General features: G+C 41.0%; 5 protein-coding genes across 11 annotated transcripts; 2 read left to right on the top strand and 3 right to left on the bottom strand.

The window, feature by feature from the left end:
- Positions 1 to 77,196: 77,196 nt before the first annotated feature.
- Positions 77,197 to 113,151, bottom strand: TMPRSS5 (transmembrane serine protease 5). 3 transcript variants are annotated; one of them, XM_088791448.1, is made up of 13 exons: positions 113,022 to 113,151; positions 88,172 to 88,295; positions 87,721 to 87,819; positions 87,129 to 87,251; positions 85,941 to 86,076; positions 85,482 to 85,595; positions 84,026 to 84,069; positions 83,118 to 83,280; positions 81,954 to 82,132; positions 80,295 to 80,447; positions 79,689 to 79,831; positions 79,310 to 79,461; positions 77,197 to 78,352 (listed from the first exon to the last, which is right to left on the bottom strand). In XM_088791448.1, the coding sequence occupies exons 1-13, from the start codon at positions 113,070 to 113,072 to the stop codon at positions 78,319 to 78,321; spliced, it is 1,515 nt and encodes a 504-aa protein (XP_088647574.1). In that variant the 5' UTR covers positions 113,073 to 113,151; the 3' UTR covers positions 77,197 to 78,318. The 3 variants fall into 3 exon arrangements, with proteins under 3 accessions (XP_088647574.1, XP_088647575.1, XP_088647576.1); XM_088791449.1 differs by having other exon boundaries at positions 80,295 to 80,393; XM_088791450.1 differs by lacking the exon at positions 80,295 to 80,447.
- On the bottom strand, positions 88,156 to 151,125 carry ZW10 (zw10 kinetochore protein). Of its 2 annotated transcripts, XM_088791447.1 has the most exons (17): positions 150,914 to 151,125; positions 148,938 to 149,072; positions 143,570 to 143,671; positions 143,296 to 143,373; positions 142,736 to 142,895; positions 141,170 to 141,322; positions 140,572 to 140,763; positions 132,502 to 132,665; positions 131,747 to 131,929; positions 128,212 to 128,450; positions 126,081 to 126,152; positions 119,653 to 119,822; positions 118,481 to 118,611; positions 117,511 to 117,642; positions 116,505 to 116,707; positions 97,083 to 97,174; positions 88,156 to 88,295 (listed from the first exon to the last, which is right to left on the bottom strand). In XM_088791447.1, coding segments are annotated over exons 1-17 (2,313 nt in total). In that variant the 5' UTR covers positions 151,019 to 151,125; the 3' UTR covers positions 88,156 to 88,293. The 2 variants fall into 2 exon arrangements, with proteins under 2 accessions (XP_088647573.1, XP_019608907.2); XM_019753348.3 differs by lacking the exons at positions 88,156 to 88,295; positions 97,083 to 97,174 and adding an exon at positions 112,903 to 113,500 and having other exon boundaries at positions 150,914 to 151,124.
- Positions 151,126 to 154,632: 3,507 nt separating this feature from the next.
- On the top strand, positions 154,633 to 155,697 carry CLDN25 (claudin 25). Its single transcript, XM_019753350.3, is given in 3 exon segments — positions 154,633 to 155,237; positions 155,240 to 155,536; positions 155,539 to 155,697. Coding segments are annotated over 3 exon segments (684 nt in total). The 5' UTR covers positions 154,633 to 154,972; the 3' UTR covers positions 155,661 to 155,697.
- Positions 155,698 to 167,521: 11,824 nt separating this feature from the next.
- On the bottom strand, positions 167,522 to 227,980 carry USP28 (ubiquitin specific peptidase 28). 4 transcript variants are annotated; one of them, XM_019753333.3, is made up of 27 exons: positions 227,811 to 227,938; positions 211,773 to 211,865; positions 209,526 to 209,603; positions 208,359 to 208,491; positions 203,589 to 203,694; positions 202,488 to 202,647; positions 197,278 to 197,364; positions 196,426 to 196,563; positions 195,397 to 195,470; positions 193,689 to 193,765; positions 191,719 to 191,867; positions 189,735 to 189,862; positions 187,169 to 187,264; positions 183,983 to 184,162; positions 181,805 to 182,025; positions 180,768 to 180,838; positions 179,153 to 179,381; positions 177,029 to 177,223; positions 176,069 to 176,208; positions 175,719 to 175,898; positions 174,600 to 174,695; positions 173,709 to 173,887; positions 173,514 to 173,592; positions 172,665 to 172,744; positions 171,986 to 172,109; positions 170,129 to 170,324; positions 167,522 to 169,127 (listed from the first exon to the last, which is right to left on the bottom strand). In XM_019753333.3, exons 3-27 carry the CDS (start codon positions 209,592 to 209,594, stop codon positions 168,952 to 168,954), a joined length of 3,363 nt encoding a protein of 1,120 aa, XP_019608892.2. In that variant the 5' UTR covers positions 209,595 to 209,603; positions 211,773 to 211,865; positions 227,811 to 227,938; the 3' UTR covers positions 167,522 to 168,951. The 4 variants fall into 4 exon arrangements, with proteins under 4 accessions (XP_019608892.2, XP_019608890.2, XP_019608894.2 ...); XM_019753331.3 differs by lacking the exon at positions 211,773 to 211,865 and having other exon boundaries at positions 227,811 to 227,980; XM_019753335.3 differs by lacking the exons at positions 174,600 to 174,695; positions 175,719 to 175,898; positions 211,773 to 211,865 and having other exon boundaries at positions 227,811 to 227,962.
- Positions 227,866 to 279,102, top strand: HTR3B (5-hydroxytryptamine receptor 3B). Its single transcript, XM_088789850.1, has 10 exons — positions 227,866 to 228,124; positions 240,409 to 240,517; positions 246,219 to 246,405; positions 266,502 to 266,546; positions 266,873 to 266,982; positions 267,393 to 267,562; positions 268,149 to 268,306; positions 277,458 to 277,668; positions 277,805 to 277,987; positions 278,673 to 279,102. The coding sequence occupies exons 1-10, from the start codon at positions 227,866 to 227,868 to the stop codon at positions 278,906 to 278,908; spliced, it is 1,668 nt and encodes a 555-aa protein (XP_088645976.1). The 3' UTR covers positions 278,909 to 279,102.
- The last annotated feature ends 9,256 nt before the right edge of the window (positions 279,103 to 288,358 follow it).

Below are 288,358 nucleotides of genomic sequence, written 5' to 3'. Positions count from 1 at the left end.
CATTATGTTGAAGGCAATTCATTAATGTTTCAATAAGAATCCAAATATCAAGTGGAATGTCCAAATTGCTTAGCTGTTTGTGCAGTAATTTTTAAACAAAAACACATGTGTTACCATTTGTTACTTTTAAATGAACCTGTAGACTCAGTGGAGCCCCCTTCAGAAGGGCCTTGGGTGAGTAGTTTGGGCACCATAGGATTTTAAAGCCAGAATGACAGCAAAAGTATTTTTGGAGGATGGAGCTTTTATTGAGTGCAGGGTAGATGTATTGGAAAAACATCAGTCCTTTCCTCCTGAGTAGAGAAAAATCCAGTTCTCTTATTGAGTTTCTCCTTTACTTTCACACTACTACCATACTCACAATACTTCTAACACCAGATGTTGGGGGTTTCCCCCACCAAACAAGTCTCTGTGCCACCAGTTGGACGTCCTACAATTTAACTCAATTCTGAAACTATCTACCTAGAGATAGCATTAGATTCCACAGGTTAAGGGTTCCGTCTCACGAGACTGCCTCTACCCACCCATGTCAGATGCCAATCACAAGTCCAGGTCTTCATCTGTTCTTCTAACAGACCCATTATAAATCAGAGGTTCCAAGTATCCCGGCCTCGAGTATAATTAATTTGCTAGAGTGGCTCACAGAGCTCTGGGAAACATTTACTTACGTTTACCAGTTTATTAAAGGATATGTAAAGGATACAGAGGAACAGCCGGGTGAAGAGATACGCAGGACGAGGTCTAGAGCAGGAGCTTCTGTCCCTGTGGAGCTGAGGGTGCGTTACCCTTCCAGGATATGGATGTTTTGACCAATCTAAACGCTCTCCAAACCCCACACGATTGGGATTTTTATGGAGGCTTCATTATGTAGCATAATCAATCATTAACGCCATCTCCAGCCCCTCTCCCCACTCTAGAGAAGTGAGGGGGAGGGGGACTGAAAGTTCCAAGCTTCTAATTATGGCTTGGTCTTTTTGGTGACCAGCCCCCGTCCTGAAGCCATCCAGGAGCCCACCCAGAGTCACCTCATTAGAACCAAAGATGTTTCTAGTGCTCTTATCACTTAGGAAGTTACAAGGGTTTTAGGAGCTCTGTGTCAGGAACTGGGGCCAGATTAGATATAGATATAGACGTAGATGTAGATGTGGATGTAGATGTAGATATATGTATATACGCATTTTTTTTCTTCTATCTCACAATAGATGACATGGGAAGAAACTGGAGGTATCAATAGGGCCAGTTTCAGAGATTTACAAGGATTCAGAGAGCATGAAGTCTTGGAACAATAGCAGTGGAATTGTAGAAAGACAGAGGAAAGAAATATATTGGGGGGTGGGGGAAGATAGACAGGAAGTGATGGCTGGATAGAGGAAAAGAAGGAGAAAAAAATGAAGCCTTAAACCTGGCTGCCAGGGAGAAGGAAGAAGCCCAACAGGAGTGTGGGGAGGAACTGCTGGCGGAGGAAGGAAGGTGGGGATGATGAGATGCTATGCTCATATGGGCTAGGATAGCAGAGAGGTTATTTTTGGTTGGGGAGCTATGTTTCTACTGTTGTCGAAGCAGAAACATGAGCAGTATGTCTGTAAAACAAAGAAACACCTAGGCCAGCCTGAAAGAAGCTTCCTGGAGACAACTGTGGTATTGAGGAAAGAGCACAGCACCTGGGATCAGGCAGATCTGTTTCTGAATTCTGGCTCTGCCCTGGTGAGCTGTGTGATCTTGGACAACTAACCTTTCTGGGCTTCAGTTGTCTCCTCTATAAACTGAGATAAAAATAGGTTGCTAAACAGAAGTAATGCTTTTTTACTGATGCTTTAAGATTATTTCCCAAATTTGTTTTAGATACAGCCATTCCTGGGATCACAGGGGAAATTGATTTTTAATCCCCTCTCCCTGGGCCATCTGTCAAACAAGGATAATATTGTTTACATCTGTGGTTCTTGTATGTTATCTATGCGACAAAATCACCTATGGAATATTTTAAAAATACAGATTCCTGAGCCTTCATCCAAGAACTTGCTGGTTTAGTACTTCCGGGGTAGGATCCATCAGTATTTTTCTAATTGAGAATCTCTAATCCATAGCAAAAGCTACAGAGGCAATTGAACAAAATCACATAGCACAGTTTCTGGCACATAGTGCTTGTTTAATAAGTGGTGCTATTTGAGATAGTGGGGTGGTGATGGGGGTGAGTAGTGAGAGTGGGGTGCATTGGTAGTGAGTGATGGTGGTGGAGGGTGAACCATGCCAGGGGAGCTGGTGAGTGATAATAGCGGATGGTGTGTGGTAGAAGTGTTTGTGTTATGAAATGAACAGAAATGGAACACTGATGGAAGCCAGGTCCTTGGAGGTCCATAATTCAGAGAGAAGATTTGGGCTTTCTCTGGTAGAGCATGAGGAGGCAGTGAATGTGAAGCTTCCAGTGGGAACAAGCATTCAATCTTGCTCCCATTAGGGATTTCTTCCCACAGCAAATCAAAGCAGAGGCAGCTCTTTGAAAATCAAATTCTCCTATCTTCAGAAGTAAAAAATAAAACTAAAACCACAAACTGCAAACCATACTATGACTTGCAAGATAGATTAATTATATAAAACCATGTCTTGCAAACTAAGATCAAAATATTTTAACCCCAGCTCATACAGACTCATAGTCTCAATAATAAAATTATTGGGGGAAATGATTTAGTAACCCATACTAGTAAGATTTAGTAATTCCATATGAACTCAAGTTCCAGAGACAAGACCACTGACTAGTCCAGCAATTCCCTTGGTTTGCAAATTCTGATCAATCCTTGCCCAGACCTCACTTACCAGCTTCTCCCCTAAAACTACCCTATCACAAAAGCCCACTAACTTCCCCATTTTGAGCCACTACTGAGACTCTGTCAAGATAATGCTCCCCCTTTCTCAGCATTTTAAATAAGATTTGCATAATTACCCAGTTTTGCATAATTATTAGGTCTCCCAGTGGTCTTTGTAAGGAGCTTCAATAAAAAAGATAGACACCCATGGCCCTTTGCTCTTAGAATGTCAGATTGCTCTATGGAAACAGCCTGTCCAGCATCTGGACTCAAGGAATATGGAAAATGGGGACCGAGCACTTCAAAAAAGTCTAAATAGAGATTCTAACTAGAGATTCTAAATATATAAATGTCTTCAACTCTCACCAACTCTCTATGAAATTAAATAAAATTACTGTTCCCATTTTACATATGGGAAAATCAAGGCATAGGAATAAATAACTTGCCCAAGATTACATGATGTAACTTCAGAACCTGTACTCTTAACCACTATCCATTGCTGCCACCTGAGGTGCTGGATCTTTACTCCAGAAAATCTAGATGGTCAGAAATGGTCCGATTTATACTGGGTAGTGCTGAAGCCCACAGATAATAGAAAGAAATTAAGGCTGCAGAAGAAATAGAGAAAATAGTAGGTTACCTCCTATATTAATTTCCTAGGACTCCCATAAGAAACTTGTGGCTATGAATGACAACAGAAATTTATTCTTTCATAGTTCAGAGGCCTGATGTTTGAAATCAAATTATCAAGAGGACCATGCTCCCTCTGAAGGTTCTAGAAGAAAATCCTTCCCTGCCTCTTCCAGCTTCTGGTGGCTCTAAGTATTTCTTGGCTTATGGTAACATCCCTTTAATCTCTGCCCCTGACTTTACATGGCCTTTTCTGCTGTACCTGTGACTCAACTCTCCCTCTCCTTCCTCTACTAAGGACACTTGTCATTGGATTTAAGGCCCATCCTAAATTCAGGATGATCTCATCTTGAGATCCTTAAGTTAATACCATCTGCAAAGATGATATTTTCCAACTAAGATCAAATTCACAGGTTCCAGGATTTAGAACATAGACAAATCTTTTGGGGGCCACCATTTAACCCACTACACCTTCTGACATTATGAGAGTAAGGGATGTATGTCCTGTAATCTGTATAAACCTATGTCTAAATGTATCCTGATCCCATCTTTTTTTAAAATTTATTTATTTTTATTAGTTTCATGTGGACAAAACAAAGTAATACTTAGACGTTTATCATTTATATCTCTCACACTGTGTCAACACCCCTCCCCCCATCCACTATCCCTCTGACATCGCACAGAGCCGTTACGTTTCCACTGTCTCTTTTCCTAATGCTGTACTCCACTTCTTGTAAGTGTATACATCTGTATATATATATATATATATATATATATATATATATATATATATACACACACATATATATACTTGTATATATATATATATAAACTACAAGTTTATATATATACAAGTTTATATATATATTATATATAATACATATTATATATTATATATAATATATATTTTTTTATATATATAAAAATAATATATATTAACTTGTAGTTGACATTCATTATTGTTCAGCTTCACTTTCAGGTGTACAGTGCAGTGATCAGGCATCTACATCATCCCTGAGATGGTCTCCCTAATGAGACAAGTGTCCATTGGATACCCTACAAAATCTTTACAACATTATTGATTACATTCCCCAAATTAATTTTCAAAACCCTGTGGCCATCTTGTGGTTACTGACTATTTTCTAATCCCCTCACCTTCCCCTTATCCCCACCCACCCCCCATCTAGCAACCCTCAGTTTTTCCTCTATGTCTCCAAAACTGTTTCTGATTAGTTCATTCACTTATTCTCTTCTTTAGATTCCACATATAAGTGAGATCATATGGTATTTGTCTTTCTCTGTCTGACTTATTTCACTTAATATAATGTTCTCTAGGTCCATCCATGTTGTTGCAAATGGTAAGATTTCTTTCTTCTTTATGGCTGTGTAATACTCCATTGTATAAATGTACCACAGTTTCTTAATCCAGTCGTCTACTGATGGGCATTTTGATTGTTTCCATGTCTTGGCTATTGTGTATAGTACTGCAATAAACATAGGAGTGCATAAAGTTTTTTGACTTAAGAGTTTTGGATTTCTCCGGATAGATACCTAGGAGGGGAATTGCTGGATCATAAGGTAGTTCCATTTTCAGATTTTTGAGATACCTTCATACTGTTTCCATAGTGGTTGCACCAATCTGCAATCCCACCAGCAGTGCACGAGGGTTACCTTTTCTCCACATCCTCGCCAGCACTTGTTGTTTGTTGATTTATCGATGATAGCCATTTTGACTGGGGTGAGGTGGTATCTCATTGTGGTTTTTATTTGCATTTCTCTGATGGTTAGTGAGGTGGAGCATTTTTTCATATGTCTGTTTGCCATCTGTATGTCCTTTTTAGAAAAATGTCTCTTCATGTCCTCTGCCCATTTTTTAATTGGGTTGTTTGGTTTTTTGGAGTTGAGTTGAGTGAGTTTTTTATAAATTTGTGATATTAACCCCTTATCGGATATGTCATTGGTAAATATCTTTTCCCATTCAGTAGGATCCCTTTTTGTTTTATTGATGGTTTCCTTTGCTGTGAAAAAACTTTTTAGTTTGATGTAATCCCACATGTTTATTTTTTCTCTTACTTCCCTCACGTGAGGGGATATATCAGTAAAAATCATACTCCGGGTAATGTCTGTAAAGTTTTTTCCTATATTTTCTTCCAGGAATTTTATGGTTTCAGATCTTACATTTAAGTCTTTAAGCCATTTTGAATTTATTTTTGTATATGGTGTAAGGAGGTGGTCCAGCTTCAGTTTTTTGCATGTGTCTGTCCAGGTTTCCCAGCAGCATTTATTGAATAGACTGTCTTTACCCCACCGTAAATTCTTGCTTCCATTGTCGTAGGTTAAATGAACACATAGGCTTGGATTTATTTCTGGACTCTCTATTCTGTTCCATTGATCTATGTGTCTGTTTTTATGCCAGTACCATGCTGTTTGGATTACTGTAGACTAGTAGTATAATTTGATGTCAGGTATCGTTATACCTCTCACTTTGTTCTTCTTTCTCATGATTGCTGAGGCTATCTGGGGTCTTTTATGGTTCCATATAAATTTTAGGATTACATGTTCTATTTCTGTGAAAAACATCATTGGTAGTTTGATAGGAATTGCATTGAATATGTATATTGCCTTAGGCAGTATGGACATTTTAACTATATTAATTCTTCCTATCCATGAACATGGGGTGTGTTTCCATCTATTTGTATCTTCTTTCATTTCTTTCTTCGGTGTCTTATAATTTTCTGAGTACAGATCTTTTACTTCTTTGGTTAAATTTATTCCCAGGTATTTTATAGTCTTTGAAGCAATTGTTTAAATGGGATTGCTTTTTTAATTTCTCCTTCTGATGTTTAATTATCGGTATATACAAATGCAACTGATATCTGAATATTAATTTTGTATCCTGCTACTTTACTAAATTCATCTGTCAGCTCTAATAGTTTCTTGATGGAGTCTTTACGGTTCTCTATATATAGTATCATGTCATCTGCATATAATGACAATTTTACTTCCTCCTTACCGATTTGGAAGCCTTTTATTTCTTTTTCTTGTCTGATTCCTGTGGCTGGAACTTCCAGCACTATGTTGAATAGAAGTGGAGAAAGTGGGAAATCTTGCCTTGTTCCTGATCTTAAGGGAAATGATTTTAGCTTTTCCCCCATTGAGTATGTATGATGTTAGTTGTGGGTTTATCATATATGGCCTTTATTATGTTGAGATATGATCCCTCTATTCCCACTTTCCTAAGCGTTTTTATCATAAATGGCTGCTGGATTTTGTCAAATGTTTTTTCTGCATCTATTGATATGATCATGTGATTTTTATTTTTCATTTTGTTAATGTGGTGTATCACATTAATTGATTTGCGGATGTTGACCCTCCCTTGCATACCAGGGATGACTCCACTTGATCATGGTGTATGATCTTTTTAATGTATTGCTGAATTCTGTTTGCTAATATTTTGTTGAGGATTTTTGCGTCTATGTTCATTAGAGATATCGCCCTGTAGTTTTCTTTTTTTGTGGTGTCTTTGTCTGATTTTGGGATCATGGTGATAGTGGCCTTGTAAAAAGTTTACGAGCCTTCCCTCCTTCTGGATTTTTTGGGAGCCTTCCCTCCTTCTGGATTTTTTGGAAGAGCTTGAGGAGAATAGGTTATAATTCCTTTTTGAATGTTTTGTAAAGTTCACCTGTAAAGCCATCTGGTCCAGGGCTTTTGTTTGTTGGGAGACTGTTGATTACTGATTCAATTTCCCTGGTGGTAATCAGTCTATTCAGGTTTTCTGTTTCTTCTTGAGTTAGCCTTGGAAGGTTGTATGCTTCTGGAAAATTGTACATTTCTTCCAAGTTGTCAAATTTGTTGGCATATAGTTGCTCATAGCAATTTCTTAAAATTTTTTGTATTTCTGTGATAACTGTTGTCACTTCTCCTCTTTTCATTTCTGATTTTATTAATTTGGGTCCTCTCTCTCTTTTTTTTAATGAGTCCTTCCTTTGGGCTTATTTTGCTGTTCTTTTTCCAGATCCCTTAAGTGTGAAGATAAACTGTTGATTAGTGATTTTTCTTGTTTCTTTAGTTAGGCATGCAATGCTATGAATTTCCCTCTTAGGACTGCTTTCACCTTATCCCATAGATTTTGGGTCGTCATGTTTTCATTTTTGTTTGTCTCGAGATATTTTTTTATTTCTTCCTTGATCTCATGGTTGACCCATTCATTATTTAGTAACATGTCATTCAGCCTCCATGAATTGGTGTGTCTTCCAGTTTTTTTTCCTGTAGTTCACTTCTAATTTCATAGCACTGTGGTCAGAGAAGACAATTGGTATGATTTCAATTTTCTTAAATTAATCAAGACTTGTTTTGTGGCGTAACATGTGGTCTATCTTGGAAAATGTTCCATGTGCACTTGAGCAGAATGTGTATTCTGCAGCTTTGGGGTGAAATGCTCTGAAAACATCAATTAAATCCAAGTGGTCCAATGTGTCATTTAAGGCTGTTGTTTCCATATTGATTTTCTGTCTGGAAGACCTGTCCCTTGTTATCAGAGGTGTGTTGAAGTCCCCTACTATGATAGTGTTACTGTTGATCTCTGTCTTTATGTCAGTTAATGTCTGTTTCATATATTTAGGTGCTCCTATGTTGGGTGCATAGATGTTTACTAGGGTTATGTCTTCTTGTCGGATCGATCTCTTTATTATTATATAGTGCCCATCTTGTTTTTTAATATGTTCTTCATCTTAAAGTCTATTTTGTCAGATATAAGTATTGCAACTCCAGCTTTTTTCTCATTTCCATTTGCATGAAATATCTTACTCCAACCCTTCACTTTCAGCCTGTGTGTGTCTTTTGATCTGAGGTGAGTCTCTTGTATACAGCATATACAAGGGTCTTGCTTTCTTATCCACTCAGCCACCTATGTCTCTTGATTGGAACATTTAATCCGTTTACATTTAAAGTGATTATTGATAGATACATAGTTATTGCTATTTTTTAAATTTGTTGTAAGATTGTTTTCATCTTTCTTCTGTTTACAGAAGTCATTTTAATATTTCTTGCAATGCTGGCTTGGTGTTAATAAATTCCTTTAGCTTATTCTTTTCTGGAAAGCTCTTTATCTCTCCTTCAATTTTAAATGATAGCCTTGCTGGATAAAGCAATCTAGGTTGTAGGCCTTTGTTTTCATCACTTTGAGTATCTCCTGCCACTCCCTCCTGACCTGCAATGTTTCTGTAGAAAAGTCATTTGATAGTCTTATGGGAGTTCCCTTGTATGTAATCCTCTGTCTTTCTCTTGCTGCTTTTAGGATTCTCTCTTTGTCTTTAACCTTTGCCATTTTAACTATAATGTGTCTTGGTGTGGACCTGTTTGGGTTTATCCTGGTTGGAACTCTCTGCACTTCCTGGGCTTGTATGTCGGTTTCCTTCACCAGGTTAGGAAGTTTTTGGACATTATTACTTCAAATATGTTCTCAATCCCTTGCTTCCTCTCTTCACCTTCTGGTATTCCTATGATATGCATGTTGTTGCACTTGATGTTATCCCAGAGGTCTCTTAAACCATCTTCATTGTGTTGTGTTTTTTTTGTTGTTGTTGTTGTTTTTTGTTTTGTTTTTTAATTTATTGGGGTGACAATTGTTAGTAAAATTACATCGATTTCAGGTGTACAATTCTGTATTACATCATCTATAAATCCCATTGTGTGTTCACCACCCAGAGCCAGTTCTCCTTCCATCACCATATATTTGATCCCCCTTACCCTCATCTCCCACCCCCCACCCCCCACCCTTACTCTCTGGTAACCACTAAACTATTGTCTGTGTCTATGAGTTTTTGTTTCTCATTTGTTTGTCTTGTTCTTTTGTTGTTTTTGGTTCATATACCACATATCAGTGAAATCACATGGTTCTCTGCTTTTTCTGTCTGACTTATTTCGCTCAGCATTACACTCTCAAGCTCTATCCATGTTGTCACAAATGTTCCTATATCATCTTTTCTTATCACTGAAAGTATTCCATTGTGTATATATACCACAACTTCTTTATCCATTCATCTATCGAAGGACATTTTGGTTGTTTCCATGTCTTGGCCACCGTAAACAAAGCTGCAATGAACATTGGAGCACACGTGTCTTTATCTCTAAATGTTTTTAGATTTTTTGGGTAGATACCCAGGAGAGGGATTGCCAGGTCATATGGTAATTCTATTCGTAATTTTTTGAGGAACCTCCACACTGCCTTCCATAATGGCTGCAGCAGTCTGCATTCCCACCAACGGTGTATGAGTGTTCCTTTTTCTCCACAGCCTCTCCAACACTTGTTACTATTTGTCTTGTTGATGATAGCCATTCTGACTGGGGTGAGGTGATATCTCATTGTGGTTTTGATTTGCATTTCTCTGATGATTAGTGATGTTAACTCAACAACAAAACAACAAACAACCCAATTGAAAAATGGGCAGAGGACCTGAAGAGACATTTCTGCAAAGAGGATGTACAAATGGCAAATAGACATATGAAAAAATCTTCATTGTTTTTCACTCTTTTTTCTTTCTGTTGTTCTGTTTGGGTGATCTCTGCTAACTTGTCTTCTGAGTCGCTGATTCGATCCTGTGCTTCATCTAACCTGCTGTTAATTCCTTCAAGTGAGTTCTTTATTTCGCTAATTGTGTTCTTTAGTTCTAACTGGTTGTTCGTTATGATTTCTACATCCTTCTTGATGTCCTCTCTAAGCTCCTTAAACATTCTTATCATCAGTGTTCTGAACTCTGTCTCTGATAGGTTGGTTACTTCTGCTTCATTTGGTTCCGTTTCTGGAGGTTTCTTCTGTTCTTTTATTTGGGACATGTTTCTTTGTTTCCCCATTCTGGCTGACTCTCTGTGTTTGCTTCGATGTATTAGGTAGATCCCCTAGAGTTCTTAGTTCTTGCTGGGTTATCTTATGTAGTATGTGTCCTTGCACTACTTCATTCTTCTCCTCTGCGTGTGCTCCAAAGGTGACTCTTGTGTTGTGTATATTGTCCTGTTAAAGAAGATCTTTAATTGCTTTTCGCTTGTGAGTAGGTGGGGTTAACTCCTAGGCTGATTAGTTGTGAGACTTGGCTCTGCCCACCGCAGGGTGTTCTGCTGCCTGAGGGTTGACCGCTTAAATGTGTTTTGGCCTCTATGGGTGTGGGGGCAGAGCCCCAGAAAGTAGTTTCCAGGCTCTCGGCCTCACATAGACAGGTGCTGGCTCAGGTAGTAAATGGCCATCAACTGTGATTGCATGGCCATCAGCTGTGGCTAGTTGGCCGTCTGCTGTAACCAGTGAGCCTTGGCCACTAATATAACTGCTGTGGCTACGCTAGCAGAGGAAAAGAGAGAAAGAATGGGGGCTAGCAAGAAGATGGTGGCTGGGCTGGCAAGTGTGGATGGCGGTTTGCGGACAGTGTGGATCCAGCCTCCAGTGAGAGTATAGTGCCGCCAGAGAGAATATAGTGGTATGACTCCCCTACCTATGGCTCCGTGGGTGTTCCTTTTTGGCCTCACCATATCCTGCGTTCTTGTATGGGGAGCGGGAGCAGAGACCCCACAGGCCTCCCCGCATGACAATGGGCTCTTGTGCCTGTAAAGAATCCTTTCTGGGTGTGTCACTTATAGGTCAAACCCGGTAGTACTCTGGTTTGGTCTGAGTTGGCCTCTGGGTGTGTTGAATCTTGTGCCTCTTAAGCTGGGCCCTGGTAGGGCAATTTCAGAACAAAGCAAATCACCAAGCACAACAACAACAACAACAAAGGAAAGATCAAATACATTCACATGTAAAAACAACCGACAACCCACACTCAACACAGGCAAAGATATCAAAGATATAAAGACAAAACAAAACAAAAAAAGCAGTGCCAGTCTTGGCTTAAGCCCACTGAGTAATCTCCAGGTTGTCCTCTGCTATACCAAAGAGTCCTCTGCGTATTGTAAAGGCAGAGCCAGTCACCTGTTGCCCAGAGTGACCTTGGGACTGCAGATTTAGAGGAGTGGGGCTGAGGGGTCTGGATGGTAGTTTCTACAAAGTCAGTGCAGTTTCTGCCCTTGCTGGCACATATGCGCACTGAGAGTAGCACCACCAGACCTGTGCCCAGTTCTCCTGAGTCTAGGGCACTTCTTCCGTGTGTGTGTGTGTGTGTGTGTGTGTGTGTGTGTGTGTGTGGCGGGCAGGAGATTTCTGAGGTGCTGAAAGCCCAGAGCTGTGTCTGCCGCCTACTGCTGATCCCTGGGAGTGCCTCCGCAGTTGTAATTGCCCTGCCTTAGGCAGGCCAGAAAGGGTGGGGGCTGGGGATGGAGGGGTCTTCTCTCTCCCAGCCCAGCCATGTCACACTCTTCCCGCAGGCCAGAAAAGGTGGTGGCTGGCAGTGGAGGAGTCTCTTCTCTCCTAGCCCAGAAAAATCACACTCTTCCCAGCCTCTTCCCTGGGTCAGAGCTGCACTTCGGTCTTCCCAGAGCCTGAGCACTAAGGCTCCTCTGTAATCTGACACTACTCCTCATTTCAGGTGCCAGTTTAAGTCCCTGGAAGGGTGGGGGTAGGATTGGGAGAGTGGGAGGAGGGGCCCAGGTATGGAGTTTGTGTCTAGGGCCAAGCTGGAGGTCTCAGCTGAGGTTACTGCCTCAAATGCTGGATATGCTGCCCCCTCGGCGGGAGAGATCAGCTGTGGGACGCAGGGAAAGAGCCCACCTCCTGGCTTTTGTGTTCTCTGTTCCATCCTGGGATCCCCTGCGTCTCTGCAGCCACGGATGCCAGCCGCGTCTCCCGAGCCGCAGGTGCGGGCCCCGTCTCCACAGCTGCGGATGTGGCCATGTCTCCACTCTGCTCCCTTCCCTCTTCCCCTGCTTGCCCAGTTTGCCCACCTTCAAGTAATCCTTGCAGGAGTCTCTTAGCTGTTCTGTGTGATGAGCAGAGAGTCCTTTGATGGGTCATAGATGTTCCGTTTGTGGTAAGATCCGGAGGAGAACTCAAAAAGTTCATCCCGCTGCCGCCATTCCTATGACCTCCTGATCCCATCTTGAGAAGTCATTTTATTCTTCCTTGCAGAGTTCTTTAATTTGATCTACTTAAGAAAATTTTCCAAGTTGCCACCAGTGATAAAAAAAAAAAGTCTTTATCTTTTCTAGAAAACCTCAGAACTTACCAGAGGCCAGCATGTTGAAAGGAAACAACACATTTTATCATCCTGAAAGCCTTGCTCCCCTTCTGCCTGCCTAGGCAGTCTCCACCAAACAAAATGTCACTCTTTGAGGCTTCCTTTAAACCACCCTCTTGCTCACCCGTACGTGCAACCCCATAGAGACAGTTAGCTTTCTGTTGACCTTTACTAATCAGCTGTGTGACTTCAGGCTGATCACTTCAACTCTCTAAGCCTCTGTTTCCTCCTAGGTGTGTGGGGGGTGGGGTGGGCGGGAGGCATATAGTTTGACCTTGAAGGTCCCTAAATTCTAGCCATAGAGTTGAAGTTGTTCAGCCTGGGAGCCACCATCTCTATTGCAAGACCTTCATCCGGTCCTCACTTTTCTGCTGAGGATATTTTTCTTCTCTTCTCAGTCCTAGCCTAGTTTGTCCTATTTTCCTGCCTTGAAAGGACTCTATCCAAGGCTGTTCCCACTCATCTTTTCAACCGAAAATCTTTGCCACCTCTTACAGGTCTTTGCCTCCAGGCAGGACTCCTCACTTCTTCCTAATCCTAGACTTCTTCCCTCCCTTCTGAAGAAGTCAGAGCAGGATTCTTTACTCCTTTATTCCACTTCTGTTTCCCACCAATAATTCACCTTATTATTGTTTAGCTAAGACACATAGAGGACTCTAGCATTCTTAACAAAGCAACACAAAAGCTTGGCTCCAAATATTTTTTTTTTTTTTTAAATTAAATTTATTGGGGTGACTATTGTTAGTAAAATTACATAGATTTCAGGTGTACAACTCTGTATTACATCATCTATAAATCCCATTGTGTGTTCATCACCCAGAGTCAGTTCTTGCATCACCATATATTTGATCCCCCTTACCCTCACCTCCCCCCCCCACCCCCCTTACCCTCTGGCAACCACTAAACTATTGTCCGTGTCTATGAGTTTCTGTTTCTCATTTGTTTGTCTTGTTCTTTTGTCGTTTTTGGTTTATATACCACATATCAGTGAAATCACATGGTTCTCTGCTTTTTCTGTCTGACTTGTTTCGCTCAGCATTACTCTCTCAAGATCCATCCATGTTGTCACAAATGTTCCTATATCATCTTTTCTCACTGCCGAATAGTATTCCATTGTGTATATGTACCACAACTTCTTTATCCATTCATCTATCGAAGGACATTTTGGTTGTTTCCATGTCTTGGCCACCGTAAACAAAGCTGCAATGAACATTGGCGCACACGTGTCTTTATCTCTAAATGTTTTCAGATTTTTTGGGTAGATACCCAGGAGAGGGATTGCTGGGTCATACGGCAATTCTATTCGTAATTCTTTGAGGAATCTCCACACTGCCTTCCATAACGGCTGCACCAGTCTGCATTCCCACCAACAGTGTATGAGGGTTCCTTTTTCTCCACAGCCTCTCCAACATTTGTTACTATTTGTCTTGTTGATGATAGCCATTCTGACTGGGGTGAGGTGATATCTCATTGTGGTTTTGATTTGCATTTCTCTGATGATTAGTGATGTTGAGCATTTTTTCATATGTTTATTTGCCATTTGTATGTCCTCTTTGGAGAAATGTCTCTTCAAGTCCTCTGCCCATTTTTCAATTGGGTTGTTTGTTTTTTTGTTGTTGAGTTGCATGAGTTCCTTGTATATTCTGGATACTAGCCCCTTATCGGAGGCACTGTTTGCAAAAATCTTCTCCCATTCAGTTGGTGGCCTCTTTATTTTGTCAATGGTTTCTTTCGCTGTGCAGAAGCTTTTAAGTTTCATATAGTCCCATTCGTTTATTTTAGCTTTTACTTCCATTGCCTTTGGAGTCAAGTTCATAAAATGCTCTTTGAACCCAAGGTCCATAAGTTTAGTACCTATGTTTTCTTCTATGCAGTTTATTGTGTCAGGTCTTATGCCTAAGTCTTTGATCCATTTTGAATTAACTTTGGTACATGGTGACAAATAGCAGTCCAGTTTCATTCTTTTGCACGTGGCTATCCAATTCTCCCAGCACCATTTATTGAAGAGGCTGTCTTTGCTCCATTGTATGTTTTTAGCTTCTTTGTCAAAAATTATCTGTCCATATTTATGTGGTTTTATTTCTGGGTTCTCAATTCTATTCCATTGGTCTATGTGTCTGTTTTTCTGCCAATACCATGCTGTTTTGATTATTGTGGCCCTGTAGTACAGGCCAAAGTCAGGAAGTGTGATACCTCCATTATAGTTCTTTTTTCTTAAGATTGCTTTGGCTATTCGGGGTCTTTTGTGGTTCCAAACAAATCTGATGATTTTTTGTTCTATTTCTTTAAAATATACCATTGGGATTTTGATGGGGATTGCATTGAATCTGTATATTGCTTTGGGTAATATGACCATTTTAACTATGTTGATTCTTCCAATCCATGAGCACGGAATGTCTTTCCATTTCTTTGTGTCTTCTTCAATTTCTTTCAAAAATGTCTTATAGTTTTCAGCATATAGGTCTTTCACATCCTTGGTTAAGTTTATTCCTAGGTATTTTATTCTTTTTGCTGCAATTGCAAAAGGAATTGTTTTTTGTATTTCTTTTTCTGAGATTTCATTGTTAGTATATAGGAAGGCAATGGACTTTTGTGCGTTGATTTTGTAGCCAGCAACTTTACTGTATTTGTTGATTGTTTCTAATAGCTTTTTGGTGGAGTCTTTAGGGTTTTCTATATATAGCATCATGTCATCTGCAAAGAGTGATAATTTAACTTCTTCATTCCCAATTTGGATGCCTTTTATTTCTTTCTCTTGCCTGATTGCTCTGGCAAGGACTTCCAACACTATGTTGAAAAGCAGAGGTGATAGGGGACAGCCCTGTCGTGTTCCTGAACGTAGAGCAAAGGGCTTCAGTTTTTCTCCATTAATTATGAGATTAGCAGAGGGCTTGTCATATATGGCCTTTATTATGTTAAGGTATTTTCCTTCTATACCCATTTTATTAAGTGTTTTAATCATAAATGGATGTTGTATATTGTCAAATGCTTTTTCTGCATCAATTGATATAATCATATGATTTTTGTCCTTTATTTTGTTTATGTGATGTATCACATTGTTGGATTTTCGTATGTTGAACCATCCTTGTGCCCCGGGGATGAACCCCACTTGGTCGTGATGAATAATCTTTTTAATGCATTGTTGTATTCGATTTGCTAGAATTTTATTTAGGATTTTTGCATCGGTATTCATTAGAGATATTGGTCTGTAGTTTTCTTTTTTTGTGCTGTCCTTACCAGGTTTTGGTATCAGGGTAATGTTGGCCTCATAAAATGAGTTAGGGAGTACTGTCTCTTCTTCAAATTTTTGGAAGAGTTTGTGCAGAATTGGTATTAGATCCTCTTTGAAGGTTTGGTAGAATTCACTAGTGAAGCCATCTGGTCCCGGACTTTTGCTTTTGGGAAGGTTTTGGATGACTGATTCAATTTCGTTACTGGTGATCGGTCTGTTTAGATTTTCCAGTTCTTCATGGTTCAGCCTTGGAAGGCTATATGTTTCTAAGAACTTGTCCATTTCTTCTAGGTTGTTGAATTTGGTGGCATATAGTCCTTCATAGTATTCTTGGATGATCCTTTGTATTTCTGTGGTGTCCGTGATAACTTCCCCTTTTACGTTTCTGATTTTGTTAATCAGTGTCTTCTCTCTTTTTATCTTAGTAAGTCTAGCCAAGGGTTTGTCAATTTTGTTAATCTTTTCAAAGAACCAGCTCTTTGTCACATTAATTTTTTCTATTGTCTTTTTGTTCTCTATTTCATTTAGTTCTGCTCTAATTTTTATTATTTCCTTTCTTCTGCTGACCTTGGGTTTTACTTGTTCTTCTTTTTCTAGTTCTTTAAGGTGTAACATGAGGTTATTTATTTGAGAGTTTTCTTGTTTCTTGAGATAGGCCTGTAATGAGATAAATTTCCCTCTTAAAACTGCTTTCGCTGCATCCCAAAAATTTTGGTAGGATGTATTTTCATTGTCATTTGTTTCTATGTATCTTTTGATCTCTTCTCTAATTTCTTCTTTGACCCAGTCCTTCTTTAAAAGTATGTTGTTTAATCTCCATGTATTTGTGTTTTTTCCCGCTTTCTTTTTACAGTTGATATCCAATTTCAAAGCCTTGTGATCAGAGAATATGCATGGTATGATTTCAATCTTCTTAAATTTGTTGAGACTGATTTTATGTCCCAATATATGGTCTATCCTTGAGAATGTTCCGTGTACACTAGAAAAGAATGTATAGTCTGATGTTTTAGGATGAAGTGCTCTATAAATGTCAATTATGTCCATTTCATCTAATGTGTCATTTAGGGCTACTATTTCGTTATTTATTTTCTGTTTGGATGATCTATCCATAGCTGTCAATGATGTATTTAGGTCCCCTACTCTAATTGTGTTTTGGTCAATTTCTCCCTTTAGTTCTGTTAGTAGTTGCTTGGTGTATTTCGGTGCTCCCTGATTGGGGGCATAAATATTGATGACTGTTATGTCTTCTTGTTGTACAGTCCCCTTCACCATTATGAAATGTCCATCTTTATCTCTTGTTATCTTTTTCACCTTGAAGTCTGTTTCATCTGATATCATTATGGCTACACCTGATTTTCTCTGGGTACCATTTGCTTGGAGTGTCAATTTCCACCCTTTCACTTTGAGTCTATGCTTGTCCTTGTAGCTGAGATGTGTCTCTTGGAGACAGCATATGGTTGGGTTTAGTTTTTTGATCCAATCTGCTACTCTGTGCCTTTTTATTGGTGAGTTCAGTCCATTTACATTTAGGGTGATAATTGATATGTGAGGATTTCCTGTCATTCTATCTTTAGTTTTCTGGTAAGGCTGTGTCTCCATTGTTTCTTTGCCTTTTTGTTGTTGTCTATTATTTCTGTGTGGTGGTATTCTATGATGTTTCCCTCTGTTTCTTCTTTTATTTCAGTATATATTTCAATTCTGGATTTATTTTGAGTGGTTACCCTTAAGTTTATGTAAAAGAAAGTTTGATATTTAGAGTATTCCATTTTCTTCAGCACGCTTACTTTCTCCATTCCCATATTCCGGTTCAGGCCTTTACTCTCCCCCTTTTTGAGTTTTGGTTGCCACAAATTGTCCCTGTTGATGGTGGTCGAATAGCCTCCTTTAGTATTTCTTGTAGTGCAGGTCGTGTAATAGAAAATTCCCTCAGCTTCTGTATGTCTGGAAAGGTCTTTATTCCTCCTTCATATCTAAAGGATATCTTTGCTGGATATATTATTCTTGGCTCATGATTTCTCTCTTTCAATAGTTTGAATATTTGGTTCCACTCCCTCCTGGCTTGTAGAGTTTCTGCTGAAAAATCTGATGATAATCTAATGGGCTTTCCTTTGTATGTTACCGTCTTCTTTTCCCTGGCTGCCTTGAGGATTCTTTCTTTGTCGTTGATTTTAGACAGCTTCAATACAATGTGCCTTGGAGAAGGCCTGTTGGGATTGAGGTAACTAGGTGTTCTATTTGCTTCTTGGATTCGAGGGTCCAGTTCTGTCCACAAATTTGGGAAGTTCTCATCGACAATTTGTTTGAATATATTCTCTGTTCCCTTCTCTCTTTCTTCTCCTTCTGGTATGCCCATTATTCTTATATTGCTCTTTCTGATGGAGTCAGAAAGTTCTTGTAGAGTTCTTTCATTTCTTTTAAGTCTCAAGTCTCTTTCTTCTTCTATCTGTGTCATTTCCAGGTTTCTATCTTCGATGTCACTGATTCTTTGCTCCATCTGGTCAACTCTACTACCTAAGCTGGTTATTTCATTCTTAATTTCTTCTATTGAGTTCTTAATCTCCAGAAATTCTATTTGGTTCTTTTTTAAGATTTCAATCTCTTTCGTAAAATGCTCATACTGTTCTTTGATTGAGTTTCTGAGTTCATTTAACTGCCTATCTGTGTTTTCTTGTATCTCGTTGAGTTTTTTCAGAACTGCAATCTTGAATTCTCTGTCATTTAAATCACATATTTCTGTATCTTTAAGTCCCTTCTCTGGAGATTTTTCACTTTCTTTCTGAGCTATCTTGTTGCCTTGGTTATTCATGGCGATTACTGGTTTACTATTTCTCTTCCTAGACATCTACAGGAGTGACTTCTGCAACAGGTTGATAGAAAGCGGTCTTTCTTTTGTTTGCCAGTACTTGTTGGTAGAATGTTTTATTATTTCTCCAACTGCAACTTATTTTTCTTCTCCCACACGGTAGTGCTGTTTTCTCTGCACTATTCCAACTTCTCACACAATGGGGGGATTCCCTGGGAGACGGGCTTCTCCTCTATTTATAGTTCGTCTAGGTCACAGGGCGCAGTGTCCCGGGGGTTATGCGGAGAGCTTTTGATGTTCCAAAGCTCTTCAAGCTCCTGATTCAGAGCCCGTATGTTTCAGCAGTTCTGTTTACTCCTACAGGGATCCGCCCAGATAGGTGGGGTCAGGGGCGGGGTGAGTTGTGAGAGGTAGCCCAGAGCAATGGCGGCGACCACCACCACAGCCGATCCTGCTTGCACAGGTCTCTCCCCTTTGCCGGAACTAGTTGGGCTGTGAATTTGTGTCTGCGGTACACAGTTCTCAAAATAGCAAATTTTCTGTTGTTTTGATCTGACACTGCTACTGTTTTGCTTCTAGCACCGGGCAGGTGGGGGCGGGGCGAGCTCTGGGAGGGGAGGGAGGGGGCGGCTAGTCTCAGTGCCTAAGGCTCCGTTCTCTGCTCGGCAGTGAGGGCTTAAACTACCGTTTTCAGCCTTTTTCCCTCAGTCTTTTCTCCGAGGTCTCTGCCGTGAGCGTTGGGTTCAGCCGTGTTATATGCTGTCCCCTCAGCCCCATGGGCCACAAGCGGAGCCCTAGCAGTCCGAGTTCTTCCCTCTCCCGCAGCTGCGGTAGCTCCGGGAAGCAGCGAGCTCGGCGCACTGAGCGAGGTCTGCGTCCTGCGCCCGCGCGGCTCCGTCTCCGCGCACTTCTCCCTTTCCTCCTCCCTCCACTCGCGCGAATCTCCCACCTGTAGGTGATTTCAGTTGGTAGTGGGCCTCTTCGTCTTGCCTGTCTGCTGTGCAGGGAGTCCTTTGTGGAGTTTTTGTTGTTCGATTCTTTGTAAATTCCAGGGGAGCTTTACAGAGGCTCACCTCACTCCGCCATTTTTCCGGAAGTCGGCTCCAAATATTAACATTTAGAATTAATCACATCCCATTACCAGCCAAGAAGTGAGTATGATGAGAAAGAGCTTGCTGTAGGGTTTCTGTGCTTTCCTTGTCACAAGTGACCGATGGTTTTCGAACAAAAATAAATACTAGGCATGCTTGATAAAAATGTGTACACCAAACCAAAAAGACAAAATGGAGAGTAAACTGACAACCATTGCAGTTATATTTTTCATTCAAAGACACTGGTTGTGTATACTGAAGTCACATTGTCATGCCATAATAAAATCCATACTTAATTGGGGGAAAAGGCAGACAAACCTGTACAGGTTTGGGTATTTTTTACACCAGACATTAAGTTCAAATACCAGACTGTTCAGTTCAAAACCAATCACATGATCACCCTGCTGCCAGTGGAAGCCTGGGGCCAAAACAGCTAATTTGAGATCCTGAAGAACAAGTCCAGGGGCAAAGCCAGCACTGTGGGTTTCAGGGGATCAATCGCTTCAAATAACTGTCATCCTATGACTATCTTCCTTCCCTCCTTCATGGGCTGGCTTTGAAACTTCCTCAATGGCCTGTTACCTTAGTCTTCACCAGATTGTCAACAGTGTTTTCTTTTTCAAATGTGTTCAGAGGAACAGCTGTGTCACTGTCACCCCAGCAGAAGGACTATGAGCTCAGAGCCAGCCCTGAGAGGTCACTCGAGCCCACACTCTCCCTGCTCAGAAGGTTGGCCAGCAGGTAAACCTTAGGGATACTGCAGGGCCACTCTCCCCAAAGAGCCTGAAGCAAAGCTCAAAAGATTTTATCAACTGGTAGGAAGCAGAAAAATATTAAATGGGTGGAAGGGAAATAAAGTATTTTGGTATAAGCCTGCCTTGGGGAGTCTCTGCAAGCCACTATTCGGATGCTACAAGCAATCTTTTCCCCAGAGGTTCCTCACAAATACTTAGATGCCAAACAAAAATACACAATTTCAGAACTTCCAAGAACCCCTGAAGTTCCCTCCAGTGGCACAATGGCTCTGTGTGTGAGGAGATTGTAGCCTGATGGCAGAGGAAAGGGGGGTGAAATCTAAGAACCACCAACCACCCTACTAAGAAGTCAGATGTTATCAATCACCACCACTTGGGTCTCTCAAAAGGTCAGGTAACTCCAGACTGGTCAGGTTTTCATTCATTCATTCAGCAGTGAGGGGTTCAGCAGTCTTTGTCCTATTAGAACTGTTTTCATGGGGAAATATATAAGCAAATATGTGATCATAAAACATCTGATAAATTTTCTTAGAGACACAAAAGTTGAGGTGCTGAGCATGCATGAAGAAGAAGGAAGACCGAACACCCAAGCCCAGAAGGAAGTCACGTCTAAACTGAGAATAAAGGAAGACAAGGAACTGGCCAGGAAAAGGGGGTGAATGAGTGTTCCAGACTGCTTTCCCTAACACCTGGGAGTGACAAAGAGAGTTGCCATATTCCATGATATTGAAAGAAGTTCAGTTTAGCTGGAACAGAAAGGTGGGAGGGGATGGTAGTGAGAGATGAGACTGGAAAAGGAAGCAGCAGGTGGGTAGTGGTTTATAGGTGCTTTAAGGAGTCTGGATATTCTCCTAAAGGTATCTGGATAGTCTTACATGGGAGAGAGGAACAAAATGGAAGTGGGAAACAGATGACATCATCAGATCTGCAATTTAGAATCATTTTTCTTCGGAGCAAGATCTTGACCTTGGGCTCTTTGTTATCGTTGACACACTCAGTACTGCTGTCATGGTAATTGGGGAAAAATAAAAGTTAAAAAAAATAAACAGGAGGTAGGAGACTTAAGATGAGAGAAGTCCCTTAATATGGCCGTCATTATGGGAAGCAAGCTTTAGGCCTGCGGGTCCAAGGTTCCCTAAAATCCACATCTGAAGGGAATGCCCTCCCCTCCTCCAATGTCAGGGAAGAGCCAGGCCATCAGTCTTCCCTGGAGAGAAGGAGTGATGCTGCTCACAGACCAGGCTCCCCTTCATTGCCCCTAGGCTGTTTTCCAGCCAACTGAACCCCATCAGATAAGGTTGAGTCTCTGTGTATAAAAGATGACAAGAGTCACACTGTTCCATCATCAACACCCTAAACCCACAGGGACCAAAGCATCTCTCCCACCCTCAGTCAGCACATAGCCAAAGTGAGGCTACTGGCGTTGCTCTAGGATATCCCTGGAAAGCACATAGCCTGAAGCATGGCTGCCTATCTATGCAGTTGACACCTTTCCTGCAGGGCCTGCCTGCAGCTTGCTCTGCTATCTAGGTAAAGGCAGGGCCCTGACTCTGAGCTTAGAGGGGTTTATACCCTGGGACTAAGAGGGGGAGAGAATATTATGGGAAGCCTGCTTCAGGTTGCAACCTGGTTAGGATCTTGTGGGCAACTTCCAGCAGGTACCAGCATTGGGGGGACTTCACACTCATGGCAAAAATCTGAAATTGGGGTTACAGGATCATTTAGCCTGAAGGAGAGATGGAAAGGCTTGGAAGCACATACAGTGGTGAGAGAAGAGTAAAGAGGGGACTACAGCCCTTCAAATGAAGGCAAATGATCCACTTAACTAGAAATGATCTATGCCTTAGGTGTGAAGAAGAATCAGGGTGCAACCAAAGACCCTTGATCCCCATCAGGGCAACAGCATCTTCTTGAGCAATTCAAGATCCCTAAAGGATGAGTGACTTTAAGAGGTGCCTTATTTTAGGCAAAAAAGAAAAAAAAGATGTTAAATATAGCTCCTTAGAAACACATGTATAGATATAACAACAACTCACATTTACATAGAGCTTTATAGTTTGCAAAATTTTATCACCATCATCTTGGATCTTCTTCACAAATTAAATGAGGTGGAAAAGGAAACGTATTATTATCATTACCACTTGACAGATGAGGAAGCTGGGAGGAGGCGAAGTGAAACAGGTGTGACACAGCACAAAGACATAAGATTTGGGGCTGAAATATATGGATTCCAGCCCTGCCTCTCCTACTAACTGAATTTGCAAAAGTAATTTTGTGTATGAGGTCAGACAATTAAGTTCAAGAATTTGCCACCATGTGCTTACACTGGCAGCACTATACAAAAAGCTTGGTAAGGTTTCATAACCTTGGTATATCAGTGTATCACAGCTGTGTTCCTGTCAACGTGTGATGATGTCTTGCTGAGTGCCATTCATTACTGTTGTTGCGTGTTTATGTGTGCTATCATGAGAATGTCCAAGCTTGAATTAGGGTAATGAACAAACATTAAATTTCTCATAAAAACGGCAGCATGAAGTGAGCCTCTTGAAATCTCCCCTGAAATTTACAACAAACTGAACAACTATAACTCTACAAAGGACTCCCTGCACAGCAGACAGGCAAAACTAAGAGGCGCACTACTGAAATCACCTAAAGGTGGGCAAATTGCACAAGTGGGGAGGAGGGAAAGGAGAAGCACAGAGGCGGGGCCACCCGGGTGCAGGACGCAGACCTAGCTCAGTGCTCCGAGCTCGCTGCATCCTGGAACTACCACAGCGGCGGGAGAAGGAAGAACTCGGACTGCTAGGGCTCTGTTTATGGCCCACAGGGCTGAGGGGACAGCATATAACACAGCTGAACCCAACGCTCATGGCAGAGACCTCAGAGCAAAGACTGAGGGAAGAAGGCTGAAAACGATGGTTTAAGCCCTCACTGCCGCAGAAAATGGAAGCCTCAGGCACTGAGACTAGCCACCCCCTCCCCACCATCCCAGAGCTCACCCACCTCCACCTGCCCAGTGTTAGAAGCGAAACAGTAGCAGTGTCAGATCAAAAGAACAGAATATTTACATTTCTGAGAACTGTGGTCCACAGACATGGACTCGCAGCCCAACTAGTTCCAGCAAAGGGGAGGGAGCTGTGGTAGCAGGACTGGCTGTGGTGGTGGTCACCACCATTGCTCTGGGCCACCTCTCACAACCCACCCCACCACTGTCCCTACCTATCTGGGCGGTTCCGTGCAGGAGTAAAGAGAGCTGCTGAAGAACATGGGCTCTGAATCTGGGGCAGGAAGAGCTTTGGAATCTCAGAAGCTCTCCACATGCCCCCACGGAGGTGGTGCCCTATGACCCAGGCAAACTGTTCACAGAGGAGAAGCCCACCTTCCAGGGAATTCTCCCATTGTGTGAGAAGCCAGAATAGTGCGGATAAAATATAATGCTACAGTGTGAGGGAGAATAAAGGGTTGCAGGCAGTGAGAAAGTAAAACATTCTACCAACACCTACTGGAAAACAAAAGAAAGACTTCTTCCTATCAAACTATTGCACAACCCACTCCTGTAGATGTCTAGGAAAAGAAATAATAAATCATTAATTGCCATGAATAACCAAGGCAATAAGACAGCTCAGAAAGAAAGTGAAAAGTCTGCAGAAAATGAACTTAAAGACATGGAAATAGATGACTTAAATGACAGAGAATTCAAGACTGCAGTTCTTAAAACACTCAATGAAATGCAAGAAAACACAGACAGGCAGTTTAATGAACTCAGAAACACAATCAAAGAACAAAATGAACATTTCACCAAAGAGATTGAAATTTTAAAAAAGAATCAAATAGAATTTCTGGAGATTAAGAACTCAATAGAAGAAATGAAGAATGAAATAGCCAGCTTAGGTAGTAGAGTTGACAAGATAGAGGAAAGAATCATGACACTGAAGATAGAAATCTGGAAATGACATGGACGGAAGAAGAAAGAAACTTGAGACTTAAAAGAAATGAAAGAACTCTACAAGAACTTTCTGACTCCATCAGAAAGAGCAATATAAGAATAATGGGCATACCAGAAAGAGAAGAAAGAGAGAAGGGAACAGAGAGTATATTCAAACAAATAGTCGATGAGAACTTCCCAAACATGTGGAAAGAACTGGATCTCGAATCAAAGTAGCAAATAGAACACCTAATTACCTCAACCTCAACAGCCTTCTTCAAGGCACATTGTACTGAAGCTGTCTAAAATCAATGACAAAGAAAGAATCCTCAAAGCAGCCAGGGAAAAGAAGACAGTAACCTGCAAAAAAAAAAAAGCCCATTAAATTATCATCAGATTTTTCAGCAGAAACTCTACAAACAAGGAGGGAGTGCAATCAAATATTCAAACTATTGAAAGAGAGAAATTATGAGCCAAGAATAATATATCCAGCAAAGATATCCTTTAGATATGATGAAGGAGAGATAAAGACCTTTCCAGACACACAGAAGCTGAGGGAATTTTCTAACACACGACCTGCACTACAAGAAATACTAAAGGAGGCTATTTGACCACCATCAACAGGGACAATTTGTGGCAACCAAAACATAAAAGGGAGGAGAGTAAAAGCCTGACCAGAATATGGGAAAGGAGAAACTAAGCATGATGAGGAAAATGGAATACTCTAAATATGAAACTTTCTTTTACTTAAACTTAATGGTAACCACTCAAAAAAAATCCAGAACTGAAATATATAACACAATAAAAGATGAAACAGAGGGAAACATCATAGAATACCACCACACAGAAATAATAGACAACAACAAAAAGGCAAAGAGACAATAGAGACACAGTCTTACCAGAAAACTAAAGATAGAATGACAGGAAATCCTCACATATCAAAAAAGACCCTAAATGTAAATGGACTGAATTCACCAATAGAAAAGCACAGAGTAGCAGATTGGATCAAAAAACTAAACCCAACCATATGCTGTCTCCAAGAGACACATCTCAGCTACAAGGACAAGCATAGACTCAAAGTGAAAGGGTGGAAATTGACACTCCAAGCAAATGGTACCCAGAGAAAATCAGGTGTAGCCATACTGATATCAGATGAAACAGACTTCAGGATAAAAAAAAAGGTAGCAAGAGACAAAGATGAACATTTCATAATGATAAGGGGGACTATACAACAAAAAGACTTAACAGTCATCAATATTTATGCCTCCCAATCAGGGAACACCAAAATATACCAAGCAACTATTAACAGAACTAAAGGGAGAAATTGACCAAAACACAATTAGAGTAGGGGACCTAAATACATCATTGACAGCTATGGATAGATCATCCAAACAGAAAATAAAGAATAGCAGCCTTAAATGACACATTAGATAAAATGGACATAATTGACATTTTTAGAGCACTTCATCCTAGAACATCAGACTATAAATTTTTTTCTAGTGTACATGGAACATTCTCAAGGGTAGACCATATATTGGGACATAAAACTAGCCTCAGCAATTTAAGAAGATTGAAATCATACCAAGCATATTCTCTCATCACAAGGCTTTGAAATTGGATATCAACTGCAAAAAGAAAGCAGAAAAAAACACAAATACATGGAGATTAAACAACACACTTTTAAAGAACGGCCAGATTGGAGGAGGAAAAATGGCGGCATGAGGTGAGCCGCTGTAAAGCTCCCCTGGAATTTACAACGAATCGAACAACAATAACTCCACAAAGGACTCCCTGCACAGCAGACAGGCAAGACGAAGAGGCCGACTACTGAATTCACCTAAAGGTGGGCGAATTGCACGAGCGGGGGGAGGAGGGAAGGGAGAAGTGCGACAACAGAGCCGCGCGGGCGCAGGACACAGACCTAGCTCAGTGCTCTGAGCTCGCTGCTTCCCGGAACGACCGCAGCTGCGGGAGAGGGAAGAACTCGGACTGCTAGGGCTCCGCTTATGGCCCACAGGGCTGAGGGGGCAGCATATACCACGGCTGAACCCTACGCTCACGGCAGAGACCTCGGAGAAAAGACTGAGGGAAGGAGGCTGAAAACGGTGGTTTAAGCCCACACTGCCGAGCAGAGAACAGAAACCTTAGGCACTGAGACTAGCCGCCCCCTCCCTATCCTCCCAGAGCTTGCCCCACCCCCATCTGCCCAGTGCTAGAAGCGGAACAGTAGCAGTGTCAGATCAAAAGAATAGAATATTTGCTGTTCTGAGAACTGTGGACAGCAGACACAAATACGCAGCCCAACTAGTTCTGGCTCAGGGGAGGGAGCTGTGGAAGCAGGACCAGCTGTGGTGGTGGTCGCTGCCATTGCTCTGGGCCACCTCTCACAACTCACCCCGCCCCTAGTCCCACCTATCTGGGCGGATCCCTGCAGGAGTAAACAGAACTGCTGAAACATACGGGCTCTGAATCTGGAGCTGGAAGAGCTTTGGAACATCAAAAGCTCTCCACATACCCACCTGGACACTGTGCCCTGTGACCTAGATGAACTATCAACAGATGAGAAGCCCATCTCCGAGGGAATCCCCCCATTGTGTGAGAAGCTGGAATAGTGCAGAGAAAACATAGTACTACCGTGTGGCAGAAGAAAAATAAGCTGCAGTTGGAGAAAAAATAAAACATTCTACCAACAAGTACTGGAAAACAAAAGAAAGACCACTTCATATCAACCTGTTGCAGAAGCCACTCCTGTAGATGTCTAGGAAGAGAAATAGTAAATCAGTAATTGCCATGAATAACCAAGGCAACAAGATAGCTCAGAAAGAAAGTGAAAAATCTCCAGAAAAGGCACTTAAAGATACAGAAACATGTGACTTAAATGACAGAGAATTCAAGATTGCAGTTCTGAAGAACGGCGGGGTCAAAGAAGAAATAAGAGGAGAGATCAAAAGATACATAGAAACAAATGACAATGAAAATACATCCTACCAAAATTTTTGGGATGCAGTGAAAGCAGTTTTAAGAGGGAAATTTATATCATTACAGGCCTATCTCAAGAAACAAGAAAAATCCCAAATAAATAACCTCATGTTACACCTTAAAGAATGAGAAAAAGAAGAACAAGTGAAACCCAAGGTCAGCAGAAGAAAGGAAATAACAAAAATCAGAGCAGAACTAAATGAAATAGAGAACAAAAAGACAATAGAAAAAATTAATGTGACAAAGAGCTGGTTCTTTGAAAAGATTAACAAAATTGACAAACCCTTGGCTAGACTCATTAAGATAAAAAGAGAGAAGACACTGATTAACAAAATCAGAAACGTAAAAGGGGAAGTTATCACGGACACCACAGAAATACAAAGGATCATCCAAGAATACTATGAAGGACTATATGCCACCAAATCCAATAACCTAGAAGAAATGGACAAGTTCTTAGAAATATATAGCCTTCCTAGGCTGAATCACGAAGAACTGTAAAATCTAAATAGACCGATCACCAGTAAGAAAATTGAATCAATCATCCGAAAACTTCCCAAAAGCAAAAGTATGGGACCAGATGGATTTACTAGTGAATTCTACCAAACCTTCAAAGAGGATCTAATACCTGTCCTACTCAAACTCTTCCAAAAAATTGAAGAAGAAACAATACTCCCTAACTCATTTTATGAGGCCAATATTACCCTGATACCAAAACCTGGTAAGGACAGCACAAAAAAAGAAAACTACAGACCAATATCTCTGATGAATACCGATGCAAAAATCCTAAATAAAATTCTAGCAAATCGAATACAACAATGCATTAAAAAGATTATTCATCACGACCAAGTGGGGTTCATCCCTGGAGCACAAGGATGGTTCAACATCCACAAGTCCATCAATGTGATACACCACATAAACAAAATAAAGGACAAAAATCATATGATTATACCAATTGATGCAGAAAAAGCATTTGACAAGATACAACATCCATTTATGATTAAAACACTTAATAAAATGGGTATAGAAGGAAAATACCTTAACATAATAAAGGCCATATATGACAAGCCCTCTGCTAATCTCATAATTAATGGAGAAAAACTGAAGCCCTTTGCTCTACGTTCAGGAACACGACATGGCTGTGCCCTATCACCTCTGCTTTTCAACATAGTGTTGGAAGTCCTTGCCAGAACAATCAGACAAGAGAAAGAAATAAAAGGCATCCAAATTGGGAATGAGGAAGTTAAATTATCACTCTTTGCAGATGACATGATGCTATATATAGAAAACCCTAAAGACTCCACCAAAAAGCTATTAGAAACAATCAACGAATACAGTAAAGTTGCCAACTACAAAATTAATGTACAAAAGGTATACTAACAATGAAATCTCAGACAAAGACTCTTAAAGAAACCACACAATTCCTTTTGCAATTGCAACAAAAATAGTAAAATACCTGGGAATAAACTTAACCAAGGATGTGAAAGACCCATATGCTGGAAAGTACAAGACATTTTTAAAAGAAATTGAAGAAGACACAAAGAAATGGAAAGACATTCCGTGCTCAAGAATTGAAAGATTCAACATGGTTAAAATGGCCATATTACCCAAAGCAATATAGATTTAATACAATCCCCATCAAAATCCCAGTGGCATTCTTTAAAGAAATAGAACAAAAAATCATCAGATTTGTATAGAACCACAAAGAATAGCCAAAACCTGAATAGCCAAAGCAATCCTAAGAAAAAAGAACAATGCTGGAGGTATCACACTCCCTGACTTTGGCTTGTACTACAGGACAACAATAATCAAAACAGCATGGTATTGGCAGAAAAATAGACACAAAGACCAATGGGATAGAATTGCTAACCCACAAATAAACCCACATAAATATGGATAGATAATTTTTGACAAAGAAGCAAAAACATACAATTGAGAAAAGACAGCCTCTTCAATAAATTGTGCTGGGAGAATTGGAAAGCCACATGCAAAAGAATGAAACTGGACTGCTATCTGTCACCATGTACCAAAATTAATTCAAAATGGATCAAAGACCTAAGCATAAGGCCTGAAACAATAAACTGCATAGAAGAAAACATAGGTACTAAACTTATGGACCTTGGGTTCAAAGTGCATTTTATGAATTTGACTCCAAAGGCAGGGGAAGTAAAAGCTAAAATAAATAAATGGGACTATATCAAACTTAAAACCTTTTACACAGCAAAATAAACCATTGACAAAATAAAGAGGCAACGAGCAGAATGGGAGAAGATTTTTGCAAACAGCGCCTCCGATAAGGGGCTAATATCCAAAATATACAAGTAACTCATACAACTCAACAACAAAAAAACAAACAACCCAATTGAAAAATGGGCAGAGGACCTGAAGAGACATTTCTCCAAAGAGGATATACAAATGGCAAATAGACATATGAGAAAATGCTCCACATCACTAATCATCAGAGAAATGCAGATAAAAACCACGATGAGATATCACCTCACCTGAGTTAGAATGGCTATCATCAACAAGACAAATAGTAACAAGTGTTGGAGAGGCTGTGGAGAAAAAGGAACCCTCATACACTGTTGGTGGTAATGTAGACTGGTGCAGATGCTATGGAAGGCAGTGTGGAGGTTCCTCAAAAACTTATGAATAGAATTCCTGTATGACCCAGCAATCCCTCTCCTGGGTATCTACTCAAAAAATCTGAAAACACTTATCCATAAAGACAAGTGTGCTCCAATGTTCAGTGCATCTTTGTTTACGGTGGCCAAGACATGGAAACAACCAAAATGTCCTTCGATAGATGAATGGATAAAGAAGTTGTGGTTTATATACACAATAGAATACTATATGGCTGTAAGAAAAGATGAAATAGGACCATTTGTGACAACATGGATGTATCTTGAGATTATAATGCCAGGCGAAATAAGTCAGACAGAAAAAGTAGAGAACCATATGATGTCACTGATATGTGGTATATAAAACTGAAAACAACAAAGAATAAGACAAACAAATGAAGGAACAAAAACTCATAGACATAGACAATAGTTTAGGTGTTACCAGAGGGTAAGGGGGGGAGGGGCACTCTAGAAGAGGGTAAATGGGGTCTAATATATGTTGATGGAAAGACAACTGACTCTGGGTGTAAACTTTAATTTAAAAAAAAAAGAAGAAGAAAATGGTGACTGGACTTGGAGCTGAGCTGCGCCCTCCACAACTAGTTTGAAGGACAACAACTTGGGGCTGATGGGCCCTGGAGAAACACACTGTTCTTCAATATTCCCCAAATGAAAAAAAAAAAATTATCGTTAAGCTTATCAAGAGTGAAAGTGAAATCAGGGACATGTTAGTCCAAGTTATGGGGATAATGCTATAAGAAAAACAGCAGCATACTAATGGATTAAATGTTTTTCTAAGGGGAGAGAATACGTCACTGTTGAAGAGGGGTCAAGTTGGCCAGTAACAAACAGAACTGATGAAAACATTGCAAATTTCATCGAATTGTGTGTCAAAATTATCAGCTGACTGTGAGAAGCATAGCAGACCAAGTAAACATTAATAGAGAAACAGTAGGAAAATCTTAACTGAAAATCTTGGCATGAGAAAGGTGTGTACAAAAATGGTCCCGAAGGAGCTCACTGATGAACAAAAGCAAAGGAGAGTCGAAGTTTGCCAAGACCTTTTGGAGAGGCAAGACGATGTTTTGGGCCATGTTATCAATGGTGATGAAACATGGGTGTACCAATTCGACCCTGAGACAAAGCATCAAAGTGCACAATGGAAGTCAGCCAATTCTTCATGACCAAAAAAGTTCTGTCAGTCCAAATCAAGAGTCAAAATGATGTTGTTAAACTTTTTTGATATGAGAGGGATTATTTGTTATGAATTTGTACCACCTGGACAAAGTAGTTAACCAAATTTACTATTTGGACATGCTCAAAGGCTGCATGAAAAAGTTAGACGAAAATGACCTGAACTTTTCGCCAACAATTCATGGCTCTTGCATCACGACAATGCACCAGCTCACAGGGCACTGTCTGTGAGGGAGTTTTTAGCCAGTAAACAAATAACTGTATTGGAACACCCTCCCTCCTCACCTGATTTCACTCCCAATGACTTCTTTCTTCACCCAAAAAGATAAAGGAAATATTGAAAGGAAGACCTTTTGATGACATTCAGGATGAGAGCTCTGATGGCCATTCCAGAAAAATGGTTCCAAAATTGCTTTGAAGGGTGGACTAGGCACTCGCATTGATGCATAGCTTCCCAAGAGGAATATTTCAAAGGTGACCATAGTGATATTCAGCAATGAGGTGTATAGCATTTTTTTCTAAGATGAGTTCATTAACTTAATTGCCAGACTTCATATATATTATTATTTAATATGTAGAAGAATGAATGTGTTTCTCAGTTCTTGGGGAGGGAATGCACACCCCACTGTTGCCCCATGTGACATAGGTCACATTTTTTTCCTGGCTCCCAACAAATTATTTATCTTTAAGTTAATATACATAAAGTGTGTTGAGTGATGCCTGGCCTGTAGTAAGCATTATATGAATGTTAGCTAGTATTGTTTATCTCTATGATCCCAGCACTCAGCACAGTGTCTGGCATATGCTGAGCATTCAGCAAATCAATGCTGGTGGAATGGCAGAAAGATCTTCATCTTCATCCAGTGCAGAAGACAGACGTGTAAGTATAAATAAATGATGGCAATGCAGTGAGATGCCTGACATGGAAGGGTGTCGCGATGGGGAATGCAAGATGAAGCTGCTCACTGTGGAAGGAAGAGTAAGGGACGGTGCATTGAGGAAGTGACACATGCAGTAGGGCTTAAAGAATGAGAGGGAGTTTATCAGTTAAAAAGTGTAGAATACAGACATCTTAGGCAGGGAGTGAAATGTGTAAAAAATTTCCTAGTTATAATATAGTAACATATACTCAGAGAAGAGCAAATAATTCAGTATGTCTGAAAGACAGAGTGTGAAGGGTATCATGATAGAAGAGGTTGGGACAGGTGGCCAGAGCCAGATGTGAAGAGCTCTGCATATCAGGCTAGTAAGTTTGGATCTTAATAGAGAGCCAATGAAAGAATTTTAAGCCAAGAAATGAATATTTGTATTGTAGAAAAGTTAATTTGGACTAATCAGCAGGATGGATTTAAAAGGAATAAGACTGGAAGCACAGGTGCCAGTCAGGAAACTACCTTGTTAGTCCAGGTAAAATATAAGAGATCAGGCTAAGGTTGTGACCGTTGAGATAATGAAGAGGGCACAGATTAAAAACTTTTCTAGGAACTATCATCAGAGGATTTGGACATGTTAGAGGAAAGAAAAAAGGGGGCAAAGATGGTGCTGAGGTTTCAAGCTTAAGTGGTTGGTGCCAAGGTTTAAAGCTTGGGTTAATTTAATTAATAACTCACCACTGGATTTCTGGTCAAGATGATGGAGTAGGTAAATGCTGTGCTCATCTCCCCTCAGGACCACATCAGTCACAACTAAACTATAGAACAATCACAGAGAATCACCTGAAATCTAGCTGAATCTAAGCCCTACAACTACACACATACTGAAGAAGCCACCTCATGACTGCTAGGAGGGGCTGAGACATGGAACAGGCTGGTCCCACACCTGCATGTGACCATTAAAAATCAGGAGGAATATCTTGGCTGCGAAGATCCCCTTCCACCCCCAGAGGAGTGAGGGGTCCCAGCTCCCCAGCCCAGGATTTCAGTGCTGGGGAGAGAAGTCTCCATAACTTCTGGCTGTGAAAACCAGCAGAGATTGTGGCTGAGTGAGCTGAAGGGTGGCTGCAGTTCTAGGTACTCCTCTAAAAGGGACTGTGCATGGACTTACTTGCTGATGGACTCACTCTCTCTGAGCTCCAGAGTTGGGGCAGCAGCTCAAAAGGCACCAGGTACATACAGGGAGAAACTGAATTGTCTAGCTTCAGGATGAGAGCTGGAAGGGCAGCTTTCTCCCAAAGGGAGGAGCTGGCAGAAGCCATTGTTTCTTTGTTGAGCATGCCTCCTCCCTATGTTCAGACACAGGGCAGCCACCATATCTGAATCTCCAAGTTGGTTATCACTTTTTGTCTGCCCCAGTCTAGTGATTCCCTGAGACCCCACCCCACCAACTTTCAGGCACACCCAAGCCACTTCCAGTGACTTTTTCATACAAAAAACCTGTCTTAGCTCATACTGCGGATTTTCTTAAAATCTCTCAAAGGTTCATGTAACCCAAACAAGTATTAGGTTGGTGTAAAATAGTTGTGGTTTTTTTCAATTATTTTCAACCTTTTAAACTGCAATTACTTTTGCACCAACCTAATAGCATCTGATTTCAGCATGTCCTGCATCTCTGGTTGACCAGCTCTAAGCCTGGCACTAACAACAGCCAGCCTCAGTTCGTGGCTTTGCCTTTTGAGGAACCTCCATGCCCAGTGTGGGTGGTAGCCATCTGTGGATTGCTTTGTGGCTCATACCAAGTTACCAGGCAGGGCACAGGCTGTTCCTAAACATGGCCTGCAGCAGGTCCCCTCCCAGGAGGCCCCAGCACTAGAATGCCTGGTGGCCAGCTTTGGATAAAACCAGAGCATCACCTGGTCACCTCCAAAGATAACACACCCAAAGTGCAGACTGGGCGGGCACCAGAGACCCCCTTGCTTTGTAGGGTCAGCCCTTGCACAACAGCTCCTCCACTGTAGTCATGGCCAGTTCTCACAACCAATCATCCCAAGGGTCAATCCCTTCAATTGATGTGCAAACAGCAACCAAGGCTCAACTAAAATTGGAGGGCACATACTATCCATATAAGGGATACACCTGGAGCATGTGGCTCTGGTGACCAGGGACACTCTACTAAGACCAGGAGACATAGTAGCCCTACCTAATACATAGAAATAAACACAGGGAGGCAGCCAAAATGGGGAGACAAAGAAACATGTCCCAAATAAAAGAAGAGAACAAAGCTCCAGAAAAAGAACTGAACAAAGTGGAGACATACAATCTACCAGACACAGAGTTCAAAACACTGGTTATAAGGATGCTCAGTGATCTCAGTGAGAACTTCAACAAAGAGATAGCAAACATAAAAATAGTGATAGGAAACATAAAGAAAAGAACCAATCAGAAATAAGGAATACAGTAATTGAAATGAAGACTACATTAGGGGGAATCAACAGTGTATTAGATGAAGCAGAGGACTGAGTAAGCTATTTGGGAAAGACGGTAGCAGAAAACATTCGATCAGAACAGCAGAAAGAAAAAAGAACCCCCGCCCCCAAATGAGGATAATTTAAGGGGCCTCTGGGACAACATCAAACGTACCAACATTTGCATCACTGAGGTATCAGAAGGTGAGGAGAGAGAACAAGGGATTGAAAACCTATTTGATGAAATAATGACAGAAAACCTACCTAATCTGGTGAAGGAAATAGACATACAAGCCCAGGAAGCAGAGAGTCCCAAACAAGATGAACCCAAAGAGGCCCACACCAACCATATCATACTTAAAATGCCAAAGGTTAAAGATAAAGAAAGAATCTTCAAAGCAGCAAGAGAAAAGCTGTTAGTTACCTACAAGGGAGCTCCCATAAGACTGTCAGCTATTTCTCAACAGAAACTTTGCAAACCAGAAGGGATTGGCACAAAATATTTGAAGTCATAAAAAGCAAGGACTTACAACCAAGATTACTCTATCCAGCAAAGTCATCATTTAGAAACGAAGGAAAGATAAAGAGCTTCCTAGACAAAATAAAGCTAAAGAGGTTCATCAACACCAAACCAGTATTACAAGAAATGTTAAAGGGTCTTTTTAAAGAAGAAAACAATTAAAAATATGAGTAAGAAAATATCGCAAAGAAAAAAAGTCTCACTGACAAAGGCAAACACATAATAAAAGCAATGACTCAACCAACACTAACACTAGTACAAAGATTAAAAGACAAAAGTAGGAAGATCATGTGTAATTACAACAGTAAATTAAGGGATACACACACACACACACACACACACACAAACACACTCAAAAGAAGTAATAAATAATGACAAAAACATGAACGAGGGGAGGGTGACTAAAACTGGTAGTGACTGTAGAATGTGTTCAAACTTAAGCAACCATCAACTTAAAATAGACTGCTATAAACATAGCTTGTTATATATGAAGCACATAATGACCACAGACCAAATATGTATAATAGATAAGAAATAAAGAGAAAGGTATCCAAACACAACACTACAGGAAGTCATCAACATACAAGAGAAGAGAGCAAGAGAATAAGAAAGGAACAGAGAAGAACTATAAAAACAATCAGGAAACAATAAAATGGCAATAACCACATACTTATCAATGATTACTTTAAATGTAAATGGATTAAATGCTCCAATCTAAAGATGAATGGATAAAAAAGAAGTGGTACATATATATGATGGAATATTACTTGGCCATAAACAGTAATGAAATCTTACCATTTGCAACAACATGGATTGATGTAGAGGGTATTGTGCTAAGTGAAATAGGTTGGACAGACAAAGACAAATATAATATGAGTATTATTCACTTATATGTGGAATTGAAAAAGTATAATAAATGAACAGGCAAAGTAAAACAAACAAGTATTAGGATTTGGGTTGCAGATCATATTAGTAAGGCTGTTTTAATTTACAAGCAGCTGCTATAACAGATAAACCTAAAAATCTCACTGATTTAATAAAATAAAATTTTTCTTGCTCATACCCTAACTAGTAGCAAGAGGAGAGTGATATGAGTGTTCCACTCTAGAGATGGGAGGGTCCCTGCCTTCTTCAAACTGACTTTGAATGTAATCCTGGACACCCACATTCAGCCAGCAGATACTGGAAGAGAAAGTGGAAGATTGAGAGGAAGTTTTATTATCCAAACCTGGAAGTAGGGTACCTTATTTTTGCCCAGAGTTACATGACACACATAGCTGTAGGGAAGTCTGGGAAAGACACTCTAAGCTTGTACCCCAGAGGAATGAAAGTGGGTGTGTACAGCAGCCAGTCTCTGCCACCATGGCTTCTTAGCACCATCTGTCTGCTTTCCCTGCTACCACCCAACCTCGTCTCACCTGCTCCTTCCAACCATTTGAATTGCCAAAAAGAGAGAAAGGAGACAGGATGGAACTCTGAAGAGCAATAAAATTTAATCTGTAAGCCAAGTAGAAAAAGAAGCAATAGAGAAGACTGAAAAGGGAAATCAGAGAACAAAAGACAAAACCCAGGAGTGTGGAGACATAGAGATTAAAGGAAGAAGGAGTTCCAAAAGGGAAACAAGAACACTTGCCCTATCTTCCTGCTTCATCAGATGGGGCTGAGAATTGAATGAGTTGGGAAGAGTGAAAATGTTTTCAAAATGGTAAACTTCTGCAGCCATGTAAAAAATGACCTCCCATAATCTGTTTCTTGTCACAGTCAAAAATCCTCCTGCAACATTCCCAGCTGCTGGTATTGCTAGGTGCCACCTTACTGCCTCCCGTTCTGCACTCCTACAGCAGTGGCGTAGCAAAGAATACTGTTCAACTAAGGCCTGAAAAGTGTCCTTATGATTCCACAACCTCAGGAAGAGCTTCCAAAGTCAAGAGTTGTCCCTAAACCTCCAAGATATCATGAGGGTTTGTATCCCAAAGATACAACGTGCCTGAACCCTCCTGGGGAATATCTACCCCTTGCTCACATTGGACTGGACTGGGCTTCATTTGTACTTGAAAAAGAGAAAAAGGAGAGAGAATAAATACAAGAAATCATTTGTACAGGAGGGTGGGGTGGGAGGCTACGAGGAATGTTTCAAAAGCTTTTCTAAATTTAATTATATATCATTTTCTGATTGTACTTCATAATTGTGTAATTATCTCCAAGTATTTTTCTTTAAGTAATAGAACTCATAATTACATACTAATTGAAATGTGTAATTTCATCATTAGGATATGTAAATATATAATAGTGTGAAGATAAGGTAATTAAAATTCCAGGGATGACTCTGCCATAAAAACTTGTGACATGTTCTTGCTTCTGTCCCAGGATTCTCTGCTCCAAAAGTCTTTGAAATTCCACCTGAACAGAGAAGATAAGCTTCAAGGCCCCTGAAACATGTAATGACAAAGTGCATTCACCAGCAAACACAGGCCATCAGGCAGTGGGATTTCCTGCCTCCATCTCCACAATCCCATCCAAAATACTTCCCTTGGAATTTCCCACTTTCACGGTCCTTCTCATGAAGAAGGAAACCTAGAGTTTTGGAATGGCTAATTAGGGCTCTCTGATAACTCTCTCCACCCCAAGTAAATGCAGAGCTCAGAGGGATAGACTGGCCATGATGCCAGACCCAACTGATGCACAAGAGGGAAAATGTCAATCCCCTGTATTAGTCAGGGTTCTCCAGAGAAACAGAACCAATGGGATCTATACAGATATACGTAAGAGGAGATTTGTTATAGGAATTGGATCATGCAGTTATGGAGGCTGAGAAAACCCACGACCTACTGTCTGCAAGCTGGGAAACCAGAGAAACTGCTGGTGTAATTCAGTCTGAGTCTGAAGGCCTAACAATCAGGGCCAAAGAATGTATATCCTGGTCTCCATCTGAAAGCCTGAGAACCACAGCACTGATGTTAGAGGCAGGAGAAGATGGATGTCTCAGCTCAAGCAGAAAAAGCAAATTCACTCTTCCTCCACATTTTTGTCCTATTCAGGCCCCCAATGGATTGGATGGTGCCCACCCACATTGCTGAAGGCGACCTTCTTGACTCAGTCTACTGATTCAAATTCTAATCTCTTCCAGAGACACCGTCAGAGACACACCCATGAACAATGTGTTAGTAGCTGTCTGGGCATCCCTTAGCACAGTCAAGTTGACACATGAAATTAACCATCAGCTCCCCTGGGTCCTAACCCGCTAACCCCTATGATACCCAGGACCAACCACAGGTCAATATTAATCTGTGATCAGTATTTCTTCATGAATAGAAGCTGCCTCTTTTTGGGAGCCCCACTGACCAGGGTGACTCCATGAGAGGTTTCAGCCACCTGAAAGTAGAGAAGAGCATCAGCCACAGCCACCAGCTTCCTGCCCCTGGGCTAAAACCCAGGGACACGGACCACGAGCAGACCTATCCAGCTTGAGATGACACTCACTATAGGGTGACAGGTGTACTCATGAAGTAAACTCATGGTGCTAAGAAAGCATGAGGAGAGGGGACATTTACCTAGACATGGGCGATGGGAGGGGGGGACTGTAAGGATGGCTTCCTGGAGAAAGTGACATCGCAGCTGAAGACTGAAGGATGAGTGGAAGGTGGACCGAGTGGAAGAGTCCAAGTAGAGAGAGTGTGAGGTAGGAGGAGTAACAAGTGCCACAGCTGGGAGGTGAGCGTGTGGCCAGTTCAACAGGGTGTGTAGACTGTGAAGCAGAGGGCGGGGAGAAGCAAAGCCGGAGGGGAGACGGAGGCTGGCTCAACAGCCTCGCAGTCCTCATCAAAGCTTGGACTCTCTTGAAGACGACATTTTCGACTAATTTGGGGAAAGTATAAGGCCAGATGGACAGGAAGACGAACAGATTGATGGATTGATGGAGTGATGATAGATGGCAAGTCTTGGATATCACAGCAGGCTCTGAAGAAAAACTACAACTGAAGTCGATGAAGGCTGTGGTGTTTTGTAGAACTTCTGACTCCCTAGCTTCAGAAGGTCAGGGCTGGCAAAGCAGAGGCTAAAACCCAAGACCCAGTGCTGTTTGCATGCTGTGTGCCCATCCTCAGGACATAGAGAGGTTCCCCTTCAAGAAGCTACTTTGAGATCCAGCTTGTGGCCCCCAGAAGTTGCAGAGGTGCCCGGGGCTGCAGCTGAGATGTAACGGGGCAGACGCTTTCCTGGGAAGTGGGTCCCACACGTGCCTCCAGAGTGCAGGCCCTGAACCCTGCCTGGAAGTGTGGCTTCAGTGACAGAGAAGAGGAGGGAGGCTGGCTCCCTGCAGGGAACCCAGAGGAACCCCTCACTGACAGCTTTGGTGTGGGACGGAAGAGGAGGAGAGATTAATGTCAGAAATTGGAAGGAAGGTAAGTACTCGTAGAGCCCCTATTTGAGTGTATTTAAGCATTTTCTTTGTATACCAATCGGATGAGGATTGAATTGTGACTTAACTCACTCAGATGCAAATAATTTGTTACAAGACCCCCTCTAATCACTTAGCCTGAAGAATATTGCCAGTGTTTCTTTTTTCTTTCTTCTGAGATGTCTTTATATTAATGTGAAGAATTCGGCCCAAGTGCACACAGAAATCGCATGGAGATGTTAGCTGTATTCCACCATGATGGGCTGTGGGGTGGGGGAGACATGGGAACAGGGGGATCCTCTGCACAAGTCTCTGTGCCACTCCTGAAGGGATAATGGGGACCCTCTTCCTGAGCTTTTCTTGGAAGCCTGGAAGCTCAGCTACAGTCACTGGGGCCATCAATGGCAGCCCCTGGCCAGATGGCTTAAACCCCATCCCATTTGTTCAGAAAAGTTGCAGCTGCCTCTGCTTAGACATTTTCTTTATGAAAATTTCTATAATGGGCTGCCTTGGAGACATACACAATGGGGCTTACATTAGTAACAATACAGCATGCATTAAGTTAAATTACATTTTAAAAGCCATTATCTACCTCAGAAGTCTCTCCCACTAGGTCTGGAAGGTGGGGCTGCACAGCTCCCAGCTGAGTCATTACCTGGTGCCTTTTGGGGAAATCAGCCGGTGAGCAGGAGCAGAGAGGGCACAGCTTGGGTCCGGAGAAACTGTTGTCCTGCAGTGGTCTCTGTCCTTTGGGTTCTTCATCTCAGCACTCCTATATCAGAGGCCAAGAGCATGACAGATAAGGTAAAGGCTCCGCAGTCATACACATGTGAGTTCAAGCCCTGACTTCGCCACCACAGGTTGAGGGACCTAGAGAATTTTACTTTACTTCTCTGAACTTAATTTATTTCAGTAAAATAAAAAGACATGCAAATTCATAGTATATTGTTGTGAAGATTAAACTAGGTAGTGTCATTAAGTACCAGGCACAAAATAAATATGCAATAATATCTGTTCCTGGCCCCCACTTGACATAAGGTATAATAAACCCCACCTTCAGGGCTCTTCTTCCCCCCAGGAATTATCTCTGTCTACCCGACTGACACATCTTCCTCCTACTCACCTTAATAAGAAAATAGCTAATGTTTATTGAGCAATTACTAACAAGGAATCTACAAACAGTGAGTCATAAACAAGGAGAGATGAGAATGTGATTGGAGAATAAGGTCTGGGAGTTTCATAAATGAAGTCATCCATCATCTAGCTGATGATACAATACGAGGTTAGTGAGGGGATGAGTGAGATTATTGAATTCATGAGATCAAAGATTATACGAGGGTTAGTGAGGGGATGAGTGAGATTATTGAATTCACGAGATCAAAGATTCTAGAAGTCATGCGTTAACCACTATTCCATACTCCTTATTTTTAAAAGTTTCGAGACAAATGGAGAGAGAAGACATGCATATCCAAACCAGATGTTGCCACAGGATTATGAGGTTATGATTAGCTGGGGGAAACCATGGAGGGCTGTATGGAGCAGATGTAGTTAAGATGGACATTAGAGAATAAATGGGCAATATTTGGCAATGCAAAGATTAGAGGAAACAAGTTTGAGAAAATATCATGATAACTCTTGTGTGGACAGAGCCCCAGAAAGTAGTTTCCAGGCTCTCGGCCTCACATAGACAGGTGCTGGCTCAAGTAGTAAATGGCCATCAACTGTGATTGGATGGCCATCAGCTGTGGCTAGTTGGCCGTCAGCTGTAACCAGTGAGCCATTGGCCACTAATATAACTGCTGTGGCTATGCTAACAAAAAATGGGGGCTAGCAAGAAGGTGGTGGCTGAGCTAGCAAGAGCGGATTGCAGAGCGGCAGATGCCGCCAGCGAGAATATAGTGGTATGACTCCCCCATCTATGGCTCTGTGGGTGTTCTTTTTTGGCCTCCTGCGTTCTTATGTGGGGAGCTGGAGCTGAGACCCCACCAGACACCCCCCACGACACATGGCATAGTCAGCAGGATATGGTGCCGGCCAAAGCTCTCCAAAGGGCGGTGGAGCAGTTTGTGCGTATGAACACTCAGTCTCAGAAAGACCAGGAGGAGCAGCTGCTGGAGAGCTGGACGCCCGTGGAGGGGTGGAAAGACGTGGACGATTCCCCAACCAACAGAGGCCAGAGAAAGCAAAGGTTATTGCGGCCTTGTGGGCTGGGAAGTGCTTGCTGAGGCAGCCCGGATGCAGGACTTGTAGTCCCAGGAGGAAACGCTTGCTGAGTCCTCAGTGGGAGATGAGGGTCAGGTCAAGGTCATCCCTCACCCCTAGGACAGCCCTGGCGAATGACTATGGACTATGGGGAATTGCCTTCCATCCCTAATTTAATGGACAGCTTGACTGTTTGTTTGGGAACGTACCACCATGTAGTGGAACTGGCGGATGTTTGCTTTTGTGTCTTGACTGGCCGCCACCGAGAATATGTAAGCACCTTGACTATGAGTCGCTGTTGTTCCAGCAGGGTACCCTGAGAGGCCCAGAGAGAGTGGCAGTGCCCTGAGAGCCCTGGCTGTGCCCAGGAAGTCGGGCTGTTCCCAGAGAGAGTGGCAGTGCCCTGAGAGCCTTGGCTGTGCCCAGGAAGTCTGGCTGTGCCCAGAGAGAGTGGCAGTGCCCTGAAAAACCCTGGCTGTGTCCGGGGAAGCTAGTGGTACCCTAAGAAGCCCAGGAAGTCTGGCTGTGCCCAGAAGTACTGGTGGTGCCCTAAGAAACCTTGGCTGTGCCTGGAGAGACTAGTGGTACCCTAAGAAGCCCAGGAAGTCTGGTTGTGCCCAGAAGTACTGGTGGTGCCCTGAGAAACCTTGGCTGTGTCCAGAGAGCCCCTGGCTGTGTCCAGAGAGCCTGGCTGTGTCTAGGATATTGCATTCACCCCCAGGCTCCTCGCACAGGTCCCCTCGCGGAAGATGCTTGTCGCGTAGATTGTGAGGCGAGAACCTGTAGGGGTGGAGTGTGGGGACAGAGCCCCAGAAAGTAGTTTCCAGGCTCTCGGCCTCACATAGACAGGTGCTGGCTCAGGTAGTAAATGGCCATCAACTGTGATTGGATGGCCATCAGCTGTGGCTAGTTGGCCGTCAGCTGTAACCAGTGAGTCATTGGCCACTAATATAACTACTGTGGCTAGGCTAGCAGAAAAAATGTGGGCTAGCAAGAAGATGGTGGCTGAGCTGGCAAGCGCAGATTGCAGAGCAGGCAGATGCCGCCAGCGAGAATATAGTGATATGACTCCCCTACCTATGGCTCCGTGGGTGTTCCTTTTTGGCCTCACCATATCCTGTGTTCTTATGTGGGGAGCGGGAGCAGAGACCCCACTGGACGCCCCCCACGACACTCCATTATTACAAAGGTCTTCTAACTTGGTTCTGGTTCTCCCAAGAAGCTGAATATAGAATCAGAAATGTGGATTTTATTTTATTTTTTTTTTATTTTTTATTTTTAAATTAAATTTATTGGGGTGACAATTGTTAGTAAAATTACATAGATTTCAGGTGTACAACTCTGTATTACATCATCTATAAATCCCATTGTGTGTTCATCACCCAGAGTCAGTTCTCCTTCCATCACCATATATTCGATCCCCCTTACCTTCATCTCCCACCCCCCACCCCCGCCCCCCTTACCCTCTGGCAACCACCAAACTATTGTCTGTGTCCATGAGTTTCTGTTTCTCATTTGTTTGTCTTGTTCTTTTGTTGTTTTTGGTTTATATACCACATATCAGTGAAATCACATGGTTCTCTGCTTTTTCTGTCTGACTTGTTTTGCTCAGCATTACTCTCTCAAGATCCATCCATGTTGTCATAAATGTTCCTATATCATCTTTTCTTACTGCTGAATAGTATTCCATTGTGTATATATACCACAACTTCTTTATCCATTCATCTATCGAAGGACATTTTGGTTGTTTCCATGTCTTGGCCACCGTAAACAAAGCTGCAATGAACATTGGAGCACACGTGTCTTTATCTCTAAATGTTTTCAGATTTTTTGGGTAGATACCCAGGAGAGGGATTGCTGGGTCATACGGCAATTCTATTCGTAATTCTTTGAGGAACCTCCACACTGCCTTCCATAACGGCTGCACCAGTCTGCATTCCCACCAACAGTGTATGAGGGTTCCTTTTTCTCCACAGCCTCTCCAACATTTGTTACTATTTGTCTTGTTGATGATAGCCATTCTGACTGGGGTGAGGTGATATCTCATTGTGGTTTTGATTTGCATTTCTCTGATGATTAGTGATGTTGAGCATTTTTTCATATGTTTATTTGCCATTTGTATGTCCTCTTTGGAGAAATGTCTCTTCAAGTCCTCTGCCCATTTTTCAATTGGGTTGTTTGTTTTTTTGTTGTTGAGTTGCATGAGTTCCTTGTATATTCTGGATACTAGCCCCTTATCGGAGGCACTGTTTGCAAAAATCTTCTCCCATTCAGTTGGTGGCCTCTTTATTTTGTCAATGGTTTCTTTTGCTGTGCAGAAGCTTTTAAGTTTCATATAGTCCCATTTGTTTATTTTAGCTTTTACTTCCATTGCCTTTGGAGTCAAGTTCATAAAATGCTCTTTGAACCCAAGGTCCATAAGTTTAGTACCTATGTTTTCTTCTATGCAGTTTATTGTATCTGGTCTTATGCTTAAGTCTTTGATCCATTTTGAATTAACTTTGGTACATGGTGACAAATAGCAGTCCAGTTTCATTCTTTTGCACGTGGCTATCCAATTCTCCCAGCACCATTTATTGAAGAGGCTGTCTTTGCTCCATTGTATGTTTTTAGCTTCTTTGTCAAAAATTATCTGTCCATATTTATGTGGTTTTATTTCTGGGTTCTCAATTCTATTCCATTGGTCTATGTGTCTGTTTTTCTGCCAATACCATGCTGTTTTGATTATTGTAGCCCTGTAGTACAAGCCAAAGTCAGGAAGTGTGATACCTCCATTATTGTTCTTTTTCCTTAAGATTGCTTTGGCTATTCGGGGTCTTTTGTGGTTCCAAACAAATCTGATGATTTTTTGTTCTATTTCTTTAAAATATGCCTTTGGGATTTTGATGGGGATTGCATTGAATCTGTATATTGCTTTGGGTAATATGGCCATTTTAACTATGTTGATTCTTCCAATCCATGAGCACGGAATGTCTTTCCATTTCTTTGTGTCTTCTTCAATTTCTTTCAAAAATGTCTTATACTTTTCAGCGTATAGGTCTTTCACATCCTTGGTTAAGTTTATTCCTAGGTATTTTATTCTTTTTGCTGCAATTGCAAAAGGAATTGTTTTTTGTATTTCTTTTTCTGAGATTTCATTGTTAGTATATAGGAAGGCAATGGACTTTTGTGCGTTGATTTTGTAGCCGGCAACTTTACTGTATTCGTTGATTGTTTCTAATAGCTTTTTGGTGGAGTCTTTAGGGTTTTCTATATATAGCATCATGTCATCTGCAAAGAGTGATAATTTAACTTCTTCATTCCCAATTTGGATGCCTTTTATTTCTTTCTCTTGCCTGATTGCTCTGGCAAGGACTTCCAACACTATGTTGAAAAGCAGAGGTGATAGGGGACATCCCTGTTGTGTTCCTGAACGTAGAGCAAAGGCCTTCAGTTTTTCTCCATTAATTATGAGATTAGCAGAGGGCTTGTCATATATGGCCTTTATTATGTTAAGATATTTTCCTTCTATACCCATTTTATTAAGTGTTTTAATCATAAATGGATGTTGTATATTGTCAAATGCTTTTTCTGCATCAATTGATATAATCATATGATTTTTGTCCTTTATTTTGTTTATGTGATGTATCACATTGTTGGATTTTCGTATGTTGAACCATCCTTGTGCCCCGGGGATGAACCCCACTTGGTCGTGATGAATAATCTTTTTAATGCATTGTTGTATTCGATTTGCTAGAATTTTATTTAGAATTTTTGCATCGGTATTCATCAGAGATATTGGTCTGTAGTTTTCTTTTTTTGTGCTGTCCTTACCAGGTTTTGGTATCAGGGTGATGTTGGCCTCATAGAATGAGTTAGGGAGTACTGTCTCTTCTTCAATTTTTTGGAAGAGTTTGTGCAGGATTGGTATTAGATCCTCTTTGAAGGTTTGGTAGAATTCACTAGTGAAGCCATCTGGTCCCGGACTTTTGCTTTTGGGAAGGTTTTGGATGACTGATTCAATTTCGTTACTGGTGATCGGTCTATTTAGATTTTCCAGTTCTTCATGGTTCAGCCTTGGAAGGCTATATGTTTCTAAGAACTTGTCCATTTCTTCTAGGTTGTTGAATTTGGTGGCATATAGTCCTTCACAATATTCTTGGATGATCCTTTGTATTTCTGTGGTGTCCGTGATAACTTCCCCTTTTACGTTTCGGATTTTGTTAATCAGTGTCTTCTCTCTTTTTATCTTAGTAAGTCTAGCCAAGGGTTTGTCAATTTTGTTAATCTTTTCAAAGAACCAGCTCTTTGTCACATTAATTTTTTTCTATTGTCTTTTTGTTCTCTATTTCATTTAGTTCTGCTCTAATTTTTATTATTTCCTTTCTTCTGCTGACCTTGGGTTTTACTTGTTCTTCTTTTTCTAGTTCTTTAAGGTGTAACATGAGGTTATTTATTTGGGAGTTTTCTTGTTTCTTGAGATAGGCCTGTAATGAGATAAATTTCCCTCTTAAAACTGCTTTCGCTGCATCCCAAAAATTTTGGTAGGATGTATTTTCATTGTCATTTGTTTCTATGTATCTTTTGATCTCTCCTCTAATTTCTTCTTTGACCCATTCCTTCTTTAAAAGTATGTTGTTTAATCTCCATGTATTTGTGTTTTTTCCTGCTTTCTTTTTACAGTTGATATCCAATTTCAAAGCCTTGTGATCAGAGAATATGCATTGTATGATTTCAATCTTCTTAAATTTGTTGAGACTGATTTTGTGTCCCAATATATGGTCTATCCTTGAGAATGTTCCGTGTACACTAGAAAAGAATGTATAGTCTGATGTTTTAGGATGAAGTGCTCTATAAATGTCAATTATGTCCATTTCATCTAATGTGTCATTTAGGGCTACTATTTCGTTATTTATTTTCTGTTTGGATGATCTATCCATAGCTGTCAATGATGTATTTAAGTCCCCTAGTATAATTGTGTTTTGGTTAATTTCTCCCTTTAGTTCTGTTAGTAGTTGCTTGGTGTATTTCGGTGCTCCCTGATTGGGGGCATAAATATTGATGACTGTTATGTCTTCTTGTTGTACAGTCCCCTTCACCATTATGAAATGTCCATCTTTATCTCTTGTTATCTTTTTCACCTTGAAGTCTGTTTCATCTGATATCATTATGGCTACACCTGATTTTCTCTGGGTACCATTTGCTTGGAGTGTCAATTTCCACCCTTTCACTTTGAGTCTATGCTTGTCCTTGTAGCTGAGATGTGTCTCTTGGAGACAGCATATGGTTGGGTTTATTTTTTTGATCCAATCTGCTACTCTGTGCCTTTTTATTGGTGAGTTCAGTCCATTTACATTTAGGGTGATTATTGATATGTGAGGATTTCCTGTCATTCTAGCTTTAGTTTTCTGGTAAGGCTGTGTCTCCATTGTTTCTTTGCCTTTTTGTTGTTGTCTATTATTTCTGTGTGGTGGTATTCTATGATGTTTACCTCTGTTTCTTCTTTTATTTCAGTATATATTTCAATTCTGGATTTATTTTGAGTGGTTACCCTTAAGTTTATGTAAAAGAAAGTTTGATAATTAGAGTATTCCATTTTCTTCAGCACGCTTACTTTCTCCATTCCCTTATTCCAGTTCAGGCCTTTACTCTCCCCCTTTTTGAGTTTTGGTTGCCACAAATTGTCCCTGTTGATGGTGGTCGAATAGCCTCCTTTAGTATTTCTTGTAGTGCAGGTCGTGTATTAGAAAATTCCCTCAGCTTCTGTATGTCTGGAAAGGTCTTTATTCCTCCTTCATATCTAAAGGATATCTTTGCTGGATATATTATTCTTGGCTCATGGTTTCTCTCTTTCAATAGTTCGAATATTTGGTTCCACTCCCTCCTGGCTTGTAGAGTTTCTGCTGAAAAATCTGATGATAATCTAATGGGCTTTCCTTTGTAGGTTACCGTCTTCTTTTCCCTGGCTGCCTTGAGGATTCTTTCTTTGTCGTTGATTTTAGACAGCTTCAATACAATGTGCCTTGGAGAAGGCCTGTTGGGATTGAGGTAACTAGGTGTTCTATTTGCTTCTTGGATTTGAGGGTCCAGTTCTGTCCACAAATTTGGGAAGTTCTCATAGACAATTTGTTTGAATATATTCTCTGTTCCCTTCCCTCTTTCTTCTCCTTCTGGTATGCCCATTATTCTTATATTGCTCTTTCTGATGGAGTCAGAAAGTTCTTGTAGAGTTCTTTCATTTCTTTTAAGTCTCAAGTCTCTTTCTTCTTCTATCTGTGTCATTTCCAGGTTTCTATCCTCGATGTCACTGATTCTTTGCTCCATCTGGTCAACTCTACTACCTAAGCTGGTTATTTCATTCTTAATTTCTTCTATTGAGTTCTTAATCTCCAGAAATTCTCTTCGGTTCTTTTTTAAAATTTCAATCTCTTTCGTAAAATGCTCATGCTGTTCTTTGATTGAGTTTCTGAGTTCCTTTAACTGCCTATCTGTGTTTTCTTGTATCTCGTTGAGTTTTTTCAGAACTGCAGCCTTGAATTCTCTGTCACTTAAGTCACATATTTCTGTATCTTTAAGTGCCTTCTCTGGAGATTTTTCACTTTCTTTCTGAGCTATCTTGTTGCCTTGGTTATTCATGGCAATTACTGGTTTACTATTTCTCTTCCTAGACATCTACAGGAGTGACTTCTGCAACAGGTTGATAGGAAGAGGTCTTTCTTTTGTTTTCCAGTACGTGTTGGTAGAATGTCTTATTATTTCTCCAACTGCTATTTATTTTTTTCTCCCACACCTTAGTGCTGTTTTCTCTGCACTATTCCTGCTTCTCACACAATGGGGGGATTCCCTGGGAGACGGGCTTCTCCTCTGTTAATAGTTCGTCTAGGTCACAGGGCGTAGTGTCCCGGTGGGTATGCGGAGAGCTTTTGATGTTCCAAAGCTCTTCCAGCTCCTGATTCAGAGCCCGTATATTTTTAGCAGTTCTGTTTACTCCTGCAGGGATCCACCCAGATAGGTGGGGTCAGGGGCGGGGTAAGTTGTGAGAGGTGGCCCAGAGCAATGGCGGCGACCACCACCACAGCCGGCCCTGCTTCCACGGCTCCCTCCCCTTTGCCGGAACTAGTTGGGCTGTGAATTTGTGTCTGCGGCCCACAGTTCTCAAAACAGCAAATTTTCCGTTGTTTTGATCTGACACTGCGACTGTTTCGCTTCTAGCACCGGGCAGGTGGGGGCGGGGCGAGCTCTGGGAGGGGAGGGAGGGGGCGGCTAGTCTCAGTGCCTAAGGCTCCTTTCTCTGCTCGGCAGTGAGGGCTTAAATCACCGTTTTCAGCCTTCTTCCCTCAGTCTTTTCTCCGAGGTCTCTGCCGTGAGCGTAGGGTTCAGCCGTGGTATATGCTGCCCCCTCAGCCCTGTGGAGCCCTGGTGGAGCCCTAGCAGTCCGATCTCCTGCAGCTGCGGTAGTTCCGGGAAGCAGCGAGCTGGGAGCACTGAGCTAGGTCTGCGTCCTGCGCCCGCGCGGCTCCGTCTCCGCGCACTTCTCCCTTCCCTCCTCCCTCCACTAGCACAAATCTCCCACCTGTAGGTGATTTCAGTCGGTAGTGAGCCTCTTCGTCTTGCCTGTCTGCTGTGCAGGGAGTCCTTTGTGGAGTTTTTGTTGTTCGATTCGTTGTAAATTCCAGGAGAGCTTTACAGAGGCTCACCTCACGCCGCCATTTTTCCGGAAGTCTCCAGAAATGTGGATTTTAATCACAGCTATTCTGCTTAAAACTTGGTGGCATTGAACATAGCACAACCCTTCTGAGCCTTAGTTTTCTTAACTGTAAAATATGGTTAAGAAAAATTTTCAGTTATAAGATTAAATGAGAAAGTGGTTTGTAAACAGTATAGATCAATGATTCCCAGGCCTACCTGAATATTAGAATTACTTAGAGTGAATGTTAAAAGTAAATAGGGACACAGCTATGACCAGCAGGACAGAGGAGTGAAGTTGTTTCCTGACTTCTTTGCCTCCCACACTCAGACCCACTGCCAGTGCCCCTGCACTGAACCTTCACCAGCAGCTGGCCAGTGAGGGAGCTGGGTGAGGCAGGCTGTGGGGTTCCCTCTCCTTGCACATACCAGCAAGGGCCAGAGAATAGCGGGCATGCTCCTCCTCCAAGCATTCCTAGCGGCTCTCCACTGCCCACTAAACAAAGCCTGGTCTCTCTAGATGACCACTCAAGTCCCTTCACAAGCTACACCATCTTCCCAGACTCCTCTTCCCTCACTGCTCACATTCTTGAGCCTGAAATGACACCACTTTTTTTCTAGCCTATTGTGTCTTCCTGTGCCATTTCACCTGCTGAAATGTCTCCTCAGCACCATCTGTTTTAGGAGATCCTACTCAGCCTCCATTCAAGGTTTGTCTTAAGCTCTGTCTTCTCCATGATGGCATCTCTGATCCCCTCCAACTGGAAGAATTCTTCTTTCCTTCTGCTGCTACAAATTTTGTTTGTACCCCTTGTATGATTCATCACACACCATCTGACACCATCTCCACCATTCCTTGTGGCGAAGTTATCTATGCCTGTGTATTACTTCCCCTGTTCGATTGAAAGCTCATAGAGGGTAGAAACCATGTCTTACGTGTCTTTCCATTCCTCAATTTCCAACATTGTCTTGTTCAAGATGCCTCTCCTTCCTTTCCCTAGCTCACAGACTCCTATGCCTTCGGTAAGATCCAGGTCAATTGCCAACACCTCTGTCTCCTCCAGGCAGAGCCAATTCTTCTGCTTCTCCTCCCATAGGGTTAAAAGCTCACCCTCTCTAATCTGTCTGCCTGGGTTCACATCCTGAACGTCTTTCACTCAAAAGCTGTATAACATTGAGAAATTTATTTAACCTCTCTAGCTGTTTCTTCCTGGTATATATGCCAGCAAATGCGTTAATATATGTAAAGCATTTAGAACAGTGCTGGGCTGATTTATTAAATGCTAAATAAATGTTAGCTATTAATATTGTTACTTGATTCTAAACTCCTTGAAGGCAGGACCTGTGTCTTGATCTTTGTTTCCTTAGTGTCTACACAATGCCTAGTATAGAGCAGGTGCTCAATAGATGTTTGTAGATTTAATGAATGAGTAGGATTTAGCATTTAATAAACATTGGTTGGTTTGTTGGTTGATTGGATGGGTGGATAGACGGATGGGTGATCAAACAGCAGGTACTTTGTTTCCAATTGGTTGTAGGAGTAAGTGAATCCTTAGGCATTCGATGTATGTTGGCTGGTTAGTTCATTGCTTAAAACAAGTGAGTGGATAAAGAAATGAATGAATAATAGGCATTTAATAAGAAGGTTGCTTGTGTGCATGGTTGAATTAACAAGCAGATTTTCCACAAATAGCAGATGTTCCATAAATGTTGACTGGCTGAGTGAATGAGCAAATATCCCTAATATATAACAATAGCCTGGAGCGAAAGCAAGAGAGGACACAGCTAGAGCATTGGCAGGGAGAGAGGTGACACAGTCTGCCCCCCAATAACTGCCTCAGAGACCATTTCCTTGTCCCAGCCATTTCTGAAGCTCTCCTCCCCCACCCACCCAACAGCTGCTTCTGCATATTGCCTGGGGAGGCAATTGGGGGTGATATGGGATCCTGGGGGTGGGGAAAGGGCTGGAGGTATGCTGACCCTACCCTCCTCTCCCCACTCAGCTGCAGACCTGTAAGACCAGTGTGTCCTGGACCCTGTGACCTCAATGCTGGCTGTCAGGTCCCACCTCTCATGAGGAGGGGGCTTGTACCTCAGAGCACATTAGGAGAAAATGCTGTGTTACTTAAATCCCCAGGGGCAGGCATGTGCTAATTGGCTCATCCATACTTGGCCCCATTCCCTGGCCCTGCTTTTCCTCTGAGGCTGTCTCAGCAACACACATTTTTAGTTAATGAATTATTTTACAACATGTCTGGAAATGCATGAACTAGAAATCTTACACATGTTGGAGAATTTTGCCATTTCCATTAAATATGCCATTCATTTGGTGGGTAATTAAATGTGCAATAATGGGCTCTAATTTCCATCTTAAATGACTTCCTAAGAGCAGCAGAAAGGAAGACGCAGGGTGTAATTTTCTGGAAGAGCCTTTTTTTTCCCCTAAAGCTTTTTAACACATAGAATAAGGGGGAACTGAGTAAAATAAAGTTGGTTTCGCTACTGCTCCACACGTGAATTTGTCTGCAATTATCCTCCTGGGGGAAGAGACTAGAAGCTGCAACACAGCAGCAAACCCCACCCCAAGCCCTGGGGCAGTCTGAAGTTGGTGAAGAGGAAGACGTGGGGCAGCAACTGGAGCTGGTGGTGTGGTGGGGATGAGGCTTCTCTGCAGAGCCCACAGACCCCACATTTGTGCACAGGTCACAAATCTGAGGATGAAAAGCCTTCCTCCTCCTCTCCATCCTTCTGCACTGTACACGTGTGCTGTATGCGAGCACCCTTGCAAACATACACACACATACACACACACACACATACATGAGATTCACCTTCTAACTACAGAAGCATCAGTGTGACACCGCTGCAGGGAGGCAGCCAGGAAGAAGGGAAGCAAAGGGACCATACCATACAAGGAATGAAAAGTGTCAGGTGTGAAACACCCCCTCCTGAGGAAGCCACATGAGCTTTGAAGTCAGATACATTTGAGTTCAAATTTAAGCTGTACCACTTGCTGTGAGAATACGGTTCAGTTACTTAGCCTCTCTGAGCCTCAGTTTCCTCATCTGTAAGATGGGAGTAATCAAACCCAACTCGGAAGATAAGTGTGACAGTCAAAGGATAGACCCTAAAGTATAAAGACCCTAGTACAGCCCTGGCCCACAATATCAAGATCTCAATAAATCAAATTCCCTCTTGCCTTCTCTTCCGTGGTTGGCATTGAGAATCACTTGCCTGGGTCAATGTGCAACTCCAGGGCCCCAGGAGGCGCCACTCATCCTCTGGGAGATGTGTCCTAATTCCTGCCCATGCTACCACATTATCCCTTGGACGAGCTTGCACTCTGTTTTTCCCCTTCATCTTCATCCCATCTCTAGGACAGCCTCCGCATTTCAGTGGGAAGGAGACGTTCAGCTTTTCTTGAGGCAGGGCTGAGACTGCAGGAAGGTTGTAAAGGTCAGAAAGAACTGGGCTCCTGACACAAAAGTAGCATGAATAAGCAAGGGCGCGAATGGCCGAGGCCAGTCCTTACTTTTGCGGCGTTGCCTGTGACGGGTTCCCAGCCCTTGGTGGCATTCCTCTCTCCTTATAGAATTTTCAGGGGCTGACACCAGGGGGCACCTGGCAGGTCTCCCCACAACTGTGGCCATGAATTTGGAGTGCCTGATGGAAGGGCTGCCACTGGCTACTGACTCCCACATCCTGGGTCTTTCTCCAGAGCTTGGCAGAGCTTCTGAGAGTGGACAGGGGTGGCAAGAGGGGGCTGACAGCCATAAATCAGGCCGTCTCCCTGCTCCTCTGGCTGGTCTCCATTCAGGGCATCTGGAAAGGAGATAAGTGAATAACTCTGAGGTTGTAACCCAGGGTATCTCAGGATCTCAGACCAGGAAATGGACTGTGTAATAGCTTAACTGGAAGTAGGCTTGGGGTAGAGGTGGGAGTGAAGATAAAATGAAAAGAAATTATCTGGTTGACTTAAAGCAGAGGCTCCACTCAAATAAAAAGTAGATATGGGTAAATATGTGCTGGGAGTGGGGGTTGGGTCCTTTATGAGGCAAGAGCAGGCTAGGACTGCAAAGGACCCAACCACTATCGGGCCCCGTTCAGTAAGATAAAGAGGGAAGCCTGCAATTCCAGCCATTCAGGGTCTGCTCCAAAGTTCTTCCATTTATTTATTCTTTCAAGCACTTACTCATCACTTACTCAATTATTCAACCAGTATTTCTGGATTGTCAACTTGATACAAAGCAGACTATTCATCTGATAAATTCATGAGTTTTAGAGGCAGGCAGCCCTAGTTTGAGTCCCTATTCTGTCATTACTGGTTATATGACTTTGGCAAATTATTTGAGGTCTCTGGGCCTCAGTTTCCATATCTGTAGAATAGGATTGTTATGAAAATGAATTGAGAAAATACCTACAAAGTGCTTAGCATAACACCTAGCATGTAGTTTTGCATTAACTGAAAAAATGAGTCATTACTGTTTCTATGAAGGCAATGGGCTAAGACCTTAAGATGCTCAAGCATGTGATTATATAAAATACACTTTATATAAACTTATGGCCCCAAAGAAGAGAATGTTCTGTCCTTTTTGTTGCCTACATGATAGGTTTTTACCCATGATAAAAGCTCAGTAGTTATTTGATAAATGGAGTTAAATTCCTTAATGACCAAGGACAAACCATTTCAGGGATAATCGGTAGTGGACACTATTACTTTATACAGAGGCACTAGCAGCAGAGATGGCAATTTTTTTTTTTTAAAGATTTTATTGGAGAAGGGGAACAGGACTTTATTGGGGAACAGTGTGTACTTCTAGGACTTTTTTCCAAGTCAAGTTGTTGTCTTTTCAGTCTTAGTTGTGGAGGGCACAGCTCAGCTCCAGGTCCAGTTGCCATTGCTAGTTGCAGGGGGCGCAGCCCACCATCCCTTGTGGGACTTGAGGAATTGAACCAGCAACCTTGTGGTTGAGAGTCCACTGGCCCATGTGGGAATCGAACCGGCAGCCTTCGGAGTTAGGAGCATGGAGTTCTAACCGCCTGAGCCACCGGGACGGCCCGAGATGGCAATTTAGCTTGGGCATTGACACAAACCCAAATTTAGACTAGCCATGAAATCTAGGATTGGACAGTTCCCAGAGGTTGCCTTTATGGTGTTTCATTTTAATTTTTCTTAAAGAACTAGGACATAAAGCATTATATGTAGGCTGCCGGGAATTAGTAGTCTAAGATCCATCTCTTATCTTTTGTGCGATACCGAATCCTTTCTGGGGGAATGCTGCCGTACTGAGGTGGTATTGAGGAGGAATGAGGCAGAATTCATAAAACCACAGGGTCTGAAACAAGTTTGGAGGCGCCTTCTGTAATCCCAGACCATGAGGGCAGGAAGGGACTTTAGAGATCACCCTCATCCTCCCCACTCATCTGAGAGATGAGAACATAAGGCCCAAGGAGGCTCTGTGATTTGACCAACGCCACTGGCTGGCTAGTGACAGGGCTGGGACAACATGCGGTCTCCAACTCCGCTTCGATGATCTTTCCGCTACACCTGCTTGTGTCTTCTCTGAAGGTAAGCAGTCTGCTTGCCTTCTGAAGCAGGCCAGAGGGACCCCAAAGAGGGACCCCAAGAGCATCACGTAGCAAGAGAGGGCCAAACACAGCGTACCAAGCTCACCACTGGGGCATGGCCACCCTCAAACAAATCCCTATCAAAGCAGCTCTTTACATCCCACAACTTTTGCTGTCTCTATGCTGGCTTTTCCAGTGATGTTGTGAAGCATGTTTTCATCTGCAGTGAAGCCAGCTGTACAGGGGAATTAGTCCTAGAGACCATTAGAATGCACCTGCTTTTAGTAAGGAAAACAATCTGGGAATACTGAGTCACAGCTCAGATGCCACATTTTAAAAAGAAAAAGGGGGATACGGACTGAGAGATGGCCCCAAGGGAGAAATAATGGCCACTGGGGCATGGCTCTCCAAGGGGCCTCTTCCACAGGAAGCCAAGCTCAGAGGAATCCACAGAGACACCCTCCACCCCCACTCCCATTAATCCCCACTCCACCAGCCCCTCTGCCTTTTCTCCCTGCCCCCAACCCCCTGGGAAGACACAGGCAACAATATGCTACAGCAAAGTGAGGACCGCACTGGGCTCCTTGGGGCATGAAGAAAGGGAAGACGAAGGACTTAGGGAGCTACCTGTGAGCTGGCCCCGTCTGCATGTACAGCCTGCCCACCCACCTGCACAGAGCATATAAAATGTATTGTACATGTTGGATTGAGGTTTGCAAAACAAGTTGTTTACTAGTAGGGACAGGATTATGGCTGCACATGTGTGAGACTGATAAGAGTGAAGTAAAAAACATGTTTTGTGTGAATCTGAGCATAACAAAATTGAGTGATAAGCACCTTCACCTAAACAACTTCTGGTTATCACCTAAGAGGTAAACAACTCCTGGCAAACACTTCTGGTTACCACCTAAGAAGTAAACGAGTCCAAGGAAAAGAGGACAAAAGCAGAACTCCAGAGCGATGCTGGGAGCAGTCTGGACACTCGGCTAAGACCCTCCACGAGCCTCTGGATGAGACACTATCTGACAGAGTCCTCTGTGAGTGGCAAGCCGCCACACGGGACTCTCCAAAGTTCTCCTTGCAAGACCAGCTTGCAAGACCCGACGTGGGCCCAGTCGTCTCTCCTGGACCAGGGACCTTCACCACCTCAATTCACTCTGGGGCTTGGTTCATTATTAAATTCTATTCTATTCTGTATAACATTCTGTACTTACCAGAACATTGGCCTCTGGAGGGATATTGGCTCCCAAATAAAGCTGTTACTCACTCTATGTGTATCTGTGTGCCCGGACTTTGTTCTCCACTCGCATCACAAGTACCACGCAGGGATGTAGGGCCCTGCGGAGGGGTTAATGTCCCACTGACTTTCAGGAAGAGACTGAAGTTAGCAACTGCCCTTCCAGGCTCTGGCAACAACCTCCTCAGGGTCCCATTCCCCCCTCCCACCCTCACACAGTCTCCGTCCCCTTCTTCACAAAGGCCTATCTGCTCTGCCTTGTTCTTCCTGTGAACCCCACAAAGTTTAAGGGACCTCTTCACCATTTTATATCCAGCACCCAGATCCTACTGTGTAGTAACTAAGTGTTAAATAACTGATAACTCTTAAGCGTTAGCATTCATTTCCTCGGCAACTTTATGGTTTAGTCCTGTCATATCTATTTTTTTTTTTCATTTATTTTTTAAATTTATTGGGGTGACAATTGTTAGTAAAATTACATAGATTTCAGGTGTACAATTCTGTATTACATCATCTATAAATCCCATTGTGTGTTCACCACCCAGAGTCAGTTCTCCTTCCATCACCATATATTTGATCCCCCTTACCCTCATCTCCCACCCCCCATCCCCCTTACCCTCTGGTAACCACTAAACTATTATCTGTGTCTATGAGTTTCTGTTTCTCATTTGTTTGTCTTGTTCTTTTGTTGTTTTTGGTTTATATACCACATATCAGTGAAATCACATGGCCCTCTGTCATATCTATTCTTAAAAATTTTCTTTTTTGTTTTGATATTCAATGTTTTTTCATATTAACACTGTGAACAGCACAGTGGTTAGACATTTATATAATTTATGAAGTGATCCCCTTAACTAATCTAGTACTCACCTGACACTATACTTAGTTATTATCGTATTATTGATTATATTCCCTGTGCTTTACTTTACATCCCATTGACTGTTTTGTAACTTCCAATTTTTTGGGGGGGTGGGGGAAGGGGAACAGGTCTTTATTTGGGAACCGTGTGTACTTCTGAGACTTTTCCAAGTCAAGTTGTTGTCCTTTCAATATTAGTTGTGGTGGGTGCAGTTCAGCTCCAGGTCCAGTTGCTGTTGATAGTTGCAGGGGGTGCAGCTCACCATCCCTTGCGGGACTCAAGGAATCAAACCGGCAACCTTGTGGTTGATAGCCCGCGCTCCAACCAACTGAGCCATCTGGGAGCTCAGCGTCAGCTCAGCTCAAAGTGCTGTGTTCAATCTTAGTTGCAGGGCCAGAGCCCACCATCCCTTGCGGGTGTCAAGGAGTTGAACCGGCAACCTTGTGGTTGAGAGCCCACGGGCCCAGGTGGGAATCGAACCAGCAGCCTTCAGAGTTAGGAGCATGGAGCTCCAACCGCCTGAGCCACCGGGCCAGCCTTGTAACTTCCAATTTTTATTTCTTAATCCCTTCACCTTTCACCCTGCCCCCAACACTCCTCCTATCACCCCGATAGATCTAGTACCCATCTGACACCATACACAGTTTTTACAACATTATTAACTATATATATTCCTTATGCTTTACTTTACATCCCCATGACTATTTTGTAACAACCAATTTGTACTTCTTAATCCCTTTCCCTTTTTTCACCCACCCCCAACCCACTTCCCATCTGGCAACCATCAAAATGTTCTCTTTGTGTACGAATTTGTTTCTGTTTCATTTGTTTGTTTATTTGTTCCTTAGATTCCACTTATACACGAAATCATGACATTTATCTTCCTCTGTCTGACTTACTACACTCAGCACAATACCCTCTAGGTCCATCCATGTTGTCCCATATGGCAAGATTTCATTCTTTTTAATGGCTAAGTTATATTCCATTGTATCTGTAATATCTATTCTTTATTTAGTTATTCATGACCTTCAGATGTGGGTGGCTATGAGCACCATTTCATAGATGAGAAAACTAAAGTTTAAATCAATGAGAAGGACTTGCCCAGGATCACCCCACGGGTAGCTGGAAAAGCCAGGAATCCAGCAGGCCTTTTGCCCTGTAGTCTGTCAGCTACATGAGGTGTCTGCCTTAAGTTGTGAAGGTTCCACAGGTAATAGTATGTAAAAGGAACTCTCTCTTATACTCTAGGACCTACCTTGGGGCCATGCACATTGTAGGAGCTCAGTAGGAAAGACAACCAAGTTGGAGGTATTTGACCTTGGAGGCTGTTCTCTCTCAGAGGCCCTCGGTGGGAGGAGTGGTGATTTAAGCTTATTGGTGGAGGTAAGGGCTGCAGCACAGGTGGTGGTGATAGGAAGTGGCTAGAAAACAATAATAAGCAAAGCAATTTCAGATAGTGGTAATAACTTCAAAGATTGTCATATATGGAGACTCTTAGGGAAAAAAGTAAAGGACAAAATGCATCCATAGAATCCAAGTTTAGGCTGCATGAGTCAGATTCTAAGTGCTCAGAGATTCAGGAAAGGAAGAAACTAGGGGAGATGAAGTCTAAGATGCTTCATGGAAGCGGAACCCTTCATTAGGCCCTGAAGAAAATTTAGAATTTGTTATTGTAAACTTTAAGTGAAGGGCACAGGAGCTCAGTTTTCCAAATGTGAAATCCAAAACAAGAGAAATGGAAGCAAGAGACGTTTATTGAGTAACTATTATGTGTCAGGCATCATGCCAGATGCTGTCACATCCATAACAGCTCATTCCACAGGACAGAGAATAAGCACAATGTGGGAGAGTGGGGACAGGAAAGAGATCAGACTAGAGCAGAGGGCCCAAGTAGGAGAGAAATGAATAAGGTATAAGAGGAAGGATCAGAGGAGCTCAGGTTAAGCAAACCTTAACCACCAGATTAGGAAACCTCCCCTGACCTCTCCCACGTGTTTGCTACAGCACTGTTTCATGGTTGCTTAGTAATTTAAGCTGGGCCATGAGCCACTTGAGCAACTGTTTCATAGTCTCCAGATATTGTACATCAGAACCACTGGGAGGACCTATTAGAACACCGATTGCAGGGCTCCACTCCCAGAATGTCTGATCCAGTAGGTCTTGGGTTAGGCCTGAGAATTTTCCTTTCTAATAAGTTCCCAGTCTCACAAATGGCTTTTGTGATTCCTGTTTCCTGGTAAACCCCTTGTGGGGTGTCCTCCCACATTGAAGCAAGGTGAGTTGTATGACCAATAGAGTACTGTGGGAGTGATAGTGTGTAACTTCCAAGACTAAGTTATAAAAGCAATTATAGCTTTCCACTTATTCTCTTGGATTGTTCACCCAGGGGAAGCCCGCCGCCATGTTGTGAGGACAAACAGCCTTGTGGAAAGGTGCACATGGGTTGGAACTGAAGCCTCCCACCAACAACCAGCACCAACTTGCCAGCCATGAGAATGGGCCACCTGGGAAGCAGATGCTCCAGTCCTAGTCAAGCTTTCAATATTTTGATGGCTATTTCACGATAGACCTTAATCCAGAACCTACAGAATCTCTGAGGGATGATAAATGGTTATTGTAGGCCACTACGTTTTAGGGTAATTTGTTAGGCAGACATGGATAACTATACACCACATGATGCTGACACAGCTGGTCCAGGGACCACACTTTGAGAAGGACTGTCCTACTTTAACCCTTGTAATTAGCATGTGCCTGGGGCATTGAATGCACTCAGTATGTGGAGGTTTTTAAAATTAATTAATGAGTACACGGATAGGTGGTTGCATTAAGGAAGGTGAGACTTAAAGCTACAAGAATTGGGGAGCCACTGAGTTGAAGAATGATATGACATCAGAGATATTTGGGGATATCTATAGAACCCTGGTTTGCTGAGTGGCCCTGAGGGCAAAATTGCCAGCTTAGGGTGCAGTCTCCACTCTAGTTTTGATGCCTCCATCCAAGGACCTGGCAGGCAGAGGAGCCCAGGCCTGGGAGCTTCTCTGTCTGGTCCCCCTTCTGGCCTGCAGAAGGCCTGGCAGAACATCCGCCTGCCCCCTGCATTTTCATGTCCATCAGGAACCTTTCAACCGTCTCTCTGCTCTCCATTGGCAGCACTTATCCTGCCAGTCTGTCCAGGCCTCCTCTCTCCTGTTTGTCCCCCTGATAGCCTTGCTTTCCTCAAGCCCTCTGGTAAAATTCCAGCCTCCTCTGTTGCTGGCCCCATGAAGATTCTTTCTCCTCCCCACCTGGGATATTGTATCCCCTCTACATTATTCCCATGAAGCAGCTCACAGTACAATGCTACAAATATTTACCAAGTACTAGCTGCCTGCGCCAGCCAGCACTAGGCTGAGTATACAGCGATAAACATGGCCCCTTTACATGTGAAAGGTTAAAGACTTCAAGCACCTCAGACCAGCATCTGTTTCAGCTAAAATCCCTCCAAGCCATACTCCAAACATCCTCACCACCCCCCAGCACACACACACCCATTGTCTTCTCTTTGGGGCTCGTGTGGGTTTGGGTGACCACCAGTCTAAGCTATGTATTCCCTTACCCAGTGGCAGAAACATGTAGAAAAGAGTTAAGAGTGCCTCTATCCAAGGGGACTTTTCATCACAACCTTAGCCCAGGACAAATTCCCTGCTTCTCCGGATATTTAATTACTGCATTTGGAACTAGCCCGGAGTCTCAGAAGAAACCTGGCTTTACTTTGATGTTTTGCCAGCTCTCTCTCTCTTGTTCTGTTGGTCTCAGCCACTCTACCAGAGCTTCAGACTTATTTTTCTTCCCTTGCATTTTGACTCAAGGTGTTTATGTAGCAATACTCAGGCTTCAGCTGGGATTTCTGAAAAACACAGTATCTGATACGCTACAGAAGATCGAGGGTGTCTACCTCATTGCTCAGCAGAGCTGGGGATGCTGACCCATTTCATTTTAGCGATGTTATAATTAGGTCCAATGGGTCTATCCAAGCTCCCTTCTCCCATCTGGGTCTCAGAGGTCACCTTACAGGATACCCAGAGCCTCCAAGAGGAGTGTGGTAGTCTAGCCCAACCTCAACTGCCAGCCCTTTCCAAGCCTTCCCCATAGCTCTGGAGTTGCTTCTGGAGAAACTCTCAGTCCATACAAGGCAGCAACCCACAAAGTCCCACCAAGGGAACAGACCACCAGTGTCTACTGAAGCGGAGCCCACCCCATACCAGGAACATTCCAGCCGTATGTATTCTGACTCCCAGAGTCTGACTTCCAGCCCCTTCTCTGAGGCTGCTTTCTAGGCACCTCGTGCCCAGCAAGTCCAAATCAGAATGCTTGATGTTCCCCTCAGGTCTGCTCTTCCCACCATCTTCCCGTCTTAAGAATGACATTCCCATTCTCCATTAGTCAAGCTAGAAACCCAGGATATATCTTTGGCACCTTCTTCTCCCTCACCCCACCCCCCACTTCAGCCATACGTTCACCAAGCCCAGAATGTTCTATCTCCAAAATATATCTCACTCCATCCTCTTCCCTCCTTTACTGCCATGACCCGAGCTCAGGCCACTCTCATCTCTCAAGCAGACCCCAAAGTAGTCTCTCAACTCCCACATTTGTCCCCTTTTAGCCTATTCTCCTCCACAGTAACTAGAATGAACGATCCAAAGCCAAACATGTTTGTATTATTCCCTGCTTAAAACTTGCGCTGAGAAAAAGGACAAATATCCCAATCTCTGAGAAGGCCCAGAAGACCTTCCATGTTCTGGCAGCTGACTGCCTCAGACCTCCTTCCAGGCCACATTACCCTTTCGTCCCTCTTCACCAGTCACAGCCCTCAAACATTCCCAGTGTTTGGGCATATGCCATACTTGTGCCTAGAAGAGGACACTGGCCCAGCTGTGCCATGCTAATTCCTTGCTTGGCCAACTAGCTATCCTTCAAGTCTTAGCTTAAATAATTCACATTGTCAGAGGCCTTCTTTAGCCACCCTCATCTAAGTTCGGTTCTTCCATTTTCTTCTCTTGTGGTCCCCTGTACTTTTCCTCCATGGTTCACAATTACATAATTCTGTGCGCAATACTATGCATAAGATTTCCTCACCAGGCTATAAACTCCACGAGAGCAGGGGCCATGTGTGTTTCTTTGCCTCCATATTCCTAGCGTGGGGACACAAAGATGAACAAGTCCCTACCTTCGAGGAACTCATGCCCCCATGGTGAGAACACGTCCATGTTATAATTGAGCCTCTACGGCATCGAGGCTTTGAGGTTTGCCCTGGTGTTAGGGAAAGGACCAAGTTAGCCCAAAAGGACTTCAGAGACAGTCAGCATCTAGAGGATGTGCGGAAGTCATCCAGTAAGCTGCTCACGGTGCCTGCTGTTCCAACAGCTCCTTCTAAGGGACAGTTACCTGCCCATGACCTGTTGAATGGTTACTCACGACCATGACTTTACGCCAGACTATCTATCCTCTCTCTGCTGCAGCTGATCGCTTAATAACTGGCCTCTGACAGAGGGAATCCACCCCCATGGGTCTCCAGCATGGCATACAAGCTGCTCAAATTTTTTATCTCGCGACATCTCAATGTGCTTAAAAATTACTTGGGGCCACAGAGAACTTCTGTTTATGTGGCTTATATTTATTAATATTTACCAACTTTTCTAATTCTAAAAACATTAATTCATTTGAAAGTAACAATAATAAACCCACTATATCATAACATAAACATTTTTATGAAAAAGAACTACATTTTCCAAAATAAAATCTTTTAGTGAGAAGAATGGCACTGTTTTACATTTTTGCACATCTCCCTAGTGTCAGCTTAATAGAAGGCAGACTCGTATCTGCTTCAGCATGCAATCTGTTGTGATGTTGTTTTGATTGATATATATGCAGAAAACCCAGCCTAGTGGGAAAAGATGGGAATATATCCTTCCAGATAATTGCGGATACTTTTCTGACACTTCATCAAAACTCAAGAAGACATAGATTCTTAAAGGTTAGTTGCAATATAGAGCCTGAAACTGTATCAGTGAACTTTTCATACTCTACATTAAAATCCCTTGGCCTATCAGTATTTTAACTGTATCTTTTATCCATGCGTGATTCTGTAACATCATGTCTTGGTTATTTGGAAAATATTGGTTTACTCAATTATGTAGATTTTTCAAATGGCATATTTTATTACACAATATCAAAAAAGCCACAGTCGTTAATACCATCACCAATCAGAAAAGTCATTAAGTATTGGGTCAGCGATGCTGGATGTCAAAACATCCGAAAATGAAGAGGCATGATTAGAACAGGTAGAGATTCATTTATCCCTGTCCTCCTGCCTCCTACAGTGCCTGGCACGTAGCAGATGTTCAGTGGGTACTCGCAGAAAAGACAAAGAGGAGCAGCGCAGGAAAAGCAGTTCTGTCTCTGAGGTACCCAAGGCGGGAGGAGGGGAGGTGTTGATCAGATTGTTTCCTTGTCCCTCACAGGCAGCGGGGAACAGGCCTGTGGGATAGGTAGCAGGAAAGGGGTGTGCTGAGGAAGGATGAAGACTCTTCCGAGCAGGAAGTGTTTTAAGGCAGTGGCAGTTTTAGTGTGATACCCTCCACACAGCCATGAGGAGAGAAATGGGCTAGCTGGGGAACAAAAGCCACGTGGCCTCCTTCCCTGCAGCACTAAGCTGAGCCCCACCACGCCTTCCCAGGGTCTACACAGACCCATCATCTCCTCTCACAGTTGCCAACACTATTCTCTCCCCATCCAATTCTGTAAAGACTTGAAATGCCTGGGATTCTGGCGGTGCTCCTGTCCTCATCCCAGGTAACTGACTCAACGTCCTGCCCTCCCCTCCAGCCTGGGCACTTTCCATTGTTTCCCGGAGTTGGACTGGCTCAAATCAAAAAATTACTTACTTCCTGTCTTGCGCTGGCCCAAAACAAAGTTTGGCCTCGTAGGTGAGTTTTCTCCCATTCTTCCCCACAACAAGCAGACTCTAAAAGGAATTGTAAATTACTTTCATCTTGGCTGAATAGTGAGATCTTCATCAGTTCACGCCCAGAATGTTTGGGAATCGTATTCTCTCAGCAATCTCCACGGCTGCATAATGAGGCAGAGGAGTGAACTCATGGGGTGATTAAACACCGATTGTTCTACCACCTGAGGCATCCTTGACAGTGACAAAGTGCTTCTACACATTTGCTTTCATCTTATATTCACACCCCTGCAAAGGGAAGTAGAATGTGTTGCTCCTGCTTTATCCACGTTGGCAACTAAGGCTCAGAAAGGTCAAATAAGTTGCCCAAGGTCAGGACCAGAATTCCCATGGGGAACAGTTCAGCCTGGGCCCTGCTGGAAGACACTGTATCACCTGTTCTTTGGTTCAGCGAAAGCGACGAGCCTCTTTTCTGCTCAGGAGGCAGGGGTAGTGCAAAGAGCACAGATTTTGGAGCCTGAAAAAAATGTGTACTCGAACCGTGTCTCTCCCCCTCACTACTTGTGTGAACTTGGGCATATGTGTATTACTTAGCTTCTCGAGCCTCAGGGTTTCCCCATTTACACAAAGAAGAACAGACTACCCCTTCACAGGGTTTTTTGTAAAGATTGACTGAGCCCACGTAGCTGACACACCTGGCTCAGTGCCTGGATACAAAGGAAGTGGCCCCAAAGTTCTGGTTCCCCCGCTGCTCCTCTGAGTAGGGTCAAGGGTTTGGCCACATGGGAAGGGGCCACACACCCATTCCAAGAGCCCTGGTTAGGTCAGGACCACTCCTTACTCATCAACCGGCCTGAGCTGGGCAAGATCCCGGGGAGCTGGTGGCTTGAGTTTTGTGGGTTACAAGTAAGGAGTTCAAGATCTCTGGGCGAGATGCATGAGCATAGCCTGCTGGAGCCTGAGCGAAGCCCTAAGGCGCCACTTGGCAGTCACGACTTGTGTTCGCTTGGGTGTGAAGTGGCACCACAGGTGGGAGGCTGCTGATGCCATGGGGCCAGGCAGATTCGCTGCACCTTCCCCTAATAGCCCTTTTGCTCTCCACTTTCCAAGATCTTATTAAATCCTTCCTTGATGTTATTTTCATTCTCTGTTATGAACACCAGTGATGACAAGCTCCATAAAATTGCTCCCAGCAGAAGATTGCTTCTGCTAATCGTGAAACAAACTCTTTCCAACTTCAAAGGGTAGTGGCTACTCTGAGACCTGGCAAATCGGTCAGCTGCCACCCCGACCATGACTTGATTCTAGAGAATGTGCTCCTGCCAATCTTCCAGGCCCTGACTGACATGCCTGTATTTACTCAGTTGGCTCGGCTTAGCGTTCGGTTCTTAACAAAATCCAGCATGTCCTCTTGGGGCCTTCTGTTAATAGACTGGTTTGCGGTGGCTGCCCCTGCCCTGCTGTTTCCTATCAACGTAGCTGCACTGCCAGTTCACTTTCATCCCAGTCTCCTCTCTCACTTTTCAACCTCCTACCTTCAGTGGAGGCTTAATGGGCTGCTTCCCTTTTCTTGAAAAGACCAATGCCAGAAAATGGTGAATCTGAGAAGGATTCAGGAGCAAGGACCACAGCTCACCCCCAGCCTCAGCATTCCCACCACCCTTTCTGTACTGGGTCTGTCCCACCCTCTTGGTACCTTGGATCCTGCAATTAAAAAAACAGCGGCTCCTTGGCTCACAGACCCGCCTATGGTACCTGAAAGTCTCATGAATCCTGACCATGGGTGGCTCAAGCCCAGCTCCAGAGAGTACATGTCAAAAAAGTTACATAAATGGGGGGTCGGCCCGATGGCTCAGGCGGTTAGAGCTCCGTGCTCCTAACTCTGAAGGCTGCCGGTTTGATTCCCACATGGGCCAGTGGGCTCTCAACCACAAGGTTGCCGGTTCAATTCCTCGAGTCCCGCAAGGGATGGTGGGCAGCGCCCCCTGCAACTAGGATTGAACACGGCACCTTGAGCTGAGCTGCCGCTGAGCTCCCGGATGGCTCAGTTGGTTGGAATGTGTCCTCTCAACCACAAGGTTGCCGGTTTGACTCCCACAAGGGATGGTGGGCTGCGCCCCCTGCAATTAGCAACGGCAACTGGACCTGGAGCTGAGCTGCGCCCTCCACAACTAAGACTGAAAGGACAACTTAAAGCTGAATGGCACCCTCCACAACTAAGATTGAAAGGACAACAACTTGACTTGGAAAAAAAAAAAAGCTACATAAATGTTAAGTTCCACTCCCCACCTACACTGCATATTGCACAATTTTTACTGAAACCCCATTCTTAGCATTGTCAGAAGACCCACATTCTATGACTAGCAGTGGGGGCATTACTGGGGAAAATAAGGGGCAAATGCAATGTTCATTACCAATTAAAAGATATTTGATCTCAGGGGTCTAATGTGAATTCTTACCTTCGAGAGGCACAAGAGAGCATAGTGATTAGACATGCATGACCTAAAACCAGACTGTGAATTCAAATCCCAGCTCCGCCACTTACTAGCTGTGTGATTTGGGACAAGATGCTTAACCTCTTTGTGCCTCAGTTTCCTCATCTGTAAAACGGAGATAATAATAGCAATCATCTCATAGGGTAGCTGCAAAGATTAAAGTGCATAAAACAGTGCCCAGAATATAGTAGGTGCTCAGTAAAAGTGGCTGCTACCAGTCTCCTCTTGGTGAGCTTTTGTACTTTGGGGAAGCTCCATAAGCATACACAGGAAGGAGTTTCCAGATGGATGTGATATCCTGGCATTTTCAACGCCCACAAATCATAGATCAGACAGGTACTGAGTTTATACAAATGCCACATGCTCTCTGTAGAAAGGGTGAGCCCAATGTAGCCACCCCACCTCCCACTCCTGCCAGCTTTGAAAGAAGTGTCTCTCAAGACCCACACTGAAGAAGTATTAATGCAGCCCTAACTGTCCAACATTGGCCATGGTGAGGGTCAGCTGCTGTCCCCCAGTGAACGACCAACACAAATAAATCACATAATACCCTTCACTTTCAGGTCAGCAATAATCTCGCTTATCTTCAGTTTCCATATGTGGTTTGGGGTTTCTCAAATATTTTATTTAAATTTTGTTTAAAATATATTTTAGTCTTCTAAGCCATGATGAAAATGTGTTATATACTTAATTTGGGTACATGGAGACCACCTGCGCATTTATTTAGAATGCCAAAATAATTCACTTTACATAAGCCCCTGAATCTACTTGTTTTCTTTTTAATTTAGAGAGTATCCTGAGACTAAAAGTCAAACTATGAAAAATGTATTGCCATTTGCAACTACTTAACTGTACAAATCAGGATTTCTTGGTGCTATGTAACTGTTATAGACTGAATATTTGTGTTCCCCCGAAATCCATATGTTGAATCCTTCCCCCTCAGTGTTACAGTATTTGGAGATGAAGGCTTTGGGAGGTAATTAGGTTTAGATGAGGTCATGTGGGTGGTCCTTACAAGAAGAGGAAAAGAGGGCAGAGCTCTCTCTCTCTCCATCATGTGAGGACCCTGTGAGATGGCAGTCACCTGCAAGCCAGGAAGACAGTCCTCACCAGAAGCCTGCTACACCTTGATCTTGGGACTTTCCAGCCTCCAAAACTGTGAGAAAATAAATTTCTGTTTTTTAAGCCACCTAGTCTATAGTATTTTGTTATGGTAGCCTGAGCTAAGGCATACGTTGACCATCTAAATCATAATGATAATGTGCTATATACCCAATTTTGGTGTATGGAGGCCTCCAGCCCATTAACTTAGGATATGAAATTAATTCATTTTTATACGGGCCTCTAAATGAAGTTTTCCCTTTTTAATTAAAGGGTGTCCTGAGACTAAAAGTCAAGCTGTGAAAAACCCATTGCTATTAGCAACTACTTAACTGTGTAAGTCAGGATTTCTTAGCGCTATGCAACCAAAATCAAAATCTGGAAATAAACTGGGTCCTGAAGCTAATGTAACTCAGTAATTTGATGCATAGCCCCTGACTTCAATTCCCTATGATCATCAAAACGACATCATTCAGGATAAATAAAATCTTGTGTTATTTAAAAAACAAACAAACAAAAAAAAAAAACCACGACATCATTCACATTGATTTCATACTAAGTAGATATTGCCAATTTGGAATTATAAAATAAATGCAAATTAATAAAACATTGCTTTCATCTCATATATTTAAGGGTTCCAAATAAAGACTTTGTCTTTAAAAGAAGTTTGAAATCCTACATTAATGGTAATGATGTTACGCCAGTGCCCCCCAAAGCCCACCTGCACGCCTCTCCCAGAGTAATCTCTCCATGATACACTCATATTCTCTCATTAAATATGACTGTGACTCTCCCTGCTTTGATGCTTCCAGTGGCTCCTCCCACTTCCCAAAGGCCGAGTGAGGTTCCCACATATTCACTGCCGTCACACCCTGCTCCAGGGCCACAATCACAGAACTACTTGCAAAAAATGATTTGCTATTTCCCAGGGAATTTCAGGTATTTCCTGCTATTCCTTTGGCCAAAATGCCCTCGCTCTCTCTTCTCCTCCCAGCCCCAGCCCCTCCCCTGCCCCAACTCAGTTCTGACATCCATCAGTCAAGGCCTAACTCAGCAGAATCTCTTTAACCAGACTCGTGCCTTATTGGTGCCCATTGTACCTTATATCTGACCCTGTACTGAAGTGATTGGTGCATGTCTCTAAGTTCCTTCAGGTGACTGCAAACTCTGCTGTAATAGAGAGCTATTTATCTGTACATTTGGGCACACAAAGTGTTCAGTTACAAAGAAGGAAAGGAGGGTGGCGAGCAGAGAGAGAAGAAACTGAGAAGAAAGGACAGGAGGGAGGAAGGAAGGGATGGTGAGAGGCCACTAGGAGAGATCCCGCAGGACTGGGTCTTCCATGGTGACTGTTCTGAAAAGACCAGTGTTTTGTGGGGCGTCATGCAGGGTCTCTGGTCCCGCTCCCCGCACAAGAACGCAGGACGTGGTGAGGCTAAAAAGGAACACCCATGGAGCCATAGATAGGGGAGTCGTACCACTATAGTCTCACTGGCAGCTGGGTTGGAGACACAGGAAGCAGGAGCCACACTATCCGCAACCTGCCGTCCACGTCTCTCTGCCAACAAACTGCTCTTGCCAGCTCAGCCACCATCTTCTTGCTAGCCCCCCATTTCCTGCTAGTGTAGCCACAGCAGTTATATTAATGGCCAACAGCTCACTGGATACAGCTGACGGCCAACTAGCCACAGCTGATGGCCATCCAATCACAGTTGATGGCTATTTGCTACCCAAGTGAGCACCTTTCTACGTGAGGGAGAGAGCCTGGAAACTGCACTCCTGGCTCTGTCCCCACACTGACAATAAAACTTACAAGGCAGTGTTTACTCTCTGTGATGCAGGATCTCAGCTCCCGCTCCCCACACAAGAACACAGGATATGGTGAGGCCAAAAAAGAACATCAGTGGGGCCATGGATTGGAGGTTCATACCACTATATTCTCGCTGGCGGCCAGGTGGGAGATAAAGGAAGTAGGAGCCACATGATCTGCAATCTGCTGTCCCCTTCTCTGTTAGCCTCCTAGCGTAGCCGCGGCAGTTATATTAGTGGCTAATGGCTAACCGGTAACAGCTGATGGCCACCCAGCCACAGCAGATGGTCATCTAATAACCGAGCCAGCACCTTTCCACGTGAGGCCGAGAGCCTGGAAACTGCTCTCTGGGACTCTGTCCCCACACTTTTCTGTTACACAGATAAGGAAACTGACACCCGGAAATGTAAAGTGATGGGCCAGGGTTAGAACCCAGGATTCCATGGAGAGCCTGATCTGACCCCTCTAAGGGCTCCAGTTGACTTATCTCTTTACGTGTGTGTGTGTACATGTGTGGGAGCGCACACTGTTTGGCAAGGCATTGGGGGGTGACGGGGGCTTAGTGTTTTCTATTAAAATCACCATTCAACCAAGGCTAGCCATATTGTGAAACAGAAGCAGGATTTGTCTTGGGCTTTTTATCCTGCATAAATAGGTTGGTATGGAAATCACACGTTGTTTTTTTGGTTTTTGTTTTTCTTTTTTTATTATTATTATTGGGGAATATTGCGGACCAGTGTGTTTTTCCAGGGCCCATCAGCTCCAAGTCGTTGTCCTTCAGTCTAGTTGTGGAGGGCGCAGCTCAGCTCCAAGTCCAGTCGCTGTTTTCAATCTTAGTTGCAGGGGGTACAGCCCACCATCCCATGTGGGAATCAAACAGGCAACCTTGTTGTTAAGAGCTTGCGCTCTAACCAACTGAGCCACCCAGCCGCCCCTGGAAATCACACTTTTGAGGTTACAATCGATCGAAACATCATTTGCCTCCATTATTTTCTTTAAAACCTTACGTGCTGATAGTAGGTGGGAAATGTCTACACTGACCACATCAATTCCTTCTTGGAAGCAAGCAGCTATCTGTAAATCATTGTAAAGTAATTATAGCAAATTTTCAAAATCTTCCACGTTTTTGCTCTTTTGGCAAATAATAAATATAGCCAGTTTTTAGTGTCTGTCTTCATCTCACTCGTGAACACCTGGAAGGCAGTGGTATTTTACTCACTCTGGGTACTCAAGGCTTAGATGGAGCACGGCATCAAAGAGTCGTGGAGTGAATGGGATTTGACTGGATAAACATGACAACAGGCAGATTCACCAATATGGGTTAGAAACAATATCCTTTTACACTTGCCTAGCTCTACACAATCTCCAAAGCCTCTTGCTGTTGTTTGAGTAGGTCTTCCTACCTACTCCATGAGTCAAGCAGATGTCATGCAGGGTGTCAGGCGGAGTCTCAGCTCCTGCTCCCCACACAAGAACGCAGGACATGGTGAGTCCAAAAAGGAACACCCATGGAGCCATAGATAGGGGAGTCATACCACTATATTCTCGCTGGCGGCTGGGTTGGAGACACAGGAGGCAGGAGCCACACTATCCGCAACTTGCCATCCACTTCTCTGCCAACCAACCAACCCCACTTGCTAACTGCAATCTGCTCTTGTTAGCCCAGCCACCATCTTCTTGCTAGTCCCATTTTCTGCTAGCGTAGCCATGGCAGTTATATTAGTGGCCAATGGCTCACTGGTTACAGCTGACGGCCAACTAGCCACAGCTGATGGCCATCCAGTCACAGTTGATGGCCATTTACTACCCGAGTGAGCACCTTTCCACTTGAGGGCGAGAGCCTGGAAACTGCACTCCTTGCTCTGTCCCCACAGCAGGACATATATTATCAGTTCTATTCCATAGAGGAGAAAAGAGAAACAGCAAACCCCAGTGACAGCTGGGCTCATTAACTAGCAATGGAGGCCAGATTAGACCCTAGGCTTCAAGCTCCTGGCCCAGTGCTCTTCTCTCCTCCCCACCCACTGTCTCCTAAATGCCTCCCACACGTGGTGCAATGAGCACCGGAGGGACAGGCTTCACACCAGATCACCCTGCACTTGGTCTTGTATTCATTCATTCTAGTGTTTTATGAGCACCCTCTCTGGTCATTTAATTTTATATTAGTATGCTAGGGCTGCCATAACAGAATACCACAGATTGGGTGGCTTAAACAGCAAAATCTATGTCTCACAGTTCTGGGGCCTGCAAGTCCAAGATCAGGGTGCCACCACCATCAGTCGGTTTCCGGTGTAGATTTCCCTACTGGCTTGCAGATGGCTGCCTTTTGCTATATATTCACATTGCTTCTCTGCGTGCATGAAGAGAGAGAGAGAGAGAGAGAGAGAGAGAGAGAGAGAGAGAGAGAGAGAGCGAGCTCTGGTATCTCTTTGTCTTTTTATAGGGATAAAAGTCTGAAGGGATTACAACCTCATTCAACCTTAATTACCTTCCTAATGGCCCTGTCTCCAAATATAGTCACACTGGAGGTTAGGGCTTCAACACATGCATTTTGGGGGGACACAATTCCATCCATAACAAGTTTAGTCCAGATCTCTCCCAAATGCCTATGGATTCATAGCCCAGCTCCTGTCCCACGGCCATTCCTTGACCCCACTAATCCATTTTCATAATTAGCTTTGACTCACCTTAGTTTTTATTGAACTGTTCTGTGCCGTTGTCCTGGAGAATAATCTTTTGGTACACTAGAGTTTTTCCTCTGTGTTTATCTCAGTTAATTTCTGAGAGGCTACATGATTGGGAATCATAATGAATCTCTCTGGGTATGTTTCCACTGAGCATGAGCCCAGGAATTGCCATAGGGGCTGGGCTGATGTGGAAATGGAGCTCCCTGAAATGTGGCCAGGGGTGCTTTACAGGACTTTGGAGGAGTGGGGGTACACAGGAGAGAGAGTCTACTTCTGTCACCTTGCCTCTGTCTTGCTTGATGGGCAGGCGTAAATTTCAACTCCCGTGAAGCCCAGACAAGAGAAGAGTGCTGCTCGGGGCCGCCCACTGTAGAGGACCCTGTGCTGTAAGACCAAGATCAGGAACAGGCAGCAGCCAACCTGCCTTGTGTGATCCCGACAGTGAGTCCTCGCTTGCCTCAGCCCAGCCTCAGCCCTGATGTGCTGGCCCTCTTTCACCGGAGCACCCCTAAGGGGAGAAGCTCACAGCGCTGAGGTCATCTTCCTACTCTGAACCCCTGAGCCCCCTTCTAGACCCTGGAATTCAAGAGCTCACAGGCCTCTTTCCCGAGGCCAGGCCCCACTGCTGGGCACACTCCTAATCTAAGCCGGCTGAGTGTCCACATGGCTGTCCACAGGCTCTGTGTTGCAGGGGCCTGATCAGGGCTGGGAAGAAAAGCTAGCCACAAGCTGGCTCAACCCATTCTGCCGCGCTCCTGCACAGAATCCACGATTCAAGCTCTCTACATTTGAATCTGGGTTTCCACATCCTTAAGGAGGAATATTTGTCATGGCAAGAGGAGAACACATGTTTAATTTAACAATTTGCTAGTTTGATGTGCTGCTTTTAACTATTTAGACATATGTTGTGTGGCTTTCACCCACACTCCTGTCCCAAGCCCCACAATGTTAAAGGGGGACTGGAGGAAACAGTCTGGAGATGGTGACTTAAGATTCAGAAGCCCTTGTAGGAAATGACTACACACACGTGCGTGCACACACCCACGAATGCACACACCACTACTACTGGCACTACTACTGCTGCTGCTGCTACTGGTATGTATTACTTATATATGACTATCATGATTAATTCTTTCTAGTAATTTATGATCATGCTTGCCAGGGCAAAGTATTGAGGCGGTTTGTGAGCGTGTGAGTGTATGAGTGTGTGTGTGTGTGTGTGTGTGTGTGTGTGTGTGTAAGGGGGAGGATTACTGTAGTTTCCTCAAAGAATGAGGGCATTTTTGGTGAGAAAGAAATATAGTACTCTGAGTGACAATTTCTCTGACATTGTCCATGAAGGGGGCAGCTAAAGATGATGGGGGCCTTCTGTGTGGAAACTGGCCAGAATCGTAGCCAGATCTGCCTCTTCAGGGGAGAAATTCCATACAACCTTACCCCAGACTCCTTACATTTCTCCTCTTCCCTCAGACCCCTCAAGGTTCCCACAGAAAACACACACACAGATACAAGTATACATACAAATACACACCCACACACAACACACACAAATACACAGATACATACATGTAGACACATGCACAGACACACACTTTCAAATACACATGCAGACATTCATAGACACACACATGCAAACAAGCATATACACATGCTCAGACATGGACACACAGACATACACACGATGTGGATCATATCACCTGTCAGAGCCCGCCCCCAGTCCCTCAGACTTTCCTCTTTTCTGCAACCTCCCACCACCAGTCTTCACCAATTAGGACTGACTGTCCAAAAAATGGCCTATCTTTTGGTGGCCTGAGGAACAGTACAGTGTCAGCAAGAAATGGCTCATACAGCCTTGGCATACATGCAGAGTTAACACTGAATCGTGTCCAAGGTCACTTTCAGCTGAAAGGTTCCAAGTCCCAGCCCCAGCCCAGGCCATGATAAAAGTCATTTCTTGATTGTGCCCATTATCAGGACCATGAGTGACAAACAAGCCCAGCCTGGGGCCCTTTCTTTTGGACCCATTGGCAGCACACTCTGTCAGGCCTCCCACATGCACCCGCGTTTAGAGATTCTTGGACCCAAGCTGCCTGCCAAAGGTTTATGCAGGGGGAAGGTGGGAGAGTGGAGGAGATGCCCCGGTCCCTGGTAGTTAGAGAGTTGGTCTAAATACACCCTCCCAGACTCACCTTCAACTCCACCCCTGAATCCTTGCAGAAAGACTGTCAAGGGTCTGCTTTTCCCCTGAGTGCCAGCATCGCCTCCACCCACTCCAGCCCCTCCTGTCCTGGATCCACTGTACAAACACAGGGCTGCTGCCAAGCTGTGGGAACGGTAAATCTTCCTTACTCTTTTATTCAGACCTTCACTGCTGCAGACAGTACTGAGGAAAAACAAACCCCACAAAATCCCTGTGGGCTCTAGCAGTCTGGCAGCCTCTTCCTTGCTCCTCTCTGCTCCCCTCCAGAAGGTAGAGGTCAGGAGAAGAAACCTGCCCAGCTCCGGGGCAGCAGCCCCCCTTCTCTTCCTCCTGAAGGGGCTCAGTGAGCACCTGTCACATAGTGAGTCCCATACCAGTCTCTGGGGACCAGAAATCAGTGAGACCTGGGGAAAACGGGAAATGAATATTCATGGAGCAGCACTACATCTGCCTCAGCCTCCTGCCTCCTCCAAACTGCAGGACACCTGCGCCTGTGAAGGCCAAAGCAGTATGTTCAAAACATTAGGAAAAATGAGGTATGCCTGCCCTGGCTTCCATCTGAGGCGCCACCGTGGGAAAGGTGAGGGGCAGCAAGGTCAGCTGCGGGCCCCGCAGGAAAACCGGCTCTCGCTCTAGGGGCCCCAAAGCCAAGGCAGCACTTCTGGAAAACAGTCCAGGCTTCAAGAATTCCCAGAAAGCCTCTCGTCCTCCAATTCTGGGTCACTAGGGAAGGCTGCCTTTCAGCCCAGTCAGACCGAAGGAGGACTGAGGAAGGCCAACAGGCACTGGATTTCGCAGAGTTCCTTTAATACAGAAGAGAGGCAACGGGCTGTGTGACCCACTGTCCCAGTTTGCCCAGGACTGCAGGGTTTCCAGGGACATGGCGTTTCTGTATTACCACGAGGACAGTTCTCAGCAAACGAGGAAGGTGGGGTCATCTGAGGGGCTGTGGGAAAGGATCCTCCTTCCCTGAGCCTGGCACATGTCCAGGGGTAGAGGACGGCTCACACCCAAGCTGCCTGTTAATGGTTGTGCTGTAGCCGAAACTCTCCTCACTACTGGGCCTCATGCGAGGGGGAAGGCTGGCAAGCAGAGGGTGTCCTGTGGCCAGCTTAGGAGCTGTCAAGGGAAAATAGGCAGAAGGAAAAATGTCCATGGTCTTCGCAGTAGGGAGGAAATTCCTTCACTGGTTTTAGGAGGCTGGGGCCTGTGAGGTCGCACACAGAGCCTGGGGTGTCAGGAAGGAGCTGGGGAGCAGCTGAGAACAGTGCCAGGTCAAGGGTTTGACTTGTCCTTAAACCCTTCACTAGGATACAGACACTGGATAGGAGGACGTGGGTTGGGGTGGGGGTGGGGGGAAGCATGGCTTTAGAATCTTTTGCCTGGTGCCTCCCCCTCCCAGGCACCCAGAAGGAAAGCTTGTGAGAGCTGTCCTGGTAGGGCCTGAGGCACCAGAGCAAGCTTGCTCCTTTGGATCTGTCGCAGGGAACAGGCGCCCCTCCATGAGTGTGCCAACTGGAAGCTGTGGGCAGATAGATGACTCCAGAGGCAATGGCCTGACAAGGCAGATCCCATGGAGACCACCTCACCCAGATCCCTAATTGGACAGGTGGGAGACCAAACTCCAGGGAAGCTGTCACTAGCTCAGGGCAGCACTTTCACGAGTGGTTAGAGCCCCAGATGGGACTCTCCACTCTCAGCGGCCTCAGCCTGAGGATGCTCGCAAGGGAGGAAGCTCAGAAGCTCAGCCCAGCCCTGTGAAAGCCCCTGCCCTTCTGGAGCCCACCTGCTGTTCTGCGGAGGCACAGCCTCCATTCTGTGTGAGTCCCAGCTTGGTCCACTCCAGCACCAACTCTAGGTGGAAACCTTCCAGCAGATTACCCTGGACTGCTCTGCCCTGGAGTCTCTGAGTCCTGGAATCTGCAGAGGGCCTGCCTACTACGCCTGTCCATCTCCTGGCCTTGGAATGTGTAAGAAAGTCCAGCCTCACCGCCAGGAGCAGCCAGCTATTCCCTAGGAACCTTCCTAGAGGCGGGCAGTTAAGGTGCAGTTTACAGAGCTATTAACATTTAAGTCAGACCGTGAATCTCATGGAGAACTGAAAATCCGTAAGAACATTACCTAAGTGTCTCTGGTGGGAGCCACCTAACTTTCCAGGTTGCGGTTACCTTGCCTATAAAAAGCATTACTGTAGGCAGGTGGTAAAGTACCTTCCAATCCTATACTTCTGTGCAAAATTGGATCATCTCACTCATCCGTGTGCAAACACAGTGCTGTGGATTTGGAATAAAAAGCCCTACAGTTCACATCCTGGCTCCAGCACTAGTACCTGGCTGGTCTTGGAAAGTCCCTCCATCTTTCTGAACTCATTTTCTTACCTGTAAAATGGTCACAATAATAATATCTTCACTACATAGATGTTATGAGAATTAAATGAGACACCACATGTGAGAAGAGTTGATAAACTCTAAAGTGGTACTCAAATGTTACTGAGCATAATGACTGTGACAAAGAAAAACCTCCTTTTAAATAAGCAAATGCTTATGGTTGACATCAGAAACACAAAAAAGGTCAGATGATGGGTTTGCTGGTAACTCCTCCCTGCCCAGGGGGATCAGCTTCCCTGAAACTGCCTGTTGACGTGGCACCTCCCAGAATGGAGTGGTCAGTGCTGCTCTCAGGGTGGAGGCTGGAGGGCTGGCCTCTGCCAACCCAGGGTGAGGCTGTTTGCCACCTGCCAGGGCCTCTCCCATGCTGCCTGTGCAGTTTGACAGCAGACCCCCAGCAACCTCTTCCCCTGGTAACAAAGCGACAGTAAATTGAGGCCCTTATTTTTTAGTGCACTTTATGCAAAGGGACCAGACCCTCTAGGAATGAATATTTATTTGTACTGCCCCTTAAAATTATGCTGAAAAACTCACAAAAAAGTAATAGCTAAATGCTAATTGCATTTCCTTGGGTAAGCAACACACAAAAAATCATTGCAGTTTTTAGAAACAAGATGCCAATTGCATTTTAATTGCTAAAAAGAAAAGTGCTAACCTGGTGAAACCGCAAAAAGAAATCTCCCCAAGTCAGAAGGCCGAGTTTTGAAACAAGAGCTAAGAGCTAAGAAAGAGAGATGGGTGCTGTGCGGAGGAAGCCAGACTGTCCCTAAGAGAGCATTGACTTAAGTGTTTCTCAGACTTGTAGCATCTCAGTACCTCGATGGGTGGGGGTTTTGTTGCAGATCATGACATGGAAATTTAACAAATGTAAAGAATTTGATAATCAGTACATGCCAAAAGTCTAGAGCGATGAGGAGGAGTCAGTGCCAGAGCTTTAAGAAACATGTATGGGAGGAAAATTGTAATTCTACCCTTATGTGAGAGAGAGAGTGAGTGAGTGTGAGTATGTGTGTGTGTGTGAGAGAGAGAGAGAGAGAGAGAGAGAGAGAGAGAGAGAGAGAGAGAGAGAGAGAGAGAGAGAACGGGACCAAGACTTTAATAACAGAACTCCTTGGACCAGTTCCCAGAATTGTCATTTAAAACCATACTCTATTCCAATACCAACCAGAAAGTTCTTACAGTACTCCCCACTCCCACCCCTCTCCCAGCAGAGCCAGCCAGAGCTAGGTCAGAACAGGAAGTAGGTGAGACCAACTACAGGAGAGTGGAGAGGATCCTGAGTCCATGGGCTTAACCTGGGCTGGCCCAGCATTGACCTCATCTTCCCAGGAGCCTCCAGAGCTAAGGACTCCTCTAGGGAGGCACTGCCCCTGCACCTCCCCCCACCACCACCACCTGCCTGAGAGCACAGGGAGAAGGCAGGTCCAGGGTATCCCTGAGCATCCTCCCAAAAGATGGGCACAGGGGCTGGGGAGGCGAGAGAGCAGAAGGACAGTCTCCCAGCTGCTTCCAGCAGCCTCTTCTTCTCCACCTCCTCCCCCACATCCATCAGCTTCCCCATGGTTCTAACCCTGCCCTAGCCCAGCTCTTGTCATTGAGGCTCTCTGATGAGACAGAAGGACTAGAAATCAGGATCTGAGGGGAGAGGCCCTATGGCCCGGAGGCTGGCCCGTGGGTGGTGACTGTCTCTCGTGCAGTGATAGGAAATCCGTGCCTTCTGTATCAGGGTCTGCTGCTTCTCCTCCATTTAGTGGACCTGCCAGAGACCGCAGGAAACATGAGGTTGCTATGCAGTGAGATGGAGGAAACAACAGGACTAGGGGAGGAATTCCTGAGCGGGAAGAGGAAGAAGCTGGAGCCACAGTATGGCTCCACCGTGCACCAGCCGAGTCAATTTCATTTTAGGAAATCACGTAACCATTTAGACCTTTCATTTACACATCTCTCAAATGGGGCTAAAAATATCTGCTTCTCTAGGTTTTTTTGTAAGGTTTGAATGAGAAGATGGATGCAAAAGTCCCCTATAAACCCTAAAGTTTATTATCTACACCCACCCCATGCCCAACCTTGCAGAAAGATGCTTTTCCTTCTCAAGATCAGCATTTGTAAAGTGCTTGATACAAATAACATGTTTTTATACACATTATCTCACTTGGCCGTCCCACTGAACAGATGGGGTCACACAAGAATTCATTAGTTGCCCAGTGTCACACAAGAATTCATGAGTTGCCAAACCCAAATTGCTAAATGCTGAGCTCTCTCCATAATGCCCGGAATGTGCGCATTAGTAACTGCCTTAGAAACCAGGGGGAGTGCTGGGCATAAGGAAATCCATAAATAACACAGGGTCACTCAGTCTAAGCCTAGCACTGTGCAGGCCTTACCTCACTGAATCATCTCAATTGCATGTAAGGGAGCCATGACAGCTACTAGCAGGTAACGGAGTTTACCAAGTTAGGAACTTGCCAAAGGAACTTGCCACAGTAAATGGCAGATCTGGGCTACAATACAAACTCAGGTCTGCTCTTCCCCAGTCAATGCTTAAATGGATAGAAATCAACGGATATGCATCACTTCTGCTTCCTCCCACCCTGGGGAACATACCCTAGCCCCTCCCCTGCCCCCAGCAAGGCCCAGGCCTAAGGGGTAAGGGTCAGTTTCTGAAGGACAGGTGCTTTACAAACCTCCTTACCCCACCCCAGCCCCCACTCACCCTGCTGTGTCGTGGATCCAGTCCAGGAACTCAGCAACCTTGGCAAAGACGCCGGGGTGATTGGGCTCTGCGCAGCCTCGGCCCCAGCTGACCACCCCCACAAGGTGCCACGTGCCCCCATCTGGGCACACCAGGGGGCCTCCACTATCCCCCTGAGGGATCCAGGCACAGAGATCAGAGAAACAGGCAGTTAGTCCTTCCAGGTAGAGGGGCACCAGACCTTCCTGGAATGCTGACCCCGCCTTCCAGGCTCCTCCTGGTTCCAGCACAGCACGGTACCCATCTTGCCTCCCCCCCCTAGCGAGGCTGCTCAGAACAGGGGCCAAGCCACAGCAGGACCCTTGCCCCAGCCTCCACCACAGCCCCCTCGCTGCCACACCTGGCAGGCATCGGCCCTCCCGTCCAGGTAGCCAGCACACAGCATGCGGGGGGTGAGGGCTCCGCTGTATATGCAAGAGCTGTTGCAGAGCTGGGTGCTCAGCAGTGGTACCACCGTGTCCTGTAGCGTGTCCGAGCCATGGGCTGCGAGAGGCAGACATGGAGATGGAAGGACATAAAGCAAGGCTCAGGAAGGCAGAGCAGCAATGGGGGAGGGAGTTAGAGGCTCCAGGGACAGAGACTCAAAAAGGGGAGCCTAGGGCGGGAGCTGGGCAAGGGGGCAAGGGTCTGTCAGACTTGGGGGCTGGGAGTGAAGTGGAGGAGTAGAACTCACGCATACACCCTGAATACTGAGAGCTTGACATTCCTGGGACAAGGGGAACAAAAGTAAATGGCCTGGGTTTAGGGAAAACTCGGGGGCTATTCTCTCAGAAAGACCCAGACAGGGGAGACTGGGGCCCCTAGGCATGTCCAAGGATGATGCCAGAGGAAAAGGGGGCTGGCACTGCCATCTGGCCAGGAGAGGTGGAGATACCTCACCTTGGGAAGGATATCTCCCCACATCCCCACACCCCTTTTGCACCCAGAGCCCTGGGAGGTGACTCACTGTGGCTGGGGTCGGTGTGGCCCCAGCCAGACACCCAGCACTGCGAACCCCTTGGAAAATCCTGCTCCTCGGCCGGCAAGCACACAGCGCCCACGGTGTCTGGGGAGAGGCATGGTCCTGGGCCCCACTCAGGCTCGGCGTCTGTCCCCCAGCCTGAGTGAAGACCAGGGCTGGCAGATCCCCTTGGCCCCTTTCTCTAACAGTCCTTGTTCTTGGTCTCCACCCGCCAGTCTTCCTGTACGGCTGTGCAGGTTGTGCACTGTACCACTCTGGGGGTCTCCACTCACACAGAGAACAATGTGGAAACTGCAATGTGCGTGGCAGCCTCTAAGGTGGGCAGAGTACATGCTGCACAACCCCCACCTGGAGACTGAGGAAGAATGGAAATTCCTTCTAGGCCTTTGTACTCAACTCCTCCTAATGAGGACTCATTTTGGATTTCCCCCAGGGTGTTTGGTCCCTCTTGGGGTATTGTTTCCAAAAGTGTGTTACAGTCCCACAGGTGGAGCCCACACATGTTCTTAGGTAATACACAGACACGCCATTCGCTTGGGGAGAGAGTAGTTCCTTTTCCATTCTCTTTCAGTCCCTCCAGCTGGTGCCCCTCTGTACCTCCCTTAATGCCCGTCAGCCTCCCTTTAACACGGCGAGAGCAGGCCCGGGCGCAGCAGTTCTGCAGAGGAAGCACCTGGCTACAGCAGGACACTGTTTTGTTTTCACTCTGTGTACGTCTGTGGTTATCTATTTACTATATATAAGTAATATGGGTTCTCCAGTTAGGCAGTAACTTAAAATTCCCCTTTTAAATATATTTAAGTCAATTTAGAAATATTAACGATTCAGAGAGTACCCACATATGATAAAAACTTGTGAACAGCAGAGCAACAACTGTTGTTCAGGAAATCCAAGGCTACAGGTTGCAACAGGAGGGAGGAGTGCTGCGTGTGAGTGTGGATGTGTGGACACGCGTGTGTATGGTGTGAGTGTGTGTGCATGAGAGCGAGTGCACTGCTTACTGGTGTGAGCATTGCACGTGCGTGTGTCAGTTGCTGTGAGTGTGTGCATTTATAGGGGAGCGTGCATGTGTCCGTGCGTGCTGAGGAGTCACTCTTCCAGGACAGATGCGATGGAGGAGAAGCCCTGCCCTGGAATCAGCACACCAGGCTCAGGAACTCTTTGCCACATGAACTTAAAAGGAAAGAGTCACTTCCCTCACTGAATTCGCTGTCCTTATCTGTATATACCTGCCTCATCTACCCGTCAGGATTCAGTCAAAGAATATTTGGAAAAATAAAAGAAATCCTATTAACGATAATAAGCCACGAGGTAGCTGGGACGCAAGACCAGCCTGGGGACCAGTAGGAAGGGGCTGTTGGTAGAGGGAGTAACTGCGAAGCTCAGCTTGGGACCTCGAGGCAAACCCTGCCTGCAGCCCAGCTGTGAACAGGGCCAGATCATTGTCCCCAAAAGAGCCAGCAGAAGAGCTGGTGCAACTTCCGGTCTGGCTGATGCCAACGTTTGCAGCCACCAAATGGACTGACTGCTTTACGGTCTACAGCCCTCGGAGGAAACCTCAGACACAGCTCTCCTCTCGGCCCTCCCATTGCCTGCTCCTCTTGCACCACAGGCCCACCTTCCGGCTCAGGGCCAGTGCCTCACCTGAGAAGTTGAGTGGTGTCCGGAGCCGCAGGAGGGCGACATCGTAGTCATGATTCTGGGCGCTGTAGAGAGGGTGGGGGATGATCCTCTCCACCACAGCCCCCTGGTGTGGCCTGACCATACTGTGGCTGACCAGCCCCACATGGACCCGCCAGCTGGACAGAGGGGACAGCCTGAAACTGCACACAGGAGCCGTGCTGAGTCCGAGGGAGGAGGGGCAGAAGAGGTTGACGTTAAGTGAGGTGGTGGGTGGAGGAAGCTGGCCAGAGAGGCTGTTAGCGGGGCCCCCATCACAGGCGGTAAGCTCCCAGAACCCATGCCTGTTAGTATCCCCCCACAACTGGCAAGACACTGGGCATGCCGTAGGTGCTTAATAAATGCTCAAGTAGAGATGGATAGAGAAGTGAGACACTATGGGTCACCTGCAACCATCCCCTTTCCCTCCTGCAGAGCCTCCCTCCAAGTTTTACAACGAACATCGAAGGCTCTTGTGTGATACCATAACTCTAAGTCGAGTCAAAAAATCTTCCGTCAGTCCTGTCTCTCTACATACTAATCGTGGGGACTCATTTCACCTCTCCCAGCCTCAGTTTCCTCACTGTAACATGAGGATTGCACTATCTGCCCTGCTTACCACTGACAGAAGAGGGCCAGAGAGCTAGCTCATTTGCTCATCCTTCATCTTTCGTTGCTCCAACCAGTATTTATTAAACACCTGCTGTATTCCAGGACTGTTCTAGGTCATGGGGACAAAGCAGTGGAAAAATGACAAAGGGATTCAGTGGTAAACAAAACTGAGTCCCTGCTCCCATCGAGCTTCCAGTCTAAAGGGGAAGAAAGACGTTAAACAATTACATGAAAGTGATTTAATTACAGTGGTGATAAGCATTAAGAAGCACAGAGTGCCGTGAGTGTGAAAGCATTTTAAAAACCTAAAAGCTGAGCAATATAAAGATCCAGTATTTGTACAATTATTGCTATTCATGTGGAGCTGTTCTTAGCACTGAACAGGGAGAATCTTATTATACAAACAGCACCGTGCCCACTCGGAGCACACATGGGGAGGCAAACAGTTGGACATGGACATTTCACACAGGAGGTGCCGACAGCCAAACAGAACATGTGACTGAGGCACTGCCCGACCCCGCGGCCCCCGAGCCTTGCCTGTGCATGCAGTGCGCGGCGGTCACCACCCAGTGTGGCGCCAGCACAGAGCCCCCGCATGTGTGCCAGGAGCCCAGGGCCACGCTGGCCTGCCAGGGCCAGCGCCCAGGAGCCACAGCCTGCCCGCCGACTATCGGAGAAGCCAGCGGCCTTGCCCCGCACTCTGCAAACAGAGAAGCACTGGTGAGACGGAATGAAAGAGAGGCAGGTATCAGTACAGTCCTCTCTCGGCAAGTGTGGCCCAGTGTGGGTTGCTTTCATTAATTATTCCCGGTCCTAAGGATGGAACACTGGAAAGTAGAAATGTCGGTTACACATCTGCTGGCCCCATGAGGTCATGAGCTCAATGACAGCAGGGACTATGGTCGTGTTATCTATGGAGCCCCAATACCTAACCAAATGTCTGTCCCATAGGAGGGGTCCAAATGTTGGTGTGTGGATGGACATATGGAAGGACCAATTAAGAGATGGATAGATGCATGGGAAGACAGATGAAAGGAACAGCACAGAATACCATTTGACCTATAGCTCACTACCCCCTTTAATCTTCTGAAATTGCTAACTGGTTAATAACCAGTAATAAATAATTCCCCCTTGGGGGCACTCCAGAAGAAAGGGGCAGTTAGTGTCTGAGGGCAAGGCAGGTAGTGTCAGGTAGTGAAGCAAAGAGATCATCTGCCCCAGTGGTTGGTGGGGAACATGACAGAGACTTACACAGGGCTCTGTTTGGACCGAACTAAGTCTGCAAGAAGGGGCCCAGCGAGCAGACGGGCAGGTGGGCGAGGAACCCCACCCCAGGCCCAGCTGAGCCTCTCTACGGGGCTCTTCTATACATTGGGCAGTAGGTGGGGGTGGGGAGAGACTCCTTCCTCACACAGCTGCTTTCCTGGATTCAAGACATGACTCACCAGAGCATTTGAGGGAAACGATTTGTCCAGAACTGCAGTCGACCCTGCAAAACAGAGGTGCCAGCAAGAAGCTGGGCAGGGACCCACTCAAGAATGAGAACCCACCCGAGGGCATGGAGGAAGGATGGGGTCAGAGGGAGCCCTCATGCAGTCATAGCCATCTGCTTCCCACTCCCACCACGCCCCTGGTCCCTCCACATAACAGGTCTCCAGGATGACAGTGTGCTGCCCAACCTCCTAGAAACACCAGCCAGACGTCATGGCCCTCGAGGGTCAGTTTGGTAGGGGCCAAAGTTATAAATCAAGTATTCATAAATGGGAAAACCCCGCTGCTGCCACTAAGGGTCCCTGAGGAGACATGTGTTCCGTGGACCCTTATGATGAGTGAGTAAGTGAGAGGTGAGTGAGCAGGACTTTTGCCCGTGCCCCTACCTGCGCCTACTCTAATCTCTCCCCCACGCCCTTTGCAGCCCTGCATCCCCACGCCCTTGCTCTCCTCTTTCCCCTCCTCCTCCTTAGCATAAACCTCGTTGCTTTTGGACCAAAGCCCCTTCTTTTTCTTCGCTCGTCGCTCACCACCAATAGCCAGATGCCTGGGTCTTTAGTTGCTTCTAGTTTCCCAAACCCACAGCCCTCAGCTCTGCTGGCAGAGTCAGTCCCACCCCTACTATCCTTTGCCTATTTAGGCCTCTAAGATAGGGAAGCCTTTCAAGCCTCCCCTGTTTGTAGCCATGTCCCTATGGTGGACCCTCAGAGGACAGGAGCTGGACAGGAAGGGCCTGAGGGAACGGACCCGATGGGAAAAGTGGTACAAGGAGAAGAAGCTTTGGGTTGGCGGTGGGAAGCCCGGCCAGCCCGCCCGGGAAGCTGCTGGGCAGCTAGAGGAAGCCCAGGCAGAGGCACAGGCCCTCTCAGCTCTGCCCACCCCCAGATTGAGCAGGGGCCTACTCCATCCCAGAGCCCTCTTCTCTGGGGGGTCTCCAGGTTCCACGCAGTCCTTAGCCAGGAAAAGCCAACCGCCTCATTTCCAGAGACACCAGAATTATCCAAATAAAATGTGGCAGGGGTGAGAGAGCACTTGGTTTGTAGACAAGAGCCTGGTTTCAAGACTCAACTTGGCTGCTTATTAGTTCTGTGACCTTGGACAAGGCCCTTTGCCTCATCAAGTCTCAGTTGAGCCACCTGGCAAGTGGGAATCAGAGTACCATGTTAAATGCTGTGACAATAAGAACCCACCCAGCAGTTCTCGCAAGGGGCAAGTAACATGACGCATGTAAAACTGGATAGGCAGACTCGTGGCACTCAGTTTGACATTTCTGATTGGGAAATGATCCTCTGTGTCCTCCTATTTTATGCCACCGGTATCCTCGCCACCAGGCGCCTATGGCAGGGAGGTTTTTGCTGGAATGCTCACTGGAAAGAAAGGGATCCCACTCAACCTCCTGAGAAGCCCTACCTGGGCTGCCACGCCTCCTCCAGGAGCCCTCCCAGTCCGGGAGAGTGCTGAGCAAACTGCCGGGATTTGTTGAGCTTGATGTCAGCCAGGTTCACTCCCTTGTGGTGAGTGAGTCTTGGCAGAAGAAGAGAATTAAACAGGAGGAAATCAGCTTTAAACTGCAGCGTGAGAGGTGGTGGTTAATAACTGGAACGTGCATGAAATACTTCACCAAGATAATGACTGAGTAAGCCTGTGACAACCACCTCTTCTGGGACTTACATTTGTTAAAAAGCAGAGATGCCCAAGGGAGAGACATCGGCTGGGGCACCATTGTGCCCAGAGGCCAGGAGATAACCAAAATGACCTCTTGCCATTCCCCAAGCACTTTGAGCGTGACAGGCAGACAGAGATCTCCAACTTCCCTTCCCCTGCCACCAGGCTTCCACCCTCCCCAGGCTCCAGGTCTGGCCCCATTACCTGAGATGCCCAAGGCTCCGGCAGATCCGTACCCCCAGCACAGAGCTCCAGCCTTCACGGCAAACCAGGAGCCAGTCTGGCCGGGCCCCCACCTGCACTTCCAGCAAGAAGTCCTCAGTGTTTATTCTGAAAGATACTGAGACCATGGCATGGAAGCCACATCCCACCTGAGCTGGACCTGGCCACTGCAGGACCTGATGATAGTGTGTGGGTAACCCAGCGTCAGGCTCCCTGTTTCTCAGGGCTTCAGGCCAGTTCTGAGGACAAAATAACCCTGTCTGTGCAGCATTTCAGCCTTGAGTTTTAACCAAATGCTTTTAAATGTGATCCATCACTCACTGTCATAGCAGCCCTGTGGGGTGAGTATTACCATCCTCCCCATTCTGCAGAAGAAAAATGAAGGCATGGAGGTTAAATGACCTGCCTAAGATCACAGAAGGTCCAAATGACGGATCCAGGACTAAGTCCATCTCCTCTGATTTCAAAACTTGTGACAAATACTACTGATTCCCTGTTATTGAGTGCCTGTTTTTTTCCAGGCTCTGTGCTAAGCTCTTTTATACATTAGATCATATTATCCTTACAACTTCATGAGGTAAATATTTTTATCTTCATTTCATAAGGAAGAAACTGGAAGCTCAAAGAAGTAATATGCGCCAAGTCACACAGCTAGCACAAGGCAGGCTCCAAGCTAATTCTAACTTCTTTAACCGATTCTAACCCCAGCCGTGGTAACATCACACCTTCTGATCGTCCACTCCTACCTGGAGAGGAGAGGACAATGTTGGGGAAAGGGAGTGACAATGTACCGTGATGATCCTAACCCTTTAGGTGGACACTGGACGAAGAATGCCGGTCACACACTGTCTTCCCACACACCTGGCTTCTCTTCCTTCTCCACTGCTAGCTCACTGTGTCCCAAGTGGCAAGTTTCTATCCCTCCTGACAGCCTGGGCTCCTGCTAGAGATCCAGACTGTCCCCAAGGAGCGTTAAAAGCCCCAAATCAGAGATCAGCTCTGCGAGGCTGGACCTTGTCACCACCCTCACACCAGAGGACAGGACCCAGAAGGGAGGCAGCAGAATCATAGCCCTTCATTTTGGTCTTCCCGCTCCCAGCCAGAATTGGGGTCCAGTGAAGGGGCCCAAGGCTGGGGTGGGAGCCTTGTAGCCTTGGGGGTGTGGCCCACCTGTTCTGGGAAGTGAGGAGAGCAGGGCTTCCTCGCCGTTGGCCTCTGGGCAGCTCAAATTCATGTCTTCATCCTGCAAGCTCCCGGGACTGGGCTGCGAGGCCGCTGGCCACAGGTACAGCACTTCAGAGAACAAGGACAAGGAGAGGTTCACAGGAGGGAAACAAAGCGCAGAACAAGACACCTGCTGCAGAAGGAGGCCAAAGCAGCCTTGTCATCAGTCACCCTGCCTTAAGCAGCCCCACCCCCGTCTCACTGAGGAGAAGCACAGTGCTGTCTCTGTGTTTCTGTCTCTATGTCTGTCTCTGTCTCTGACTGGGAAAGATTTCTAGAAAAAGGACGACCAGGGCCCCCTTGATCTACCCATTCCAGTACCTTGCACTTCTCACTGTAGAACTAGAATGTCCTTATGTAGAGTGTAAAGCCCTCCAGCTGCAGTTTCATTCTATCTCCCCTTGTCCACTCAGTGTAGATGAGAAAGACACTTGTCCATCTGTTTTTAACAAGGGCTCACACCCACTTCTCTCTTCCAGCAGCCCCCATATCTTGTTCTTTGTCCTTCCCCAGACCACTGAAGGCTCCCAGCACTGACCTAGAAGCCACGAGCCAACACTTGCCCCAGCCAGCAGCCCCAGAGCTCCCAGCACCACACAGCCACACCGCCTGGAACACCAACGCCCTGCTGGAGAGACTGTAGGGGACAGTAGAGCAGTGTCTGGGTGTGCTTCTCATGTCTGCCACTCCACCCTGAGGCACCTCCATAGGACCAGGCAGCCACTGAGCTGCAGCAGGAGTTTGCCCTGCTACACCTGCCCACTTCCCCTGGCCCATCACTCCTGAAGCCCACACAGCTCACTCAATCCCCAAACTGGAAAACAGAGAGCAAAATCAGTTCTCAGATAAATAGCAAGATGGCCTCTCACCACCAATCATTTGGGGCTGACCCAAGGAGGATCAGGGAAGAAGAGAATCTGGGGAATATAGGAAGATTATCCCTTCACTGCCCCCGCCCTCTCATCCCCCTATGGGTCAGTCTGCCCTACTGGGTTGCTGCTGGGCGTCAGGCCTCTGCAATGGGTCTTCTGGCTCTGCTCTGAAGATCCTGGGTCCTGGGTCCTCCTCTGCATACTGCGCCTCCATGGGGGCTTGGCCATCCAGCATCAGACTCTGGGGAAATAGTTGACAATCACTCAAGATCCCCACACCAAGGAGAGAAGCCACAGCCCACTACAAGCCCTCACTCTCTAACCTCAGCCATGCTCTCATGGCCATTTACAAGACTTTTTTCATCTCGGAGTCTCCCTGTGTGTTCCCATAGATGCCCCTCCAGGTCATCTCTGCTCTCCTGAAGCACCTAACCCCACCCACCTTACTCTCACACTGCCAGTAAGTGTCAGGCATAGACTTGAACCCAGATTGAGCTGACCCCAAAGTTCACGCTCTTCACCACCCCCAGACATCGCCTCCCACAAGCAGAGGGCATCTGCTGGGTCCCTCAGCCTCCCTCCTCAGGCCTCAAGATCCCCCCCTTCTTTATTGCCTCCTATCTCAGAGAAAGAACTGGCCCTCCATAGTGCACCACCTATCCATTCCTTCAGTAAACAGTATTTAGCCCAAGAGAACAGGCCATGATGGGGGACACTGTAAGGAGTTCGAAATAAACTAACAGGAACCTCTATCACCATTGTGTCAGAGAATTTGATTTTGAGTTCTGAAGATAAGTCACGTAAACAAAGCAGCACATGTTAAGTGAGAGAACAAAAGTTTAGTTAAACTGCCATTGACATTCAGAAGAAGAACAGCTTACTTCTCACTGGGAAGGCCAAAAAAGACCTCCTAGACGAAGTAGCCACTGAGACAGGCCCTCTTTGATGGCTAGGGTTTGATCTGACATATGTGGGCAGTGCATATTGCAGGAAAAGAGGATTGAAGAGGCAAAGGTATGGGGGTTATAGTAAGTTATGCATTTGCCTGAAGTCCATGTGCCATGAAGAAAAGTAATGGAAACTATGATCTTGGAAAAAACACTGGACTAGCAGTTCAAAGCTAGGTCTACAGCCTACTATGTGAACTTGACAACTCACCATCTCTCCAAACTTCAATTTTATCATTTATAAAACAGAAGTAATAACCACTGCTTCCCAATAAGTGGTCTCCCTGTTTAAGTGTCTTGTCTCCCTCCATTTATTCTTTATGCCAGAGCAATCTTGCTAAAATGCAAACATGAGCAAGTTCACCTCACCTTTAAAATACCTAATGAATCTTTGTAGCCTTCAGGATAAATCCAAAGATCTTTGGCATGGTTCATAACATCCTCTGTGGTCTCACCCTTCCTCATCTTTCCATCCTTACCTGCTAGCACTAACTTCCTCCACAGTAGGACTCAGGGTCACATTTATACACATGCAAGTTCTCAGCACCTTCACAGCCTCTCATACCACAGAGTATTGCCCCTGTGAGGCTGGACCATGTCACCACCCTCACACCACATAGCTGACTCCTATGACCCTAGAATCAGCTTAGATCAAGGATCCAAGATGGCAGAGTAAATAAACACTATGATTGCCGCCTCATGTGAACACATTAAAATTATAATTAAATTATAAAACAATTAACCTAGAGAACCATCTGAAGTCTAGCTGAATAGAAGTCTTATAACTAAGGACATAAAGAAGAAGCCACGTTGAGACTGGTAGGAGGGGTGGAGAGACTGGCCCCACACCTCTTTGGCAGTTGAGAATCAGGAGAGATATCTCTGCATTAGAAGTTCCCCCTGGAGGAGTAAAGGACCCCACTCCACACCAGGCTCGCTAGCCTGGAATAATGGTGCCAGGAAGAAGAGCCCCCACAGTGGCTGTGAAAAACAGTGGGGATTTCATGGGACAGAAGGCTGTGGGAAAAAAAGCTTAAAGGGCCAAGACACAGACTCCTCTTAAAGTGCCAGCACACAGATTCACTCACTTGCAAGCCTTCTCCCTGGTCTCCGGCAAAGGGACAGTGACATGAAGTGGGTGGTCAGAGAGATACAGGGAGAGACTGAATTGTGTGGCTGCAGGGTAAGGACTGGAGAGACAGGGGCCATTTTCCCTATGAGGAGTCCTCCTCCCATGCAGCTGACAGGCAGGTGCCATCTTTCCTGTGTTGAGCCCTCCCCTGACACCTATGGCCAAATCTGACTCTGAATTGGTCTGGTAAGTTTGCTCACTGAGACCCCGCCTGGCCCAACTCCTGGACCACCCCCGATTCTGTCAGTGGCTGAACCTTACAGGAGCCAGCAGGTTGCAACAGGACTTGGGGTGCCCTGGGCATTTTACGAAACTACCCCAGAGCTGGTACTAGTGCAGCAGTCCTTGGTTCATACCTCAGTTCATGGCCTCTCCCATGTGCCCCCAGATCCAGCAGAGGCAACAACCAACCACAGATCGCTTTGTAGCTCCTATCAGGTAGTCCCTGCCCTGCCACAGGCAGTAGCTGACCAGGGCCTCTACCAGAGCCCTTTCCAAGAGACCCCAGGACCAATATACCTGGGGGTCAGCTTCAGACCACAGCAGAGCACCACTCAATTAGCTCCACAAGTGACACACTAAAAGGGTAGTCTCAGCAAGCACCAGAGCCCACTGGAGTGAATCCTGCTCTGTGAGGTAAGCCACCTCACACACACACACACACACACACACACACACACACACACACAGCAACCCATAAGATATGGACATGGTCAAACACCATCGCCAGTAAGCCTGAGAGTCAATCCCACCCACAGCAATCAAGTGTCAAGTATAACAGGAGGGCACACACAACCCACACAAGGGACATTCCTGGAAATCCCAGCACAGGTGACCAGGGAGACTGTGCCACTGGGCCCCACAAGGCACCTACTACAGAAGGCCACCTGGCTAAGACTGAGAGAACATAGCAGATCTCCTAATACATAGAAACAAACATAGAGCAACAGCCAGAATGAGGAAACAAAGAAATACTTCTCAAATGAAAGAACAAGAGAAAACTACAGAAGAAGAACTGAATGAAATGGAGGCAAGTAACCTACCAGATACAGAGTTCAAAAGAATGGTTATAAGGATGTTCAAGGAACTTAGTGAGAACTTCAACAAAGAGATAGGAAGCATAAAAACAATACAGAACCCATAAAAAATAACCAGTCAGAAGTAATGAACACAATAACTGAAATGAAGAAAATATCACCAGCAGACTAAATAAAGCAAAGGATTGAGTCAGCAAGTTGGAAGACAGCATAGCAGAACACACCTAATCAGAACAACAAGAAGAAAAAAAGAACAAAAAACAAAAAACAAAAAAAATGAGAACAGTTTAAGAGACCACTGGGACAACATCAAGAGTAACAACATTCACATCATAGGGGTACCAAAAGGATAGGAGAGAAAGCAAGGGATTGAGAACCTAGCTGAAGAAATAATGACTGAAAACTTTCCTAACCGGGAAAGAAAATAAACATACAAGCCCAGGAAGTGAAGAGTCCCAAACAAGATGAACTCAAACAGGCCCACACCAAGACACATTATTATTAAAATCCCAAAGGTTAAAGACAAAGAGAGAACCCTAAAAACAACAAAAGAAAAAACTACTTAAAGGGGAACTCACATAAGATTGCCAGCTGATCTGTCAACAGAAACATTGTAGGCAAGAATGGATTGGCAGGAAATATGCAAAGTGATGAAAAGCAAGGACTTACAACCAAGACTACTGTAAATGGTAACCAAGGCTATCATCTGAAAAATCAAAGGACAGATAAAGAGCTTCCCAGACAAGAAGAAGCTAAAGGAGTTTATCATCACCAAACCAGTATTATAAGGAATGTTAGAGGGAGAAGAAGAAGGAGAAGGAGAAGAAGGAGAAGGAGGAGGAGGAGGAGGAGGAGGAAGAGGAGGAGAAGGAGAAGAAGGACCAATTATATGAATAATAAAATGGCAATAAGCACATATTTATCAACAATTACTTTCAATGAAAATGGATTAAATGCTCCAATCAAAAGATAGGGGGTCTGAATGGATAAGAAAACAAGACCCTTACATATGCTGCCTACAAGAGACTCACTTCAGATTGAAAGACACACAGAATGAAAGTAAAGGGATGTAATAAGATAGTTCATAAAAATGGAAACAAACAAAAAAAAAAAAAAAAAAAGAAGCTCGGGTAGCAATACTTATACCAGACAAAATAGACTTTTAAATAAAGGCTATAACAAAAGGCAATGAAGGACCCAGTAATCCCATTTCTGGGCATTTATCAGAAGAAACCAAAACACTACTTCGAGGGTACATGTGCCTCCATATGTTCATTGCGGCAGTGTTTACAATGGCCAAGATGTGGAGGCAGCCTGGGTGTCCATCACTGGAAGAATGGATAAAGAGGAGGTGATACATATATATAATGGAATATTGCTCGGCCGTGGAAGGGAATGGGTCTTGCCATCTGCAGCAGCATGGATGGACCTGCAGGGTATTGTGCTGATGGAGTATATCAGACAGAGAAAGACTAATGCAATTGGATTTCACTTATATGTGGAATCTAAAGAACAAAATTAACAAACAAAAACAGAAACAAAGTCATAGATACTGAGAACATTTTGATGGTTGCCAGATGGGAGTGAGGTTGGGGGGCAGATGAAAAGAAGGATGGATATAAGAAGTATAAATTGGTTATTGCAAAGTAGTCATGGGGATGTAGGGTATAGCATAAGGACTATAGCAAATAATATGGTAAAAACTATATATGGTGCCTGATTGGTACTAGAATTATCAAGGTGATAGATAGGAGGGAGTTTGGAGGGCAGGTTGAAAAAGGTGATGGGATTAAGAAATTGGTCATTATAAGATAGTCAAGGGGATGTAAAATAAAGTATAGGGAATATGGTCAATAATATGGCAATAACTATTATAGTGACAGGTGAGTGCTAGACTAGTCAGGGGGATAATTTCTTAAATTATATAAATGTAAGAAATATATATATATATATATATATAACCAATATGCTGTACACCTGAAATTAATATAAAATAATAATAAAAGAGGGAAAAAAACGAATCAGTTTAGATGTCACTCTTCCAAGAAGCTTTCTTCAACCCATAAGTACACCTGTTGTGGCCCTTTATTATGCTTGTTTACTTCTCTCTCTTTCCTTTCTCACTGGTCCAGGCATCCCAGGGCCTAGCTCAAGGCCTAGCACAAAGTGGGAATTCAGTAAATGTACATAGGAAGGAAGGAAGGGAGGGAGGGAGGGAGGGAGGGAGGGAGGGAGGGAGGGAGGGAGGGAGGGAGGGAGGGAGGGAGGCTAAACAAGATTGTGTGATTAAAAGGATTTAATAAAGTACAATGCAAATATTAGGAATAATAAGAAAAAATATGTTTAAGCTACGGATTCTTTCTTCAAGGAACTTATAATTTTGTAAATTAAACAAAGCACCTTAAAGTTGAAGGAGCTCCCATCTCCCCTCCAGACCACTTTTCTCTGTCAACACAGCTTGATCTAGAGAGAATTCCAGGGCCTGCCCAGCATTTCCTCTTGTCTCAGTATCAAAGGAGCTTGAGTTTCTTTCAGTTCAGCCTCTGGACAAATTGGCCTCACCTCAGGTGCCACCACATCTCAATCCCCACTTGTTGAAGCTCATATGGTACCCCAGAAAATGGTCTTTATTGGTAACAGAATTCTTGGTCCTCCTTTTGAGTAGGAGTTCAGTGTAATGATGATTTGCAAAGCCCTTGATTAGGTAAAAGGGGGAAAGAGAGGAGAATAAAAGTCAGCCCCTGAGGAAAACAAAACCAGGGGGTTGGCCACGCAGGGGTCCCTCTAGGATCTAGCCACTGCACCAGACTTGCCTGGGGAGGCTCTTTCCACCAGCCAAGAATCCCAAGCATGGGGCGGGCAGTAGAAAGAGAGAGAGGCTGGATCAGGGATGGTGCAGAGGTATATAGCCTTACCACAGGGGTCGGTGGCACCGATGTAAAGCTTCAGGGTCTGCTAGGAAGGGTTCTGCTCCTGTTCTGGGATCAGCATTGACTAAATAGCCCGGGCAGCTCTGCTGGAGGTTGAGGTCTCCCTAGTTCACACATGGCCCCTCCCTTCATTCCCCTCCACACACGCACACAGACACATGCAAGAGAGACAATGAACTGTGCTCAGAAACCATGAATAGACCCCTTGTTGCAGGAAAGGGGGCCAGGAGCTGGGCTGGACTGGGCAACATCAGCCCCTCCTATCTCCTAACTAGAAGCTTAGAAACAGAAAAAGGTTACAGGGAGGATGGGAGGCCAGCTACTGTTGCTTAGCAACCACGTCCCTTGTGCCAAAAAGTGTGCCCCATGCATGCTAGCACAATTCCCTCTTCCTGCTGACAGGGCTGTATTGAAGAGACTGATATTAGCATTTGTTGAAATGTTTCTGAGCCCTCTGGATTATATCTTGCCTCTGTGTAAGTTAGCTTTCCCAGCAGTCTGGGGTTGTCACCATGTTGGAATTGCGATGATGATAAGTGATCTTTGTCACTTATCTCCTCAGGGCTACACCTGTCACCCCAATGCCAGGGAAATAGGGCCTCTTGGCCCAGCTGCCCTAGGGGCTAGTTACTATAGGAGCCCTTAGTGTTATGTTGTTTCAAAGCCCAAGGTGGCTCAGCTGAGCCCATGATGGGCTGAACACACCTGGGAGCCATATCTCTTTAGCCAAGGAGGCAGAACAGGTCCCAGGGAAGGGAAAGGCTGGTGTGGCTCCTCCTCTAAATGTTTCTCATAGATCCCTCAGATGGGACAGTTAAGAATATGGGCTTTGGAGGTGGCCTTTGGACAGGAGTCCACCGTCCTCCCAGAATACTGGCATTCTGCATAAAGCTGCTTTTCTTTCCACCAAAAAAAAAAAAAAAAGAAAAAGAAAAAAAAGAACGTGGGCTTTGGAATCAGGCCTTCATTCAATCCCAGTTCTGTCACTTCCCTTATTCAGCCTCACCTGTAAAGTTTGAGTAATAGTATCTACCTCGTTGGGTTGATGTTGGAATTAAATGAGATATTGAATGTAAAGCTCTTAGTCATGGTGTGATCACTTCATAAGGCATATAAATATCTAATCATTATGTTGTATGCCTGAAACTAATATAATATTGTATGTCAACTGTAATTGGAAAATAAATAATTTATTTTTAAAATAAATTGTTTAATGCAAGATACTTAAAAATAAATAAAGCTCTCACTCTGGTATCTAGCACAGATTCTATTCAGTAAATATTAGCTGCTATTATTATTATTATCATTCACCCATATATGCTTTATTTTTACTTTCTGCTCCCTATTTTCCTCATAAGCTCAGTGTGTCAATTCTGAACTTATGGTCATCACACAGAGCTTTCCACAGAATACAATGAAGAGACAGAGGTTGGCTATCATAGAAGCCAGAGGAGAGAAACAGTGGCTGGAGCTGAGAAACCCTAGACTATGCTATGAGGTCTCCTAGGACAATACTCTACAGCCTACAAATCCGAAACTTACTGTGTGTCAAGAACTAGCCTGGACATGGGGAATGAATAAGTCACAGGCTAGTCACTTGCAGGCTGGGAGGAGACACAAGAACAGATATAAATAATTGTTCTTTTTGAAAAGTGAAATAACAGAGGCACAAACACAGAGGTATAGGAGAATAAAGAAAGAGCTGACTCCTTTGCCCAGATGACCCAGAGAACACTTCACTATGGAGGAGACATTTGATAACTTTTGAGAACAAGAAGGCAACCACATAGAAGGGCTCTTCAAATATATTAGAGATGATGTCAGTGAAAATGGCGGAGTAAAGACCTCCAAAAATTCTCTCCTCCATAAAAGCAGTGAAGAAAATGACAAAAAAAAAAAAAAAAAAAAAAAAAAAAAAAGTCAGAATCAACTTTTTTAGAACTTGGAAAATTAATCAAAGGCTGACAGTAATATGGGAAGTGTTTATTCAAGAAAATGACAGACCACAGCTAGTATCATACTCAACAGTGAAAAGCTAAAATCTTTTCCACTGAGATTAGGAACAAGACAAGGGTGTCCACCTTCACCACTTTTATTCAACATAGTATTGGAAGTCCTAACCATAGCAGTTGGGCAAGAAAAATAAATAAAAGGCATACAAATTGGAAAGGAAGAAATAAAACTGTCACTATTTGCAGATGACATGATACTACATATAGAAACCCCTAAAGACTACACACACACACACACACACACACACAAACTGTTAAAACTAATAAACAAATTCAGTGAAGTTTCAGGATACATAATCAATATACAAAAATCTGTTGTACTTCTATACACTAACAACAAAGTATCAGAAAGAGAAATTAAGAAAACCATCCCATTTACAATTGCATCAAAAAAAAATAAAATAACTAGGAATAAATTTAACCAAGAAGGTAAAAGTCCTGCACACTGATGAAAGAATTGAAGAGACACAAGTAATATTTCTGTGCTCATGGATTGGAAGAATTAATGTTGTTAAAATGTCCATTTCAGCCAAAGCAATCTCCAGAGTCAGTGTAATCCCTATCAAAATTCCAATGGCATTTTTCACAGAAATAGAATGAGACAATCTTAACATTTGTGTGGAATCACAAAATAACCCAAATAGCCAAAGCAATCTTGAGTAAGAAGAACAAAGCTGAAGTATCACACTCCCTGACTTCAAACTATATTACAAAGCTATAGTAATCAAAACAGTATGATATTGGAATTTTAAAAAATACACTTAGATCCATGAAATAGAATAGAGAGCCCAGAAATAAACCCATGGCCAATTAATTTATGACAAAGGAGCCAAGAATGTGCAATGAGGAAAGTATAGTCTCTTCAATACATGGTATTATGAAAATTGGACAGCCACATGCAAAAGAATAAAACTGGACCCCTATTTTACACCATACACAAAAAGCAACTCAAAATGGATTAAAAACTTACATTTAAGACCTGAAACTGCAGAACTCCTAGAAGAAAACATAGGAAGTAAGCATCTTGACATCAGTCTTGACAATGATTTCTTGGATTTAACACTACAAGCAAAAGCAACAAAAGCAAAAATAAACAAGTGGGACTACATCAAACTAAAAAGCTTCTGCACAACAAAGGAAACTGTCAACAAGATGAAAAGGGAGAAAATATTTGCAAATCATATATCTGATAAGGGGTTAATACACAAACTATGTATACAACCTCATACAATCAATAGCAAAAAAAATCCAATTAAAAATGGGCAGAAGATCTGAACAGATATTTTTCTGAAGAAGACATATAGATAGCCAACATGTACGTGAAAAGGTGCTCAACATCACTGATCATCAGGGAAACGCAAATCAATACCACATTGAGATATCACCTCACACCTGTTAGAATGGCGATCATCATAAATACAAGAGATGATAAATGTTGGCAAGAATGTGGAGTAAAGAAAACTCTTGAGCACTGTTGGTGGGAATGTAAAGTGGTACAGCCACTGTGAGAAACAGTATAGAGGTGCCTCAAATACTTAAAAGTAAAACTACCTTATGATCCAGCAATCTCACTTCTGGGTACATATTCAAAGAAAACAGGGTATGGAAGAGATATCTACACTGCCACGTTCATTGCAGCATCATTCACAATAGCCAAGACATGGAAACAACTTAAGTGTTCATCACTGGATGAATGGATAATGAAGATGTGATACACACACACACACACACACACACACACACACACACACACACACAAATCTTATTCAGCCATGAGAAAGAAAAAAATGCTTTCATTTGTGACAACATGAATGGAACTTGAAGGCATTATGCTAAAGGACATAAGCCAGAGAAAGAAAGACTAATATGCATTGTATCACTTATATGTGGGATCTAAATAAAAAGTCAAACTCATAGAAACAGGGGCTGGGGGAATTAGAAAGAGGTTGGTAAAAGGGTACAAACTTTCTGTCATAAGATGAATAAGGTCTGAGCATTTTATTCCTCTTATAACTCATGTAAGTTATCACACAATGACTATAGTTTATAACACTGTAATGTGTAATTGAAATTTGGTAAGAGAATAGGACTTAAATGTTCTCATAAAAAAAAGATATTATATGTGAGGTGGTCAGGGGAGGAATTCTTTCATAATACATGCAGATATCAAATCATCATAGTGTGCACTTGAAATATTTTAAAATTTTGTTTGTCAATTATGCCTTAATAAAGCTGATTTTTTAAAAACTGGATTCTAAATTAAACTGATGTCGGCCTCTTTCTGGCCATCCTTCTCTGCCTGACTATCTAAGAAGTCTCTCCTCTTTCTCTCTGCTACTCCTTCCATCCGAGAAAAGCTATTCTGGGTTGTCCTGGCCATTTCCTCGGTTTGTACAGAATACTCACCTCTAGCCTGAGGCAACGGGAGCTGAGGGTGCAAAATTTAAGGAGACAGTCACTAGCAAGTGAAGGGTCGGTCCTTCAATACCCTAAAAGTGATGCCTTCTTAGATTTTGCGCCCTTCCCTTCCCATCTGCCAGTGCCCTGTCTGAAACCAACTGAAATCCTAAACCCTCTGAATGGGGACCCTGAGGTCTGTATGTTTACCCTGGTGATTCAGATGTAGCCTGGCTCTGCTCCCTGCCCCATCCCCACTGACCACTCCCTGAATCTCCAGGACCATTCCCTGGATGAGCCTTGACTCATGAGCCTTGAAATTCTTGTTTTGTCTCCTTGCTCAGTCACTACTCCCAAAGCAAGGGCCTTTCTCAACTGTCCTTCGGATGGATCCTGGCACCTTTGGACAGATGACACTGTTGTCTTTCTCCTCGACCCAAATGGAAATACTCAAGTTCAAGTTACAGAAAATTCTCAAAGTTATAAATTGTGTTGAAAGAACCATTGAATCTACCACCTCTCCTCTGAGAAGAGATAACGAGGCCCTGAAAGGTGAATATGCCACAGGACATTGCCCAGTGTCTCCTGACATTTGGCTCACTCCTACCACACGTGCCTCACGTCATGCATTCACAGAACAGGCAGGCTCAGAGAGAAGAACCTCCCCCTGTGGAGCACAGCTCCGGCCAGTGCCCACAGAGTGCCATCCTGCTCATGATCTTCCCTTCCAGTTTGCCAGTGGGTGACAGCTTCAGCCCCTGTTTATGGATGTAGCATGCCCAGGATCTTCTCTTACTGGCTGCCTGCCCTATGGACTTCAGACTGCTTAGACAGTCCCTGAAATGACTCTCTCTTTATCTCCCGGAGAGGAAAGCTTGGTGATCCAGATGGAGGTGACGAACTATGCATCGGGTGAGATGCAAGATCAGGATTCTGGACAACGCCACACCATTCTCAACGCGTTCCCTTCTTTGGCTTTATGTCTATCCACAACGTGTCCCTCATTCTCATCTAGTCTCTATCTGTAGCACCATCCACCTGCGTCTACAAAATCCCCAGGTTCCCTCAAACAACCCACCCCCTCCCAGTTCAGTTTGAATCACCCCATTGGAGTTAGTTCAAGCTGCCAGACCCTCTACTGCCAACCCACAGCCTAACGGGGCCCAACTACATACCTCTTTCCATCCAGTCATCTGAAAAGTGGGTTTTCCTCAATTAAAAAAAACACAATGATTCTTAAGTCTAATAAGAGAGAAGCTTTAATGAGTGAAAACTGGGGAAATGCTAGATCCAGCTAACTTATTGCAGACCATCACTGTGTATCAACAAGAAGTGAAGAAAACCCAGTGCCTGGTGCCATTTTGCTTGCTTTAAACACAAAGAAATGGATAAAAGTGTATTTAGGAGGAAAATTTAAAAGGTGTGGTGTCATATGGTAACCAGCTGCTTATTCATTAGCATATTGCCTTCTGAGCACTCTCTTTTGTCTTTTTGTTCTGACCAAGTCCAGAATAGGAGACATCTAAGCAGGTGTGGAGGGCAGCCTCCCCAGAAGGGTCCTGAGGGCCTGGAGGTGGTTCCCACGCAGTCTTCTCCCCTCACTCCTACTTCTTCTCCCCACCAAGACCCCTCTAGCAAGAAGTTTGACCTTTTCTTGGCAAACAGAAATCGTGACTATTTTGGAGACATGTTTGCTCCCAACTGCTCATCTGCCAACCAGTCTCTAATTTACCTCCTCTTCCGACCCCACAGCCACTCCACCACTCTAACCCAGAATTACTGCCACAGCTGCCCAATCGATCTGCCTCCAGTCCATTCCATTCTAATCAGATTGTACTTTCATTCCTTTTAAGCAAATCCAGACACTCAACTATCAATATGGAAGGATAAAATAAATATAAAATGGGCCTTTCTCTTTTCTGCTGCCAAAGGAACATATCCTAGAGTATATTAAAAACCATATATGGCTCCCCATAGCTCCCACAATAAAAGCATTCATTATTTGCTCATTATTCATTCAATGTTTGTTGGTTCCTACCATATGCCAGGCACTGTTCTAGATTCTGGAGTTACATTAATGAACAAGTTGGGCAGAGCGTCTGCCCTCAAGGAGCTTCGTCAAGCCAATAATTAGAGTGCAGTCTCCGATGGGGGAAGAGCAGTATGTGACGGGAGCATCTAACTTGCATCCAGGGTGTCCTAAATATGGCACAGAAGGTTATTCCCAAGTTTCCCAACATACCTTTCTAACTTCATCTTATTTCCTCTTCTTTAGCTCCCCTCCAATAAGTCAGTCAGCTGGTATTCCTAGAATATCCCCAGAAACTACTGAATCTTTGTTCATGCTATTCCCTGTTCCAAAAATGCCCTTCCCCTTTAACTAATTAATTATTTGAGTCCACCAATCAGCCAATATATATATTTTTTGAGAATGTACTGTGTACCGGGCACTGTGCAGACTGAAGCTACAATGGTGAGCAAACCAGACTAAACTGGGACGGGACATACATGAATCAAAGGACCACGTAAGGGTGCACGTTAATAGCCTTGAAAAAGTGTTATGAGACGAGGTATAAGGTGCTAATGAGAGCATGTAACAGAGATATGACTGAGTCTGAAGACTCAGGGAAGGCTTTTCCAAGGAAGAGATGGTTCAGCTGGGACCTGGGAGGGGCCAGAGCTCTCCAGGCAAAAGCAACAAGGTGGTAGGAGAAAGTGTGGTGCCCCCAAAAGGACTGAAATAAACCAGAGCTAAGAAAACATGATGTGAGCAGAAGCTGGAGCAATGAGTGGGCCAGATTAGGCAGAGCCTTTAGAGCCAATGTCAAGACTGGTCCTTATTCCCACAGCAGTGGCAACTGTTTTAAAAAGCAGCCCAGGGACATAAAAAGCAGCCCAGGGACATTATCAGAATATACTCATAATTTAAGACCCCAGTTAAATGTCCCTCTACCTTCCCCCAAACTCCTGATAGCCCCCGTGTAGGCCCCTTTGGCCCGCTCACGTGGGACATAGTGAGAGCAGGGGCCTGTCCACTTCATCTTTGCAGCTGCGCACAGTGTCTGGCATGTGATAAGTGCTCAGTAAAAGTTTGTTCAAACAATCAACATGTACAGCTGCCAGTCTGTTTTATTTCCTCCCCTCCACCAATCCTCCCAGTCAGGAAAGTTCCACCCCACTGCCTTCATTCAAACTCCCATCATCCCTTGCCTTCTAAAAAATCTCCCTGCCTCCCTTCTCTCCCCCACACAACTCATCCTCCACGTGGCTACCAGGTTGCTGCCTAAAAAAGGCCAGATCAGGTCACTCTCCTCCTTATATTAAACGCCCTTGACTCCCCATTGTCCACGGGATCAAATTCAAATTCTTCACTGCACTTTATGATACAATCTCAGACTAATCTTTTGGCCTCTTGTTTCATTGAATCCTTTTCTTCCCTGTGCCCTACATGCCAACTACAATCAAAGCCCCAGACTCTCCCTCAAGTAGAGACCACGCCTACACCCATGCCTTTGCTGAGGCTGTGGTCTCAGCCTACATCGTCCTTTCCTCACATTTTCCTAATTAGAAAACGACTGGTGCTTCAGGATACAGTTCAACTACCAACCCATCGCAAAACTTCTCTAATTCCCCAAATCCAGAATGAGTGGCTCCTTTCGGAACGTCATTCCTAGCACCTTGCCCAGCAACCAGCCCATCACAGTCCTCAAAACAGTGAATAAATAAATAAATAAAAATAGCCCCATTCTGTCCCTGCACTGCACTCTCCCGGCATCAGCCAGTGGGGCCGCCAGAAAGAGTGGGAGGGACAGAGAAGCAGCTGTCCCCTCCCCACGCAGGAGCCAGGAGGAAAGGGAAACAAGGCCTCCCTTGTTCAACTCTTCAGACAAAAAAACGACCGAAGTTGTATTCTAGGAAATGATTTCTAAGCTTACAAAGAACCATCCATTGTTTCTGAATGATTTGTCAAGCTCAGAGATAAAATATGAAGTTTATAATTTACACACTATAAATAAAAATGACTCCCAAATTGCTCATTTTGTTAAACAACCCCTTTCTTTTTTTTTTACTTTGTTTAAAAGCCATTTACTTTGGGAGCTTTTCAAATTTATATCTAAAGACTGAAACTTATGAAATAGCCGAATGTGGACTCGGAGGAAAATTCCCCACGTGGTGAGTCACTATTCGACACAAAGGACATTTTTCATCTGCTTTAATTAAGATGCAAAGGAGCGGCCAAATATATCAATCATGTGGTGGATTAAAAATAATGTCCTAAACATCTGCTCCAGGTCAGCAGTAGCTGTCTAACACTGTAAATCAATGTTTAACGACGGACATGACTGTAAAACCTTTGTAACTCAGAGAGAACAAGTCACTCTCTCCATGTGCAACCTTCTTTGATACCCACTTTGTCACCCATTGGTATTTTCTTTCTTCTCCTAGACTGGCTTTAATCAATCACCCGCAGCCCATTAATGCCCAATTACATACAGTGCAGGGTGGAGCATGTACAACGTTCTCTGCTGTCTTGGAATTCACAGTCCAACTCAGACACACACGGAGAGCATAGACAGACAAGTGACCCCAGTGATATGACATACGGTAAATACAGCATAAGCAGTTTTCCTTGTTTTCATATCAGCTAGTGTGGAGATAGCTCCTTGGACGTTTATTCTGTCTTCAAGACCAGTAAGGGAGGGATTTCTATCTCCAATTGATTAGTGACCACACTGAGAGCAGAGGAGCTAAAGGGTTTGCCCAAGTTCATAACGGTGGCCCAAGGGACAGGGGGAAAAAAAAAAAAGCTGGGTTTTCTGACTTTAAATCCAGAGCTGTCTTCCCATCTCCGGGTCTGTGTCCCACAGACCTGGGGAGACCAACGAAGGCTTACAAGCTCAGTACCCCGTGGAGTGAGAGGCAGGCCTAGGACCGAGGTTGAGGTGGGCGAGACCCAGAGGTTTGAGGAAACATGGCAGTTTGGATGGGTGGGTGGAAGCAGCGGGAAGACAAATCCAGGATCAGGATATGAAGGTTTTGTCATGAAGGAGATTTTCAGGAAGGCGATTTTAAATTATGGGAGAGAACTGACTAAATATGTGGCAAGATGAGGAAAGAGGGGAATGAAACTGCAGAGCCTTGAGTTTTATTCTGGTTCCCACTAAATTTTAAACCACACATCCAGAGTAGAAAATCCCAAATGCCACTTCCACTGCCCTGGCTTTTCCTGCCAGAGCAGCAGCAAAGTTCCCAGGGCCTGGGCGACATCAGGGGTGCCTGGAATCAATCAGAGGAGTGAGGTCCGCCAGTCTCCTCTCCCTTCTCTTCTCTGCCAGTCTGCGAACCAGAGCTACGGGGCAGCTGCCGCAGTGACTTGGCTAATTAAATTAGAGCCCACTGAGTGCTTTACTGACCTGCAGCTCAGTCCAGTGAGCAGGCCCACTCGGAAGGTAACTATGCTCATGGCTGTCAGTTAACAGATTAAATCAAGTGGACAAAGACAATAAGGGGCAATAGAAAAAGTCCTGTTACAGTAAACAAAGGGTCTAAAGCTCAGCTGCTAGTGTGTGATCTGTGGGAGAGCTGTCTGATATTGTGGGTTGAATTGTGCCCCCCCCCACCGCCACCACACCCACACACAAAAAATAATAATAATAATAATTCGTTTGTTGAAATCCTGACTCCGGTACCTCAGAATGTGACCTTGTTTGGATATAGGTCATTACAGAGGTAATCAAGTTAAAAGAAGGTTATTAGCATGGGCCCCAATCCAATACGATGGGTGTCCCTTAAAAAGGGGGAACTTGGACAGAGCACACACACAGAGAAGATGATACAAAGAACACAGAGAGAAGATGGTCATCTATAAGCCAAGAAGAGAGGCCTAAAACAAATTATTCCCTCACAGTGAGACAGGTTAGTCAGCATATGTTAGGCAGACAAGAGTCCCTGGTGGAATAAACAAAGACGGCCATATCCTGAAACTTCAGGTTCTGAGATAACTCCTTCACTCCAGGACAAAATGTAACAGTGCCTTGAGGTTAATAAATTATCCCATAAATCCCTTTTGGACAGACAAACAGAGCAGATCTGATAGATAGAAATGGGTTATTTTGCTAATCCCTCAGGATGGGCAAAGAGAAAAACCTGATAGATGAATTCCATTAAAAGGCACCAGCTCCCCTTCCCCAAATAGGCAAGGGAAGGTGTAAAAGTAAGAGCTTTTGCCTCAGTCAGGGGGCACCCCATTCGGGATCCCCTCCTGCTCAGGAGCTCTGACCCTTTGCTTTCAATGAACTATCCTCTTTCACAACTCCTTGCGTCTCCCTGGTCCGTGCTTCCATTCTTCGGTCTCACGAGACACGATCCTGGCACTCACTCAAAAATCTCTTACATCAACAGCCCTCAGAAGGTACCAATCTGCCAACACTTTGATTTTGCATTTCTAGCCTCCAGAATTGTGAGATGAAACATCTGTTGTTTAAACCACACAGTATCTGGTGCGTGGTTACAGTAGCCCGGGCCAACCAATACATCTGGAGACATGAGAAGCAGGAAGACCCCTGGAATCAAACAAACTTGGGTTGGATCCGACTTTGTCAAGACACGTAAGCTATCTATGCCTTGATTGCTCATCTGTAAAATAGAGACAATAATATCTTCCTCAAAGGAATGTTCCTACGGTTAATGTGAAAACATGCAGCTTTGGCTTATACAGATCCAGGTTGCACATGGTCCCTCAGCAACGAGGCATTGTTGCCAGTATGACTTCTGACCACCTACCGAATATTGATGATAATGAGTGCACGTCATTTTGTAAATTAAGTACAAAATGAACAGTAGCCTGAATACCACCCCCTCTAGGGATTCTGTGAACATTATGATGAATCTGTCCCTTCTCACTTCTTTCTGCCCCATTGAATTTCTCACACACTTGCTCATTCTGTCTCCCTGACTGGAGACTTCAGCTTTCAGCTCAGAAGTCCCTCTCCTGTTTCTCCTGCCAGACGTAGGCCAGGAGGGGAGAGTTCATTCAACAGCCCCCAGGACCTGCCTCTAACCACTTTGCTCTCATGCTCACTCCTGGAGATAGCCATACAGACTTTGAGAAAAACTGTCTTTTTTGGTGCCTGGTTAAAACAAACAAACAAAAATTGTTACCTACCCCCCCCCCACCTCCACCCAAAAACAATAATCATCACAATAAAATCAAATGGAAATCTACTTCCAGTAACAATAATAATGTCATATAATAAAGTTCTATTTGTCCAGAATTATTGGGAAATTGGCTGTTTCGGTTAACTGCCCATCTGTTTAATCAAAGCTGAAGATTGACTTTCAGAGAATTCAAATGTGAATCAAATATGCTAAACTCCCAGTGCACTGGGATGGTGTGATCGTTACAGGTTCAGAAGCCCTGCAGAATTTGGCTGGGTTTCAGGGACACTATCAGGGCTTCAGTTAGTGCTACAGAGTCCTGAGAACAAGAACTAGAGGTAGTTTGTGCCTCCAGGCAGTATAAATTCTCAACAAACAGACTTTTACACATATACATAAATACAAATATCCACACACAGTTCAGTGAAGCCACGCTCCTGGGACCCAAATCAAATCCTTCCCATGTTAGAGGTCTCATGGGTTTCTCACAAGAACACTCCAGCTCATGCCACAAACGTGGCCCTGTTCTCTTTATTTGGGCCACGTTGCCACACATTGTGTGGGGCTGACCTCCACTCAGCCCATGATTATTTATTAAGCTTACTCTGCCCAGCTCCATATCAACAAAAGCATTAGATACCATCCCTGCCCTCAAAGAATTCCAGCTGAGTTGGAGAACTTCCTGCATAATTAAACTGGATGGTGTGCCCTGCGCTGAGCACTGGAGTTAACATGTCTGTGATCACTACTCTGTGTCAGGCCATGTGCTGTGTGTTTTCCATATTTCATCCTCTCAACAGCCCCATGAGATCGGTTATATTATTATTTCCATTTAATAAATGAAGATTCTGAGTTGAGAATGACTGACTTGTCCAAGGTCACAGAGCTGAGCAAATGCAGGCTGGAGTATGAAACCCAGGTCAGTGTGACGGCACAGCCCACGCAGGCACCTCACCCCTCCAACCCCGCCTCGTCCACCCTTCCACGCATCCAAGTCCAGCCAGACCAGCGGCCACTGCAAAGATCCTCCAAAGGTTCAGAGTAGGTCCCTTCCACTCTTCCTTCCCTTCCCTTTTCATCTCCACAGCTCCTACTAATCCTTCCCAAGATCAAACACCAAAACAGAGAACTGAGACTAGGGGCTTCTTAGAAGCCCCTTTCTTCCACTCCAAAGTAAACTCCAAGAGGAAATATACTTCAGTGCAAATCAAAAAAAGGTGTTTATTGTCTGTGCTTCATGGAATATGAGACACACATATTCTTTAATGAGACCGTGACTTTTTTATAAGAAAGAGTTGTCATATAGATCTGCTTCTCCTCTGACTGAACTACTCTTTCCTTCTTCCTGCTTTTCTGGCAGAAAGTTGTAAAATACAAACAAAACCCAGAGAGTGAAGAGTCTATTGAGTTCTCAGGGATCCCAAGTTAAATTCTCACAGGTTGATAAAGTGAACATTAGACAACCAGGCACTTGGGGTAAAGAGGAACAGAAAAAGAATTAGAAATACTGCCACATGCGTTTACTACAGCATCCCCCAGCCAGGTGCAAGAGGTGGCTGATTATTTTCCTAAAACGAACAAGAAATTGACACAGGAATGTAGGGGATTTCAGCTGTCTATAAGAACTTCAGCTGCTGGAGTTCTCACTCTGCTAAAAAACAGCATGGCCAATGTGCTTTTTAATTGCCTAGATAATAATTGCTTTTCAAAAAGTCAAAGAAGCAAAGAGGGGAACTTTTTATCCAAAACATCAGTTAGAGAACAATTGCAAATTTCAGAATAGGCCAGGAAGAAATGATTTGGCCTAGGCACAGGCCCCAGCTTTCAGAATGCATATTTCAAAGAGCACAGAAAAATGTCAGAAATTGTCTTACAGCCATAGACTTTAAAAGACATCACCCTATGAATAAAAGTGGAGATCGAGGGTGTGGGGACAGAGCCCCAGAAAGTAGTTTACAGGCTCTCGGCCTCACATGGAAGGGTGCTGGCTCGGGTGGTGCATGGCCGTCGGCTGTGGCTGATTGGCCGTCGGCTGTGGCCGGTTAGCCGATTGGCCGCTGGTATAACTGCTGCGACTACGGAGGAGAGCAGAAGAGAGGCGAGGAACAGAGTCGAGGAGAGTGGAGGAGAGTCATTGGTCGGTCGGTTGGCGGAAAGGCGGATGGCAGGTTGCGCGTCCAGTGGGCCCAGCCTCCAGTGAGACCATAGTGGTATGACTCCCCTACCTATGGCTCCGTGGGTGTTCCTTTTTGGCCTCACCACATCCTGCGTTCTTATGTGGGGGGCGGGACCAGAGACCCCGCAGGCTGCCCCGCACGACAAATGGTGGAGCGAGCAGGGTCTCCCGCACGACAGAGGGGCAGTTCAAAACTGAAAATCTGACCATATAATACAACATGATGATATAACAAAATAATCGGTGTGTAGCTGCAAATGGAAACCAGCAATGAGTGCTAGAAAATAACAAAAACAAACAGGTCCTTCATAAGTAAAAATATAAGGACGGCCTGGACATAAAAAAATAGTGTCAGGAAGATCAAAGCCCAGAATATGCTGAAGTTTATGGAAAAGCATTATTTCCAGGGATTTGGGGGTGGGGGTGGGGAGGGAGTATAGTCAGTGAAAGAAGAGTTGGGCTAATACTTAAAGTTGATAATGTGATGTTTAAAAAATGACAGAAAGAAAGCTGAACAACTCAAACACTATTTTGCTTCCATGTTCTGTATCAAGAATTATCTTTAACCTGGAAAGGACTGAACAAACATGGTTGAGAGGAAAATGAAGTCTAAGATAGGTTAGGTGAAAAGGTAGAAACAGAAAACCTAGGTTTCAAAAGAGTTCACAATTATAGACTTAGATGAAGTATATCCCATGGGACTTAAAAATAAAAGAAACTGTAGATATAATCACAAAACCATGTTACATAGTTTTTGAGATGAGCCAGCATCCCAATTTTCAATAAGGGGGTAAAAGATCTACTGCTACTTCAGACCATACAACTGAAGTTAATTTAAGATCCTACAATAGATTATGAAATAGATGGTTGGTGATCAAGAAGTCCTAAATTTTTCAGCTTTAAGCAATAATAGTGTAGACACAGAAATGACAAACTATTAAGACTTTGCATTTAGGAACAGAGCTTATTATTGAAATTAAATGAAATTTATAACAAAATTAATCTGACATATTTAATGTTATGCGTAATTTTTATCATACTGCATGGTAATCAAGCATAAATGGAGCCCTTCATGCAAATGAAAACAATTCATGTTCTTTCAAGGCAGCATTTTAGAAGTCAGAGAATGTGGGAGACAGAAGGCAGCGGGGCGCTCCATACCCCCACACCACTCCACCCAGACAGTCCTTAGGGCAGGGGTGTCTCCTGCCTTAAATCAAGCCAGTCTTAGGACCAAAGAGCTGGGGCTAAGTCACCATGACTACTGGGATTCTCTGTGAAAGGAACCCAGGAGAATCTGGTTCTAAGGGGGCAGAGATCCTCTCTAATGAAACAGTCAGCATGAGGAAAGTCTTTGGGGCCTCTTCTGAGCACCCAGAAACTACGGGATTGAGTTAGATGGAGCAAGTGGCTAGGATGTGGTGGTGTTAGTCAGCTGTCAACTGCACTTGAGATGTGTTATTTAACACCCAGTGTCCAGGGAATGGTATTAGAGTGATTACGGGTGAGCGTGAGTGGAGAACTGAGGTTGAAGAAAAAGGGAGGGAGGCTGGCAGCTAGAGGACAACTCCTGCAGAGGAGAGGGGGGAATGACGGGAGCTGAAAGGATGCAAAGAAAAGGAAGCTTCAAAAGAAACAAAATTCAGACTTTTCATAGGAATGAGCCCTGGGTTTAAAATGATATGCTGTCTGACACTGGCTTCAACGTTCCAGTGTTTGCAGGAAAAAGGAGAGAGGAGAGGCAGAGGTGAAACAAGCCTGGCTATGTAACTGATGAAGATGGGTAGTGGGTACATGAGGGTGCAGCATGCTCTTTAATAGTTTTTGTTTCCTTTTTTTTTTTTTTTAAGCTACTAAGTTTCCCATTGCACTCTAAGTTTAAAACAATATATCCTTGCAATGGCCTACACAATTGTGCCCCCTCCTCTCCTGTTACTCTAGTCTCTTTTCCTCCTACCCTGTTATTCCTTGAGTTCACCAGGCATATCCTGCCACCTTAGAGCTTTGCAAGGGCTGGTCTCTGCTCAGAGTTGTCTGTACCCAACTATCCTATTCAGAATGGCAGCTCACTCCTTTCCCCCATTTCTGGAACTCCAGTAGAAACAAACGTTTATTTTTTCCATAACACTTAAAATCTTTAAGCATACTATCTAATTTACTTATTTTATGTTTATGACCTGTCACCAGAATTTAAATCACAAGAGGGACAGGGGATTTTTGTTTGGGGGCTGGGGGTTATTCAGTGACTGCAGCCATGCCTGGCAGCCGATAAATATAAGTGGAATGAATATAGGAAGATTTTAAATTGCTTATCAGGCTGAGACAAGGGCACGAGCAGGCATCTTGGGCCTTGGTACCAGTGTCTTTTTCAATAGCTGGAGGAGCTAAGACCCATCTACTCCCACCCGACTCTTGCACTACACAAGAAATCTGGGGGAGTTGATTTCTGAGGAGGAGTGAAGAACTTGTACATAGCTCATCAGAATTACTGCCCTCCTCTAAGCACATTTAAAATACTTGATTTTGGAACATCTAAGGCTATCTCCAGTTCTATCATGTGACATCACAAAATTCTTAACCGAACTCATGACAAAGTGAGAAATTTCTATCTAAACCATATAACTGAAAAACTTCTCAAAACTGGGGCTTCACAGCTTTCGGGGAATTTTAAGCTTCAGCAAAATACATTTTTAGGAAAAAGTTATGCATGTCACTAAACAAATGTTCAAAATCAGGTCTATGATTAGGAAGAATGTAGGCATCAAAACCCCAATTTAAAGAGACTACTTTGTGCAAAGACTTCTTGTACCTAAGGCAATTTCTAATAACCTTATCCCTCCCTGCATTTACAGTTACCTCCATTCACTGAGAAGTTACTCCTATACAAAGTAGCTGTGGAGGTTCACAAACTACTTCTTTGGGCCAATGTTCTTATGACAAAAATATCTCAGGGGTGTGTGTGTGTGTACCATTCAGACAGACACAATTGTGGAAAATCAGATAAACAAAAGAATGAAACCCTACAAAGGGCCGGGAATCAATGCCTTAAGTGACACTTATGTGCAGGCAAGGGAAGAGGATCATCCACACCTCCTTTAACTAATCAAAGATGCCCTTTGATCTGCTCACCTAGTGATTGTTCAGCAACATACTGCGGCTTACAGCACAGATGCTGTTCAGGGTCTGGATGACTTTCCTGGGCTGACCAAGGCCAGAACCTCAGCACAGGTAAAATGGACAGGATGCCTGGCTTCTATTTCCACAGACCAGGCCTAGATGCCTTGTGATGCTCCGAGTCCTGAGGAAAGAGTGCCATCTGGAGGATCTCCATTTTAGAGAGAAAATTGACCATCAAACATGTCACCAACAATTCAGGAGTCACACAGTAGCCAGAGTCACTATCAAGTCACCTTACAGATTTGTTTGCGGCCTTGCCTTTTTTACCCAAAACTAAAATCTTGGGGTACCTTTCTTGAATTTCATTTCTCAAAGTCATTTGTATAGTCCTGATTGTTATTTGGGAAGAGGTTCTAGTTGGCCGACCCATCCACTAAATGAGTCAAGCCTCCTACAGTTCCCTTCCTCCCATAACCTACACACTCTAAGGAAGAAGGTTCTATGCCCATTCCACCTCAAGTTCCCAGTCAGAACAGGTACCTTCAAGGTCCCTGTAAGAGCTGCCCGATCCAACTCCCACTCACTCAATCAGATGGCTCATCCCTAACCAGAATGAACACCCACGTAATCATCAGTTGCCGATTGCCTTGGCCAGGGAAGGACAGATTATGTCCATTCTTTGCGCCACGGTATTCAAACTATTTATTAGGGGGAGTAGTCCTGAAGACGGAGTCTACACAGCCTCAGAAGAACTATAATACGGTTTTCTGTGCTCCTGGAGGGAAGGAAGGAGTGAGGAGTATGCTTTTCAGTTATAAGAGATCCCACCCCCAAATTGCTATACCTGTCAAGCTACAGGAATAGCTTTTATGAACAAAAGAAATCTGATCTGTGTAACAGTCCTGTGATGCATTTATTTCAGTTGTCCTGTTCCCTATCCTCTCAATTGCTGAGAGAAGAACGCTACCTGAAACTGAATTTTCAAAAACAGGTATTTTCTTCACCTGTGAAAATGGCCCTTTCCTCCTATCTCAAGAAAGACATCTTCTTTGTTCTCAAAAACCTAAAGTTGGTTCAGGCAATTATTTTTTCTGTGAGTTCTCATAGTAGGACACGTCGAGTACAAATAGCTTGTCATTAACGAGAGCTGAGTTCTGCTATAAAAAGAAAAGCAGTCTTCTTTGTTAATCATTCTTCTATAATCCCTAAATATGTAAAAGAAAACTAAGCAGCCAGAATGACTAGGGGTGAAGCCAGAACTCAGAATGGAAGGGTGAAGGCAGGACGCCTGAAGGCAGGAGGAAGAACAACCTGTCCTGTGTGCGCCAGGGGTCTACAGGGTGGGGGAGGGGGACCTAGGGAAACATGCCCACGGTACTGAAAACTTCCTCCAGACAGCACCTTCCTCAAAAGCACATAAAGCTCACACGGTTAACTCTATTTTCAAGAGGAAACCATATTTCAGAATGAAGACATACAATCCAGAGCCCTACAGAGACCCAGAATAGCCTTAACATAATATATACGTCCAATGGCTGCAAAGAGTTAAAAATACAGTAAGTTGAGTTGAAGGATTACTTATGTCCACCAAGAAAGGATACAGAGCCGAGTTAGTGCCTCATGGCACATGCATGCTTACGTAACACTGGCAATTTAAAACCTTTGCCATTTGATAAGGTACAGTGGAACTAGAAAAGGGAGAAAAAATAATTCAACCAAGGAAAGAATTTAGATGAAATAGCAAAAATACCAAAAATTTATACTGAAAGTCCTAGGAGTCCTAGGGATTCTGAGAAATTATCAGATGGTATTATGAATAAAGAAGATAAGTCAGTCAGTTCTGTGAGAATAATAAATGTCAATAAAAAGAATGGCATAGAAGGTAAGAAAACATGGTCTCTTGTACAAATGCTTCCATGTTATTATTAAAGACACTCACCACTTAAAAGCATTATTTATTGGACAAAAATCTTAAAGGAAGTCTTCTTAATTCCTGCAAGGACAAATATGGTTCCCCTACCCCCCCAAAACATACATCCCATTTGCTTACAAATTCTTTACCCTGACTCTTGGAATCTCCTGGATTCCTTGATCCAAGGCCAGGGCTGACATATACAATGGATACGGTTCCCAGAGGACTCTGGAGGCAGCAGGAAATAACACTGCCCTACAGTTTCTGATCAAGAGATGCTGGCTAGAAAGTCAACAAACTAAGGTGCTTCACTTAACATCTCAACATCCAATTCTTCAACGCGGCCTCATGCAGGCCAGGAGGTAAGGTGTTCTTAGGTGAAATAAGACTTCCATGATACACTGGTGCACCAAAACCAATGGGTGATTCCAAGAAGTCTCTACAGGAGTAATTATGCCAAGAGAAGAATCCACATAGTCAAGACATTGCTTTCTTAGGAAGGTGGAGCTATTTAATCTTAGCAAGGGCAGCTGCTCTTCTTTCTGTGTTCTGGAACAAGGCACGAATTAAAGCTTTTACTTCACTGGAAGAGAATGCAGCTGCCAAAGGCCCTTTTCCATCTGCCCACCTGTAAAATAAAAGATAAAATTCTATTTTCAATTATGTCTCTGAAGTGTAAGAAAGATTTAAAAATTGCTCATTTGATCCCAAATACTTACAAGGTCTGACAATTAAGTTCGCAAACTTGTTGCAACGATGTTGCTAATCTTTTTTGATATCAGAGGGATTATTCATTATGAATTTGTACCAACTGGACAAACAGTTAGCCAAGTTTCCTATTTGGAAGTGCTGAAAAGGCTGCATGAAAAAGTTAGATGAAAACGACCTGAACTTTTCACCAACAATTCATGGCTCTTGCATCACGACAATGCACCAGCTCACAAAGCACTGTCTGTGAGGGAATTTTTAGCCAGTAAACAAATAACTGTATTGGAACACCCTCCCTACTCACCTGATCTGGCCCCCAATGACTTCTTTCTTTACCCAAAGATAAAGGAAATATTGAAAGGAAGACATTTTGATGACATTCAGAACATCAAGGGTAATACAACAGCTCTGATGGCCATTCCAGAAAAAGAGTTCCAAACTTGCTTTGAAGGGTGGACTAGGCGCTGGTGTCAGTGCATAGTTTCCCAAGGGGAGTACTTCAATGGTGACCAGAGTGATATTCAGCAGTGAGGTATGTAGCACTTTTTCTAGGATGAGTTCGCGCACTTAATTGTCATGCCTCGTATTTGCTTTAAATGGAAATAAAACGAAACAAATCTTGTCATCCTTCCCCTTTTTTATGTATCCACCACTCAATCTCTTTGACTTCTTCTGCTTCTTGGCTGCATTTTGGTATCGGCACAGGCAGATGAAGAGACCAAGTTAGGAAGATAAGACTACTCTTCCTTATTGTATACTCACTAAGTCCCACTTGAACTTGACAATTAAGACCACATCCTCATGTTATATAAAGTACTGGGGTCTGTAATTACTTTAAAAAGAGCCACAGCCAACAAATTTTAACTGACAAAGGATTGGTGTAAAAAAATACATAGACAACTCCCATGAATCAATAATGAAATCACAAACAACTCAGTAGAATAAAGAGAGAAAAACTATGAACAGGAATTTTACAATAGAAGAAGAATGAATGATCAATAAAAAGATGCTCAATGTCATTAGAATTTAGGAAAATGCAAATTAAAATGACAGTGAGCTACCATTTCACACCAATTAGATTAGCAAAACGTTTAAAGTCTGATAATACCAAATACTGGTAAAAAGGTGAAGTGACAAGATAAATAAATTATGAAATATTTGTATAATGGAATATGATACAGCCGTGAAAATGAACCACCATGAATGGATTTCAAAAACAAAATACTGAACAAAACAAAGCAAGTTACAGAAGATTCCACTTATAGAAAGTTCAAAAACAGGCAAGTCTAAACTTTATATTGTTTAGGGATATGTGCAAATGTGGTATAACTATGAAGAAAGGCAAGGGAACAACACAAAATTAAGGTAGTGGTTACCTTTGCTGGGGAGCATTTGGAGAGGGGTACGAAGGGTCTTCAAAGGTACTGGTAAAATTTTTCTTCAGTTGGGTAATAGGTACACAAATATTTATTTTACTTTTTCTTTAAACTGCAAGCATACATTATACATACTGTACTCCTTCATATATATACATATAGATTTTATCATTTTAAAATGTTTAAACTATTAATACATAACTGGAGGTGATTTCTTTGGTAAAATACTTTTCTCAGTTATTATTCTTACATTTACTGAAATCTCTGGGAGAAAAATAATCTTTTGGGCAGAAAAAAGAAGCTAAGATATACCAGTATTGTAATTTTTCTCATAGCAAGGAATTATTGATCATTTTTAGGCTGTAAGAGGACCCTTTAACAGCAGAAAGAAAAATTCTCATCTGCGGCCTTCTGGAGTCTTACCTAAAAAATCCTATTACCCACTAAGGATTTGTAAGTAATAAATCAAATTTTGTACTAAATATAGTTTAAGGTATTTTGATGTGATTTTGTTCAAGTAGAAATCTCATTTACAGTGTTTTAGAATGGACAGTATTTGCTGAGAACAATTCAGACACATCTAGGATGGCCGGTCTAATATAATTGGCATCTGTAATAAACCAAGCTAAAGCAGATAAATAAGTAGCTATAGGGACAGAGAGGGACCTTAAGGCCTATTCAGGGAGCTCCCTATGCAAGGTATGCGTACTCGTTAATAATCTACCAAGACAATAATAAAAGCATCCATAGGTATGTAACTAACCCACATGTATTCCGCTGTGTCCAGTAGCGATGATCTCCGCACACTCATATGATACGATGTAGATAGCACACAACTACTGGGCACAGCAACATCAACTGATGGTGTTCAGAGAAAACATCATCCACTACATTTCAGAAAAGATGAGTCCCTTCCATGTGTTGGCGCTTAATCTCTAAACCTACTGTACTCCTTGCAGAAAAACTGCTGGTCAAACAATGGTTTGAGGCTGAATAATACAAATAAAATTCACTTCTCCATGAACATGTAAAAGCCAATGCTAAAATGCATCTGCTGTTGGTTAAAATGGGCAACAATTTCCATCTAGGTTTCAGAAGGTTGTACTTCTTACAAATGCAAGATCGTTTGTACAACATGCCCAAACAACATGTTCAAGACCAAAATAATATGAAGCATGAAGTGGTCAACAAATACGAGAAAGCGGTAATGAGACCCACACTATGAGACAATGCAAAGGCCCAAGCTACTGCTATTCAATATGAAACTCTTTCGTGAGTAACACTAAGAAACAGAAGGAAATTGTAGTAACTATGTACAAGACTTACCGGGGTGCTCACTTTGTAAGATATATAAATGTCTAATCACTGTTATACACCTGAAATTAATATAATATTATTGTATGTCAACTGTAATTGAAAAAAAATTTATAATCTCTGCCCCACACGTATACACAGAAAAAGAAACAGAGAAAAGCACTGCTATCAATGGCACTAATACTCTTTGTAGCTGTGAAGAGATATACACCTCTATGGAAGGGTTATACCCACCGATCCCCAATTTCTTGCAGGCTGGCCTGTAATATTATCATCAATTCTTTGAACGGCATCCATTTTGGCACATAGACTGGAACCTCTTCTTGATATTTCTTGTTCTTGTTTTCTTCAGACAGAGGTGCAAATACTTGGGGCCCCTCATCCATCACTGTTTTGCATAAGGAATACAATCTATCACCATCTGCAGTAGAGATGTCCTGGTTTTGCACAAAGGGAACACAAAAGAATAGAATTGGGCCAGCTTCGTAGTAAGGAAAGGGCAGTTCTTTGGTGCGTGCTGTTCAGGGGGTCAGCCACATTAAGATGTTTTACCAACCAGCACATCTTACAACTAGATACTAGATTTCATCAGCTCTCTGGCAATACTTCTAAAGCAAGAATGACACAAAATGTGTTTCAACAGATTGTCAGTAAGTTAGTTTGCCTGCATGAAAGAGCCCATTTCTCCAGAAGAACATAGCACAACTTGCTGCAAAGCAGGGGATGTTATTACAAATAAGAGTTTAGCCAATCTGTGCTTTAGAGGCATGAGGTGGCAAAGTGCAGATGACATTTGCACTATCACACATATAATCGCAACTGCAGGAGTGTGTTGGGAAAGTGGTGCCTGCACAAGGCTACATTTCACTTTACTAAATTAAACTTAGTTCACTTGCAAATAAAATAAATATATGACTCCATAGTTTACTGTCCATCTCAGGACTACACAGTTTCCTACCTCCTCATTCATAATTTACACAGATGCTAGAGGGACAAGTGGTGTAGTCCTACTTTCTTATATAGACATAAAAGATAGAGATTAGTAAGTCTCCAGGAAGACAGGATTAAGACAAAACTTAAACCAACAAAAAACCAGTATAATGAGTTAGACATAAAACATGAACAATTTCTTCTACCATCTGTATTAACTAAAAATGAGACTTCAACACTGTTTTAGTAAAGTGACAATCTGGAACAAGAATTGCATCTTAAGTGTGGTGAGGCATCTAATGGCTCTTACCTCTAGGGCAGTAATTCTGCCAATGATCTCAGAAATTGCAGTATTAAGTAAAGTCCCCATAGCCTTGCAATATATATTCACTGGCAGGACATCCTGCCACACAGTTCCAAGTCTCTTTAGTTGGTGCAGCACCTGTCAGAAGAATATAGCAATTTACACGGAAGAGAGATTGTTGCAACTTCTACTTTCCAGATTTACATTTATCATTTGTGTGTTTATTGGAGAAGAGGCATTATATAAAGGTGAGGTAAAGTAATCAAGAATATGTGTTTCTTGAATATTAAACCTTAGTGACATCACTGCTAGATGTAAAGCAGACTTATCTTGAGGATGGAAAAACTATAGTAAAAAGATAAATCACGTAGGAGAGAGGGGCATTAAAATGAAAGCTAGTATTTCAAATTTCCCAAACCCAAGTTCATGGGTTAAATATTTGCTATGACAGGTTTATTAATGACTACCGTGTTTCCCCGAAAATAAGACCTAGCCAGACAATCAGCTCTAATGCATCTTTTGAAGCAAAAATTAACATAAGACCTGGTCTTATTTTACTATAAGACCCGGTCTAATATAATACAAATAATATGACGTGACGTGACGTGACGTGACGTGACGTGACGTAACGTAACAAACATAACATAACATAATATAACATAATATACCGGGTCTTATATTAATTTTTGCTCCAAAAGACGCATTAGAGCTGATTGTCCGGCTAGGTCTTATTTTCGGGGAAACACGGTAGTCACACTATTGGGGTAATGGAAAGGTAGCTTCACTGTTGGAAAGGGAAAGGTCACAAATATGACTGTAAAATGTATCCAGATTTTCCAATGGGGTGTGGTGGGGAATCAACTAATCTACCTGTACATATTCTTTGCTGCTTAAAAAGAGGCGGGGGTGGGGGGGTGGGGGGTGGGGAGCATTTAAAGATAGAGTTCAAATTCCAGAGCTAACAACAGCCTCCCACCTGACGAACTGCTTTACTTGCTGCAGAATAGTTTTCTTCATCATCCATGTTTGAAAAGTTCCGAGCACTTGATAATCTTTCCAGAAGTGCTCTTTTCTGTGCCCGCATTTGGGCCAAAAAACACTCTGTCCCTATGATGAGAAATTAGAATAAAGAATTCTAAAAGTTGTTCAGTTACACACTGCAAATAGAAGGTGAAAGAGAAGCATGTACCATGTATTTCTTCAGCCTACTTGAAAACACTTGCTAGATAACATCATAAAGCTGCCCTAAGCTTACTATAAAGAATCACTTCTAATACCGTGTTTCCCCGAAAATAAGACCTAGCCAGAACATCAGCTCTAATGTGTCTTTTAGAGCAAAAATTAATATAAGACCCGGTCTTATTTTAACATAATATAAGACCGGGTCTTACATAATATAAGACTGTGTCTTATATTAATTTTTGCTCCAAAAGACGCATTAGAGCTGATGGCCCAGCTAAGTCTTATTTTTGGGGAAACATGGTATATTAGCTAGTTCCTCAAACCCCCCCTCAGAATAATAAGTTTTTCCTAATAGTTTGTCCAGAATCAGATAACAAAAATTACTCATATAGAAGCAGCAGCTACTTATTTTTATGATAGATCTATACCACCTAATGAAGTCAGGAATTGAAAACCTAAGTGAATCATATAGATTCTCTGCTTTTCTTAGGCTGTTATAGTAAACATATTGATTTACCCCACATTTTATTTTTTTATTTTATTTTAAATAATCCCAAGTGAAGCTAAGGGAGGTAGAAGAGGAGAGAGCAATCTTGAGGTTTTGCAAAACAACAAGCACAAGCTCTTACCAACAATTCTAACAGAACTGTCACAATACAAATCATATTATTTGTCATTCTACTGACATAACTCTGATTTGGTGAATTCACTGCACACCAGCAATGCAGTTTGGAAGTTTAATGTACCATGAAATCATGTCATAAAAAAGTAATGCTTCCACAAAGAATGCATTCACTTTATAAAATTAAATAACTGGGAACACTTGCAAAGTAAATGCCCTCCCACTTTCCAATATAGCTCAGGACCACCACCTAATTTCTAATCGCCTCATTCACAAATTACAAAGATACCAGGCTGAGAAGCTGGATAATCAATATGCTTTAATAAATTTAAGGCGTCAGTTACCAAGTCTCCTGAAGCCAGGTACCAGATCAACAAAAGTAGTGGTGCCATCACAAAGAATGGGGGCAAGACGTAATCTGAACTGATGCCCGAGGGTCAGCAAGTGATGAGCGATGTACATACAGTTGTTGTGGTGAATGGCAGCCAACTGGGGCAGTTTTTGAAGATTCTCCCTAGTACAGGAAAAGGGGTAGAAAAAGAAAGAAATCACCTGTTTCTGAAGTTGGGGTTGATGAAAAGTTACTACTCTTATAATTATTTCTAGGCTTTAATCATTGCCTGCTGTATAAATGCTGTACATAACAAGATATTACCCCATCATTCCCACTCCCATTCAATCAGAGTGAGGTTGTTCTGCCTAAATGTGATCTTTTCCTATAAAACTATCCCAGTGATTAAAAGAAACAGTAAGGCAATTAAGATGTTTACCTGTGTCAATTCTTTGTATTGGAAACCTAGCATAGCTATAGGTAATAAATCCCTTGAAATTTAACACTGATAAATCCGTGGAAATACAGATGCACTTCCCCTTTCTCCAAATTCCTATTTCATTTATATAATGAAGCACTTAACTATTTCCTAATTTACTAATTTAGAGTCACCTGGGAAATTTAAAATATATGTTTAGACTTCACCCCAAACAAATTAAATCACAACCTCTGGCTGAAGCCAAGTTATCTGTATGTTTTAAAATCTACCAAGGTGATTGTGATTTTCATACAAGATCAAAAATCGCTGCTCTAAATCTTCCACAGATACTAGTCTCCCTACTCAGCTTGGAATGAGATCTTATCCTTTACTTCTGCTATATATCCACAAGCAGTGATTCACATGCTTCCTGGTTTGCTGATTTAATTAACATCTGGCTAGAACAGACAAAGTCAGGAATTAACAATCTAAGACAGTGGTCCTCATTTTGGGCTACACATCAGAATAATGTGTATGGCTTTAAAAACCACAGATGGCATGGGTCTTACACCAGACTTATAAATCAGTATCTCTAGGGGTAGGATTTAGGGATATATATATATATATAATATACACACATAAACACACACACACGTACGTATATACGTGTGTGTATATACATATATATATTCTTAAAGCTCCATAAGAGATTCTAAAATACTGCAAAAGCTGAGAACCGGAATCTGAGACAGTGGTTCTCAAAGTGTGGTCCCCTGACAAGTAACATCAACATCACCTGGAAATTTCAAATTTCAGACTTTATCCCAGTTTTACTGAATCAAGAAATCCTGGGTACAGGATCCGGCAATCTGCATTTGAACGTGGCTTCCTGGTGATTCTGATGCACACTGAAGTGTGTAAAAAATTGGTCCAGCACAAAGTTCCAAGACCACACACACGTAAAGCTAAGTTCACACCAGTGTGAAAAATGTTTCTAAGCATGGAACTGCTAAGCCACTGTGTCCGAATCTCCAAGGACATGGCTATTAGCTGAACAAAGACGTTTTCTCTTTTCCTTTACCTGACTAAGGAGAAAGTGCAATAAAAATTTTAAACAACAACAAAGAAAACATAAACAAAAATAATAAGGTTCACAATAAATAAGTTCTCTTTTATAACAAAAATAACAGGTGGCCCTATTTAAAAACATCTCAATCGTTCAAAAATCTAAACTAAAAATACTACAAATAATAAACTGATTTTTTCCTTGAAACCAGAGTCCTTGACTAAGGAATAGCTTTGTTGAAGTATTATTTAAAACATTCATAGAACATCCAAAATACTTAATGTGCATAACAAATTAACATTAAAAGAAACTTTTAAAATCCAAGACTTTAGGTAAAAACAGTCTATGAGTCTGACAATTAAGTTTGTGAACTCATCCTAGAAAAAGTGCTACATAGCTCATTGCTGAATATCACTACGGTCACCTTGGGAAGCTATGCACTGACACCAGAGCAATTTTGGAACTCTTTCTGGAATGGTCATCAGAGTTGCCGTATTATCCTTGGATGTCCTGAATGTCATACAAAATGTCTTCCTTTCAATAGTTCCTTTATCTTTGGGTAAAGAAAGAAGTCTTTGGGGGCCAGATCAGGTGAGTAGGGAGGGTGTTCCAATAATTCTTTGTTTACCGGCTGAAAACTCTCACAGTGCTGTGTGAGCTGGTGCATTGTCGTAATGCAAGAGCCATGAATTGTTGGCGGAAAGTTCAGGTTGTTTTCATCTAACTTTTTCTCGCAGGCTGTTCAGTACTTCCAGACACCAACCTTGGTTAACTATCTGTCCAGTTGGTACAAATTCATAATGAATAATCCCTCTGATACCAAAAAAGGTTACCAACATAGTTTTAATTCTTGATTTGGACAAAACTTTTTTGGTCATGGAGAATTGGCTGACTTCCATTGTGCACTTTGATGCTTTGTTTCAGGGTCGTATTGGTACACCCATGTTTCACCACCAGTGACAACACAGCCCAACACATCGTCTTGCCTCTCCAAAAATCTTGGCAAACTTCAACTCTCCTTTGCTTTTGGTCATCAGTGAGCTCCTTCAGGACCATTTTTGCACACACCTTTCTCATGCCAATATTTTCAGTTAAGATTTTCCTAACTGGGAGTTATGCCATAAAAACGGCAGCATGAAGTGAGCCTCTTGAAATCTCCCAAGGAATTTACAACAAATTGAACAACTATAACTCCACAAAGGACTCCCTGTGCAGCAGACAGGCAAGACTAAGAGGCACTGTGTGGACAGAGTTCCAGAGAGCAGTTTCCAGGCTCTGGGGGGAGGGTGCTGGCTTGGGTGGTGGTGGGCCGTTGACTGTACCCGGTTGACCAACTAGCTGCTGATGTAACTGCCGCAACTGCGCTAGTTGGTTAGAATTTCTGGAGATTAAGAACTCAACAGAAGAAATGAAGAATGAAATAGCCAGCTTAGGTAGTAGAGTTGACCAGACGGAGGAAAGAATCAGTGATATTGAAGATAGAAACCTGGAAATGACATGGATGGAAGAAGAAAGACACTTGAGACTTAAAAGAAATGAAAGAACTCTACAAGAACTTTCGGACTCCATCAGAAAGAGCAATATAAGAATATGGGCATACCAGAAGGGGAAGAAAGGGAGAAGGGAACAGAGTATATTCAAACAAATAGTCAATGAGAACTTCCCAAACCTGTGAAAAGAACTGGATCCTAGAATCCAAGAAGCAAACAGAACACCTAATTACCTCAACCCAAAAGGCCTTCTACAAGGCACATTGTATAGAAGCTATCAAAAATCAACTACAAAGAAAGAATCCTCAAGACAGCCAGGGAAAAGAAGACGGTAACCTACAAAGGAAAGCCCATTAGATTATCATCAGATTTTTCAGCAGAAACTCTACAAGCCAGGAGGGAGTGGAATACAACATTCAAACTACTGAAAGAGAGAAACTGTGAGCCAAGAATAATATACCCAGCAAAGACATCCTTTAGATATGAAGGAGGAATAAAGACCTTTCCAGACCTAGAGAAGCTGAGGGAATTTTCTAATACATGACCTGCAGTACAAGAAATACTGAAGGAGGCTATTTGACCAGCATAAATAGGGATCATTTGTGACAACCAATACATAAAAGGGGGAAGAGTAAGGCCCAAATGGAAATATGGGAATGGAGAAAGTAGGCATGCTGAAGAAAATGGAGTACTCTACATACGAAACTTTCTTTTACATAAACTTAATGGTAACCACTCAAAAAAAAATCCAGAACTGAAATACATAATGTAATAAAAGAAGAAACAGAGGGAAAAAAAATCATAGAATACCACCACACAGAATAGACAACAACAAAAAGGCAAAGAGACAATGGAGACAGTCTTACCAGAAAACCAAAGATAGAATGATAGGAAATCCTCACATATCAATAATCACCCTAAATGTAAATAGACTGAATTTACCAATAAAAAAAGTAGCAGATTGGATCAAAAAACCAAACCCAACCATATCCGATCTCCAAGAGACACATCTCAGCTACAAGGACAAGCATAGACTCAAAGTGAAAGGGTGGAAATTGACACTCCAAGCAAATGGTACCCAGAGAAAATCAAGTGTAGCCATACTGATATCAGATGAAACAGACTTCAGGATAAAAAAAGTAACAAGAGACAAAGATGAACATTTCATAACGATAAGGGGGACTATACAACAAGAAGACATAACAGTCATCAATATTTATGCCCCCAATCAGGGAGCACCAAAATATACCAAGAAACTACTAACAGAACTAAAGGGAGAAATTGACAAAACACAGAGTAGGCGACCTAAATACATCATTGACAGCTATGGATAGATCATCCAAACAGAAAATAAAGAATAGCAGCCTTAAATGACACATTAGATGAAATGGACATAACTGACATTTACAGAGCACGTCATCCTAGAACATCAGACTATAAATTTTTTTTCTAGTGTACATGGAACATTCTCAAGGACAGACCATATATTGGGACATAAAACTAGCCTCAGCAAATTTAAGAAGATTGAAATCATACCAAGATATTCTCTCATCACAAGGCTTTAAAATTGGATATCAACTGCAAAAGGAGGCAGGAAAATCCACAAAAATGTGGAGATTAAACAACACACTTTTAAAGAACGGCCGGGTCAAAGAAGAAATAAGAGGAGAGATCAAAAGATACAGAGAAACAAATGACAATGAAAATACATCCTACCAAAATTTTTGGGATGCAGCGAAAGCAGTTTTAAGAGGGAAATTTATACCATTACAGGCCTATCTCAAGAAACAAGAAAAATGCCAGATAAATAACATCACACCTTAAAGAACTAGAAAAAGAAGAATAAATGAAACCCAAGGTCAGCAGAAGAAAGGAACTAATAAAAACCAGAGCAGAACTAAGTGAAATAGAGAACAAAAAGACAATCGAAAAAATTAATATGACAAAGAGCTGGTTTTTTGAAAAGATTAATAAAATTGACAAACCCTTGGCTAGACTCACTAAGATAAAAAGAGAGAAGACACTAACAAACAAAATCAGAAATGAAAGAGGGGAAGTTATCACGGATGCCACAGAAATACAAAGGATCATCCAAGAATACTATGAAGGACTATATGCCACCAAATCCAATAACCTAGAAGAAATGGACAAGTTCTTAGAAACATATAGCCTTCCTAGACTGAACCATGAAGAACTGTAAAATCTAAATAGACCAATCACCAGTAAGGCAAAAGCAGAGAACCATATGATTTCACTGATATGTGGTATATGAACCAAAAACAAAAGAACAAGACAAACAAATGAGAAACAAAAATTCATAGACATAGACAATAGTTTAGTGGTTACTAGAGGGTAAGGAGGGGGTGGTAGATGAGGGTAAAGGGGATCAAATATATGGTGATGGAAGGAGAACTGACTTTGGGTGGCGAACACACAATGTGATTTATAGATGATGTAATACAAAATTGTACACCTGAAATCTATGTAACTTTACTAACAATTATTACCCCACTAAACTTTAAAAAAAACAAACAAAAAAAGATTTTCCTAACTGTTTCTCTATCAATGTTTACTTGACCTGCTATGCTTCTCAGTCAGCCAACAGATTTTGACACAGAATTTGACAAATTTTTGCAATGTTTTCGTCAGTTCTGCTTATTACTGGCCGCCATGACCTCTCTTCATCACTGACGCGTTCTCTCCCCTCATAAAAACCTTCAATCTTTGTACACTTTCCTTTTCTTCATGGCACTATCTCCATAAACTTGGATTAACATGTCCCTAATTTCACTTCCACTCTTGCCAAGTTTAACAAGAAATTTAATGTTTATTCGTTGCTCTAATTCAAGCTCAGACATCCTTGCGACAGCACACAAAAACACGCAATAATGAACATCACTCAGCAAGACACTGCCACACGACCACAGCTGTGAGACACTGACATACCAAGGTTATGGAACCTTACCGAGCTGTTTGTACAGTGCTGCCAATGTAAGGGCACGGTGGCAAGTTCACGAACTTAATTGTCAGACTTCATAAGATAGCTAGGAATAGTGGCTGCTAATATTCGACAGTTAAATGGCAATCTCCTGTGGTATTAAGTTTACAAAGCTATGAATGCCAAGAGAAAATGTGGTATGTTTACTATATAGCAATACGGAACAATGGTCTTTTGGTTTTATAACCAAGTAAAGTGAGGCAGTTCTGAAAATATCTACCATCAAAACCAGGGTAAAGCTCTTTTGAGTTTTTAAATTTGCATTACCCACTATACTGTAAAATTACAGGACCCTTATTAATTAATAAATAACCTGTGTCTTTTATACACGTTTTAAATGGCTTACTGCATTTTATTGTAAATTTTAGTAACTAAAATGTCTTTAGTGGGAATATTACTGGTTTTAACTGGACTTACAAACATTTTAGACATACAATATTATACAGAAATCAGATACAGTAGCACTTACTTATGATATGTTGGTACAACATCATGGAACAAATGGAAGATATTCCTCACTGAGTAGAAAAGTTGAACAGCACTAAAAGGAAAACAGTGTCAACAGAAATGCATAAGGTATACTGGAAATGAGAAAAAAATTCAAACTAGTGCACCTGAAGTGAGTGAGAGTCAGCAGTTAAATCGACAGTGGAGAGAATACCTGGCTTGGTCACTGCTAAAAACACCATTAATCTAGATTGAAATATATTCTCCACCAGTATTTTCTAACTAGATTGCAGTCCTAAAAACCTGGATCCATTAGTAATTTTAAGAATAGCAGCATTCAACCCAAAGCCTTTTTTCCATTTATCAATTTGTGTTCTGCCCGCACCCAGAGTATCCCTTTAGTAACAAACGGAGCTAAGCCTCAAGCAAATGTTACCCTACTACTGACGCACTCTGCAAAGGGCAAAATATCAATAAAGGCATTCACTTGGTTCTTTTAGAATCAGCCTGACTTTCAGCTTTCACCTTTTCTCCTCCTTACCCCAATGCAAGGAGATGAATCAACATTTCTAGAATAGACTCTAACCTCAAGTTTTTTTGTCCTTTATATCTGCCCTTAGAACACCTAAAGATAATATTATAATGCACTTAGAAAGAGCAAATACAAGGTGTAGCTTACTTCTACACAAGAATATCTTAAACTATGTACCCTGAAAAAGTCACAGGAGTTCCACAAATATTTAGAAAAATAAGTTATGGTTACTATACCCCAAAACAGTTACGACTTGATTACTACGATATCTGATTAAATTATTTCATTTTATTTTTGCTACATATGTTATTTTTTGAGGTTTAATAATATAGAAGTGGTTTATTATAGTGTAGTTGTGTTTTTGTTTGTCCTGTTAAAAACTATTTATTTTAGTCAAAAGAATGTCCATAGACATTCAGTATATAAAAATATTGTTGGTGTTCTGAGTTCTCAAAAAATTTAGAAAATATTGCCTTGCACCCCTAACTTCTGATCAGGTATAGTTCAAATGAACGCCATGTGAAGAAATAGTCACTTCTATATTTATTCTGCCAAAGGAGTACATGATTTTTTTTACATATATTTTTCTTCCTACTTATATTTAAAAGTGGATGGGCTTGGGAATATAATGATTCATTAAAGTCACAGAAGTATCTTGGTAAACATGTTCTTTCTTGGGCTGAACAAAATAGACGGGTTTGTTTATATACGGACATAAAAACTAACAGTTTGGAAGCCCATCTAAAGATGCAATTTGATTAAGTCCAGCCCTAACTGAAATAGTTTTCTACTATGAGGATGAGAAGTAAAAAACTGCTACAATAGATAACAAACTAAAGAGGCTTTTGTAAATCTGTTCTACAGCCAACTTGGGCTACAGCCTGCCATTTTCTCTTTAATTTAGTCTAGGAGTAGGGAAGATGCTTACAAAAAGAGATTCAGTATGAGCTGTGAAACAGAGTTTGGGGTACCCTGTATACAAGTGCAGATTGGAAGAAATCACCCTGGAAGGGTGAAATCAGATCTTTGGTACATTCCAGTCTTTTCTTTCAACCTTTGGCTGCCCAACAAACTATTATGGCTTTAAAAAATAAGCATTTAAAATGGAAATTAATTAGGGCCTGGATTTTAAAAGGTAAAATAAATGTTAAGTTAAATTAAAAGGCCAGAGCAGGCTGGAGCAGTTGGTACAACTATCACTACCAATATTACCACCGCCACCACATTAATAAACATTTGAGTATTAATCATTTTCCAGGTAGCATTCTAAATTCTTTATACGTGCTTTCTCATGTAATATCATTCAATTCAAATAAAAAGTAAAAATTAAACAAAAATTTAAAAGCTTTTTGTTAAAAAGTAGCAATTTTTAACATCAAAATAACTTACTTGTCCATCCATATACATGCTTCTATTTCTTAGACCTTGTTGTAAGATGTACGTTGTTGTAAATAAAACTTAATTATCAATATATATCTCTGTGCTACACTGACTTTCTAGAAAAAAATATTAACTAATGGGATAAGAAAACCCAACGAATTCCAGCTAATTTTCTTACTAAATGTCCGTTTAGATAGGCATTTAAGCAAGTCATTGCCATTTTCAAACTCAGAACTCTTACCACTGATCGCTGCTGGTTGTTGCCTCTAGTAAAGTCTGATAGGCGAGTTCCATTAATTTCTTTACAGACTCACTGATGTAGCATGGGGGCAAAGCAAAGGAATGCTGGTCCAGTGTATTTTCAGGCTGTAAATTCACCACTTCATTGTACTGAGTTGTGGACATTTTCTGTACTTGTAGCTTGTCATCCTCATCAGGGCGAGGTAAGTCAGGCACACTTATCTTCGAATCAGGAGTAATCTAAGAGTCAAACAAAGAAACATAGAAAATGCACTATCTTCAGAATAATCCAAATGCAAGCACACCATGAAAAATAAGATATTGGTTGCTTCCATGATGATAAAGCTGTGGCTCTACAGGATAATTAAAAGATCTGAGTATTTTAATGACTGCTCAAACTTGGGTTGAGAGCATATCACAAGTAAGCAATCCCCTTCACTGTGCCATTCTTCCAATTCTTCTGTACATTTTTTTTTATTAAAATTTATTAGGGTGACAACTGTTAGTAAAATTACATAGATTTCAGGTGTATAATTCTGTAATACATCATCTATAAATCCCATTGTGTGTTCACCACCCAGAGTCAGTTCTCCTTCCATCACCATATATTTGATCCCCTTTACCCTCATCTACCACCACCCCCTTACCCTCTGGTAACCACTAAACTATTGTCTGTGTCTATGAGTTTTTGTTTCTCATTTGTTTGTCTTGTTCTTTTGTTGTTTGTGGTTTATATACCACATTATCAGTGAAATCATATGGTTCTCTGCTTTTTCTGTCTGACTTATTTCGCTTAGCATTATACTCTCAAGATCCACCTATGTTGTCATAAATGGTCCTATTTCATCTTCTGAAATTTAAAAGCTTCTGCACAGCAAAAGAAACCATCAACAAAATAAAGAGGCCACCAACTGAATGGGAGAAGAATTTTGCAAACAATGCCTCCGATAAGGGGCTCATATCCAAAAAATACAAGGAACCCATGCAACTCAACAACAAAAAAACAAACAACCCAATTGAAAAATGGGCAGAGGACCTGAAGAGACATTTCTCCAAAGAGGACATACAAATGGCAAATAGACATATGAAAAATACTCAACATCACTAATCATCAGAGAAATGCAAATCAAAACCACAATGAGATATCAGCTCACCACAGTCAGAATGGCTATCATCAACAAGACAAATAGCAACAAGTGTTGGAGAGGCTGTGGAGAAAAAGGAACCCTCATACACTGTTGGTGGGAATGCAGACTGGTGCAGCCGCTATGGAAGGCAGTGTGGAGGTTCCTCAAAAAATTACGAATAGAATTACCATATGACCCAGCCATCCCTCTCCTGGGTATCTACCCAAAAAATCTGAAAACATTTATCCATAAAGACATGTGTGCGCCAATGTTCACTGCAGCTTTGTTTACGGTGGCCAAGACATGGAAACAACCAAAATGTCCTTCGATAGATGAATGGATAAAGAAGTTGTGGTAAGAAAAGATATCCATCCTTAATCTTGATGACAATAACAAAGCTGTGAAACTGGCCCAAAATTTCAGGTAAATGAAAGGACCGTCAAAAATCATCTTTCTCAGATTAGACTAGTAGATAATTGCAGGCCAGTATAATTTTGTGTTCTTGTCATAAACAAATCATTTCCCAGCAGGAACACACATTGGCTTAGTCAAAGGAAAAGCTCAGACTAGCCTATCCTCCACTTAAGAATTCCAAACCAAAACCAAAAATGCCTCCCTAACATTTATACAGAATGAAAATTCCCACTTGGTCAAAACGAAAGGAAAGAACACTAGACTGCTAGTCTGGAAACATCAGTGATAATTTTTACCCTAACTTTTGACGAAGTCATTTAACCTCTGTGGACCTCCATTTTCTCATGTAAAAGGATGAAACTGTATTGCAATAATGGTTTTCAAACTTTGCTTCTCAAAGATGCCTAAGGGGCCAAAACAAAGGAGAGATTACGCAGGCAGAAGCAGCCGGTCCCCTACTCCCATGGCAAGAAGAGCAGCTCTGAGGCGGCTGGATGGCTCAGTTGGTTAGAACATGAGCTCTGAACAACAGGGTTGCTGGTTCGATTCCCACATGGGCCAGTGAGCTGCACCCTCCACAACTAGATTGAAGACTATGAGCTATCGCTGAGCGGCTGGTGGGACGGCCGGATGGCTCAGTTGGTTAGAGTGCAAGCTCTCAACAAGGTGGACAGTTCAATTCCCACATGGGATGGTGGGCTAAGCCCCTGCAACTGAAGATTTGAAACGGCAACTGGACTTGGAGCTGAGCTGCGCCCTCCACAACTAGATTGAAGGACAACAACTTGGAGCTGATGGGCCCTGGAGAAACACACTGTCCATATATATATATATATACACACATACATACATACATACATACATACATACATACATACATACATAAAGAGCAGCTCTGCTCTGCACATACTGGACCTCTACAGAAAATTCCAAATAGAAAAAGGTGAGTCTGATAAAAATGTCATCAGATTTGCCTTCCTAATCTGTAAAATGGTGTAATAGTGTCTACTTTATAGGGCTGCTGTGAAGCTTAAATAAGAATACAAATGTCAGGGATGTGGCAGTCAAAATTATGGCTAAAATTAGAATGCAAAAGAATGACATAATCAAGTGATATTTATGGCAGGGGGAAATAGCCTACAGGAAAGTTCCTGGTACTAAGCAGATTTCAGCTCCCTTAACAATCCAAAATTACTTCAAATGTGCTAATATCTGTGCTCTCAAACGGCTAAATATTTTGTTGAAATGGACACGGTAACAGGGTAGCCCCAAGGAAACTGAAGGATGGCAGAAGGGATAGAGGTAAAAAGAGCCCAGTACCTGCAGTGACAGAAGAAAAATGGCTGAGGAATTTTCTATTAAGGGGTTACCTTAATCTATGTGTTGCTTTAATCTAAGTATTACCTTACATTTACCAAATATTATTTTATATATGTAAAGAACGAAAAGAAAAAAATATATAGAGAATTATCTAAGATAAAAACAGTAAATTACCCTCAATGCAAATTAATTAGTCCACTGACTTCGCTGATAACTTGTTTATACCCTACATAGATCACATCTTTTTGTTTGTTTTACTATGTTAACTTCAAAACTATTAGCCAAAAGATAAAGTCAACATTTTCACAATAGGATACAATCTCTGGACATAAATGAAGCCTAATTATACCTGTCACAAAATTGTATACTAAAAACTCAAGTAATAAAGTTGAGAAAAATGAACAGGTTGATATTTCAACAATAGTAATCCATTATATTGCATAGACTTTTTCAATTTATACAGTGCTTTCATGTGCATTATCTTATGTGGACCACAAATTCCCTATGAAAGAGGTAGATATTAGGACCACTTTAAGGTGAGAAAACTAAGATTTAGACGATTAATAACTCCCCTCAGTGAATTCGGCACCGGTCATGCTCTCTTCCACTCCACCATATTCATCTCAGAAATGAGCTGCTTCCCAAATACAATGTAATACCCTATAACTGCAATACCTTCACAGTGTTGTGAATTTCAGAGGTCATTAGGTTTCTGGCTGCCACAATCACATCCTGACACTTCTTGTTAGCAAAATGAGAATTGATGTTACGGGCATATTTCAGCAAATCAGTAGTATCTCCTTTTAAAAATCTCATCTCCTTTAAGGCATTTTCAAATTCTTCAGTGGACTGTATAATCTGAGAAAAACAAAAATAAAAGAATTATATACATATTATTACATTTCAATATTAAAATTTCAAATCCAGTGTATAGAAAATAACAAGAACCAGCTGGTCATTAAGTTTTACAACAAACCATCAATTATTAGGTATAAAGATAATATACATTTTTCCAGCCTTAAATTCATTAGGAAGAGTATCTTAAACAGAAATTTCTGACTACTGAGTAAAACTGCAAAGACCTTTAAAATAAATATACTTAGTTTTTTAGTGTTCAAGGAAACACTAAAAAGAAACAAAAAAGTGTCACATAATAACTACCATAGCTAATATAAGTATAAATAAAAGAACAATTGCTTTTCAAAAGTATCTTAATAAAGAAAATATATTTAATAAGAAAAGATACTTCCCAATCAAATAGTAGGAAGCCGGAAGAAAAAGGAAGTTATAGAGAATATAACTTCCTTATTAATAATTTTCTTAAAGATGTCACTGAAGAACAAAAGATCTTTCTAAACAACAAAAAAAGAGAGAGACACCAATAGGAACCTACAGTCTCTTTAAACCTTCTGTGATATCTCTGCTCTTACCTCCTCATACTGCTCTAATTTGCTGCTATTTGTTGGGATAGAATAAACCAAACAGTTTTTAATGAGGCACTCAGACAAGTCCTCCCAGATCATGTCACCAAGCATCTCAGCCAATATGATCTTAGATGTTTTTTCATTTTCTAGATCAGTATCAAGCGGCAAATCTGAATTCAAAAGAAAAAGTTTTAAACAAGAAAGCATTCACAGTATGGATTATTCTCAAGTTCCCTAGGTTTCTAGAATTCTTTAATTTTAAGATAATGGGGAAGAAAACAGCACAGATAATACTACAGCTATCTCAACTGATTGCATGGAACAAAGCATGACATACAATTAGTATTTTATTTTCACTGCTCAAGCGAATCATTTGCACTATATTACAGCCTGTACTGTGTAACAATAAGGTATTAAGCCATCTACATTATAACCATCTACTACTAATCTACTGATCTGATTATATGACAAGCACTCAAATGTTCTGCATACCAAGTTGAAACTTCAGAATAAAACCCCAGGCTCTCTAATAATGAATAAACACTTTTTTCATCTCTGCTTGGGCATTGAGTGTTTATCCTGAGTAAAATATCAAACACCCTACATTATAGCATATCTAGTCTAGCAAACAGAATACTCAATAACTCTTCTATGGTATACCCAATGGTAGTTTTTTCCAACACATTTTGAGGGAATTACATTTAGAATATATTACTATTAATGAATTAAAAGTTAAGAATCAGTGACCAATGTAGAGGGAAGAGTAACCATAAAAGGAACCAGCTATTTTTAACCTAGTTCTGATTCACCAAGAAGACCTTAGAGGATAAGAACCTTAAAAGAAAGTGAGTATATTAGCTCAGAGCCTTGAGATACATTACAATATCTAAAGTACAGCCCAACACTGTTCAGGATGATAGCCACAAGCCATAATTTGCTACCGAGCACTTGAAATGTGGCTAGTATGACGGCGGCACAAGAAAATTTTTTAAATTTTTAATTAAATTCAGCCTAAGTTTAAAAATGGAAGCAAGGGTGTGTGGTTATAAAGGGTAGCTCAGGGAGCTTTGCGGTGATAGAATAGTTCTGTATCTTGATTGTGGTGGTAGTTACATAAATTTACACATGATGAAATTGTACAGAACTATACACACACACAATTGAGAGCGGGTAAAACTGGTCAAATCTGAGTAAGTTCTGCAAATTACCTACCGTGTTTCCCCGAAAATAAGACCTAGCCAGACCATCAGCTCTAATGCGTCTTTTGGAGCAAAAATTAATATAAGACCCGGTCTTATTTTAATGAAAGACCCGGTATACTATAATATAATAATATAATATAATACTGGGTCTTATATTAATTTTTGCTCCAAAAGACGCATTAGAGCTGATGGTCCGGCTAGGTCTTATTTTCGGGGAAACACAGTTGTAGTATAGTTACACAAGATGTTAACATTGAGGAAAATTGGGTTCACCCTTCAGGATACATGGGAGCCTTCTGAATAAAAATTTTAAACTGAAAAAAAAAAAAGAGAGAGAGAAAGTAGTGTAAAATACTTTTCTATTAAACACAGTCTTGTTGTTTCGATATTGAACTATTTCACTTTAAGCACTGAGTCACATAAGCTATTATGCTGTCCTGTAGTCCTCCTGTTAGGAACATACATCACTTCTAGTATTTCCAATCTAGTTAGTATAAGCAGATTCATTCCATTAGAATGATGTTTTGTTCTATGCACCAGTGCAACACTGTAATGTGTTTATCTGAATATTTAATGCACACAGCACAAGTTGTAGTGATATCTATATAAATTGTAAAAGGTAGTTAAATTGAAATACTTATTACTTTAATGATATAATTATTTTTCTAGTTGAGGAAAACAACTATTGCCAGACTTCTAAATTTAAAATTAAGGTACACTATTGATGCAGAATCATAAGATGCAGAAGCTAGTAGAACTGCTACAACAGTAAAGGAAAGAAAAGACAGACTGGAAGAAAATACGTAACAAATTTCAAATAAAAGGCAGCTGCAATTTGCTAAAACAGCAAAACAAAAAACCTGCTTGCTTGCTATGCAAAAACTTTTTAGAATAATAAATAATATTAAGAGACATTTTCAGCAAACTTGATGGGAATTTATTAAGTTTTTATTTATTAAGTGTCCTATCAGAAAAGAAAGGACAAAATTAGTCACCTGAAATCACAATTAAATGTCTAACTAAAAATGTAATTTTAACAGGACCTGAGCTTATAACTTCGGCCAGCTAAAAGCCACCTGGATTCTTGTACACACACACACACACACACACACACACACACCTACACCCACACACACCCCCCCCACACACACGCACAAACATTTTTAGATAGAGAGATGGCAAAAGAAGTTATTTCAGTTATGAAAACTTTGTTATAAAATTATGAGAAAAAGACATTTTTAAAAATGTGAAAGACCTTCACTATAGAAGACTGAATCTTTATCACAATAAATATCAAAGATCAATTGATTCAATTTTAGAAAAACTGCACACTTTCTTTTAGCTTTACATTCTTTAAGTACATTTTGCCAAAAAGGACCTCCAAACTTACAAAGAAATATTGTCAGTTCACTGCCTTAAACATCAAACTTGTAACATATTTTGTAATCTTAAAAATTCCATGATTATATGACAAAGAATAATTTCAGCTGGATATAGAAAAGTCATTTCTATCACAACAGCATTCAAAAGATACGTTAGGTAAAAAAAATACAGATTTATAGGAATTTTAAAACAAGAGACTGATGATCCCCTTATTGGTTATCTCCACTGCATAATACATATTGTTTTTTCTTGAAAGAAACACTATGAAGTGTCATGAATATAGGTGTTAAAATCATTCAGTATATATACATGCAAACACTATAAATTATCACTGATTTATTGAGCTGTTGAAAAAAATAGAAGGCAATAAATATGATGACCTTATGTTCTTTGCCAAGGTTCATTAGTTGAGTCTGGAAGAGTTTTACAAAAATCTACTGTACCGTTATCTTCAAGATTTTCTTGCAACAAAAGTAATGTTCACCAAATATTCAATAATCAGAGATGATAAGTGGTAATATACTTTGTTTTCTCCTGAGATCACACTGCGTATGAACAAGCTAAATGTGAAGTTCCAAAGAAAGTTCATTTGTGACCTCGCTAGACAGAAGCAAAAATTTATGTTGAAACTAAATCTTTTCATAATACAAATCAATGTTCATGTAGGTACTCATAAATTTTTGGTACTCAATACAGCTATTGGAAAACTTTTCAGTGCGTGTTTGAAACAACTTGGGTATGGAACGTACTTTTTCAACAGTAAATTTTATGACAGTCTAAATACAGATCAAGTATTTCCAGGGAAAATTTGCCTCTGAATTGAGATATACTGTAAGTATAAAATATTCACCAAATTTGGAAGAGTCTGTATAATAAAGGAATGTAAAATATCTTATTAATAATTTTTATATTGATTACATATATTGAAATGAAATTTTGTATATGTTGGGCTAAATATATTGTTAAGTTCAAGTTTCACTTAACTTTTTTTATTGTGGCCACTAGAAAAGTTCAAATTACAGTATGTAGCTCACATTTTATTTCTTTTAGACAATACCGATGTAGACAATAAACTGAAATGCAGGCACCATCTTAGTCAAGTGCTATAGCAGGTGGTACAGTGTCTTGCTCTATAAAGATTTGTTGAATGGATATATGCATACATATCAGAGAAGAAAAAGATAAGTATAATACATTGGTGTGATCACACCATAAAAAGCATTTTGTGTCCTTTTTTCCTTTAAGATCATATCATAAACATTTCAAACTATCAAAAAGTATTATATTTCTATTTTGCTTAATTTTTTACTAGTAAATGGCACTAAATTTTGTCATATTTCCCACATCTAATGATGTAACAATATGCTGACATAAGGAACTGTCTGATTGCTTTCTTATGCTGAACCATCTTTGCACTCCTAGAATAAACCCTTGGTCACAATGTGCCCTTTTTAAAGGTACTGTTGGAGTGTTGTTTTTTTATGTTTGCATTTATAAGTCAAATGTAAAATCCTACTATAGAGTTTTCTCTGAGTAAGCTATATTATATTTTGGTATTAAGTTTATGCTGGTCTTTAAAAAATTAATTAGGGTACCTTTCATCTTTTTCTATCGACCAAAGAGCTTGATCAACAAAGAATTATCTGTAATTTGAAGAACATATAGAATTTAGCCATTGGTGCCTGATTGTTGCCTTTTTAGTGCCAAATCTTTCCAATTTCTTCTACAATTGTATGTTCAGAGTTTCTGCTTCTTGGTAAATTTTAGTAACTTATACTTTCCAGAAAAGCATTCATGGCAACAGCAAAACATGCTTGTTGTGACAAGACCAACACCATTAAGGTTTATAGAGAAAAAAATCCAAATTTGCCCTCTCCATACCCACAAGCTGATCTTTCCTTCCTTGCCAATTTTGTTTGGTTGGTACTCCTCGCTTAGATTCATATGTACAGAGGGTGTCAAAAAAAATGTATACACATTTTAAGAAAGGAAAAAACTGCATTAATATATACTAATAACAAAAGATGAATACAAGTCATGTTTGACTTCATTAGTTACCAGAGGTGCTCAAAGTGGTTACCGTCAGCATCCAGACACTTCTGAAATTACAGTGAACTACTGCTTGAGCAACGTTGACCAAACTGTTAACACCTCTTAAAATGTGTATACATTATTTTGGCACCCCCGGTATATACGAGGTCTGATAACTAAGTTCGTGAGGTCGATGCAACAATATTGCTAAATTTTTTTGATATCAGAGGGATTATTCATTATGAATTAACACCAACTGGACGAACAGTTAACCAAGTTTACTATTTGGAAGTGCTGAAAAGTCTGCGTGAAAAAGTTAGACGACCTGAACTTTTCACCAACAACTCATGGCTCTTGCATCCCGACAATGCACCAGCTCACACGGCACTGTCTGTGAGGGAGTTTTTATCCAGTAAACAAATAACTGTATTGGAACACCCTCCCTACTCACCTGATCTGGCCCCCAGTGACTTCTTTCTTTACCCCAAGATAAAGGAAGTATTGAAAAGAAGACATTTTGATGACATTCAGGACATCAAAGGTAATACGACTACAGCTCTGATGGCCATGACTAGGCGCTGGCGTCGTACATAGCTGCCCAAGGGGAGTACTTCGAAGGTGACCGTAGTGATATTCAGCAGTGAGGTATGTAGCACTTTTTCTAGGATGAGTCTGCAAACCTTAATTGTCTGACCTCGTATAAATTTGCCAAATACACACACAAGCACGCTTACGCGCACAGACATCATGTGGACTGAATTGTGTCCCTCTCCCATTAATATGGGGAAACCAGGAAACTTCTAGGATTCTACTTTCCAGTATTTCAGCATTATAAGTAACATTGTGATGAACATCCTAATACATAAATAAATGGTTTTATGTATTTAAAACAATTTATTAAAGAAAGAAACAATTTTTCTTTAGGACAGAATCCTAGAAGTTGAAATTCTGGTTTAAAGGATAAATTTTAAGGGTTTTTACACATTTTGTCAAATTCTTTGTAAAATAATTTTCATTCTCTTCTTTTAAAAGCTCCTTTGTTGTTGGTATAAAATGCTTAATAATAACGAAAACTTGGAATAAAAAATATATATTAAACATAAGAGGAAGGGCAAAAGCCTTTATACAGTTTCAGAATAACTAAAAGCCAAGAAAGTAGAGGATTCCAAAAAGAATTAAAGAGTCAACATACGATTTCCAGGTTCTATTTAGATCAAGAAGATAAAGCAAGGGAATGTTGATTGATGGATATCAAAGAGAACACAGAATTCCTAAACTCCTTCTTTGCCATTCTCTTCTTTGCCAAAAACAATGATCTCTGAGCCAAAGGAGAAGAATAAATGGTAAAAAAGAAACGAAAACCTAAATACATAAAGAGATTAGAAGAACACCTAGCAACACTAAGTTGTCTTCTGCTCTAAACATCTTAGGTACTAAGAAAACTTACAAATAAAATAACGGGTTGAGTACTGGTTAATTTAATGAATCGTGTCAAACTGGAATTCTCCAAGACACCCCCGGCCCCTGCCTTTCTGGCCCTAACCCAGTATCATCACTGACTTGAAGTATAAGAAAAAATGGGTATCAATTAGGCACTCAAATGAAGTAAAAAGAACAGTAAACACATTGCAAAACCGTACTGAGTAAAATTTAACAAGGATTAATGTTAATTCCAAACAAAACAATCAAGTACAGTGTAAGACGTCAAGCAGCCATTTGCACTGAGTAGGACAAGATTTCTCTTTACATTAAGCTCAGTGAGTTCATTGTGTCATAATGGCCCTTGGCTATACTATGCGAAGTACAAAACTGAGAATGCGGGCATGAATGCTCCACACTGTTCCGACTTGGTTTAGAGGAGACCTAGAATACTTGTTTTGTTTTAAACACTATACTTTAACAAGAGGAGTACAGAAGAAATGGAATATATTCACAGAACATCAATGAAGATAAGGGGAACTTAAAACTATGTCACTCAAAAAAAAACAAAAACCTAATGATATTTATACTAGTGGCAAGATGTAGGGGAAATAATAACAGCTCCCGTAAAGAATTTGAAAGTCTATCAAGTGTAATAGGCAATAGATTTGTCCTATATAGCTCCACATAGTAGAAATAGCATCAATAGAGCAGATATTACAGGATATGTTTAGAACAAATTTTTTAAACAACTACCCTAAAGATATAATTTGCAAAATGGGGATTTTGGTAATCGTATTTAATATAGAAAGGAAATCTGATTTTTAAAAAACAAACAAAAACTTCATAGTACTCAGTTGCCCAGAGATAAGATGAAATGCCTCAAGAGGAAGTGAGTTCCCTCTCACTAATGGTGCTAGGTTGGTTATAAGACCAACTGATGGGAGAGTTATGGAGATTCAAGCACAGAGATATTTGAATTGAATCATCCCTCTGGTTCCTTCCAATCCTTGGATATTTCGTTTATAAGTCTATTTATATCTAATAAAAACAAAAGTGTATTATCTCCCTAAGAGAAGACACAAGAAAACTACTGTGAATTTTTGCAATTTATCCAGGTCTTAAGATTTTTTCTTCTCCGCTACTGTCAAAACTAGAAAGAATTCCTTGCATATTTGCTCCCTAAATAAACTATATGACTGCCAGGAAGGCATATAAACAATAGCACAAATTTTTTTATTTTCTTCACAGTAAGAATGCTTGATCTGACTATTCAATACGGTAACTGAGAAAGGCAAAAAAGAAGGTAAGTCAAATAGACAAAAAAAACAGTATTAGAACACCAGAAGAAAGGGGGGGATGGTAGATGAGAGTGAAGGGGATCAAATATATGGTGATGGAAAGAGAACTGAATCTGGGCGGTGAACACACAATGTGAGATACAGATGACAGATGATGTAATACAGAATTGTTCACCTTAAATCTACGCAACTTTGCTAACAATTGTCACCCCAATACACTTGAATAATAATAATTAAAAATAAAACACCAGAAGAAACTTTATTTTTAATAGTATGACAACCATAAAATAATTCAAGCAACACAGAAACTGGCTATTTCAAGTGTTAACATATGAAGACCTAACCACTAGTTTGAGTTGGCATGTAATTAATTTCCTATGTTAAATCTAGTTTGTTTCTGTCAGGTTAAGGGATTTTCCCACCAAAATACGTAAAACAGCTCTCGGTTCATTTCTGCTTCTCCTATAATTAAAGCCAGAGTCGCAAAATGTGATGTTACTAGAAGTCAAGTGAGCCCAGAGCATCCTAGAATTCAACTGAATATTACAAATACAGAATCTGGGGTACCAATGATAACCCTACTTGCCAAAGTAGAACAAGAAGTAAGAAGGTAATTACTTTGTTCCCATGCATAATCTACTCACCTCTGATCTCCATTCACTCAGATTGTGGACATTAATACTTTCAAAAACCATAATGACTTTTCCAAAATATAAAAGCACTGCCTTGGAGGTACATACCTAGAAGTTGTTTCTGGAGCACTTCCAGTACCAATCTGATTTTTACAAAAACTTCAGATGGCGATGGATGTTCTAAGTCAGTCATCACAGATTCAAACCGAATGATAATGATGTTAGGCTGGTTTTCTATCACAGCAGAAAGGGAGGGGCAAGATACCAGAGGCATAAGGATATACTTCAGCAGCAGCTGACCTAAAAAATTATATGAACACACATCAAAAATCACTAGAAGAAACTTTAAAATAAAAGCATGTCAAAAAAATATCTTTGAGTCTAACAACAAAAACACATATATCAGGACATTACACACCACACATTATATGCACTGCAGGTTTTCCCACTGAAGTTTCCCAGGTTCTCTACAGATTTTTATTTAAATTATTCAAAATCAGATAAAATAAATTGCAGCAGTTAGTTTAAAGAAGAAAACAGAAAGAAAACAGAGAAAAGAAAACATCTAAGCCCTCAGTAAGAAGGCTAATATTTACGACAATTCCTTTTGAAGAATGAGGTCAACTCCTACGATCCATCATCGATATTCCTTTAACACTGGACCTTCTGAGATTTCATGTAAGTGAAACAAAGTAGTGTGTCTTACCAAATGATTTAAGCTTGGTATGTAGTTCCCCAAGAACAGAAAATGCCAACAGGATAGAACTGGCTGGTGGCACAGGGGTCTTCTCTTCATTTTGAGATTGTTCAGTGTATAAATGAAGTTCTGTTAGTAGGCAAGATTCCAAGTTGCTGGTATCTAAGAAAAGGGGAAAAAATATCAGCTATCACAGCAATATAAGATGTTTCCACTTATATTCCTCAGGGCAGTTCTCTACTGATATTCCTGAACATGTTGTTTTATTATAATACAGTTCTAATGCAATCAAATATTAATTACGATACACATATCCTTAACATCACTTTAAAACAGGGGTTTTAGTATGTTCAAATAATGAAACTAAGTGCAAGAGCAAGACAATGCACATACAATAAATGCTTATTAAATATGTGTTGAACGACTGAATGAAGGCAAGGAATGAAAAGTGAGATCATAGCTTCACTTAAGACCTCCTCTTCTTTGTTCTTTCTTACAAGCAAAGAGAATAGCCTGCCAAACAAGTTTAGCAGGAAGGGTATGTTATAACAAAGAACACACCTGCCATCTTAATTTTATAGTCTACTTGGAAAGAGAATCTAAAATTTACTAGATTACAGTGTTTCCCCAAAAATAAGACCACGTCTGACATTAAGTTTTGCTCCAAAAGACGCATTAAGGGCTTACGTTCAGGGGATGTCATCCTGAAAAATCATGCTAGGGCTTATTTTCTGGTTAGGTCTCATTTTCAGGGAAAATGGTATTTCCTTCAAAATACCTAAAATGTGTGTGTGTGTGTACACACATATATATTTGGAAGACAAAGTGGATATAGGAGAGAGAACAAGGAGACTGTGAAGTGTCTGAAAAAGACTAATTTCAATGTGGAAAAATATACCAGGTTTAATGGCATATCCTTTAAAAATACCCTCAGAGGTTTCACTTTGTGTAAACAAGACATCGAAGAATGCTCACACCCAGAGGTGGGCAGGGGGACTGAAAGCCAAGTAGCATAAACAAATGCCAGGGCCAGAGTTATACTACATTTTAATCTCACAAAGTGCCCCCATCTGATGATTTTGTCACCATTTTTCCCCAAGGACTGAAAAACCCGTCTCACTGATCCCGCCTTCTTTCCTCAGCAAGAGAGAGAATGGTTGAACAGCTTCTTTAAGCTTTCTAGTCAAGAAAAACTTCAGGTTTAAGGCTGTTGGGAATGGGTATACCCTACAAGGCAGTGGACATTTTGTGTGGCAGAGGAGGGTATGGCACCTCCTCTGCCATACCCTCATCATGTAGACCCCACTCACCCAATCATCTTCCCTCTTTTGGCTCCTTCCTAGTGAAAGGGACAGAAATAGAGATATAAGGGAAGTAAAGTAAGGACACTTTAGAGACCCAGATGAGTTGGTCCTAACAAGTACTTTGCTTAATATGAGAAGTTACTAAAGACTTGAGAGATTAATAAATGAAACCTTCTCATCTACCAATACGTATAAAGTATTTAGAATGTATTCAGAGGCCAAACTGGTTCAGGCAGATTAAGCAAAGCAGTCCACCTGAGGTCAGCAGCACCTTTTGATGGTGGGAACTTCCATACAATCAGCTTCTGCCACTCTTCTCCAAGGTGATACAGGATGTTCTGTTTCTGTATTGTGAGCTCCATGCTGAGAGATTTCAACATTTTTAAATCAAAGCATTTTCTGGATTTCAATAACTTCAAGCATTTCTGTGCCTGGTAGTGAAATGGAATCACTGTTAAACATTCCATCTGGACTCAGGGCAATCAGAATATATGGAGGGTGACAAAAAAATGTATACACATTTTAAGAAAGGAAAACTGTATTAAAATTGTAATACTCAATATATACCGATAACAAAAGATGAATACAAGTCACGTTTGACTTCTGCAATTACAAGAGGAGCTCAAAGTGGTTACCATCAGCCTCCAGACACTTCTGATTACGGTGAACTACTGCTTGAGCAACGTTAACCAAAGTGTCCGCTTGTATACATTTTTTTTGTGTGTGTGGCACCCCCGGTATTTGTATAATGATAAGAACACATGGAACACAAAATTTACTAAAAACAAGAATAGTACTGATTGCTCATGGTTTGGAGAGAGTGTTTAATACCTCTTCTAGACGCTGAGCAGCAGTGACATACTTCTTCTCTGCTAATGCACAATTATATTCTTCAATAGCTGCAGAAAACTGAAATGATAAGTACAGTCATTAGGTATTTTATTTTATACATCCTCTTATTTCAAGTCTGTCTGCTTGTTTGTTTTTAAAATATGAAAAAAATACTATATAGTCAGGGGATACACATTTAATAATGAGATCAACTGGAAAAAAATAGTAACTTCCTCACTACCAAAACACTAAAGTTTGATTTGAATTTACTGACCTCTTGTAGCTGTTTAAGCAAACTTAGGACTACTGAGTCTCTTTCCAACTGTTGCTTCAAGTCTGTAAATTCAGCAGTTGATACATGAAGATCCTGGCGGACCTAATTCATACATCAAAGACAAGTACACTTTTAAGCTATATAATATCTAAGAAACAAAACATTAAAAATAGGTATTTAAAAACTTTAAAGCTAATCAATAAGCTTTATTAGGTGACTATAACTCATGTTGAAATTTAAATGCTGGTTAAGATTGGGATAAAAATCACAGAACATAGTAGCTCGAATAGACCTTAAGTGGTCGACTTAGTCCAAACCCTTATCCTATGCAGGAATGCCCATTCCCATCAACATAATATCCTCCTATCGCCATCTACTCTTAGTTTAAGCAATTATCTTTCATAAGAGAGTTCATCCACCTGGATTACTAGATGGGTTTCCTCATTACTAATTCATTCTACAACAGTATAGCTCTAACTATTAGAAAAATTTTCTTGAGTCAGACTCCACCTCCCATTCTGTGCCACCTTTTCAGGGACTTTGCATTATCAATTATTTCTTATCCTCTGTGCCTTTTACCCCTCCCTATTTCATTCTTCATTCATGAACTATGCACTGATTGAACACCGACTAAAGCATGGCTCTTCCCAATAGATTTAAATATGTCAAAATTTCCCCCATGTTTAAGAAAAACTATTTCAATACAGTTGGTGCCAAAACCACCAATCAATTCCTTGTTGCTAAATCCAAAGCATAAATTATCAATATTTAACTATTTGTCAGGATACTATTACTGCCCTTCCCTTAGTTCTATGACACCATTTGCTACTGATTTTCCTCCTTTTCTTTGGCCATGCCTTTTCATTTTCTTTTGGGAGCTTCATTTTCCCTCTGACTACTTCATACTTATTGATATTTCTTTCTCCCTGGCCCTCTTCTTACTCTGAACCAGACGTTTTAAAAAAATAAACGTTTTTGCCCGACCCCCATCCAGGGACATTTGGCAATATCTGCAGACATTTTGGCTTGTCACAACTGAAGGAGTTCTGGCACCTAGTGAGTAGAGGTCAGGGATACTGCTGAACACCTTACAATGTACAGGACAGACCCACAACGAAGAATTATCCAGCCCCAAATACCAACAGTGCCTAGGTTGGGAAACCCTGCTCGATACTCTGGCAACCCTGCTCCACTCCCACAGTTTCAAAGTCTAGGTGCTGCTACCTCAAGTCCACACCATTTTCCTAACCTCCAAACATGGACATGGACGGAGTGATGTGCAAACTGTTCATTACAATCCATTCTCCCACTTTCCCACAGTAATAGCACAGAGCTATCCTACTAGACTATGTTCTAGCATCCCTCACAATTGGATGTGACCATGTGTTTAAGATCTCACCAATGGAAAAGAAGCAGAAGTAATGTGCACCATTTCCAAGTCTGAATCCTAATAAAATAGATGTGCACAAGAAAAGATGAAATAGTGCCATTTGTGACAACATGGATAGATCTTGAGATTTATTATGCTAAGCGAAGTAAGTGAGAGAGAAAGTCGAGAACCATACGATTTCACTGATATGTGGGATATAGAACTGAAAGCAACAAAGGAACAAGACAAACAAATAAAGGAATAAAAACTCGGGGTGGATGGGTGGCTCAGTTGGTTAGAGTGCGAGCTCTGAACAACAGTTCGATTCCCACATGGGCCACCACAACTAGATTGAAGACAACCAGCTGCTGCTGAGCTTCTGGAGGGGTGGCTGGATGGCTCAGTTGGTTAGAGCACAAGCTCTCAACAACAAGGATTGCCCGTTCAATTCCCACATGAGATGGCGGGCTGCGCATCCTGCAACTAAGATTGAGAACAGCAACTGGACTTGGAGCTGAGCTGCGCCCTCTATAACTAGATTGAAGGACGACTTGGAGCTGATGGGCCCTGGAGAAACACACTGTTCCCCAATATTCCCCAATAAAATTAAAAAAAAAAAAAAAAAAAAACACAAAAAAACTCATTGACACAGACAATAGTTTAGTGGTTACAAAGAAAGCAAGGGAGAAGGTGGCTGGTAGATGAGGGTAAAGGGGGGTCAAATATATGGTGATGGAAGGAGCAATGACTCTGGGTGGTGAACACACAATGTGATTTATAGATGATGTAATACAGAATTGTACACTTGAAACCTATGTAACTTTACTAACCATTGTCACCCCAATAAACTTTAATTAAAAGGAAAAATAGAAAATAGATGTACCTCCTCTGTGCCCTCTCTTTGCCCTTAACCTCCAACTATAATCTGGACATGGGGAGAGACCAACTTCAACCATGCAAACAACAAAATCCTAGAGCAGTGCTTCTCCAACTGTAACATACATAACACTTGGTGAATCTTATTAAAATGCAGATTCTGATTCATTAGGTCTGGGATGGAACCTGAGAGCCTCCATTTCTAACAAGCCACTAGGTGTTGCCAACTGTGCTGCTCTACAAACTATCAATTCTTTAGGGGTCTCTCACATTTCTGCACTGTCTTGCATGTGAAACAATGGCTGTCTTTAGTTCTGAACTATCTTTTCAAGGATGTTTGTGTAGTAGTAAACAGCTTAGAAAACAGAGATGGTGTTTCCCACTAAAGCAAAAAAGCAGATATGCTTACTACTCATTGTAAGAGAGTCAGGTTCCCTAAACTCAGTTCTCTTCTATGATGCAATCCACTACACACTGCCCTTTAAGAATTGGGGCTCGGGGCACTGTACAAAAATGCTCATACTCTGGCTACTGCTGTGAATAATAAACTGTCCTTCATCTCTCACCCACAGGGTTTCGTGTCTTCTAATAGAATCATGCAACTGTGGCAGGTTAACTTGCTGACTTGAAAGGAGGGTAAAAGCTCAGATCCCCTGCACAGTACTTGGCACAACTATACTAGAGTAGTAGGCCCTAGGTTGTAGAATCAGCCTGCTAGCCTAGACTACAATTACAAAATACATATTTTGTCTGAGCCACTGTACTTCAAGTTTACTCAGTCCCTCTCTCTCAATATCTATCTTACTCTCAGCATCCCCATTTCCTTTACAACAGTCTAGCTTCATCTTAATACAATTCAACTGCGCAGCTCCATTTGGCTATCCCGTAGGCACCCCATATTTAAAATCATTTCCCCTACAAAAACCTACTCCTTCTGTAGGTTCTCTACTTCAACGAATCGCACATCAATGACCAAGCTCCCCAGTTATCCTTGATTCCCTGCATCAAGTCCCAAAGATCCTATCTCTTAAATGTCACTAGGATTCATCCACTTTTCTCCATCCCCATCGCCACTGACTTTAGAGCAGGTCACCAACCTGTCTTGTCTGATTCCTTCTGCCTCCTTGTGCTTTAACTGCCTTTCATTTCCCTCATGTCCTTTTCCCAAACTGCAAGTATAATGGGATTCCTAAAATTCAAATCTGATGTCACTCTCTTATTTAAAATCCTCCATGGCTTCTACAGTACCATCAAGACTATATCCATATCACTTAAACTGACATATAAGTCCTTGCTTACCTTTCTAATCTCACCTCACGTCCCTTCCCACCACACTCTCTAAACACAGTCCATGGAACACCTACAACTCTCCAAAAGTGTCATCTCTCCATTACCTCCATGCCTCCGCAATGCTCTCCCCTATGTCCACCTAAAACACTCTCCCTTCCTCTTTTGCCTAATCACCTATCACTTCAGCTTTTGATTTGGACACTATTTCCTCCAGGAAGCCACACTTAGCTACATCCCCTCTCTTTAATTGGGATTATTCCTATTTCATATGTATCACACTATTTTACTCATTTATAGCAGGCATGAGAGATTCGTATTTTGAAATAAAAACTGTCCAGTTCTGCAACTATCAGTGTCTGGCAACTTCTAGATGTTCAATAAATATACCAAATGACTGAATAAACCCCTTTATAATATCCACCTAGTAAATCTAATTCCCATTCTCTAGCAATAAATTTGAATCTTTCTCTAGCACGATAGGGCTTCAAATCTTGTTTCTTTCATTATTCTTCAGATGGTACAGTATTCAGGTCTGGACCTTCTCAAGTAGACCAGCCATCTTTCAAAATGTAACAACCAGAAGTGAATAAATTTTGCCAGCCATAGTCTGGCCAGCAAAAGATATATAGCCCACCACTTTCTTGTTCCAGACACTTCATTTCTAACAGTACAGTTTAAGATTGCACAATTGACTCACTGATCAAACATATACACACTGAAAATATTATTTGAACTGTGCCAGAGTTGCAGAGTAACAGATTTATTTTTGTTAAAACCTCTAATCAGAATCTTTGGTAAATTGGCTGTTAAATAGATTTTCTGGGTAAACTAGTGGTTTCCCCACTTGTGATTCAAGTTTTATAGAAAAGTTTTGAAAACCGATTTGCTCACTTTCCTTCTTTAGTAACTATCACAAAGAGAAGAGATTTGGTGTCTTTCGTTAAGGACCTTGAGAATACCTCAACATTTTAATTTCGGGTATCAATGAGCCCTGAGTAATAATTTAGAAACAGATATGGAAGAAATCTACGGTTAAACTTTGTTTAAACCTCCAATATCAGCTTGATTTTTGTCAACTGTCTTATTGTTCCTAAAAGGAAACTGGAAGTGAAAAATCTTGGTGAGATAAATACATGTGAAAAACGTTTTTAAGTTTATAAAGCAGGTATTTCTGTTTCCAGACTGGCTTACTTCTTATTGTGATGACAGCACTCCAGAAACCTGCCAGACTTTCCATAAGAAGTATAGCAAGCACTAGTTCCACAAAGTCACACAGTACAAAATGGCCCAGATTCTCTGTGTGTCCAAAGGAAATTAACTTTATGACAGGAAGTAGAATGGTTGTCACTGGCAAACTGAGACCATTTTCCAGAAGAAGGCCTAAAGACAAAGATTGTCAATGCTAAAGACTGAATGTGTTGAGGCCAGCTACAGATATAAGAGAATGCTGGCCATTAACAGATACAAACATTTTAAACTAAAAGTTGACAAAAGAAAAGACCAGATGATCCAGTTCTAAGCTTCATCTGTTTTTATTTTATTATGAAAACAATAAAATAAAATACTGAGATTATGTTTTAAAAATTTATAAAGTGCTATTCAAATGCAAGACTTCATTATAGCTAAAAAATGTTTTACCATAAAAAGAAATAGTTTAAATTACATTTTTGGAAAATGTCTATTTTAAAGTCACCCTAAAATCATCTAATTCAACTTCCACTTACCAAAGGAAAAGTGAGGCCTTAAAAAGTTGAACAGAACTGAAATGTCCTAGGAATCAGAAAGCTGAACTGCCTCCCTACAAACCTACCCAATATAACAAGCTATTCTTACCTCACTCTCTATCGTGGATTTCAGCTGGTCAATGTCGTGAGATAGCTTATCCACTTGGGTAACCAGGTCCTGTGCACTCTGCATGCTAGGCAGGAATTCACTGTACTTCTTGCTTATCATACTGCACACCTCACCCTATAATGTAAGACAGAAAAATTACAATGAGATCAGTGGGGAACTCTCTTAAAAATATACAGCTCATCTTCCATTAGGCATTTTCCATGTTGGAGCCTTCTTGACAGTTACCCACACCCATTCAATTTCCCTCCAAGCCAATGGGTTTCTTTGAAAAACACATTTTTCCCACCATTAAACGTCCCATAACATTATTAGGAGGCAAGAAGACGATGATCACCAAATCCCAACAGTGCCCAGAAGTGGTACAAACACTGGAAAAGAGAAAGGTGGAGCCATAAATTCTCATATTGATATTATCAGGTCAGACTATAGCCACCAATTTGAATCATATACCTAATAGAAAAGAAAGCAAATGGATAATTTAAATCCATAATCTGTATACCTTGATCAATTTATGGATTTCTAGCTTCTTGCTTATAAAATTTTAAGGCCTAATCTTATAACCCTAAATTGATGAGTTTCACCATCTCTTTTAATTCAAAATAACTCAATAAACAAATTATTGAATAGTTTGCACTGAATTAATCAATGCTTTGGCAGACACAAAAATAAATTATGCTCGCCCACAGATAAATTCCTTTTAGGCAGGCAAGATAGTACACACTTAAGTAACCAGAATACAGATATGTAATACAGCAACAGAGTTAATATCCTCCAGGAGCACAACTGAGAAAGAGATCACCTCTGCCTGAGGGAAAAATGAGGATCTCTTTCATGCAGAAACTACATCTGATATTGAACTTGAAACGATGGGTAAAAATACTACAGTAAAAGATGGAAAAATGACAATATAAGCAAAATCTGGGAACTTAAAAAAAAAAAATGAGCCTGCTTGGAGTATAAAAAGTAAATTTCAATTGGCTGAAGATTCAAGTTGGGAAAAGAAACTAGTGAAGGAAGGACACGTTAGGTCCAGAACATGCAGGAGCCATGCTAATGTAGCTTAATTGCCCTCTTTCAATTATACAAAAAGTGGTAGAAAATTCTAAAGTCATATTAAAGAAGCAATGCCAGTGACATAAATACTTAAAATTTAAGAAAGATTTTTCGTAAAATAACATCGTTTTTGTCCTTTTATGGTACACTGCCAAAACTTAAATCCAGAGGTATGCAGTACACCTAATTTTAAACGAAAGCAACAAAGATGTGGGCAAATACTGGCAAGGTAGCAAAAGCAGTACAAAGTAAAACTGTGTGGCTATGTGCCTCCTGTTTCTGTATCAATCTCAAAACAGTAGGGTCCACAGAAGTGCCATTCACACGTTTTGTAACTCTCCATCCCCCTCAAGGGCCTGGGGATGGAGAAGAGAGTTTAATAAACATATTCATAGATTTTAACAACAAAAATTTCAGGGAGCAGAGTGGTACAACCCTCCCAAAACTAGTACACTCCCCAACCCACCGTACAAAGAGGAGTGGCTGGAGGAAATAAACACTCACAGATGGGGAGGCGTCCTGGCCTCATTTCTATCCCTCTGGGATGCTCCCCCTCCAGACACCTCGGGGCAGCCCGTCCCACCTCCGGCTCTGCGGTCTCCACTTAGGACTCCTCCAGGTTCCCCCACCCCATGCCTCCCAAACCTAACCTCCCTTCCCAACATTCCCCAGCCACTGCCTCTTCCCCCGCACCGTCCCAGGCCTCCTCAGTCCCCCACCCGTCTGGGCTCCCTGCAAACTCCCTCCTCAACCCACAGACTTCCCAGCCTTCCCACTCCTAATTCTTCCCACCCAACCCCACACGTGACTCTGCTCGTACCCACTGTGTGCCCCTATCCCGCACTCTTCTCCGTCCCGTCACACAATGATCCTGCGTCCCTTTTAGTCAGCCCTGCCTGTACCTTGATCTCCTCCACCCGCCAGGTAAGGTGGCTGATCTGAGTGCTCAGATCCTCCTTCTCCAGACTCCCCGAGGGTGCCAGAACTTTCGTCACGAACGACGCCATCGCCACGACAGATTTCAACGCTCACAGGGTCACTCACGCTTCAGTAGCCAGCGCGGCAGTTCGGGTCCCGCCGGCAGCCTTGGCGCGCGGCCTGCCGGGAAGTAAAGTCTCGCGGGGCGAGACCGCCGCACGGAAGGAGACGGCTGCACTACAACTCCCAGCAGGCACTGCGACTCTCCTGTCGTGGAATTTCCACGGCGTCTCGTAGTTGGCAAACTGGGAGACGCGTTTTCCTACTTTGCTGTTTTCAAATACCATGTCTCTTCTCGTCCGTTTTTCACTAGAATAAATGAAATGTTTTTACCAAATAACCAATCCTAACTGAACCTTTTTAAATTTGAAAACGCTTAGCTGTGAAATGTAGCTAGCCAGAAGACCCGACGAGTCCAGCTTGATGTTTTTTCGTTAAATATTCACTCTCGTCGGCCGCATTGGCCATCAGAGTCTAAATGAATAGTGCCCTCGAGTTGTGCAACAAAGTGCGTCACCTCATTATAAATAAAAGTCTGCCTATAATTGCACTCCTTTTATAATGCATAGTTTATATTACATCTATGTACATATATTACATACGTATTTAGCATATCTTTGTACATATAAGTGTACATATATTACATTTATGTAATATATTACATATTTATATTACGCAGGTATAAATCACATTAATACTGTGTGAAGTAGAACAATATACTCAGCACTTCCTATCAGACAATACAAATCAATTTTATCAAAAGCTTTTTAAAATTGTTTCTCATTATTTATATGTTACATACTGAAAGACGTTCGCAACGCATAGTATGATATTCCTTTTAAAAAAAAATAAATAAAGGGCTATAGATACATATATAGAGGTAAAGAATGTACACCAAACTATCTCTGTGAGTGGTAGACTTATGGTATTTACTCTCTTCCCTGTTTTTTTCTATTTTTCTGCAATAAACATGCACTGCTTTAATTAAAATGTTATCATTAATTTTTTAAAATGGTATTTTGTGAGGATTGCCTCCAAGTAGATAATGACCCTAAGAACTTGGTCAGTTTTAAGTGTCTGTGGAACAATATGCTTATCCTAATGAGGCAAGCGCAGTTTCCTGTGACATGAGCAAAAGAAATTAAACTGGGTTGAAACAGAAAGCACAAAGGACAGCCATAATAACATCCTAGGACACTCCTCTCCCTAGAAAACCAAGTCAACTTTTGTTTGGTAGAACTGTCAGCCTCACTTTGAATTCTAAATGCTACTAATAATAAATGCCCAGCGAGAAAGAACCTGCAGACAAAATTCCTGTATTATGTATTTATTGAGCAACTGCTATGTGACTGATACTGTGTTAGGCTGGGAATCCAAAAATATTGAATAAATAATCCAAAAATAGTGAATAAATAATCCCAAGAAAATATGATCATTACTATTTTGGAGGCAAATGAGAGATGGATCCAGATTTTGTGGGACCTAAATCTTATATAGTTGATGGGAGGAGGAGGACTCTTTAAGGAAAAGAACATATAATAACAAATACAAAATTAGATGTAGGCCTTGGAAGAGGCCTGTGCAACTAAGAGGCCCTGAAGCTTAATCCACCTCAGAGGACTGTACAAAGGGCAGAGGAGGAGGAGCACCCAGTCTCTGACTGAATCAGGGAGGTTTCACAGAAGGAAGAAATCTGAACTGAGACTGGAAGGAGGTACCACTTTGACGTTGAAGTGTTGGGATCTATGTATGCCCACAAACACAACTACAGAAGCTCCGCCTCTCCCTGGGCAGAGAGGCCACAAGGATAAGCTAAAGACTCTTCCTCAAGGTTCCAGGAAAAGACAGGGGAGAGCCAGACATAGGCTGAGGAAGGAGAAGAAAGAGCATCAGGAATGGAGTGGGATCGCTACACATAGACCATCGATGCATGCAGGCATGAATGAATACTTCAATAAATAAAAAGAAATTAATACGAGGTCCAACAATTAAGTTCACGAACTTGTTGTAAAGCTGTTGTTAACCTTTTTTGATATCAGAGGGATTATTCATTATGAATTTGTACGAACTGTACAGTTTAACCAAGTTTACTATTTGGAAGTGCTGAAAAGGCTGCGTGTAAAAAAGGAAGAGGAAAATATCAAACAGAAATCTGGATGGATACAGTACAAGCAGACAGCATTTCTAGGGATGTATAATCTTTTGCCATTATATTGATAGAACATGTGGTTGTTATAAGAGCAAAAGGAGCCTGCAACTTGAAAGAGCATCCCCTTTGCTTCAAAATATGAAGGAAGGAACAGAGAGTGGGTGCGGGTATGGATGAAACAAGATTGGTATGATAGATAATTTTTGAAGCTGGGTGATAGGACATGAGATTTCTGTATACCATTTGCTCTACTTCTGTATATGTTTGAAATTTTCCTATAATAAAACCACAGGGAACAAAAGAGCTTTCCTGATGATCCCGCCTGCCTCCCTCCACCCCCACACCACCCATAAGCTAATCAGGATGCTTGGGTGTGGAGGCGTCATTCAAATATAGTCAGGATAGTGCCTTTTCCTTGCTGACTGTTCCATGTCTCTGCTTTCATTTCCTGTGTACCATAGGGTAATCAGTAGGTTAAAAGATGAATAAGGGAATACATTGGTCAACGTTTATGTCTTCAATATAATAAATCCCAATTTTCTTCTGTGTTTTGTCATAAAGGTTAACCCTCCCCTGCGTGCTGTGTCACCAATGTGCAGGCTCAGTGCCGGAAGAATCACTGTGGTAGCCTGGAGACAAGAACATGAAACGTCACAGTCCATGCCGCCTGGTTCAGGAGTTGGACCTGTTGCTTACCAGTTGGGAGACTTTGGCAAGTTACCTAATATGTATGTCACAGGGGTGGTGTGAAATTACGTGAGGCTAAAGTATCTAACCAAAGTCTGGCATTTAGCTGCACTCCGTAAACGCCAATTATTTTCTTTTCTGTCAGAACCTGCCTCTCAGCAGCAACAACAAATAAGGATGGACGCTCCTGTGACTACTGTCTATTTATGGTTGCTGTCCTAGCAGCAGCAGGAGGCTGGAGACACAGCCCTTCCCTCCAGGTATAATCTGGGTCAGGATGGGTTCCTGGCATTGGGGAATTTTCCATTTTTTTCTGCTTACAAAAATACTAAATGACAAATTTATGAAATACCAGGGGTGCCACCCTCTGTATATAAACAAACACAAATAAGGAAATTTAAAAAATCCACAATTCTTTGAATAAAATAACCATGGGTAACATTTTGTGTTATATGTGTATAGATATAGATATAAACATACACATAAATATACATGTATATATGCACTTTTTAGGAAAGTGAAATTGTATTCTATATACTCAGTATACTTTTTGGTCACCTGCTTTTCTCACTTAAACACATCAAAAACATTTTTCATGTCATTAAAATTTCTTCTGTATCACTTTAAAACGGTTGCCTAGTATTAACCAAAATGTACAATTATGAACAATATTTCAAAGGACATTTCGATAAATCTTTGTATATATTCACAATAAATTAGGATAAGTTCCTGGAGGTAGGTTATACGTATATTTAAAAGTCTGAACCATGAAGTCATTTATGTTGCCCTCCAGAGAGACGACATCCATGTATAATATATTCCCAGAACATCATTCTTGGCATCTTGGAACTGGGAATGATTTTAAGTTTATGAATTTATTCATCAAATATGTATTAATGGCTTACTGTCCTGGTTTTTTGCCTCTCTTGGGACCCTCCCCCAGAATTCACACCCATATCTGATCTCAGGCACGCTCTGTAACCCAAACATTGCTGAGTTCCTGGGACCTGCCTCAGCTGCTGCCTTGAAAACTGAAACAGGAACCCTCTCCAAATGTGAAAGATCTTCCACTCAACAGTAGTCCCCGCTAACCAGTCACGGAGCCACTTGTCCTCCTTTTCTTTCAGCCTCTGTGGAGGGAGCAACCATGCCCTGGAGTTGCCGTGGGAGAGCCCAGCTCAGGGCACTGCTCCTCTCTCTCCTTGGCTGGGTCTGCTCATGTGTCACCACTGCCCTGCCCCAGTGGAAGACTCTCAATCTGGAACTGAACGAAATGGAGACCTGGATCATGGGCCTTCGGGAGGTCTGTGTGAACGCAGAGGAAGTCGCCGCTGTGTGCAAGGCCTTTGAGTCCCCCTTATCTCTGCCTCGGGAGCGCCAGGTGTCCCGCCTCCTCATGGTGGCCTCCCACGGCTAGGAGTTTTGGGGCTTCTGCTCTCTGGCTTTGGGTTTGAATGCTGCCAGTTTCACAGGATCAGATGGGTATTTAAGAGGCGTCTTTGCATCCTGGGAGGGACTTTGGAGGCATCAACTTCAGTCACTACCCTCTTTCCAGTCTTCTGGATGGCCTACGCCACAATCCAAGACTTCTGGGATGACAGCATCCCTGAAATTGTGCCTCGGTGGGAGTTCGGAGATGCCTTCTACCTGGGCTGGGCTGCTGGTACTTTCTTGGCCCTCAGTGGGTTACTTTTCATCTTCTCAGCCTGCCTGAAAAAGAAGATGTGCCCTCTCCCCAGATAGCTGGTCCTACAGCCCCACCATCCTGTGCTCCAGCAGAAGAGTCTGATGGCTCTTTCTATCTAATACCAAGATCTAGGAACTTGGTCATCTAGGACTCGCTTCTGCCAAGCAGTCTCTGGAATAAAGAGATGTCAGTAGAATCCTTTCTCTTCCTTACCCTTCATCACTCTGAATTTGTTTGCCTCATTGGGGGGCGGGGGGGTGGTGGTCACTGTCCTATGTGTTAAGGATTTGACAATCTTTGTGATATGGTGATCCTAATTTCAGAATGAAAAATCAAGGCACCGTTTCGAACAAACATGTATCTCTGATTTAGATCTTATTTATATAAAATGCTTTTAAACTCATAACATTAATTATATACTTTATTCTTTTATTACTGAGGAAAATATAAAATTACATCCACATAGAAAATCTAGTGTGAATAGTCACTGTATATATAGATAGAAAAACTTCAGAATATGCCTTAACAAATAAAAATGAATTATTGGCCTAGAATAGCACCTTCGGATAGAAATCTTCAATGTAGCCGTGGATTCTTACTATCCCAAAGGGAAGACATATTCTTGTTTCTGCTACGTTATAAGACTCTGCTCTGTCTCCCTGGTGTGAAGGTAAGAAATAGAGTCAGAGAGTGATAAGGTCATCAACCATCCTGGCTTTAGCGTGAAAACTGGAGAAGTCCTGGGCAAACCAGGACCCAATTGGTAACCTCAGAGTGGCTGTGCCCAAGAACTGCCAATGTGGGCATGCATGTGGAGAGAATTACAAGCCCCTCAGAAATGTCTTTTACCATATGGAAAATCATGTTATAAATCCCGTAACTTTTAACGCAAATGTCAGCAGACCTACCCAGGCTGTGGCTACAAATGTAGCCCCTTTCGCAACAATGACCCAAGTTCCTTTGCTTGCCCCACTTGCACCAGCAGGCCCTCTGCCTGACTACCCGACCCACATCTTCCTCAGGCATTGCTGCAAGTCCTCAAGAAGGAGCCTCATGCTTGCTCATAAACTGGCCAGTAGACACCACCCTGCACTCGCCACCCTGTTCCTGTCACTACCATCTGTCCCCACTGTCTCCACTCCCTTCATTGGATGAAAAACAGCCACCATCAATCCTGTTGACAATCCCACAACTGAGGGGGACAACAATGAAGGGTGATGGCTTCTGATGTCCCAAATATGTGATTTCACCCTGTTCAGAGGCCTGCTGGATTGCTTGCAGAACTGAGACTCCTCCCTCCCTACAGGGGCTCTGTGCTTTGCCAGCTCAGCTCTGAGACTGCGCTGCTGTTTCAGACACCTTGTGCTTCACGATAAAATAACCCTGACATAGCCCTGGCATCTTGAGATAGCCCTTGCTCAAGCAAGAAAACACACACACACACACACACACATACCTCAACACAAGAATAAACAAGTCTGTCAGCGTAGCCCAAGTCAATTCCTTCCTTAGAAAAATGACTTTTTTTCCCTGTGAAAAGCCTGTTCAGGAGCAATTCCATCTTTAAGCGTTTGCCTTCTTGCTCAGAGTAGGGTTCTACAGGAGTCACAGTTTCTCCAGAAGCTTCTTTCCCTTTTATGTATGTCCTTTTGCATATATCCACTTAGCATACACAAATCCAAATGACAGGTAAATACATTTGACTATAAAAAGGCAGTTTTCATCAAAGTTGTATTCTGGCTTTCTCTGGTTCCAACGCTTATTTTATCAACTACCGCTTCTCAGTAAAGTTTCAAAGCTCTTTGGACCAAGTTTCAATCAGGGGTGAGGCTCAAATACCCAAGAGGTATCCTTGGATCCCACAGGGTCTACAAGAAGGACACATTCATCTGATCGTTTACTCACTCACTTAAATACTTATTGAGCACCTTCCATGGGCCAGGCATTGTGCTAGGAACCAGGAATAAAATGGCAAGACAAAATTTATCCCTGTCCTTAAATAAATGGAAATTGTAACCATGACAAACTTTACAAAATTGAAAAGGTACATCATTCTGTAAGATCATGCAATAGGAGGAATTTAGCCTTGTCAGGGAGTCACGGACAGATACCCTAAGGAAGTGATAACTGGCTAAAAGCAAAGGATGAATAGCAGTTCCAGATAGGAAGAGAAAAATGTATAAAGCAAAGCGGCTGAGTTAGGAAGGAGCCAGATACTGCAGGGCCTGTAGGTCAGGTTAAGGAAGTTGTCTCTATTGTCAGAACCGCAGGAAGCCAAGCATGTGGCCAGGAGTAACTCATTCCCCAGGGACTGTGGCAGTAGCCTGCCTCCTCTTTCCTAACACCTTGTCCCTGTGCAGTTTCCCTATCACACAACTGGTGGGATTTAAGACTTTACAAGGCACTTTCACATATTTTTATTTACAGAGATTTATGTAATGTATCTTGATTTTTTTTTTTTTGATGTTGAGATAACAGACAGTATTTGTTTTGCTAATGAGGAAATTGGTATTCAGAGAATTTAGGCAACATGTCCATGGCAAGTAATTAGCTGGTCAGGACTTGAATCCTGGGTTTTGACGCCTTGGCAGTCTTTTGTCACCCCGTCCTGTTGCTTCATGAGGATTGGTTGCTGAGACAGTCCACCAGACCAAAGGAAAACCTTAGCAGCAAAGCAGGAGGAAAAGCCAAAGACTTACAAAGAAAAATCTTGTCCTTTGTGCTTTTGTTGAGGTCTAAACAGGGTCTTTGTTGCCAGGTGGCTCACCTGTGCCTGTGAGTGGCTTATACCTCTCATCCTAATCCCACGTTTGCAGGTGCTGATATTTTTCACCAGCGTGTGATTATGCCTTCCTCTGAAAAAAGAAGAGAAAAAAAAAAGAACAGAAAATAGTCTGTCTTCCTAACACTCCTTAAGAACACAAAAGCGTTTTTTAAATGGAGGTGGGGCAGGCACTCTTTACTGATTCCCAAATGGCCAACAATTTATGTCATTCCCAGAAAGGAATGTGATTTGCATTCTGGCCAGAATCCACTTTTAGAAAGTCTAAGAAAGAAGATGATTTTCACCTAAAATGGCCACTGTTTTTATCTACCTGTTTTGTAGAGAAAATAATGAGAAATAAAAATAGAATTAATTAAATCTTAGGTTCAACTCAGCCTTTTCTCATACATTGTGGCAAATTATTCTAACATGAAAAACATTTGTGGTTACACATGGAGAGCTGTGTTGTCATATGTATTAGAAACAGAAAGGGACATCAATCAATCAATATTTCAAGTCAAAAGCTTTTATTGCGTGCACGCCATTGTAAGAAAATAACTCAGGGACTCATTAAATTCGATGTAGTTAGAATCTGATGCTTTCAGTGCTATCTTTTCCACCAGCCTGTCTTTGGGTCTGAAAATTTCACCATTAGTAGATACGGCATTCCAGGAAGTTTCTATTAAAATATTCATCTGTTACCCTTCTGGGCCTGAGATTAGTTCTTGGGGAAAAGTCCTATGGTACCCAATACGGGCTAGACACATTTTGGGAGGGAGGAAGGGAAGTCACAAATGGTTTAACGGGCTTTTGGACAGGAGATGTGTCTCAGCAGCCAGGGTTGGAACAATGAGAAACTCGAGGGTTAGGAAAATGTTTGCAGTCACTGGCCTCTACTATGGAAGTAAAAGAAGCTGAGTCCACTTTCTACTCTACTAATCCAAAGATGTTTTTTAAGCCAGTCATTCTCCTTGCCACCTCATCCACATGTATGGATGTGGGATGGACTATTTTATTGCCCAGAATTTTGAATAGAGCCCTTGGGTGATACATGAGCCATAGTCTAAAGAGAGGGGCTCAACACATTGCTGCTAAGAAGTGGTCAAACTGGTCAGCCTTCGCACACAATAGCCTACTAAGAGAAGCACGGAGCTCCACTAGGATTCTTGAAAGAGTATTCCTAACCGTTGGGAGTACTGTGATGTTCCCTACCCTTTTCTGTGAGGAATGGGGTGGAGATGGACCTCAAGAGAACCACTCATAGATGGGAGTTATTCCCAGGAGGACTGGTATCTGACACACACACACCCCATCCCTGCTGATCCACGAACTGCTGCCTCAGCTCTGCTGCTACCAGAAGGTGCCCAAGAAAGTTCTTGGGAAAACCTGCCCTGTGTTTTGGAGGCACAGAGAAGGGTGCCTGACCGTCATCACCGGAGCCGCCTGAAAGCAGGGGACTAGCTGGAGCGGAGCATGGCGGCAGCCCCTGCATTCTGCCTTGTACTTGGGAAGGATGGTGAGCTTTCCCTACCCAAATGGATGCTGGGGAAGGCAGTCTGGGCGGCACCGTCCCAGGGCACTGCTGGAAGAGTGAACGACAAGGGCAGGAACTAAGAGGGACTGTCAGAGTTCAGTCAGAGTCCAAAAGCCACATCGGGGACAAGATATGGGTTCTCTGAAGAACCCATAAAATGTCCCACACATGAGCTTGCAGTTGCATTCTTGCCATAACAAAGGACATTTGAGAATAAAGGGAGTACAGTTAAGTCCTCACTTAATGTCGTCAATAGGTTCTTAAAACTGCAATGAAACAACGTATAATGAAACCAGTTTTACCATCGGCTGATTGATAAAAACAACAGTTAAGTTCCTAGAGCATTTACCTCACCATTATAACAAAATGGTATCAAACCAAATGATGTTATTCGAGGGCCTGTTAAACAAAACTGTTTCTTTACAAAGGAAACGTCCTTTGCCTTCTTCTGTAAACGCCCCCCTCCCCCCCAGGGCTGCCAGAAGTTGGGGATGAAGAGGGGAATGGAGCAGGGAGAGTGAAAGAACATCCTATGGCTCCTTCCTTACTGCTGGTCCCTGAACTTCAGGCTGAGGCCTGAACTAAGGTGAGGGGAGAAGCACCGAAAAGAGTGAGTGAGTGAACCTTCGATCTGGAATGGTTCAGACTCAATCATACGTGAAACTTATTGTTTTCATACTGAAACAATAAAGCTGAGCTCTTCCAGAGATACGGTCAAGGGGCAGGAGAGGAGATCCAGAAAATCATATTGGAAGGTAGCAGTGGAAACAAAAAGAAAGCTATTGACGCCTTGCATTTTATCAAGTTTAGACCACTCAGTAAAATGATTAAAAAAAAATATGTCTAAAACAGGTAAACAATCAGGTAGGAGATAATGTAATTTTTCTATCCAGCATAAAACCTTAACCCTTCAACATCTCTCCTCCAGATTGGCTAAAATGGACACACCACTTGCCACAGGCCCATAACCCCCTGGGTATCTACATTATGCCCTAATTGTTTAGAAGCCACCTATAAGCCACATGGCAGATTTCCCCATGACAACTGTATCTGGAGCTCCACTTCACACCAGGTCATTGCCACATCTACTGTTTCCTTTAACTCTGAAGACATACCTGCAAGGTTAAATAGTCTCCTGTTTTATAGACCAGGAAAAGAGGTTCAGTCAGTATTTGCACTCAGATGTGTCAGATTTCAATGTCAATATTCTGTCTATGAACCACATCTTCCTAAGAGACATATTAATTCAGCAGTGATTTATAAATCAGGAGAGCTGTACAACTGTTTACCTCATGTATGAGATCTGGCTGTTCCTTAAATACGGATAGTCAAGATGACTTAGTGAATGACCATGCTACTTCCAGGTCATCATTGCGGATTCTGTCCTCACCGTTAAAATCTAAATGCTAACTTGGGAAGACCAATTTTGGTATGCAATGATACCTCGGACCCACTATCAAGACTCTAGATAGAAAGCTGGCCATCCGTCCAAAATGTGATTAACACAGGCCTAGCACACTTTTAATTTTCAAATCTCACTACTGGCAGTTCCTGGATACCATTTTTGTGCCAGCTTACCAATTCCAAGTCACCTAAATTCCAAGTCAAGCCTCCTTCTCCTCAAAGTTAATATCTCTGTTCATTGCTTATGGTCAGTTTCTTGTCTTCGTGTAGCAGGAACAAATCCAGGCTTCTCCTATTTTGAGGTTAGTGACCAGGTCTCTGCAGGTCCCATTCACCTATCTATAAATGGCCAAACTGCTACACAACAAGGAGGTTGAGGGGCCATCATAACTAGCCAACAACCTAATGGGCAATGCAGCAATCAAGAGTGCTGAAAGAAGACATGGAAATGCCCTAAAATAGCTCTTAAGCCACTTCCTCTGATCTGTAGATCAATGGTACTTTATTGCTCAATAACTTAAAAGAATGTGGAGAATTTTTTTAAAGGTTCAGGGAAAAGTAATAATGACCAAATAGCTGAGAAATTGGGCCTGTGAGCAAACTTTAAGGAACTGACGTGTTTATGGAAATTGAGGAAAGGTTAAACAGAAAAATTACATTGATTTCCATCAAAGTTGAGTTTAACATGAGGAACGTGCCAAAATAAAACATATTAATTCAGAAAGCATGAAAGCCTGTAAATTGTCATTGAAGGAGGTTCTACAGACATTTTATGAAACCATACACTTCAGTGTTTTTATGACAATGTAAAGCCACTAAGTAGGCATGAAAGTTCTATGAAAAAGTATTTTTCAGACTGTGTATCAGAATCACCTGTGATGTTTCTAAGCATAAAAGCATCAGGGTCCCACCCCAAACCTAACAAGTCAGTATCAGTAGGGTTGAGGCCTAGGCAGCTGTGTTTTTAAAAGTGACACAGCTGATTATAGTTGGTGGCCAAGGTTAAGAATCAATGCTGAAGAGCTTTGAAAAAAAAACTTACAAAAGAGAATCACGAACAAAATGCAAAGACCAATAAACCTCAGGAAATAATAATCAAAAAGAAAAGAAGATACATGTCACTCAGTATCAGTAATGAAAAGGGGGACATCACTAAGATCCGAGTCATTACACACACACACACACACACACACACACACACACACACACACACACACGCTCGCACGTGAGCAACACATGGTGCTATTATAAACTTTCTGCCAGTACATTTTAAATTTTAGATAAAATGGACAATTTTCTAGTAATTTTCCAAAACTGACACGAAGTAACCAAAGAAAACCTGAAAACCCTGTATGAAACAAATTCATAATTAAAAGCATTCCTACAAAACAAACAGTTCTAGGCTCAGATGGTTTCAATGATGAAGTCTTCCAGACATTAAGAAATAATTCTTGGGTGGCCAAATGGCTCAGTTAGTTAGAGCGTGAGGTCTGAACAACAGGGTTGCCGGTTCAATTCCCCCATGGGATGGTGCGCTGTGCCCCCTGCAACTAAGATTGAAAACGGTGACTGGACTTGGAGCTGAGCTGCGCCCTCCACAACTAGATTGAAGGACAACAACTTGGAGCTGATGGGCCCTGGAGAAGCACACTGTTCCCCAATATTCCCCAATAAAATTTATATAAAGAAATAATTCTCTTATCCAAACACTTCCAGAGAATGGAAAACGAGAGAACATTTTTGAAGTCATGCAATAAAGCTGGAATAATCTCGATACCAACCTTGAAAAGGACATTACAAGAAAATTAAAGGCCAATCTTTCATAAATATATGTGCAACAATCATAAACAAAATATGAAAATAAATGCCATATACATATAAAAATCAAATCATGATCAAATTCAATTTATTCTGGCAACACATGGTTGATTTAACATTTAAAATTAATATAATTCACACATGAACAAAGGAAAAGGCCCACATAATTATTTCAATAGATTTAATAAATTTCAACATCTATTCATAATTTCTAAAAAACTTCACAAACTAGGAACAGAAGAAATCTTTTTTATCTAATAAATGGAATTTACAAAAAGCCTACAGCATACTTAATGGTGAAATATTGAAAAGTTTTCCTCCGAAAATTGGGAGACAAGGAAACCTATCACTTCTATTTAGCATTGTACTCGTAGTCTGAGTCAGTGTGACCAGGCAAGAAAAATGAATGTAGTAAGGACTTGAAATAAAGAAATATAAGTCATCATCCACAGATAACATAACTGTGTATAGAGAAAATCTTAAAAAAAAACTGATAAACTATTAGAATTAGTAAATGAATTTATCAATATAGGGTTGATATAAAAGAATCAACTTGTTTCTAGAGACCAGCAACAAATAAAAACGGAATTAAAAAAAAAAAAACCAGGGTGGACGGGTGGCTCAGTTGGTTAGAGCACAAGCTCTGGGCAACGGGGCTACCGGTTCAATTCCCACATGGGCCAGTGAGCTGTGCCCTCCGCAATTAGAATGAAGTCAATGAGCTGCCGCTCAGCGCCTGGGTAGCCAGATGGCTCAGTTGGTTGGAGCGTGGACTCTCAACCACAAGGTTTCCGGTTCAACTCCTCGACTCCCGCAAGGGATGGTGGGCTTCTCCCCCTGCAACTAACAATGGCAACTGGACCTGGGGCTGAGCTGCATCCTCCACAACTAAGATTGAAAGGACAACTTGACCTGGAAAAGTCCTGGAAGTGCACACTGTTCCCAATAAAGTCCTGTTCCCCTTTCCCAGTAAAATCTAAAAAGAAAAGTCAAAAGATCAAAGATCCAGGAATAAATTTTATGGAAGACATGGAAAACCTGTACACTGAAATTAAAGAAAACCTAAATAAATAGGATATACTACATTCATAGATCAGAAGATGTTAATTCTCTCTAAATTATCTAGTCACTGTAAACCTAATCAAAATCCTTGAAGATCTGTGTGTACATGTATGAAAATGACAAACTGATCCTAAAATTTATATTGAAATATAAAAGATCAAGAATAGCCAAGACAATCTTGAAGATGTTCAAAACTGGATAATTTATTGTACTGGAAACCAAGACTTAAAAGGTACACTAGTTAAGAGAGTGTGATATTGGTACAAGTAGACAAATAGGCCAATGGAACAGACAAGAGTGCCCAGAAACAGACCCTATGTAGACACGATTTATGACAAAGACATAGCACTGGAAAACAGACAATGTTTTCAATAAATGGTATGAATTAATTAGCCAATTATAAAAAAAAAAAAAAACTGCTGGAAGATAATACAGAATATCTTCATGACCTTGGTAATAATTTCATCAACAGGGCATACTAAGCACTAACCATGAAGGAAAAGACTGATAAATTGGACTACATTAACATTAAAAATCTGTTTTCATCAAAGATATCAAGAGTGAAAAAACAGAATGGGAGAAGATATATGTAAAGCATATAACCAAAAGTTTCCATAAATCAGTAAGCAAAAGAAAATTCAACAAAAATGTATGCAAAAGACTTAAACAGGCATTTCACAAAAAAGAACAGCCAAAGACCACTAAGTCCATAGAGATGCTCACCATCACTAGCACGCCAGAAGTGTAAATTAAAACAATATCATCCCACATCTACCGAAATGGCTAAATTAAAAATACAGACAAAACCGAATCTTGACAATATGGTGCAACTGAAACTCTTATAAACTGCTGGTAGAAGTTTAAATTGTTATAATTGCTTTGGAAAGCTGTTTGGCAGTACCCAATAAAAATATATCAACCTATTCCTATGAACCAGTAATTCCACTCATAGTTATATACCAACAGAAATGCAGTCATGTGCATCAAAAGACATACAAATGTCTGACAATTAAGTTAGTGAACTTGTTGCAACAACGCTAACAGTTTTTGATATCAGAGAGATTATTCCTTATGAATTCGTACCAACTGGACAAACCAAGTTAATTGGACAATAGTTAACCAAGTTTACTATTTGAAAGTGCCGAAAAGGCTGCGTGAAACAGATAATCTGAACTTTTTGCCAACAGTTCATGGCTCTTGCATCACAATGCCCCAGCTCACATGGCACTGTCTGTGAGGGAGTTTTTAGCCAGTAAACAAATAATTGTATTGGAACACCCTCCCTACTCACCTGATCTGGCCCCCAATGACTTCTTTCTTTACTCAAAGATCAAGGAAACATTGAAAGGAAAACATTTTGATGACATTCTGGACATCAAGGGTAATACGATGACAGCTCTAATGGCCATTCCAGCAAAAAAGTTAAAAAATTGCTTTGAGGGCTGGCTCGGTGGCTCAGGCAGTTGGAGCTCCATGCTCCTAACTCCAAAGGCTGCCAGTTCAATTCCCACGTGGGCCAGTGGGCTCTCAACCACAAGGTTGCCAGTTCAATTCAAGTCCCGCAAGGGATGGTGGGCAAAGCCCCCTGCAACTAAGATTGAACACGGCACCTTGAGCTGAGCTGCCACTGAGCTCCCAGATGGCTCAGTTGGTTGGAGCGCGTCCTCTCAACCACAAGGTTGCCGGTTGGATTCCCGCAAGGGATGGTGGGCTGTGCCGCCTGCAACTAGCAACGGCAACTGGACCGGGAGCTGAGCTGCACCCTCCACAACTAAGATTGAAAAGACAACAACTTGACTTGGAAAAAAGTCCTGGAAGTACACACTATTCCCCAATAAAGTCCTGTCCCCCTTCCCCCATAAAGTCTTAAAAAAAAAATTGCTTTGAAGGGTGAACTAGGCACTGGCATTGGTGCATAGCTTCCCAAGGGGAGTACTTCGAAGGTGACCATAGCGATATTCAGCAATGAGGTATGTAGCACTTTTTCTAGGATGAGTTCGCAAACTTAATTGTCAGACAATACATGAATGTTCCTAGTGGCATTACAGGTAGTAGCCAAAAACTGGAAACTCAAATGACAACTAGCGGAATAAATAAGATATATTCATACAATGAAATACAATAAACTGAGCAGTGAAAATAAACTACAGCTACAATAAATTCTCTCGTGTCTTATCCCTGCTACATCCCAGATCGTCATTCAATACTAGCCTCTAGTTCATTATTTAAATTCTTCTGTTACATGTATTCTCTTCACACCTTTCTTGAAGTAGGGTAAATATGTTTATATGCCTCAGTGTGCTTAAAAGAGCTAACAAATCCAAACAGATGAGGACTGCAATTGCAGCTGACCATGGAAAGTCTAAACCCGGTCTCAAAGGAATTTATGCTAAATTTGTTTGGGCAAGTACCCAGCCCAAACTCTTCAATCATTTTAAGTAAGGGTCACAGCATTTTCTTCCTCTTCCTCCTCTCCCCACCTCCTTTCCCCTCATCATTTTTTCACAACCCTTTAAATATGTAAAAAACGTTCTTAGCGTGAGAGTTTGTGGATTCTGTAAGAAACCCGGCTGGGCCTAAGGCAGCCAGCTAAAGAGGAAAAAGAAATTCTCAGCACTCCCCCTGGTGGTTTGAGTGGATCCCAAGTTTACAAACTGCTCAACACCGCACACAACAAATGTTCATCAGTTCCGTTTTTGGCCAACTGTAGATTCCCAGTAGCTGACCAGAAAATAACTAATGTGGAAAGATACAAAGCAAAAGATTTTACAAGACAACCAAGGACAATTGAGCAGTTGTTAAAAGCACAGGCTATGAAGTGAGACCACAGAGGGTTAGTGTCCTGGCTCCACTACTCAGGACATCTATGACCTTAGACAAATCCTAGTCCCCATCATCATCCAGGGGTTGTTACATGAAATGAAATAACATAACTGTGTACAGTATTCAATAATGACAGGGATTTCAAAGTGAAAGGTAAATGGTGGTACTTAGAATTTTAAACAGTAAAAGGAAATCATTGGGTAAGAAAATTGATCAATTTCCCAGGAAATAAATCTTGGCAATGAGCTTTAAAATACAAAAGCACCTTTGAACATCTGTAAAAGATGGGCAAACCATTAACTTAATCAAAATACAAGAAATTCAGTTTAGAAAAATATATTTTTTTCCTTCTAAATTTAACAAATTAGAAAGTGGATGAACTTACATGCAATGCAACTAACAAATGAGATACAAAGCTATCAGTCACCAGGCACTGCTCCAGAGTTGATCATTGCCTGCTCTTATTTCACCCCATTAAGTTTCTCAACTCTTTAATCTACTTTTATCGTTCAAAAAACTGAAACATGACAAATGCTTACTGGTTCCATCCATTTCCAAAGTAGAAAATATACATTTAAATAAAGGCCATACTGGACACCAAAGGTAAAACAAATACTTTTATTGCACATTTATAAAATCTGCATAGTTCTATCAAGCATTCTTCCCTCCCATGATTCCCTCTTTAATCAAAAAATTTGATTAAAACATAATACCCAATCTGGAACTTTTTAAAAAAATGGTCAATAGGGGATATTTCTCTCACTACCTATACATATATATGTAGATTTCTTTTTATTTTTACAAACCCACATCCCATATTTTTTCAAAGCAAAAGGGGGAGGGTATCAAAATGTTCTTTTGGGCCAGCAGACTTAGACATCTGTTTTTGAAAATTTTCCAATGTTAGAAAATTTTACCTAAATGGTTAACAACTATTAAAACACAATCTTTAATCATCAGTGTGATCTCTGTTTCTATGAGTCTGTTTTTGTTTTGTTCAGAGGGAAGGGGGTGGGGGTATGGGTCAAAAAGGCGGAGGGAAAAACAGCCAATAATATTGTGATCAGTTTGCACAGTGACAGATGATTACTAGACTTAGTGTGGTGATCACTTCGTAAAGTACATAAATGTCGAATCAATCACTATATTGTACACCTGAAACTAATATAATATTTTATACCAGCTATACTTAAATTAAAAAAACAAAGCCCCCCTCCCCAACCAAAAAAAGGGCCAACCATTCTAGTATAGGACACCCGAGAGTTTACATATACACACTTCCTCATTTAGAAAAACAAAACAAACAAAAAAACCCATTACTTTTAGTCAAGTTTCACAATGCTATTACATTTAAAGTCCTTAATGCTCTCCTTTCTTTCACTCAGGACTGAGCATGAGGTTTTCTGGTTTATTTAAAAATATAAAATAAAAGAGAGAAAAGAAAGAGGAAAGGCAGCTTTCTTTTGACTTTTCAGAGTCTTTCAGCCACATGACCTTATGTTCTTCCCACATGTAAAGGGTGGTGGTGGTTTATCAGCAACCCACTTTGTCAGCTCCTGTCAAGAGCCAGGCGAGGTTTATATTTCTTACCTCTTACAGTTAAGAATTTTTACATGTCATCTGTATTTGATAAAATAACTAGTAGCTGTTCATCTGGTGAGGGTTCTGATGAATCACCCTTCTATTCCACTGTCAAAAATATGTATGCCTGAAGGATAATTTTAAAAGTGGCAAAAGGCTTAGAAAAGCCCAAGCATCCTTGTAGGTACAAGAAGTCATTTCAGTTCTTCTGGCATAATTAGATACCTTAGTATACTGGTTCCTACCTTTTTTAGTGAAATTGCTTTTGTTATTCTATTCCTAAAAAGTGCAATTTTATTTTCAATCCTTTGTTAAACACACAGCCTAGTTGGGGTCTGGATCTGAATCTTACTTTTTAACCTAATTCCTTTCCCATGGTAGACACTGTGACAACAGACATCGGTGCAATAGGCAGGCAACCAAAGACCAGGATGGGCCTTGAATACGTGGGGCTTATTTCACTGTCACAGTTGAAACCCCTTGAATTGACTCCATGACAGCTGCAAATCGGCTACAAAGGTCATAGGGAGAATTGGGTCGAATAGTTGGAGGCTCCTTCAAGACAATGATTTCTGCAGAAGGATCTAGAAGCCTGGGCAGAAACTCCCCTAAGCACAGCTGTAGATTTTCTGTGGAGGGAAAATGGATGGTTACATATATAGCTAAATAGATCTCTGAGTAAAATCTAGTAAGTCTGCAACTATATAGCACTCCATATAGCCCATTACCCAACCTTAAAGGTCAAAGAATTATTCTGACTAGCTAACAACAAATGATAATTCTTTCAGGCCAAACCAGGAGCAAAACCCTACTTGCCAAATATACCACAGCTTTAGGTCATTGCTTTAAAATATCTGACCTGTGGCAGAATAACACTATATATTCACTTCATTATGGATAGGTCTTCTAATCCATCATCCTTCTAAACTTTGAGAAAGTGGATATAACACTCTGTACCATAAATATAATGGTGTTTTCTTTCAAATGATTAAAATATACCAATGTGTACACATGGCATTAAGCTATGCATCACACACCATCTCAATAAAATCTGAAGACATTAAAGGCATTCATTTAGAATGTACACCAAGTTTTTCAAGCCTATAAAACTCACAAAAAAAAAAAAAAAAAAAAATTTAGGCTGCCTCTCCAAAATGCTTTGGAAAAACAAGAACACTTCATTTACTAATCTATTAATCTCAACAGCATCAGAGTTAATATGATTATATTGTGATATTTCAAGCCAGAGGAAAATTTAGTTATGGCACCATCAGGTAATCAAGCTGCATAAACAGATGTTGATGTTTAAACTATAAAATTAGAGTTCAGGTTTTGGCAGTTGAAAAAGCAATAAAAGTGTGACATTCCTGGAGAGCAGTGATGTTTTCAAACAGGGCTTCCTGGTTGTCTGTGGAGATGCTTCAGCAGCCACAGAGGAGGAAAGAGGCCCAGAGGTCCAGGCTCCCATCCCTTGTTTCAATGGAGCAGATGTACTTTTAACTCATTTATATACTAGGGGATTCCAATAAGCCCTTAAAAAAATGTGGCAACCAGTGCTACAAAGTGAGACCACTGTAATGTCTACAATTGCCGAGAGGCTTAGAAATTGGCAGTGCTCAACACAACATACCTGCAATATCTTGCCCAAGGTAAGAGCACCAATGTTTTCTCATGATCTCAATGGCATCCAGGTCATCCTTGGAGATATCATTATTAATGATAAGGTGAATGCAGGGAATGATCAATTCATTCATCACACTGATGCCCTCTGTTACAGAGTGGTCATCATTTGTTTCAAAGAGAGAAGCCGCTTTGGCATTCAGCTCCTACAGATAAAAGGCAGAGTGAAAAAAAGTCAGAAAAAGATAAATACTTTTTATAGAAGATACTGAACAAGCAGTTCCCAAACTTTACTGCACATTGGAAATGCCTGGAGGACCTTTAAAAACTAATTGTTTTAAAAACAATTACTCCAGACGTGCTGATGTAATTGGTATGCAGGTGACATAGGCACTGGGATTTTTTTAAAAGCTCCCAAGGTGATTCTAATGCAGTGAAGCCTCTGACCCACCGGGCTAAACTTGCAAGTCAAGGTCATGCTTAACACCTGCTCCTAACAAAAGGCCTATTCGATGGTTCTAAATCTCCACTGAGCAGCAGAAGCCCTGCAAGACATGCTGATGCCCAGGATCAGATTTAAGCGTCTGGGGAGGGGCCTGTGCATGACTGTGAAAGCTCCCTTGGTGACTCTGATGCACACAGGGGAGAGACCAGCGATGGACACAAACTAAATCACTACTACCGTCTACCTGTGCGAGCAGAGCAGGACATTCAAAATGTGATCTGTACTTGGAGATTTAAAAAATAAAAGCAGGGGGTGGCCGGATGGCTCAGCTGGTTAGAGCGTGAGCTCTCAACAAGGCTGTCAGTTTAATTCCCACATGGGATGGTGGGCTGTGCCCCCTGCAACTAAAGATTGAAAATGGTGACTAGACTTGGAGCTGGGCTGCGCCCTCCACAACTAGATTGAAGGACAATGATTTGGAGCTGGTAGGCCCTTGAGAAACACACTAATATTCCTCAATAAAATTTTTTTTTTTTAAAAAAGTCTGACTCTAATAAAATTCAGATCCATTAAATCTACAATGCTCTTTTTTCAAAGTCCCCTGCCACACCTATAACTGACACAGAAATCAAAGTATAAATCAGAAAATAAAGCTCCTGAGGTCAACATGCTCGTACATCACGACTTAGTCTCTCCATTTGGTATTAAGAACAAGGCTGTGGTAGAAATGCTGACCTGACTCTCCCCGTGAGGAGCAATTCTGCGGGGTGTCAGGGAAGACAAACACAAGGACACAATCTGAGGCCAAGGCCCCCTCTTTGTAGTTTTCTGAAGAACAAGCACCTGTTTAATTAAACTTTTGTGTAGGAAGAGGGTATATGGGTCTGCATTTCCATGTGGCTGCCACATGCAAAACAGCTGGTATATGATAACATTATTAACAGAATAGCAGGACCAATTCTTGGCATTCATACCTTTAAAAAACAAACAAACACTGGAGTCTCTTTTAAGTCACTAAAACTCTCATCCAGCAAGGAACACAGAGAAAGCACTGCATTCCTTCAACACACATTTATTATATGCTTAGTACGTGCCAGACACAGGGAAAACAGCTGAATAAGAAAATCTGTGCTCAAAGAACTCACAATCTAGTAGGAAAGCAATGTGATAAAAGCTATAATGTAGGTATACATAAAGGGCACAAAAATAGGATAACTGATTCTCATCCCAACTTCTGTCAGGGATTGAAGAATGATATTCACTTTAACTTAATCGGTTTCAATGTTAAACTACTCTTGAAAGCTTGGAAAAATCTAAACTTTGGGATTATTTTGCTTTTTAAGTTGTATTTCTTCATGGCTTGGAGCAGAAGTAAAGACAATACAATAATAAAAATCATAAGGCTTTACAAACAGTACAAACCAGAAGGCATTTTCTTCGGTATAAAGCGATCACTGATTCCTTCACTCCCCGTCGGGGCCCCTTCATCAGCAGAGCGGCGTTGCTCTGGTAGGCATACACCAGGTAGGAAAGGGCCTCTTGGTACCTTAGAAATGGTAGATAACAACAGCTGAGCACTCCTTTCCAAAAGTCAGGTTTTAGACTTCACTATCCCTAATACGAATATTTACACAGCTGTAATTATGGAAAAGTCTTAAAGATGGAGGCAGTATCGGGTACTGGGAGAAGCCTGAAGGCCAGATTGCAGCCAGGCTCAGCTCTTCTATAAGTTGGGCAAGAAACCCAAGACTTCCCTGGCCTTCAGTTGTTCCTAACTCCAAAACAAAGAAGTGGACTAGATGCTCACTAAGGTCCACGCAAACTCTAAATTTCATTTTCTGAGTTTATCTTCATTTATCACAAAGAAAATCGGGCCATTATGTCTCTTTACTAATAAATCTTACCATTATGGGAAGGATGAAAAAACGCATGTCATGTTCAGAGCAAAACTGAAATGCAACACTGGAAAAAGTAGAGGCCCACTGGCACATGTGACAAGGGAGGTGATGCATGGCTGTGATTCTTAGTATTCCTGGGCTCACATCAATAAATAACAGTGTCCTGACCAATAAGAATCTTAGTGACATAAAAGGCAACATACTTTCCTTTTTGATAGAGTTCCAGGCCTGTTAGGAGATACACAGACACCTTTCGAAACAAACTATAATCTTCATGCCACTTCTGAAAAGGAATGACTACCATTAATGATTCTGACCACATAAACTATTTTTACACTTTCCACCACAGTTAAGTTTAAACTCAATACAAATATTCATTGAGCACATATAGCCAGGCACAAAAGTGACAAACACAAAAACTTTGAGATAAAAATGTATTCAACATTTAGAATAAACATCTACTGTTGACCTTAATTTTCAATGTCCTGTTCCTTCCACTGAGGAAGAGAAATATTTATTTCACATGAACTTAGAATTTATGATCTTAATTTCCAAAACCCATGTCAAAGTCATTCAGTTCTGGTTTAAACAAATGACCTCTCAAGTACAAATGAAACCATCCAGATGTGGAAAAGATGAAAGGACAAGGTCATCCCAATGACACAGGACAACACTCAAGCTCAGCAAGTGTGCTGGGCACACCACAGGTAGTATATAACATTGTTTTATGTACAACACAATGCTTTTTTGGAAAATCTGTAGTTACAGATGCATTTTAATGCACAAAAATTTAATTTCTATTACAGAAATATTAGAAAACTATATTATTTAAAAGAAACTAAAACCACGAGTTTAAGAATTTTATTGGAAGTACTGACTCATTCTAATAGAAGAATGGAATAAAGTAACCTGCTATTCTGAGGGTAAGAAAAGATAATTTATCCAGGTTTTTTTTGGGGGGGGTGTCACTCAGTCTGTGATAACACTAAATTATCAGTTTTGCCTCAGGAATTAATGTTTGTGGCTTTGTAGATTGAAAGAAAAGACTTCACCTTGTACTCCTCCATATTCATGTCATCTGGACCAATCTCCTTCAGTTTAGCTTGAGCCACCTTCATAATACTGATTGATCTGTGTGGACAGAGTTCAGAAAGCAATGAAAAGCTCAGTGCACAGCTTCCCCACTAGGGAAGTTAGTCAAGCCAGACCCAGAAGGAGGGGGGTTCACCTGAGTATTCTCGTCTCACCTTTCATCATAGCTAAGATTTTTATCGGCAAACTGTTCCAGAAGGGTCCGCTCTACTACCCTTTTGGGTGCTTCGTTTTGGAAAAAGTAGACGAGCACATGCTGCAGTCGAGGATCACTGTGAGGGGTGGGGGTCTCTTTGGCGAGCAGATAGAGCCTGGAGTATTCTTCATGGAATGCCTAGTGAAGACAGAATCATAGAACAGGGTGCATTGTGGGCTTCTGCACACAGAGTGATGTCTAAGGCTATAGAAGTTTCATAACTCTAAGAACACTTCTAAGAAATTCTTCTTATTAAGGAATTACAGATGCAACTATGGCATCTGTTAAGTTGTTTGCATTACATAAGGGATGAAACTCCTCTAGAATTCTGGGACCAAAAACATACTATACTCATAAGAAACATTTTTTTCATAAAATTCTCAGAAAAACAAATATTTAGTTTTCATTATTTCAGGCATATCCATGAGTCCCAAGGACGTGAATTTTACAGATCCACATAAATGCAATTTATTCAAGTACCTTAAATTTTATTCAAACACCTTAAAAAAGCATGGCCTACTTTCTCACATCATGGCTCCCAAATTACAAAGGCAATGAATGTCTCAGTCACAGCTTATTAATAGATATTTCTTAAAAACAACAACAAGCGCTCCAGGCTGAGTATGGCACAGAACAGCCCTGCTCACCACAGATGCATTAGTGCCAACAGAGGAGGGGCAACCAGCAGGGTGGGACGGGTTATTCATTAATTGGACAGGAAAGGGAGTTTTATGCTTTCCTTCAATGAAAGATATTTGTAACCCCATTTTTTTTTACCATCTAATAGAATTATTGCCCCGTTATTATAATACCTGTGGTACAAGCAAGAGAAATTAAAAAACAGAGATACCTTAATAAGCCCTGCTTCAGACCCATCTCGGTCAAAGGTCTGACGGGCTTTAGCTATGGCCAGGATGACCCCTTGCATGGCAGGGCTCAGCATCACCTACCACACGAGGGCACAAACACAGAAAGAAAAAGGAGAAGAAAGGTTCAGAAGAAGATTGCATGAAAGACAGGTGAGCAGACTGCTGAAGGGAAACGTGGCAGTGTATGCCTTGACCAGCATCTACTGTAAGTCAAGTTTCACACACCTCTTCCTATACATACTTACAGCCCCTGTTCCTCTACACAATGTCAAGACCCTGCCCAGGACAACCTATTCATGTATGTTCTCTGCAATTTAGCAGAAGAATAAAGATGTATGTCTAAAAATATCTACTATGGCACTGTTAAAGAATCAAGGTATATTGGAGCTCTTAGAGGGGAAGTGTTTGAGGTGAGAATTTCTATTTAGTTCTGTAGTTTGGTTGTGTATCCTAAACATACAAATATTGTAGACTTTTACTAAGACGAACAGTACACCTGAAACAGTCTAGAAGCTATGGGATGCACAAATCTGACTTTATAAAATGAAAACCTTCAATGATTTAAAAAATATATCTCATAGCAAAAAAAGAAAAAAGAAATCTGAGGGAGAGGATTCGTAATTGTTTATGTGCAGTGACAACTGTAAAAGAGATACACAATGAATAACTTGTGATTCTGCAGCTTCTTCATAAAGCTTTATAATTAAAAACTTCAATTTACATTTGTTTTGCTCACTGGACAACTGAAAATTTTACACTTGGAGAAAAAACAACTGACTAATACTACAAAGACTCCTAACTTAAAAGGCAATTTTTCATTCATAACACCAAAAAAGGAACTCAATTCTACCTTTCTGAGCTATCTAGGCTCTGCAGTGGCCTCGGTAGATATACGAGTATACTGGGAGCAGTGCACAGTGGGAACAAGGTTACCTTTTTAAAACTAGTGACTAAGGTCAAAACCAGATAGGCCCTCTTGTCTATTATTTGTTTCAGTGAGGAAATATTAACTATGGTCAAACACCTTACAGTATAATCAGTCAGAATAAGGGAATATAAGACTGACAACAAATAGCTAAACCCTGCCCTCGTCTCTGTACCTCCTCATCATATCCATCTGCATCAGATCTAACCAGAATCCTTCCCACACTGGGAATCTCGACTTCAGAGATCTCAGAATTAGGCTGGGCGGCAGGCTCTGCATCATTAGCCTTTTGGGGCTGTTCTGACTGCTCTGCAAGGTTTGTTTCCGGGGGCATGGGCTTCTTGGGTTCAGCTTCCTTAAATTGTGGCAGCAGAATGGACAGAACGAGTAAGAAAAAAATAGGAGAAATAAAGAAGAATTGGTTAAATGCAACAGAGACACAGAATAATAGAAACGTGAGAAAACTGTAATAGTTACTGCTGAAAACCCGCCCTCTTGAATCTGGGCTTCTTAAGTCATTCTCACCTCACTCAAGGCTGCTTCTACACCACTCTTCTCATAGGCATGTGCTGTGTTTGCAATCGCCTGGGCAGTCTGCTCCTTGGCGATCACAGCATGCTCAGATGCCAGGCAGCGAGCCCCGTGAGAAGAGGCTGCCGAATGCTCTGTTAAGGAATTACACAAAGGCATTAGCGTCTGACGTAAGTACCGCCTGCAACATTCTGCAAAAGGCAAGCAGTCGGATACAAAGTTTAATACACAACCCTTAAAAAATCTATGCAAGTTTCCCCAAGAAACTGTGACTTGAAGAAATGGCCACTTCAGCAACGACCCACCAATGATCCTGTAAAATTTAATGTGCTCCCATCTTTGTCATATTTATGTCAAGAAAGCTTCCTATAAACAACCATCTGTTAGGAAGATCACCATTTTTAGAGAAACTTGCAAATATATATATTTTGAAAGTTCTTGAGCTTTGACACATTTATATTTGTATATAGCATTACAATTAAGGCTATTATAAACTCTTTTTAAGTTAAATTTAGTGGAGTAACATTGGTTAACAACACCATAAAGTTTTCAGGTGTATGAGATTATAATTTGACATCTTTGTACTTTATTATGTGCTCCTCATCCAAAGTCTAGTTTTCTTCCGTTACCAGATTATCTGACCTGGTGGAAGATCACCTTTTTTCCATAAAGTCCACCTATTAATCCTATCATAGTCCCTCCTGCAACCCGGGAAATAAGCAAAAACTAAGCAGAGTAAAAGTACAGGTAGCTAGTCTCTGCTATTACTTCCACTCATCAGAATCACATGGTGAAGCCACAAGGCAGTCCATCGGGCTGTGCAACACCAACTATATCTGAACTACATTGTAGTTGCAGACTGTAGCATTACTCAGTCTGCTGAAGTTCACAGGGCTGGCTGACGGAGTGCAGCATGAATGCTAGATCACTGGCATAAACGCCCTTCTCGGATACCTTGTGATGTAGAGAAATCCTGCGATGATGAGTTGGTGGAGGATTCCATTTGAGGGATTTTGCAAGACTGCTCTTCTTCCCACTCTTCTACTTCCTGTTCAAACCTCCAGTTATCTTCCTGAATGTAATGCTTGAGTTCAACAGACAGGGCTTCCAATTCTACTAACATCTGATCTGATTCATTTGGGGCTACCTCTGAGAAAGAACAAGAATGGAGTTAAAATGGAGTACTATCCAGCAAAAGGTCGTAAGAAACCAAAAGGTTCTTTCTGGAAAGGAGGAAAATAAGACACTTTGTCTTTTTTCTTACTCCTAATAAAAAATATATACATACATATATGTTCATATTCATATATATACACACACACCCACATAATCCATCCATGTACTGATAATATAAGGCCAACAGTCACAGCACACCAATAACAGTGCCTGGCGTATTAGTAGGTAGGCGGGCACTGAATATCTCTCTCTTAAAGGAATGAGTGAATGATAGTAAGAACTTAGAATAGGGGCCAATCACTGGCAAAGTAGCAAGAATGCACCAAACATTTCTTGGAAATTCAGAAAATCATTAGCTCCAATGGAAATTTCAAACTAAACAGGTTTGTTAATATAACCACTGTACCTGTCACTGATAAGAATATCCAACTCAAGACAGTCGGAGATGAATTCCAAGACATTTATACTGCCTCAAATTTCCCACAATTAAGTGCTATCAGAAAGCAATTTGTACAACAGTTAGATGGTCAATAATACCTGGTTTACTAAAAGCTATGACTAAAAATGGCAGGATATTAAGACATACTAAATTTCATTCCTAACTCTTTCTTGTTTTGAACAAAACAAAACAAAACCTACAGCAGAACACCACATCCACTTACTGGCTGCCATTAACTAGTATTTTCACTACGCAAATGACAGTTTCCACTTGTTTGTTTCTATCATATAAAAATGAGCAATACATGTAATATCAAGGCTCCTATATATCACCACCAGCCAGTAGTCATTTGTGCGGTAACTCCCACAAGCAGCTGTTCCTGCTTTCATACTGCAAATATGCAATTATGAAAATCAATTACTGTTAAGTGATCATTCTCTCCACTCCCCGTCTCCCAACCTCACTAGCAAATCAGAAAGACAACGTGCTGCCTGGACAAAGTGCCGTACATGTTTTCTTACCTATGCAACACAGTAAGGTATGAATAACAAATGAGAACACCTTCTATGATCTTAGATGTGAAATGGTAGCCATAAGAGCTCTCAGAGAAGATGTGAAAGGAAGAGAGAATAATGTAAATGGAAAACAGCACAGAATTTGGAGTCAGAACTGGATTTGAATCGAGGGCCTGCCATTTATTTACTGGCTGTATGACTCCGAACAACTAGAGAACCTCAGCTGGAAAATGTGGATAGTAAGAATTCCTACTCTGCCTACCTCCCTTTTAGAGTTCTGCTACCAGAGAAATAAAGTTTGAAAGCATGCGGTAAGGAGTAAAGTACCAATATAATTGGTAAGTATGACTGCGCTTCGCATTAGTAAGTAGTATTATGAGAAGTATGGAGTTATTCAGGCAAATCCACTTGTGAAATTTAGCTATTTTCCAAAGGGTACAAAAATGTCACTAAAAAAGAAAACTAAGGACAATTTAAGAGTCTATCAATGAGAGGCTGGTTTAATAAGTTATATACATAGTCCATGTAATGGGATTACTATGCAGTTGTTTAAAAGAATGAGTTGGTTTTATTTATGAAAGTATAGAGATTGCTAGGATACAGATTAATGAAAAAGATGCAGAATAGAATGGATCAATAGCCCATCTGGGGAAAAAAATGGGGTGAGAGAGATGGCAATAAATAAAATCTAGCATCTGCATAGAGCATTTCTTGAAGACAACGCAAGAAGCCTAATAATGAATACTTGTTGGGTTCAAGGCTGGAAGCAGGAAAGCAAACTCATTTTCCCTTTTTATTCTCTTTTGTACTGTTTGTATTTTTTTAAATGCATTATTACTTTATAATAAATTCTAGTTTAAAATTCTTTTTGAAACTGCAAGACTTCTCCCCCTTCCCTGAACAGGACAGATTTCCCCCCAGGTCTGGCTTCTGCTAAGATACTTTTACCTGCATTGAAGTGGGGTAGCTTGTCGTTAATGTACATCAGACAGTAAGCACTAACATTTCGCAGGCCTCCGTAGGAATCTCTTTCAAGTTCTTCCCAGGAAGATTCAGTAACAGAGATGTCATTGTACTTGAGCCAGACTTGTCGGGGTTGATTGTAGATATACGCCCAGTAGTGTCCAGCATTTGCTTGTCCTTCATGAACTAGAACTGCGTGCAAACGATAAGGCACCTGCAAATCAGATGGCATATTCCTCAGATTCAGCAAAGTAATCTGACAAAGTTTAGGTTCTTAACATTCAAAATTATTCCCAACTACCAGACATAAGAAAACTAATTATACATGTGTTTGATAACAGGGTTCACATCAAAACATCTTACGGAGTTTAAGATGAACTAACAAAATCACAGCCTTGGAAGCTACCAACTATGTCTCAGTTCCTGAATTTTTAAAACCAGCCAGTTGAACTAATGACCTCTTTGAGGCCTCATTCAACTCTACATTCTTACGATTACAGATTTAAAACTAAAGATAACCTAGACCTATTTATCCTCCCAATTCCAAACTTAGTTGATCTAAAATAGAATCACCTTGACCATTCATGTTAAGAAAACATTTACCATATTTGGGACCTATAACAAGTTTAGTGCCTATATCTTGTTCTATGCCTATTTTATTTGGTACCAAAATTTAAGTTAGCATATTTCACTATGAATCAGTCACATGGTTCCTACGTCTCTTCTTGTGAGTAATCATCCACTTATCTGGGTGAAGACCCTTTTAACCACATATATTTGTTTGTTTCAACATTTGAAAAGTGTTTCTTTTTTCAATATAGAGAAAACACAGCCATACTTAATTGCTAAGTAACACTGGATGAAAATGGGAAAGTCAGTCATAGAATCTAATTAAAGTTACATTTAATTAGTACCTTGACATGTTTTTACTGATGAAATTTTTAAAATAATACAAAAGAGAAAATGGGGAAAACCCAAAGTTGACATGATGCAATCCTGCTCTGCAACAAAACTGTGCCTCCAGGCAGCCCTGGAAACAGAACTCTTTTCCTCCAGCCACCAACACAGAAGCCACTAAGAGATCACGCCCCTACCTGGAATCTCTTTTCCCCCAGAATGTTATTCTAGACAAAAATTTACGTGGATAGTAAGAATTTCTGCCCTGCCTACCACCCTTTTGGAGTCATTAGAGAGATAAAGCTTGAACGCATGCTGCTAAACGAAGGCTCATGGCGCTTTACAAAGGATAGGTAAGCGGCCCCCTAGTTCAGGTTTTCCCCATTGTACTACTTAAATTACCATCAAATGAGAAATTTTTATTAATACTTGACAGCGAACCTTTCTAATATATCAAAGAAATAACAACGTGGCAGAATCAAAACAAATATATTTGGGGTTCTATTGGTGGCAAGAGATATATTGCTTTTTTTAAGTCTAAAATACAGAAACAGAACATGACCTATTTCTTTCCTAAGTTTACTCTTATATCTCAGGAAGGTTTCCATTCAGTTTCAAAGAAAACTATCCAATATCCTTTTTGTATCTACCATTAGCACCATTAGAACATGCCTTGACTACTTTCCCCTCAATTTCATTCTACCTGACGAAGGAGAGGATCACAGTACATCTGCTCAATAGTCTGGGTAGTGCTTGCAATACAATTCTTTAAATCTGTTAAAAAAGAATACTTAGTTAAAATGATTTCTATATCACATAGGCTGCTTCAACTAAGCAGAGTATTTCTTATCTGTATCTGGGGTTCTGATGATTTCAACTTCACTCTATGAACCACGAAGGAGTACACAGTTTTAAATCAGCTAGTGCTTTACGTTACAAAGGCTTTTAGTTTAATATAATTACATTCAAATTTTAAAAAATTATCTCTCATAATTGGCACCAAAATTTGTTAAAGAAGAAAGAGCCTATTTAGAAAAGAATCTTAATGAGTCACTTGGGTGTAAAATAAACGTCCCAGAGACAGCACCTGAAAGAAGGTGGCAGAGTAAGGCAGGGCTAAACTTCTGTGAATGAGAACTTGGGAGGAATCTGGATTTTCATTTTTATTTTTTTGCTCCCCAGATAAAAGGAGAAAGGGGAGGAGGAAATGTCTGAGCAACATGACCGTGACCATGAGACTAAAGGACCTTTAAGAATACAACACTGAATAATTCAATTTTATATTGTGTGCATTTCTCAAATATTCTCTGCCTCATTAACCTTCAGTAAAGCATACTTCATATAGAAAAGAATTTCAAAAGCGGAAATCCAGGAAAGGTAAATTCTAAGTTTAGGTTAACTGCAGCCAGAGTTCAGATAAACTGCAGGAAAAAAAAAAAAAAAAAAAAAAATCAGCAGATACAGAAAAATCCTACCTAAAGATGGTCATGAGTGCCTAAGGAATTTCCCGAAATGTTGTGGAGGGAACCTAGGAGGGATCTTTCCATAGTTGTATAATGGGAGTGTGTGCGGTCCAATCTTGCAGGAACTGAAAGTATGACAGAAGTCACAATCCCATGCCAAAACCCAACAGTGTATATGGCAAGGGCAGGAAGTATATCCAAGGTGCCTAACTTCCAAATACTCAAACAAACAGAAAAGGCAAAGAGTAATTGTGTGACCAATTCTAAAAGAGCCAACCTTGTATATCTTGTTCAATCTCACTCCTCCACCTCTGAAGACAGCTCTTCACAAAGGTGATCTCCTCATCTGTGACTGTCCGAGGAGCGGGGTGCTCAGGCATTTCCATGGACGACCGGGAAGATGGAAGTGGCTGGTTCATTGTCTTAGTCTTGTGCAGAGAATCCTCAGAAGAAGAAAAAGTACTTTCAACATCCTGAGAAGCGCTTTCTTTACTTGCGCTGAAGGAAGACAGAAATCATGTAAATATGATAATTTCCAAAATGTGCCGTGGCCTAAATTAATGCACTTTGTAAAGCAAGCTGCTATATGGAAAAGTACAACTGTAAGCTGGTATTTACTTTATATGTATCATCTCATTTTAAAAAAACTTGTTATGAGACAGATACTATTACTATCCCTATTATCCAATTACAAACCTAAGATTTAGAAAAATTAAGCAACTTACCCAAATTCATACAGCTAGTAAATGATGAAGAGGGATTAAACCCAGATCTACCTGAGTCTATGGCTCATGTTCTCTAATGACTTGTTATAATGCCTCTCATGAAGAAGGGAGGAGAGAGAACATGAAGACTGGAATGGAAGAATCAAGGAATCAACTATAGAGTTTCCAAGAAGCAACTGACTAAAGTAGGATGGACAGATGAATCCAGGAAGAAAATATGCAGAACAAGGAAAACGAAGTATCATCTGAACATCTAACTCAAAGGAATACAAACTAGGTAGCATCCTGGAAAAGTAACAGCAGGCAGGACATAGAGGCAGACAATCCCAGCTCTATCACTCCTTCGCTAAATACCCAGGGACAGGCAGGAGCCTCAGGTAAGTAATTCATACTCAGATCTAAAATATAAATGTTAGCTTCTTTACACCACTGCCCTAAGCTAACTGAGAATAAAACATGTAAAGTAAATGTTAATTTATCTACTAATTAACTATTGTCAAACAAACTGCACATTGACAAACCGGCAGGAATATAAGCTTCTAATTATACTTAGGTTTCTGTTTCACACCAAAACTGAAGAACATAAACTTCCTTTGGCTTCAACTTAGAAGAAACCCTAACTCCCTACTCCTCTCACCTGCTCTCTCACACATGAAATAATGGAGAAAACCTCTTCCCAAAGGAACCATATATATGGAAAAATAAGCCCAACATAAGCAAGAGAGCAGATATCTCAGAAAACACACACACACACACACACAGAGTAACTTTAAAATCCAGTAATATCAGGCGGTATGCAGTATTATTTTATGTGATCAAACAGACTGCCCAACTACTTTTTAAAAACTAAAACCACTTATATGTCACAAAGAGCCTGAAAACACTGTATGACACACCCAGAGGAAGAGCATAAGCAGAAAAGAACGAACCCCCCACCCTGACTTACCGTGTCACCCTCGGGAGATAATCGTCCTTAACACGTGGTCTGTTCTACCCAGATATGCCCTTCTATGCACACACACGGATAAATCAGTATTAACACGTGTGTGGGGGGGTCGAGTTGGGGAAATGGTTGGGTTTCTTAAACTTAAAATGCTAACCCTTTTTTTATGGTTTCTAGTGTTTTTATCAGTCAAGACGCACCCAATCACAATTGATCCGAGAGAGCCCTGGTGGTTCCTCCAGGCCACGCGGCTGGTGCAGGGGGCTGAGCTGGAACAGAGTCAGAAGGCTCCGTTTCTTCACTAGTTAAGCCCCTCTAGCCTGGGCTTCCATTTCTAGCCAGTTCTTTTCATGTTTAAAATTTCTGTTTGTGAATAAGTCTCTCTTCCCTTGATGTTTACTTAGTCATGCACACTTTTCAGCAAACAGGAGAATAAGACATTTGGGAGAGCAGGGCTGAGGTTTCCTCTGAGAAAGGCCTTTAGTGGCAGCTGTCTTATAGCTAGCTCAAAACAGGGCAGCCCTGGTGGAGCATCAAAACTCTTCCAGACAGTTCAAGCCTCTGAAATAATCCCAGCTCCCCTGTGGGCAAGATGAGTGCACCTGTAGGAACTGGGGCTGGCAAAATCCTCCCCTTAATACAGAGTTCACAGCCCTTGAGCTCCTATGGGGTAAGTGTTGAACAGGTAGAAAGATGACACATATTTCAAATTAAACCAAAAAAAAAAAAAAAAAAAAAAAAAACATGCATACATACACACTCGTATATTTTGCTTTGTTTTTATTACCTTTCCTTGGATGTCAGGTCAGAAACCGGGCAGTGCACTGAAGAAAGTGGTAATGTCATGCTCGTGTCACTTTGAGACGTCGAGCTTTCTGAGGCAGGTTTTGTACTAGCAAATTCAATAACATATTTCAGCATGTCCGGGAGTGGGAACCGAGCTGGGCCCGAGCCGTACTTCACATACCTATGAGGCAAAGACAGTGCTATTCTAACTGTCCATGTCTGTCTCGAATTTTGACGCTTGCTGACAAAAGATCTGTTATTGTGTGAAGAGTCAATGGAAAGGCTTATTCCTAAATACTATATAATATCTAATATGTTACTCAAACAATCTATAGGGCAAAATTCTCTAACTACAAAAGTAAAAATTTCTAACCATCTAAATTTGAATACCTGGCAGAAAACATTTCAAATGTGCTCCTAATCAAAGTCATGTCAGTTATGCTTCCTCTTGATATAGTATCACATTTAGGCCCTGGTCATAAATTCTGCTTCTTAAAGAAAAACAGCAATATTACCAGCACTCAAATCTGAAAATAATGCTGGTGAATTACTACCCAAGTGCTTTTCCCTTGCTGTCTTTTAGATCAACTACTTTGCGATTAGGAAAAATGAAAGAAAGCTGAAAATGAGAAGTAGATGTTGATAAAAGTCTGAGTTTCAGAAAACTGGCAATTTTTCCTTTTGCAGCGCCCTAAGTACCCTATTATTCATACACTCATTCAATAGCATAGGCAGGCATAAATTATTAAAGATTTCTTTGGGATTACTAAATAATAAATATCTTAAATATGGAACCAAAAGTAACTAACAAATTATTTTAATAATATCCAATATTCTGCCATTACTAGAATGTTAGACTCAGTAAAAAGATTTACTTTAATGAATTATACAGTTCACTCTAGTAAACAGTTTAAATAGTAATTAAACTGTTTGACTGCTTGGTACAGGTAAACTATAATTCTGGGATTACATTTACAAAGGATAGAGTCACTCCACATTTTCTTCTCTGAATAAAGTGAAAAGAAAGAAATAGGTATAGAACTAGGAAGAATAATAATTGTCTGTTTCTATATTAAAAAGGACATTATGAAATGAAAATACTAGTGGAAAATAAATATGGCGCAACTCAAAGTCAACTCCATGTTAGAGGGTACGTAACAAAGACACTTCATCTTCACTGATTTAAAGGAGAGAGAGAATGATTTCTCCCGTGGGTCTGGCTGTCACAGAGAATTACAGCTTCATTGAAAAGGATGTTGAATATGTAACGTTAGTGGAACCTTAAAGAACTGTTCTATTCCTTAGATGTACTTCCTTGCCTTAATTCCAGATGCTATTATCTTATCTACTCTCTATTTTAATCGTTCAAGATTTACTTTCTTCATGAAATATCCCTCAATATGCCATTCCCCCCAATGCTGGAAAGAACCTCTCCCCTCATGAATTCCTACAGTACACAAACTAAACCTCTCGTCTATCCCATAGACATAGTTAATATGTCTTAAGCCCTCAGTGTTTGTTGAAAGAATTAATCAATACAAGACTGGCCTGAACCAAAGGAAACATTTTCTTACGAGCAATGTGACATTAATAACCTGTCATAGGATTTTAAGCCAGCGTTTTATATCTGTAACTCTTCCCAACTGTGCTGTATTTTAATATGATACTCATGTAAAATTTCAGAAAAAGACTTCTCTAAGAAACTTATCTTCAATTTTATGACAATCATTTTCCTGTTCTTCTACTGAATTCCTTTAGACCAACTACTTCATACAATGCAGCACCTATATTAATTCAGTAGAATCAGAGCAAAAGTAGTTTCAAAAAAGATGCCTATAATGTACATAAAAAATCTTGTTTTTAATATTATATCAAGGTATCTGAGAAGAAATGGTGAACATTTTTAATTTTTTTTAAATGATAAAAGTAATACAAGTACCTGGTAGGAAAAATCAAATACAAAAAGTATAAAACAAACCATGAAAGTCAGCCAACCCCATCTCAGTTCTACTACCTAATAGTATCCATTAATAATTTCTTGTATATTTTCCCAGGAGTACACATAGACAAGCAATTTTTTAAAAAAATTACCCAGGAAAAATTACCTGAAATTTAAAAAGTCATTTTATTGAAAAAACCAGTAAAATCATACTGAAAATGCTCTGAAACACTACCTTAAAATCTAAATAAGCCAGAATACTTTATTAGTTACTGATAAATCGAGTATTTTTGAGCTATCATATATTTAAAACTTTCCAATCTTACAAAGTATCACTAAAGCCTTAAAAGTAAAATACTCCTATAGGTCGAGTCCTGTAAATCACTTCCAGGACAGTATATGAGGAATCAATCCTCAGTTTAAGTCTATATTAAGACAAATAGATGGTCCATCACCATATGTTTTGGACAAGTTCCTCCTAAGTGAGAGAGAGGACGCGGGGGGAGGGGGGACCTATAGGTGCAAGGCATGGAAAGTGTTGCCTCTCAGGGAAATTAATGACCTGTAACCAAGTGGGTAGAGGTAGGGTGGTGGTAGTAGCAAAATTGTTAAGCAGATAAACGGGGAAAAATCTACTGATACTGTATAGGAGTCCTTCTTAAATACTAAATCAATAGGCTCTATCTTGACTAGAAAAAAATTACACTGACTCCTCCTTAGAAGTCATAGGGTGACTCCAACAGAAACAGTGCAAAATAAATGAACAAAAGGGAACGATTCCCCATAAGACAAAGGACTTTGTATGTGTCAGAAATATTAGCCCTTTTAAGCAGTTAGCGGTGCTCTAGGTAGAACCGCATTGTGGTTTATTTTATTTTATTTTACCTTTCCTAGACACTCCAGAAACTGTTTTCCCAAGACAAAGGGATTGGAGTACTGTGACAGTTAAGTTTTTCATGTTTGTGAAAAAGATGGCAAGGGGAGTAGAAAAAGTAAAGGGCTATAAAATCAGCACTTCGGTTCTCTGCAATACACTGTGTGACTCGGGGTCACTTAAGTCCCCTGGGACTACTCTGCCCATGAATACGATTAATTAGCTCATTGTGAAGACTCCTTCACACTTAGAAAAATTTTCTTAGCTACTTTATAAAACATATTAGTTCATACTTAACTCTGAATTAATTTTAAATATAAGCAAATTATTTGATTTTAATGTTCTACTCTTTCATATTTCTAAGCACGACTTACCTTTCCAGTTTTTGTTGTAGGACTTCTACTTCTGCCTTCAACTTTCGAATACTCTCTCTCTTACTTCGAATAAGCTCTTTGCTCCTATACATGTACCTAAGCAAATAAGACCACAAACACAATTTATATTTAAAAACATTAATGACACAGTCTCAGCAAACTAGGGATACAAGGAAACTTCCTTAATCAGACAAAGGGTATCTATGTAAACACAGAGCTAACATCATACTTAATGGTAAAGACTGAAACCTTTCTCCAGGGAGGAACAGCGAGTGTAATGACATTAAAAAAAAAAAAAAAGAAAGAAAAGAAATACAAGGCATACAGATAGTAAAGGAAGAAGGAGAACTGCCTTTAGTTACAGATGGCATGGTCATGTACATAGAAAATCTCAAGGCATCCACAAAAATGCATCACAACTAATAAGCGAATTTAGCAAAGCCAAAAGATACGAAGTCAATTAAAAAAGAGGAAAATATCTATTGCATTTCTGTATACTCATAAAGAACAAATGGAAAGTAGAATTAAAAAAAGATTACAGTAACATTAAACAAGAATTTGGGGATTAACAGATATGTGCAAGCCTTGTACACTAAAAATTACAAAATTGATGACAGAAATTCAAAGACTTAAATAAATGGATTAAAGGAGTAAAAATTATTAAGATGTCAATTTCCCCCAATTAATCTATAGATTCAATACAATCCCAATCGCTCTTAAATAGAAACTAACAAGCTGATTCTAACATTTTTATGGAAATGCAAAGGACGAGAATAGCCAAAATAATTTTGAAAAAAGAAAATGTTGGAGGAATTACACTATCTGATGTCAAGATTTACAATAAAACCACAGGAATCAAGACAATGTGGCACTGGCGTAAGATTAGACAATAGACAGAAATTGACCCACAAATATAAGTTTAATTAATTTTTGACAAAAATACCAAGGTAATTCAATGGGGGAAAGAAGAGTCTTTTCAACAAATGGTGCTAGAATACATCCACATACCTTCTTTCCCCCTTTATTACGAAAAAAGAAAAAAAACAAATTTATCTCGTACTATAAATAAACTCCAAATGGGTCATAGGCGTGAATCATGAACGTAAGAGTTCAAATTACAATTTTTTTAGAAAGGAAAAATAGAAGAAAATCTTTGTGACCTTGGGTTGGCAAACATTTCTTAATTAGAACACCAAAAACACAAACTATGACAGAAAAACTGATATATTACACTTCATGAAAACTAAAACTCCTGCTTTTCTAAAACACTGAAAGAAAATAGAGACAGCATAGACAGAAAATACTTGGATTTGTATCTAAAATATATAAAGGACTCTTACAATTCAGTAAGAATACAACCAACCCAGTTAAAAAGTACGCAAAAGGTTTGAACAGACACTTCACCAAAGAAAATATACAAATGACCATTAGTTAAGTACATGAAAAGATGCTCAACATCGTTATCACAGAAATACAAATAAGAAGGAAAAAAAGGTATTCCTACAAATCTACTATAATGGCTAAAATTAGAAAGACTGCTAAACCCACATATTGGCGAGGATTTGGAGCCAATGGAGCTCTCACACAATGCTGGTAGGATGCAAAACTGTACCACCACTTTAGAAAACAGCTTGGAAATTTCTTATAAAGCTAAACATACATTTTTCATGCAACCCAGCAATGTCACTCCTGGGTATTATACCCAGAAGCACTAAAAACCACACCAAGAATTTTATGTGAATGTTCATAGCAACTTTATTCATAGTAGCCTGAAAATTCATCTGAAATGTCCATCAACTGGCAAATGGAAAATTGTGGTACATCCATGCAATGGAATACTACTCAATATATGAAGCAACAAATCACTAATACATGCAACAACATGGATGAATCCCAAAAACATAATCATAAATGAAAAAAGCCACAACGGGGTACATATTGAATATTAATGTTACTAATTATGACATTCTAGAAATGCGTAACTATAGGGCCAGAAAACAAGTAAGTGGTTTGCCAAGGCCTGGGAGTGGGGAAAAGGGATGGACTGCAAAGGGGCACAAGGGTACCTTTTGGGTGATGGAAATATTCTGTATCTTGGCTGTGATGGTGGTTACTAGGCTATCTACATGTGTCAAAACTCAATGGCTGTACACCTAAGAATGGTAACTTTTTTTTGTATGTCAACTATACATCAATAAACCGGACTAGAAAGAATTAATACACTATGGTTACTCCACATACTATCTTCACCCCCAAATTAGCAGGGCTTTCACCTAAAGCCTAGCTTCTCAAATTATGGTCCAGAGATCAGAAGCATCATTAGCATCACCATGAGAGTTTCTTAGAAATGCAAACTCTTGGGCCCCAACCTAGATTCACTGAATCCAAATTCGTATATTATCAAGACCTCCAGGTAATTCCTGTGCACAATATATCAGGTTGGTTCAAAAGCAACTGCGGTTTTTGCAATTATTTTTAACCTTTTAAACCACAATTACTTTTGCACCAACCTATGGACTAACTTCTGCTGCAATGCATCAAGAAGACAATCAACCACAGAACTCACCTGTCCATATAAATGATCTGAGGAAATTCCAGCTTATTGTGAATTTTCTCTGGCTGACCAAGGGACTGATTGAACTCAAATCTTGAGAGTTCAAAGGTCAACACTGGAGGTAGCTTTGTAAACCAACACTATGTCAGGAATAGAAATGTAGGAGAAATAAGTTATTTTTAGGAAATGGCAATAGCCAGATACAAAATATTCCTCATCATATTTGTTTTTTTTGGTATAGGATTTATATTCAAATCAAACTCATACTAGAGCTTTTGTTTCATCTTAAATCCGAAAGGAAATGACCACTTAGAATCATGCCCTCTTAGAGAATATGGTTAAACATTCCTGAATACTCCAAATTTATGAGCCAGTCAACAGTGTGCTGCTCAAATGTCATCCTCAGAAATAACCACCCTTAAATATGTGAACTGCACTAAGCACCTACACAACTCATACATTAAGTCATCACTACTGAAAAGAGATTCAAAACCGGAAGACAATGGCTAGCCTAACCAAAGAATTAAAAACTATGATCTCAGCAGCATGTAACTAAGGAGACAAATGCCTCCATGAATTAGCTAAAAAAAACCCAAAAATGTGTGTATATATTATATACTATTTATTTATAGTCTATTAACATAATCTGAATCCCCTTTATATATAAAAAGGAAACTTGAAATAGCCTCATGATTATGACTTCTCAAGTTTCTCAGAAAATCTCTAAATTCCAAGAATTTACAGATGTCTCCTAAGGGACCCAGACAAATGAACTTACAATGTTACCTTAAGTTTCAAGAAAGGAAAGCCCTGACTTATACAAAAGATCTCAACTGTCACTGATCACTGATGAGGAAAAGCTCAAACAGGAAAGGCATTTCTGTTCAATTCACCTGTATGCCAGAGGTCTGCATGAACAGCCTTAAAATGTTCCCTTTACCAAAGATACAAACAACTATGTTCCCTTCACATACCCTTGTCGGCACAAGGTGAATCCAGATAGCCCGTCTGACTAACTCAGGGCTAAATCTAAACAAGCATAATGATTTTGTTTATAAATATTTTATAAAGAGTTCCCACCCTTGAATAAAAGTCTCCAGAGGGCTAAGTAGCTAATGAACACTTCTTTTCTTTTTAAAAGAATGCATCAGCTCTGCACAGATGGTGCAGATGTCATGCCTCCCAATCAGGAATTAGCACTTTCCTTGAAAAGCTAGGGAGGCAGTAATTCTCTCTCAGTTCCAACCCTGCTCCACCGCTAATGCACTTCAACAAGGCTCATGTTAGGCTCCCTATTTTAATTCAAGAAAGCTTTTCTTTCTCCTATAGTAATTATTGAGTTGGACTCAGAGAAGCCACAATTTTATCTCAAAACATATGGTGAAAGGAGAATAATCCTTTCTGTGTAGTGGAGCTGTGTGGTGCTGACAATTATGCTACAAATGCAACTCACTAATTCTTAATCCCGCTGAAAGTTTGAGATATTAATTACCCTTACTCTCCCTTTAACTTCCCCCTTTCTTTCCAACCCACAAAAATAAATAAATGAATATAAAATTAAAAAAATTTTAAAGCAAAGGCAAAATTTACAATTGAAAACAGTAAATGCTATAATAGGGAAAATATTCTAAATGGCATACCATAGGAGTTAATCACTGTACTTTTACCCTCCGAAAATATGGAGGCAGAGGGTTCTCCCTACTCAGGTACAGGTAGGCTTCAACAGAAAGAGAGAAACTTGATCATACTTAAAACATCAGAAGCAGCATACAACCTTTATATGATTAACTCAAATTCATACTTTTAGTAAAGAATTTATTTATCAAATACTAAGACTCACTAACTCATATCAACTCATGAGAAACTTCAGACTAGTTCAAGTTCTGTTAACTGTAAAGTTATTTAATATGTGATGGGAAAACCATTTGCCAAAAAAGCTCAGTCCTACTTAACTGGCTTTGTCACTGGCATACCAAATAAAACTACCCAAACTCACCTCTTGTCCATACTTCACTGAATGATCGGAAGGAAGCAGCTCAATGTCACCCTCCACCATGGCCCCTTCCAAACATTCGTCTAAGTTGCGATAACCATTTACCTGAAGGGGATACTGGCCGAAGGTCTCATTGTTACAAAAGGGCTTTCCTAGACAAAGAAACAGATTGCTTTTTAAAAGACATCACTAATGCTATCTAAAGTCTTTTTTTCTGGTACCACAGAGACAGTATCTTAATTCAGCTACATCCTGAGAACTGTTTAGAAGCGCACGTAAGTAAGCCTGTTTGGCAACTTTTAATGAGCCAGAGAGTCCAGGCATTGATCATTAGCTGCTAACATTGCAAAAAGGAAGACGTCATTCAGATAGCAAATGCCTCCTAACCAAGACTGTCCCACCACCTGTGAATCTGTCTTGTCAAAAGAAGCCTTACCTGAATCCAGTCAAACTCTAGCTCCAACTACCAATTTACAAAAAGAGGAGTAGAGAGGAACATGTTAAACTGTATCACGGATATACAAACAGCAAAATTTCAGAGTATGGGGGAATACTAATACTAGAGAACCAGTAATTCAGCTTCTTCAAACACACACACACACACACACACACACACACACACACACACACACACCAAGAAAAAAGAATGACGGGGAAGAGTACAGATTTTGAAAAGAGACTTAAAAGACATTATCAACCAATCATAAATGAACCACATTTGAATCCTATTAAAACAAACTGTAAAAATAAATAACTCTCCCTCCATATACATAATTATAAAACAAATTAACAATTTGAATACTGACTAGATATTTGATATTAAGAAATACTATTTTTTTTTGAGTGACAGTGGTATTGGGTGGTTTTAAAAAGAATGTCAGAGGAGTAAGTACATAGGGATTAGATGGGAAATGACTGGCCATGGGCTAATGGATACTGAGTTCATGGGGTTTTTATACTGGTCTATTTGTATGTGTTGAAAATACTCCAGTTAAAAAAAGGCTTACGAAGTATGATCCAAAAATACAGTGAATGTTTAAATTTTAAAAAAGACTATTACAGTAAAAGACACATTGCCATTAATCCCCCTCAAAATACTCCCATAAGTTCAAACAAATTTATCCCATCATTCTTGCCACTTTCTGAAGCACTTCTGGAAATCCTCTTTCATGAGTGTCATTAGTTGCGCTGTCGTGGCTGCCTCAGTGTCCTGCCTGAATCAATTCAAAACGTTTACCTTTCATGGTCATTTTGACTTTGAGGAAGAGCCAGAAGTCACATGGTGCCAGATCTGGTGAATCAGGTGGATGAGGATACACCGTAATGTTTTTATTTGACAGAAATTGTCATACCAGAAGTTCTGTGTGACACAGAGCGTTGTCATGATGGAGCATAAAATAAAGATACTCACAAAGAGGACTTCCAGAACTCTTCAGAAAGTGGCAAGAACGATGGGATAAGTGTGTTAGAAGTGAGGGAGAATATTTTGAGGGAGATTAATGGCAATGTGTCTTTTACTGTAACACATTTTTTAATGTAAACATTTACCATATTTTCCAATCACATCTCGTATGTGTCCAACATGCAGCTTATGCCTCTATAGTAGACAGTTTCGGCAATCTAATTCAATAAAACCTTTTGAGATTAGATATTGCATTACAAAAAACAACTCAGAGAAAATTAAGTAACATCACTGCATGTCTGACATTAATACCAGATTTGGCCAGTGCAAATATTATATAATACAACAACTCTTAGATAAAGACTGGGCTCGTTTTATAGATGAAGAGACTGAGGTTCCAGGAGCTCCCATGGTCTGCCCACGATTACACAGACACTAAGAGACAGAACCAATATTCAGACCTGCATTTGTCTTACTCTCAAGGCTTTTCATTATACAGCCTCCCCAAATGGACACAGTAACATAGATTTGGTCACAGGACTAGCATTAACATTTAAAACAGAAAGTTTACCTTCACGAACCCCTTCAGTGAGGAAAGTACCGTAGAATAGCTGCACCATTGGATTTTCAGATTTGTTCCTGGGATTGCTTTTAAAAAAGAAGACAACTCTGTATCATTTGAATCAGATAAGCACTACACAAAACCCAACCATCAGTCATAAGCAAACACAGTACATTGTCATCAAACTCCAAAGAGGCAGGTATAGTCTAAAATAAGGAACAGATTATTTCAGTTCAAACATTCATTGAACAAATAAGTATATGCCTAGCCTTGTGCTAAATTCTGAAGACACAAAGAAAATAAGGCATGATCCCTGGCCTTAAGGAGGTCAAAGTCTAACAGGGGAGCCACACACGCAGAAAACATGTATTTGCATACGCCGAATATATACATCTATATCCAATGATGAATGTTGTAAAGGTTTAGAAGTAGTATAGAGGTAACACTGAATCCTCTTGTGCAGTTCTGCAAATAAACAGTGGCACAATGGTAATGGAATTAAAATACAGTCAACCCTTGAACAATGCGGGGATTAGGGGCACCGATTCCCTCTAGTTGAAAATCTACTACAACTTTCGATTCCCTAAAAACTAAATACTAATAGCGTACTGCTGATGGGAAGCCTTACCAATAACATAGTCAGGTTAACACATATTTTGTATGTTATATGTTTTATATACTACATTTTTACAACAAAGTAAGCGAGAGAAAAGGAACATTAAGACAATCATAAGAGGGGGAGGCCAGATTGCGCAGTTGGTTAAAGCACGAACTCTGAACAACAGGGTTGCCAGTTCGATTCCCACATGGGCCAGTGAGCTGTGCCCTCCACAACTAGATTAAAGGACAATGACTTGGAAATGATGGGCCCTGGAGAAACACACTGTTCCCCAATATTCCCCAATAAATTTTTTTTAAAAACGTCTTCTTAAAACTAATTAAAAAAAGAAAATCATAAAATATGTACATATAATTTACACATTCATGACATAATTTCTCAATTTTTTTTGATATAGCTAAGCTACATGGTTTGTCTGCAAGTTTTTTCAAATTGTGACAAATCTCCAAAAATTTTTCCAATATATTTACTGGAAAAAATCCATATATATGTGGACCCATGAAGTTCAAACCTGTGTTGTTCAAGCTCAACTGTAGTTTATTTCTTCAAGCCCATCTTAAATTGTTAATTATTTAAGTTGCTATTTGCAAAGCTGTTTTATGTGTTTCTTCTACCTAGAGTTAAAACGATTTCGAAAACAAATTTCTCAGCACCTGTATTAGATGAAGAACATTTGTATTCTTTGACATGAATTTCACTTCTGTCTGTGACTGACAGGAATAAAAGCTATTCTCTAACGCTCTAGACTTCATAAGTCATCTTAGATTAAATTTAATGTATCCACAGTATACCCCCATGTTTACATCCACGGTTGATTTAACCTTTTAATACATTTTACAGCACAGACTATGACTTAACAAAGTTAACAGTTATGGCCCTTTTAGTAAAAAATTGTACGTTAACATGATTATCTATATCCTCAGAGGGAAAAACCATCGGCAATGGGGATACACCACAACAAATATCTGAGGGGCTACCCCATGAGATTTGCTAAAAAACAGCAATTTCTACTTGACACAAGTAATTTTCTCCCATGCTATAATTCTCACTGGACCACTGTGAGTAAGAAGGATGTACAAACAAATCCTCGACACTCACTTAACATTAACAGCTAGCTGGAACGCGTCCTCTAGCCAATCCAGGAGCTTGTGTGTGAATTCACTCACATCTTGCTATAAGAGAGGTACAAATGGCAGAAGAGTTAGAGCCAACACTATAGTTAGGGAAATGAACATTTGCTTTTATCCCACCAATGACTAAGATTCTATTACGATGAAAGGATTTCTTTTTGAGGGCCTAATATCATAAAGATACTAGGAATGCTGGAACCCAGCAACTACGGATAAAACAGAAGGCACATCAGGCAACCTCTAAGTTGTGATTAGGAGGAAACTGGAACTCTATCACTTCCAGCCACATCTGCTTGTAACAAACTAACAAAATCTTCCAGCTGGGCCTTAAAAAAACGTCCAAAGAATGGATTGTAGTCCTCTACAATTTATAAATAGAGAAAGGAAGTTTTTATGAAATGTTTTGAGAATTGTGTAGAACTGTAGGACCTTTAGATAGAGGAAAAAAATGTATGCCACTAATAGTGACAACTTCGTTTTGTAATAGGAGGTAGGGAAAAGAAAGCACCAACATTTAGAAGAGATAGATTTCTCAGAAGAGCTGAACTCAGGTATAGATAGCCTTAAAAATAACTTTTCTATCTGGGCCATCCCAACACAAAGGTGCAGACAAAGGACTTAACTTTTCTCAGTGACCTTTTGCTAGGATTCACTGAGATACTTCCCAATGTCCTCCTACTTCAGCAGCCTCTGTATGATTCTGTTCTTTCTAATGCTGTTTCTTTTTCCCTCTGGAAGCCAGCCTCCCCCACAGAACACACACACACACACACACACACACACACACACTCACTCACTCACTCACTCACTCACACTCTCTCTTTTTATCACCTGTCCTTTGGCATTATAAAGGGCAAAGGCAGATGTCCACAGTCCTGCTGAGTCATGTTCATTTATTACACAGTTAAAATAAAGCCACATCACAGTAGTACTAACAAGGCATAATTTCAAACTCCGCAGAGTTTGAGGGAAAACATGAAGAACAGGTGTCTTGTACCTGCTGTTCCTCAGGTGATCGGAATGCTCCCTTTAAGAGATCCAGAGCTGCTGAAGGGTCGACAAATTTGCGATTTGATCCCATCATCAGAGCAAACAAATACTGAAGCTCTTGCATGAACATGATATTTCTCTTTTCCTGTAGAAAAGACAGCAATGTGTACTTAACCTCTTACTTGGAAAATTAGAACCTATAAAGAGAAAAGTTGCCACTGACCACTCCCTAATTATATTTATCTAGCTCTAGACCAGGGCAGGTCTCAAACTATGTTACAGGTACTCTGATAAGGTCTGTATAGGGGATTACTTATATTACTGAAAGAATATCTATGTAGAAACCAGAGACAGAATATTGTCAGAAGGGCAAAAATGTTTGTTTTCTAAAGCGGCTGTCCTCCCTGCTATTAGGAAAGTCCATCACCAAGGGGAAATCCTGGGCAGGGTTAGATCGCTGGCAGGAGGTTCTGTCCTTTGGAAAGCACAGACTAAAGCCTCTTCTAAGCAGGCGCAGGCCTCCAGCATCAGGCCACCTATTCCACAGCGCTTCACCTGAGTGGCTAATGGAGCAGTGAAGGATGAACAGGGAATCTCTCACCCAGACGCAGACATGCTGAGGCCAACAGGGTGACTCATCACTTTCTTGGAACTTTTTTTCTAATTTTACTCCTACTTAACTTTACACTTTTGAAAAACCTTATTTCTTGTCACAAAAAAGGAAAAAGAGCCATTTGGAAATGAAAACAATTTAGCACAAGCAAAAGAGCATCACAGTTATCAGCTTTAGCCCAACATTTAAAAACTCTCGGTATGAAAGGGACTAAACAACGGTGAAGATTCCGCAACAGCAACTTACCGTGTGACTGGGACAACTTTCAAGCACACTCTGTGGCAGACTGTAGCTGAGGACAAGTCTTCGGAATTCAGGCAACTGAAAGAGAGACTGAAATAAAGAAAGAAATGGATTCATAGCCTTTCTTTCAAAATAACTGCAGCAAAAAAAACACTTACCTTACAAGTACGTATAACTGTCAATGTAGTAATTATACTTCTGTTATGTCTAAGGAAATAATAATGGCTATGCGTAAAAACGTAGCTGAAAGAATGTTCATTCTTTTCGGAAAAACCTAGAGACAACCTAATGGTTAACAAGAGGAACAGATTAAGTATGTTTATACAATAGAATATATGTAGTCATTAAAACAATTTTATTGAAAAAGATGTTTTCATAAAATGGACTGCTACACAGCAGTGAAAATGAATGATCAAGAGCTACATGTATCAACAGATAAATCTCAGAAATACACTTTGAAAAAAAGTGGCAGAAAAATACAGTATTATATTGTTCATATTAAGTATGATTATACATAAACAATATTACATATTTAGGGGTATATACATGTGTGGTTACATCTGAGGAGAAGGGAGGATGTGACCAGGGATGGTAACAACAGAGACTCAATAGGACAGAGATTTGTAATATGTATTACATTTAGAAAGCTGGGCGGTGAGAACAGCAGTGTTTACTATTCTCCACTCTTTGTAATAGTATTATACGTAAAAATTTTTAACAGCAGGTATCTCTTGCTGGCAGAACTGGGGAGAAGGACTCCATTGTTTTATAAATCATACATTTTTCCACTATGATTATCTCTTGAAAGTTAATGTGTTTTTTTTAAAATCCCTGGTTTTTAAAAAAATCCCTGGTTTATTTTAAAATCCCTGGTACAACTATAACTCCTCATCCCAACATACTCCTCAAATGACAGCCCCTCCAGCCTGCAAGCTGGAACTCTTGAAGCAGCATCCTGGGCAGACAATAAGCCTCCAACTTCCCTCATTCGATCACACACCTTACCGAGTTCGACCACTAGGGTAACTGTACAGCGGCACAGGGAATTTAAAGTCAGGTCACGCTATTTTACCAAAGTTCCATCTGGAGACAGAGAGAGATTGCTTAGCTCTGTATCAGCCCACTGTCCTCTCTTTCCACCTCACCTGTCTACCTAACACATCGCCATTCCTCCTCGTTTCATTCCTACTCTGCTCACCACCCCATTACATTTTCCAGGATTTCTGTTCTACCATGAGAAAAATGCCTTTACATTCTCAGTCACATCACTCCACTCCAAAATCGAGCTTGCCCCAAAGGTGTCATTATTCTTAAAAACCACAAAAGTGAAGTCTCCATCTCCCAATCCAATATTGGTATGATCCTTCAACATCTGCTTCTTCTTCTTTATTCTCTGTATCATTTAATTACATCCTTCTCCTCCAGTCATCAAAGTTTAGATCTTCAGAATGACCTTCTAATCCTTTTCCTTTCTTAACCATCTACATCCAATAAGAAAGAAGTCCCTTGGACTCAGCCCCTGGAGCGCTCTGTAGAAGCATCTCCCCCCACCAGCCCCTATCAGCTGCCCGGCTTAAACTCGCAGCACTGCTCACCTGGATCACGGCACAGGGTCTCCTCGCCCCCAGGACTTCCCTTGTACCACTCCACTTGCCATGCAGCTTGTTCTAGCTTCCTAAAATGACCAAAACAAAGCCACTGACTCACTGAAGACTATCATCCGGTTGGTAATGGCTCTTCTTACCATCCCAAATCCTGTCATCATACTAGGTAACTTTAGTCAACACCCAAACACAAAACAGCAGCTCTGCCTTCACAAAAAATCAAGAATCTAACCTCTCTCTACTTCCACAGCTACCAGCTTAGTCCAGGCTACCATCGCCTCTTACCTGAATGACTGCAATAGCCTCCATAGTAGGTCTCTCCACTTGTATCCTTGTCCATTCCATCTACTCTCCCCACAGCAGGCAGAGTGAGCCATTTAAAATTCAGGTCCGAGTTCATCACGCCTCTGCTCAAAAACCTCAGTGACTCCCCATCTCACTCAAATGAAAAACAAGTTACCTTTCCAACCTCATCTCCAATGACGCTTCCCCTCTGCTCCTAGCACTGCAGCCACTCAGAACGCCTTAATGTCCCATGAACACATCAACCCCATGAACACAATCCTCCCATCAGAAGGTATTGATCTGTGGTTTGCTCTCCCTGGAATGTTCTTCCCCCATAGCTGCCTGGCTCACTCCCTCAACTCCTGTGTATCTGGCATTTATTCCAGTCTCATCTCCCTGGACTAACATCCTAGTTTACATTGCAATCTGCTCCCATCTCTCCTGCAGCAATTCTCATCTCCCCTACCCTGATCTTTTTTCTATTACAATCACAGTCTAACATATTACACAAATTTATTTAGTTAACTAGTTTTTCAGTTTATTGTTCCTTATCTGTCTTCCCTCACAAGAATTGTAAGCCCACAATGGCTAGGCTGTGCCAGTTTTGTTCACGCCTGTATCTCAGGGGCCTAGAGCAGTACTAGACCTACCGCAGGGGTTCAGCTGGTGTTTGCCGAAGGAGCACATGCTCTCCCGTCAGCCAGGGACACTCTGACTTCCTGAACAGCTTTTCTCTAGTGATACATTCCTCCATTCCATCTCTATACCCGCGTCCAAGACCACAGCCAGGGTATGTTAACACCTGAAACACCACCAATTCTCAGACCACAAATTCAGAAAGTCTCACTCTTAAACCATAACCTGTCTTCTGGCTTATTTGTTCAACTACCCACGGGAAATCTGTTCTTTAACTTCACCAGGAACCCAAACGAACTGACTTCTTTCCTTTCTCCCTAACATTAGCTCCTCCCTATCTTCATTTTTCCCTCTCTCTCCTTCTCATTCCATGCTCTTTAACCACCCTTCATTAAAATCTCAAACTGCGCTTTTGTCCTTTCATTGTACCCAGAAATCCTCCAACCTAAATGAATTTAATTTTCCATTGAAGAGTTTCAGAGGGCTGTTAAGAGGAAGTCCCAACAGAAATAGAACATTAATATCACCATACATTCAAGGTCAAGTAGACCTTCAAATTTTTAGAAATCCTACAATTGTATTCTGGTGCCAACTGGTTTCCCACTGTCTGCAACAACTCTTTTAAACTTTCACTCCATTTAAAATCAGATTCTATTCCTTCTCCACACTGTGTCAGAAAATGGCTGCAAAGTTCACAGAGGAACTATATGAACTTTAACTTGCAGTTACCATTTCTTCCTTCTCCTTTCCCCTATTACTCCCTTGCCCTTTTCCTTTCCCCGAAAATAAGACCTAGCCGGACAATCAACTCTAATGCGTCTTTTGGAGCAATAATTAATATAAGACCCGGTATTATATTACATTATATTAATTATATTGCATTATATTATATTATATTATGTTATATTATATTATATTATACCTGGTCTTATATTATAGTAAAATAAAACTGGGTCTTATATTAATTTTGCTCCAAAAGACGCATTAGAGCTGATTGTCTGGCTAGGTCTTATTTTCGAGGAAACATGGTATTCCCTCCCTGTATGTTCTATATCCTGTCCTCATGCTTTCTCAGAAACCTCACTCAGTTATCCTCTCTGTCTGCTAGTTCTTTTCAGTATCTCTCATAGGAGTGAAAGCTGAAAGGTATGTGAATCCAGGGATGGTTCTCAATCTCTCTCTAGGAAAGAATGGACTGATGTCCTTAATTCTACATTACTCTCCTAAATTCTATTCTCAACACATGCCAATGATCCTTTTAAAATGGAAGCAGGATATCAATTCTCTGCTCCAAAGCTCCCAGTACTTTCTCGTCTCATATATAATCCCTAAATCTTCATCATGACCCCAAGCTCCCCAGCCCACCTCTACTACCTTTCTAACCTCATTGCTGTCTGTCTACCCTCTCCCCCAACACTCAGTTTCAGACTTCTTGCTATTTCCCAACTCATTAAGCAAGCTCCTGAACCTAGGTCTTTTTACTTGCTGTTCCCTCTGTCTATAATGTTCTTTATGTAATTACATGAAATATTCTTTGTGTAATTATATGGCTCATTTCCTCGCCTCTGCTCAAATGCCCACCTTATTTGAAAAGCCACACCTAACCCCCCTATGTAAACAACAGTCCTTCCCTCTCTAGGCCCTCTTACCCTCATTTGTCTTTATGACACTTATCACCACCTGATCCATATTTTGTTTACTGTCTGTTCCACTCTTTTAAAAGTAAACTCCATAAAAGTCAGGCCCATTTTACTCACTGCTGTTTCCCCAGTGGTAAAACAGTGCCAGGCGCACAGCAAGCTGAATGAATCCACGGATACTGTGTGTGGAAAAGGAGGACTCTGTGTTTGGCTGAGGAGCTGAGTCAGGTATTACGTCAAGTGCTATGATGGCGAAGACTGCAGGGGCGGGATCAAGTGCTGCATCGTGGCCATGTGAGGTTTAATGCCTGGAGATACCTCTCTCTCTAGGAGAATTTATCCACGCCCTTTGCTTTATCACCAACTATGTTATCATTCCCAGAATTACCAGCAGCCCAGATCTTTTTACTGAACTACAGATTTATATAGGTATCTCCACATGGCACCTCAAACTCAGCATGTATACAACTGAACTGAAATCCCACTCTTAACACTCAAAACACACAGACCCCTCCAGTGTCAAATGGCACCATCATCCACCTGGCTACTTACACGAGAAACCCTGGGAGCCCTTCTCAGCTCTCTCTTGAATATGTCATCCTGAATCTAGTCACTCACTAAATCCTGTAGATTTGATCTCCTAATTGCCTCTAAAAGCTTTTACTTCTCTCTTTCCATGGCTTACGCCACTTCTCTACTCCAGGCCACCATCACTGCCTGCCTGGATATCTATGAAAGCCTCCCAACAATTGATTTCTCCTTATTTACTCTTGCTTTGCTATAATACAGTATTCACTAAATGCTGATCCAAAACACTTACTCAACATATTTACAACCATAGAAGATTTTGTTTTAGTATTGCCCAATTTAGACACCAGTTCTAAATCCAAAACATAAGAAAGCACCAAAACACAATAATGCCATGGGGACAACTCCCCAGTTTTATATATCTGTTTCCATTTTTTTAAAGATCTGTTTCCCATATTTCAGTTTAATAAATTCCAAAATTGTCTGCAGAAGACACAGTTGTCTGTTAAAAATATCATACCTGAATAACAGCACTAAACCAACATGTATTGCCAACATTTTTCAGCCCAACTGGCCAACCATCAACTCGCCTCCAGTCGTTGGGGTTGGGATTTTCTCCCCAGACTTCACAGCGTTTTCTCTTTGAGCGCTTAGTTTCTGCAGAGGTTGCCTCATGCATCCTGTATTGTACCAACACCACACATCAAAAAAAGAAAAAGTTAAAAAACAATATACTATATGGAGGACGCTGGGTAACCTTTCATAAGTAATTCAAAACGCCAGAGAAACCATTTACTACGTAATCACTGGCTCTATAGTAACTATAAGATTACAGCGTAAGTGAAAAGTAAGGTTTAAACATAGAGACGTTACTCCTTTCATAACAGAGATTATTACCAATAAGGTCCATGATGGAACTGAGTCGAGATCAAGACTACTTATGGCTAGCATATTAAAAATTTTAGATTTCAACAACAGTGCTCTAGCTCACACCGTGTTGTTGAAGGAGGCAAGAGAGACACCCTGCTAAAGATAAGAGCCTCCAAACTCTAGCACACAAACCATGGCCCTGTGTTTCCCTGAAAGAAATAACTCAGCAGTATGAGGGAATGAATATGTCTGGAAACTGACAGGCTACCACTGGAACTGGGTATTTATGGACAATTCTAGACAATCACCAAATTAGTACCAATTTAAAAAATATATTCCCTGTTCTCTTCTGAGACAGGGTAGTTGAGTCATAATTTAATTTCTAAATAGCAAACATAACCCTCAAAGTTTACAAAAGCTCAAAGTTTAAAAAGGGCATACAAATTTATTGGATACTTGCACTAGGGTGGGTTTTTTTCCCCCATCAATTAGCAATTATGAACTACAAAACCTGCAGGCTTCTACTCAAAAACCACAGGCTGCAATAAGACACTTGTGATAAATCTGGCTTTTTCAAAAGTGACCCAGAGTAAGTAAGGTAATGTGAATTTCCATTTTTTCCTAAAAGAAATTTCATTGAGGTGCAGTTCAAGAAGCTTGGGAGAACTGTTCCTCAGTGGCATTCACAGAGCTATTGCCTTTGACCTACACACTAAGGTGGGGAGCAAAGACTATAAATTAAATCAGTAACCTGTTAAGATCTCGTCCATCAGCTTGAACTTTGGGGGACTCCAGTAAACTCAGAGCAATGGCAGCCTGGAGATCATCTTTGTTATCATGAGTAAGGTCAATTACTTCTGTAAGATGAAATAAAATTTAATTAGTGAACATGCAGGAAACACTGTCTTTCTGTCTATATTGCAGGAAAAAAAGTAAAAGCATTCACAAAACTAGATCCACTCCCTACCTTTCACTACAATGCCTCATCTGTTTACCAACAATTTTATAACTGTATGCCAGCGTAAAATGAATACCTTACAGCTATTGTAACCTTAAGATTAGCTAATATTACAGTAATGAAAAGCTGCTAAAAGGCAATGAATCAAATACTTTCTTTTGCAGTCTTATTCCAGAGTCAAAAATATCTGTAGGTTAAATATTAATAATCTCTTTACTTATCACTGTAAAACATCGGCTAAATACTGCACATTCAAAGAATGGATCTTTTCGATCTCACACAAACTATTCTAGAGAATAGAGGACATACTCCTCAGCTCATTTGATGCGGTCAACATCACATCTGGGGATATCTCAAACCAATCAAAAACAGTAAGAGAAAGGGCAAATGACAAACTCACACATGATCACAGGTGCAAAAAAACCTAAACAATGTTAAGACCAAGTTGAGTTCACTGTAGGAATGAAATATTGAATTAACATTAGAAAATCGACTAGTACAATTCACTATCTTAACAGTTAAAGGAAAAAACGATAATCTCAATAGATACAGAAAAGGTATTTGATAACTTTCAATCTCTATTCAGGAATAAAATTCCAGGCCAATTAGGAAGAGAGAGAATATTTTTAGGCTGAGAAAGAGTATCCATGAAAAGCCCATAGCAAACTTTATACTTAATGCTGAAATGCTAAACACATTTCCTCTAAAAGCAAGACTACGACAAAGACATCTACTATCAGGGCTTTTATTCACTATGGTTCTGAAAATTCTGGTCAATGCAATATAAAAATTTTTCTTTTAGGGGGCGGCCGGATGGCTCAGTTGCTTATAGCTCGAGCTCTGAACGACAGGGTTGCCGGTTCGATTCCCACATGGGCCAGTGACTACACCCTCCACAACTAGATTAAAGAACGAGCTGCGGCTGAGCTTCTGGAGGGGCAGCGAGCTTCTAGAGGGGCAGCCGGATGGCTCAGTTGGTTAGAATGTGAGCTCTCAACACCAAAGTTGCCAGTTCAATTCCCACATGGGATGGTGGGCTGTGCCTCTTGCAACTGAAGACTGAAAACGGTGACTGGACTTGGAGCTGAGCTGCGCCCTCCACAACTAGATTGAAGGACAACGACTTGGAACTTATGGGCCCTGGATAAACACACTGTCTCCCAATATTCCCCAATAAAAATTTAAAAAAAAAAAAGTGTATATATATATATATATATATATATATATATATATATACACACACACACACACACACACACACACACACACACACACATATTAAATATAAGAATTTGAAAATAACAAAGCTGTCATAATTCAGATAATTATCACCTAGAAGTGATACTCAAAATAATCCATAAAAAAAGTTATAATTAATAAAATGTGTTTGGATAAAAGATCAACGTACAAAAAGTTAAGTGAATTTCTGTATGTAAACAATAAAGAACATTAAATTTAAAAATAAAAAAATAAAAAAGATATAAAACTGTGGTAATCAAGACTGTGTGCTAGTGGCATGACGACAAACATATGGAATGGAGAGTCCAGAAATAAGCCCTCATATTTATGGTCAAGTGGTTTTCATCACAGGGACCAAGAAAATTCAACAGGGAAAGAACAGCTTTTCAACAAATGTTGCTGGGACAAACTGGATATTCACATGCAAAGAATGACTTTTAACCCCCAAAATGAACAAAAATGAACTTACAGTGGATCAAGCACTCATGATAAGAGCTAAACTACAAAACTCATAGGTGTAAATCTTTGTGACCTTGGATTAAGCAATGGCATCTTAGAGATGACATATCATGTTTCCCCAAAAATAAGACCTAGCCAGACCATCAGCTCTAATGCGCCTTTTGGAGCAAAAATTAATATAATATTATATAATATTATATATAATACTATATTATATGATATAGTATTATATAATATAATGTATAATATTACATAATTATATATAATTATATATAATTATAGAATATATATTATGTTATGTATAATATAATATATATTATAATATTGTATAATATTATATAACATTATATAATCTTATGTAATATTATATAAGACTGGGTCTTATATATTATATGAGACCCAGTATTATATTATATTATATTATACCCGGTCTTATGTAAGACCCAGTCTTATGTAAGACCCGGTCTTATATTATAGTAAAATAAGACTGGGTCTTACATTAATTTTTGCTCAAAAAGACACATGAGAGCTGATTGTTGGCTAGGTCTTATTTTAGGGGAAACATGGTACAAAGCACAAACAACCAAAAAATAGATAATTTGATATAAAAATAAAAAACCTTTGGGCTTCAAAGGACACCATCAAGAAAGTGAAAACACAACTCATAGAATGGGAGAAAATTTTTACAAATCATGTATCTGGTAACGGACCTATATACAGAGTATCTGAAGAACTCATGCAACTAAATAATGAAAAGACAAATAACCCAATATTTAAAATGGGCAAAGAGGGGGCGGCCAGTTAGCTCAGTTGGTTAGAGCGTGGTGCTAATAACACCAAGGTTGCTGGTTTAATCCCTACATGGGCCACTGTGAGCTGCACCCTCCTTAAAAAAAATAAATTAATAAAAATAAAATAAAATGGGCAAAGAATTTCGATAGACATTTCTCCAAAGAAGATATACAGATGGCCAAAAAGCACATGAAAAGATGCTCGACATCCTTAGCCATGCACAAGTAACATGAATCAAAATAGCTCTCAGCAGCCTTGCTTATCATAGCAAAAAAATCTGAAACAACCCCAAAGTCAATAAATACATAAACTGTGGTACATTCAGACCATGAAATACTATACACCAGTGAAAATAAAAGAACTACAGTTATAACTTTCAACGTGGATGAGTCTCCGGAAAAAAAAAAAAAGTTGGCTGAAAAAAGTCACTATGTGCACCAAAGACATATACAAGAATATTCATACCAGCATTATTGAGAATATCTCAAAATTGCAAACAGCCCAAATATGCATTAACACCATCTGACCCAACTGATGGTTCCCTTCTCCTGGAAGCAGAGTATCACTCTCTTGGTTCTTTTGATCTTCCTCTGAACTCCCTGGACACTCTTCATCTCGCCAGGAGGAGCCACTCTCCACATTGGGAGTATCCACTGCTTAGTCACTGAACCTTTTCTCTTCTCGACACCCACTCCCTTGGAGACTTCATTTAATATCGTAACTTTACATACCATTTACAGGTTTATAATTCCAAGTTTTATCTATCTCCAGCCTCGATCTCTCCCCTGAACTGCACAGGTGGATCTCCACTGCCTTTTTGACACTCCACCTGAATGTCTAGCAGGCATCTCAAATTTAATACTGCCAAAACTGATCTCTTCATCTTCTACCCAAAATTTGCTCCATCTGCAGTTATTTCCATGTCAGTTAAGTGCAACCCCATTCTTTCAGCCGCTTAGGGAAACGAAAAAAACCTGGAGTCACCTTTAACTCCTCTTTCTTTCACAACCCTTATCTCTTCTGTAAGCAAATCCTATATACCATGTTTCCCCGAAAATAAGACCTAGCCAGACCATCAGCTCTAATGCGTCTTTTGAAGCAAAAATTAATATAAGACCCAGTCTTATATAAGACCCAGTATTATATTATATTATACCTGGTCTTATGTTATATTAAAATAAGAATGGGTCTTATATTAATTTTTTGCTCCAAAGGACACAGTAGAGCTGATGGTCCTGCTAGGTCTTATTTTCAGGGAAACACAGTAGGTAGCAAGCGCTTCTCACCCTTCCCCCACTACATTCTGGCCATGCCAACATCAATAGTCTCCTGACTGGTCCTGGCCTCCCTGCTCTGACCCACACTCTCTACCCATTCCCCCACATTTGGTTTCCAACATAGTTATCAGAATAATCCTTAGAAAATGGAAACCAGTTTACATCATTCCTCTCCTCCAAACTCTCTAATGGCTAGCCACCTAATTCAGAGTAAAAGCCAAACACCTATGAAGGCTCCCTATGATCTGCCTCCTGTTCCCTCTGCGGCCTCTTCTCTTACTGCCTTCCTCACTCACCAAACCTCAGTTCTGGCCTCCTTGCTGCTCCTTAAGCAGGCCAGTGTATACTCTCATGTTAAGGCCTCAAATGACTTATTCATCCCTTCTCAAAGGCCTATCCTATTTAAAATCCAATCCTCAGAACTTCTTTTGCATGTCTTTTATTTCATTCTCTACTTTTCTCCACGGCACTTATGTTCTAATATCCTATATAATTTATTCATTTATTTGTTCATCTCTGCACGAAAACATAAGCCACATGAAAGCAGGGATTCTTGTTTCTTTTGTTCACCTCCAGTGCCTAAAAGACTATTTGATACATAGTAGGTGCTCATCAAGTAAATGCTGAATGAATAAATGAATGAATGAATCCATGCAAGTGCTTAGAATTGTACACATAGTAACGGTTCAATAATTAGCTATCATTACCATTATTTCCAAAGGATTGATAGGAAACACACACACTCATCTCTTATTTTTTGTTAGTTCAGAGCAGGACTAAGACAGGATATACCTACTTGCTAATATTTCTTTATTGGCAGCACTCCCCTCTACCTCAGATGGTTCTGTAGCAACAGTGTCTTGACTGGGCTCCTTAACTCTTTCATCAGTGAGAAGACTGACTGCCAGGGTGATGTCACCATTACTGGCCTAAGGAGAGGAAAAAATAAGAAATTTTAAAAGTAAAGCATTACATTTAAAATAAGTAGTGAGTGAGTTTTTTGGTTATAACTCCTTACTACCCTGGTGACATACCAAGTAAGTCTAGGCATAATTCTAGGATAGAAAGTAGAAAAAAGGAGTATGATGCAGGATAGTAAGTTTATTACGCTGAAAGCATATATCAAACTCCTAGTTACAGGAAGGGAGTTGCTATGCTCTGCTTTACTATAACATGCAAACAAAAATGAAATCTTGCTGGAGATTTGTTCTCATTGCTTTGGATGTTACTATTCCTGATTTCAGCATAGCTAAGGCATGATGTTTCCAAAAGGGAGCTGGCAATTAACACAGAGATTCTAGATGAAGTCAGCCTCTACAATAAAAAATGCCAAGCAGTTACCATATTCTGTAGTGGTGACCATACTTGTGTTTGTTTCTAATTTTTATTAGGAAAACTTTACAACATTTACAATAATAAAGGGAATGTATAATGAAACCCATGTATCCATCATTCAGCTTCAACAATTATCAAGTCAATCTTGTTTTATCTATTCTGCCTACCCTCTTTCCAGATATTTTGAAGTAAATCCTGAGCATCTTATCAGTTCATCAGTCAACATTTCAGAATGTATCTTTTAAAAAATACAACCCACAATGCTATTATTACATATTAAAAGTAACAAGTTTTTAAAATATCAAATAACCATTTTAAACTTCCCTGACTCAAATATTTTTTAGTTTGTTTGTTTGAGTCAGGATCTATATAAAGTCTATACAATGCACCTGGTTGATAAGTTTCTTAAATCTCTTTTACCCTGTAGGGTTCCCTGCACTGCGAATCTCCTTATCCCCAATTTCCTCCCCTTATAATTTACATGTTGAACATGAGTCATTTGACCTGTAGAACCTCTATCGCTCTATGCACTTTCATTTTCATCGGCATGAAAATAACCTGAATTGACACAACCTGATATGGACAACTGTATTAAAGCCTGGTGACTAACAGAAGCCTTGAAACTAACCTTCAGAGCCTCATGAAGGAAGGAAGGGTCCTGAATGCCTGTGATTTCTCTCAGCTGATTTAACAGCATTTGGCAGCTCTATATTTGAGAAACAAACAAACAAACAAAAAAACACAGATATATGTCAATCAGAAAGTAAACTTGGATACATCTGAAGAGTAAGTATAAGCATCTTGGATAACCAGGCCTGAGACCTGCATTTTTTACCTTAAAGAACTGACAACCTCCAAGCAATAAGGTATTGACTATAGAGGCAGTCGAATCTCCCTAGAATGTGCCACTCTACCATGCAGATTATTTTGATCTGAAAACAATTAAAGCCCAACAAACTTAGGAAAAGTTATCTCCCCCATTCCTGCTCAGAGATTCAGATAGAAAACCCTGCTTCAGGAAGGGAACCTTAACATGTGAATCAAGTGTGTCTCATTGTTTCTGAGTCCCCCAGCAAGACTGTGTTTGCCATTTTCTGGTCTACCTATGAAATGCCTATTTAATTCCCTATTTCCCCTTTGAAATCCCAGACTCTCCTCCTTTCTTTGTCCAAAATGACATACTTCACTTTGCCTGTCTTTGGAATTCTCATCCCTATGTGAATTCCCAGTGAGTACATATTAAAATTTGATTTTCTCCTGTTAATCTGCTGTATGTCGTTTGAATCATTCCACCAGCCAGAAGAACTACAGGGGTACAGGGAAAGTCTCCCCAGCCCCAACACTGTCAGACACATTCTGAAATGCCAAATCTTACTCTTTTAAAAGTTTACTCGTGGAAAATGCTTTTGGCACTTGTGAAAGAAATATGAATAAACAGTAAAACTATAGGTATATAAAACATTTAAATGTAATATTCTAGCCTTCAGGACGTTTAAAGAGCCTCAGGTTTTTCTTGCTGTGAACAAACAGTATGTAAGGAGTCCAGGGAATTTGCATGGATGTGAAGATGTGCTATTTTAAGCTTCACTGCACATGCCATTTGTGTGTCATTTTTCACTGACGATAAGTTTCCAATCACGTAATTAACAAATGATACTACCAACATAATATTTAAAATTTTAGGTTTGATCACTTAAAATGAATTATAGCTAAAGGGAGAACTTTCTGAATTATAAATAAAATTCCAGGGGGAATAAACTATGGAATGTTTTCTCTTTACTGATCTGAATCATGGAAAACTCTACCTTGTACGTTCCAGCTACCACAAGATCAGTTTATAACCCCTTTTTAGCCTTAACATCTTCACTGGAACATTTTATCCTGTTTTGCACTAAGACAAAAGTTAACATAAAACAATTATTTACAAGTAAGCTCAATTTAAACAAGTGGTTGGCCTAACTGAAGACATAATGATCATTTAGATGAATATTGAAAACGAAATACTTCAAATTTAATTCAGTGAGAAGAAATCTACTTTATACCGTTCCTAAGGTTATCCAAGAATTAAGCCCGGTTCAATACTTAATGCTTCACCATTAACTATCTTCCAGTTAGTAATATGTCCCCAAGAGGCAGTCGCCATTCACTGCCAGCTGTAATAGAAACAGTATCCTATGTTCTTCAACAGCTGAGGTCCCAGTGCAACACTTACGTATCATGCAACTAGAAATAACTAACTGAAACATCCCTGCACAGTCTTTCTGTTCTAGTCACAGGCTACAGTCATAGGCCAGAAATGGAACGCAACCCTGCTGAGACCAGCAGTCTTTGAGGCCCTGAGTCTTGTCAAAGGAAGTCACTGTGCCCTGGGAGAGTGACTACCAGACTAGCAGGTGTTCACAGTTAGCCTTGGCAAACGCCAGAAACACAAAGCAGGGATTTTTAGAAAAATAAAATATTAAAAAGTTTTCTGCAAACTCATTCTAATTCCATTTGATTTTGTTGTGTAAAAGCACGTAAATCTAATAGCTCTCAATCACACGTAATTTTCTAAAAATTAAAAATCAATACACTCCCAAAAAAGGTGATATAATTGGGAGAGCGAAATGAGAAGCATATGAAACTTAAACTGGAGCCAAGAAGGTAACGATGGGTTAGATAATCACGTCTTTACCTCAAATTACTCTGTATAGCAACTGATACTTACGGTTCACAGAAAACATTCCCAGTAAAAAATAACACACGCTCACTTTTAGCTCGGTGTTCTTCTAAACACTTCACATGTATTAACTAATTTAACCCTCACCACAAACCTGAGATAGACATTATGCCCTTCTGACAGAAAACCGAGGCACAGAGAGGTTAAGTAACTTACACAAGGTTATTGCTAGTAAGGGGCGGAGCTGAGATCTGACCCCCAGCTGCCTGACTCCAGAGTCTGCACTCTAACCTCTATGCCATGCTGTATCTGAGAAGACAAAGAAAACAGGCAAGAATACCTGTTTAATGCAAAACAATACAAAGATTTTATTCTTATATTTTGACCTTGACTTTGGCACCTTAGTAGAATCTTTCCTATTTTTTGCCTGCCTTTATATAAACACGTCTTTGATTACTTAATAGTACAATCAGTTCTACACAAGCTATCATCAGGAAAATACTATATTTGAGGTAAATACTATATTGGCTGAATCTAAGTTGCCATCAGTAATAAAAAGCATTATTTTATGCACCACTCAGGAGAAAAACAGTTGCTATTTAATCAATGACACAATGCCTTCATGACAGTCCTACCAGACACATATGAATCCATCACACCAGCTTTTTGTAGCTCTAAAACTTCTTATTTGAGAAATAAGCAATTTCCCCTGCTTCCAGGTGATCTGCCCGCCTGGCATGTGTTAGGCAATTCTTCTGCATGTTTCTCAGTAACAAAACTTATTATATCTATGGCATCTTCCTTTCTTAGGTCCCATAAAGCATTTGATTGTATCTTTGCAAGAAATTGTGAAACATATAAAATCAAATCAATATCCTGTGATTATGTTTCTATGCCTTTCTTCATAGTTTTTTTTTTATTTAAATGTTGTCTTTATTTAAATGTTGAATCTTTTTAAATGTGTAAAAACATTTTAAATGACAAGTAAACTAACCGTGTGGTATCCAGTGCATATATCTCAACTGTCATGACAGCAGAAATAGCTATGACCATGCCCATACACGTGCAGATAATAAGTAAATCATATCTGCTACTTGGATGACAGTAAATGTAAGGAGCATCTCAATTTCAGAGATTTTAGAATGCCAAAAAAATGCAATTAATGAAATACAGTATACAAATATTAATTTACTAATCATTACATTTGGCTGTGGATTAAATCCCCACTCCCATTTCTCCACTTTATAATAGGTAGCAGTGCACATCAATGCATCTAGAATAATACACTCAGGAAAGGAAAATAAACTCTTACTTTTTCCCTTTTTTTAAAAGTTTATTGGGGTGACAATTATTAGTAAAGTTACACAGATTTTGGGTATACAATTCTGTAATACATCATCTATATATCACATTGTGTGTTCACCACTCAGTCAGTTCTCCTTCCATCACCATATTGGATCCCCTTTACCGTCATCTACCACGCCCTCCCCCATTACTCTCTTGTAACCACTAAAGTATTGTCTGTGTTTATGAGATTTTGTTTCTTCATTTCTTTGTCTTGTTCTTGTGTGTTTTCAGTTTTATATACCATGTATCAGTGAAATCATATAGTTCTCTACTTTTTCTGACTTATTTCGCTTAGCATTATAATCTTAAGATCCATCCATGTTGTCGCAAATGGTACTATTTTACCTTTTCTTATGGCAGAATAGTATTCCATTGTGTATATATACCACATTATCTATTCATCTATTATCAAAGGACACTTTGGTTGTTTCCATATCTTGGCCACTGTAAATAAAACTGCAATGAACATTGGAGCACATATGTCTTTATGGAAGTTTTCAGATTTCTTGGGTAAGATACCCAGGAGAGGGATGGCCGGGTCATATGGTAATTCTATTCTTAATTTTTTTAAGGAGCCTCCACACTGCCTTCCATAGCGGCTGCACCAATCTGCATTCCCACCAACAGTGTATGAGGGTTCCTTTTTCTCCACAGCCTCTCCAAAACTTGTTACTATTTGGAGCCTGTGCTCCAGCCATTCTAACTGGGGTGAGGTGATATCTCATTGTGGTTTTTATCTACATTTCTCTGGTGATTAGTGATGTTGAGCATTTTCCCGTATGTCTATTGGTCATTTGTATGTCCTCTTTGGAGAAATGTCTATTCAGGTCCTCTGCTCATTTTTTAATTGGATTGTTTGTTTTTTTGTTGTTGAGTTGTATGAGTTCCTTATATATTTTGGATATTGGACTTTTTCTCTTTTTTAAAAGCTATGGGCAGAAATGACAACTTTATAAAATCATTTTGTGCACCTCTAAGAACAATGTTCTACATGCTAATTCAAATCCAAATTCCTCACGTTGCTATTCAAAGCCCATTACCTGATTCTATCCGTAACCTGCTCAACCTTTTCTCCTTCACAATTCCTTACATCACAAACTCATCCTCTCATGCCTTGTGTTACTTCTATTATCTTTAGTAATACCTCCTACATTTGTTTAGCCATGGAATGTCAACATACAGTCAAGGGTTATATTCATCTTGCCTCTTCCTTAAAGTTGCTCCCAAGATCTCTGGTCCTTACTATTCTCTCCCCTTTCTAACCTTCTAAGTTGAGGAAACGAATGAGCTTGTGAATGAATGAAACTGTCTGACTGTCTTTACCTGGTATTTCTCATCATGTGGTTCTCTAATTGTTTTAAATGTGAAATTCTTGCCTCCATAAAGGGAAGAATTATACAACATGCTACCTAATCTGAATTACCCGTAGGACAGTGCTCCTAACAATTCTAACGTTACTGAACACATTCTTTGTGCCAGGAACCTCAGGTGCTTCACACACATGTAATCCTTATAACCCTAAAAGGTAAGGAATCATTATCTTCATTAGGAATTAGAAGCTAAGGTTTACAAAACCTATTTTGTCATCAAATATTTTAAATTAAAAGATAAATCCAAGACAACTATTAAGAGTATGAACAACAAGTTTCACAAGGATTTAGCTACACTGTTGACACATGAACAACTGCTATGACATGGCAGTCTTATATTCAGCTAAACCTAACTTCTCAAATGGTGCCTACAACCCAAATCCTAATAAGCACTATACATTACTTGTTAATTTTACAGTAACAGACAGACTAAGCTCATTAGGGTCCTACTGTACTGCTAACTCAGAGTTTCTCCTGGAACTTCCCAGGAAGCTGATTTCAATATTAACTTTGTTTAACTATGCTATGTATATACAGTACACACCCAACATGAGACAAGACAAAGCCTGTGCTCCAGTCATAATCAAATGAAGCAACTGACAAGAGCCAACAGGTTTGCACTTCCTTAGCTGAATTCATTGTTTTCATAAAACAGTACTCTCTTTTCTTGCCCAGAGGCAGTGAAGAAAAGAGGCACACCTAAATCTCTAGAAAGAAGGAACTCAAGCTTTCTGACCTCAGCTACTTGGTTTTGGTGCAATCCAGCCTGCTTCTTAGTACTGAGGTTTGCTTACAGCAAAGACAATAACTCAGCTCATAAGAAGCAGTAAGCAGGATCATACAGACAATAAAACATTAAGCTATCAAGTTTTTGTAATAAACAATAACTGGCCTACTCCTGCTGCAACTTACTAATACTCTTTGATCAGATACAGCAAACTTGTGAGATTACTAATTAAGAGTTTTATCTTTAGAACACCCAGTTTAGAACTGGGACCAGGAGCTTAAGTAAATAACTGATAAAAGTTTCTTTATGTACTCCAAAGAACTACCATGGTGTGCCCAATAAAATTCCCTCCAAAATTAAAGATCTGGTTTTCCAATTGTAAAATAAAACTTATGTACCCAAGAAAAGCAACATAATAACTTCAGGAGTCAAAGAAAATATATAGCAGCAACTCCGGAAATCCAGTTTGGACAACGGGATTTTAACGAATTCTGACTGCCACTAAGCTTTCCAATTTCCAGAAAACAAGGAACAGTCCATACAGCCCTGGTGCTTTTTCAGTCTTTCTTCCAGAAACAACTCTATGTTGGTCCCATTTACTCACAAAACAGAAACCTAACATGCTGACAAGAAAAAAATTCTGAGATGATCTAAATTAAAATTACAGCAGACCAGACAGAGTAAAAGAGACAGAACACTTAGCCTGTTCATACCTGTGCACCAGCTCTGACAAAAGGCTGCTCACATTCCTGTATATCTGTTGGAATTTAGGATTAATTTCCAGGTGTCTATTTCCTCAATTATCCAAAAGGGAGAACAGGCAGGCGCCACAGAACCCAGGAGTTTCCCATCTCATGTGTACATGAACTTCCTGCCTGCTGCCCACGGCCAGTCGACAGGAGGGGACACTTCTTTGCAGGCCCTGCTGCACTTACCCCACAATTAGCAGATTCACCTTCTCCCATCCCCTCTGACTACAGCTAACGTAAGTATTTTCAGAACAGCTTATGTCTTTCTCCCCTCCTCCACCACTTGGTGAATAAAAAACGCTTGTAAAACTTTGGAACAACAGACATGTCTTTCTTATCTAGCTACGCAGTTGTGGTTCAGACGCCATGCCCCAACACCTGTCTTCTTTTTCTTCTTCTGTTTTTTTGTTTGTTTGCTTGTTTGCTAGCAATAGCCTAATAAACCCTTTGGTTTAGAAACACTTTCAGCTGCGGAAGTTAAAATTTTTTTAACAGTGCCATGAGCATATGACTCTCTAAAAATGAAAAACAGCAGTTTTTTCATGAATACAACTAAATCCCCTGACATAGGCTACTTGATAACTTATTTTTATGATACAAAAATTAGGTATGTGATGAAAATTACTGTTTCAGTTGATCAAGTGGTTTAACGTTTTTTAAAAACTTTAGAAGTTTTTAAAATTCAGCCACTCTTATATGGTATAGAGGGCTTTAAACTGGAATTAAAAGAAAAAAGGAGCTAATAATTATTCGCTTTTAGTTTTTTACTTCTTTTTATCTCAAATGCACTGTGTAAGAAATTCCGACAGTACCAAATGATATAAAATGAAAGGGAAATTTCCCTCTTCTTCCCATCCTACTCCCGTTTCCCAGGATTAACCACTATTAATAGTTTCTGATATATCTCTCCAGAAATGGTCTATGCACATGAATACTGCCCTGCATTTTGCTTTTTTTCTTCTTACTTTAGAACACATTAAGACAGTATTTTTTCACTTCCTTGAATACATGCCCCAACCAAATACAAATTAGGTTGCGAAGCTGTTATAATAAGGTCATATGGAACGCATCTTCAAAAATTAAAGAAAAAGCCATTTTTAGGAATATACTGCTAAGGTTAATTGAGAAACTAGGAAAATATTGGGCAAAATATAACAAGTCAAATTTACATGCTTGTAGTTTTAGAAATCTAATTATAGTAAAATTTTTAGTTAGTATTATTAGGTGGGCTGTAGTGTATAGTGTCTCTTTTTAATTAGTAACAGAGACCGAGAGGTGATGTGGGATTGGATTAGGAAGGGTTCAACATGTCGGGGTGAATTTAGATGAGATCTGATGAACAATGAAAAATCATTACAGATTCCTCAGCAGGGAAGAAATATTGGGGGGGTAGTACTTTAAGGGGATTAATCTAGCACATGTTAACAACTAGATCAAAATGGGATGAGACTAAGGAAAGAAAGCTTAACTAATTACAGGACTACTAAATGAACCAGGTGTGATAAAAGAGGTGGGATGCTGGTAGGAGAAATGAAAAGGCAGGATATACTCTGAACATCTAAAGAATGAAGAGATAAAGCTTTGACAAATATGTGAAAATGGATGCCTAAGAATGCTATTGCCAATGACATAAAAAAGAATCAGTAAAAAAAAAAAAACAATGTTAATACAGTAAGAGAATGAACGGGTGGGTAGGGGTGGAGGGGAAACACGACCATTGTACTGATGCAGAAAAAGCATTTGACAAAACTCAACTGCTTTTCATGATAAAAACAGTAAAAAAAAGAACAAAAAACGGGAATAGAATGGAATTTCATCAATATGATAAAGGGCCTTTATCAAAAACTCACCACCGACATCATTCTCAATGGTGAAAGAGTGAAAGCTTTCCCACTACAGCCAGGAACAAAACAAGGATGCCCACCTCCATCAAGGCTTTTCAACACCGTATTGTAAGTTCCAGCCAGGGCAATTAGGCAAGAAAAAGAAAAGGCATCAAACTGGAAAAGAAAAAGTAAAACTATCTCTATTCACAGATGACATGACATTTAAATCCAAAAAAATCTACAAAAAAAAGTAACTAGAGTTAATAAACACATTCAGCAAAGCTGCAAAAAACAAGATCAATGTGTGAAAATCAGTTGTATTTCTATAAAGCAGTAATGAACCATCTGAAAAGAAAGTTAAGAAAACAATTCCATTTATAATAATATCCAAAAGAATGAAATGCCTAAGAATAAATTTAACCAAGGAGGTGACAGGCTTGTACACTGAAAAGTACAGAATGTTGAGAAAGAACTTAAAAGAAACCTAAAAAAAATGGAAAGATATCCAGGTCATGGATTGGAAGGCTGGATTAGTTAGAGTTCTCCAGAGAAACAGAACCAACAGTGCGTGTGTGCGTGGGTGTGCGTGTGTGTGTGTAAAGGAACCCTATATTCCTAGTTTTCTGTTTGATGTGGGTAAATTAATTTCAGGAATTGGCTCTTGTGATTCTGGAAGCTGAGAAGTCCCTAGATCTGTAGTTGGCAAGCTGGAGACCCAGTAGAGCCACTGGTATAGCTCCAGTCTAAGCTGGAAAGCCCAAGAATCAGGAGAGCTGACGGAGTAAGTTCCAGTCTGAGGGCAGAAGAAAACACATGTTCTAGCTCAGCAGTCAGGTAAGTGAAGTTTCCCCTTACTCAGCCTGTTTTTTCTATTCAGGTCTTCAATTGATTAGATGAGATCCACAGTCATTCGGGATGACAACCTTCTTTATTCAGTCCACAGATTCAAATGTTAATCTCATCCACAAACACCCTCACACACATACCAAGAATAATGTTTGATGAAATGTCTGGTCACTTCATAGCCCAGCCAAGTTGACACAAAATTAATCATCACAAAAACTGAATATTGTTAAGATAGCAATACTACCCAATGTGATCTAACAAATTCAGTGCAATCCCTGTCAAAATTTTAACAGCCTTTTGTGCAAAAACGGAAAAGCTGAACCTTAAATTCATACGGAATTTCAATGGACTGCAAACAGTCCAAACAATACTGGAAAAAGAACAAAGCTGAAGGACTCATACTTCTTGATTTCAAAACATTCTACAAAGCTCCAGTAACCATGACAGTGTAGTACTAGCATAAGGAGACATATAGACCAATGAATCAGAATTGAGAGTTTAGGAAAACCCATATATCTATGGTGAACTGATATTCGACAAAGGCACCAAGACCATTTGATGGGGGAAAAAAATAGTCCCTTCAAAAAACAGTACTGGGACTAGATATCCACTTGCAAAAGAATGAAGTTGTACCCTTTACCTCACACAAAAACTAACTCAAATTGGATCAAGAACCTAAACATAAGAGGTAATTACTATAAAATTCTTAGAAGAAAACAGAGGTAAATCTTCATCATCTTGGATTTGGAAATAGATTCTTAGATATGATACCAAAAGCATGACCAACAAAAGAAAAAATTAGGTAAGCAGGACTTCATCAAAATTAAAAACTTTTGTGCATCAAAGGACATTATTAAGAAAGTAAAGTGAAAACCTACAGGATGGGAGAAAATATTTTCAAATCATAAATCTGAAAAGGGTCTAGTATCCAGATTATATTAAAACTCCTATAATTCAAACAACCAAAGACAAACCCAATTCAAAAATGGACACAGGACTCCAAAGATATGCAAACAGTCAATAATCATACAGATGTGTAACAACATTAGCCATTAGGAAAATATGAATCAAAGCTACAATGAGATACCGCTTCACACACATGAGGATGGCAATTATAAAACAAACAAAAAAACGAAAATGGAAAATAACAAGTGTTTGGCGAGGACATGGAGAAATTGGAATCCTTGTGCATTGGTGGTACAGCTGCTGTGGAAAACAGTTTGGCAGTTCCTCAAAAAGTTAAACATAGAATTACCATATGACCCAGCAATTCTACTTCTAGGTATATACTCAAAGGAATTGGAAACAGGTACTCAAAAACTTATACATGAATGTTGCCAGCAGCATTATTCTTAACAGCCAAAACATTGGAAACAACTCAAATGAATTTCAATGGAAAAATGGATAAAATATAGTAGGCACACAAAGTGGAGTATCACTCAGTCATTAAAAGGAATAAAGTACTGATACATGCTACAACTTAGATGAATCTTGAAAACATACTAAGTGAAAACAGCCAGACACAAAAGGTCACATATTGTATGATTCCATTTATATGAAATATTCAGAATAGGTAAATGTAGGGACAGAAAGCAGATCAGTGTTGTCAGGCAGGTGCCAGGGGAATAGGGAGTGACTGCTTAGTGGATACGGGTATTCTTTCGGGGAGATGAAAATGTTTTTGAACTAGACAGAAGTGGTGGTTGCACAACATTGTGAATGTGCTAAATGTCACTGAATCCTACACTTGAGAAGTTAATGTTGTATGAATTTCACCTCAACTGAATAAAAATCATGAAATTTGTGTTTGTTCATGCATGAATGTGCGCGCGCGCGCGCGCGCACACACACACACACACACACACACACACACACACACAAAGGAAAACAAGGAAAGTACTAACCTGGGCAGCAATATTGCAAAAGGAAATATCTGTTTAGGACATCGCAAGTTTAAACGGACTACCAGCCATCTTGTAGCAGGCTGCTAGCACCTGTTCGTGCGAATCTTTGATATCGCTTTATGTCTGGTATTTTGCCCTCCCTTTTTACGCAGAAAGCCTAGATAGTGGAAATAGTGCTATTTAGCCCAGATTCTACCACACATTAGCCTCTGGGCAACCAGCAACTTTCCTAGCATCAATTTCTACATCTGTAAAATAAAGTATTGCAGAAGTTTTGACAGTACTTGTGCGACTATCAAATGAAGTAGTGCATACAGGAATTGTTAGTAAAATGAAAAATGCGATATAAATGTAAAATATTGTGACCTGTCAGTCCAACGAAACTTATCCAGAAGTTGTAGGAAAAATACTGATATCCTAGGAGAAAATTACCTGTGCTATGGTTTTGGTTTTATCACTTACCAGCTGTGTCACTCTGCAAATTCTACTTCCTAATCACATTAAATTTTACGTCATGGGTTGCTATTTGGGTTCACTGACATCCTATGTTAAAGTGCTTCATAAATTGTCAAATGGTAGTCAAAAAGCTTGGTTTTAGAAAGGCATGTATTGCAGTGCAGAAAAGTCAAATGGCTTTAAGTCCCAGCTCCACTACTTAGAATTTAGTCTTGAGTAAGCCAGATTTCTCATCTGCAACATGGAGGTAAACAAACTTCAGTTTAAAATCTCATATTAGGCCCTTATAGCTATATTAATATCTGAGTCTGAGTTTCCACATCAGTAATAAGACATAACAATTCACAGCTTGCAGTATTCCTGTAAATATTAGAAATGTACAGAAAAGTGCTCAGGGCAGTAACTGGCATATGGCTGATGCTATAACTAGAAGTATATACCCCCATGCCTAGTTAAAGTGTGGGGAAAATAGCTATGCAGGAAATGTTTATAGCCGAGGAGGCAGGTATGCAAGCAGAACTGTTCAGCGAGTATTTGCAAGTGTAGGGGTAGCAGGTTACAAATGAGACTTGAGAAGCAGTTAGTAAAAGGAGAGTAACAGTCAAGAAAGCAAACAGGTTAGCCCATAGCAGAGAAGAAAGGTAGAAAAAACAGAATACAGGGCCAAAACAGGAGAACTCAGGAAGTAAGGAAGCTGTAGCACCAAGGGCATTAATAGGACACTGAACTGAAGCCCGAGGCCAGGGTCTTCTGCCTTAGGCAGCGTGATGAGAGTAAATCAACTGCCTAAAACCCTTATTGCATTCGTAAGATGAAGAGGCTGTATTAGATAAATTCAAACACCTTTTGTAAGGCTGATTTCCATAAGAAATTAAAGCTATGTAGCCAATTCATAGTGAGGGCCTACACTGTACTTCTGTCTGGGCAGTAATATTGCATGAGTAATACTGTGATGAGACTATGACAAATGATGAAAAAAATATACACCAGAAGTTTTTAGGAAAAAGCAGAACGGTTGATAATAAGTAACAATGAAATCCAATGCCAAAGTATCAACAAAAAAGTGGCAGTGAGGAACCATTACAAACAAAAGCATAAGAATGGGACTCAGGTAAACTTAACTAAGGGAGAATGTAAAAAGAATTACTAGTTTTTGATTTGTAGTAAGGTGGTGAGTCACTGGTCACCTCTGAGAGATGTTTCATTCGCTAGGACAAATACTAAAAGCCTACTTACTATTGGCAAGGCTTTCTCTGGCAGCCCAGGGGATGCTAGTAACACAAAACCACTCAATGCCCTATGATCTAACCTTGTGTTACCTGGTCAACCTCTCTGTAGGCCTCTGGGCAATCAGCCCTCTTCTTACTGGTCCGCACAGCCATATCCTAAATGGGCTTTTGCAGAACCTATTGCTGCCACCTCAAGCTATGGTGGAATCTCGGAACCAACTTGCCTCAGCCTGGGAGCTGTGCCTCCTATCAGCCAAGAGCTAATCTAGCTGGGGTCTGTGTTTTCCAAGTTTTCTCCAATGAATTGAAATTACACTGTACCTGGAAAAATGCTTTAGAAAAACAGATTAAAAAAAGTAAATAAAAGGAAGGAAGTGGACAAGGCAACAGCTGGACAGTGCAGAAGAGGTTTTCGTTGTTATTTTGTTTGAGAATTGGGGACATGTGTCCATAGTTGAATGGACAATGGGAATTCTGTGGAGTAGGACAGAGCTTCTCAAAGTTTATCACCCAGGAATCTTGTCAAATGGCAGATTCTGATTCAACAGATCTACCTACGGTGGAGGCCCAAACAGTGGTGTGATGATTTGTAGAGCTTGCTTATTTCTCTGCTATCAATACTCCCACTGTGGCAATTTCAACTATCATGAGTTCACCGAATGAAGTTGGAAAGAGATGTACACAATCAACTGGAGAGGCAGTACAACCTGGCTCCAGCACATGCAAATTTCTACATTTCTAACAAACTCCTAGGTGATAAGGATGCTGCTGGTCCATGGACCATATTTTGAGTCACCAGGGAATAGAAGACAGTGAAGGTTTGGGGGGATTAGGCTAGGATAAAGGAGACATGAGATAATTCAGGAGAGTCAAGAGAGACATCATCTAGATCAGGGTTTCTCAAGCTCAGCATTGACATTTTGGGCCAGACAACTCTGTTTTGGAGGGCTATCCCATACTAGGATGTTTAACAGCATTACTAGCTTTCATTCACTAGATACCAGCAACATCCACCCTCAATAGGCACAAACAAAATGGTCTCTACACATCAGTCATCTAGATTCACCTCTAAGAAATTAAGACGGGAAGGGTACCTCTCTACTGAGAAAAGAGATGCTGAAGAGGAAAAACAAAAATAAAAAATAAAAAACCCATGAGACAAAGAGCTCTGTTTAGATATCAACAAGCTCAGTCAAGTAGAAAAGAAGTTTATCTATTTAGAAAGAGTGCAGGCAAGATTCAAGTTTAAAACATCAGGAGAGTTCAGGGGGAGAGGGGGCTACATGAAAAAGGTGAAGGGATTAAGAAGTACAAATTGGGTTGGTCACTTTATTTAAGGGCAAATGCACATTGGATTTTAAAAGAATGAAAAATATTTAATTTGTATTTTTATGCTAATGACATGTTGGAATAATATTTTGGATATATTGGGTTAATAAAATGTATTCAAATTTTTAAAAAAATACAAAGTGGTAGTTACAAAATAGCCACAGAGATCTATAGTATAGCTTAGGGACTATAATATTCCCTATACATACATGTAATAACTATACATGGTGTCAGGTGAGTACAAGACTTATGGGGGAGGGGTCACTTTGTAAGTTATATAAATATCTAACTACTGTTATACACCTGAAAGTAACATAATATTGAATGTCAACTGTAATTGAAAAATAAAAATTAAAAAACAAAAACATTAGGAGAGTTCTAGGGAGTAACAGAAAGGTTCTGACCCAAGACAAAGGGTCCATCAACTAAGAAGTAGGATCAGGGACATCTTTGGCTCTTGGAGTCAGAATTACCTAGGTTCAATCCTCACCATACCATTTACTAGCTGGGTGACCTTGGGCAAATTATTTAACAAGTATAAGTCTTCTCACAAGAAAGCTTCATGGAGCAGTCGTAAGTACTGGGATAATATATGTTAACTTCTGAGCACAGGGTCTGGCACACAGCACATGCTCAATGTCAGCTACTGCTACTATCAGTATCATTATTTTCCTCGAAAAATATCTGCTTCATTTGGCTTATTGCTTCAAATTTCTTTGATGAAACAAAACATATGGAACGATTTGCCTTCTGGGTCATTATTTGTCAATGTGTTTTATAAATATTGTACTCATTGTGTAAGCAGAACTATTTGTAGCTGAGGAGGCATGAGAGGTGTGGAAGCCAACCAAGCAATGATTTACTGATGTTCCAAAAATCAGAATTAATGAGACAAGGTAAAGAGGAAATGAAAAGCCAATAAATCAAGAGAAAGCAAAAAGACATGAAATTTTCACTGAAACTGGCAGGTTTTCATAGGGCTTCAGTTAACATAAAGAATGTGTGATGACCCCTAGTACAGCTACCAAGGATAACAAGTCTATAAGAACCAACCTGACTTCAAGTTGTTTATGCTTCCTGCTCGTTTTTACAATAACAGTATATGTTGCTGCTCCTTTTTTATCAAGAATTAATTAAAATACAAAAACTTGTCAGTAACTAATCTCTTTAGATATTTGAATATCAGTCTGCAGTTTAGGGGATTCAGTATTATCACAAAGTGTCCTCTTTTAAGAGTACTACATTTTTCCCTTATTACAATTCTTGGGAGGCGATAGAGGATTGTCTGTCTCTTGTACAACAACTGACCAATAAGGGAAGGGAAGCATTCTAGGTTTTAAGTAGCTTCTCAGTGTCAGGGGAGGAATGCTCTTCTCAACTAGAACAATTAAACATCCCCTAAGGGAAATGTAAAATGCTTCAGAGAATTCAAAAGAGAGAAATAGAGTCCATTCTAACATGAAACTTAGCAAGATGAGGAATAAGTTATTAAAATCTTTCCTTGAGGACATACACATGGCCAACAGACATATGAAAAGATGCTTAACATCACTAATCATCAGAAATGCAAATTAAAACCACAATGAGATGTCACCTCACACCTGTCAGGATGGCTATCATCAATAAATCAACGAACAAGTGTTGGCGAGGATGTGGAGAAAAGGGAACACTCATGCACTGCTAGTGGGATTACAAATTGTTGCAGTTACTGTGGAAAAAAGTTTGGAGGTTCCTCACAAAATTAAAAATAGAAGTACCTTATTACCCAGCAATTGCATTTTTGGATATTTCCCCAAAGAAATCCAAAACACTAATTCGAAAAGATCTATGCATCCCTATTTGCAGCACTATTTACAATAGCCAAGATATGGAAGCAACCCAAGAGCCCGTCAACAGATGACTGGATAAAGATGACATAGTACATACATACAATGGAATATTACTCGGCCATAAAAAGGAATGAAATTTTACCATTTGCAACAACATGGATGGTCCTAGAGTAGAGGGTATTATGCTAAGTGAAATAACTCAGACTGAGAAAGACAAATACTATATGATCTCACTTATATGGGAATCTAAAGAACAAATATAAACAAAACAGAAACAGACTCATACAGAGAACAAACTGATGGTTGCGGTTGTGGCGGGGAGCTGGGTGAAAAGGTGAAGAGATTAAAAATTACAAATTAGGGGCCGGCATGGTGGCTCAGGTGATTGGAGCTCCGTGCTCCTAACGCCGAAGGCTGATGGTTCGATTCCCACATGGGCCAGTGCCAGATGGCTCAGTTGGTTGGAGCGCGGCCTCTCAACCACAAGGTTGCCAGTTTGACTACTGCAAAGAATGGTGGGCTGTGCCCCCTGCAACTAACAACGGCAACTGGACCTGGAGCTGAGCTGCGCCCTCCACAACTAAGATTGAAAGGACAACAACTTGACTTGGAAAAAGTCCTGGAAGTACACACTGTTCCCCAATAAAAGTCCTGTTCACCTTCCCCCAAAATAAAAAAAATAAAAATAAAATAAAAAACTCAAAATTTTTTTTTAAAAAAATTACAGATTAGTAGTTACAAAATAGTCTGGGGGATGTAAAGTACAGCATAGAGAATATAGCCAGTAATGTTGCAACAATTATGTATAGTGCCAGGTGGGTACTAATCAGGGGATCACGGCACAGTCTGTACACCTGAAACTAATGCAAAATATTGACTGTCAACTGTAACAGAAAAAAATAATTTAAAAAATAAAACCTTTCCTTTGAGATGCGAAAGTTACTTTCCCCAAATAAGATTCCTTCAACCTAGCTTGCTAACTTCAAGCATTTTACATTAGCAAAATAAAAAGGGAAAGCATTATCGAGCATACCAAGCTTATCATCTGTCTGCATGGATCGAATCACTGGGTAGAACAGTGAATGTCATCACTCTGCAGGTCGCCAGGAATAAGGGTATTCCAACCAACCACAGCCACCAGAGTTCCAAGCTTTCCAAAAATAGCTATGACTTATATACAAGTGCTCATCAAACACCTCACATACAAACTCTCAAATAGAGTGCGGAGATAGTGGTCACTACTCAGACTGTGGCAGAGGGAAATGAAGATGCCACAGGCACATGGTCTCAACTGACAGAGTCTTGACAAATTTAAATATGACTTGCTCTCCCTTAAAATAGTCTCTTCTCTAAATCAACATGACTGTCTCAAAACTAAGATTTTCCCACCTGTTTTTAAGTCACTGCCCTAAAAACAAATAGAACTGATCTGTAAAACAGAAAATCCTGACTCAGATTCCAATAGGTAGGCATTGGTGAACACCTACCAAGGCTATTTCCATTAGAACTCAGCACATACTTTCATTTCAGAGCCCAGAACCCAGAGGTATCTTTTACTAAAGGAGTTTTAAAAGGAAATGTGTTACCTTATACACTACTGGTCTCCTGAGCTCATGAAAAGACTAAAAGGGCATAAAAGGTTTCTCACGTGGAGGTATCTGACAGCTGTGTACTGTAAATATTTTTATGAAATTCCTCACTTCCAAACTTGCATTTGAATACTAGGCACAGATTTCCCCTTCTGTCTTGAAAAAGTGCAGTACTTTAAGGGTAATAAGGTTGCGTTAAGTTATAACATTCCAGAGTAACATTAGAAAACATTCTCAAATTGCCCACTTCCCAAGTTTCTTCTCACAAACATTAGCCTTTGGATTTTCTCCCAAACCAGTGTTCTTTTACTCTCACCATCTTAGCCCAGAAACCCTTCTATTGATATCAATCTTCTTAAATAATAGGAATAGGAAATCATTATCCGCATACCTAATATTCATCGCGCTGTTCCTCCCCAGTTCTTAAAAAATGTAGAGTGATGAATGTTACTACTAACACTATCCCTGCGGTACTTCTATTGGAGAGGCTGCTCTCTGGTTTAAAAAAAAAAAAAAAGGAGGTAGGGGAAGATTGGAAGTAGTAACTAGGACGCCGGGTCTTTCACAAGGAATTGATCAATCCTGGCTTTGAATTAGATAACTTCGCTCTGCCTGAGACTCTTTAAAGCAGCACTGCCTTAAAACGGATTTAAAAATGAAAACAAAAACCACCACAGCTACCTCTTTTGGAAGTTTCTCGCCCGTTCGGGGCCCAGAAGCGCTCCGCTTCGAGACCCCTGATGCAGACAACCCCATGCCCAGCCCTTTATATTTGGTTTTCCAAAATATCTAACCTCCCTCGAACTTCAGCGACCCGAACTCAAGCTCTGCGACCCAAGCCTTGCAGACTTCAGCCTCCTCCCGAGCGGTCCTCACCCTCGCCAGCGCACGCCCCGAGTGCCCTCCGCAGCCCCCTCCCGCCGGGCGCCCGCACACCCGCAGGCCCGCCTGCCCGCCCGCGACCCGCGCCGCTCCCACTCCGGCCCCGCACCCCCTCCCCTTTCGGGGCGCGGAGCCCGGCCCCTCGGCTCCTATCGCCGTCGCGGGGCCCACCGAGCCGAGGCGATCCGCTGCTCCGGCTGCGTCGTCCTGCTGGAGCTCCGCAGTCATGGCCGAGGCGCCCCTCCGCAGGTCACAGTCCTCCAGCTGCCGCCAGCCCAGCCTCGCAGGCGGAGGAGGAGGAGGAGGAAGAAGCCCCACCCCCGCCTCCCATCCCCGCTCCGACTCCGCCTCCACCCCAGCGCGCGCCGGAGGCTCAGCCCACACGCCCCGCCCCCGGCCTGCGCGCGCACGCAAGGCGCGCAGCCGAGGGCCGAACCGCTCTGCGTGCTCCCGCGCACACACGGTTCTGACCCGGCGTCGGCCACGTAATCTGAGCCCCGCCCGCAGCTAACGGTCAGCGTCGCCTCGCCGGTCGGTTACGCGCCTAGCAATTGGCGCTCAGGAAACAGTTAGGGGGACCCCGGACTTTTGCGTCCCAGAGTCTTGTCTTCCGCTTTCTGCTTTTAAAATTTCTTCAGTTTTAAGACTCACCACTGCTTCAAGCTTACAACGCACGAGTTAAAACTGCTCCCCATTTGGGGACCTTGTCTAGGGACAACGTGATAGAGGATTTCCTACCTGGTCATGTAGCCGTTTCGAAGTCCAGTGACACGAAAAATTACCGATAACCTGTTTTTTAGAAAAGGAGAGGCGGAGGTTGAATGGAATGGACTAAATTGAACCAAACAGACCAGAATCTCTATTCACTGATGCCCAGTGTGGTGCCCTAACACTGACCTGGGCAGGGCAGTGTCGACTGAAAATCAGTGTGGACTAGGTGTTTTGCCACCAAAAAGTATTTATTCAAGAAAAAGGGTTGCAACTCAGTGCATGTAGACATGGCAGACCACATCCATGCACTACCCTGCTGCCAAGTCAGAGAAGTACTTACAGCCGGGAGCGGTGGGGAGGTGGGGGCGGAGGAGGTTAGGGGGAGGGGCGGTTACAACCGCAGAGCTTTGTCTTAGCTCGGAGTTCCTCCTGTAGGGTCTCCCGTAAGCACTGGCTCCTACTACAGACCCTTCCACAGATCATGTTGTTTTAAAGTCTTAGTCAAAATCTTTACTAGGAGCAAGAAGTGCCTTAGGATTTCAGTTCACAAAAACCCCACTGAGACCAAGGTCCATAAGTTTAGTGCTTATGTTTTCTTGTATTGTCTCATGTATTGTTTCAGGTCCTCTATCAAGCCTTTAATCCGTTTTGAGTTAATCATTTTGTACGATGTCGGCAGTCTACTTTCATTCTTTTGCATGTGGCTTTCCAGTTTTCCCAGCACCATTTATTGAAGAGACTGCCCTTGTATGTTTATGACTCCTTTGTCAAAAATTAGTTGCCCACATTACATGTTGGTTTATTTCTGGGCTCTCAATTCTATTTAATTGGTCTGTGGGTCTGTTTTTCTGCCAACATACTGTTTTGATTATTGTAGCTTTGTAGTATAGTTTGAAGTCAGAGAGTCTGATACTTCTACTTTGTTCTTTTTTTCTCAGGGTTGCTTTGGCTATTCGGGGTCTTTTGTGGTTCCATATAAATTTTAGTATAATGTATTCTAGTTCTGTGAAACATGCTGTTGAGATTTTGATGGGGATTGCATTAAATCTGTATGTTGCTTTAGGTAATACGGTCATTTTAACAATGTGAATTCTGCCAACCCATGAACATGGAATATCTTGAGAGTATTACATTAAGTGAAATAGGTCATATGAAAAAGGACAAGAACTGTATAATTTCACTTATATGTGGAGTATAAAACAAAAAGCAACAAATAAACAAAGTTTTAAAAACCTAGATACAGATAACAGCATGGTGGTTACCAGAGGGGAAGGGAAGTGGTGGAAGGATGAAATGGGGTCAAATACACGGTAACAGAAGGACAGTAGAGGTTAGGTGGTGAACACACAAGTGTAAACAGATATGTTATGAGATTATACAGCTGAAATTTATATAATGTTAAACAATGTTACCCAAATAAATTTAATTTAAAAAATAATAAAGTAGAAGAAAAAAGAATTGCCAAATTGTCCCATTTTAGATTTTCTAAAGCTCAAACTAAAATTTTGTAGTATTTTAAGTTTGAACCTGATGCTTATGATAGCATATTAAGAGCTAAGATGCCTCCAATTGAGTCGTATTTTCAACAGTTTAGTGGAAACTGTAACTACTGACCCTGTTTCATATTCACATGAATCATGATGGCAATCCACCTCACACATTTTTGGCTGTCCCAAATCTATGTGGAGGCCGTTTTTAGGGGTTACTGCTATTACCATTGCCCTGGGCACACCTCTGGTGTGAACTTTATAAGGACGTTGACCTTTCCTGTCCACCTAGCATTGTTGTGATTGTGATGTTTCACCTACAGGCCTTTCCAGTCTGCATGTGAACACAGCTTGTGGCATAAGGAAACAGGTACAGATCAGGCACATCTCCCATGGGAGACCTGACTCTCAGAAGCCTGGATCATCACTGGGAATTCTTCCTTTACCTGGAGATACAGGGGTCCCCTTTTCCTAGCAAGTAAACTGTCAGAGTGATCAGAATCTTCCACATTCAACAGGCTGACTGTGTTTTTGTCTACTGCTTGTAGAATTTTGTGTTTGTGGCTTTGCCTTTTTATTTAATGAGTAATAAAAACGTATGTTCATGGCCTCAACCTGAGGGTCATTGCAAAATAAATTGGTACCTTAGCTTAGTTTTTTTGCAGCATTGCATGCTTCTATGGTATGTTGCTAGAAATCTCTATTTCTGTGTGTCTTTACCACATCTCTAGAGCAACTCTTGTCTTTGCACATTCATTTTAGGAAATTGCTTATTTCGTGTGTGTAAGTGGAGTGGAAAACTATTACTCTTATTTATGAAGATTTCCTTAAAAGACTACCAGAGACCTCCTATACCCAAGTCTCTGAAAGAGGTATGTACAGGCCATTTGGTAAATACAGGCCCCTGAGTTTTGATTAAGTGTTTTTCTGCCATTTGGTTTTAAACAGAGCTCCCAATTAATACATTCGATCTAATCAATTTGAGAGCTCTAGATCTGATAAACTCTCTCACCTCCCCTTGGGTTTAAAAACGACCTGGTCCTGGACATGGTAATCAGTTAGAGATACCCTGTCCAACCTGAGTGTTTACTGAATGAATACTCTATGTCAGTACTTGGCCATCAGTTGGCAAGCTTCATGGTGATCAAATATCAAAAGTAGGTGTCGTGGAACATGTGCTGTCACCACAGAACATCCCTCTCATTCCTCTTTAAAACCCATACATGAAGGCTCCAGAATAAGTACATTATTATTATAGTTGATAATCATTTCAAGAGTATTTAGGAAAAAATATTAATAAGAAGCAATAGCAAATAATTGACATGTTTAAAAAAGGAAGTTTCCAGAGTATTTTCCCAAAGAAGAAATTAAAATTTTTTTTTCCTTTCCTAGAAAACTTTTTGCCTTTATACTAGATTATTTTCTGAGTCAATGGATTTATATTTCGGCTTTTGACTTACCTCAAGCCCAAAATATAATTTGCATTATAATAAAATGATCCCATTTTAATGTTATTAAGTACTTGTGTGGAGCTTGTGTGGGACAACTGAGAAGGAAGGGAAGGTGTTAGGAACAGAAAACAGGAAAAAGAAAAAAATGTATACTTGTATTTCTTCTGAGATTCACTCTATAAATAGTTTTTGCCACTGGCTTCAGAGCAACTGGATTTGAAAGCTCATGGATGAGGCTGATTGACAGGTATGACTGTTGTTTGCACTATAGGATCCTTTCCAGGAATGATCTAGTCAGCAATATCCTTAAGGGTCAGCTTCACAGCAATTAGGAAAATGGTCTTTCTTACTATCGAGGAAACAATATGGATATTTCTGATATAACCCCTGGATTAAAGAATTAGATGATATATAGGTTAAATTATACATGTTGAGAAAATGTTTCGAAGAGGCTTTCTTTTTGCTAGTTGAAAAATAAATGGGTTTCCAAACTTTCTGAAATTTGTACTGTAGACAAATGTGGTTTGTGGAGAATTAAAACAATTTACAGTAAAGTTAATGAGTTCATTTTCATTTGGCTTTGGTATTCAAAATAACAACCTCATGTCCCCTTCATTTTATTTCTCTAGGAAATATAGAAACACTAAAAAGGAAAAAAAATAAACTCTTAAAATCATGAGTTCTGAAGAATTCATGAAAACCTTAAACACTTGGGATCCAATATTTTTTTTATAAGAAGATAAAAATAACTTTAGCTTCCAGATAAAAAGGTAATAATAAAATAGAGGACTAGAAATAAGCGCATTTCTGCAAACTTGATTTTTAACAGATCAGCGTCATAGACCACTGGAGAGAGGATGGCCTTTTAATAAATAGTGCCGAGATAGGTAGTTAAACATACAAAAAATTAATTTTGGACTCTTACCTTATATCATAAACAGAAATCAATTTTAGGTATATTAAATACTTAAATGTTTAAAAAGCAAAGTAAAAAGTTGTAAAACACTATTGGAGAATCATATACAGTACTGTGGGGGTAGGGGATCTTTCTTAAATCAGACACAAAAGGCACAATCCATGAAAGAAAAGATCGATAACTTTATGTTAAAATTAAGAATTTCTCTTCATCAAAAGATACCATTCTTGGTATTTAAACATACTGCAAAAGCTATGATATATCTTTTGCCTTTTCCACCCATTTCAATTCAGATGGTGTTGATAAAAGGATATGCCAGTGGTTCTCCCCCAGAGAAAATGTTGTCTCCTAGGAGACATTTTTGGTTGTCACAATTAGGGGATGGGTACTTCAGACATCTAAGGAGTATATTTTTGATTTTTTTGTTTTATCTTTAATAAGTCTCTTTAACATTCTTTGTGATACTGGTTTGGTGGTGATGAACTCCTTTAGCTTTTTCTTGTCTGGGAAGCTCTTTATCTTCCTTTGATTTTAAATGACAGCCTTGTTGGATAGAGTACCCTTAGTTGTAGGTCCTTGCTTTTCATCACTTTGAATATTTTGTGCCAATCCCTTCTAGCCTGCAAAGTTTCTGTTGAGAAATCAGCTCACAGTCTCATTGGAACTCCCTTATAAGTAACTAGTTGCCTTTATCTTGCTGCTTTTAGGATTCTCTCTTTGTCTTTAACCCTTGCGATTTTAAGTATAATGTGTCTTGATGGGCCTGTTTGGGTTCATCTTGTTTGGGACTCTCTGCATGTCCTGGGCTTATCTGTTTCTTTCACCAGGTTAGGAAAGTTTTCAGTCATTACTTCTTCAAATAGGTTCTCAATCCCTTGTTCTCTCTCTTCTCCTTTTGGTACCCCTATGATGCCAATGTTGTTGCATTTGATGTTGTCCGAGAGGTCTCTAAAACTATCCTCATTTTTTTAAATTCTTTTTTCCTTTTTGCTATTTTGATTGGGTGTTTTCTGCTACCTTATCTTCCAAATCGCTGATTCGATCTTCTGTTTCACCTAGTATGCTGGTGATTTTAGTGCATTCTTTATTTCAGTTATTGTATTCTTCACTTCAGACTGGTTCTTTTTTATGGTTCCTGTGTCCTTTTTTGTGCTTGCTATCTCTTTGTTGAAGTTCTCACTAAGTTCTTTGAGCATCCTTATAACCATTGTTTTGAACTCTGTATCTGGTAGGTTGCTTGCCTCCATTTCATTTAGTTCTTTTTTGGGGGTTTTCTCCCATTCTTTCTTTTGGGATGTGTTTCTTTGTTTCCTCATTTTGACTGTCTCTCTGTGTTTGTTTCTAAGTATAGGTAGATCTGCTATGTCTCCCAGTCCTGGCTGGGTGGCGTTATGTAGTAGGTGTCCTGTGTGACCCAGCGGCACAGTCTCCCTGGTCACCTGCACTGGGTGCTCCAGGTGTGTCCCTTGTGTGGATTGTGTGTACCCTCCTATTATAGTTGAGACTTGATTACTATTGGCACATCAGTGTGTGGGATTGATTGGCTGTGGGGTTTGGCGATGTCCACAGCTTACGGGCTGCTGTGCCAGGGACTTACCCCACTGAGTGGAATTTGGCCCCGGCATACTCTGATGCCTGAGACTGCTCTTTGAGTGTGCCACTTGTGGGGCTAATTGAGTTGTTCTCTGCTGTGGTCTGAAGCAGACCTCCAAGTATGTTGGTGCTGGGGCCTCTTGAGGGAGGCTCCAGTGCAGACCTAGGTCAGCCACTGCCTGTGACAGGGCAGGGAATACCTGGTAGGAGCTACAAAGCAATCTGTGGTTGGTTGCTCCCTGTGCTGGACCTTGGGTTACTGTGTTTCCCCGAAAATAAGACCTAGAAGGACAATCAGCTCTAATGCGTCTTTTGGAGCAAAAATTAATATAAGACCCTGCTTATATTATATATTATGTTATGTTATGTTATATAAGACCCGGTCTTATAGTAAAATAAGACCGGGTCTTATATTAATCTTTGCTCCAAAAGATGCATTAGAGCTGATTGTCCGGCTAGGTCTTATTTTTTGGGAAACATGGTATGTGGGAGAAGCCACACCACGAACCAAGGATAGTTGCCACCAATACCCAGCCTGTGGTCGCTCCACAAAAAGCCGGGACACCACAGGCCTGCTGCCACCTGCCAGCTCCCATTAGGTTCAGCCCCTGATAGAGCCTCATGGGGTATGCAAGCTTGGTGAGGTGGGGTCTCAGGGACTCACCAAGGTGGTCACTGTATTTCCGGACCACACCACATATATATATATATATATATATATATATATATATATATATATATATATATATTTTTTTTTTTTTTTTCTGTATGATTAGGTTCTGAAAACATTGATCATCATGTTCTTTAGAAAGTAACTGCCTTCTAGAGAAATAAGAAACTTAGTGCCTCCCATAAATCTTTGCTGTCTCTGCAGTGGAAACCTGCAGTGGTCTTCCCAGATCTTTTCAGATGTCCCTTTACTGTTTCTGTGCTCCCTTCTCTAGGCTTCTCTGTGTTATATTGCTTCCAAAGGCCCACTCCTAGAACTTTTGTCGGAGACTTCCCTTGGGCTACGGAAGCTTTGCCTTCCCAAGAAAAGAGCAGGAAGTGCCTGGGAGCTCATTACCTGTAACCTCTGCCCCCTGGCCCAGAGCCAATGAGTGGCAGGAGTGAGTGACAGTATAACAACCAGACTCCTTTACTAATGAATAAGCTCCTAGTGTAGCTTTCACTGTCAAGTTTTCCTGCAGGATCGGGCTAAAACAACCCCTTTTCCTTAGCTATTTCTTCTGTGAGTACTTATATAGTAAACACTTGTACACAAATCCTTATCTCAGATATGCTTCAGAAAAACCCAGTCTAAGTCAGTGAACTTTATGAAACTTTATTCTTTTTGTCTAATATTAAAATTCTATATGGCTTTAAGTAATACTATTACAACTTTTCAGAGGTGGACAGTCAAGGCTTTATCTATTCCCACTTTTAGGAAGAGAGTAGAGAAGTTACCCCTTAAGAAGTCACTGAGTTAATGGGAAACTTGGGCACTCCTACAGACAAAGAATTTGGAGGACCCAGAGTAAGAAAGTAAGCAGAGAGGAATTTGTAGCCGGTTGTATGCAGAGTAGAAATAAATTAGACTGGTTGGTGTGAATTGGTGTTGGGGAACCTAAGGAGGGATATTTAGAGCAAAGGAAAAAGAGTGGCGACATGAATAGAGGCTCCACATGACTTTCAAGTCATGTAAAAGTGCACAATATAATAAAATGTAAGATAGGTTTTCTGGGGCTGCAGATGTGACAGTTGCCACAAAGTGGCGCTCTGATTACATTCACTTTGGTTTACACTGAGCTTTCTATTTTCCTACTCCTCTGCTTGCAGTCTTTAAGGGCTCTAACTAGAAGTCTGCCACACTCTAGCCATAGTCAGCCAACCTATTATTAGTGCCAAGCCTTCGTTCTGCAGCAATGACAGTGTAAATTTCAGCAATGGCAGAAAGAAGACAAATACAGCTGTTGTACATTTTAGAATAATTGCTACAGGCCATTTGGAGACAGCTTTATAATCACAGCACTTATACACACTTATACAATATTTCACTTTTCTATTTTATTTCCCCTCAACACTTTGTAACATGAACTTGTTAATCCACTCAACTCATGTGAATATGGAATTATCTGCACTGCCCCTCCAATTTTACAAAATGAGGCTGGCCAGCCTCCTGGAAGGTACATGCTCTCTCATCTCACTCTCTTCCCTTTTCACATGCTATTCCTGCTGCTGGGAGCTCCATTCTCCCTCTCCTCAGCTAGCTGACTGTCTTTACCCAGTATAAATGCCATTTGTGAAAAGCTTCTCACTCCATCCCAAGTCTGGGCTCTTTTTCTTTTACCTGTATCTTCCCCAGTTCACTCACCTGCTGGCATTTATCTCATTGTATTCTAAGTGTTTCCTATCTATCACCTCCGCCCCAAGTTCCTTGAGCTTTCTTATCTTTATTTATCCGTGGTGTCTACCACAACTCCCCACATGGTGAGTGGATGAATGAATGAATGAATGAATGAATGAATAAAACAAGCTCTAAAAGATCAAAGCCCTTGCCCATCTTGAGTCCATAGCAGAGATGGAAATATCCAGAAATTTAGACCTGAACCAGAATATCTTATTGGCTGCTGTGATTGACGGTATTCAGGCCTCACCATAGAAAACTCCTAAGGGGCCTAATGGAAAAGGCCTGGGCCTCACAATGAGCCACAGCTCAGAGGAGATTCCCCAATGCTGGCACAGCAGGACTTCAAGGCCCACAATCTGCGCAGGAAGCCTGAACAGCATCATTTACTGAGTAAGACTATCTACCTTGCCTTGCAGCCCGAGCACTTTCCTGGAGCTAATGTAGTTGAGGGCATAAACAGAAGCAGTAAGTCCATAGTTCTATGTTCCTCTGGCTTTAAGGGAGACATCTCACTCCTGGTAAATGCAAGATCCCTGAATTTTAGGCACTCGCTGAGAGAAAGAGAGGCAGGAACAACCTGTATCTGTGTCCTAGGCTTATCCTTTGGACTGCTTGCTACCTGGTTCTGGAGCAAACCAAATAAAAGCAGTGTGAACCCAAGTTGTCATTCTCACCCAGGCTTTGTGACATAGGTGATGAAAGGAACACGTATTGGATGTGGTTGTGAAAAAGCTAGGCCCTTCTTGCTGTCATCTTGCAAAAACCAAAATTTTTTTCTGCCATGTGTTAATGATTCCCTCCCTCTCTGCCTTCTATTCTTCTCAAACATTAATGAGCAGTCACCAGGTACCAAGCTCTGAGCTGCTGATACAAAGATGAATAAGTTACAGTGCTCTACCTTCAAGGAATTCACAAAATTCTAGAAGAGATCGGAAAGTAAACAAATAGTCATAATACACTTGAATAAGTGCTATCATGGAGGTATCCACAAGGCGCTGTATGTCCAGGGGTGTGGTGCACGGGTAGATGTTTAGTGACAGCTGGTGGAAGGGGCCCTGATGTCAAATGTTTGCTGATTTCCAGGTGGCAAGTACTCCTGATTCCAAGCTCCTAATCTGATGTCATTGAACACAATTGGGAAGGGATGTATACAATTGGCCCTTCTGGCACAGTAAGAGCCAACTCCAGTTCACCACCATGATTTCTGACTTGTGAGATCCTCAGCAGAGAATCTGCCCATGCTGTGCCTGGGCTTCTCACCTACAGACCTGTGAGCTCTTAGTTGAGTTTTGTTTTAAGCTACAAAGTGTCTGGTAGCTTGTTATGCAGCCATAGAAAACTAAACAGAGCCTATGGTACCCTTTACACAGATGTGAAACTAAGGCTTAGAAACAGTAAGCAATTTGACCAAGGCCATCTAGCACTTATCTGGGAGGCAATGAACAGTGTCTGACTCCAAAGCCTGGAACCTGAGCATCTGTGCTCTGTGGCTTCCCATAGAAAACATGTCATGTAAACCATGAGGGCCAGAATCATGGGAGACTCCATTCCTTTGTTTTTTGTTTGTTTTTTTTTAGGGACCAGAAAAATGTGCATTATTATTAAAAAATGAAATTCTGAGCCAGAAGAAAATCAAATGTTGAATGTGGCTTTGAACTTAAAGTGATGCCCCAGTGGTTACCTTGTTATTTATTTCAGAGGACAGTACTATGGAGTAAAAGAAATTTCACATGGGATTCTCCTTATTAAATATTTGAGTTGGCTAGAGTGTCCATTTCTGCTTTTCTCCTTCAGCCTGACCAGATGTGCTCAGAAAATTTGGTTCCCTCTGAATATATACATCTGTCAAAATTCCTGTCAATTTTAGCATGACTGCCAAGGGAGCTAACAAAGAGAGTTGGCGATTAACTTCAAAGAACTTTGCTGGAGAGGAATAAAGATATTTAAAGGCCTATTTTGTGAACTAATTGCATTTGCATATTTATAGGATTTACTGATATAGCAGTAATTAAAAACTATTTAGTAGTCTTAAAGGACACATAACTCAGTTGCTGTTTGCATAATAAACACTTCCTTACTATATTTGCATAATAAACGCTCTCACCCTGCTTCCTCCAAAAGACACTGGTCCATCTAAGAGATGTCATATCTTACTTGGAACTAATGGAGAAACAAAGTGCGAGGGCTCATAGGTATGTGGAGAGGGGATGTCTAAAAGAAGTATGTTTATAGGTACTCTCTTAATGATAGCCCTGTCCTGAACAGATGCAAATAATGGCAGATTCAAACCTCAGATTAACAAGTCTTTCTTTTTCTCAGTTGATATTAAAGAAACCTGAATGCTTAGCCCCTGACGATTCCAGTTTTTTATTTAAACAGACTGATCTGCTTAAAGGACCTGAGTGGGGTTTCTCCTCAACCCCATACTCATCCTTCCTAAAGAGCTATGTAAAGGGGAGGAAATCCTTGACTAATGCATTATAGGAAACAATGTGAATAAAAAGTGCTGTGTTTAAGGAGTGAGAAGCAACAGTTTTCATGAAAAATTAAAGGTTGAGCAGAGGACAGAAACCAAATTGAAAGGTACTGAGTAAACAAACTAAAACCAGATAGGACAGTAAAATTGGAAAACGAAAGATCTAAGCTGCCTGGTGGAACAGGGCAGGGTGACCAAGGAAAGATCAGGACGCATCTGTATATATAAACTGCTCTGAAGACAAGTCACTCACATAAAACCTTTCCCATCTTGGCAAAATTCATCAGCCAATAAAGAGCTATAATGGGCAGGATCACCAGACTGTTGTTAGATTAGCTAATGGAGGTCCTGATGTACCCACATTACACGTCATTAGTAATGGCCTTCCAGTAACAGACGGGTATCTGAGAAAGAAGCAAAGGCAGGGGAAACATGTCCCAGAAGGTTTGATTGAGAGTCATGGCTTACTAAAATGCAGGGCAAGAATATAATGTCGATCATCTCTCTAAACCTTTGCATAAAAGGCAAGTTTCTGTGTTCCCTTCCCATAAAAAGTGCTACATACATAAATATGCTGCCTGCAGCTTCCCTTTCTCTTGTCCTAATCATCTCTTAGGTAGAAGCTGACAATTTGGAGAACTGATGTGAAGTGCTGGGACTCTGTGATCTCTCTTGATGAAGCCCCATTTATCTGGCAACCAGATAAATAAATTTAGAGGAGAATATCTCTAAAGAATATTTCTCCAGTAAACTTTCTGTAACTTTGTATCATAATTCCTCTACCAGGTTGCATTTCATTTTTTTTCTTCTGAAATATTTTCAAACTTACAGCAAAATTGGAAGAAGAATAGAAAGAACTCCCCACCCCCGACTCCCTGCCAACCATTTGAGAGTAAGTTGCCAACATGATGCCCCTTTATCTGTGAGGTACTTAGTGTCTTACTCTTAAGAACAAGGACATTCTTTTATATAATCTCAATTCAATCAAAATCTGGATATCAACAACACTACTACTATCTCAACCACAGACTCCATTTGAGTTTCACCAATTCTCCCCGAAATGTTCTTTATAATGAAAGGATCAATCCAGAACCACACATTGCATTCATTTGTCATGTCTCATTAATCTGCTTTTATTTGATGTAGTTTCTCAGTCTTTGCCTTTCATAACTTTGATACTTTTGAAGATCACATGTCTGCTATTTTGTAGAATGTTCTACAGTATGGGGTTGTCTGGTGTTTCCTCCTGGATAGATTCAAGTTATGAATTTTTGGCAAGTTGATACGGAAGTGCTGCTGTGTCTTCTGCATTCCCCCTTCCTCATGGCACACAACCCCCATGTGAGGTGATGGGAATTCTTACAATTTGATTAAAGTACTGACTGCCACATTTCCCCAACTAAAGGTTTCTTTCCAGTCTTTGTAAATAATAAGTATCTTGTGTAAATGTCCTGCTCCTCATCAGACTTTCACCAACTAGTTTTTACCACCCATTGATGTTTCTTGAGTGAATTATTAGTATGAGGATTCCATCATTCCTTCTACATGTATTAGTCGGCATTCTAATTTAAGGGAAAGCCTTCCCTTCTTCCCACTAATTTATTTATTTAAGTCAGTATGGACTTTTGGATTACTATTTTATTTAGTGGGTTATCATTCTTCATCATCATTATTGATTTTGACACTTGAATTGTCTCAGACTTGGCAAGTGTGAGCCCCTTGAAGCTGATTCCTATGTCCTTTTAGCACGTCCCGTCATTCATTTGGCACTTCTTTACTTTATGGTACAACAACAGGTCCTAGGCTCTTCTAATGCTTTCCCCATCTCAGCCTTGGCATCAGTCATTTCTCCACTGTTTTCCTTTTAGGTGATATGGTATTTAGAAACTAAGATCTGGGTGCTAGATATACTACTTGCTATGGAGCTGTCACTGCTCCCAGGTCCTCCAGTAGACAGAGTTAGGGATGTATATATGTATGAGCATGTGTACACACATTTACATTTGGATTTATTTCTATAATGAGCTACATATATTGAAAACCCTGAGTTCACACTTATAACCCCAAACCAACTGAACACCACAGGGTCCATCCTCATTTTCTCCTTTCCCATATCTGTACCTCCCTTCACCGACAATAAGAAACCAGTCAGGCTATATTTTATTGTTAGGTGAAAATTGGGAAGAGAGCCTTATGGATTCTAAACAAAGGGACTATATAATTAGGAGAGCGAGGATTGAGTATATACTTCCCCCCTCAATTTGCTGTGTGAAATTTTATCTCACACTTGTGCCTCTACAATCCCATTTACGTATCTAGTAAAAAGCAGGCAGATGTTGGGCATGGTATGAAATTTAGTTTTTGTTTCTAGAGCATCTTGAGGTCTATCAATGGAAGATAGAATTATTATATAGAATTATGCATCTTTTTTCCTAATAATGAAGAGTAAATAGGTAATCAAACTGTGAAAAAAACTCTCTCTCTCTCTCCCTCCCTCTCGCTCTCGCTCTCCCTCTCTCCCATCTTGGCTAGGCCTGTTGTCTTACCTGAGAACGTATCACTAATAAACACTGCTTGCATACTGAAAAAGAAAGTGAAAAAAATTATTGAATGATGTCAAACTTTAGTGGTTCTCATGTTCAATAAGCCTAGAGCATCCTCTCCTACGTAGTTACTCTCTGAATTGTGGGCAGTGAAAATGTAAAAAGCACTTATATTTATCAAAATAATGTTTCTTTTAATTAAAGGTGCTGAGGAAAAACAAAAGCACTTTTACCACTGTATTATTAGCAGTTGTTCTTTGTTAGGTAACACCAGGTTTCTATTTGCTTTGTATAATTCAAGAGTCCAATAACCATTGTGAAATGCTGAAAATGTTACTGCATATGTCTGATTTAGAACAGCTATTTGGATCTCAATTATTAATGAAATTAGTGTCCTGAATGTCAGCAAGAGCATTGCCTTAGGTAAAGACTGTAAAGGAAATCATATTAGTGTGGAATTTCCTCTCCTTAGGGGCTCCTCTTAGATTACATTATTCACTTAGCTATCTCCTGTCAGGGAAATTGAAATGTTGGCCCTGATCTGATTCTGGGGCAGAACCAAATGGAGACGTTAAGGGATATTGCCATGGTATCAATTCCAAAGCATTTGTGTGGTGTTAGCATTGCCTCTGGTTCCGTTTAGTGTTTACAAAAGAGAACCAGCAAGGACAGCATAAACAGACAAACAAAAAAGAATGAAGTGGAGAGAAGCCCTTTTAGGAAAAATTGAGTGGCATTCCATCCAATAGGTGTTCCATCCAATTTGCATATCTCCTCTTTGGGACGAGTCCGGGAACATTGGGAGGTGCGATGGTTCTTCTGTGGCTCTTCCTCCTGGTAGCTGCCTCAGGTGAGTCTTCTGGAATGATTTAACTAGTCATTGAATACTAACTCTTAGAAGCTAGAGACAGTATTTTTCTACACTGTGCTATATAACTAGTTCCTCACAAGTGTTCATTTTATTCATCATTTGTAAAATGCCGGTCCTGTGATGCTACATGGAGAGCAATGATTTGTTATGACTTTGCTCCTACAGTTACAAGATATGTATACATACAGGGTCACACAGTGAGGCTCTTTACACATAGCTGAAAATAGTCTCTGAAATGTTCTAGTTGTTTGGTAAATCTCTGCTTCTCTAGGAACCACTCTCTTTGCAGCAGCAATTTACATTGAGCATTTGGGGCCTTCATTTTTAAATTTGCTTTTGTGTCTGAATCACATATTTTAATTATCCAAAATAGTCTGGGCTTCATTATAAGCTTTCAATAGCCCAAAGAAAGAGTCCCTTAGATACATCATAGCTACAGACACCAGTCTATCATTTTGGCATTGGGAACTTTACATCTATCCATACAAAGTCTGTATAGGTGAGTATGTCTCTAAAAAAATATACTGTCAACTTTCACGTTTCAAATATACAATTCCCCTTAAAAACATTTTAGAAGCTAACATAATTTTTTTCTAAATTTCTGGAACTAAACTTCCATGGTATCAGTATTTACTGGATGGAACAATTTTGGTTAGGAAGGATACAATTGATTGTTAGAAAACATGCACAAATCAAGAATTTATGTTTATGTAGGCATTTCCTATTACCCTCCTTTCTTGAGGGTTCTCCTAGAGCCTGTATTTAAGTTTCCATGTTTTAAAATATTACTAGAAGTAGAATGAGTCAATTATGAAGATGAAGAAGGAATTTCGTAGCCAAGAAACTGGAAATGATTATTTTATTGAGTAGAGAAGAAAAATAGCCACTTATCATTGAAGTATAAAAATCCTGAATGTTGAACTTAAAGGATAAAAGCCTATCTTAATTATAAAAATGAAAACAGAGCAAATGTTATTAAATGCCAAGTGGGTTTCTTACCAGAAAATAATTGTGAACATTAAACTAAGATAAAATAGAAAAATGAAGGTAAGAAAACAGATGAAATTCTTAACATTGTCTATTTCTAATGTTTTGTATTATGCTTGATTTTTGTTCTAAATGTGGCAGAAAACGGTGGTTTAATAGTGTCTAGTAATCGGTGCTTGACCATAAATCATACTGAGTATATATGTTGCAGAAAAATCTGCCCTTTGGAATTTTTACTGGGTTAATATCAAGATGATTTGTAAATATAAGACGAGCACTGAACTGGCCACCATTTCACAGCTGCTCCTGGAGGCAGTGTGCTGGGGTAGAAGGCCTGGATTAGGAGAACCACTTAGTTCCTGCTCTACTACTCACCTTCCAGGTGACCCCGGGCAAGTCAATTCATCTCTTAGAGATTCAGTTTTCCTATAAGCTAACTATTTATTTAGTATATTCATGAAGATCAAATAAGATAGCATTTGAAATTGTAAGGTGCAATGCAAATGTAAGATATTATTGACCTGAAAACACACATACACTGAAAATAACAATGAGCTATTTCTGTCCAGTAACGTATACCATGCAATGTGTCAGTCTTTCTTTGGAAATGTTACTCCAGCTTTTTCACTTGCAAGCTGTATGACCTTGGGTGGTACTAACTTCACTAAGCCTATAGTCCCTCACCTGTGATAATAGTGACTCCTCATAGGGCTGTAGGGTATCTATCTCATAAGTCTGTTATAAAAGTTAAATGAAATAATTCATGTAAAGGGCTCTTAGCCTAGTGCCTGACATACAGCAAGTATTAAATCAGTATTAGGTGTTCAGTAGTACCACACACCTAAACCTCTCTTTCCTTGTAACCTCTCAGATATACACATAACTGTCTTATAATCCTAAAGGTAGTATATTCACTAAAGCAAGAATAGCTTTTTTCATCAAAGTGCCCAGAACACTTTGAGATAGGTATGTGTAAGAGCAACTCATTCAAATAAGAAAAACAAAGGAATAATTCTATTGTATTTTTATCTTTTTTTTAAATCTCTCTTCACCCAAGTGCTTCATATCTTAGTCCCTAACATTCTACAAATCTTTCCAGAAATCTTACAAGTGACTTATTTGAAGCCGATTATTAGGAGGCAGTACTAGCCAGGCATTTTTCCTGGGACTGATGATAGCTTCCATCAGTGTCTGTTGAAACATCACTGAACTGTGAATCATTTAGTGCTTGTGTGAATGTCACATTAGCTTTCAAGGGGCATAATTTACTGTTAATTAATGGTCACTTAAATCCTTAATCTCTCTCCTGTAATAGATCTTTCTCAGGCAAATTTGCATTCGTAGTAGAAATGTAATTTATTATTTCTTCCAATTTTGAACAAAGAACTCTTTCCCCTGATAGTTTATTTAAACCCACCTCCATTTGCTCTTATTTTTCTCCTATATTTCTTGTTTCACTTTTATTCCTAGTTTTAGCTTCCAGAACTTTCTCTTTTCCCCCAAAGACCTTGACATGTTCTAGGAATTATGTGTTTATCCTTAGGGGACCTATCGATTGTTTCCTAGAAAAGATAGCAGAGGTGTATTTGAGTCTTTATGAGCAGAGGGCGTAGGGAACACACGTTCATTTCTCAGAAGTATGTTTTAACTCTGTCTCAGGTAGTTTCGTGTATTGAAACATGCAATTTCAGTGTTTCCCCAACTGAGACTTGAATTGGGAGCTTCCAAGCGAGGTAAAAGTGAAGTTGCCCAAAGCAAAGTTCACAGGAAAAGCACCAGACCAGCTTTGCTTTGTGCTCCTGACTTCTCTCCCCTGGGGTATGCCAGCAAGAAATTATCTCAGGCAGAGACATTCACAGCACATTTTTTTGACAATCACAGTTCACACAAAAACCTAAAAATGCCTGATGCAAGCCACCCACCTTAGTCCTGCACACCTGAATAGCTGATGCCACTTCAGGCATCTTCTTGGGTGAATAGTTAGGGAGTTAATATGCTCATTAGGTTCCCAGTTCTGATGATAATGAAAGCGAATATTCCACTGCCCACAATGAGCCTGGAATTGCACCTCCAGCATTGTTGTTAGCATTTTGGTCACAATGACATTGATAAATCATAGAAATTGCTGCCTGTGGCGGCAAGGGACATGACATCATTCATAAAGAAATAGGTATAAACAGGATTGTCACACAGGGAGAAGATATCTCATTTACAGTTTCCTGCTGCATCCCACATACCTTCAGCAGCTCATCAAAATAACCATCAAAACCACTGAGCACCCAGGCGAATTCACGCGCAGGACACTACAGATAGATTTCACTCACGCACTGTGGCAGGAGGTGTGCAATTTGCTTCAGTCCAATGACTTAGCAAGGCTTTGAATTCCCCAAGGGCTGGCAAAGCTTGTGAACAAAATATCTTTTTGCAATTCAGAGAAAACCCCCACGAATTTGTCACTTCCAATTGTTAATGCTCATTTCTCTTGCTTCTTTTCCCCTGGACTCCCCTTCCTCAACACCAATCACTGCTCCTCTACAAATCAAGATTCTTGGATCATAGGAAATGGTTGTTCCCTGGAACCAGAGAATTTTCCCAAAATGAAGATTTCATTTTCTGACAAGTGCATTTTATTTAAAGACACACCAAGTGAGAAAAAAAAAAAAAATCTGTGTGTCGAGAAAAGTAAGAATTGAAATCTCATTAATCCCATTATTTAGAAATCCACACAGATCTTTGGGTTCATGAATTGTCCATGTTTCTGACTGGGTTTTCTATTTAACTGTTGAATTACAAATGGAAAATCAAGAAAAATCCACGGGGGAAGTTAAGTTTGGGCTAAGTGTACAGAAAGGTTTCTTCCATGTACCAAGAGAAAGTGACACAGGAATAGAGAAAGGATTGTCTCCAAGATGCATGATTGCTGTAAAAATGGAATTGTAGATGCAGTTTGCATCCTTGGAGATGGGCTTGATTTATTTGTCTTTGCAACGAGATTTCTCTGTTGGGCACTTAGGCCATCAACTTATTTACATCAGTTATTTAAAACTGCCTGCCAAAAAGCCTACCAACTGGCTGTGAACTTAAGTAGATTGAGGTGAGCTGAAACTGTATTCTGCTGGGAGCCACCATGTCTGGAACAGTCTGAAATCTCACAGAGATGCTAAGTTCCTCTTATTTTCAGGAATCCTAGCCATGAATACACCTCATCCCAGGAATTCTGCTCTATATCATCTTAGCAAACAACTACTACAGAAATATCACAAGGAAGTGAGACCAGTTCACGATTGGACAGAGGCCACCACTGTATACCTGGACGTATTTGTTCATGCTGTACTGGATGTGGTAAGGACCATCTTACCCTTTTGTGTTCCTGCTACCCTTCTGTAAAACTACCTGCTGCTTATGCAGGAGCCTAGGAGAACTTTTATTCTTGAGACTCTAGTTGAGCTGGTAGGGGAGTTGTGCTGGGTTCTTTTTAGCAGTGAGCGTGAGGTAAAATATTTATTAAACAAATCAGGCTTTCTAATTCCCAATTTACATTGTGAGGGGAAGATAGTCTAGAAATATGAGTTTCACAGAATTAAGATGTTTTAAGAATTCTGGTCATAGATCACAGTACGTATGTTATGAGTATTGCTGAAAAAAATGGTAATAGGTATTTTTTTCTATGGTTCACATTTCTTCGTGATAATAGATTTAAGATAACATCCACCACTTATAATTGTCTGAAAATCTAAAAAGAGGAAAAAGTACCTTCGTGTCTTGAGTTTATAGGGGACTTTATACCTAAGGTTTTTGCTAAGAACAGTGGAGAAAGATTTGTTTACTAAAGCATGGCTTCCCTACTATATCTGAAAAATGGGTTGTTGTGGGAATTAAATAAGAAAATTCATGTGAAGCAGTTAGCAGAGGTCTTAGTAAGCCCTCAGTAAATGATGGCCCTGATTGCTATCCCTGCTTCCTCTTTCAACTTTTTCTTAATTACAAAGTCTTCTATACTAATAGGACCCAGATTTATATTGATTCCTTTTTTAAAAATTTGTTTTTCAATACAGTTGACATACAATATTATATTAGTTTCAGGTGTATAGCATAGTGATTAGATATTTGTATACTTTGCAAAGTGACCCCACAGCTAAGCCTAGTACCCATCTGACACCATACATTGATTTCTCTTATGAGCCATTTACTGAGCTTGTTTTGTTAAAGTAATTTAATAATTGTTTTTCAACTTACTTCTCAAAACTACTCTTTTCTAATTGAGGTATAACATACATATATTGAAATGCATAGATTTTTTTTGAAATGCATAGATCTTAAATGTACAATTCGATGAGTTCCGATAACTGCGTGTACCCATATATTCCACACTTATCAATATATCAAATATTTTCATCACCCTAGAAAGATTCCTCATTTTCTTTCTAGTCATTCCCCATCCCCTCCATCAGTGGAGACAACTACTGTTCTGATTTCTTTCATCATAGATTATTTTTGCCATGTCTAGAACACTATATGAATGAAGTTTTATTTCATTCAGCGCAATGTTTTTGAGGTACACTCATGTTGTGCCTCAAAAACATTGCGCTGAATGAAATAAAACTTCATTCATATAGTATGTTATTAAAAACAATTATCAGTAGTTTTTCTTTTTTACTGTTAAGTAGTATTTGATTATGGCTGTACCATGATTTGTTTATCCATTCTCTTGTTGATAACCATTTGGGTTGTTTCCAGCTTTAAGATATTATTTAAAAGCTGCTATGAACATTCCTGTACAAGTCTTTTTGTGTATATATGTTTTCATTTCTCTTAGGTAAAACCTAGAATGGAAATAAGTGGCTCATAGGATAGGTGTACACTTAGTAAGAAATGTCCAGACTGATTTGCAAAGTGGTTGTAATTTTACACTCCCCCCAGTCAGCTGTGAGAGTTCTCCTTGCTCCATATCTGCCTCCACATTTGGTATTGTCAGACTTTAAAATGTTAGCCATTCTGGTAAGGGTGTAGTGGTATTTCATTGTTTTACTTTACATCTCTTTGATGATTAATAATTTGGGGCTCTTTTTTATGTGCTTACATATCTTTCTTTGTGAACTAGCTGTTTAAGGCCCCCCACTTTTTTTTATTTGACTGTTGGTCTTTTTATTATAGATTTATAGGAGTTACTTATATATTCTGGACACAAGTCCTTTGTCAGATATGTATTGTTGTTATTCCCAGCTTGTAGTTTGTCTACTCATCTGTTAATGGGTCTTATGATGTACAGAAAATTTTAAATTTAGTAAAGTCCATTTTTATCAATTCTTTATTTATGATTAGTGCTTTCTGGATACTGTCTAATAAATCTTTGCTACTCCAAATTCACAAAAATGTTTTCTGCCAGAAAATTTATAGTTTTTAGTTCCTTAGATTTAGTGTATGATCTATTGAGAATTAATTTGTGTGATGGTATCAGGTATAGGTCAATGTTTTTGTTGTTGTTTCTGAGTGAGTTCTTTTGTGGCTTGTTTTGTTTGTATTTAGGTAGGAGTTGTTACAGCATCATTTTTTTGAAAAGTCTTTCCTTTCCCATTGAATTAATTTGGTGCCTTGGTTGAAAATTAAATCGACTGATAAGTGTTGGTCTATTTCTCTTGAAATCAGGTAGTGCAAGTCCTTGGATTTTGTTCTTTGTTTTTTAAGATAGTTTGGCTTTGTACGGCCTTAGCATTTCTACATGAATTTTATAATCAGCTCATTCATTTCTATTTTTTTTAAATACTTGCTGGGAGTTTGTTTGGAATGTTTGTTTTGTTATGAGATCTACAGAGAAACTAGCGGAGAATTGACATCCTAATAATATTGAGTTTTCCGATTCTTGAACATGGTCTCTCCAATTATTTGGGTCTTCAGTGTTTTGTAATCTTCAATGTAGAAGTTTTACACATATTTCTGTTAAATTTATCCCAAAGTATTTTTGATGCCACTATAAATATTACTTCTTAAATTTTACTTTTTTATTTCTAGTTATTTGTTATTATAGAGAAATAAGGTTGATTTTCTATGTTGACTCTGTATCCTGTGGTCTTGTTAAATTCACTTATTAATTTAGTAGTTTTTTGTGATTAATATTGTCTAATATACAATCATGTCATTTGCAAACTTCTTATTTTATAATTTGTATGCTCTTCATTCTTTCTTTCTTGTCTTATTGCATTGTCTAAGACCTTTCCTACAATGTTAATAGAAGTGGTGAGAGCAGACTTCCTTGTTTGTTCCCATTCTTAGTGGAAAATCTTTCATCATCAAGTATTATGACATCTATAGTTTTTTTGTAGACATTCTTTATCAGGTTGAGAAGTTTCCTCCTATTTCTTGAATGCTGAGAGTTTCTTAAAATTATAAATGCGTAGTGAATTATATCAGTTTTTTTCCCATCTATTTGGATGATCATATGATTTTACTGTTTTATGCAGTTAATAGGGTAAATTATTTTTATTGATTTTCAAATGTTAAATCATCCATGTACTCTTAGGCTAAACCCCACTTGATCTTAATATATTATCATTTTTACATATTTCTTGATTTAAATTCCTATTTAATATAGATTGCATCTATGTTAATGAGGGATTTGAGGGGCGATAGTTTCCATTTCTTGTAAAGTATATGAAGATCTGACAATTAAGTTTGAGAACTCATCCTAGAAAAAGTGCTACACGCCTCATTGCTGAATACCACTATGGTTACCTTCAAAGTACTCCCCTTGGGAAGCGAGGCACTGATGCCAGTGCCTAGTTCATCTTTCAAAGCATTTTTGGAACTCTTTTTCTGGAATGGCCATCAGAGCTGTTGTCATATTACCCTTGATGTCCTGAATGTCATCAAAATATTTTCCTTTCAATATTTCCTTTATATTCAGGTAAAGAAAGAAGTCATTAGGAGCTAGATCAGGTGAGTAGGGAGGGTGCTCCAATACAGTTATTTGTTTACTGGCTAAAAACCCCCTCACAGACAGTGCCATGTGAACTGGTGCATTGTCGTGATGCAAGAGCCATGAATTGTTGGCGAAAAGTTCAGGTCGTCTAACTTTTTCATGCAGGCTTTTCAGCATTTCCAAATAGTAAATGTGGTTAACTGTTTGTCTAGTTGGTACAAATTCATAATGAATAATCCCTATGATAGTACAAAAGCTTAGCAACATGCATTGCAACAAGTTCACGAACTTAATTGTCAGAACTCGTATGTCTGGTTTTGGTATCATGGTTATGTTGGCCTTATAAAACTAGTTGAAAAGTTTTCTTTTTTCCGTTTTCTGAAGGAGTTGTGTAGTATGGATATTTTCCTTCCTTAATGTTTGATAGAATTCACCACTGAAACCATTTGGGACTTAAGTTTTCTTTGTGGAAAGGTATTCAGCTGTGAATACAATTTCATTGACATATATAGGAATGTTCAAATTTTCTGTATCTTCTTGTGTCAGTTTCGGTATTCTGTATTCTTCAAGGAATTTGTGTATTTCATCCAAGATGTCAAATTTTTTTGTTCATAATGTTGCCTCTTTATTCTTTTAATGTCCATAGGATCTCTAGTGATACTGTCTTTTTCATTTCTCATATTAATAATTTATGTTTTCTCTTATTTTGCCTTGACCAATATTGCCAAGGTTTATCAATTTTATTTTTTTTTTCAAAGAATTATATATTGGTTTTGAATTTTCTCAATTGTGTTTTTATTTCTCTGATATTTGTTCATATCTTTTTTCTTCTTCTTCTTACTGTGCATTTAATTTTTTTCTGCTTTATCTAGTTTTTTAAAGTGGAAACTTAAATCATTGATTTTAATTGTTTTTCTTTTCTAACTGTAGCATTTAAAGTTCTAAATTTCCCTCTAAGCGTTACTTTAGCTGCCTCCTACAAAAATTTTAAAGCATTTTAAAATTGAGATATAAATTACATAAAATGAAACATCTTTTTTAAGAAATAAGGAGGCTAAGAGAACACGTTAGATTCCGATCTCTTCCCTCTATTCTCAGTCCCTGGAAACCACTGATCTTATTTTTCTCACTTTAGTTTTTCCAGAATGTCATAATAATGAAATCCCATAGAGAATTTTACCCTTTGTTTTTGGCTTCTTTCACTTAGCATAATGCCTTTGAGATTGCATATATCAATGATAGTATTCCACTGTACAATTATACTGTAATTTGTTTATCTATTTAATAGTTGTTGGACATGTGGATTGTTTCTAATTTGTGTCAATTATGAAAAAGCCACTATAAACATTTGCACATGTTTTCACTTCTCTTGGATAAATACTTAAGTGTGGGATTGCTGAGTTGTAGGGTAAGTCTATGTTTAATTTTATAAACGACTGTCAAACTGGCTGTTTCATTTTGCATTGCACTTGCAGTGTATGAGAATTCTAGTTCCTCAATAGGATCACCAGTGCTTAATATTGTCAATCATTTACCCATTCTAGTAGATTTGTGGTGGTAGTTCACTGTGGTTTTTAACCTTCGTTTTACCACAGACTAATGATGTTGAACATCTTTCTGTTAGCTAACTTGCCAATTGTATATATTTTTGGTAAAGTATTTATTCAAATCCTTTACCCATTTAAAAAATAGGGTTGTTTATTATCTTATTATTGAGTTGCAAGGTTCTTTATATACTTTGGGTCTATTTCTGGACCCTATTCTGCCCAACTAATTGTTATGTTTCTCCTTACACCAATACGCTGTCTCATTATTCCAGTATTATAAAGTCTTGAAATCAGATAGTGTGTCTTCCAACCTTGTTCTTCTGTTTCACAATTGTTTTGACGCTTCTAGGTCCTTTGTATTTCCATATAAACTTTAGAATCAATTAATCAATTTCCAGTTAAAAAAAAACAACTGCTGAAGTTTTTATCAGGATTGTATTAAATCTATAGAGCAATCTGAGGAGAATCAGCATCATAATAGTCTTCCAAACCTTGAGTACATTGTGTCCCTCCATTTGTTTAGTTCTTCTTTAATTTCTCCTAGTAATATTTTATAGTTTTCAGTGTTTTACACATATTTGGTTAAGTTTACCCTTAAGTATTTCACATCTTTGATGGTATTATAAATGACATTTTAAATTGAATCTCTTTGTTGCTAGCATACAAAAATACAATTGATTTGCATATATTGGCCTGGGATCCTATAATCCTACCATCTCTTATTAGTTTCAGAGGCTGTCTTGTAGATTCTTTCAGATTTTCTATGTAGAAGATCAGGTTGTCTGTTATTAAATATGGTTTTACTTCTTTATTTTCACGCTTTAGACCTTTACTTCCTTTTATTGCCTGTTGCACTGGCTCAAACATCCAGTACAGTGTTGAATAGAAGGGTGTGCTATTCTGTAAATATCAATTCAAGAAATGTGTTAGATAGTATTGTTAAAATCTCTAACTTTTTTACTTTTGTTGTTGTTCTGTTAATTTTATAGTGAGGAGTGTTTAAATCCCCAACTATAATTGTGGTTTGTCTATTTCTCTGCTCTGTTACTGGTTGCACACATATAGATTTCATGTATTCTTGCTGAACAGATCCTTTTATCATTATGAAATTTTCCTCTTCATCTCCAGTAATATTCTTTTTCTTGATGTTTTCCTTATGCTTACTTTCTGCATGGCATATGAGACCTGACAATTAAGTTCGCAAACTTGCTTCAGCGATGTTGCTAAATTTTTTTGATATCGGAGAGATTATTCATTATGAATTTGTACCAACTGGATAAACAGTTAACCAAGTTTACTATTTGGAAGTGCTAAAATGGCTGCGTGAAAGAGTTAGATGACCTGAACTTTTCGTCAACAATTCATGGCTCTTGCATCACGAAAATGCACCAGCTCATACAGCACTGTCTGTTAGGGAGTTTTTAGCCAGTAAACAAATAACTGTATTGAAACACCCTCCCTATGCACCTGATCTTGCCCCCAATGACTTCTTTCTTTACCTGAAGATAAAGGACATATTGAAAGAAGGACATTTTGATGTCATTCAGTACATCAAGGTTAATACAATGACAGCTCTGATGGACATTCCAGAAAAAGAGTTCCAAAATTGCTTTGAAAGGTGAACTAGGCACTGGCATCGGTGCATAACTTCCCAAGGGGAGTACTTCGAAGGTGACCATAGTGATATTCAGCAATGAGGTATGTAGCACTCTTTCTAGGATGAGTTCGTGAATTTAATTGTCAGACTTCATATATTTTGACTTCTTTTTTTCAAATCTGTGACATATTCAAAGTTGTTTCTTGGAGACAGCGTGTACTTGGGGCTTGCTTTTTTTTTTTTTTTGCAACTTTTAATTTTGAAATAATTTCAAATTTACAGGAAGTTGTAAATAAATTTGCAGGGAGGTTCTCTGCATTCTTCATCCAATGTTTCCCAATGTTAACATCTTACATAAATATAGAACATTATCAATACTAGAAAAATGACATTGGTACAGCCCACAGAGTTACTCAGGTTTCTCCAGTTTTACATGTATTCAGATTTGTGTGTATGCTTCTACGTAACTTTATCATATGTGTAGCTTTGTGTAACCACCACCACCACGTCAAGTTATGTATTCATCACTACAGGGCTTTCTGGTACTGGTCCTTCATAGCTACACCCTTTCTCCCTGCAATCCCTAACCATTGGCAATCAGTCAATCTCTTCTCCATATTTATAATTGTATTTTTTCAAGAATATTATATAATAGAATCATATAGTATATAGGCTTTGAGGTTGGCTTTTTTTTTCATTCAGTATAATTCCATTCAGGTTCATCCAAGTTGTTGGGCATATCAATAGTTTATCCCTTTTGCTGCTGAGCAGTATTCTAGGATATTGCTTTTTTAACTTATCAATCTGTGCTTTTTGGTTGAAGGGTTTTGTCCATTTACCAATGCCATCTTGTTTTTTCCTAGTTGTCCCATCTGTTTTGTTTTGTTTTGTATTCTTCTTTTCCTCTTATCCTACCTTTTTTTAGGTAAATTAAATTGTTTTAATATTTTATTTTAGTTCTTCTATTGACTTTTTAACATACCTCTTCATGTTATTTTTTAGATGTTGTTTTAGAGATTTCCATATCCATTATTCACTTAATATAATGTACTTAGAATTAATGTTATTACACTTTACATAAAATGTACAAATCTTACAACAGTAAAAACCCATTTACCTGCTCCCCATTTTTAGTACTACTTTTGTCCTCAATTCTACATTTATGTACATAATATACCCCACAATACATTGTTATTCTAATGTATTTTCTTAAAATAATTTACTAATTCCTCTTTAATCTATTTTAATGGAGGTGTTTTTCTATGTTAATATCTGAATGCTGTGCTATGAATCATAGATTCTGATTTTCTGATTGAGAATTAGGCATTGCAGTTGATAAAAAAATAATTTGAAAATAAAAGTATAATTGATATGTTATAACAGGGTTTTAATTTTTTTTGTCTCATACAACTTATTTTAGAATAATTTTCCTACATCTTAGATAAACCCCTAATAATTATTTCTTCATAAACAGGAAAACTTAAATGTTACACACAAAAAATCCCCCTTTTAGCAAATAATTTTACTTGTCCTAGCTTTATTTTCTCACTCACACTAGTAAAAGTACTAGATCTAAGACTCTAGAAAACATTGTTTAATTAAATGCCAGGAAATACCCAACTCTACTGCAAAAGATTTAGTCTTTCTTACATAAAACTCCAATAGGAAATTCCTTTAAGTCTCTTTTCTAATTGGATATTGGACTAGAATTTTGGAGAATTAATTTCCTGGGGTTGTATCTTCACTTAGTTAAGAAATGTTAGTCCTTGCTGTTTAGTTGTCATTGGGTTATATCAGACATTGTACAATGGAAAAAAGCATGATTTAAATAAAGACTCATGATATGAACCATGTCATGTGAAACCTCAGGGCAGAGGAATAATCAGCCTTGAGTATGGGATTAAAACTACATTATAGGTCTCTCCTCATCCTTCCACTTTCTAACTACATATTAATTAATAGAAAGTAGAATTGCTCACTTTCCTTTTTAAAGGCTTTTGGAGATTAATATAGAAAAGAAGTAATGTCTTAGTATTTTCCCTTAGAATAACTGCATCAAATTAAAAACTTTTATCTAACCCTTTCTTCCTACTTTAATAAAAGAAAAGAAAATCAGATTCCTTATGGTAATTAAGGAGAACACCATAATTTTTTCAAAGATATGTATTTCTCCACTGTTGTAGAATATACTAATTTTTTACTGGAATATATTAGATATATCGTATTATTGGATATTGGATATGGCAAACTTTCCTTCAGAAAGCCGGAAAAATCTTATATTCCCTCCCTTTATTTTTACCCCTATCTACTATCTTAAGTTTATTGTCTACATGTACTTGATACTACGTTGAAACTAAACCCCTTGTTGTTTCCTCCTTGTAGGCCATTCATTCTGCTGTTTTCTTCACTGAATGTCTTCCTCTCATTCTCCATCTGCAAAATATTATAGTCCTTCAAATCTGAGCTCCTGGAAGAATTTCCCTTTAACTCTCCATGCCAACAGTGACGTCTCCTTCTTTAAATCCACTCAAGTCTATATATTTCTCAATGCACATAGTTACTTGTTAAAATGTCACATACCTAATTTATTAATTAGCTACTTGAGGGAAGGATTTTCTTATTCATATTCATATTCCCCACAATATGCAACACAATATATCTTACTTCAGAGATACTGGATAGATATTTATTTGTCTAACAAACTAATTAATTAATGAAAATATGTAACTACTTATTGTAGGATTTCTTTACAAGCGACTTAGTCGAATACTCTTTGCAAAAGTCAGTATTGCATTCAGGTGGGCTAAGCCTAAAGTTTGTTCCAAAGGCCGAGCTAGTTTTGAAGGATTTGATAAAATCACTCACAGATTCTGCTCAGACAAGTACACTCCCAATGTGAATAGATAACTTGTTGGGTGCATCTGCCAGCAACTGAACTGCTAGCAACTCTTGTTTGGAGTGAAGCGCTTCTAGCCCAGCTTTCATCACTGCATCTCACTTCCATTATAATGTTTTGCCTCTTGTTTTGTTTATATGAAAGACTACAGTCCTGTCTTGAATTTCTGGGTATTATGAGTACCTTAGGGAAATCTGATTATAGAGATAATCTACTCAACAGTGAAGAGTTTCAATTTGTTTCTATTGAGTTTTGTCAATTCGGAATCCCAGATACCTTTGTATTCCAGTCCATTGACTAGAGCCTCCCGGCCAGACGTTGAGGCATCTGTTTCTATAGTCTTTGGAACTGGGAAAGATAAATAAAAATGTGCGGAAATTATCTGTATATTTGCTAACCACCAATTTAGATCTAAATAGACTCCCTCTGTTAGGAAGACTAATGAATTCCAATTCTCTGAAATATCCTTTGCTTTTAACAAGCAAGATGGAAGGTATCTAAAGAAAAAAGGGAGAGAGAAATACACAGAGGGAAAGCTGTGAATAATGCCACTAGAGAACCAATTATGTTCACCAGCTGGCATTGAGAAACTTGTTTCCTTTGATAAAAAAAGATTTCCGTTTTAGCCTCAAACTCCTTTTTGACATTGTGTTTTTTAGGACTGAATGACTAATCCTCCCAGACACCCTCATAAGAAAGAAATTCTTGTTAGAAAAGAAATTCTTAAAACTATTGTTACATACAATATGACAAAGCAATGGGCAAGAAGAGACAAACGAGCTAAGGCTTCGACATGGCAGTTAATAAGAATCAACAGAATAACAATAAAGTGAAAATAAAACATTAAATCATAGAGACCTTCTCTTCAGCCACATGACTTAAGTCAGTGAGCTACAGTCACAACTTGGCAGTGACAGTGATAAAGAGACAGGTCAAGACATTTCATAAATGTAAAAGTGTATTTGTTGTGAAAGAGTAGTTAACAACTATATTTTCTAGTGATATTAACTGATTTGGACTTGTTTTTTCTTCCCTCTATTTGTGGGGAAACCTCATTGATTGCAACTAAGCCTAAAATAGAACTGAGCCTTTTGTGCTTTTGTGGGTGAGACACGATTATTATTTTAGGATCTCTCAGCTGGTAACACTTGGAAGGAGGTGGTGTCACCTAGGCTTGGGATCTCAGTAGAGGTCTTTTTTTCAACTGCCAGGACCCCTCCATAGCAGATCTTGGCTGGGAGTCCCCTCTGTACCTCCTTCAAGCTGTTCCTTGGGAAAATACTTGTGAATTCAGTTTTTTCACTCAGTGTACTATTTTGAAATCTGCCTTTCCCAAATATCTATTTGAAGTCCACAAAAATCTGTAGAGCAAGTTCACTCAGACCAACTTCTGTAGAGCCACTAAAGCAAGGCCACTCCGTATTTGCTCACAATCCCTTCTTTTTCAAGATGCCTAGAAATGCTTGTTCATTAGCAACGTGCTTTCTTGATTGCAAAAAGGGGAAACTTTAATCTAAAAAATTTATTATTTCTCTTTCAAATGATGCTATCCTGTATATGTCTCACAGTCTGTGTATGGCAGAATTCCAGGTACACCATCCACATGGACTAAATAAGTACCAGTGAAATCTTCCAACCCGCCACCCAATCTGGATTGAAGAGAATGGTAGTCTGGACCCTATGTACAAAAATTATACATTTTTGGTGTGGCTGGATAATTACATTAATATACCCTATTGGGTGAGGAAAATGGAGTAGTTATTTGCTTTCATGACATCAACTCCCCGAACTCTATTATTTTACTAAAACTTATATTGTACTAAATATTATAAAAATACAAAGGTTATCTAAATGATTTCTTAGCTCTGAACCTAAGTCAGCAGGAGAAATGCTTTTCACATTTTATGTCACATGTCTTCATCTTGAATTTTCCATTTCTCTTATTCTCTTCTAAAAGGGATGCAATTTTTAGTATGGAAAGGAATTGAAACTATGAATTTAAGGAGATTTCATTAATAGTTTATATCAGCTCTCTTACCTATACATTCCCTGAAAATGTCTTCAAAAATGGTTTCCTTTTCTTTATTAACTCATATTTTAAAATAGCAGGGTTTTTTGTTTTTTTGAGATATGATTCACCCACAAAATTCATTCATTTAAAGTATACAATTTAGTGGGTTTTGGTATATTCAGAGTTGTGCAATCATCACTGTTAATTCCAGATCATTTCATCACTTAAGAAAGAAATGCCATACCATTAGCACTCACACCCCACCCCCCAGCCCTCTCCCCCAGCCTTAGACAAACACTAGCCTACTTTCTGTCTCTATAGATTGGCCTATCCTAGACATTTCGTATAAATGTAATCATACAATCAGTGGTCTCTTATAACTGACTTTTTTCACTTAGCGTATGTCTTCAAGGTTTATCCATGTTGTAGCATGTATCAGTATTTCATTACTTTTTATTGATGAATAATATTCTATTGTATAGATATACTACATTTTATTTATCCATTCATCAGTTGATGGACATTTGGGTTATTCCTACTTTTTGGCTATCATGAATAATGCTGCTATGAACGTTTCTGTACAGTTTTTTTTCTCTTGGTTATAAACATAGAGTTGAATTAATCGGTTATATGGTAACTATGTTTAATATTTTGAGGAACTCTCAGACTGTTTTTCTAAGTGGCTTCACCGTTTTATAATCCTACTAGCAATGTATGAGGGCTCCAATTTCTCTACATCCTTGCTAACACTTGCTATTTTCTGTCGTTTTCATTGTAGCCATCCTAGTCGGGTGAAGTGGTGTTTCATAGTGGTTTTGATTTGCATTTCCCTAACGACTAATGATGTTGAGCATCTTTTCATTTGCTTAGCAGTCATTTGTTTATCTCCTTTGGAGAAATATCTATTAAAGGCCTTTGCTCACTTTTTTAATTATTATTTTTCACTTGTGATAAAATTCACAAAACATAAAAGTTGCTTCTTAACCATTCTTTTGTTTGAAATTTATTTTTAATTAGTTTCAGGTGTATGAAACAACGTAATAGTTAGACATTTAAACCCCTCATAAAGTGATAACCCACCCCGCAAGCTACTACCCCCTCTGACATCTTATACAGCTGTTACAATACCATCGACTATATTCTCTATGTTGTACTCCACATCCCGTGACTATATACACCTATATATTTAGATATAGTTGACATTCAATATTATTCTACTTCGATTTCAAGTGTATAGAGCATTGGTCAGGCATCTACAGTCTATGATGTGATCCCCCTGGTAAGTCCAGTGTCCATCTGGCACCTGACATGATCTTTGCAACATTGTTGATTATATTCCCCATACTGTATTAACTGTCAACTTGTATTTCTTAATGCCTTCACCTTTTTCACCCTGCCCCCAACCCCACTCCCATCTAGTACCTATGTGGCACCATCCCTAGTCATTACAGTATTATTGACTATGTTCCTTATACTATACCCTACATCCCCATGACTACTGTGTAACAACCAGTTTCTCTTCTTAATCCCTCCCCTTTCACCCCTCCTTTACCCCCTCCCATCTTAAAGAAGTCCCTCTAAGAGTCCTTGTAATACAGGTTTGGTGATGATGAACTCCTTCAGCTTTTTCTTGACTGGGAAGCTCCTTATCTGTCCTTCAATTCTAAATGACAGCCTTGCTGGGTAGAGCAATCTTGGTTGTATGTCACTGCTTTTCATCACTTGGAATATTTCCTGCCACTCCCTTCTTGCCTGCAAAGTTTCTGTTGAGATCAGCTGCCCGTCTTATGGGGCTTCCTTGTAGGTAACTAACTGCTTTTCTCTTGCTGCTTTTAAGATTCTCTATTTTTAACCTTTGGCATTTTAATTATGATGTGTCTTGGTGTTGGCCTCTTTGGGTTTATCTTGTTTGGGACTCTATGTGCTTCCTGGGCTTGTATGCCCATTTCCTTCACCAGGTTAGGGAAGTTTTCTGTCATTTTTTCTTCAAATAGGTTTTCAATTCCTTGCTCTCTCTCTTCTCCTTCTGGTACCCCTATAATATGAATGTTGGTATGCTTGATATTGTCCTGGAGGCCCCTTAAACTCACCTCAATTTTTTGGATTCTTTTTGCTCTTCTGGGTGTTGGGTGTTTTCTGCTACCTTATCTTCTACATCACTGGTTGGGTCCTCTGCTTCATCTAATGTACTGTTGTTTCCCTATAATATATTCTTTGTTTCCATTATTGTATCCTTTATTTCTGACTGGTTCTTTTTTATGGTTTCTATCTCCATTTTTATGCTTCCTATCTCTGTGTTGAAATTGTTCCTGAGATCACTGAGCATGCTTATAACCAGTGTTTGGAACTCTGCATCTAATAGATTGCTTATCTCCATTTCACTTAGTTCTTTTTCTGAAGCTTTGTTTTGTTCTTTTATTTGAGACATGTTTCTCTGTCTCCCCATTTTGGCTGCCTCCCTGTGTTTGTTTCTATGTATTAGGTAGGGATGCTATGTCTTCCAGCCTTAGTAGAGTGGCCTATGTAGTAGGTGTGCTGTGGGGTTCAGTGGTGCAATCTTTCTGGTCACCTGAGCCAAACTTTCTAGGTGTGTCCCTTGTGTGGGTTGTGTGTGCCCTCCTCTTGTAGTTGAGCCTTGATTGATAGTTGCACATCAGTGTGAGGGACTGACCCTTGGGCTCACTGGTGGTTAGGACTGGCCTTGACTACAGTGGAAGAGTTGTTGTGCAGGGGCTGATCCTACAGAGCAGGATCTGCCTCAGCAAGACTCTGGTGCCTGCCCAATCCACACCATGGGTGTGTCATAATCTTGGAGGTGGCTGGGTGATGCTCCAGCTCGTTTTGAAGCTGGCCATTGGCGGTGCCAGCCCCAGCGCTACCTTGGAGGGGATCTGCTGTAGGTCTACATCAACCACAGCTCGTATTCCACCTGGAGCTACCTAGCAGGAGGCAGAAAGAAATCCGCAGATGTCTGCTGCCCGTGCTGTGCTTGGAAATGCCTTGAGAGGCCAAGGCACAAACCAAGGCTGGCTGCTACTAGTGCCAGCTTAGGGCTGTTCAGCCAGAGGTACAGGACACACTCAAGCCAGATGCCGCTTTTCTGGGTTCTGTGAACCTTTGAGAGACCCTAGGAAAGTGCAGCATGACCAAGACTGGTGGTCTGCGTGAAAAAGCCATTGAAAGCAGCCTGAGTGTCCCCAAATGTTGGGCATGGCTGGGTCTCGAATCACCAGGGCAGTGAACTATTGGCGGAGACTCAGAAATGGTGGCCACCTGTGTTTGCATGGTGGGAATGGTGAGGGCTCAACAAAAAAACAATGGCCTCTGCCAGCTCCCCCAACCAGAAGAAAGCCGCCTCTTCAGCCCCGGTCCCAAGCCACACAACTCAATTCCCTACCATTAGTCCCTGCTGCCTTTCTAGCTGCTGCCCCAGTGCTGGAACTCAGAGTGAGTGATTCTACTGGTGGGTAAGTCTGTGCGCAGTCCCTTTAGGAGGAGCTCCTGGGAGTGTAGCCACAGTGTCATTCAGTCACAATCTCCACTGGTTTTCACAATCAAAAACTATAAGGACTTCTCTCCCTGGCACTGGACCCCTGGGCTGGGTGGGGCTGGGATCTCTCACTCCTTTAGGAGATTGGAGAGACCCACACAGCCAAAGTAGCCCTCCCAATCTTTAATGGTCACACGCAGGTGTGGGACCAGTTCCACGTCTCTGACCTTCCTACCAGTCTGGAGGTGGCTTCTTCTGCAAGTCCTTAGTTGAAAGGCTTCAGTTCAGCTTGATTTTAGGCGATTCTCAATAATGGTTGTTTTGTAGATTGGTTATAATTCTGATGTGGATGTGAGAGAAGGCACAGCATTTACCTACTGTGCCATCTTGGTTGTCTCTCTCTTAACCATTCTTAAATGTATAGTTCAGTGGTATTATGTGCATTCTCATTGTTTTGCAAACATCACCACCATCCATCTTTTCATATTGCAAAACTGAAACTCTATGACCATCAAACACTAACTTCCTATTCCCCACCCACAGCCCCTGACAACCCCCATTTTACTTTCTGTCTCTACAAATTCGACTACTCTAAGGTACCTCATATAAGTTGAATCACATAGTATTTGTGCTTTTGTGACTGGTCATTTCATTTAGCATAATGTCTCAAAGTTCATCCATGTTGAAGCATGTGTCAGAATATTCTTCCTTTTTTAAGAATGTATAATATTACATTGTATGTATATATCACTTTTGTTTATTCATCCATTGATGGACTCTTGGGGTACTTCCACCTTTGGCTATTGTGTATATGCTGCTATGAACATGGGTGTACAAATATCTGTCCAAGATCCTGCTTTCAATTCTTTTGTATATATACCAAGGAATGGAATTGATGGACCACATGGTAATTCCATGTTTAATTTTTTTAGGAACTGCCACACTGTTTTATATGGCAGCTGCACCATTTTACATTCCCACCAACAGTGCACAAGGGCTCAGATTTCTTCACATCCTCATCAACATTTGTTATTTTCTCGCTCCCTCTCTTTTTTTTAATAGTAGCCATCTAATGAATAGGAAGTGGTTTTTCATTGTGGTTTTGATTTTTAATTTCACTAATGATTAGTGATTGTATTAGTCAGCTCTGACTGCCATAACAAATACCATAGACTGGGTGGCTTAAACAGCAAAAATTTATTTCTCACAGTTCTGGAGGCTAGGAAGTCCAAGATCAAAATTCCTGCCAATTTGGTTCCTAGTGAGAGCTCTCTTACTGGCTTTCAGAAAGCTGCCTTGTCACTATTTCGTCACATGAAGGAGAGAGCTCTTTCTCTCTTTCTCTTTTTCTAAGGCCACTAATCTTCTTGGATTAAGAGCTCACCCTTATGACCTCATTTAACCTTAATTACCTCCTGAAAGCCCTATCTCCAAATATAGTCACAGAAATTTTGGAAATCCATAATTTGGTTTATAGCTGTGATGTTGAACATTTTTTCATGTGCTTATTGGCATTTGTACAGCCATGTGCACATAACGATGTATCAGTCAACAGCGGACTGTATATATGGCAGTGGTCCCATAAGAGTATAAGGGAGCTGAAAAATTCCTATTCCCTAGTAATGTCATAGCACAACGCATTACTCATGTGCTTGTGGTGGCTGGTGCAAACAAACCTACTGCACTGAGAGTCATATAAAAGTATAGCACATACAATTATGTATAGTACATAATACTTGATTATGATAAGTCTATGTTGTTGGTTTGTGTATTAACTGTATATACCCTTTATTGTTATTTTAGAGTATATTATTTCTACTTAAAAAAAATTTGCTGTAAAACATTATGCCGTGGTATAATGAGGCAGCAGCCTCATACAGCTCATGTTTGCTGCATTTCTTGATTGCATCATTTTCTCTTGTGCTTGATTTAGTCTTGTGTTGTTTTGTACAATAATGTGCTATATAGGTTTGTAGCCTAGGAGCAACAGGTGTACAGGTTGCAAGCCTAGGAATGTAGTCACCTATACCACTTAGGTTTCTGTAAGTGTACACTATGACATTTGCACCGTGATGCAATTGCCTAAAGACACATTTCTCAGAATGTGTCCCTATTGTTAAGCAGCGCATGACTATATATCTCCTTTGGAGAAATGTCTATTCAGTCCTTTGTCCATTTTTCTCTGTATGAGATTTTCTCATAGAGAAATTGAATTTTGTCCTCAGAGTTAAAAAGAAATCAACTGGAATATGTCTTTAACCAAGAAGTCAATAAACGTTACATAAAGCACATAACCTTCAAAGCCTTTGTAAAGGCTTTGAGTGTTTTGAATCCTTTTGAGTGTTTTGTTTTTAATATTAAGAGTTTCTTGTGAAATATAAAATTTCCAGTTTTGTTTATTACAACACTTTCTCCTCAAATAGTCGTAGTTTTTATGGTCAAATTTAATTATCATTTGGAAAACTAATGTTGTATTGTAAGTGGCTGCTCACAATCACTAAGACTTACAGTGCTTTACCAAAGCCCTTAAACTTTTATTGTGATTGAAAATCAAGTTGTTCTTTTATTTTTTAAAAAATTTGTATTTAATTTATTTAAACAAACAAACAAACAAAAAACGCTCACCCATTTCTCCCACTCCCCTACCACCTCTTGCAACCATCAACCTGTTCTCTGTATCTATGAGCTTGGATTTTTGTTGTTTTTGATTGTTAGATTCCACATATGAGAGAGATCACTCGGTATGTGTCTTTCTCTGTCTGACTTATTTCACTTAGCAAAATGCCCTCAAAATCCATCCATGTTGTCACAAATGGCATGATTTTATTCTTTTTATGGCTGAATAATATTCCAGTGTGTGTGTGTGTGTGTGTGTGTGTGTGTAAAAACAATTTCTTTGTCTATTCTTCCATCAATGGAAACTTAGGTTGTTTCAATATCTTGGCTATTGTAAATAATGCGGCAGTGAACATGGGAGTAGACGTATTTTTTTGAATTAGTGTTTTCATTTTCTTCAAATAACTACCCAGAAGTGAAATTGCTGGTTCATATGGTAGTTCTAGTTTTAATTTTTTGAGGAACCTCCATACTGTTTTCCATAGTGGCTGCACCAATTTACAATCTCACCAACAGTACACAAGGGTGCACGAGGGTTCTCTTTTTTCCACATTGTCGCCAACACTCATTATTTCTTGTATTTTTTTATAATAGTCATTCTAACTGATGTGAGGTAATATTTCATTGTGGTTTTGATTTGCATTTCCCTGATGATTAACAATATTGAGCATCTTTTCATGTACCTATTGGCCATCTGTATGTCCTTTTTGGAAAAAAAATGTCTATTCAGATCTTTTGCCCATTTTTAAATTAGATTTCTTTTGTTTTCTCCTATTGAGTTGTACGAGTGCTCTATATATACATATTTAGGATATTAACCCCTTATCAGATATTGCAAAAATGATTTGCAATTATTTTCTCCCATTTAGTAAGTTGCCTTTTCATTTTGTTGATGGTTTCCTTTGCTGTGTAGAGGCTTTTTAGTTTGATGTAGTCCCACTTGTTTATTTTTGCTGTAGTTTTGCTTTTGGTGTCAGATTCAAAAAATCATCACCACGACCTATGTCAAGGAGCTTACTGCCTATGTTTTATTCTAGGAGTTTTATGGTTTCAGGTCATACTTTCATTCTTTAATCCATTTTGAGTTCATTTTTGTGAGTGGTGTAAGATAAGGGTCCAGTTTCATTCTTTTGCATGTGGCTGTTCAATTTTCCCAACACCATTTATTGAGGAGACCATCCTTTCCCTACTGTATATTCTTGGCTCCTTTGTTGTAAATTAATTGACCATGTATGTGTGGGTTTATTTCTGGGCTCTCTATTTTGTTCCATTGATATGTCTCTGTTTTTGTGCCAATACCATACTGTTTTAATTACCATAGCTTTGTAATATAGTTTGAAATCAGGGAGCATGATGCCTCCAACTTTATTCTTTTTTCTCAAGATTGTTTTAGCACTTCATCCTTTTTCAATTTGGTTTTTATTGTTGTTGTTGAGTTGTAAGAGTTATTTATATATGCTGAATACAAGCCCCTTATCAGATATATGATTTTCAGATATTTTCTCCTACCCTGTGAGTTGTTTTTTTTACTTCTTGATGATGTCCTTTCATCCTGTGCTTGTTCTAGTGGTGTCATATCTAAGAAGCCATTGCTTGATTCAAAGTCATAAAAATTTACTCCGGTGTTTTCTCCAAGGATTTTATAGTTTTAGCTCTTACTTTTAGATTTATGATCCATTTTGAGTTAATGTTTGTATATGGTATAAGGTATTTCTTTTAATCCCTAAGAACATAGTAGTTTTTAATTTCTTTACTAGGTTAGATGTGAAAAAAGTAGTAAAAATTTTTTTTCATCTTTGATTGTTGTTTTCAGGCATCTTTTAAAAAGAAAACACTGAGTCATTGCAGACGTGGGACATCACATCTATTTATATAATCAAAAATACACTTCATTTACATAAGCTCATTCAGTCTGTTTTAGGAGAAGAGAAATCCAAACATAAGGTAACAGGAATGGCTGCCAATAGCAGCTGAGATAACACTCATTGAAAGAGTATGAATAATATCTTGATTACAAATAAAATCTTGGCCTCATCTTTTTAGCCCAAATTGGCTAAGACTACATATCATTTTTTAGTCTGATTAATGGCAGAGTAACTAATTAGAGTGGGAAAGAGATTAGCAAATCGTTCAAGATGTCAAGTGCTGTCAAAGTGCCATTTTGTCATAGATAACATAGTAAAGTCATAGCGACAGGTGTGTGTAATAAACAGGAACTGAAAATACTCAGATCTTGAAGAGTCAGGTAGTTTTCAAAATCAGCATTATTTAGTTAGATTTGATTTTCTTCCTGTGGATTGTCATACTGTTGAATAGAGCTTTGGTTTACTGATATGCTAATATTTGGTGTGTATTTTCTTTGCAGGATGCACAGAATCAAAAATTAAAGACAAGTGTATGGTACCGCGAGGTAAATGATTTTTCCTTCCATGCATGCTAGACTCCTGATTTTGATCTGTTGAAAAATATTACTACTCTAAGGAATAGATAATATATTTGTATTTATAGTTCCTTTGGTCTGCAGCAAACCTAATTTATTAGAATCCATGTAAGTGAATGGTCATGGTTTCTGGTTGAGGCTACCTTCTTTAGGAGTTGGATGGGAAGTCCTCTCCCCTAATAGATAGCACCAACAGGCTGGTCAGTTGGGTTATTCATCCAAATCCTTCTTCAGTTCTTTGGTGAGGTTGACATTGCCTCTTTTTGATAAGTTGCCTTTTTGGCTCCTCCTAACAGGTTTGGGATGATGAATTTTTATCCTGGAACTCCAGTATGTTTGATGATATTAGAGAGATATCCCTACCTCTCAGTGCCATCTGGGCCCCTGACATCATCATCAATGAATTGTAAGTGTGCTGGGTATGTTTCTGTGGGGTTGAGACAGCTTAGAATATTCAGGCCACTTTCTGCCTACTTTCACTCATTGTTGCTATTTGTTGTTTCTCAACTTGAAGAGGAGCATATTGTTTGGAATATTTGGTTAAAAGTACCATACGTTGACATATTTTAAGATACAGATTTGATTACTAATACTTGAGGTTACTCATGGATTATGTTTGTGTTCTAACTGTAGCAAGTGAGTTAATTTGTGAGGTTGTCATCGCTGGGGTGAATTATCTCAGAGAAAAGTGATTCTGTCTTTGCACTTCTAGGCCAGTCTTGGGTGTCATGGTCACTACCATCTCATAATCAGTTCTGTGTATTGAACCGTCTAGAGCTCTCTGTGTAACAACAACGTCTCTTACGTTTCATATAGTGTGGACATTGAACGATTACCTGATCTTCCCTATGTTTATGTGAATTCATCGGGGACCATTAAGAACTCTAAATCCATCCAGGTGGTCTCTGCATGCAGTTTAGAGACATACGCTTTTCCATTTGATGTCCAGAATTGCAGCCTAACCTTCAATAGCATTCTGCACACAGGTAAACCATGAGAAACACAGTTTTCTAATGGGAAACATAGCTGTGCTGGGTTGGCACACATACCCCCTGGGGTGCCAAAAAATGTATACACATTTTAAGCAATGTTATCTAAAATGTGTATATATATTTTTTTGTACCCTCTATATGTAAAATTATATTATGCCACTCTTCAGGTTTATCTTATTCTTGCACATACTTGACTTTTTACAAACCTAAATCTCTTCTTACAGTTATTTGGCTCCTGCTATAATTCAGACCAAGTACAGTGGTGTTCCCAGACGTATAGCCCATTGTTGCTGCTGGTTTGGAAATACACTATTAGGCCTCCACTGTCACTGAGAATGTTATAGAAATCACAGGAGCAGCTCCATCATCCTAAGGATAGTGGAATCCAAACCCTAAGTGGTAGTTTTTTTGTGTTTTTGTTTTTATGGCTAGAAAAATTTTATTCCTCCCTCTACCCCTAATTTGAAATGGTTATATTGAACCCCATCTCAGGACTATATGTGGGGGCGGGAGGGAAAGGAAGGATTTGATGTTGGTACCTCGCTCTGTCCGGGAAGTCAATTGTTGCTGCTGTTTCCAGTGGAAGACGTAGACCTGGACTTGCTGAGGCGCAGAGAAGACATTAAGCAAGACAAAAAGGCATTTCTGAATGACAGTGAGTGGGAACTTCTTTCTGTGTCCTCAACATACAACATCCTGCAGAACAGCGCTGGAGATTTCGCACAGATTCGGTTTCACGTAGGTCCTTCTCCTTCCTGTCCCTGCTGCTCCCTTCTCTGCAATCTTTGGCTTTCTCTGCTGCTTTGAGGAATCTCTGTTCTACTGCATATTCTCATTCATTGTCATCCAAGAATAGCTGATTCAGATGGCTCTGGACATCCACTTGCATTCTGTCAAATCAGAGGCCAGAGGTTCAGTCACAGATCCTGGATTTCTGCTATAGATACTCCACACATGAATATAAAAAGAATGGTTTTCAGACCCCAGAGACCTGAACCTCCTACCTCAGCAGGAATCCTCAAGCTTTTCTTCAGTACATGCTAACATCCTCACTTCCAAATGACACTAAGGAAAAAAAACAAAACTCATATACAACAACAAAAAATTGGGAGAAGAGGGTCTCTTTAACATTATTGTCCTGTTTTTAATAGAGTACATTATTAATTCTAGATGCATATGCATACAATTACCATATTACTAACTTGAATATCTTGAGGGATTAACTAACAAATCACCTGCAGGATCCTCAGAGGCCACTGGTGGTTTTCGGATCAGAGACTATAATAGCCCTAAAAGGAGGTGATGAAAACCTAAACTTCTCAGATGCACCACCAGGAATGTTCTTGGTTGCACTGTTCATAGGGAAATTTGTCCAGCACGGCCCTGGGGGGTCGTGGGGTGCAGACAGTGAAGCCCACTGCTTTGCCCTCCAGAGACAGCCATTCTCCCTTCCCGGGCCCTCTTGGCAAACCATCCTGACACGTGGGCTGCAGCAAGTTCATGCAACCAGTAGACGAACATCATTAGACTTCAGCTCTGCTTTTCTGCACAAAGTCAGCTAGTTGTGGTGATAGTTTGGAGATGGAGGGGGGCATCTTTTATACCCAGTAATGGACTTGATTGAAAAAATAGGGACTGTAAAGAGTACTTCACACAAGATGAATTTTCCTGAAAGTAAACCTTTTGAATAAGAAGGAAAATTCAGACTAGACTAAGGTGCTATGGGCGGTGGTGATGAAATAAGCTATTATTGAGGGCACAGATGACCTCCATTGGTTAAAAAGTGTTGTATGCAGCTTACATTGGAGCCTCTTAGAAACAGCTGTGGATTGAACCTGACTAATGTATAACTCTAGGTACTAGCTAATTGCAACTCATACCTTCCTAGTGGTGGGGTTTGGGTTCTTGCCTATTCTGCTTGCATTGTGGCTTGTTTGTCCACCTTTTTTTTTTTTTAAGCAAGGGAAAGGAAGGGAAAAAAAGCTTTTTTAATTTCAATGAGTTTCTTGGCTAAGAGTAAACACCTCATTAATTTTAAAGATATCAGCCCGCAAACATTATTAATGCAGCCCGAATAATGGAGAGCATTAAAGGGAAATGTGAGGGAGTAGCACGTGCAAGGTGGAACACAGTCACCTACCAAGCACTCTGGAGAATGCTGCACACACCATTACCTACACTGCACGGAGGAGACGAACAGAGGCGAGAGATGGGGCAGGTAAACAGGAGTGTGTGTGTGTGTGTGTGTGTGTGCGTGTGTGCGCGTGCGTGTGCACATACATGCACTCGCGCGTGCACGCGCGCACGCACACACACACACTCTTTCTATAGAGCAGCCATTATTTGTAGATACACATCACCCTTCACCCTATGTATTAATTTGTCTTCTCAAGAGTGGACAAGGTTTTCGATGTACTTGCTCCATTTTAAGTAAGATGAACACAGGTGTAAAAGATTATTTAAGGAAGAAGAGGCTTCCCTGTATATCAGGAATCATGGTCCCAATACTTTTTCTCTTCACAGCATCCTTCCTGTCCATTTATAGTGCTTACATTGAGATGTGCTGGAGTCAGGCAGGAATACGATTTCATGCTCTCCGAGCTTTCCCCTGAGTCCTTTTGCCCTGGGGGCTCAGGTGGGTTACCTATCAAGGCTGGCTTCCACCCTGGCTCTCTGGAACAGAGCAGGGAAAGAATGCAGAGTAGAGTCACAGATCATATTCAGTAGGGCAGGGAGCGAGGCTCAGGAGCTTAAAGGAAATTCAGTGACTGTTCCAGTTCTCTCTGTTGAGCTCTCAGCCTCTACGCCTCCCCATTCCTGCTCTGTGCACCGTGGCTGGGCTCATGTTCTCTTACTCCATGTCAGATATCCTATTCCAAATTTAGCAACTGAGGCACCCGGATGTCCTTCAACAGACCCTGGCAATGATGTGAAATTTAGAGCCCGGTTCCATTCGAACATTGGGCCTGCCAAAGGCCTAACAGCAAAGGACCATCTCCTTCTTAATCTACTCACCCGCTGTGTCCAGGCTACCCAGCAGGCAGCTGGGGAGAGGTGGGGCAGACCGGAGGAACAATGGTCTATTCTAAATATGTCCTCGCCCTGGGCCTGATGTGCCCTGCTGCCATTGAAGCGAAATCAGATGTTCCGGGAGCCCTGTTAGTTCCAGCTAATGTGCAGTCATATCTGCTGGCACTAGGACACATGTTGTTTATCAGAGGGCACCACTGATGCTTTGGAGTTGGGCTGCATTCCACAAGGGACCCAGAGCACAGACTTCTGCCTGTGTGCACACAGGATGTCTGTGTGCAGCCATGAGAGAGATTTCTTCCAATACATTATGGGACATGCTGGTTCCCAGAAACAGCAGGGTGAGCATTCAATTTCTCCATGGTGGCATTTTGGGGTTTTTTTTTTTAAGGGGCAGAAGTGGGACGGGCTGGGAATAAAATTTAAGAACTCATGTTGGACGGAAAAGCATGGACAGCTGTGGGAACTAAACTGAGTTCAACCACAGAGCCACACACTGAGTAAAGAGTTCATTTGGGCAGGAATTGAGGGGCCGCACAGGGGACTTCCAGAAAAATGCAGAGGGGCATTTGGGAAAGAAAGGTGCCTCATTTATCCTCTTTTTCTGACATAATTTTCCCTTCTAGTTTAGGGTAGTGCCGTTTGGTTGAGATATCCATTGTGCAGCTCTTAAACTTGAGAGAAGATCCTTCTGAGCAGCACGAGAGAGAGAGAGAGAGAGAGAGAGAGAGAGAGAGAGAGAGAGAGAGAGAGAGGAGAGAGAGAGAGAGAGAGAGAGAGAGAGAGAGAGAGAAGAATTTAGAGCCCTAGAAATTTTTCCAGGGTCACTCAAATAATCCTGGAATCATGGACTTCGTGCTAATTCAGCCCAGGCCATGGTCCAAATTCGAGGAACTCTCACTCCGGTTTAAGGATCTTGCGTAAATGACAGCAATGTTCCCATTCTTTCTTAGGAATTGGGAATCTTGGGAGGGGCTTGGGAGAAGAGGAAAATGGGCTTTTGTATGAAGCGTGAGTCTGGGTGTCAAAATTCCAAGTATGTCATAAAGACGGTCATGCAAAATTGAGTACTGGTGGGGTCTACCATCAAGGAGGCAATTAGAGGCTAACCTTGGGGCCTATTCCATCTCCAAGGAGCTCTCCACACACACATTCTGAATTAGATTGATCTCTTTCATTAACAACAATAGGCTCCAAATACCTTTGTGTACTTATTATTACCTGGCTTTAATGGATAATGAAATTGTGGCATAATATTGCTAACACCTGAAGGGTGTCTAATGGAGAACACAGACTGAAACTAAAGTGCTTCCCCCCCCCCCTTTCTGTGGAATTTAAAGACACCAGCTCTGTTAGTCCATTAGAAATGATGGGCTCTAGGTAGGGACAATTTGGCAGAGAGCAGTGACTCACTGAGCTGGTGACATACCTTCCCGCAGAATAAGCAGGGGTTGCTGCCTCCGGCGTGACCCGCAGAGAGGTAGCCCTCGAGGGCTGACCTCAGGAGGAGAGCCCCATTCTGGTAAACTCCATGGTCCCACGCCATGGAACTACAAGTAGCATTATTAATAGACTACAGTGTAACTCAACAAGCATCTTTTGAACTCTTGTCTGTGCCAGCCTCAGTGGTAAGTAATGAGGACACAAATACAAATAAAACAAGTCTGTTGATATCTATCATATCCCTCAAAATCTTCCCAGGAAGACATGATAACAATCACCACAAATTGAGCATTTACTCTATGTCAGGCCCCATTTTAAGAGTTTGTACATGTAATCCTCACATCTCTGTGAGATGGGTGTTTCAAGTATCTGCCTGTTTACAATGGTTGGGTTGGGGTGCAGAGAAGTTAAGTAACTTACCCAAGGTTACAGGGTAACTGGTAGAGCCTGGACTTGAACCCAGGCAATCTGACTCCAGAAACTATGTGCCTAATTCTATATGATGATGACACACAACTAAACGTAATGCAGTATACTCCAGTCCATTTTTTGGCACCTGTCCACTGTGTGTTACTAGGCAAGTCACCTATATTAGGTTCCTAGGGCTACCATAACAAAGTACCACAACCTGGGTGACTTAAAACAACAGAAATTTATTCTCTCCCCGTTCTGGAGGCCAGAAGCCTGAAATCAAGGTGTCAGCAGATTTGGTTCTTTCGGGCACTCAGAGAGAATCTGTTCCATGTCTCCTAGTTTTTCGTGGTTGCTGGCAATCTTTGGCATTTCTTGGCTCGTACATGTATCACTCCAATCTCTGCCTCCATCTTCACATGGCCTGCTCCTTTGTGTGTCTCTTTTCTTCTTAAAAAGACACCAGTTGTATTTGATTAAGGGCACACCTTCTCCAGTAAGACCTCATCTTAACTAATTGATCCCATGTCCAAATAAGGTCACATTCTGAACTTCTAGGAAGGACACAAATTCTTGGGGGGCATTATTCAACTCAGAAACTTCTGCCACCATCTGGCTTCCAAAATGTCATGTAACATACATTCTACCAATCCTAATGTCATGCGGGAGACCCTGCTCGCTGTGCCATGTGTCACGCGGGGCAGCCTGTGGGGTCTCTGCTCCCGCTCCCCACATAAGAACGCAGGATATGGTGAGGCCAAAGTGGAACACCCACAGCCATAGATCGGGGAGTCATACCAGTATATTCTCACTGGCGGCACTATAGTCTCACTGGAGGCTGGAGCCACACTGTCCACAACCTGCCATCCTAACTATAATCCGCGCTTGCTAGCCACCATCTTCTTGCTATCCCTCCACTTTTCTGCTCGCGTAGCCACAGCTGATGGCCATCCAATCACAGTTGATGGCCATTTACTACCTGAGTGAGCACCTTTCCACTTGAGGCCGAGAGCCTGGAAACTGTACTCCTGGCTCTGTCCCCACACCTAACATCCCCTAATATCTTAACCAATTCCACCTTCAACTCTTAAGATCAAAATATCATCTAAATATAAACTTAAAAAGATCCAAGTCTCATCATCTAAATCAGGCATAGACTCTGGATATGGTCCGTTCTGGGGTAAACTTCCTCTCCATCTGTGGACTTGTGAAACATCTAACCACCAGAGTCTGGTTCCTTATTCCCTAAGACAGAGCAGGGGAGAGGGGTAAGGATGGGACCTGTCCTATTAACAGTCCTACCCACAATATTTAGAATAGTGCCTGATACTCTGTTCATGTTCAATTAATGTTTCTTGAACAAGGGACGAAAGGGCTTTGAGAATCAAATGAGATCATGAAAACAAAGCTTTTCTGCAAATTGTGTAATAAAATTAGCCTAGTCCATAGGTAACATCGCCCCTAAATTAACCTAGAGGCAAGGGCAGATCCTCTGTTCTTGAAGAAAACCAAAACGGTAGGTGCTATTTGGTCTGGCTGAGGAATGGGGACATCCTTGCTAAAGGTAAGAGAATGGATGAGGTCGTTTTTGAGGGCCTATCTTTTAAAAAGCCAAACATAGACAGGAGAGATTTCTTCTTTGTGTTATAGCCGAAGCTAATTGTCTATCCTTGTGCCTACATGTTTCCCCTCTACTTTCAGCTACTGTTGCTATTCAGTGAGAAATATCCTCCTGACAGGACTTGCTACATAATTTGTGGGGCCTAGTGCAAAGTGAAAATCCAGGGCCCTTGTTCAAAATTATTAAGAATTTCAAAATGGCATCAGCAGAGTATTAAACAGATGCAGGACCCTTCTAAGTGTGGGGCTCTGTGCAGCTGCACAGACTGAATGCCCATGAGGCCAGCCTGCCCCTCAACCTCTTAGCTCTTGCCACATCTCTCCCCCAGCAACTGCACGTTCTTGGAAATCAGGGGCCCTGAGGAGCCACACTGCCCATCCTTGGTTCTGGCCCAGATTTACCTTCACTCTCTGCATCAGCCTCTGGGTGGAGAGAAGTCATCTGTGCACGTGCTATTTACATAGGAACTTTATTTAAAGAGTACAACAGCTAATCTCAATTTTATCCAAGATACCTGGCAAGGTGAAAGTAAACTGCTCTTTTAAGAAGGAAAACTCAAGGCATAGAGAGGTTTGATACGTCACCTGAGGTCGCTCAAACTAGCACATGTAGGCACTTAGAACCTAGGGGCTCTGGAACCTATTCCCTTGACTACATCTGGACTCTTTCCACTTCACCAGTGTGCCTACCTGTACTTTTCTTTCGGGTGTATTCTTTTTCTTTTTGTCCCCTTCATGTAATACCCGTCATGAAGTCTCTAGGGTGTTTTCTGCTTCTACCCACCATAGATAGCAAGCTTGGTCATCACCCCACCATTGTCTCCTGTGGCCAGGTCACCAATAGCCTAGGCTGTGCCCACAATTCAGGACCCCCATGGGCTCTAACCATTTGGCTCCCTTCTTACTGCCCGCCCCCGCCCCGCCATCACAGCCAGCTCAGTCACAGCATGACGAAGGGAGCTAGTGAGGTGCAGGTTGATGACAGTTCATTTTGTTGTTGTTTTTCTTGTTGATTGCACTTTGGTAGAAATGTGTTTTAACCAAATTATTGCAAAGCAGTGAGTGTCGCTCTGGTTTAGATATTTGCAGCCAATTATGTTTAATGTGAGAGACAACAGCCAGACTACTATCCGCCAAACAGCTCTGGCCTGTCAAGCTCCACCGAACTGGGATATGCACTCAGACCCAACGGCTATCTCCCACCCCCACTCTCATCATCAAGGTGATGTCTGGTCTCACAGCCACGTTCTGACCCTGCCACCTTCTGCACCACTGCTGGCCTTTATCTTGCTTCTCTTCCAGAGCAGGAGACAAAGATAAGGAAGAAGAATGCAGAATTCCACTCAGAGGTCTGGTCAGATCAAGAGTCATAGCTATGCTGTATGAAAAAGAACTGGGCTTGGAATCAGAAGATGCAGGGCATGTGCCAGCTCTGCCACTTACTCACCTTACTTAAGGAGCTGAGCTTTAATTGTTACTATTTATAAAGTGGGGATATTATATTACCTGCCAAGAAACTCTCAGTGAGAATTAAATAAATCACACCACATGCATCTAGCACGCTCTCTGACATGTAGAAAATGTTCAATTGTTTTTGTGAATCAGGGAAATGGGAGATTTCAGACACTATTTTTTCCCCCCAAATCCAAAGGGGGAAAGGGCCTAGACCATTGATTTGCTCGGTAAACATTTATTGAATACCCACTATAAAATATTTTTGACTCTATGAGGGATTTAAAAAAAGTTGCTGCTTTCATCCTTAAAGGGTCCACTGTCTGGTGGAGGAAGCAGCCCTGTCATTACCTGGTTTCTCTCCAGGAAGGGTAACAATAGTTTGTGTTTATTAAAAATACTTCCAGTCACCATCCCAGAGAAGCTAGGTATAAAAAAAAACAAACGGCTACAATAATCATAGTAATTTTATGAGACTCAAATTCTCTGCTACAAAGCCCACTCAGCAGCTCTGTATGCCCAGCCACACAGCTGGCCATGTTACATGTCTTCAGTTGGCCCTGACACAGATCCACTTTCCCCCCCTCCTGCTTTGTGCTCCTGGAGACTGACCTGGGGCCTGCAGAGTTGGGATCTCTGGTGATGTTTGGCCAATAGGGGCCAGGGAGAGCAGTGACAGAAGATTGGAGTGAATGGGGTGCTTATCTCTCCATTTCCTTTCTGTGGAGTCGCTGCCAGGCTGGCTGTGTCCCTAAGAGGAAGCCACAACTCCTGTCCAGCAGCCCTCTCCATATAGCTTTCTCCTCAGGTCCCAGTCACATTCCCAGCCCTTGGATCCTTCAGGCCTAAGGGTAGCAACAGCTCATCCAGTCCCCACAAATCCCTGGAGCACTGCCCTCCTTTTTGTGGTTTCCCTATGCCCTGCTCACACCTTGTAAACAGTCCATTAAGCCCTCCTCAGATTTCCCAATTTAATTGTGCTGTTTGTTCCTGCCCAGACTCGACAGGCACACAGGTGCTAAGGAGCTCGCATTCCAAGAAAGAAGCTAGACTAACCAAAAAATAATACAATACGTTGAGTAACAAGTGGTTTAAGAAGAAAGATTTTGGTTTTAAAACAGTTTCTCACTCCCCAGCTGTGTGAGTTCAGACAAGCAAGTGCATCTGTATGAATCGCAGTTTCCCTGTTTGTAACATGGAGATAATATCCAGCCCTTAGAGTTGTGAGGATTGACTAGGACAAAACATATGAAACACTTAGTCTAGTGCCTGGCAAACAACAAATGCTAAATGGTAGCTTCTTCTTTTTATTATAATTATGTGGGGACAGAGCCCCAGAAAGTAGTTTACAGGCTCTCAGCCTCACGTGGAAAGGTGCTGGCTCGGGTGGTAGATGGCCGTCAGCTGTAGCCAGTTAGCCAATTAGCCGCTAATATAACCGCTGCGGCTGCGGAGGAGAGCCGAGGAGAGGAGAGGAGCAGAGTCGAGGGGAGTGGAGGAGACTCGTCGGTCGGTTGGCAGAAAAACGGACAGCAGGTTGCATGTCCGGTGAACCCAGCCTCCAGAGAGACGGTAGTGGTATGACTCCCCTACCTATGGCTCCGTGGGTGTTCCTTTTTGGCCTCACCATATCCTGCGTTCTTATGTGGGGAGCGGGAGCAGAGACCCTGCAGGCCGCCCTGCATGACAAATGGCGCAGCAAGCAGGGTCTCCCGCACGACAAATTATTAATGTTAATATTAGCTTTATGTAAAAGCTTGAAGAATTTTGTTCTACTTTCTAAACCACAAAATAGATTCCTATTTCTAAACTACATAGACTTTTCACATTATGCAAAAATGTTGGGGCTTTAGGGCGAGTTCTTAGCTGTGGGTTTGGCCAGATGTCCATCAGCTTAGACCCTCTTTTCAGCAGAACCCTTGTCCCTGGCCAGGTGGTGATTCGCAGGCGCCCACTGGTCTACGTTGTGAGCCTGCTCATTCCCAGCATCTTCCTCATGCTGGTGGACCTGGGCAGCTTCTACCTGCCCCCCACGTGCCGTGCCAGAATTGTGTTCAAGACCAGCGTGCTGGTGGGTTACACCGTCTTCAGGGTCAACATGTCTGACGAGATGCCGCGGAGCGCAACAAGCACCCCTCTGATTGGTAAGCAGCCTCGGGGTTGCCCAACACCCATTTTACATGACTCCTGTGAAAGACCCACTGCTGCACTTCAGACTGGGGGAGGGAAGAGGCCCCCGGGACTCCAGCTAATTTTACCTCCTCTGCTTCCTTCCCTCAGGTGTCTTCTTCACAGTCTGCATGGCCTTCTTGGTTCTCAGCTTATCTAAATCCATCTTGTTGGTCAAATTCCTTCACGATGAGCAGTGCAGTGGGCAGGAGTGGCCCCTCTTGTGCCTTCGAGGGGACACTGATGCTGATGGGCCTAGAATGGATCCCACAGCTCAGCTTGCTGGGGTGACAGGTTTGTGAGAAGCCTGAGGTCCCTACCCTGTCTTGCTTTGTCACTGTCATCACCAGTTCCCATTGGTGGAGCACCAAGCCATGTGTCGGGCTGTGTGAAAAATTTGAAACACCTGCCTCTTAGCCTCTGCGCTGCATTTTACATTACTTCTCTGGGGACTGAAGGCCGCCGCCTGCTGGCTTTCCAGAAAGCTTCATTTTATCTTGGAGGTCAGGTCCTCCATCCCCTTAGCTTGTTTTATATTCTAGGTTCAACCAATTACCTAAAGTGACTGAGCCATTGCCCCAGAATACTAGACTAGAGCTCTAGTGAGCGCACCCATGCACAATGTGTATATCTCTGGGTTCTAGTTGCTTAACTGGAAGAGGTTTAAGAATCATCCCAGCCACTCAAGCTCCAAATGAGTCAACACAGGCTGGCCCCTAGCTCAGAAAACCTCCTGGATGGATGTAGCCTAGACACCCTACTTACATGACACAGTTCTAGCATGTTCTTCAAGGCTTCCTTCAGCACAATCTTGCCTCTTTTCAGCAGGTAGGGAGAGAGTCTGCAACCCCAACTGAACCTACTGCCCAGTTTTGCCCACAACCTTCCCTAAAGGATGAGGCCATCGGCCTCAGTGGGAAGTCCAGGGGGAACGTTGATAGCCCCTGGTTCACCTGGGGTGTTTTCCTCTCTCACGCAGAAGCCACTGTCTGTCAAGAGCACCAGGATCAGTCAGGGACCCTGAAGGAAGTCTTGTCCCAGCTGCAATCCATCAGCAACTACTTCCAAACCCAAGACCAAGTGGACCAACAGGAGATTGGGTGGCTGGTCCTCCTGGAGCGCTTTGACCAGCTGCTCTTTCAAGGCTACCTTGTTGTGCTGGGATTCTACACCATCACCCTGTGCTCCCTCTGGGTGCTGTGGAGTGGTTTGTGAAGACTGAAGTTGGCTGGTCTCAGTCCACGTGCTCTCATAGCATGCAAGGAAGGTTGAAATTGGAAAGGAGGTGTGGTGGGTTAAAAAGCTGTCCAGCCCCTGTGGCCTCTTTTCATTCAGTTCAGGTGTGCACACCTAGTGAGCTGCTGAATGACCCAGGAGTAATGTAATCATGATGAAAATGCATACACAGTATGAGAAATGCAGTGACAAGTAAGCCTGCCTTCTTATCCCTGTTTACTCCCCAAAAGTGTTCACTATTAGCACTCTTTTAGAAAATTTTGAGGCATATACAAGCATATATGTACATTTCAGCAGGGGTTTTTTTTTTTTTTAAGTGTAAGATTCCTCCATCTCCCAGTCCTGTCTTGCTCAATTATTCAGTGTCATTCAACAAAACCTTTATAGAGTGTCAATTAAGTTCCAGGCATTGTGTTAGGCGCACCAGAAAATACAAAATAAGTTAGTCATAGATCATTCTTCACTTGACTTGATTTCTGAGGTCAACCTTGTATCAACCAGAACACAAAATTCCCACCATATCTGAAGCTCTTGTTCTACTATCCCAGTTGTGTCCGTCTTCCTCTGTGCTACCTCAGCAGTGCATTACTATTGGAGGGACTCCCAGGTGCCAAGGCTTCCAGGCCCAACCTAGCACAGCATTTAGTCAACACATACCATGTGTGAGGCACTGAGCTGAGCAATACGCTTAACACATGGCCCTTGGGTTAGAAGAGTTTATTATCTGCTATCCTTGTATTAGTCTACCTGGGCTGTCATAACAAAATACCACAGACTGTATAGTTTAAACAAATATTTATTTTTCACAGCTCTGGAGGCTGCAAGTCTAAGATCAAGGTGCTGGCAGGGTTGGTTTCTTCTGAGGCCTCTCTCCGTGGCTTATAGATAGCTACCTTCCCCATGTAACCTCACATGGTCTTTCCTCTGTGTGTGTGTCGGTGTCCAAATTTTCTCTATAAGGACACTAGTCATATTGGGCTAGGCCCCAAATAATGACCCCATTTGACCTTAATTACTTCTTTAAAGGCCTTATCTCCAAATACAGTCATATTGTGAGACACCGGGGGTTATGACTTCAACATATGAATTTTGGGGAGACACAATTCAGCCAATAATACTGACATAATTGTGGAAGCTGGCAAATCCAAAATCTGCAGGATAGGCCAGCTGGCTGGAGACCCAGGGAAGACCTGCAGTTTGAGTCTAAAGGCAGTTTGCTGGCAGGATTTCCTCTTCTGGGTGGGTCGGTCTTCCTATTAAGGCCTTCAAATGATTGGACGAGGCCCACCTTTCTGGAAGATAACCTGTTCTACTCAAATTCTACTGATTTAAATGTTAATCCCATCTGAAAAAATACCTTCACAGGAACATCTAGAAGGCTTAACCAAATATCTGGGTACTGTGGTCTAGCCAAGTCAACTCAAACTTAACCATCACCGTCCTGCTGGCTCCTTAGCTTCCTGTCTGTGCCCACGGCTACTCGTGCAGAATAGAAGAGACCTGATCACCTGGCACTTGGGTAACTAACCAATTTCTGGCTCATACGCTTCAGTAGTTAAATCTGCATTGATTAACCTATTTTATGGCAGTTCCTGTGTCTTCATAACCTGAATCCTAAGATTAGAATTCAGGCCTTCCACAACACTTCTCTCCTCTTATACTTGACTTTCTTCATTTCTCATTGCTTCCTATTACGGAGTCTTCGATCCAGCCAAGCCAACCTGCTTGCCATCCTGCTCAGGAAGGGCTTTATTTCCACCTAAGCCTCTACTTTTAGTTGACATACTCTTCTGTTTCACCCACCTGTATGTCACTGTCTGAGAACCCTGCTCAAAACAACCTTCTTACCCCAACCTTTTTCACTTGATCACTCCATGACTCTGTCCCCTCTTCTCTATCTTTAGTCTTGCATTAGCTTTTTTCCTTCTACCTTTGACCGTTTTGTAACCACGTGTGTGCATCATTTGCCAACAAGACCACATGCTCTGAGAACAGTAATCCTGTTTCCTATTTCTAGTTTATCGCTCATCTCTGCCCAGACCCATACAGAGTTTTGCTTATTATGGTGATTCTGCAGTAACTGTCACAGGGCAACTCATACCAGCTCGCTGATGATGGTGGGCATAGTTCTAGTGTGTTTTCCCAATTATGAGGGACAAAATCTACCTAAGGTCAGATACCCAGTCCCTCGGTGTCCCTCACTCAGGGCAGCCTCAGCAGTTGGTGGGTAGACGAATACATGGGGCTGAATGATAGTCCTCTCTCCTCACGCTGCTGCAGAGGATACAAAAGTCCAAAGCTGTTTGCTAGCAACTTTTTCCAGCACTAAAATTGCCTTTTAAAAAATCTGCCCCCCTCCATCCCCCCCGGAAGAAAAAGAATTTAAATTCAAACAGCCTTTACCTGCATCCTTCCTCTCTCATTACCTCCCAGTTAGTGCTCAACGCCAATTGTCCATGAAATTCCACTGCTGCTGTTAATGAAATGAGGAACATAAGAAGTTTGTGAACAGGAAGTAGCCATGCAAACCCCACCTGTTTCCCTCCTCACTTCCTACTTTCTACCACTGGCTTCCTCTGCCTCGACCTGCTCAGTTAGCCTCTAAACTGAACCCTAAATCTCTCTATATTTCCTCAGTTATTAGAGGAGAAAAAGGTCTGCAGTGAATTCCCCACTATGGAGCCTCCTTCCTTTCTAACCGTGTCTTGAAGAAAGCACCTGATTTTGGTCCTGGTTCCATCATTGTCTAGCTGGGGGACCTTGAGCTTGACTTCTCAGAGCTTCAGCTTACCCTATTTGACATTGGGGTTGCTTATACTTTGCTCATATCACATAATTTTGAGGATCAGATTGAAGCAATGTATTTAACAGCACTTTGAAAAGTAAATAATACATCACAAAATAAAAATAAGACCTGCCTGCTATCAACATATGGATTTGTCTTAAGTCTTTGGTGTGAGGTCCCACATCCAGCTACCTCTATCAGAATCCAGTTATAGGCTGTGGTTCTCTCCAGAAGGGCCTTGATTCCAGGTTGCCAAGGCCAAGGGCTAAAGCCATCACATGCCTCCTTATGGGGAACTTGAGTACTGGGGGCTGCCAAAGGGACGTTCTGTTCTACCTCCATGCAGCTCCCCTCTTCCGAGAGAACATCTTCGAGTTTCTTTACATCAGCCTACAAGAAGCAGCCCTTCGGGAGTGAAGCCTGGCTCTGGCTACTAAGCTGAGCCGCAGTGTGGCCCTGATCCCAACACGGTACCCAGGAAGCCATTCTAAGCCCCAGGGTCAGGTCTGCACCTGAAACAATGCTGTTATTAACAAACGACACTAGTGACCTCCTTCTGGGATGGTGTCTCTCTGTAGTGGGAGGAAGATAGGGTGCCAGCAGCCCTTGTTTACAGAGCAGCTTTAGCTCAGCCCCTCCAAATGTTCATAAATTTCATGATTCCTGTTTCATAGGGAAAGGAAACTGAGGAACAGAATAAAAATGGGATTGTCCCAGCTGTGAATGCTCCTACCATCTGCTATTTCCCAGAATCTAAGGTAGTTTCGGCACTCACCAAGAAATCACAGCTCCAATTCTGGAGACTTCACTGATGTCTAGATAAAGAGTTAGTTAAGCACAGCCTCAAGCTAGACAGGCAGCCCTCTGCTCCTCATTACATCTCAGAATAAATTCCAAGTGCTGCCGTTGTGATTTCACATAGCCTCTACAGCCCTTTGCCTGGCTCTTGCTTAGGTCGCCTATGGTCTCACTCTGCTCCCAAGATATCCCTGTCTCTTCCTTGGGTTGCTAGAGGAGAAGAGCTTTTGTAGTTAAGAAGACTGAACCCCTTGCCTCTTACATGTCCATGACCCAGCCGTCTTCTGTGATCTGCCTTTAAGCCTGGGTGGGTCAGACTAGGGAGTAAACCAAAGAGCTGCCAGCTGACAGAAACTGCCCCTGACAGAATTAGCCCTGCTCTTAGCACAGCCTCAAGGATTCCCAGATCCTCTCACTTCTCAAGGATCTAATTATACATCTAAGGCAAGTTTAGTAGAAAGGGGCGGAGCTTAAATTTTTACCCTACTCTGTGGCTCTGAGGTGTCTAGAAAACTTCAGATCTTAGGTTTTCAGGTAAGGAGTTCCTTCACCGGTTCCTGGATGGTGTATGGTCACCCCAGGGCAGAGACCCCTATTCCCACATTCCCTCCAGGAAGGCCATGCCTCCCTGCCTGCACCCTGTCTGTGCCCTGGGGCCCATCTCAGTCGTTTCCCTGTCACGTTCCCTGGCTCACGCTCCATCTCAGCGGTCAGAGCCTGTCAGTCCTGAGTTATTTACCTGCCGAGACAGTAAGAGCTTCATAATTAGCTGAGCAACAGCATGGAGGCTTTTATGAGCAGCCACGCCCCCCACCACACTCTGGTGTCCATAATTGAAATGACCCACGCCAGTGATTAGATTGGGGGGCTGAGCAGCTCAGCATGCTGCCCCCAGCTCCCACCCCTGTCCTGTCGGGGGGGTGATGTAGTTAAGTTTGTGCTTCATTTGTCAGAGGCCGTAAAGGAAGGGTTGCAGGGAGGGTTTCTGCAGGGGTGGGAAGGGACTGCTGGGCAGTACGCAGGCTCTGTGACAGCCAACAGACTCCAGATCTGGAGGTGGGGGTGCCTCCTGTTCCCCTTCACCTTGGCCTTGCTTCCTCTCCCCCAGCCTAATGCCAGGCTCCGAAGACCTGAAGCCCTCGCAGGTCTAGCGGGATTATCAGCCCCATTCAGCATCACTGGGGACCAGGCTGTATGTGGACAGACAACCCTTGGTCAGACCCCACTCAAGTCACCCTGCTAATCCTCTCCAGAGAGCTCTAGGCCGAGGACAGAAAGTGGAGGTGCCGCTGACAGTTCCTTTTCTCCCCACCTCCCTCCTACCCAATCTTGGCTTCTCAGCTCTTCCTTATATAAACCTACTGTTCCACCCAAATTCCCTCCCTGCCCCCCCCCCCCCCCCCCCCCGCTGCCTCCTCCCATCACCTGACCCCTTGAGCACCAGGGCTGAATTTGGTCAAGTTGTGCAATAGCTGAAGTTTGCCTAAATTTCCTCCTTCTCCCTCCTCTTCCCTGCCCGCATCTACCTAGGGACCTCTGTCACCACACTGCCCAAAGGACCCCTCGTTGCTGTTCTCCTCCCAAGTTTACCTTCCTGAACATCATGCTCAAAACCAATCAGAATCCCTCCACTTATGCCAGTTCGTAGACAGTTGTTTAAAACTCAGCTATCGTCAAGTATAAATTGGTGAGCGAGGTCATGCCAAATTCTCACCTGGGACACATAACCTCGGAGGGGCTCAGCAGTAAGCCAGGTAAACTCAAAGGACCAGAAAGGACATTGCTCGTCTTCTAGAGTATTAGTTTTACTCAATATGGTGTTGTTAGGAAAATTATTTACTTTCCTATGAAAACAAATACTGATACATTTTGGTGAAGAAGCAAAAAATTAGAATTAAGATAAAACTTAAGATTTCATGGAAGCTGGAGGGGAGGGCGGTGGTGGTGGTGGTACTCCTTTGGTTATCTATACTCCTGCTTTAAAATACAGTGTATTAATACGTAGAAAATTTGAGGTATAGTAAAGACAACAGATCAGGAGAGAATTGACACTGAAAAGATAGTTTATTACTCACAGTTCCCAAGAGGAGCGTGCATGCCATGGGGTGGGGGTGGGGAAGGTGAAGGACTGGGGGGATCCACACAAAGAAACGCCAAGGTTGTTCGCAGGCACAACAAAAGAAAGTGGGAAGGGGGAACTGTGGGCAAGAGTCTTCACTGTGCTTTCTCTGGAGGAGCATGAGGCAGGGTAAGCAGGCTTAGGTTTGGCTAGTGTGAGTAACTTCAGCAGGCTCTGGGGCATAGTTGTCTGGTACCTGGCCTTGGCGTGGTTAGGGCAGGTGGACAGTGGCCTGGAGTATGAGACCCGATTAAGGAGGTGGTTGGGAGCGCGGGCTCTGGATTAGTTGGTTTGCATTTGAGAAATAAGCTGATGGGTGAGTTGTTTACTATCTCCAGTGGCTGACTAGCCCTGGGAGGGGCAGTCGCTCCCAAGTGAGCAAGGCCCTAGATGTCAAAGCATCAGGATATAGAAAATAAAAGGCATAGTAATACAGCTCATCTGCCTATCCCAGCAGTAGGCAGTCACATTTTTTTTCTGGGTACTTCAAAGCAAACAGGCAACAGAAGTCAACAGACTGACTCTAAGGGTAAGAATGTTGGGTCTAGTGTTAGAAGATATGAGTTTGAATTTCAGCTCCACCACTCATTAGGTCTGTGACCTTGGGCGAGTTACTGAGTTATCTCAGAACCTTAGTTTTTTTTCTCATCTGTAACTTCTGGGAAAGCTCTTTCACCGAGGCTGTGTGAGAATTGAATGAGATACAGTTTGTGAGGTCCCCAGCAGTGCTTTGCACTAGAGGCATTTAGATTATTATGGTTATTATTATTACTCACTACCTTACCACAGGGCTGTTCCAGGAACCCAGAGAGATCATGTATGTCATGCATGTGAAAAAACTATGTTAACACCAAAGATTTCCTTCTCAAATTCTGGTCCCTGGACCAGCTTCAGTACCACCTGGGAACTGGTTAGAAATGCAGAATCTTGGGTCCATCTGGACCTACCGAATCAAAATGAGAATTGTAACCAGCCCCCAGAGTTTTCATTTGTACACTATCATTGGAGACGTGAGGATCTAAGGAACGATGTAGGTAGAGGACAGTGGGAGCTCTAGGAGGGCGCCGCATGGCTGGCCCAGGAGCGAAGGGTGCAGGGACAGTACAGGGTCACGTGAGCCCGCCTCTGCTACCAGGGCAGCTGGGCCCACCAGGCACTTGCCAATCACTGTCCTCCACTCAGTAATCTGCCCTCCCCACAAGCAGAGATGTCAGGCACTTAGTGCAGCTGGGCGGCTGAATTATAGGCTGTAGGTAGGTGGCAGAGATGGCTCTGTGTGTGCTGCCCAAGGAGAGATGAGTGAGGGGAAAGGAAGGCCCCTTCCACTGTCCTCCTTTCCCTAACAGCAGACGCCCTCTTTTCAGGAGAACTAGGGTGCCAGCACCAGCAATCCGGTGTCCCCTTCCCCCAAAGCCTACTCATGGCACAGGGAAACCCCTGAGCCCTCCTGCCTGCTGTGTCATGGCCTCAGCATCTCTAGGGATGTCAGTTGTGTGGCTCCTTGTCCTTGTGTGAGGAGCTTCCTCTAACTGACTTGCCTCTGTCAGATGTAGCCCCTTAGTTCACCCAAACCCTCTCCTCTCTCCAGAGCTTGATGTTGAGGACATCAGGCAGACGTAGATCTGGGACTGGAGGGCCCATACTGCAATCATTCTTCCTGTATCTCCGGCATCTAGTACCAGCCTGGCCCAGAGCACAGGCACGGTGGTTCTGGATGAAGGAACATGCACCCCAGTTTTCCTGAAAGGAGCCCAGCCAAGTTGCAGTGGGGGAAGCACCTTGCCATCATCTCATATCAAAGCACTGGGTAGTGGGGGTAGGGAGGGGGAGAACCCCAGGTGACAGGGTTGGCCCTGCTTCTGTCACCATCACTTATTACCCTGCCTCCCAGAGGTACCAGTGCTGGCACAAGGCGCCACTTAAGTAAAGCCGACATTCTGTCTCCTCATCAGGTCCCCAAGGCTGCCCAGGGGTCTGCTCTTCCCGCCACCTTGTCTCCACCCCAGTCCCTGGGACGATGAAAGCTCTATCCATCTGCCAGACCTTCCCCTTCTGGTGAGATTTCAAACACCCATTAGGTTTTATGGGCTCTGCTTCCAGGGCTGCTAGAGATGGCCCTGGGGCTGCAGACCAGGTCCTCAGGGCCCCCTACAGCCTGCTGATCCGTGTGGCCACTCAGGCCATCTCCCCCTCCCCCTCTGCCCTCTTGCCTTTCAGCCACCATGATACTCTCCCTGACCCTTGCACCTGACACTAAGGGTACCTGGGCAGAGCCCAGGCTTATCACTGGAGCTTTGTAAGCTCGGAATCCCCTGCTTAGCCAGGGGTGTGTGTGCATAAGTGTGTTTGAGGCGGTAACACAAAGTTGGAGAGGAACTAGACCAGATCATTCAACACTCTCATATTGTAGATGAGCCAGAGAGAGGGTAATAATGAACCCACGATAATGATGACAATAGTAATGATGCTGATTACCAATAGCTACTATCTATGGGCCACTCACTGTGTGTCACCCATTGTACAAGGACTTTCCCATATCGTATCTAATTTAATCCTCATGGTAGGGTAAATTCACAAGTGTAGAAACCAAGGCCCGGAGAGGTTAAGTAACTTGCCTAACATTACACAGTGAGTGAGCGAAAGAGTAGAATTTGAATTCAGGATTTTCTGATGTAACATCTAGTAGTTTTAGTATCTAGATGTATCTAGTGTCTGTGGTGTTTAGAGAGGTGGTGATAATAACAAGTCCCTCTCTGTCAAGGGAGCTGTGGCAGTTAAATGAGCTGCCAAAGTAAGGAATTATTACTGCCAAATGCAGGGCCTGGAGGAGAACTGGGATCTTCTGCTTCCCAATGTAGTGTGCTTTCCTTGAGGTTTATCCTGCTGGAGGAGAGGCCCCTGCCCCAGTGCCCTGAGTTAGAAGATGCACACGCTGTCCTAGGCCGAATCCTGAGGACCCCATCTGCTCCTTGCCCAGGCTGAAGAGAAGCAGGTGGGAAGGTCAAGGAGAGGGGTCTGAAATGGGGTTGGGCAGCTGTAAGTCAAGTCTAGATGGACAAGGTTCAGACTTGAGGAGGAGGCTGGCGAAGGCTGGCACTGTGGAGCCCGTGCAAGGTGTGCTGGTCTGGGAAAGCCATGGGGCTGGTTAGAGGGTGGAGTGGAGGAGGTGCGGATTATGTGCCCAGCACGGGGAGGAATTCTCTTTCAAGGAAGATAAAGAAGATGATGGGGAGGCAGTCATCTAGACCTAAATTAAAATCCTGGCTCCACCATTTAATGGCTTTGTGACCCTGGAGAAATTAATTCTCTAAGCCTCAGTTTACTCATCCGTAAAATAGGGAAAATGCTGTCCAACACCTAGAATGAAGGTTCTGCGAGTATTTAAGACGTAGTGATTGATCAAAATGCAGCCCCCTTCCCCTTTCTGTGTTCTGCCAATCACTTCTAACTGGGAACTCTGGGCAATTTACTGATTGTCCTTTATAATAATCACAGTAATAACAACAACAGTGACCAGAACTTCCACTTACTGAGCATTTACTCTGTGACAGGCACAACACTGAGAGTCTTACTCATATTATGTCATTAAATCCTGCCCAAAACTCTGTAGTAGGTGCCCTGCATCCATCTGCCAACCCCTAGAGAGGCTGATTCACCCAAGGCCATATGGCTAGAAAGCAGCGGAGCTGACATTTGAACGTTAGGAGAGGCTAGGTTATGCTGTGGT

This window comes from Rhinolophus sinicus, chromosome 14 (genome assembly GCF_057876585.1).
Source record: "Rhinolophus sinicus isolate RSI-liver-muscle chromosome 14, RSI-T2T, whole genome shotgun sequence".
Taxonomy (NCBI): Eukaryota; Metazoa; Chordata; class Mammalia; order Chiroptera; family Rhinolophidae; genus Rhinolophus; species Rhinolophus sinicus.
The sequence above is the reverse complement of the archived record's forward strand: the minus strand, read 5'-3'. Positions and strand labels throughout refer to the sequence as shown.

What these genes read in the sequence shown, in the direction of transcription:
- TMPRSS5 (XM_088791448.1), bottom strand. Translation starts at nt 113,072, where the DNA reads ATGTCAGCCCTGGCCTTGGATCAAGGAATCCAGGAGATTCCAAGAGTC. An exon ending in AGGAGATTCCAAGAGTCAGG is followed by an intron (nt 88,296 to 113,021) that starts GTAAAGAATTTG and finishes CTATTTCCCCAG; the next exon opens with AGTCTGATGCTGGATGGCCA. An exon ending in GCCGCGCACTGCATGCACAG is followed by an intron (nt 82,133 to 83,117) that starts GCAAGGCTCGGG and finishes TCCTGTGTGCAG; the next exon opens with TTTCAGGCTGTCCCCTCTGT.
- ZW10 (XM_019753348.3), bottom strand. Translation starts at nt 151,018, where the DNA reads ATGGCGTCGTTCGTGACGAAAGTTCTGGCACCCTCGGGGAGTCTGGAG. An exon ending in GGCGGGTGGAGGAGATCAAG is followed by an intron (nt 149,073 to 150,913) that starts GTACAGGCAGGG and finishes CTTACATTATAG; the next exon opens with GGTGAGGTGTGCAGTATGAT. An exon ending in CTGCTCAGCGTCTAGAAGAG is followed by an intron (nt 142,896 to 143,295) that starts GTATTAAACACT and finishes TTTCACTACCAG; the next exon opens with GCACAGAAATGCTTGAAGTT.
- HTR3B (XM_088789850.1), top strand. Translation starts at nt 227,866, where the DNA reads ATGGCCGAGGCGCCCCTCCGCAGGTCACAGTCCTCCAGCTGCCGCCAG. An exon ending in TCTGACCCGGCGTCGGCCAC is followed by an intron (nt 228,125 to 240,408) that starts GTAATCTGAGCC and finishes ATGTCCTTTTAG; the next exon opens with CACGTCCCGTCATTCATTTG. An exon ending in AACAAGCACCCCTCTGATTG is followed by an intron (nt 277,669 to 277,804) that starts GTAAGCAGCCTC and finishes TCCTTCCCTCAG; the next exon opens with GTGTCTTCTTCACAGTCTGC.
- USP28 (XM_019753331.3), bottom strand. Translation starts at nt 227,867, where the DNA reads ATGACTGCGGAGCTCCAGCAGGACGACGCAGCCGGAGCAGCGGATCGC. An exon ending in CAGATCATTTATATGGACAG is followed by an intron (nt 187,265 to 189,734) that starts GTGAGTTCTGTG and finishes TTATTTGCTTAG; the next exon opens with GTACATGTATAGGAGCAAAG. An exon ending in TAGAAGCAGCCTTGAGTGAG is followed by an intron (nt 175,899 to 176,068) that starts GTGAGAATGACT and finishes CCACAATTTAAG; the next exon opens with GAAGCTGAACCCAAGAAGCC.